The 288,358-nt window shown below is 37.0% G+C and overlaps 1 protein-coding gene and 2 pseudogenes across 2 annotated transcripts; 1 reads left to right on the top strand and 2 right to left on the bottom strand.

Annotated features, from left to right (window-relative positions):
• The first annotated feature begins 21,479 nt into the window (after positions 1–21,479).
• Positions 21,480–155,526, top strand: LOC105464459 (bromodomain and WD repeat domain containing 3). Of its 2 annotated transcripts, none has more exons than XM_011712408.3 (41): positions 21,480–21,826; positions 21,962–22,020; positions 22,224–22,253; positions 22,672–22,731; positions 37,524–37,674; positions 39,349–39,447; positions 85,429–85,589; positions 86,912–87,133; positions 93,842–93,942; positions 94,445–94,515; positions 95,829–95,929; positions 96,564–96,604; positions 100,011–100,115; positions 101,154–101,307; positions 103,848–103,982; positions 105,004–105,132; positions 106,107–106,332; positions 108,475–108,642; positions 110,442–110,628; positions 111,953–112,046; positions 117,212–117,361; positions 119,309–119,385; positions 121,919–122,087; positions 123,192–123,305; positions 126,739–126,846; positions 129,947–130,071; positions 130,826–130,908; positions 134,074–134,185; positions 134,969–135,030; positions 135,138–135,293; positions 135,937–136,057; positions 137,025–137,150; positions 137,266–137,344; positions 138,978–139,034; positions 140,063–140,203; positions 141,072–141,146; positions 142,780–142,932; positions 144,324–144,487; positions 144,868–144,965; positions 145,494–145,652; positions 149,631–155,526. In XM_011712408.3, exons 1-41 carry the CDS (start codon positions 21,796–21,798, stop codon positions 150,383–150,385), a joined length of 5,409 nt encoding a protein of 1,802 aa, XP_011710710.1. In that variant the 5' UTR covers positions 21,480–21,795; the 3' UTR covers positions 150,386–155,526. The 2 variants fall into 2 exon arrangements, with proteins under 2 accessions (XP_011710710.1, XP_024643366.1); XM_024787598.2 differs by having other exon boundaries at positions 145,500–145,652.
• On the bottom strand, positions 116,065–117,108 carry LOC105464526 (proteasome subunit alpha type-1 pseudogene; annotated as a pseudogene).
• Positions 155,527–255,713: 100,187 nt separating the features above from the next.
• On the bottom strand, positions 255,714–264,906 carry LOC105464569 (heterogeneous nuclear ribonucleoprotein H3-like; annotated as a pseudogene).
• Between the last annotated feature and the right edge of the window lie 23,452 nt (positions 264,907–288,358).

Below are 288,358 nucleotides of genomic sequence, written 5' to 3' on the forward strand. Positions count from 1 at the left end.
AGGAGGTCAAGATCAGTCAGGATAATGTAGCAAGATCTTGTCTCCATAAATAAATAAATAAATAGATAGATAGATAGATAAATTAAAAAGTTAGGCAGGCATGATGGTATACACCTGTAGTCCCAGCAGAGGTGGGAGGATCACTTAAGCCTAGGAGGTGGAGTATGCAGTAAGACATAATCACAACACTGCACTCCAACCTTGGCAACAGAGTGAGATCCTGTCTCAAAAAAATAAAACAAATACATGATATGATTTCAATTTTCTTAAATTTGTTAAGACTTGTTTTGTGGACTAAAATATATATATTTTCTCCCAGAGTGTTGCACATGCAGTTCAGAAGAATGTGTATTCTACAGCTGTCAGATGGAATATTCTATAAATATCTGTTAGGTACATTTGTTCTAGAGTGCAGTTTAAATCTGATGTTTCTTTGTTGACCTTCTGTCTGGATGATCTGTCTGCTGTTGAAAGTGATGAGTTGCAGTCCCATAATGTTATTATTTTGCAGTCTATCTCTCCCTTCAGATTGATTAATATTTGCACATGTGTAATATGTGTGTAGATGCTTCAATGTTGAGTGCATTTATATTTACAATAGTTATATCCTCTTGCTAAATCGACCATTTTATCATTATATAGTATTTTTTGTTTCTTTTTACAGTTGTAGTTGGCCATCAGTGACACAGGCTAAAAGTTGAGTTCATTTTGCAGGGGCTAAGTGTTTTCCTCTGGCATCGAGGCAGGTTTGTAGACTCAGTCCGAGGGACCAGTCTGGAGTCAGATACCATGGGGTGTGCCCAGTGCTGGGTTTTACTGTGGCAGGCTCGGTATTGGGGTCTAAGGCAAAGTTTCTCTCTTTTCCTCAAGAGGATGGTATGTGTCTCCACTCCGTGTTGCATGAAGTTGTGGAAGAGATAATGCAGGTAATGTCACACTGTTCTTTCTACCCTCTCCAATGCATCTTTTTTATTATGCTATAACCAAGTACTGTGATCTCTCATCTGGTTCTCTTAGATTTTGTGAAGGTATTTTCATGTATGGAGAGTTGTTCACACTGTTGTTTCTGCAGGGAGATGACTGCTGGAGAGTCCTATCCCACCATCTTGCTCCAGTTTCTCTATGTCTTACCACAATCAATTTTAGAACATTTCATCACTTCCCCCCAAAACCCACATCAATTGGCAATCACCCCCATTTTACCCCAAGTCTTTCAGTCCTGGCAACCAATAATCTACTTTCTATCTTAATAATTATTCTAATCTGGACATGTGATATGTGGTGTTTTTTGAATGAATTCTTTTACTTAGTATAGTATTTTCAAAGTTCATTCATGTTTGTACCATACATCAGTACTTCTTCTCTTTAAATTGTGGAATAATATTTTATTGTGTGAATATGCTATATTTGTTTACCATTCATCAGTCGATGGACATTTAAGTTGTTTCCACTTTCTTGCTATTATGAATATTCATGTACAATTTTTGAGATGGGCATATGTTTTTAATTCTCCTGAGTATATATCCAGAAGTGGAATTGTTGGGTAACTCTGTTTAGATAATTGAGGAACTGCCAAATAATTTTCCAAAGCAGCATATGAAGGTTCCAAATTACATTCCTATCAGCATATGAAGGTTCCAATTTTGCCACATCCATGTCAACACTCATTATCTATTTGATAACAGCCTTTATACTGTGTATGAAGTAATTTTGATTTGTATTTCTCTTTTGGCTAAAGAGGCTGAGGACCTTTTCATGTAATTATTCAATGTTTTTGTCTATTTTCTAGTTGGGTTATTTACCTTTTTATTTTTAATTTCTAAGAATTTTTTTTATATATTCAAGCTCCTTATGTCAGATACATAATTAGCAAATAATTTTCCCATTATGTCGGTTTTCTTTCCATATTCTTGATAGTGCCTTTTGACACACAAAAGTATTTTATTTTGATGAAGTCTAATTTATATATATATATATATATATATATATATATATATATATATATATGTGTGTGTGTGTGTGTGTGTGTGTGTGTGTGTATATACTTTTTTTTAACTTGAGCTTTTGGTGTCATATCTAATAAACCATTTTCAAATCCAAGATTATGAAGATGTACATCTATGCTTTCTTTTAATGGTTTCATAGTTTTAGCTCTTACATTTATGTCTTTGATCCAGTTTGAGTTCATTTTGTATATGGTGTGAAGTAGAGCTCCAAATTCATACTTTTTCATGTGGATATCCAGTTGTTTTAGCACCATTTCTGGAAGAGACTATTCCTTATTCCTTCCCCCATTAAACTCTTTTGAAATTCTTCTCAAAAGTCAATTTACTAGAAATGTGAAGGTGTACTTCTATACCCTCAATTATTTTCTATTGATCTATGTCTATCCTTATGCCAATATTTCACTGTCTTAAACACTAAAGCATTGTAGTAAGTTTTGATACCAAGAAGTGAGTCCTCCAACTTTGTTCTTTTTCAAGTCTCTTTTGACTATTCTGGTACGTTTCATTTACAAAATAGTTTTAGGATCAGTTTGCCAGTTTCTGGTGGGGGGGAGGGGAACCACCTGGGATTTTTACACGCATTGTATCATTAATACATCTGTAAATTAATGCAATGCCTATAAAAGTATTGCAGTATTAACAATAGTGAGTCTTCTGATACATAAACATAGACTCCCTTTCCATTTGTTTAGGTCTTCTTTAACTGCTTTTAACCATGTTTTTGTGGTTTTTAATAGAGAAACCTTAAATGGCCTTGGTTAAATTTATTCTCAACTATTTGATTCTGTTTGGTGCTACTGTGAATGGAATTGTTTTCCTAATTTTACTTTCAGAGTGTTCATTGAAAGTATACAAAAATACAACTGATTTTTGTACATTGATTTTTTTTAATCCTGAAGATTTACATAACTTGTTTATTTGTTATAATAGATTTTAATGGATCATTTAGGATGTTCTATATAAAAAATCATGGTATCTATAAATAGAGTTTTTATCTTCCCTTTCTAAACAGGATGTCTTTTATTTCATTTTCTTGCCTAATTGCCCTTGCTAGAACCTGACGTAAAATGTTGAACAGAAGTAATGAAAAGAGACATCCTTTTTGAGTTTAATCCCTAAGATCAGTTAAGAATAAGCTCAGTCTTTACTCCATGAAGTATTATGTTAGCTGTGGGGTATTTTATAGATGCCTTTTGTCAAGTTGAAGTAGTTTCCTTTTATTCCTAGTTTATTCAATGTGTGTATGTGTGTGTGTTTGTGCATGTTTATCATGAAGGAGTGTTGGGTTTTGTCAGACTCTTTTTCTGCAACTATTAAGATAGTCAAGGGGCCAAGATGGCCGAATAGGAACAGCTCCGGTCTGCAGCTCCCAGTTAGACTAACGCAGAATGTGGGTGTTTCTGCATTTCCAACTGAGGTACCCAGTTCATCTCATTGGGACTGATTAGGCAGTGGGTCCAACTCACGGAGGGCAAGCAGAAGCAGGGTGGGACATCACTTCACCCAGGAAGTGCAAAGGACCAGGGACCTCCCTCTCCCCACCTGAGGGAAGCCACAAGGAACTGTGCTATCCAGCCAGGATACTATGCTTTTCTCACGGTTTGCAATCTGCAGATCAGGAGATTCCCTTGTGGGCCTAACCACCAGGGTCCTAGGTTTTAAGCAAAAAGCTGGGCGGCTGTTTGGGCAGACACCAAGCCAACTGCAGGAGTGTTTTATTTTTTGTACATTAGTGGCTCCTGGAACCCCAGTGACACAGAAACACTTACTCCCCTGGAAATGAGACTGAAGCCAGGGAGCCAAGTGGTCTCACTGAGTGGGTCCTACTCCCATAGAGTCCAGCAAGCTAAGCACCACTGGCTTGAAATTATCCCTGCCAGAACAGCAGTCTGAAGTCTGGGATGATTGAGGTGTGTGTGGGGGAGCGGGGCGCGGGATGGGGCGGGGGGCGGGGGAGCGCGTGGTGTCAGCCATTACTGAGGCTTTAGTAGGCGGTTTTTCCCTGACAGTGCTAAGGAAGCTGGGAGGTCTGGGCTGGGTGCAGGAAAGTGGCTGTGGCCAGACTGCTTCTCTAGATTCCTCCTCACTGGACAGGGTATATCTGAAGAAAAGGTAACAGCTCCAGTCAGAGGCTTATAAACAAAACCACCATCTCCCTGGGACAGAGCACCTGTGGGAAGGGGTGGCTGTGGGAGCAGCTTTAGCAGATTTTATCATGCCTTCCCGCTGGCTCTTAAGAGAGCAGCTGATCCTGACAAGAGGGATTCTCCCAGCACAGTGCACCAGCTCTGATAAGGGACAGACTGCCTCCTCAAGTGGGTCCCTGACTCCCGTGCCTCCTAACTGGGAGACATCTCCCAGCAAGAGTCGACAGACACCTCATACAGGAGAGCTCTGGCTGGCATCCAGTGTGTGCCCCTCTGGGAGGAATCTTCCAGAGGAAGAAACAGGCAGCAATCTTTGCTGTTCTGCAGTCTCTGCTGGTGATACCCAGGCAAACAGGGTCTGGAGAGGACCTCCAGCAAACTCCAGCAGACCTGCAGAAGAGAGGCCTGACCGTTAGAAGACAAACTAACAAACAGAAAGCAACAACATCAACATCAACATAAAGGACCCCTCACTAAAATCCCATCCAAAGGTCATCAGCCTTAAAGATCAAAGGTAGGTAAATCCACGATGAGGAAAAACTAGCACAAAAATACTGAAAATTCCAAAAACCAGAATGACTCTTCTCCTCCAAAGTATCACACTCCTCTCCAGCAAGGGCACAAACTGGATTAAGAATGAGATTGATGAGGCCTGTAATCCCAGCACTTTGGGAGGCCGAGGCGGGCAGATCACGAGGTCAGGAGATCGAGACCATCCTGGCTAACATGGTGAAACCTGTCTCTACTAAAAATACAAAAAAAAAAAAATTAGCTGGGTGTAGTGGTGGGCACCTGTAGCCCCAGCTACTTGGGAGGCTGAGGCAGGAGAATGGCATGAACCCGGGAGGTGGAGCTTGCAGTGAGCCAAGATCGTGCCACTGCACTGCAGCCTGGGTGACAGAGAGAGACTCCATCTCAAAAAAAAAAAAAAAAAAAAAAAGAATGAGACAGATGAATTGACAGAGTAGGCTTCAGCAAGTGGGTAATAACAAACTCCTCTGAGCTACAGGAGCATGTTCTAACCCAATACAAGGAAGCTAAGAACCTTGATAAAAGGATACAGGAACTGCTAACTACTATAACTACTTTAGAGAGTAACATAAATGACCTGATGGAGCTGAAAAACACAGCATGAGAACTTCATGAAGCATATACAAGTATCAATAGTTGAATTGATCAAGCGGAAGAAAGTCTATCAGAGATTGAAGATCAATGTACTGAAATAAGGTATGAAGATAAGATTAGAAAAAAAGGAATGAAAAGTAACAAACAAAGCCTCCAAGAAATAAGGAACTATGTGAAAAGACCAAACCTACGATTGATTGAGGTCCCAGAAAGTGACGGGGAGAATGGAACCAAGTTGAAACACACACTTCAGGATATTATCCCAGAGAACTTCCCCAACCTAGCAAGATAGGCCAACATTCAAATTCAGGAAATACAGAGAACACTAATAAGATACTCCTCGAGAAAAACAACCCTAAGACGCATAATCATCAGATTCTCCAAGTTTGAAACAAAGGAGAAAACGTTAAGGACAGCCAGAGAGAAAGGTCAGGTTACTTACAAACGGCAGCCCATCAGACTAAAAGTGGATCTCTCTGCAGAAACCCTACATCCAGAAGAGAGTGGGGGCCAATATTCAACATCCTTAAAGAAAAGAATTTTCGGCTGGGCGCGGTGGCTCAAGCCTGTAATCCCAGCACTTTGGGAGGCCGAGACGGGCGGATCACGAGGTCAGGAGATCAAGAACATCCTGGTTAATACGGTGAAACCACATCTCTACTAAAAAGTACAAAAAACTAGCCGGGCAAGGTGGCGGGCGCCTGTAGTCCCAGCTACTTGGGAGGCTGAGGCAGGAGAATGGCGTGAACCCGGGAGGTGGAGCTTGCAGTGAGCTGAGATCTGGCCACTGCACTCCAGCCTGGGTGACAGAGCGAGACTCCGTCTCAAAAAAAAAAAAAAAAAAAAAAAAAAAAAAGAAAAGAATTTTCAACCCAGAATTTCATATCCAGCAAAATTAAGCTTCATAAGTGAAGGAGAAATAAAATCCTTCCCAGACAAGCAAATGCTGAGGGATTTTGTCACCTCCAGGCCTGCCTTACAAGAACTCCTGAAGGAAGCACTAAAAATGGAAAGGAAAAACCAGTAACAGCCACTGCAAAAACAGGGCAAATTATAATGACCAATGACACCATGAAGAAACTGCATCAACTAATGTGCAAAATAACCAGCTAACATCATGATGACAGCATCAAATTCACATATAACAATATTAACCTTAAATGTAAATGGCTAAATATCCCAATTAAAAGACACAGACTGGCAAATTGGATAAAGAGTCAAGACCCATCAGTGTGCTGTATTCAGGAGACCCATCTTATGTGAAAAGACACACATAGGATCAAAATAAAAGGATGGAGGAATATTTACAAAGCAAATGGAAAGCAAAAAAAAAAGCAGGGCTTGCAATCCTACTCTCTGATAAAACAGACTTTAAACCAACAAAGATCAAAAAAGACAAAGAAGGGCATTACATAATGGTAAAGGGATCAGTGCAACAGGAAAAGCGAACTATCCTAAATAAATATGTACCCAATACAGGAGCATCCAAATTCATAAAGCAAGTTATTAGAGACCTACAAAGAGACTGAGACTCTCACACAATAATAGTGGGAGGCTTTAATATCACACTGTCATTATTAGATAGATCAACAAGACAGAAAATTAATAAGGCTATTCAGGACTTGAACCCAACACTGGACAAAGCAGACCTAACAGACATCTACAGAACTCTCCACCCCAAATCAACAGAATATACATTCTTCTCAGTGCCACATAGCACGTATTCTAAAATTGACCACATAATTGGAAGAAAAACACTCCTCAGCAAACACAAAAGAACAGAAATCATAACAAACAGTCTCTCAGACTACAGTGCAAGCAAATTAGAACTCAGGATTAAGACACTCACACAAAACCACACAACTACATGGGAATTGAATAATCTGTCTCTGAATGATTACTAGGTAAATAACAAAATTAACACAGAAATAAGTAAGTTCTTTGAAACCAACGACTACAAAGAGACAACATACCAGAATCTCAGGGACACAGCTAAAGCAGTTAAGAGGGAAATTTATAGCACTAAACGTCCACAACAGAAAGTGGGAAAGATCTAAAACTAACACCCTAACAGCACAATTGAAAGAACTAGAGAAGCAAAAGCAAATAAATTCAAAAGCTAGCAGGAGACAAGAAATAACTAAGATCAGAGCAGAACTGAAGGAGATAGAGACACAAAAAGCCCTTCAAAAAATAAATGAATCCAGGAGCTGGTTTTTTGAAAAGATTAACAAAATAGATGGACTACTAGCTAGACAAATAAGGAAGAAAAAAGAGAAGAATCAAATAGGTACAATAAAAAATGAAAAAGTGGATATCACAGAAATACAAACTACCATCAGAGAATACTACAAAACCTCTATGCAAATAAACTAGAAAATCTAGAAGAAATGGGTAAATTCCTGGATACATACACCCTCCCAAGACCAAACCAGGAACAAGGTGAATCCCTGAATAGACTGATAGCAAGTTCTGAAAGTGGGGCAGTAATTAATAGCCTACCAACCAAAAAACCCAGGACAAGACAGATTCACAGCTGAATTCTATCAGAGGTACAAAGAGGAGCTGGTACCATTCTTTTTGATACTATTCCAAACAATAGAAAAAGAGGGTCCCCTCCCTAACTCATTTTATGAGGCCAGCTGATACCAAAACCTGGCAGAGACACAACAATGAAAGAACATTTCAGGACAATATCCCTGATGATGGATGCAAAAATCCTCAATAAAATACTGGCAAACCGAATCCAGCAGCACATCAAAAAGCTTATTCACTACAGTCAAGTCAGCTTCATCTCTGGGATGCAAGGCTGGTTCAACATATGCAAGCCAATAAACATAACCCATCACATAAACAGAACCAATGACAAAAACCATGATTATCTCAATAGATTCAGAAAAGGCCTTTGATAAAACTCAACATCCCTTCATGCTAAAAACTTTCAATAAACTAGGTATTGATGGAATGTATCTAAAAATAATAATAGTTATTTATGATAAATACAAAGCCACTATCATACTGAATGGGTAAAAGCTGGAAACATTTCCTTTGAAAACTGGCACAAGACAAGGATGCCCTCTCTCACCACTCCTATTCAACATAGTTCTGGCCAGGGCAATAAGGCAAGAGAAAGAAATAAAGAGTATTCAAATAAGAAGAGAGGAAGTCAAATTGTCTCTGTTTGCAGATGACATGATTATGTACTTAGAAAACCCCATCATCTCAACCCACAAACTCGTTAAGCTTATAATGTACTTCAGCACAGTCTCAGGATATAAAATCAATGTGCAACAATAACAAGCATTTCTTTTTTTTTTTTTTTTTTTTTTTTTTTGAGACGGAGTCTCGCTCTGTTGCCCAGGCTGGAGTGCAGTGGCCAGATCTCAGCTCACTGCAAGCTCCGCCTCCCGGGTTCACGCCATTCTCCTGCCTCAGCCTCCCGAGCAGCTGGGACCACAGGCGCCGCCACCTCACCCGGCTAATTTTTTGTGTTTTTAGTAGAGACGGGGTTTCGCCGTGTTAGCCAGGATGGTCTCGATCTCCTGACCTCGTGATCCGCCCGTCTCGGCCTCCCAAAGTGCTGGGATTACAGGCTTGAGCCACCGCGCCTGGCCAATAACAAGCATTTCTATACACCAACAATAGACAACCAAAGATCCAAATCATGAGCAAACCCCCATTTGCAATTGCTACAAAGAGAATAAAATAGAACAATAGAATACAACTTACAAGGGATGTGAAGGAACACTTCAAGGAGAACTACAAACCACTACTCAACAAAATAAAGAAGGACACAAACAAATGGAAAAGCATTCCATGTTCACGGATAAGAAGAATCAATATCATGAAACTGGCCATATTGCCCAAAGTAATTTATAGATTCAATGCTATTCCCATTAAGCTACCATTGACTTTCTTCACAGAATTAGAAACAACTACTTTAAATTTCATATGGAACCAAAAAAGAGCCCGTAAAGCCAAGACAATCCTAAGCAAAAAGAACAAAGCTGGGGACATTATGCTATGTGACTTCAAACTATACTACAAGTCTACGGTAACCAAAACAGCATGGTACTGGTACCAAAACAGATATATAGACCAACGGAACAGAACAGAGACCTCAGAAATAACACCACACATCTACAACCATCTGATCTTCCACAAACCTGACAGAAACAAGCAATAGGGAAAGGACTCCCTATTCAGCAAATTGTGCTGGGAAAATTGGCTAGCCATATGCAGAAAACAGAATCCAGACCCCTTCCTTAAACCTTATACAAAAATTAACTCAGGATGGGTTAAAGACTTAAATGTAAAACCCCAAACCATAAAAACCCTAGAAGAAAACCTAGGCAATACCCTTCAGAACATAGGCATGGGCAAAGACTTCATTACTAAAACACCAAAAGCAATGGCAACAAAAGCCAAAATTGACAAATGGGATCTAATTAAACTAAAGAGCTTCTGCACAGAAAAAGAAACTATCATCAGAGTGAACAGACAACCTACAGAATGGGAGAAAATTTTTGCAAGCTACCCATCTGACAATGGTCTAATAGCCAGAATCTTCAAGAAGTTAAAAAAAAATTACGAGAAAACAAACAAACAAACAAACAACCCCATCAAAAAGTGGGCCAGGGATATGAACAGGCATTTCTCAAAAGAAGACATTTAGGGCTGGGCACGGTGGCTCATGCCTGTAATCCCAGCACTTTGGGAGGCCGAGAGGGGCAGATCACGAGGTCAGGAGATTGAGACCATCCTGGCTAACATGATGAAACCCCGTCTCTACTAAAAATACAAAAAATTAGCCGGGCGTGGTGGCGGGAGCCTGTAGTCCCAGCTACTTGGGAGGCTGAGGCAAAAGAATGGCATGAACCTGGGAGGCAGAGCTTGCGGTGAGCAGAGATCACGCTACTGCACTCCAGCCTGGGCAACAGAGCGAGACTCCATCTCAAAAAAAAAAAAAAAAGACATTTAGGCAACCAAGAAATATATGAAAAAAGGCTCATCATCACTGGTCATTAGAGAAATGCAAATCAAAACCACAATGAGATACCATGTTATACCAGTTACAATGGTGATTATTAAAAAGTCAGGAAAGAACAGATGCTGGTGAGGCTCTGGAGAAATAGGAACACTTTTACACTGTTGGTGGGAGTGCTAATTAGTTCAACCATTGTGGCAGACAGTGTGGCTATTCTTCAACGATCTAGAACCAGAAATACCATTTGACCCAACAATCCCATTACTGGGTATATACCCAAAGGATTATAAATCATTCTGCCATAAAGACACATGCACATGTATATTTATTCTAGCACTATTTATAATAGCAAAGACTTGGAACCAACCCAAATGTCCATAAATGATAAAATGGATAAAGAAAATGTGTCACATATTCACTATGGAATACTATGCAGCCATAAAAAAGAATGAGTTTATGTCCTTTCCAGGGACAAGGATGACACTAGAAGCCATCATTCTCAGCAAACTAAAACAGGAACAGAAAACCAAACACTGCATGTTCTCACTCATAAATGGGAGTTGAACAATGAGAACACATGGGCACAGGATTGGAACATCACACACTGGGGCCTGTCGGGGGGTGGGGTGCAAGGGGAGGGAAGGCATTAGGACAAATACTTAATGCATGCAGGTCTTTAAGCCTAGATGATGGGTTGATAGGTGCAGAAACCACCATGGCACCTGTATACCTATGCAACAAACTTGCATGTTCTGCACATGTATCCCAGAACTTAAAGTAAAATTAAAAAGAAAAAAAAAAAGATGGTCGTGTGAGTTTTGTCTTGTATTCTGTAAATATTGTGTATTACTAATTGTTTTTCTTTTTTTTTTTTTTTTTTTTTTTTGAGACGGAGTCTCGCTCTGTGGCCCAGGCTGGAGTGCAGTGGCTGGATCTCAGCTCACTGCAAGCTCCGCTTCCCGGGTTTACGCCATTCTCCTGCCTCAGCCTCCCGAGTAGCTGGGACTACAGGCGCCCGCCACCTCGCCCAGCTAGTTTTTTTGTATTTTTAGTAGAGACGGGGTTTCACCATGTTAGCCAGGATGGTCTCGATCTCCTGACCTTGTGATCCGCCCATCTCGGCCTCCCAAAGTGCTGGGATTACAGGCTTGAGCCACCGCGCCCGGCCTACTAATTGTTTTTCACACGTTATACTTACCTTGCATTCCTTAGATAAATCCCATTTGATAATAGTTTATAATCCTTTTTATATGTTCGAACTTATATTACTGGCATTTTGTCAGATTTTTGCATCTATATTCATAAGAGATAAATTTTTTTTTTTTTTTTTTTTTTTTTTTTTTGAGACGGAGTCTCGCTCTGTCGCCCAGGCTGGAGTGCAGTGGCCGGATCTCAGCTCACAGCAAGCTCCGCCTCCTGGGTCCACGCCATTCTCCTGCCTCAGCCTCCCGAGTAGCTGGGACTACAGGCGCCTGCCACCTCGCCCGGCTAGCTTTTTGTATTTTTTTTAGTAGAGACGGGGTTTCACCGTGTTAGCCAGGATGGTCCCGATCTCCTGACCTCGTGATCCGCCCGTCTCGGCCTCCCAAAGTGCTGGGATTACAGGCTTGAGCCACTGCGCCCGGTCAAGAGATAAAATTGACAGGTTTTTTGGCTGGATGTGGTGGCTCACACCTGTAATCACAGCACTTTGGGAGGCTTAGGTGGATGGATCACTTGAGGTCAGGAGTTCGAGACCAGCCTGGCCAATCTGATGAAACCCCGTCTCTACCAAAAATGCAAAAATTAGCCAGGCGTGATGGCACACGCCTGTAATTCCAGCACTTTGGGGAGGCCGAGGTAGGCTGATCACGAGGTCAGGAGTTCAAGACCATCCTGGCCAATCTGATGAAACCCCATCTATACTAAAAATACAAAAATTAGCTGGGCATGGTGGCACATGCCTGTAGTCCCAGCTACTCAGGGGGCTGAGGCAGGAGAATCGCTTGGACCCAGGAGGCGGAGGTTGCAGTGAGCCGAGATCGTGTCACTGCACTCCAGCCTGGCGACAGAGTGAGACTCTGTCTCAAAAAAAAAAAAAAAAAATTTCTCATGATGTTTTTGTTTGCTTGTGACATCAGGGTAATACTGGCCTTATAGAATGAGTTGGGAAATGTCCACTTCTCTTTCATTTTTTTGAAGAATTTTAAAGAATTGCCATTAATTCTTATTTATTTATTTATGTAGAGACAGAATCTCACTTTGTCACCCAGGCTGGAGTGCAGTGGTGTGGTCATGGCTCACTGCAGCCTTGATCTCTTGGACTCAAGTGCTCCTTCCAACTCAGCCTCCTTAGTAGCTGGAACTGCAGGCATGAACTACCACACTTAGCTAATTTTTGTATTTTTTCTGTGGACATGAGGTTTCACCATGTTGCCCAGGCTGGTCTCGAACTCCTGGGATGAAGCAATATATTCATGTTGGCCTCTTAAAGTGCTGAGATTACAGGTGTGAGCCACTATGTCCAGCCTATGAATTCTCCTTTAAATGTTTGATATAATTAACCAGTGAAGCCATATACGTGTAGGCTTTATTTGTTGAAAGGGTTGTTTTTTTTTTTTTTAATTATTAGCTCAATACTTTTATTTTAAATATATTTAGAATTTCTATTTTTTTCCTTGAGTCCATTTTGATAGATTATGTATTTCTAAGAATTTTCCATTTCATTTTGGTTATCTAATTGGTTGGCATACACTTCTTCTCAATATTATAACCCTCTCTTGTTTCTGTGAGTTTGGCAGTAACATCTCTTTTATTCCTGATTTCAGTAATTTGAGCCTTCTCTCTTTGTTTTTCCTTGGTCAGCCTTTATTGTATTCATCTCAAAGTAATTTTCTAATTTCTCTTTTGATTTCTCTTTGACTCATTATTTAGGAATGTGCTCTTTTCTTTTCTTTTTTTTTTTTTTTAAGTGACAGAGTCTCACTCTGTTGCCCAGGCTGGAGTGCAGTGGCACAATCTCAGCTCACTGCAACCTCCGCCCCCGGGGTGCAAGTGATTCTCCTGCCTCAGCCTCCGAGTAGCTAGGATTACAGGTGCCTGCCACTGCACCAAGCTAATTTTTGTATTTTTAATAGAGACAGGGTTTCACCATCTTGGCCAATCTGGTCTTGAACTCCTGATCTCCTGATCTACCCATCTTGGCCTCCCAAAGTGTTGGGATTACAGGCATGAGCCACTGTTCCCGGCCTTCATTTTTTTTTTTTGGCGATGGAGTCTCACTCTGTTGCCCAGGCTGGAGCGCAGTGGCACGATCTCAGCTCACTGCAACCTCCGCCTCCCAGGTTCAAGCAATTTTCCTGCCTCAGCCTCCTGAGTAGCTGAAATTACAGGTGCATGCCACCACACCGGCTAATTTTTGTATTTTTAGTAGAGACGGAGTTTCACCATGTTGGCCAGGCTGGGCTTGAACTCCTGACCTCGTGATCTGCCTGCCTTGGCCTCCCAAAGTGTTGGGATTATAGGCATGAGCCACCACACTGGCCTTGTTATATTAATCCTATTTATAATTTCTTGTTCTCTGCATCTGTTCCTGTGGCTTTAAGGTGCCATCTGGAATTACTTCCATATCCCAATACGGCTTTGTTCCAATCCATCTTCTTTTTGCTGTTATTGGCAGATACATAATATTTCTATATGTTATAGGGTGAACCATGCATTACATACACATTGTTTCATAAAACTGTTTTCTAAATAATTTAAGAAAGGAGAATAAATACGCATTTATATTCCCTTTTATAATTACATAACTATCTTTACCATTGCTCTTTGTTTTTCGTGTGGATTTGAATTACTTTCTGGATTCAGTTGCTTTCAGCTTAAACAATTCTCTTTGGTATTTCTTGTAATGTAGGTCTGCTAGAAACAAACTTTCTCACTTTATGTGGAAAAGTTTTATTTCATCTTCAATGTTAAAGTTAGCTTTGCTGAATATATGATTTTTGTTTAATGAATGTTTTCACTGGGCACATTGAGTATGTTATCACACTGCCTTCTGGCCTCCATTGTTTCTGGTGAGAAGTCAGCTTTTAATCTTCCTTTGTAAATTTCTAAGTGATGAGTCATTTTTCTCTTGCTGCTTTCAAGATTTTCTCTTTGTCTTCTAGCATTTTTATTATAATATGTCAGCTTGTGGATCTCTGCATTTATCTTACTTGCAGTTCATTGAGCTTTCTGCATGTGTTGATTAATGTTTTTCAATAAATTGGGAAGTTTTTAGCCATTATTTCTTTATTTTTTTCTGCTTCCTTCTCTTTCTTTCCTTCTAATAGTCCCCTTACACATATGTTGGTGCATATAATGTCCCATAATTCTCTGAGGCCCTCTTCATTTTCCTTCATTCTTGTTTTCTCTGCTCTTTAGAGTTAATATGCTCTATTAATCTGTAATCAAGCTTGTTAATTCTTTATTCTCCCAGTTCAAATGGACTCTTGTTCCCTCTAGTGAGTTTTTCATTTCAATTATTGTTCTTTTGAACCCCAGAATCTCTATTTCATTTTTAAAAATATTTCCTCTTTTTATTTATATTCTCTGTTTGATTTGACATTAACATCACACCTTCTTTCATTTCTTTAATACTAGTTTCCTTTAGTCCTTCAAATATATTTATCATGGTTACTTTGAAGACTTTGTCTACTAAATCTGACATCTGGTAATTTTCATAGGCAGTTTCTGTTGCCTGCTCTTTTGGTAGTGTACAGTTTATACTTTCCTGTTTATTTGCATGCCTCAAAGTTTTTTGTTAGAAACTAGATATTTTAGATAACATATTGTAGCAACCCTGGGTACTTGTTCTTCCCACTGCAGGTCTTATTATTTTTGTGTGCTTATTAACTTCATTGTGTGAAACTGCTGATGTTGTTGGTCGGGGGGTACAGTCTTGGGTAGGCACATAATTACCCTGGGATAACACTGATTTTGGCAGGGCTCCCTTTAACTGCCTCTTTCCCCGACCACAGCCAGCTCTTATATCACTCTAATTAGCTGCTGATTGCCGTTTTGTTTTCGACAACACCCTGGGGCATAAACTGCTTCACAGACTGATCCCATCAAATTTGGGCACCTTAGTAGGAATATTTTCTTAGGTTAGTGTTTAGGACTTGCTCTGACTCTTGGAGGACTCTTTTTTGCTGCCTTTTCCCTCTGTCTTCTCTCCAGTAAACTGGCTGGCCTACAGTTTAGCCTATAATTTTAATAAATTTATCAGTTTTCTCCCCCTTCTTTGTTCTTGACAGCACCCTTAAGGCTTGAATTTTTCCACACCCAGTTGCAAATAAAGTCAGTTATTTTAAGGAGAGATTCAGAGCTCTCTCTTTTAAGGCCTACCTTTCCCTTAGGGCAGAATCTCTGAGCCACAGTTCTGGTCCTGGAGACTGGAACAATGGCACAATTCTCTCTGATATCTCTGCTTGAGAATACCAGTGCTTGGTGGAGGAAGAAGACAATAGCCCTAAATCTCTTTAGCTTGCCTCTCTTAGAATACATCTACTGCTCCTTAATCCAGGGCCAGGGAGATTGATGCCCTAGTATGCTCAGTACCACCAATGCTCAAGATTTAGCTTTGTCCTATGGTTAGGGGCAGGGTGGAAAAAAGGAGCCACCACCTCTTAGCCATACCAAACCAGAACTTAGCCTCAGCAACAGGTAATTGGGGGAAGCATGAGAAATGGTGATGTCCTGCTCCTCCTAGGAAGATAGCCCTCTAACTGAGATCTAGGAGGAATAAGGAGTCTTGTATTTTTGGATAGTTCAGTCTAGAGTAGAGCTCCCCTCTTCACTAGGCTGGGAGGCAAGGTTGGAAGAGTGGGTTTCGGTTCATTTACCACAAACTTTCACTGTTCTTAAAATTTTAGTAGCTTTTTCTTGAATAAATGATTTTTTCATTTGTTTAATGTCATTAGAAACATTTCCAGAGACTTTAGATGGTTGTTTATATAATTTTCACCAGTTTCACTATGAGCTGGTTCACAAAGTTCCTCAGGCTGCATGACAGAAGTGGCATGTATCAATTTACATGTAATGTTAGTATTGATGTAGGTGGAATTATACTATATTAATTTGTTTTTGATATCTCATGTCTTTTTTGTTCTATTCCTCCTTTCCTGCTTTCTTTGGTACTAAGTAAATATTTCCTAGTAAAATTTTTTATTTTTTCCACTATATTTAAAAAATTTTCTTAGTGGTTGCACGATGGTTTGCCATATGCTTCTTAGCTAATCAGAATATACTTCATTTTTTAAAATTTAATTTAATTTTTTTTAGAGACAAGGTCTTGCTCTTTTTCCCAGAGGTGAGTGCAGTGGTGCAATCACAGCTCACTGCAACCTCAAAATCCTGGGCTCAAGTATCTTCCCACCTTAGCCTCCTGAGTAGCTGGACCTACTGGCGTATGCCACCACACCTCACTATTTTTTGTTTTTCTTTGCAGAGACAGGGTTCTCACTATGTTGCTTAGGCTGGTCTCAAACTTCTAGCCTCAAGCGATCCTCCCACCTTGGCCTCCCAAAGCACTGGGATTACAGGTATGAGGCACCATGCCCAGCCTTATACTTCATGTTTCTATTATCTCTTTTGAGGTATACAAATGCTACTCTTTTATAGCTCTATTCCCTCTTGTCTCTTTTTTCCATTATTATTCATATTATATCCATGTAATATGTTAAAATATGTTAATATATTATGATGCATGTAACATATTAAACATAATACATTATTTTATTACTCTATATAATTTTTTTAAAAAGCTGAGATAATAAAAGGAAGCAACTATTTACTTACAGTTATATTAATCTTATTGATTTAACACTTCTGTTCTTCCATCTCAGTATTTCCTACCATTTTTCTTTTCTCCTGCCTTCCTAGGGAGAACCATTAAGTTTTTAACATTTATATTCCATTAGAATGTGATTTTTTTCTTTTTTAAATTTGAGATAGAGTCTCACTCTGTTGCCCAGGCTGGAGTGTAGTGGTGCGATCTTGGCTTACTGCAACCTCTGCCTCCTGGGTTTAAGCAATTCTTGATTCTCATGCCTCAGCCTCCTGAGTAGCTGGGATTACAGTGCACTACAATTATGGAGTGCACTACCATATCCGGCTAAGTTTTGTATTTTTAGTAGAGACAGAGTTTTGCTATGTTGACGAGGCTGGTCGTGAACTCCTGGCCTCAAGTGATCTGCTCGCCTTGGCCTCCCAAAGTGCTGGGATTACAGGCATGAGCCACTGAACCCGGCTTAAAATATGCTTTTTAAAGACCAAAGTAAAATAAAAATGTGTTGGTGGATTGAATTGTGTCCTCCCAAAAGATGTCCATGTCCTAACCCCAGTAATTGTGAATATGATCTTACTTAGAAATAGGGTCCTTGTGGGTGTAATTAAGTTAGGGTTCTGGAGATGAGATCATCCCGGATTAAGGGTGAGCCTGAAATCCAATGACTTATAAGAAAAGGGAGAGGAAGATTTGACATGTCATATGAAACAAGGCCTTATGAAGGTGGAAGAGGACATTAGAATTATGCGCTCACAAACCAAGGAATGCCAGGAGCCACCAGAAGCTGGAAGAAGCAAAGGATTCTCCCCTAGAGCATGGTCTTGGCAAACACCTTGATTTTGGACTTCTGGCCTCTAGAACTGTGAGAGAACAAATTTCTGTTGTTTTAAGCCACCCAGATTGTAATAACTTGTTATGGCAGCCCTAGAAAACTAGTATACCTACCAAGTAAACATTCCAGATTTATCTTCTACGTAAATCAATTTTTGCTTCAGTTTATAAAAACTTTCCTCCCTGTCCATGTAAGACTTTGGCCACAGGGTTTAGAGCAGTGATTCTATTGTTACAAAATACTTCAAACATTAGTCCTCATTTATTAGTATTTTTTTTTTTTTTTTTTTTTTTTTGAGATGGAGTCTCAGGCTGTTGCCCAGGCTGGAGTGCAGTGGCGCGATCTCGGCTCACTGCAAGCTCCGCCTCCCGGGTTCCCGTCATTCTCCTGCCTCAGCCTCCAGAGTAGCTGGGACTACAGGCGCCCGCCACCGCGCCCGGCTAATTTTTTTGTATTTTTAGTAGAGACGGGGTTTCACTGTGGTCTCGATCTCCTGACCTTGTGATCCGCCCGCCTCGGCCTCCCAAAGTGCTGGGATTACAGGCTTGAGCCACCGCGCCCGGCCTCATTTATTAGTATTGATCTTGAACAACAAACAAACACATTTCATGGGAACACATACATTTCAATAACTTTCCTATTCCCTATCTAGGCATTACAATCAAGAAAGTAGCAGGGAAGTTGTGCCAGTTCATCAATTTGTTGCTTATCATCTCCAAATTCACCATTACTGACTGCTCTGTGAAAATGGATCTGAGCCATTTAAGTATTTTTCCTTTTGTCAGCTGGCACTGAAGCTTTTCCAGTAGAGGAAACTGGAAAGATGGTGCAGAAAGAAAAGGTTTTGCTCCCTGCTTCTGGCCGGCTTACTGGGTAGGGTGTTCCTGCAGCTTGTGCAGCTCTCTCCAGTGGCTGGCTTCTGTGCTGCAGTTTTGGCAGCATCAGGCAGCTTCCCCTGGCACCCTCCCTCTTGCAGTTTTTGTAGTAAAGTTCCTCTGCTGAAATACTTCCCTATGAACATCCTTCTCAGGCACTCTAGCAGGCTAATTGCAGAGGGTGGGTTTCCAGCAAGTTCTAGAATGCAGAGTTCCAGTAATTTCCAGAGGTTGGAGTTTCAGCAAGTTCTGCCTGTAAGGAAATACAGAATCTTCCGGCCGTAGAGTGAGTGTCCACTGGCTGTGTTCTCTCCAAGAAGGTCTGGATCTCAGCTAAGGGCAGAGAGTAAGCGTGGAGGGTGCTTCATCTCAGTTCCAGGGGTAGTGGCTATCATATCTACTATTATATACTTGCTATATCTATGGTATTTAGAGTTCTCTTTACTTCTTTACTTCTCTTTACTTCTTGCTAGCTAAGCCCTCATCATTCCAATTTCCTGTTATCATTAATAATTATTTATCTTAAACTTCCCTTATTCAAATGATCATGGGCTTTTTCCCTCCTGAATGAACTCAGACTGATACACAGGCGATCATGGAATCGCCACATAAATTTTGAAAGAGTACACAAATATATTTTCACATGAATTTTATAACAATTCCTTGAAGTAGACATGGCAAGTACTATTTATTATTCACATTTTACAGGTGAGGAATGAGGTTCACAGGCTGTGAGTGAACCAAAGTCATAGTCATTTTTATCATTTGTAAAATGAGAATAACAATCGAACCTGTCTCCTAGGGTCATTGTAAAGATTAAATGAGGTAAGCACGTAAAAGTGCTTAGGAGATGATAATGGCTTGTTAAGTGTTAACTGTTACATACAGGTCAAACATCCCTAATCTAAAAATCCAAAATTCAAAATGCTCCAAAATCCAAAATTTTTGAGTGCCAACATGATGACACAAATGGAAAATTCCACATCTGACCTCAAGTGGAGGATCACAGTCAAAAGGCAGTCAAGACTTTGTTTCATGCACAAAGTTATTGAAAATATTATATAAAATTATCTTCAGTCTATGTGTATAAGGTATAAATGAAACAAATAAAATTCACATTTAGACTTGGGTCCTATAGCTGAAATATCTCATTATGTATATGCAAATATTCCAAAATCTGAAAAAGTCCAAAATCCAAAGTATTTCTGGTCCCAAGCACTTTGGATAAGGAACACTCAACCTGTACATTATACTTGAACTATAAAAGTATTTAGTCTGGTATTTTGCCAAACTACTTGCAATAAGTTGTCTGGGTCTCATGTATCTTTTTGTGTCATTTTGTTTTACCAATTATTTGTATTTGTTTTGTCAAGTTGCATAGCAATAACAACCAAAGATAAGCCTATCACTTCACAATTACCTCCTGTGGTTATTGCTTTCTGAGGAAAAAAAAAAAAAATTACAAGTGAGAGCTAATCAACCTAGGCTAAGTTTGGTCAGCTTAGAAATTCAAGGCCCACTGTGGTCAATGGCAGAGCTCTGAGTGAGGAAACCCAATTCCCAAGAATATAGTCCTAAATTTAGACGAACCTTCAAATTGGAATATTTCAGTGTAAATAATACATGCAACTTAAAATGCATTTCTAGTATCATCAGGTTTAGGTGAGGGAGTGCGGTGAGGACAGGATGTTAAGGGAAAGTAGGGAAGAAAAGGACCTAGTTTACTAATCTGTGTCAATTATCATACCAACCCCTTTGATCACTGAAGATTTCAGCAACCAAATACTGAAGGTCACTGCGGTACCAAGAGTTGGGGTTATATATTAAACAGTGTAGTCCCGAACCTGTAGAAAACTATTGAAACCTTGCATAGAGATAGGCAAAAATACAGAAAGATTATTGAAAACTCTTGGTTAAAGTACTTCAGTAGTATTTGAAAACACAATAGGAAATTACCCTGTAGGCACGTGTTAAACTTTCAGAAGGGGGAACATGCTTCACGGTTGACTGCAAATTTCTCATGCAATACTTGTCAGAATCCGGGAGCATTTTAAGTGGTCTTCTAACAATATAAGCCCCGCATTTTTGACTGGTAAGTACAACATTTTCATTTGGTTACTACTACTACTACTACTAATAATTTTAAACAGAAACAAGTCACGACCAAATAGCGACTCTTATCCTCCCCCAGGCATAAAACCCTTTAGCCAGCTAGCCGCCTTTCCACGGGGGAGAGTGTAAACAAACAAATAAAACCGCTTTGGTGCCGGGAGGAAAAAGGGGAAAGGAGTCGAGTCAAAACACCTTCTCTCAAGTTCCTCAGGATCAACCCAGGGGGAAGGGTCCTCCACCGGAAAGGGCCGGATTGCCTTCACAGGAAGGGCAAGTCACTCCGGAGCTCGCAGACGCGAATGCCACCACAGAGTTCCAAGACGGCTGCCAGAGCGTCGGCCGTCAGTTAGCACCTCCCCCTCTTTCCCAGAGCTGTAGCTAAGCAACCATCGGGCTCCGGGAGAGTCTAGGCTCGGCTGCTGTATTAGTGCCTCTAGCGGGGAACTATGAGCACTGCAAAACCCTATCACCATTTTTACCCTCCCCTCTCTCCACCCCCTTTGCCCCCGCCCACCTCTTCGCCACTTCGGCTCCTCCCTCTTCTTCTCGCTCCGTCTATTTCTCTCTCTCTCTCCGCCCCCCCACCCCCCGCGTCTCTCTCTCTCTCTCTCTCTCTGTACTCTCTCCCTCTCTCTTCTCTCTCTCTGTCTCTCTCACTCACTCTCTCCTTCTCCCTCTCCCTCTCCTCTCTCTCCTTCCTCCTCCGCCTCCTCAGCTCTTGGGCTAGAATATCTATGGGTCGAAACGTGATGCGATGAATTCGAGAGAGAGCGAAACTAGGACGAGGAGTGCGGCGGAAGCGGCGGGACTCCCGGGCATGGGGGCTTCACCACAATAGAGGCAGCACCCCCACCCGCCCCCGCCAGCCCCTCCGGAGCGAAGCCCCCAAACCCCCTCGGGAAAAGGATGGCGGCGGCACCTACCCAGATCGAAGCCGGTGGGTAGCTGTGTCGGGGGGTGGGGGGTGCTAAGGGAATGGGGGCTTAGCGCGAAGGCTGTCAGTTTCTTTTGAAAAAGCTTCTATTTCTCTTCTCTTCATCCCTCTCAACCTCTTTTCCCCCTTCTTCCCTAGAGCTGTATTACCTGATCGCTAGGTTCTTGCAGTCTGGACCCTGCAACAAATCCGCTCAGGTAAGGGGAAGAAAGAGATCTGGGAGTCGTGGTGAATGATCCCAGTGGGGAAATCGAGGCAGCGGGACGAGCAGTTCCGCTGAGGGTGAGGGATAGGCCGGCCTTGACTAGTCAAACAGTCAGCGGCTGGGCTTTAAGTGTGGAGGAAGGAATGGGTTGTTGGCCCGAGCTGCTCCTCATATCTGTGTTTCCCTTTTGCTCAGGTGCTAGTGCAGGAGCTCGAGGAGCATCAGGTACGGAGCCCCTTCGGGAAGGGTGGGGAGGGTTGAGGTGAGACTGGAGGAGAAGGGGAGGGCAAGTCAGGGGCGGAAGACTGGCCGGGATAGAGGCTTCGATCTGGGTACCCGTTGCTGTTGTCACTGGGGTGAATTGGCTTCTTCCCTCAAAAGGGGCAGACAACGCTGGGGTCTTAACTCGTCTCCGCTTTATGCTTGTGGGAGGCGGTTTTTCAGGATTTCCTTTTCCGCGGCCCCCCTTCCCCCCCCCCCCATATACTCGTCTAGCTCTGAGCCAATAGCTATCAGGCCGAGAGAAATAAAGACGCTAAAGTGTTGAGGCTGGGACACAGGTTGGGTCCAGTTGATGGGGAGCGGAGGCTTTTCCTTCATCATTTGCCCCCCCCTTCCCCCTTTCTTTTCGTCCGGCCCCCAGCTGATTCCGCGCCGCTTAGATTGGGAGGGGAAAGAGCACCGAAGAAGCTTCGAGGATCTGGTGAGTAAAGTTTTCATTTCAACTTAACCTAACTCTTTCACCACTCCCTCCCCACCTTGTACCCCCAACCCGCTCCCCACCTCTCAGCCGACGAGGTTCTAGAGCTCAGTGCAGAGCCAAAGAACGACTGCCCCTTCCCCCATCCCTGCTAGTCGGAAAAAGGGTACCTTGCCCTCCCCTTGGCCCTGCTTGTTTCCACCCGAAAACTTTGAAGAATGTGAGTTGATTATCAGAGGTGCCGTGTTGTGGATTATGAATATGTTACAAACATTGGGGAAGGCCCATTGTAGGCGGAAAAGGGAGAGAAACCAAGGGGTTATCTTGGGGCACGTACTAAGGTCTGACGCTGGCCAATGACAGCGTTGGTAACAGCCCGGAGTTCCGGATTAGTGGAAGAAAACTGGTTTCTGGTTGGTCCTGGCCTGAAATACGGGAACTAAGGCCAGGCTTGGTCTTTTTTTGGGGGGGGGGGGGTTAAGGGGGAGGCGTGGGAGGAAGGGGCTCTGGAGGGGAATTGACGGACCAGGGATTAGGTAAAACGACATAATTAAAAATAATAAGGAACGTCAAGCCAATTTCAAATTTTGCCGGTTAGGTGATGGTCTACTGAGTAAAAGCATAATCGTTATGTATCTCTGATTTTATAAGCTCATTCAATCACCAGTTAAGTCGCATTTTCATAGACCTGTTTTCACTAAATAAAAACTGAGTTATCACTTTTTGAGAATTGGTGAAACACGATTTTGGGTTTACAGGGAGACAACAATGGACATATTTGAAAATGGAATATACTTTAGTGAAGGACCAAAGGCATTGGATTGTCTGCGTTGTTTCTTCTGCAAATATAATTCATAGTATAAATATACTTTGTATTCAGCATTGACACACAAAAACAGGTGATCCTTTTTATTTTGCGGGGGAGGTTCCCTTGTGTTAGCTGCTGCCACAGTGCATTGGAGGGTAGTGAAAGGAGAAAGGAATGATGTTACTAAAATCTCAATTCAGCTATCTTTCCTTCAAGTAAGATCCAAGTGGAGGAAAATCGGACAAAGTTAAAGAAAGTTGGAGGTGTATGGTAGACTCTAAATATAAATGATTTAAAATTTGCTTGCAATAGGACTATATTTAAATTGCTTTAGTGTTCATTTTGTTATTTTTGTTTATATTATAACAGTGAGGCCACATTTTTATCAAGTCTACCGATTGTATAGTTGTCTTATATTTTGCAAGTCACAGAAAATGGTATAATTGTGATAAGGGTAAACTCGACCATCTGTACTATTATTAGTAACAATTTCTCAGATGGAGAAAAATTAGTTTTGAAAAACTTCATGTACTGCCAGGTTAATTTGTAGTCAGTCTTTCTGTTGGACTTAAGTCTTTCCCTCCCCCTAAAAGAGGCAAAAACAACAATGCCTACTAATATGTTTTAACACTTAATGACTGTTACAGGTTTTTGTATATAGTTTCAATACTGAGGTGTATTGAAAATGTTTTCCTTTACATTTGTCCCTCTCACAGCCTATATGTGTTTTTTTAAGCAAGTGACAAAGGAGATTAAAAAGGAAAAGCTTTTTTGAAACTAACTTGACGGTGATAAAAAGGAAATGAAAATCAAAGTAATTAAAAAATAGAGTCTTCTGACCAAAAAAACCCCAACCACCCAGTTTACTAGACTTTTCTTCATATTGTAAAGACATATTTTTACATAATTGTGATCAGTGTCCATTTTATGCTTCATATTTTTCTTAACATTGAAAAATGTACTTGTGTATTTGAATACTCATCATTATTTTAATGGTAAGAAAAAATTCAGTTGTATTTAAGGTACTATATAATTTGAACCAAGCTTCCAGCTGAGCATTTGAGCTACTTCCAGACTTTTACTAATAACTTTGCATAGTTAGGTGGTCTTTTTCTGCTTTTCACTTTCTCCCCTATCCCTTCTGCCCCCAGTTATTTTCCTGGACTTTATTCCCTAAAGTGGAGTTACCAGTTCAAAGGGTCTCATGAGTTTTATAGCTCTTGTCATATATTGTTTGCTCTCCAGAAGACTGTACTAATTTATAATGTCATAATCTAGGTATTTAGAGTGAGTTTTTTAATAGTTTTAAATCATTCGGTTTCTTTAATATTTAATAGATGTCAGTAGCTCTTGGTTGACTTAGGTAGCTTTTTTTCATTACTGGTGAGGCTTGACCTTTAAGGAATTAAAAAAAATTGTTAATTCTTACATATACTCAATTTTAATCTATCTTTTAAATATTTTCTGTTTTTATATTTTCTTATTTTTTTTTATGTACACAGAGTTTCTTCTATTGTTTGAACATTATAGTTTAGATACTATGGTTTTCTTTTACATGTCTATGGACTTCTTTGTAAGGGAAGATGGGCAGGGTTGAGTGATAATTTGAACAGACGTGTAGTGGCTGAGAAGGGAATGTGCAGTGTTGGTTTGATTGCTAGTTTTGTCAGTAATATTGTTGATTAAAATTATTTCACATCTGAGCTGATTTTGAGTGGCTTCTTTGTAGAAGAGATGGGATACTTTTTCTTGGGGTAAGTTTTTTTTTTTTTTTTTGGATGGAGTCTTGCTCTATCGCCAGGCTGGAGTGCGGTGTCGGGATCTTGGCTCACTGCAACCTCCGCCTCCCAGGTTCAAGCGATTCTCCTGCTTCAGCCTCCCAAGTAGCTGGAACTACAGGTGCACGCCACCATGCCCAGCTAAATTTTGTATTTTTTAGTAGAGACGGGGTTTCACCATGTTGGCCAGGATGGTCTTGATTTCTCAACCTCACGATCCGTCCACCTTGGCCACCTTAGCATCCCAAAATGCTAGGATTACAGGCGTGAGCCACCGTGCCCCGCCTGGGGTAGGTATTTTTTAAATTGCCATTGGAATGATGGATTTATAAAGTGTGGTCCTTGATTTAGCTGCATATTTTGGATTGAAATTTAGGGCAAAATATTAATAAATAGTATCATCTTGATTTATCTGGAATATTATATAACAGTACTACAAACTTAAGGTGTATTGAGGTATGAAAAGGAAAGAAGACAAATGTACAATGAAGTGTTAACTAGGATATCAACATAGTAAATTGGGGTTGCATGGCCACGTATACTGCATATACGAGACAAAAATCCTGCCTTTTTGTTCATATGTATACTTGCATTTGAACCGATTGTCATTAATACTTAACTTATTTATCCAGAATAATATTAAGGTAATGATAAATTGGATTTCTTCAACATTTCATTACTGTTAGTAGTAGTAATGAAATCCTTACCTTCTGTTTTCTGAAACAATCATATGATTCCATGTTTACACTAAATTACATATTCTAGAAATCCTTGCCTTCTGTTTTCTGAAACGGTCGTCTGATTTAGTGTTTAGTGTTTTACTCGTAATTTTGAACACAAAGGAAGGTGCTTTTTTCTTAAAGCTGCTGGCAGTTAAGTATTGACGTATCCTGATCTGAAATGTCATTTAAAAAAGAATCTGTACATGAAGCTTCTTGGTCAGTTTATGTTGAATTGTAAGGTTTTTGAATATGGCATTTAAAATATAACACTCCCGGCCGGGCGCGGTGGCTCAAGCCTGTAATCCCAGCACTTTGGGAGGCCAAGACGGGCGGATCATGAGGTCAGGAGATCGAAACCATCCTGGCTAACACGGTGAAACCCCGTCTCTATTAAGAAATACAAAAAACTAGCCGGGCGAGGTGGCGGACGCCTGTAGTCCCAGCTACTCGGGAGGCTGAGGCCGGAGAATGGCGTGAACCCGGGAGGCGGAGCTTGCAGTGAGCTGAGATCCGGCCACTGCACTCCAGCCTGGGCGACAGGGCGAGACTCCGTCTCAAAAAAAAATAAATAAATAAAAATAAAATATAACACTCTCAATTTTCCAGAATTTTAAGTAATAATAGAGGGAAAATTTTGAAGTTGTGATTGTTTCTGAATTTTGATCTGGGCCCTTTATTTTCTGCTTCCTAGTTGGCTGTTACCATATAATAGAATTAGATTTGCTTCTTGCAATTCTTCTTAAGGTAGATAATTTGAATAATACAGACGCCCTTTCATTTGTGGTGACCCTATTGAGTTGTTGGCTAATTTATTGCTTCCTCCTTGGAGCATTATTGGGGACAACAGAGTAATCAGGGTTGTGTGTATTTAAATGAACAGTTCTTGTTAATCTGTAAGTTTTATATATTGAAATGGTGATTTGGAAACTTTTTAAAAACTACAAAGATTTTAAAATCATTTTTAGGAGACTCCTATCGTAAGATTGAACCAGGGCCTGGTGTGGTGGCTCATGCCTGTAATCCCAGCACTTTGAGAGGCTGAGGCAGGCGGATCACTTGAGGTCAGGAGTTCAAGACCAGCCTGGCTAACATGGTGAAACCCCGTTTCTACTAAAAGTACAAACATTAGCCGGGTGTGGTAGCTCATGTCTGTAATTCCAGCTACTCAGGAGGCTGAGGCATGAGAAATGCTTGAGCCCTGGAAGCAGAGGTCGCAGTGAGCTGGAATCGCACCACTGCACTCCAGCCTGGGTGACTAAGACTGTCTGAAAAAAAAAAGAAAAAAAAAAAAAAAGACTGAACCAAAGTTATAAATATGTTTAGGTGTGGTATATAGTTTTACATTTATTTCGCATTTTCATCTGTAAAACTGAAAGCACCAGTTAGTGCTTACATTTGGAATGACATAAATTGTATTACTCTCATTTTATATGCAAAATACTAGAAGTAATTTTATGCTTTTTATGAAAAAACTTTTATAAAGGTTGTTTGTTATTGTCCTTAAAAAGTATACATACATCTATGATTATATGTTGTTGTAAGAACTTGCATCTGCATATAACACATTCAAGTTCAAAAGTGTTTTCACATTATCTCATTTGATCCTCACCAACTACTTTAAAACACTGTATTTAAATTCCAGATATACCTGTGTTCTTTTCTTAACCAGCTGTTGTTCTCCAATTACTAATAATATATTAAATTGTCAATGAGAACAGCAGAATGATCTTTGAGTGCTGGTAGCATAGTTATTGCATCTATAAGTGTGGAAGCAGTTTAAGCATGTGTGATTTATTAACTGCCATGTGGACATAGCCATAGTTAGGAAGAATAGGATGCATCATGGGATATCAAAAAGCATTCTCTGCTCAACCCCAGTGCAGTGTATTGTGCATATAATGCTTAACTGATAGGTATTATGACAGATAGAGGTCAATATCTGGAAATCAGTATTCCTGACTACTCCTGACTACTGACTTGCTTGAGCCACCATGTGCTTTCTGAAATATGTTGGCTTTAGTTATTTGTCTAGATTGATCCTTGGCATTTTTTTTTCCACATATGGGCTCTAAGGAACGTACTTTCAATGATTTAAAATCCTTTTGGAGATTTATCATTAATCTTAGGATAACTGGTATCTCAGTACAAATGAGATATTGTGAAAGTGAAGAGAGCTGGTGTTAGGGACTAATACTTTGGATTCAGTGAATTTGCCTTAATGAAATTTTGCCCTGAGCATCTTTGTCACATTTGAATATTAGTTTAGTTCCTGTGTTTTAGTTTTTGTTTTACTACTGATGTTGATTACTGATTGATTAATGAACACTTTCCTTTTGGTAGGCAGCAAAATAGTATTCTAAAAAGGCAGTTTAGTGTTTGTGTCATAATTTAGAGATGACCTTGCTTGACATTTCTTACGTGGGATTTTGTGAGTAGTAGAAAAGTCTCTAATATTTAGTATTTAGTAAATATTTAGTATTTACTTGTTGAGTGACCCTAGGGAAATTACTTAAGCTCTCAGAGATTGAATTTCCTCAATTATAAAATGAAAATTTCCCATTTGTTGTGGGGAACAAGTTAGTTAAAGGTGAAAGAATGCGTTTTGTTAATTGTAAAATGCTGTGCAAATGAATTGTTCACTACATTTTAAAATTAGGGTTAGAGAGACCGAACAACCAGCATGGAAATCTGGAGAACTATGACCACAGATGTTATATTTTCTTAGTTGATGAAATATCACCCCCTAATTTTCTTAATTTTTTAAAATTTATTTTTATTTTTTTAAGATGGAGTCTTGCTCTGTCGCTCAGGCTGGAGTGCAGTGGCGCTATCTTGGATCACTGCAACCTCCGCCTCCCAGGTACAAGTGATTCTCTTTCCTCAGTCTCCCGAGTAGCTGGGATTATAGGCGTGCACCACCAGGCCTGGGTAATTTTTGTATTTTCAGTAGATATGGGGTTTCACCATGTTGGCCAAGGCCAACATTGAACTCCTGACCTCCAGTGATCCACCCACCTCGACCTCCTAAAGTGTTGGGATTACAGGCATGAGTCACCGTTCCTGGCCCTTAATATTTTTATAAAGTAAGGGGTATATAAAACAGTACTATAAAAAAAGAATATTTAAAATGTTAGTGTCAGAATTGAACTCAGAATGAGTGAGCTGTGTCTGTGTTAACACAAACATGAATGTATGTCAAAAGATATTTAGCGTAATTTGCATAGGTGTAGTACTCACTTTTTTTTAAAACAAATAGGAAGTTTATTGTGAGTCTTTCAGATGTCTTATTGCAGGGATTCTCAACCCTTCTGATTGTATCCTGAATTTATTTTCTATATATTATTGAGATTTATTTGTTTATTTATTGAGACAGAGTTTCGCTCTGTGACCCAGGCTAGAGTGAAGTGGCAGTCACTGCAACCTCCACTTCCCTGGCTCAAGCCGTTCTCCTGCCCTAGCTTCCAGAGTAGCTGGGATTACAGGCATGCACCACCACGCCCAGCTAATTTTTTGTATTTTTAGTAGACATGGGGTTTCATCATGTTGGCCAGGCTGGTCTTGAACTCCTGACCTCAAGTGATCAGCCCACCTAGGCCTCCCAAAGTGCTGGGATTACAAGCATGAGCCACCACGCCTGGCCTATTTACTCGTATTTTAAGTTACCCTGTTTAAGGTGTTTTCTCGGCTGGGCTCGGTGGCTCATGCCTGTAATCCCAGCACTTTGGGAGGCCTAGGTGGGTGGATCATGAGGTCAGGAGTTCAAGACCAGCCTGGCTAAGATGATGAAACCCTTTCTCTACTAAAAATACAGAAAATTAGCCAGGCTCGGTGACAGGCGCCTGTAATCCCAGACTCTAGAGGCTGAGGCAGGAGAATCCATTGAATTTGGAGGGTGGGGGTTGCAGTGAGCGGAGATCTGGCCACTGCCCCCCAGCCTGGGTGGCAGAGTGAGACTCCTTCTCAAAAAAAAAAAAAAAAAAAAAAAGATGTTTTCTCATGCCCTTTAGTATGTGCCATTGTGCTTTACAGTTAGCTGAGTGTCAATTATTTGTTCAGTTTTCTTAACTTTTCTTAGAAGCATGGTATATGTATTTTTGGTTTATTTTATCTGCTAGTTGGTACTGAGTTCTTTTGTTGGACCTTTCTCTGCTGAGCACCTACTAGAATGTGGGTGGGTCCCCTGTCCTTGTCTTAATTTCATCTACCCTCAGGCTATAGTGCTTTTAAGTGCTTTCTTGAGATAGTATAACCCAGAGAATACTTGACCCTAGGAGGGTCGCTTCTGGTTGTCTCTTTCTTGAGGAAATCTTACAACTAATAAAAAGAAAAAGAAATGCTATGCATAATGATTAGCATTTTCAAAGGAGAGTGATAGGAAATTTTAACATTTTGTAAGTGCGACTAGAGAAAGGCCTGCCTGCTGTCTTCTTTTTTTTTTTTTTCCTGCCCGGTTTTTCACTTCTCTTTCAAATTCAGCAACCATTAAAACACAGCATTTGATTTAGGTTATTGTAGACATGAAAAACAGAAAACCCAGTTTTTTTTTTTTTTTATGTTTTCTTTTATGTGCAAAGAGAAAAACCAGTTAATTTTTTATGTTTTCTTCCAGTCTTGTTTTTTTTTTTTTTTTTTTTTTTTTTTTTTTTGAGACAACATCTCACTCTGTTACCCAGGCTGGAGTGCAGTGGCTGGATCATGGCTCACTGCAGCCTTGACCTCCTGGGCTCAATCGATCCTCCCACCTCAGCCTCTGAGTAGCTGGGACTACAGGCGTGCACCATCGTGCCTGGCTAATAATTTTATGTTTTGTAAAGACAGGGTCTCACTTTTTTTTTGCCCAAGCTGGTCTTGATTTCTTGGGCTCAAGCGGTCCTCCTGGGATTACAGACCTGAGCCACTGTACCCTGGGGTTTTTCATTAAAAAAAAAAAATAAAAAGGCCTTCTTAATAAGTATATATTATGCGCTAGCTACCATGCAAAATTTTACTGGGTTGGGGTGCCTTTCTCTTTGTTTGGAATGCCCTCCTTTCTCTTTCTGTCTTGTGAACTTTTCATATATTTTTCAAGGGTGAAACTGGACATGAACCCTTAAACCTCTACGCAAAATTAGGTGTACCTTACTTCTTTGCTTCTTTAGTTCTCTGTACTGACCTCTGGGCACTTGCAGCTTTAATTTGTTTCTACTTACTATTTTGTTTGCTCCTCTGAGACTATGGGTTCCCTTAGGGCAGCGATTTAATCTTTCCATTGCTTTCCTATACTTTAAATGGCTGAATGAATGCATGAGTGAATGACTGTGTTTGTCCTAACCGAATTTTAGGAGATAGTTATCATTACTCTTTTACAGATGAGGAAGTTCGGGCTGAGAGGCTAAGAAACTTTGCCTATGGTCACATAAGTAGTAACTGGGGATGCTGCAAAGATTCAAATCAGTCTCTCTACTAGATCATACTACCAAAAAAGAGTAACAGCTAGTAAATTGTAGAGCCTGAATAATCCAGGCTCTCAGACTTCAAAGTACCCTGCTTATCTATACTGTAGTACACTTACATTGATATAAAGCTTTGCTGTATTTTTCAAAATCCATTTTGTTTTCTGTCTCTAAAGAGCAAAATATTACGTGACTAACTTTTGTATATGCCTGTTCTGTCCTCTAAATGAATCAATCAATCCCAGGCAAAATGTTACATTTTACTTTTTGAGCATGCAATCCCAGTTTGCTTCTTCATTTAGCTTCTGTAGCCACAGTCTTGGAAAACAAATAGCTTATTCTCTGTTATATTTGTTTTTTAGAGTTACTTGTCTGATACTATTATTTTTAAAAGCCAGGGTAAACAAATACTTTTGGTGTTTGAAAATTAGTATTTCAAATGTAGCTCCTGGTGCAGTTCTGGCCTCCTGAGATTCGCTACCTTTCACGTTTTATTCAGTGCCCAGCTGGATTTCTTTTAACTAATTATGATGAATAGTATCATCTCAGTGAGTTTTCTGGTTTTCTCAGTTGTCATAATGATTCTGAAGTATGGTAATTCAGTTATTAGATTTGCTCTTTAGGTCAGCCAGTCTAACTATCAAGAAGGTTTATAATCTAGGGTTAATTTAATGTCTTTCAGTTTATTCAGATTTACAGTTCTCATTGCTTTGCAGCTTTGTGTTAATGATCTCTATCATCAATTTTTCAACTGCCTTAAGGGGACAGTAGTAGAAAGAGCAGTGGGCAGAGAAACCCAGATTCCTGTCTTGTTTCATTGTAACAATTGGACAAGGCACTTTACTTCTGGATCTGTTCTCTCTTCTGTGAGGTGTGGAGTTAGGTTGATTATACATAGGGATCCTTTCATTTCAGAGATTCTATAATTTAACTTTTAGAGCTGTTTTATAGAATAATACAGAAGTTTGAATTATACTCTTAACAAAAACCTTTTTTAGTAGAGATGGCGGTCTCACTATGTTGCCCAGGATGGTCTGGAACTCCTGGCCTCAAAGTGATCCTCCCGCCTCTGTCTCCCAAGTGCTGAGATTACAGGCGTGAACCACCACACCTGGCCTCGTATTATACTCTGTTCCTCCCCCCCCCCCCCCCCGTATTATACACTTAAACTTTGTTTATAGAGAATGTTTTTCTTCTGCAAGCCTCAGAGCACTTAACTGTTCCGAGTTGGCCATTATATTCCAGAGAGATAAATGTAGTTAAATGACTGAAATTAGAATGTTTGAGCTTTAAACAAAAAGAGTGATTTATAATATTAAGACATTAATTTTATAGGCCATTATATAACAATAAAATAAATACATTTATTTAAAAATGTAAAAAAAAAAAAAAACTATTCAGGGTAGGTAAGAGTTCTTATGTCTGAAAAGATCACCTTTAAAAAGTTCCAGCTTTTATGAAAAGCAAATGGATTCAAGTAAGCAGTTAACTACCCTTATAAGACCTAAAGTTTGATTTAAAAGAAACATTTTAAGAACTACATCGATATAGTTTGGAAGCCTGCTAAAGTGGTTTGAAGGAGAAGCTAGCTATCATGTTTAAACTCAAAAGATTGTTATTGCCATTATTTTGATCGAATCTGTTTCTCTAGTGTTATAATCATATTTTATTTATTTATTTATTTATTTTTGAGGTGGAGTCTCGCTCTGTTGCCCAGTCTGGAGTGCAGTGGCGTGATCTTGGCTCACTGCAACTTCTGCCTCCCGAGTTCAAGTGATTCTCCTGCCTCAGCTTCCCGAGGAGCTGGGACTACAGGCGCCCACAACCATGCCCAGCTAATTTTTTTTATTTTTAGTAGAGACGGGGTTTCACCGTGTTAGCCAGGATGGTCTCGATCTTCTGACCCCGTGATCCACCCGCCTCGGCCTCCCAAAGTGCTGGGATTACAGGGGTGAACCACCGCACCCAGCCATATAATCAGATTTTTATTGATTTTAGAGAAAAGGACATTTTCATGTAACTGCTTAGAAATCAAGCAGTTTTCTATTGTATAGAGTGAAAATCAAACTTGTTTATTGTACAAGTCTTTAAAGGGATAGTTAGGAGTAAATTGTATTTGCTGAATATATAGACCTCATTTATGACCATTAATGATCCTGTATTTTTGAATTATTACTGAGTGATTGATAAATCTTTTTATATAATTAGCTGAAACTCAAGCATCATTGTTTCAATAAAATGAAATAGACAGGGAGCTTAAGATATCTGTTTAAGATATAACTCCAACAAATTTTCTTTCTATAGGAGGGTAATGCTAAAAATTCTAATTATATAACTCCCATTTTCTGGATTGTATATGCTAAATATGTTGTATTTCTAGGGTAGTTAAGTGAAGTTTTTATGTAACAACTGAATATCTTGAGTTGGTCCAGAGGATTAAAAAAAGTAATTACCAGTAAAGATGTCAACTACTACTCTATGTAGAAGCCCTCTTACAGCATTTACTTGATGAAAAAAAAATGACTGATAACAGAAGCCCAGTTTATCTAAGACAGTTTTGGGAAAAAAGACATAAGCTGTTATAGTTGTTAATATGCAGCACTTAAGAGTTTTTTTCCAGATACATATTTTAAGGGTACTAATTATGTTTGCATATAGTCATATTTAGGAAATGCCTTAATGTACAGGGTGTGAATTATAAACTAGGATTTTAGGATATCACTCTGTAGATGACAGGAAATGATTTATTCTTATTTTTATTTTTGTTTTTTTTTGTAGAGATAGGGTCCTGTTATGTTTACCAGGCTAGTCTCGAACTCCTAGCTTCAAGCAATCCTCCCTCCTCGGCCTCCCAAAGTGCTGGGATTATAGGCGTGAGCCACCGTTCCCAGCCATGAAGTATTTTTTAGATTGAATCATCAGCTGCATTGACTTTAATATTACCTCTATATTTTTTTTAAACATAGCTCTGTATAGTTATTTGCTTGGAAGAAAAACTAAAGATGTGAGAATTAATGGATAGAATTTACTTAATCCTCTGTCCTGATGCATAAACTAAACCCTGGAGATGCAAATCTGAAATAATCTGATTACCATTCTTCCTGAGCATCATGACAGTTGCACAGGCTTCAATTATTTTGGTAGATTCAAATTGTTTTTTGAAGGAACTTACCAAAGATATATAGCAGGATATAATTTAAAACAAAAATAATCACGGGTGATACACTCATGTTACCAGAATTCTGAATACATGTTTGACTGTGGTTCTTTGACCTGTGTTTCCTAGGAAATCAAAAAAGGCAACCTGATACGAGAATTTGAGATTTTTCCTCCAGGAATTCTTACAATAACATCGATTAGGCTGGGCGCAGTGGCTCACACCTGTAATCCCAGCACTTTGGGAGGCCGAAGCGGGCGGATCACGGGGTCAGGAGTTCGAGACCAGCCTGGCCAACATGGTGAAACCCCGTCTCTACTACAAATACAGAAATTAGCTGGACATGGTGGCTTGCACCTGTAATCCCAGCTACTCTGGAGGCTAAGGCAGGAGAATCACTTGAACCTGGGAGGCGGAGGTTGCAGTGAGCCGAGATTATGCCACTGCGTTCCAGCCTGGGTGACAGAGCAAGACCCCGACTCAAAAAAACAAAAACATTGATTATAGTTAGACTTTACTTTGATTTTTATTCATTTATTCAACAAATATTTATTTAGTCCCGCTTTATGCCCAGCACTTTTTTGGGTGCTAGGAATACAGCATTGAAGAAAACATACAAAATATCTTCTCCCGTGGTGATCGCCAGAGATGATTTAGAAAATTATTCTTTTGTGTTTTATTGTTGTTCTTTTTTTTTGGAGATAGGGTCACCCAGGGGCTGGAGTGCAGTGACAGGAACACAGCTCACTGCAGCCTTGACCTTGTGGGCTCAAGCAATCCTCCCACTGCAGTCTCCGAGTAGCTGGGACTACAGGCATGTCACCATGCCTGGCTACTTTTTGTTGTTGTTGTTCTTTTTTTTTTTTTCACTTATTTTCATTCAGAGCTATAATTTTTACATTTTTTGTAGGGATGAAATCTCACTATGTTGCCCAGGCTGATCTTGAACTGCAGGGCTCAAGTGATTCTCCTACCTTTGCCTCCCAAAGTGCTGGGATTACAGGCATGAGACACTGTTCCCAGCCCTTTGTTGTTCTTGATTGACTTGGTGGTAATACTATTGATGTGTGTCCTATTCAATGGCATATACACACACACACACGCATATGTATATATACATATACATATATACACATACATGTATAGATACACATATGTATTTGTACATATACACATACATATATGTGTATATACATATATGTGTATATATGCCACTGAATATATATATACACATATGTGTGTGTATATTGTATATATGTATATACATATGTATATTGTATATATGTATATACATATGTATATGTATACATGTATATACACACACGTGTGTGTGTGTGTGTGTATATATATACACACACAATTATAGCACTTACAAAAATTGACATTGTAACCAGAAGTAGATTTTAGGACCTATTTCAAGATGAGGATGTAAATGTTTACTTTATCTAAAAGATTTTTAATATTCTGGTTTTTCTGTTTATTGTTTTAACAAGTATTTATGAAACACCTCAGGGATTTATACATTAGCTTAATTTAAAAATGCAACACAATTTTTGTTGTTTTATAGTTTCATTCTTATCTATATGTGGTATCTAATATCCAGAATTTTACTTGGTTTTTTTAAAAACAAGTTTTTGTTTCAAGGAATTTTGGCTACATAGCTGAGTTATTAGTTATTTAAAGCATAGTATTTATAACATTGTTAGTTTTATACCCTTTTGGAAACAAGTTAACTTTAATAGGAAAAACAATTTTGCTTTATGGGTTGTGGGTTTGGTGCAAGCAATGCCTTTCACTTGTATTCTTATCATTTGTATAGAATCTAGGTATTCTGGTTTTGGATCAGTTCGTCACTACTGATTGAATCAAGTAATAGAGAGTTTACTCATCACTTGTGTGCTTTTTTGATTTTGGCATGTTAGTTGCTTTATAACACTTATTTCATAAGATTAACAGCTAAGCAAATGACTTTATCAAGACATTTAAATGTATATTAGAGTGCTATGCCATGTAAATGTTGTCATATCATTTAAATGTGCTTATTTTGTGACCGTTTCTTAAATTTGGTTAATTATTAAATATTTAAAATTTTCTCTTCCTGATTCCATATGTATATGGAATATGCACACACATACACACATATATGTATTTTTGTTTGTTTTTGTTTTTGTTTTTGTTTTTAGTCGAGGTCTTTCTCTCTCACCCAGGCTGGAGTGTGGTGGTGCAGTCTCGGCTCACTGCAACCTCTGCCTCTGGGGCTCAAGTGATCCTCTCACCTCAGCCTCCCAAATAGCTGAGACTACAGGTGCAGCCACCATACCCAGCTAATTTTTGTATTTTTTGTAGAAATGGGGTTTTGTTGTGTGGCCGAGGCTGGTATCAAACTCCTGGGCTCAAGCCATCCACCTGCCTTGGCCTCTAAAAGTGCTGGGATTATCTGCCTGAGCTACTGCACCTGGCTCTGATTCCATATTTTATTTATTTTTATTTTTTAATTTCTTTTTTTGAGTCAGAGTCTTGCTCTGTTGCTCAGATGGGAGTGCAGTCGCCCAATCTTGGCTCACTGCAACCTCCACCTACTGGGTTCAAGTGATTCTCCTGCCTCAGCCTCCTGAGTAACTGGGGTTAGAGGTGCGCAGCAACATGCCTGGCTAATTTTGTATTTTTAGTAGAGACGGGGTTTCACCATGTTGGCCAGGCTGGTCTCGAATTTCTGACCTCAAGTGATCGACCTGCCTCAGCCTCCCAAAGTTTTGGGATTACAGGCATGAGCCACCATGCCCAGGCCTGATTCTATATTTTAAAACTGTACTTTGCTCTGTAATGGAACAGTTTAGTAGTAGAATAGATTTATATTTTTAAACTAAATAAATGTGTTTTTCCTGTGTACTTTTTTAGGTGGCAGCAAATGCACACATTCCTCCAGACTACCTCCTTAAAATTTGTGAGAGAATTGGTCCTTTACTAGATAAAGAGATCCCTCAGAGTGTTCCTGGGGTACAGACATTATTAGGTGTCGGTCGGCAGTCTCTGCTACGGGATGCCAAAGGTGAGATTTTCAGAATTTAGAACTGTGATATCGGAGGAAGGAGTGGAGAGTAGCTTATTTTTAGGTTGAGTAAATGTTCCCATGCTTTTCTAAATACTAGTTTTTCTTATCTTGCCAATGTTGTTTTTGTTTTCTTAGTGTACAAGTAAATTTTTAGAGACCTAAAAAGGAGTACTTTTGTGTAGAAGTGAATATATAGAGGTAAAGAATATAAAATACCTTTGTAATCATGGAATAGAGATCTCAAAGGTTGCTGCTTTGATTAATACAGTATAAATACTTAACATATTCTTTCATTATAATGTTCTTACACTTTATTAGTTTTGATAATGTCATCCTAATGATACTGTGCTTTTTGTAACAGGTAAATGAAAATTATATGTACAGTTTTAATATTTGAACATATTTAAGCAAAAATATCAACCCATCAGTAATTTTTTTTTTTTTTTTGAGACGGTGTCTTGCTCTGTCACCAGGCTGGAGTGCAGTGGTGTGATCTCGGCTCACTGCAACCTCCGCCTCCCAGGTTCAAGCAATTCTCCTGCCTCAGCCTCTCCGAGTAGCTGGGACTACAGTTGTGTGCCACCTTGCCCAGCTAATTTTTGTATTTTTAGTAGAGACAGGATTTCACTATGTTGGCCAGGATGGTCTCAATCTCTTGACCTCGTGATCCACCCGCTTTGGCCTCCCAAAGTGCTGGGATTACAGGTTTGAGTCACCACGCCTGGCCTCAGTAATTGTTAAATAAGCTTTTCTACTCTGTTCATTTTCAGTGTTTTACAGATTTTTCCCACGTTTTACCTGGAACTTCAATATGTCAAACATATAAAGTGGTATTTGATAAACATAAACATGTAAAAGTAGTCATTAAAGATGTCTATTGGAGTAATAAATACTTAAGGTCTAGCAGCCCATTTATGTCTATGTTTTGTTTAATTAGCATACTATTTTTAGAAATCCTAATTCTCCAAGATAAATAGTTGTGTAATGATACCAGATTTTAAGCATCTCATTTTATAATTTAAGGAAATTCTTAACTGAGTTTATTTGGCAGCTTTCAAGAGAGCTTTTGGCTTTTTGTTTTGAAGCCAAGTTATTAGTAATATTTAATATTTTCTTCCATTTTTTGACTTAAACCCATGAAAGAGAAAAAAACACAGCTCTTTATAATCAGTTACCGTCTGATATGCGGTGCTCTTATCTGTTATGACACAACTGGCAAGTATTTCATAATACGAGCATGTACCCAAGTATAAATATGCCTGAATTTTCCCTGGCATACTTGTGCTATAGTTATATCCTTGCTTATACGGTTTTATATGAGTAGACATGTAAGCCTAAAGATCAAGAAGAACTGATGTAAACTTTAAAGCTTATTAATCTGTGATACATTTATATAAGATTCAAATATGTGCATAAAAAAAGCTTTAGTTCAAGGCTAGCTTAGAAATAAAATATCCAGATGATATGTTTAGGTGTTGGTGTTTACCGGTTATAAATTTAGTTTATAACATGTTCAAATAAATACCTATTAATTTTCATTTTGGTTTAATAATTAAAAATGTATTCCAACAAATGAAATTAAAATCAGACATTTGCTTCTGAGACATGGGTTAAAAAAAGAAAAAAACAAACTGCTCAATTCCTTAGCTAACCTTTGTTCTTTTTGTATAGACTGTAAGAGTACACTATGGAATGGGTCTGCTTTTGCGGCTCTACATAGAGGCAGACCTCCAGAACTACCTGTAAATTATGTGAAACCTCCAAATGTGGGTGAGTAATATACCTGTGTGTTATAAACAGGTTGTTGATTCTTTCCTTACTGAACTCAGTAGGAAGACAAAAATAGGTACCAAAATTAAATTGGAAGCATAAACAAACTGTTTACATTCCTGAGGAGTTTCATGGCTAGTCCAGATTTTTTAAACATTTTTACTTAAAGCACGTATAATGTTTTATAAAAGGTGATCTTTGTTTTCTTTATTTCATTTCATTTCACTTCTTTCTTAGCAGAAACTTTTTTTTAATATAGTATAGACGTTTTTAGCCATATGGTTGTCTATTTACATGTCTATGTGCTGAGTTTCCCAAACAAAAATACATTATTTATATGTGTTATTTTCCAAAATTATAATGATGTTATACATTTTTATATGTCTGTATTAAGACAAAAAGTCACCTTTCTTGGTTCCAGTTTAATGAAATTCACGTCTCATTCAAATTATTCTTGGGACATCTCTGGCCAGACCATTATGAAGAAATAATAGTAGTGGTTCCCAAAGAGATCTAGATACAAAACTATTTATATTAAAGTTCGCCCTCACAAAGTATGTGCAAAACCAAGGTGCTGGGTGAGTAATTGCTCCTCTGCTCCATTACTTTCTCACTCTTCTAAAAAATTACGTTATTTTATATAGTGTATAGTACCTACAGAATATGCGTAAAATTTGAAAGGGATGAATTTCAGATAGAAAAATATGAATACTTTTAAAAAAGGAATATTTCTTATACAATAAGCTTTGTAGTTTATCCTCAGAAGTTAAGTAAATTGAAGCTAGAAATATTTTTTAAGATGTATTTAGACAAAATCATTGATTAGACATTCATAGGACTTATTCAGGGAAATTGGATAGTCTGGAGTATATTGATAAAAATACTCTTCCATAGGTTGGATGTTACTTGGAAAAGTTGAGTCTCATTGAACATGGTATTGCTAACTTTTTTTTTTTTCCTTTCAAGGGTAGTTTGTTTATCCACCAGAATTTTCCAGCTTTAGTCATAATTAATATATTGAATTGAGATAACTTTTGTTATTCATGCATTTACTTATTTTCAAAATACAATATTTTTAGCTATACTGTCAACATTATTTTGTTAGTGTGTTATACTTCATGGGTCACATGTGAAGTGCTAAAGAGCAACCATTACAGTATTAGGTTTACAGGCTTTCTTTATCCCTTCTTCCCTTCTCTCGCTTTTTTTTTTTCTTTCAACTAAGCATATACTTTCAAACTTCTGCTGGTTTTGTAAAATAAACTGTTTACACAGATTGGAATCTGTTTGTTATTCTTTTAGTAATTGCTTAGGAATTGTCATGTCCCTGGCATTGATGCTTTTAAATTCATTTTAAATCTGGCATGTTATTTGGGGAGGAGCTTTTAGAACAGAGGCAATTCAATCATGATGTATTTTCACGTAGTACCTGGTACTCAAGATGCTTAAATTTAAGTTATTTAGAATTAAAAGCCTGACAAAAACTCACTAAGATGGATATGAAATCTTCTTTCCAGTTTGTGATTTGAGGCAGTTTTCTCTTTGTGGATCATAGTTCTCCATAGCTACTTTCAAACCAGTCAGTTTTATAGGTTGCCAATCTAAATAAAACTTAATCATGAAGGTATATCTTTTTTTTTTTTTTTTTTTTTTGAGACAGAATCTCACTCTTGTCTCTTGTCACTCAGGCTAGAGTGCAGTGGCACAATCTCTGCTCACTGCAACCTCCCCCTCCCTTGTTCAAGCAATTCTTGTGCTTCAGCCCTCTGAGTAGCTGGTATTACAGGCATGCGCCACCACACCCAACTAATTTTTTTATTTTTTATTTTTAGTAGAGATGGGGCTTCATCATGATGGCCAGGCTGGTCTTGAACTCCTGGCCTCAAATGATCCACCCGCCTTGGCCTCCCAGAGTGCTTGGATTACGGGCGTGAGCCACCGCGCCTGTCTGGTATATCCTCTTGAAAGTTCTGTTGAATCTTAGAACTATAAAGAACTGACACTCTTTTTCAGGGGTGGGGGGGTGGGAAAGGAGTTCATGGTCAAGTAAATGTGGGAAACAGCTTTTTAAAAATGGGGAAAAGTTGAATGAATGGAGGAATTTTCATATGTTAAAATGCATTGCTCACCTTAAATAGGGAGCATTTCCCAAGTAATTTAAGCATGGAAACTCTTTCCAGAATATCTGTAAGATCCTGAAAACAGATCTAGAGATCCTGTAAGTTCCTGGGAACAGATTTGGGGAACTTGGTTGAAAATCCTTTTGTTTGCAGCAGAGAAACCCAAAGCTCAGAGAAGTTATTTGATTGGCCTAAGTTACATTGCTTGTCTTCTAAATAGACTATCATATTCATGGTCAGATGTCACCATATTTTCTTGGTATGACAGCTTTACAATCAGATAGCTCCAAAGACAGAGTATATAGCCATGATACTTTTTTAAGTCAACTATATTAGGATATTATTGACATAAAAGGCTGTCTTCTTAAGTGTGCAATTCAATAAGTTTTGACAAATTGTATGCATTTTTGTGTAACCACCACCACAATAAAAATATGGAACATTTTTATCAGCCTCAGTATCACTTGCTTAACCCCTGGAAACCAGTAATCTTTTTGTGACTGACTGTGCTTCACGTTATTTAAAATGTCATCTAAATTAAATCATGTAGTAAGTAGCCTTTTGTGTCTGTCTGATTTCACTTAGACCAGTGCTTTTGAAATTCATGCGTGTCATTTCATGTATCAGTAGTTTATTTCTTTTATTACCAAGTAGTATTCCATTCTATGAGTTTACCATAATCTGTTTAATAATTTTGCCTATTATGGATAAAGCTATTACAAATATTCATGTACAGGTCTTTGCATGAATGTCTTTCTTTATTTCTTTGGGTAAATAAATATCTAGGTAGTGCAGTCAGTCGTTGGATCATATGTTAAATACAACTTTAACTTTATAAGAAACTGCCAAACTGTTGTGAAAGTAGCTATTATATGTTGTATTCCCACCAGCAATATATGAGATTTCTAGTCCCACATTCTCACCAGCTTCTGATACTGTCAGTTGGTATCTTTTCATGTGCATATTTGCCAGTCTATAGATCTTTAGTGAAGTATTCACCCGTTTTTTAAATTGAGTTATTTGGATTTTTTTTTATTATTGAGTTTTGAGGTTCTTTATCTATTTTGGGTACAAATCCTTTGTATTTTGCAAATATTTTCTCTCAGTATGCAGTTGTCTCCTCCCTTCTCCCTCCTCTCCCTTCCCCTCCCCTCCCATCTTTTTTAATTGAGATGGGGTTTAGCTTTGTTGCCCAGGCTGGCCTCAAACTCCTGAGCTGAGCAATCACCTGCCTTGGCCTCCCCCTGGGATTACAGGCGTGAGCCACTGTCCCTGGCCCTATGTTATTAACAGTGTCTTTCAAAGAACAGAAATTTTTGCTGAAGTCTAATTTATCAGTTTTGTCTTTAAGATTGTACTTTTTGTGTTCAAAGAAGTATTTGCCTAACTCATGCTCACAGAGATTTTCTCCTATATTCTAGAAGTTTTATAGTTTTGTTATATATTTAGACTTTTGATCATTTTAATTTTTATATCAGGTATGTGGTTTAGATTGAATTCCTTTTTTTTAAAATTTTTTATTTTTGCATATGGGTGTCTAATTCCAGTATCATTTGTTGAAAAGGCCATCTTTTTCCCCATTGGATTATCATGGCACATTTGTCGAAAATAATTTAACCATGTGTATATGAGTCTTTCTGGACTCTCTGCTATCTGAGTCTTCCAACTTTGCTCTCATTTTTAAAAAATTGTTTTGGCTTTTCCATTCCTTAGCATTTTCACATAAATTTTAGAATCAGCTTCTCAATTTCCCCAAAAAGAAGGTACTGGGGTTTTGCGATTGCACTGAATCTATAGAGACATTTTAGAATAACTGACATCTTGACAGCATTGAGCCTTCTAATCCTGGAACGTAGTATATCTCTCTATTTATGTAAATCTTTAATTTCTCTTAGCAGCGTTTTGTAGTTTTCAGTGTTGAGGTCTTAACACATCTATTGTGAAAACTTTCCCTAAGGATTTTACGGTTTTTATACTGTTTTAAATTGTATGTTTAAGATTTTTGATTTCCAGTTTGTTGCTAGTAGATAGAATTTTTTTTCTTTTTGTTTTGTTTTGTTTTTCTGTATATTGACCTCAGTACATTTATTTACTAAATTTAATGCCTTTCTTTCCTTGAGATTCTTTGTGATTCTTTACATAGATAACCCTGTTGTCTGTAAATAAAGATAGGTTTACTTTTTCCTTTCTGATTTTATATGCCTTCTATTTCTTTTTCTTAAATTATTGAACTGCTAGTGCCTCTACTACAATGGTGGATTAGGCCGGGTGCGGTGGCTTACGCCTGTAATTCCAGCACTTTGGGAGGCCGAGACGGGCAGATCAGGTCAGGAGTTTGAGACCAGGTTGGCTAACATGGTGAAACCCCCTCTCTACTAAAAATATAAAAATTAGCTGGGCTTGGTAGTGCATGCCTGTAATCCTAGCTACTTGGGAGGCTGAGGCAGGAGAATCGCTTGAACCTGGGAGGTGGAGGTCGCTGTGAGCCAAAATTGCACGACTGACTGCACTCCAGCCTGGGCAACAGATCAAGACTCCATATATATGTATGTATATATATAGGCAAATTAAAAGGGTGAGAGTGTACAGGTTTGCCTTGTTCCTGATCATAGGGTGAAAGCAGATCATCTTTCACCATTAAGTATAATGATAAATGCCTTTTTTTCGGTTGGAGGATGTTCCCTTCTCTTCCCACTATGCATAGAATTTGTATCATAAATGGACATGTCCCTCTTTTCATTCTGCCCATTATATTTGGAATTACATTAGTAATTTTTCAGGGCATATTTTAACTGGTATTTTATATAAAACAGTGCTACTCAATAGAACCTTCTTTGACAATGGAGATTATTGCAAAGAAAGTAAATATTTATTTTATTTAATTTTAAGTAATTTGCAAACACATGTGGCTAGTGTCCTCTATATTGGATAGTGTAGATCTAGAATAATATGGGAACAGGTAAGCTACTCTGGATAGGTGCATACTTTGAAATCATTCTATTTTAAAGATACACGCACACATATGTTTATTGCAGCACTATTCACAATAGCAAAGACATGGAACCAACCAAAACTAGAAGCCATCTCATCCTCAGCAACAAACCTCAGCAAACTAACACAGGAACAGAAAACTAAACACTACATGTTCTCACTCATAAATGGGAGCTGAACAATGAGAACATATGGAGACGGGGCGGGGGCAGAACACACACCGGGGCCTCTTGTGGGGGTGAGGGAAGGGAAAACATCAGGAAAATAGCTAAGGCATGTGGGACTCAATACCTAGGTGACAGGTTAAGTGCAGCAAACCACCATGGTACGCATTTACCTATGTAATAAACCTGCATGTTCTGCACATGTATCCCAGAACTTAAAATAAAATTTTAAAAAAAGTGTCTTTAATGTTTATTTGAAGAACTAGTATTGTTGATATTATCCATCATGGTAACAATTTTAGGAATTTTCCTAATTACAATTTTTATAAAATTACCTAGAAATGGTAGCAGGATGGCTCATTCATTTGAGACTGATACACAGTTTCTAGTTTTTATAGGTACATAGTAGATGTGTATATTTGTTGGGTATGTGAGATATTTTGTACAGGGATACAATGCGTAATAATCACCTGAAGGTAAATGAGGTGCCCATCACCTCAAGCATTTATCCTTTCTTTGTGGTTACATAGATATTCCAATTATATTTTTAGTTATTTAAAAATGTACAATAAATTATTCTTGACTCTAATCACCCTGTTGTACTAGCAAATACTAGATCTTACTCATTCTATCTAACTATATTTTTTTACCCATTAACCATCCCCACTTTTCCCCTCTTTCCCACTATCCTTCCCAGCCTCTGGTAACCGTCATTCTACTGTTTCCATGAGTTTAATTGTTTTAATTTTTAGCTCCTACAAATGAGTGAGAACATGTAAAGTTTGTCTTCTGTGCTTGGCTTATTTCACTTAATATAACGTTCTCTAGTTCTATCCATGTTGTTATAAATGACAGGATCTCATTCTGTTTTATGTCTGAACAGTATTCATTGTGTATATATACCACATTTTCTTTATCTGTTTGTCTGGTGATGAATACTTAGCTTACTTCAAAATCTTGGCTATTGTGAATAGTACTGCAATAGACATGGGAGTGCAGATATCTCTTCAATATACTGTTTTGCTTTCTTTGGGGTATATACCTAGCAGTAGGATCACTGAATTATATGGTAGTCCTATTTTTAGTTCTTTGAGGAGCTTCCATACTCTTAACCATAGTGGCTATACTGATTTACATTTCCACCAAGAGTGTACAAGGGTTCCCTTTTCTCCAAAACCTCACCAGCATTTATTATTGCATGTCTTTTGGATTTTTTTTTTTTTTTTTTTTTTTTGAGACAGGGTCTCACTCTGTCACCCAGGCTGGAGTGCAGTGGCGCAGTCTCAGCTCACTGCAACCTCCGCCTCCCGGGTTCAAGTGATTCTTTCACCTCAGCCTCCTAGTAGCTGGGACTACAGGTGCATACTACCACGCCTGGCTAATTTTTGTATTTTTTGGTAGAGATGGAGTTTTACCATGTTGGCCTGGCTGGTCTTGAATTCCTGACCTCAGGTGATTTGCCTGCTTCTGCCTCCCAAAATGGTGGAATTACAGGCATGACCCACTGCACCCGGCCCTCATTATAGTTTTGATTTGCAGTTCTCTGATGATCCACGATGTTGAGCACCTGTTGATATGCCTGTTTGTCATTTGTATATTTTCTTTTGAGAAATGTCTATTCAGCTCTTTTGCCCATTTTTAAATTGAATTATTAGATTTTTGTTTTCTATTGAGTTGTTTGAGCTCCTTTTACATTCTGGTTATTTTTATTTATTTATTTTTAAATAGGATCTTGCCTTATTCTGTCACTGAGGCTGGAGTGCACTGGTTCAATCATAACTCATTGCAGCCACGAACTTCTAGTGAGCTTCCTGCCTCAGTTTCCTGAGTAGCTGGAACTATAGGCATGCACCACCACTTCTGGATAATTAAAATATATATATTTTTGTAGAGATAGAGTCTCACTGTGTTATCCAGTCTGGTTTCAAACTCCTGGCCTCAAGTGATCCTCCCATCTCTGCCTCCCAAAAATATTGGAATTACAGGCGTGAGTCACTGTGCCCGGCTATATTCTGGTTATTGATCCTTTGTCAGATGAATAGTTTGCAAATTTTTTTCTCATTCTTTGGGTTGTCTTTTCATTTTGTTGATTGTTTCCTTTGTTGTGCACAAACTTTTTTTGCTGTGGTTGCCTGTGCTTTTGGGGTATTACTCAAGAGATCAGAAATCCTTACCCAGTCCAATGTCCTGGAGAGTTTCACCAATGTTTTCTTTTAGTGGTTTCATAGGTGGAGGTCTTTTTTTTTTTTTTTTTTTTTGAGATGGAGTCTCGCTCTGTCGCCCAGGCTGGAGTGCAGTGGCCGGACTCAGCTCACTGCAAGCTCCGCCTCCCGGGTTCGGGCCATTCTCCTGTCTCAGCCTCCTGAGTAGCTGGGACTACAGGCACCCGCCACCTCGCCCAGCTAGTTTTTTGTATTTTTTAGTAGAGACGGGGTTTCACCGTGTTAGCCAGGATGGTCTCGATCTCCTGACCTAGTGATCCGCCCGTCTCGGCCTCCCAAAGTGCTGGGATTACAGGCTTGAGCCACCGCGCCCGGCCAAGGTGGAGGTCTTAAATTTAAGTCTTCAACCCATTTTGATTTGATTCTTGTATATGGTGAGAGATAGGGGTCTCGTTTCATTCTTCTGCCTATGGGTATCCAATTTTCCTAGCACCATTTATTCAAGAGATTGTCCTTTTTCCAATATGTGTTCCTGGGACCTTTGTTGAATATCAGTTCACTTAAGACATATGGATTTATTTCTCAGTTCTCTAATCTGTTCCATTGGTCTATGTTTCTGTTTTTATGCCAGTACCATACTGTTTTGGTTACAATAGCCCTGTAGTATAATTTGAAGTCAGGTAAGTGATTTCTCGAGTTTTGTTATTTTTACTCAGGATAGTGTCGTCTATTCTGGGTCTTTTGTGGTTCCATATCCATTTTAGGATTATTTCTTCTATTTCTGTGAATGTCATTGGTATTTTGATTGGGATTGCATTAAATCTGTAGATTGCTTTGAGTAGAATGGATATTGTAACAATATATTTCTTATAATTCATGAATATGGAACGTCTTTCCTTTTTTGTATCTTCTTCAGTTTCTTTCATCAGTGTTTTATAGTTTTCATTGTAGGGATCTTTCACTTCTTTGGTTAAGTTTATTCCTAGGTATTTTATTTTATTTATAGCTATACTAAATGGGATTACTTTCTTGATTTCCTTTTCATATTGTTCTCCGTTAGCATATAGAAATACTACTGATTTTTGTATGCATGCTTATATTTCTAAACTGAGGCAAGGGTATGATGCAGTAAGACTGTATTTTTAAACATTTTTTTCCCAAGGAAATCTCAACTGCACGACCCCTACTACTCCCCAATTCAGCAGGAAGCAGTTAGAGCGGTCATTGGCCAACCTCCCCAGCAGCACTTGGATTTTCTTGTTGAGAGTGGGAACTGAGAGACAGGACTAACTGGATTTCCTAGGCCGACTAAGAATCCCTAAGCCTAGCTGGGAAGGTGACCGCATCCACCTTTAAACAAGGGGCTTGCAACTTAGCTCACATGCGACCAATCAGGTAGTAAAGAGAGTTCACTAAAATGCTAATTAGACAAAACCAGAAGGTAAAGAAATAGCCAATCATCTATCGCCTGAGAACATATGGGGAAGGATAGTGATCGGAATATAAACCCAGGCATTCGAGCCAGCAATGGCAACCCCCTTTGGTTCCTCTCCCATTTTATGGGAGCTCTGTTTTCACTCTATTAAATCTTGCAACTGCAAAAAAAAAAATTGTTTTTTGTTTTTTTATCTTTAGTACAAGTGGCATGTAGCAATATCCTGTAATTTATATAGTAAGCCTGTAATTTACACTGTATACAGCTCAGGAGCCTTGCATTAATTCTAAAGCCAAATTAATATTTACATGTTGCTCTAAGCTTTCATTTAGCATTGATTGACTCTTGACTTATTGGCCATTGTATCGTTATATGTCACTCTTCATGCCAGAATTCACTTGGACGTGAGGGATCTATCTCTTGTTTATATGTAAATGTAAATGGAAAGAAAGTAGTCTAATTTAAACTGTTTATCGGCTGAGGTGACTGAGTTTCTGCCAGGAATATATGTCACTCTCTCTAATTTTATGTAGTTCCTATATCTTGCCTATGTATCATACTTTTGCTAGGTTTTGCTTTTTGTGGCCTGCCTCCCTCTACTTACCACCTTCCTCCTCTTTGTACTCTCATAATTGTGCCTGAAGTGAGTTGCTTCTGAAGCCATTACTTTTATGTACCTGGAGAAGAGCGAGAGATTCTTGTCACACCTGCAAGTAATTAAACTGGAATGTAAACTCAATCTTTTGTATTTTCCACATTGTAAGTGCTCATTAAATATTAAATAGATGGAAGTGCTATGATTGTTGCCACATGGAAACTGAAGTATCCTTTTAAGATGTGTTTATGGGTTTATATAGCCTATATGTGTTTCTAGCCCCTTATATCCATTTCTGAAATCAGTATTGTAGTAATATTAGGATTAATAATTTAGTAGCTTTTTTTTTAAATGAAACATTTTATTATATGAGGGCTTATTTTATTAAGTAAAATATAAGGAAAAAAAGTATTTTCTCTGTTTAATCCTAGTATGAACATATTTTTTCTTTCCTCATTATTATTATTCCTTTAGATTTTTCTTTCAGTATACACCAAACTATTAATCTTTTGATGTTTGTTCTATATGTTTAACTCAGTACTTTATAGAAATAGAACTTTATACATCACAAAGGGAAGAAGTAAAACAGTGCTAGGTTTGTTTAGCTGGAGGAAAAGACAGTCTAAAACTTCTGTGTATGTTAACCAAATCAAGTTAAAAAGTTTAGAAGAGGATTTAAAAAAAAATAAAGATTTGGGATGTTTATCATTCCAAATTATATAAGTGAACTTTGCAGAAAGCCTGAAAGGAATTGGAAATAATGTTTCTTTGCCATATTTCACTTAATATTACCCTAGCAAAAAGATGTTCAATGGCCATGAATATCAATAGCCTGTAGAACTTACTAGTGTTATTTAAGTTGTACTGTGGATTGATGTTATGAGATGTGATTGGCATCAACTTTGAAGACTATATACTTTTACTTTTGTTGGTTAAGGTTTTAGAGACATAATTCGATCCATAGAATCAAATGCATGAAAGAAGTAATTCTATACTTTTGTAATTTTACTAGAATTATCACATTTTATTCATATTCATTTTGGTCGCTTTTGTGGCTTGTTTCAATATTTTAGTCTATATTAATCTGTTTAGTTGTTGGAGCTTTTTTTTTTTTTTTTTTTTTGAGACGGAGTCTTGCTCTGTCGCCGAGACTGGAGTGCAGTGGCCGGATCTCGGCTCACTGCAAGCTGTTGGAGCTTTTTTAGGAAACCCCCAACGAAGCTTCACCAAAAACTAGCTGGGACTACAGACATGCACGGCCATGCCTGGCTAATTTTTTAATTTTTTTTGTAAAAACGGGGTTTTGTCATGTTGCCCAGGCTGGTCTCGAACTTCTGGCCTCAAGAGATCTGGTTTGCTTCCCAAAGTACTGGGATTACAAGCATGAACCACTGCACCTGGCCACTTTCCAGTGTTTTTGGCAGTATTTTCTTAGTCTATTATTGTCCTGTTTACTTAATAGAAATATATATGCTTACTACATTTTAACCAATCAGAGGGTTGCATACATTCTGTTTTCTTTCTTTCTTTCTTTCTTTCTTTTTCTTTTGAGACAGAGTTTCACCCTTGTTGCCCAGGCTAGAGTGCAGTGGCACGATCTTGGATCACTGCAACCTCCATCTCCCAGGTTCAAGTGATTCTCCTGCCTCAGCCTCCCGAGTAGCTGGGATTACAGGCGTGCGCCACCACGCCCAGCTAATTTTTTGTATTTTTAGTAGAGATGGGGTTTCACCATGTTGACCAGGCTGGTCTTGAACTCCTGACCTCAGTTGATCCACCCACCTGGGCCTCCCAAAGTGCTGAGATTACAGGCGTGAGCCCCCGCTCCTGACCATGTTCTATTTTCTGATGAAATTGTTTGTTTTTGAGATGGAGTCTTGCTCTATTGCTTAGACTGCAGTGCAGTGGCACCATCTTGGCTGAGTGCAAACTCCACCTCCCAAGTTCAAGCGATTCTCATGCCTCAGCCTCCCAAGTAGCTGGGATTACAGCTGTGCGCCACCACGCTCGGCTAATTTTTGTATTTTTAGTAGAGACCGGGTTTCACAATGTTGGCTGGGCTGGTCTCGAACTCCTGACCTCAAGTGATCCACCTGTCTCGGCCTCCCAAAGTGCTGGAATGACAGGTGTGAGCCACTGTGCCTGGCGAAATTTTTAAAAAATAAAACTAATGTTGACCAGGTTATTTATTTGTAAAAGAGAAAATACGAATCCAAGGTTATTTTAGCTCTGCTTAATTACGTACAGCTTGTTTTCTGAAAAACTCTTTGTATTTGAAGATGAGGATATTGATGATGATAGGTGTGGTACAAGAAGCCTGATCTATGAACAGTAGTCCTTTCAGCCCTATGTCTATACAGCTTTAAGACTATATTTGATCAGTAGTTATTGGCTGAGCCTTGTACTATTTTTGATTCAGTCTTAATCTTTTGCTGAAAGCACTCCTCTCCTTGCTTCATCCCCCACTGGGCCTTCGTATTCTTGACTTAAAATTGAGGTAGATGTGCAGCTACTGCTTCTTAGAAGTTTAAAACTTTGTTTTGAAGTTGGTTACAGGATTTTCCTAATCCTATAAGCATCATATTTGAACATTACTTTGATAATAATGTTTTTGTCCTATCCCCTTTAAGTCTGGCCTACTAAAGTTGGGTTGAGATTATTATTCTTTCAAATAGCTAGATTTTCTATTTTCCAAAGACTTATTGGTAACAGGCACTTTTCAACTCTGAGTTTTTTAAAGCTTAAAACACAATAGAATCTTATTTTTTACCTTGTCATAGATGAAATGTGGCTTCTATGTTTATGAAGTTAGCTTGACCTATGGCCAAAATAATTGGGTTTCTCTTTCAATGCCATTTATTGAAAAATTGGAAACAGTCTATTTTTATATAATTTACATTAAAATTTAAAAATTAGGCTGAATGTGATGGCTGAAGCCTGTCGTCTGGCACTTTGGGAGGCCTAGGATGGAGGATCCCTTTAGCCCAGGAATTTGAGACCAGCCTGGGCAACAAAGTGAGATCGCACCTCTAGCCAAAAAATAAAAAACTAAAAAAATTAGAAAATTACGTAAGGATTTCATATATACTATGTTTAATGATTGCAGGTAACAGATAAAATTGCCCAAGAGTTATGTGATTCATTCGTATTCAAAAAATCAGAGGCTGGCCATGGTGGCTCGTGCCTGTAATCCCAACAGTTTGGGAGGCCAGTGCTAGAGGATCACTTGAGCCCAGGAATTTGAGACTAGCCTGGGCAGCGTGATGAGACCCTGTCTCTACAAAAATTAAACAATAAAAAATTAGCCAAGTGTGCCTATAGCTCCAGCTACTCAGGAGTCTGAGGCAGCAGGATCACTTGAGCCCAGGAGGTTGAGGCTGCAGTGAGCTGTGTTCACGCCATTGCACTCCAGTCAGGGTGACAGAGTGAGACCCTGTCTCAAAATAATAATAATAATAATACCACCAATTTGTATACTTCTGGTTTTTTCTGGAACTTGGTGCCAATTTGCTGATAAACTCTCTTTCCCAGCAGATATGATAGTTACCTGGCTTTGGTTAAGTCCTATATCTCTTAGCATTATTGATCAGAATATTTCCTGTGATAATAAACAGAATTCAATGAGTTACTCATCTTTCTTGGGAGTAAAAGTCTATTGTGGTTAGTGATTTTCTGGTTTAGGCTCAGGAGGTTTTTTAGGGGGGTCTTAAGAGTGCTTTTGTTGATAGGAAACTGCTGAATCTGTAGGATAATTCAAAATGCATTTTTTTGTTTAAGCATAATCAACCAAGGACCACTAAGAATTAGCCTGTAGTCTGAGAAAATCAGATGTATTGATGTATAGTAAGTGAGTAAACTCCCAAGTAACAATGAAAGGCCTCTGGATAAGAGGGATGAGGGAAGTTTTTTGTAAAGTTTGGTTTACATTAAAGTATTCTGAGGAGGGTCTGATGGAAGCCAGGATCACTTCTAGATTGGTGGCTGTTACTGAGGCAAATTGGAACAAGTGGGGATTAACTATGGATCGGGTATCGTCATGAAGCAAGGACATTTTAGGAACTGGGTATCTCCCTCTGGTAATAAGTGAAAATAGCAAAGTGGGTCCAGGGTCACTGCTGGTAAGAAAGCAGTAATCACTCGAGAGGGAGTCTTCATGATATTTTACAACTGCCTCATAACCTTGGGAAAAACAATGTTTCCTGTTAATTTTGCAGCTGGTTTTATCTATGTCTGTCTTCCCAAGCCTGATTAATTGCACGGTTGCTTTTTTCTTTTTTCAGTCCTAGCTGATATTCACTCTTTCAGTCCCAGATAGATTTTGACTCTTTAACATGTAGTCTTATAAATATTTCAAAAGCAGTGGTCAATATATAGCATTTTGTTACTGATTTTACTTAAGGACTCTCCTCAATGTTCTTAGTCTGTTGAGTTGAAAATCCTTTATTTTAGCCTAGAAACATTTTTCTGACACCACTTTAAAATTTCATGCCTGTGTGAAATAGTTGTAATGCAAACAGATTTTTTTTCTAATGTAAATAAAGACTGGACTAGTTAGTGGTCTAACAACGCTGATGTGACCATCTTGGAATACTCTTTGAATCTTGATGAGCTTTTCAGTAGAACCAAATTTATTTGAAGCCAGAGCCTTTGCTGATGGTGTTGTCTCTCAGGTGGAGGTAAGATCAAGGGATATTATGTAGAATTTTTGCTGTTAAATTATTTCTTATTGCAGGCTCACAGCAGATTACATTTTGTAAAATGTCATTAAATAGACAACATTGAAAAGCGGGAAGACTATTAAACTAGAATCAGGAGACCTAGATTGAGCCTCTGCTATTTTTTTTTTTTTTTTGAGACGGAGTCTCGCTCTGTCGCCCAGGCTGGAGTGCAGTGGCCGGATCTCAGCTCACTGCAAGCTCTGCCTCCCGGGTTTATGCCATTCTCCTGCCTCAGCCTCCCGAGTAGCTGGGACTACAGGCGCCCGCCACCTCGTCCGGCTAGTTTTTTGTATTTTTTTTAGTAGAGACGGGGTTTCACCGTGTTAGCCAGGATGGTCTCGATCTCCTGACCTCGTGATCCGCCCGTCTCGGCCTCCCAAAGTGCTGGGATTACAGGCTTGAGCCACTGCACCCGGCCAAGCCTCTGCTATTTTTTGACTCTGTGATGTTAGGCAACACAGTTTCTTTGGGCCTTAATTTCCTTATTTACAAAGTGAAGAAACTTGCCTTCAAATCTCACAAGACTACTGTGAACTCATGAGATGTCTGTGAATACTTTATAAGCTTTGAAACATTATGAAAATATAATTTGTAATTATGATATTGGATCACAGATGCTGATATATTGGTAATGATAATAGTGACTCAGATTAAAAATTCAATGTTTGTGTTATCTTTATGAAAAGACTTTGTAGCTCATATGCAATGATACTGGGACTCTAATATCCAAACTTTAGTATTATACCTAAGTGCTTTGACTTCAAATCTAGTGCTCTTTGCACAAAAGTATCCTGGCAAAGTAAGAGGTGTTTTTTAGTTGCCATGATAGAACCTCTTGTCAGGTATTTTAAGTGTTCTGCAATCTTTATAATACACATATTTGCTGTCACTTTCCCAGTTAGTTTCCATCCTCTGATTTCTGTTTAGAATCATAGTTTTGTATGTGTTTTAAATAAGACATGAGATAATATGGTAGGGATTGGTAAAAAGCCATCATTTTATTCAATATAGTCTGGGCCCCAATTGTGTCAAGTAAAGCCCCTTGAAAAACAAGTAGTGGTTTTATTAAGAGGAGAATAGCCTGTTTGACATAACAAAGGCTTAGAGTTTGTGATGGGAGTTGAGACTGGAAAAGGAGGTAGGGGCCCAAATTATTCTACATCCTCTATGCCAGGAGTCTGCAAACTTTTTTGTGTAAAGGGCCAGATAATAAATGTTTTTGGATTTCTGGAACATTTGGTCTCTGTTGCAGTTACTCAACTCTGTTGCTGTGAAAACAGCCATAGAGAAACTAAGAAGGCAAGGTATAGAGAGGCAGGGAGAATCAGAAATGATATCTTGTAAGTCATAAGAGAATTACAGAGTTGATTAACATTTCCTGTAAAGCTTACTCTATGGCATTTATTTTTATCAATGGTGTTAGAAGATTGAATGATATTACTTAATTTTCTAGAAATAAGTTTGATTTGATTCAGCAAATACGTGAACACCAAATATATGTAAAGCATTTTCCAAAGTGTTCAGGGCAGTTGTTGCTCTCAAAGAGTTTACTTTTTGGAGAAGATTAAGCAGATGCCAGAATGTGATTGTAGTATAGGACTTAAACTAAGTGATTTAAGGGAAGTATAAAGTGTAATGGGCATTACAAGAAGACCAATTTTGTTGATCTTACCAAAAACCCAGCTCCTGGATTCATTGAAACGGATTAAGAAAAACATGGGAAGACTTCAAAGAATAAATGACCTTTGAGATAACTTTGAAGGGTTCATTGTAACTTGAAATGGAACTTTCCAGGTGAGAAGATACCTGCATAGGACAGTGGAGGAGACCTGTCTATTTCAGGTGGAGAATTTATGCCCTGGAGGAGTAGGAATTTTGGTTGGATATTTTGGTAAGGGTGGGACCAGATTAATTAAAACAAATACCTGAGCGCCTTTCCAAGGGACTGAGCTGGATTAGTGCTGATAGTTACACATTAATCCTTATTCTCAAATGCTTAAAATCTTAAATCAGAAATATGTAACTAGTATAAGATATACCATGGTAAGGGCCAGAACTGAAGCAGGAGAGTTCATGTTTAGCTGACGTGATTGAGAAAGATTTCATGAAAAAGGATGCAATTTTAGCCTGTGCCTCCAAGAATAAAAAGGATATTGATAGGTTGAAATGACAGAGGTGGGCATAAGGCTAAAGGAATAGCAGAAAAAAAGGTGCTGGGGTGGTACACAGGGAGATGTTTGGCTTAAGACTCAGGAAATTGCTTATGGTCATGTCAGATATCCTCAGTTTTACCTGTACTCATTTATGTATATATCTATGTTGCATGCTAAGTTCTGTACAATTTTAGTAATTGCGTATCCACTAGCGCAGTCAAGATAAAGAAGTTTTATGTCCTCAAGGATCATCATGTTACTCTTTTATAACCACATCGGCTTCCCTCCTGCGTGACCCCCCACCCCATGTTTTCAATCACTAATCTGTATTATATTTCTATAGTTCCATCATTTCAAGAAAAGTTATATCAATGGAATTATACACTATGTAACGTTCTTTTGCTCAGCATAATTTCCTGACCATTCATCCTATTTGTTGCACGTGTCATTCATTCCTTTTTACTGCTGAGTGATATTCCATGGTATGGCTGTCCCACAATTTGTTTGGCCATTCACCAATTGAAGGACATCTGGGATGATTCCAGTTTTTGGCTATTATAAATAATGCTGCTATGAACATTTATGTAAGGGTTATTTGTGAACACAAACTTTCATTTTTCTGGAATAAATGCCCAAGTTTGTAATTGGGGATCATATGGTAATTGAATGTTTTGTGGCTTTTTTTGTTTGTTTCTTAGAGTTTTATTATTAATTTCTGTTCTTAATTACTTTCTTCGGGATCATTTTTTTTTTCAATTATACTTTAAGTTCTAGGGTACATGTGCACAACGTGCAGATTTGTTACATAGGTATACATGTGCCATGTTGTTGTGCTGCACCCATTAACTCATCATTTACATTAGGTATTTCTCCTAATGCTATCCCTCCCCCTGGCCCCTAAACCATGACAGGCCCCAGTGTGTGATGTTCCCTACCCTGTGTCCAAGTGTGCCCATTGTTCAGTTCCCGAGTGAGAACATACTGTGTTTGGTTTTCTGTCCTTATGATAGTTTGCTCAGAATGATGGTTTCCAGCTGTATCCATGTCCCTGCAAAGGACAAGAACTCATCCTTTTTTATGGCTTCATAGTATTCTATGGTATATATGTGTCATATTTTCTTAATCCAGTCTATCATTGATGGACATGTGGGTTGGTTCCAAGTTTTTGCTATTGTGAATAGTGCCACAATAAACATACGTGTGTTTATAGTAGTGTCTTTATAGTAGCATGATTTATAATCCTTTGGGTATATACCCAGTAATGGGATGGCTGGGTCAAATGGTATTTCTAGTTCTAGATCCTTGAGGAATCACCACATTGTCTTCCACAATGGTTGAACTAGTTTACAGTCCCACCAATAGTGTAAAAGCATTCCTGTTTCTTCATATCCTCTCCAGCATCTGTTGTTTCCTGACTTTTTAATGATTGCCATTCTAACTGGTGTGAGATGGTATCTCATTGTGGTTTTGATTTGCATTTCTCTGATGACCAGTGATGATGAGCATTTGTTCATGTGTCTGTTGGCTGTATGAATGTCTTCTTTTGAGAAGTATCTGTTCATATCCTTTGCCCCCTTTTTGATGGGGTTGTTTGTTTTTTTCTTGTAAATTTGTTTAAGTTCTTTATAGATTCTGGATATTAACCCTTTGTCAGATGAGTAGATTGCAAAAATATTCTCCCATTCTACAGGTTGCCTATACAGTCTGATGGTAGTTTCTTTTGCTGTGCAGAAGCTCCTTAGTTTTATTAGCTCCCATTTGTCTTATTTTGGCTTTTGTTGCCATTGCTTTTAGTGTTTTAGCCATGAAGTTTCAGCTTTCTACATATGGCTGGCCAGTTTTCCCAGCACCATTTATTAAATAGGGAATCCTTTCCCTATTTCTTGTTTTTGTCGGATTTGTCAAAGATCAGATGGTTGTAGATGTGCAGTGTTATTTCTGAGGCCTCTGTTCTGTTCCATTGGTCTATATATCTGTTTTGGTACCAGTACCATGCTGTTTTGGTTACTGTACCTTGTAGTATAGTTTGAAGTCAGGTAGTATGATGCCTCCAGCTTTGTTCTTTTTGCTTAGGATTGTCTTGGCAATGCGGGCTCTTTTTTGGTTCCATATGAACTTGACTTTAAAGTTTTTTTCCAATTCTGTGAAGAAAGTCATTGGTAGCTTGATGGGGATGGCGTTGAATCTGTAAATTACCTTGGGCAGTATGGCCATTTTCACTATATTGAGTCTTCCTATTCATGAACATGGAATGTTCTTCCATTTGTTTGTGTCCTACTGTATTTCGTTGAGCAGTGGTTTGTAGTTCTCCTTGAAGAGATCCTTCACATCCCTTGTAAGTTGAATTCCTAGGTATTTTATTCTCTTTGAAGCAATTGTGAATGGGAGTTCACTCATGATTTGGCTCTCTGTTTGTCTGTTATTGGTGTATAAGAATGGCTTTGATTTTTGCACATTGATTTTGTATCCTGAGACTTTGCTGAAGTTGCTTATCAGCTTAGGGAGATTTTGGGCTGCGATGATGGGGTTTTTTAAATATACAATCATGTCATCTGCAAACAGGGACAATTTGACTTCTTCTTTTCCTGATTGAATACCCTTTCTTTCTTTTTTTTTTTTTTTTTTTTTTTTTTTTGAGACGGAGTCTCCCTCTGTCGCCCAGGCTGGAGTGCAGTGGCGCGATCTCGGCTCACTGCAAGCTCCGCCTCCCGGGTTCACGCCATTCTCCTGCCTCAGCCTCCCGAGTAGCTGGGACTACAGGCGCCCACAACCGCGCCCGGCTAATTTTTTGTATTTTTAGTAGAGACGGGGTTTCACCGTGGTCTCGATCTCCTGACCTTGTGATCCGCCCGCGTCGGCCTCCCAAAGTGCTGGGATTACAGGCGTGAGCCACCGCGCCCGGCCCCTTTATTTCTTTCTTTTGCCTGATTGCCCTGGCCAGAACTTACAACACTATGTTGAATAGGAGTGGTGAGAGAGGGCATCCCTGTCTTGTGCCAGTTTTCAAAGGGAATGCTTCCAGGTTTTGCCCATTCAGTATGATATTGGCTTTGCGTTTGTCATAAATAGCTCTTATTATTTTGAAATACGTTCGATCAATACCTAGTTTATTGAGAGTTTTTAGCATGAAGGGCTGTTGAATTTTTTCGAAGGCCTTTTCTGCATCTGTTGAGATAATCATGTGGTTTTTGTCACTGGTTCTGTTTATATGATGGATTATGTTTATTGATTTGCGTATACTGAACCAGCCTTGCATCTCAGGGATAAAGCCGACTTGATCATGGTGTGTAAACTTTTTGATGTGCTGCTGGATTCAGTTTGCCAGTATTTTATTGAGGATTTTCACTTCGATGTTCATCAGGGATATTGGTCTAAAATTCTTTTTTTTTGTTGTGTCTCTGCCAGGCCTTGGTATCAAGCTGATGTTGGCCTCATAAAATGAGTTAGGGAGGATTCCCTCTTTTTATGTTGATTGGACTAGTTTCAGAAGGAATGGTACCAGCTCCTCTTTGTACCTCTGGTAGGATTTGGCTGTGAATCCACCTGGTCTGGACTTTTTTTGGTTGGTAGGCTATTAATTATTGCCTCGATTTTAGAGCCTGTTCATGGTCTGTTCAGAGATTCAGCTTCTTTCTGCTTTAGTCCTGGGAGGGTGTATGTGTCCAGGAATTTATCCATTTCTTCTAGATTTTCTAGTTAATTTGCGTAGAGGTGTTTATAGTATTCTCTGATGGTAGTTTGTATTTCTGTGGGATCGGTGGTAATACTCCTTTATCATTTTTTATTGTGTCTATTTGATTCTTTCTTTTCTTCTTTATTAGTCTTGCTAACAGTCTATCAATTTTGTTGATCTTGTCAAAAAACCAGCTCCTGGATTCATTGATTTTTTTTTTGAAGTGTTTTTTGTGTGTTTATCTCCTTCAGTTCTGCTCTGATCTTAGTTGTTACCTTCTGCTAACTTTTGAATGTGTTTATTCTTGTTTCTCTAGTTCTTTTAATTGTGATGTTAGGGTGTCAATTTTAGATCTTTCCTGCTTTCTCTTGTGTGCATTTAGTGCTGTAAATTTCCCTCTACACACTGCTCTAAATGTGTCCCAGAGATTCTGGTACGTTGTGTCTTTGTTCTCACTGGTTTCAAAGAACATCTTTTTTTCTGCCTTCATTTCGTTATTTATCCAGTAGTCATTCAGCAGTAGGTTGTTCAGTTTCCATGTAGTTTTGTCGTTTCGAGTGAGTTTCTTAATCCTGAGTTCTAATTTGATTACACTGTGGTCTGAGAGGCAATTTGTTATGATTTCTGTTCTTTTCCATTTGCTGAGGAGTGCTTTACTTCCAACTATGTGGTCAGTTTTGGAATAAGTGTGATGTGGTGCTGAGAAGAATGTATTTTCTGTTGATTTGTGGTGGAAAGTTCTGTGGATGTCTATTAGGTCTTCTTGTTGCAGAGCTGAGTTCAGTTCCTGGATATCCTTGTTAACCTTCTGTCTTGTTGATCCTATTGACAGTGGGGTGTTAAAGTGTCCCATTATTGTTGTGTGGGAGTGTACGTCTCTTTGTAGGTCTCTAAGGACTTGCTTTATGAATCTGGGTGCTCCTGTATTGGGTGCATATATATTTAGGATAGTTAGCTCTTCTTGTTGCATTGATCCCTTTTCCATTGTGTAGTGGCCTTCTTTGTCTCTTTTGATCTTTGTTGGTTGAAAGTCTGTTTCATCAGAGACTAGGATTGCAACCCCTGCTCTTTTTTTTTTTTTTTTTTTGCTTTCCATTAGCTTGGTAGATCTTCCTCCATCCCTTTATTTTGAGCCTATGTGTGTCTCTGCACATGAGATGGGTCTCCTGAATATATCACACTGATGAGTCTTGACTCTTTATCCAATTTGCCAGTCTGTGTCTTTTAATTGGAGCACTTAACCCATTCACATTTAAGGTTAATATTGTTATGTGTCAATTTGATCATGTCATTATGATGTTAGGTGGTTATTTTGCCCGTTAGTTGATGCAGTTTCTTCCTAGCCTCGATGGTCTTTACATTTTGGCATGTTTTTGCAATGGCTGGTACCAGTTGTTTCTTTCCATGTTTAGTGCTTCCTTCAGGAGCGCTTGTAAGGCAGGCCTGGTGGTCACAAAATCTCTCAGCGTTTGCTTGTCTGTAAAGGATTTTATTTCTCCTTCACTTATGAAGCTTAGTTTGGCTGCGTATGAAATTCTGGATTGAAAATTCTTTTCTTTAATAATGTTGAATATTGGCATCCACTCTCTTCTGGCTTGTAGAGTTTCTGCTGAGAGATTCGCTGTTACCCCTTTGTGGGTAACCTGACCTTTCTCTCTGGCTGCCCTTAACATTTTTCCTTCATTTCAACCTTGGTGAATCTGACAATTATGTGTCTTGGGGTTGCTCTTCTTGAGGAGTATCTTTGTGATGTTCTCTGTATTTCCTGAATTTGAATGCTGGTCTGCCTTGCTAGGTTGGGGAAGTTCTCCTGGATAATATCCTGAAGAGTGTTTTCCAACTTGGCTCCATTCTCCCCATCACTTTCAGGTACACCAATCAAATGTATATTTGGTCTTTTCACATAGTCCCATATTTCTTGGAGGCTTTGTTCTTTTCTTTTTACTCTTTTTTCTCTAAAGTTGTCACTTTATTTCATTAATTTGATCTTCAGTTACTGATACCACCCTTTCTTTCACTTGATCATATTGGCTATTGAAGCTTGTGCATGCATCATGTAGTTCTCGTGCCATGGTTTTCAGCTCCATCAGGCCATTTAAGGTCTTCTCTGCACTGTTTATTCTAGTTAGTCATTCGTCTAATCTTTCTTCAAGGTTTTTAGTTTCCTTGCAATGGGTTTGAACATCCTCCTTTAGCTCAGAGAAGTTTGTTATTACCAGCCTTCTGAAGCTTACTTCTATCAGCTTGTCAAAGTCATTCTCCATCCAGCTTTGTTCTGTTGCTGGCAAAGAGCTGCGATCCTTTGGAGGAGAAGAGGCTTTCTGGTTTTTAGAATTTTCAGCTTTTCTGCTCTGGGTTTCCCCATCTTTGTAGTTTTATCTACCTTTGGTCTTTGATGTTGGTGACCTGCAGATGGGGTTTTGGTGTGGATATTGATGCTATTCCTTTCTGTTTGTTAGTTTTCCTTCTAACAGTTACGTCTCTCAGCTGCAGGTCTGTTGGAGTTTGTTGGAGTTCCACTCCAGACCCTGTTTGCCTGGGTATCACCAGTGGAGGCTGCAGAACAGCAAATATTTTTTCCTGATTCTTCTTCTAGAAGCTTTGTCCCAGAGGGGCACCAGGCTGTATGAGGTGTCAGTTGGCCCCTACTGGGAGTTGTCTCCCAGTTAGGCTACACGGGGGTCAGGGAGCCACTTGAGGAGGCAGCCTTTCTGTTCTCTGAGCTCAAACGCTGTGCTGGGAGAACCACTGCTCTCTTCAGATCCTTCAGGCAGGGATGTTTAAGTGCAGAAGTTTCTGCTGCGTTTTGTTCAGCTATGCCCTGTCCCCAGAGGTGGAGACTACAGAGGCAGTGGGACTCGCTGAGCTGAGGTGGGCTTCTCCCAGTTCAAGCTTCCTGTGGCTTTGTTTAGCTACTCAAGCCTCAGCAATGGTGGACACCCCTCCCCCTGCCAGGCTGCTGCCTTGCAGGTGGATCTCAGACTGGTGAGCTACCAGTAAGCAAGGCTCTGTGGGCTTGGGATCCACTGAGCCCAGGTGCGGGATATAATCTCCTAGTGTGCCATTTGCTAAGATATTTGGGAAAGCACAGTATTTGGGCGGGAGTGTCCCGGTTTTCCAGGTGCTATCTCTCAAGGCTTCCCTTGGCTAGGAAACCGACCCCTTGCACTTCCCAGGTGAGGCGATGCCCCGCCCTGCTTTGGCTTACCTTCCAAGGGCTGCCCCCACTGTCCAACCAGTGCCAATGAAATGAACCAGCTACCTCGGTTGGAAATGCAGAAATCACCCATCTTCTGCATCGATCACGCTGGGAGCTGCAGACTGGAGCTGTTCCTATTCAGCCATCTTGGAACAGAATGCCTATGTTTTGTGTTTTAAGAGTAACTGTAGCATTTGATGTTCCCACTAGCAATGCATTAGCAATCTAGTTTCTCTACATCCTTGCCAGCATTTGATCTTGTCAAAGTTTTTTATTTTAGCTTTTCTTGTGCATATGTAGTAAAATATCTCATTGTGATTTTGATTTGTATTTCCTTGCTGGCTCCTGTATAGTCAGGGTACGTCAGAGAAACAGAATCAGTAGGATTGATAGATATATTTATTATAAGGAATTTGTTTATGTGATTATGGAGGCTGAGAAGTCCCATGATCTTCCGTCTGCAAGCTGAAGACCCAGAAGAGCTGGTGGTATAAGATCCTGTCCAAGTCCAAAAGCCTGAGAACCAGGAAAGCTGATGGTGTAAGTTCCAGTCCAGGTGCAGAAGAGAGAGATGTCTCAGCTTGAAAATAGACAGAGAGGGAATCCTCCCTTAACCTGCCTTTTGTTCTATTCAGACCTCCAAGGCATTGAATGAAGCCCACCTGATTCATTGGGGAGGGCAATCTGCTTTACTCCATCTACCAATTCAAATGTAATCACATGCAAACACACCCAGAATAATGTTTAGCCCAATGTTTGTGCATTCTGTGACCCAGTCTGGTTGACACATTAAAACTATCACAGATTCACCCTTCGTCAATTTGGCATCTACACACATTTCCTTAAATTATCTTTATTTGGAGGATTAAGCATTTAATCCTCCAAATAAAGATAATAACAAGGTCATAATTTCACTTGCCATGATACATCTGTTTGCATACAACTGAAATACATTAGACCTCTTCCCCAGGAGAGGAAAGAAAGTCCTTGAGTGGTGTTTACTTTTCTCTGTAGCTTGTAACGTAAATACAATGAGGTAAAATTAACATCAGTTCATATTATTATGTAATATTTAATTAACATTAAATATAAGTTAGTACATCTTATGTTAGATGGTAAAGGAAAGCAAAGAAACTGTTTTATACACACACAGATACATCATTACAAAACAAGGAGGAATAGTCTTTAATAACACTTACAGTAATCAGTTCTATAACTGGTCACATGGTTGTAGCTGGTATGTATAACTACCCTCTTTTACTACCCAGAATAGTAAAATAAGGTAGAGTGACCCAAACCTTCATTCCTGAAATGTCTGGGCCATTAGTCGTTCTCCCTGGATTGTATTGTAATTTTCCATTGACCTTAATCACAGGGCATGGTAATACCAAGAGATGCTCTAAAGGGTCTCTTGTATTTCAAACATTCTCTTTCTTACCTCTATTGTGGAGTAGCAGTCCTGTTTCCTCTCAGTAGTCAGTGTCAATCAATATGGTAACTACCCTCTTTGCCTGTTGACTCAGAGGCATAGGATACTTGCTTAAAGTGATTAGCTGGGCAGCAGTCTTAACTTCCAGCTTAATAGAATTATTGTTGTGTCTCCTGGTAGAAGCATTCCTTCTTTGGGAACTATAAGACCTCTAGGCCAGCAGAGCAGAAGTTTATTGGAAAAGGAAGCAAAAATTTTGCTAGTGGGTCTACTAAGTAATAGTGTTTGATGACACTCTGTTTTTACCACTTAATTCCTAGACCCTTGAATCCTGGCTGTGGGAAAAATAGAACCATGTATTGTATGCTGATGGCCCAAATTGATATATAAAATTAGCTATCACAGCTACTAATGTTGAACATCTTTTTGTATGCTTATTTACCATATGTATATGCTTTTTGGTAAAGTGTCTGTGTCTTTTTCCCATTTTCTAATTAGATTATGTTTAATTTCATTGTTGAGCTTTAAGAGTTTTTCATGTATTCTAGATACTAGTTTTTTGTCGGATATATTCTCTGCAAATATTTTCTCCTAGTCTGTCTTTTCGTTCTTTTCACATGGGCTTTCAAAGTCTAAAATTTAAAAAAATTGATGACACCCTGTTTATCAATTTTCCCTTTTATGGATCTTGCTTTTGTTGTAAAGTTTAAGAATTCTTTGCTTAGCCCCATACTCTGAAGATTTTCTCCTGTGTCTTTTTTTCTAAACGTGTGATAGTTTAATGCCTTAATTTAATTCTATGATTAATTTTGCGTTTAATTCTGTAAAGTGTAAGGTTTAGGTCAGGGTTCATTATTCTTTTACTTCTGGATGTCAGATTGCTTCAGCACCATTTGTTGAAAAGGCTGTTCTTTCTCCACTGAAATTGAGCTGTACCTTTGTTAAAAATCAGTTAAGAAAATTTATGCAAATTTTTGGGGCCCTTTATTCTGTTTCATTCATTTGTGTGTTTATCTCCTCACCAATAGCGTGCTATTTTGATTACTGTAGCTATGTAGTAAGCCTTAATATTGAGAAGAAGACTCCCTCTCATTTTATTTTTGTAAAGATTGTTTTCTATGTTCTAGGGCCTTTCCCTGTGAAGTTTAGAATACACTCCTTGATGTCTACAAACGCTCTTTGGTAGGAATTGTGTTAAACCTATAAATCATTTGGGGAGAATTGACATGTTACTCTGTCATACCTTCCAATCTATGAACATAGTATAGTATGTCTCTCCATTTATTGTGGTCTTTAATTTTTTTCTTCACCATTTTGTAATTTCCAGGATAGAGATACTGTGCATATTCTGTTAAATGTATATTTAAGTACCATTTTCTTTGGTGTGATCGTAAATGGTATTTTGTTTTTAATTTTTGTTTCTAAATGTTCATTTTTAGTGTATAAAAATGCAGTTGAGTTTTGTGTGTTGCTCTTGTTTCTTGTGACCTTGCTGGAACTAATCTCTTATTTCTAGTAGATTTTAAACATCTTCTTAGGGCCTATTCTATCCTACTTTTGTTGCTTTGGCAGATTTATGTTCTAGGTCGGTTTGAGCTAGAATTTAAGATATGGGATGAAATCCGTTGTAGTCATTGGAACATAGTTAGCTATTGGGGTATATGATAATTTTTTTTTCATTTTTCTCTCATTTTAAGAAGAGCAACTATAAAAGCAGCCATAGCAAAGAGATCAACCTTTGAAACCAGATTGCCTGGGTTTGAATCTTGACTACTACTTAATAGCTAAGGATCTTAGGAAAGTGAGTTAACCCTTCTATACCTCAATTTCTACATATTTAGAAAGGAGATAATAATAGTACTCACTTCGTACGGTTAAATAAGGTAAACATGTAATGTGCTTAGAATAGTACCTGGCATATAAAAATCATTAAATATTAACTTCTGTAATATAAAAGGGTATTTAAAAAATATATCATCGACTCTGGTCAGCAAAGTATAGGTTAATTTTTTTTTTTTTTTTTTTTTTTTTTTTTTTTTTTGAGACAGAGTCTCGCTCTGTCGCCCAGGCTGGAGTGCAGTGGCCGGATCTCAGCTCACTGCAAGCTCCGCCTCCCGGGTTTATGCCATTCTCCTGCCTCAGCCTCCAGAGTAGCTGGGACTACAGGCGCCCGCCACCTCGCCCGGCTAGTTTTTTGTATTTTTTTTAGTAGAGACGGGGTTTCACCGTGTTAGCCAGGATGGTCTCGATCTCCTGACCTCGTGATCCGCCCGTCTCGGCCTCCCAAAGTGCTGGGATTACAGGCTTGAGCCACCGCGCCCGGCTGGTAAAATTTTTGCATATATTTTATTTTCTTTGTAGTAGTGATCACTATTCATTAGAGTCACCAGGCTAATACCAAACTTTTGCCTGGTATTCCTACCCTACCCTATTCTGACATGTGAGAGTACTGAGACCCCAGAGAGGAAAGGAAAGGGTAAAGGAACTAAGCTTTAATGAGCAAATGCCTACTGTGCTAGACATTCTACAAAATTCACCTCATTTAATTCTTAGATAGGGAATATAACCTGTTTTGTAGATTTTATAGGTAAGGAAGAAGCTTTGGCCACTTGTTCTTTTTTCAATACTGTATTGCAAGTACATCATTCTACCAAGGTAGGGAGAATTGGTAAAGCCAGAGGTGGTTCTGCCAGCACTTAATTGAACTATTCATCTGGCCTTTTGATTTTCCCACAGGATTGCTTTGTATTTTATGCCTTTATCCCACTCCTTTCCCCATCCCCCCAGCACATACCCTTTTGGTTTATCTCCTGCTATTGAGTAGGCACATGGCACCAAAAAAACTGAGGAGTTCACTGCTTTAGATCCATTAATATCTTTTATTTGGTGGGAGATAAACATTGCTGATATATTTAAACATGAAGCACTCAGCAGCAGCTGTGGTATATGAAAAAGAACATTTGACCCAAGTTCATGCCCCTTCTCTATCACTTATCGCTTTTAGGACTTAAGAAAACTTGCTTCATCAACATGGTCCTTAGTTTTATTATATGTAAAATGAGAGGTTGCATTAAGAATTTATCTTTAATGTCCCTTTGAGGTTTAGCACAATTCTGTAAGAGATTCTAGTTCAAAGAGAGAAAGGCAAAACATGTTTGCTTGTAAACAACTTCCGAGAGCTTCAGAAATGGTGATTAACCCCTCAGTCTTCACTAGGGTTGGTTTGTATCTTTGAGGTTTGCATCTTTTTATTGCCAAAGTCAGCTGATTTTTTTGTCTCTTGCGTTTTTTTAATCTTGAGAATTAAAGGACACAAAGCTCAGTTACATTTTAAATGTAAATCCCCATGAAAATTTCATAAGGACATAGAAAATGAGCAGTAATATTGTTTCTAATTGTACCTGTGGGCAAATGTGTCTTCATGTGGTTGAATCAAATGCTTATGATTTCTACAAAAATGGGCCTTTCTAATGCACTTTAAATTTGGATTCTGCTATTGATATCTGTGTCCCAATAAGAAATGGTGTGATGTGGAGTATAGATTTCATAAAAAATACTAATTTTATCTCTAATATGGAGCCGTTTTTCAATACACAGACAAGGAAGACCCTTAAATACCTAAGAATCTAATTCAAATTTACTCTAATTAAATATGTAAAATATTAAACCTTAAGTTTAGTATAAAATGATAACTGCTTTACACCTGATTACCACTTTTTGTCTTTCCTCAGTACTTAACAATTTTTGGCGTCTTTGCCTGCTAATTCAAATTTTTTCTTAGTAAATATGTAAAATGTTAAACCTTAAGTTTAGTATAAAATGACAATTGCTTTACACCTGATTACCACTTTTTGACTTTCCTCAGTATTTAACAATTTTTGACTTCTTTGCCTGTCATATAATTGCTTCAGTGTGTTTCAGCATAGTCTTTTTGTGGGTTTTTTTTTTTTTTGGTCTACTAATCTATTTTTCATTCATGAAGATAATAGAAGGAAATGTGCTTTGAGGTATTTTATGCAGAAGTTATGCATTTCCAGTGATCCTTTTATTTCTTCTTATTACTGGCCTAGATGGTGATATGATTGACTGGATTTAGAACAAACTGGTCTTGAACTACAGGAAGGAATAAGTTGATGTACTAATAAGGTATCATTAGTATAACCACTCTGTAATAATTTCTTGATTTGGATTCATTGTTATTAAACATCTTTGTTATTGAGTCTTTTTTTCTTTGGTTTATCACCAGTTAATATTGAGGGTCCAATACTAACTAAGCTAACCAATAGATTTTAAGAGATGGAGATTTTTTAATAGATTTTAAGAGATGGAGTGCAGTGACAAGATCATAGTTCACTGCAACCTTCAACTCCTGGGCTGGAGGGATCCTCCCACCTCAGCCTCCCTACTAGCTAGGATTATAGGTGGGAATTACCACACTCTGGTACTAAGCTTTTAAGTCGGAATAGTAAATTAGTACATCTTGTACTACACTGGCTAAAACACTTTTTTTCTAACACTAATATTTTAGCAGATTACTGGTAATTTTTTTCTAAAATAATGGGTTGCATTGCTAATGGGTAGCACAATGAAGAAAGAAAGAAAATAATCACATCCTTATAATAGATTCAAGATGTCACAGAGTAAGGAAAGCAAATCTATTATTGAAGGCTATATGAAGAAAACCACAGTCTGGTTTGAACTTTGTTAATTTGGGTTACAATATTTCATATTATAATTTTGAAACAAAGCAATTTAAATATGTGAAATGTATTAGTATTCCAGTGCAGATTAGACTATCATACACTTCAAATGGCATTTTCCTGTGCCTTTTTTCAAAGTCCATTCAGTGTTCTTAATTTCTAAAGGTAATTCATTAGCATTTAAAGATATTAGTAGAAAAAATCGACCAATTTCAGGAGAACCTTTATTTGAATTGTATTCATTTAAATTAAATCTTTACTATGTTCTTGATATAATTGGAGGCTTTTATGGGATAACTTTATCCCTGTTACTGTTCATCAGCACTTATAACTGATGTTGAAAAAAACACCGAAAATTAAGCTCAGATAAGTTTATTTTGCTGTTTGTTAGGGTCAATGGTAAAAATACCCAGTTTATAAAAACATAATGGATAGCAGGTGTAATAGAAAAGAAATCCACAAAGAAGGAGTTGGTCAGTAATTCACAAGAGAAAACATTAAGGGTTCAGCAGAGTACTTACAAATATTAAGTATAAAGTAACAAAGTAAACTAGAAGCTTTAACATGAAGAGTTATAGAAACTTGACGCGGGATTAGTGTTTAATATATAGTAAGAGTGGCTATTCTTGGTCTTAAATAAATTTAATTGGAAGGTGAGGAGTAGCAGTGCATGTTAAGTGTATTTAGGAATCTATAGACCAAAATGTGGCTGTGAAATGTGAAAAACACTGGATGGGGATAAAAGGAGTGCTAAATCTATATGGGATTATATTACAGACTAGACAGTATAGATGATGATTTCCTAATAGGTAAAAAGCAGGATACCCAGATCAAACTCATGCTCGACACTTCCCTTCCCCTCCACACTCCAATTATAGCTATCATGTTGAGCCATATGAAATCACTGCTTTTGTATGTAGAAAGCAATTATTAGCTATTTCATATTGTTTGACCCATATAGAAATGCCCAAAAGGACCTTTAAAGTTCGAATTTGCATATGGGGAAGGAACCCATAGATTTTATTATATGGGAATAGATGGTATAACATTCATAGCTAGAATGTAAGAGCTGGAGAGAATAATATTTTGCTTTAATTTTCTCTATCAAGGATACTGATATATATTCAAAGGGTAGAGCAAGCATAGTTAGAGAAAAGAAAATGCAAGGTAGATTAGTACCTACCTACTTTAAGAAGCCCAAATTAGTTAAAGCCTGCTATACTGAAGTAATTTTCACTGGAAGATATTCTTTGTGAAATCAAAGTAGACAAGAGAAGTAGAAATGGCCCAGTGGGCAAGTATACAAAAAGGAAAAAAGAATAGATTCTAGAAACTATAGATGGTGAACTCAGCTTTAACCCCAGACAAAATTTTAGACAGGTTTATTCACCAGGTGTTTGTGCACTTTCAGAAGATAGTCAAACTAACTTTATTTTCTCTTTCATCTGAGCACTAGATACTGTAAGGCAGCATTTTAAGAAACCTAATGTAGCCTTTGCAATCTTAAGCTTCATTCATAGAAGTGTAGTTTCCTGATGAAGGAAAATAATACACTGTACTCTGCGCTGATAAGACCACTGGAACATTGTGCTCTTACTATTTTAAAAGGTTCAGACATTGATAAACTAGAGACCTCCCAGAAGAAAGTAGCCACAATAATATTTATGGCGAAGGAGTGTTTTTCTTGAGGGGATGTTAGGAAAGAGAAGTAACTATAAATTACAGCTGTGAGTAATGTAGAAGGGACTTAACATGTTGAAAGAAAACTTAAGGTACAAATGATAGCTATCTTTATTTCATGGATTACCATGTAACAAAAGGAATTGACTTTTTTCTTTTTAGTTTATTTTTTAAAGATGGGATCTCGCAATATTGCCCAGACTGGAGTGCAGTGGCTATTCCTACACAGATCATAGCACATCCTTCCACCTCAGCTTCTGAGTAGCTGAGACTACGGGCACCACCATATTATTTTCTTTTTTAATGTCCCTCCCAAGGGTAGAACCTGGACAACTCTCTGGAAATTACAGGGAGAGAGATTAAGTTCAATTAAAGGTAGAGTCTCCCCTAATTAGAGCAACTCTACATATGAATTGGCCATTCCTGGAAAAGAAAAACCTTATCTTTACTAGTGTTCAGGCAGAGGTCGAATGGCCATCTGCCATTTAGGTTATAGAAAGGATAATTTTGTGAGGAGGTAGTTTGGACTAGAATTGATGGTTCCCAAACTTGGCAGAGTATCACCATCACTGCAGAGCTTGTTAGAAAAACATTTTGAGAGTTGTATAGGTTTTTGTAGATCACTTTTTCCCCAATGAAGTGTTTCATTCCTGAAATTGGATAAGTGATACAAGCTTTGCAGAGGAGAATGTAAATTCCATGAGTACAGAGACCTTGTTTGACTTTTTTATTTTTTATTTTTTTGAGATGGAGTTTCACTCTTGTTGCCCAGGCTGGAAAGCAATGGCGCGATCTCGGCTCACTGCAACCTCCGCCTCCCGGGTTCAAGTGATTCGCCTGCCTCAGCCTCCCGAGTAGCTGGGATTACAGGCATGCACTACCACGCCTGGCTTTGTATTTTTGTTAGAGATGGGGTTTCACCATGTTGGTCAGGCTGGTCTCGAACTCCCTACCTCAGGTGATCCACTCCCTTGACCTCCCAAAGTGCTGGGATTACAGGCGTGAGCCACCGTGCCTGGCCTATTTGACTTGTTTATAAGCAGTATCTCCAGGATCTATCACAGTGCTTTAGTTCCTAGTAAGAGGTAAACCAATGTTATGTTTTAAAGAAAGCAGTTAAGTCCATTGATGACTGTTTATTGATCTTATGACTTTATAAATTTGTAAAATATATACAGTAAATCTATTATCCTGTTTTTATTTGAATATTTAAGAAGTATGGTCTATCATTGAGTTAGTTCATTTTGTCTTTTGTTAGAGAACAATTTAGAAGCTTATAGTATGAAATTTTATTTTATTTTTTTTATTTTTTATTTTTATCAAAGGTCATGAATTAACAATGCTTTTATTATCAAACCAGAAAATTAGATTCATCTATATATGTGTTATCCTTCTATATTACATATGAATGAGAATATAAAGTTACATTTTGTTATCAACAAGATGAGAAAAGAAAGTTACAGCAGAGGAAGAAAATTATAAAAGCTCTCCTTTATATCAAGAGCTAAGTCTGGAGAACTTGAATTACAGGGTACTTCCGGCCTTCAATGACATACAGTTCCATGTGACTATACCACTTTATTTATTTATTTATTTATTTTTATTATTATTTTTTTTACATTTTAATTTATATTTAGATTTTTTTTTTAAATTTATTTATTATTATTATACTTTAAGTTGTAGGGTACATGTGCATAAAGTGCAGGTTTGTTACATATGTATACTTGTGCCATGTTGGTGTGCTGCACCCATCAACTCGTCATTTACATCAGGTATAACTCCCAATGCAATCCCTCCCCCCTCCCCCCTCCCCATGATAGGCCCCTGTGTGTGATGTTCCCCTTCCTGAGTCCAAGTGATCTCATTGTTCAGTTCCCACCTATGAGTGAGAACATGCGGTGTTTGGTTTTCTGTTCTTGTGATAGTTTGCTAAGAATGATGGTTTCCAGCTGCATCCATGTCCCTACAAAGGACACAAACTCATCCTTTTTGATGGCTGCATAGTATTCCATGGTGTATATGTGTCACATTTTCTTAATCCAATCTGTCACTGATGGACATTTGGGTTGATTCCAAGTCTTTGCTATTGTGAATAGTGCTGCAATAAACATACGTGTGCATGTGTCTTTATAGCAGCATGATTTATAATCCTTTGGGTATATCCCCAGTAATGGGATGGCTGGGTCATATGGTACATCTAGTTCTAGATCCTTGAGGAATCGCCATACTGTTTTCCATAATGGTTGAACTAGTTTACAATCCCACCAACAGTGTAAAAGTGTTCCTATTTCTCCACATCCTCTCCAAAATAAGAGACATAATGGATTCTGAATAGAATATTTTGTATTCAAATACACTGTATTCAAATCTATATTTGACTAACTTATCTACTAGTGAATTATTCAGCGTTGCTAAATTAAATATAAAGAAATGTTTTTCTGAAAAGGAAAGTTCTTCAAATATTTTAAGACAATTTACATGTTTATATTACCATTCAAGAAAAATCTATAGTTAATTCATGGTTGGAAACTGACTGTAATCTCAGCTTTCAAGATATAAAGGAGTCATAAGTATTATGTATTGTTTTTTATAAGTTGTACATTCTTAACAACAGTGGATGAAGAAGCATACATTATGTTTTCCTGACTAAAATTATGTTGATTGACTGCCCCGTTTTAATGAGTTTTTAGAAGTGTATTGTCATTTTACTTTTGTGACATAGTGGGGTTAAATTTTTTAGTAAATAGAGCCAGGGATAATGTTACTTAACTTTTAGGGTGCTTTTGAAATAATTAAGGTACTTATCAAAGTAACTAATTATATATACTAAAACTTATTACATAACCTTGAAGTATTGTAGATTTTAAAGTTTAACAGTGGGAATGTAATGATGCTATTATAATGAATGCGTCAGGCTAGGAGTATGGGTTTTTTGGTTATTTATTTGTAGTTGTTTCTTAACATTTAATACTTCATTCTACTTACAACAGAAGTTAAATTGCTCATTTCCAAACTTGCATCATGCTTATATTAAAACTAAAAAGAAACAATTCACTCAGTGTCATTTGATAGAGACATTTAGATAGAACACAGTGGTAGCCTTGTGCATGTTTGTGTGTGTGTGCAAGTGCGTATGTGTGTGTTCGTTTTTTAAACTGTTATTTTAGATAAAAGGAAAAATGGTTTGGAGCATTCTCCTTCCCCCAGGGAAGAGTGTGATATTCATGCTAGAAGAATGAGATCCAGTTCTTCCCAGTAAAATACTCATGAATTGGTCAGAAGGGAACACTTTTCAATTGTATCTGTGTAATCAATTATCAACCATTAACATTTGGGGAACATGTTCCTAATAAAGGCTACCATAGTAAGTAAAGCAAGAATCAGTACTGAAAATTAATGGCTAAATGGAGAATATGTGCAAAAGAGAGTGGTGTTGACCTTTCTTTCTTTCTTTCTTTCTCTTTCTTTTCTTTTCTTTCTTTCTTTCTTTCTTTCTTTCTTTCTTTCTTTCTTTCTTTCTTTCTTTCTTTCTTTCTTTCTTTCTTTCTTTCTTTCTTTCTTTCTTTCTTTCTTTTTCTTTCTTTCTTTCTTTCTTTCTTTCTTTTCTTTCTTTCTTTCTTTCTCTCTCTCTCTCTCTTTCTTTTTCTTTCCTTTTCTTTTCTTCTCTTTTCTTTTCTCTTCTCTTCTCTTTTCTCCTCTCCTCTCCTCTCCTCTCCTCTCCTCTCCTCTCCTCTCCTCTCCTCTCCTCTCCTCTCCTCTCCTCTCCTCTCCTCTTCTCTTCTCTTTTCTTTTCGTTTCTTCTCTTTTCTTTTCTTTTCTTCTTTTGACGGAGTTTTGCTCTTGTTGCCCAGGCTGGAGTACAATGGTGCGATCTCAGCTCACTGTAACCTCCGCCTCCTGGGTTCAAGCAATTCTCCTGCCTCAGCCTCCAGAGTAGCTGGGATTACAGGCGTGCACCACCACGCCCAGCTAATTTTTGTATTTTTAGTAGAGACGGGGTTTCTCCATGTTGGTCAGGCTGGTCTTGAACTCCCGACCTCAGGTGATCCGCCTACCTCAGCCTCCCAAAGTGCTGGGATTACAGATGTGAGCCGACATTATTTCTTAATGTATAGAGACTAAGACCTGTTGTATTAACAATGACTGAGAAAAAATATATAGACACCATTTCCAGTACCAGATGAATAAGTAAAAAACTGAACTCGGAGAAGGAACTTTTAATGATATATGTCATATCTTATGTTAGATTTTTCTTGAATAGCTGTTAGGTACTATTGGGAAGAATCTAATAGAACATGTATATTTAAGATAAAAATATATTTTTAAGAGTATTAAGTGAAATTTAAAAAATTTCCTCATTCTTTTAACACAAAGCAGTTGACTTCATTTCTTTTGTTTCTTTATGGTCCTTATCCATACATTTGTGCATAAACTTACATAGTTAATAGTGTACACATAATTTTGTATTTTATATTTTTGCTGTGTAACCCCTAATTTTTTTCACATTGCTTTTTATATTATTGATTCCAATGTAATAGTCTATCAAATATTCCATAATTTATATAATTAACCATTCCCTTGATACTGGACTTGTAGGTTGTTTTTAATTCACTGGCTTTATAAATAGTACTACTTTAAATATTTTATATATGTAACTGTTTTTTGCTACTCACTTATGTCCCCAGGATAGATGCCCAGAGGTGGAGTAATGGATGTGCATATTTTCATGCCTCTTCAAATATATTGCCAAGTTATTTTCCTAAGGGATCATGTCACTGTATGGTGCTTTTAGAAATGGTGGTGTATATCAGTTTTAAGTATTAATTGCTAACATTAGGTTTTTGAATTTTTAGAAATGCTAATTTATTAGGTGTAAAATTATGCCTCATTTTCATTTAAATTTCTTTGATAACTGGCAAAATAGTTGTATCTTTTCTGTGAGTCAGCATATTATTTATATTTCATATATTGTGCCTTATCTATTAACTTTTTTTTACCAAATCATCTTTTGGGTGTTGATGGTGTTCTTATAGCTCATTAGTTTTATATGTATTTTAAAATATTAAGATTTTTCCATCTTGTGAATATTTTCACTTTTTTCTTTTCAATTTTTACTTTTTTTTGTAAAGGGGTTTTTAAAAGTAAACTAATAGCACAGCTAAAAGATAATATACCAGAGATGCGAAGATGGTTCAACATATACAAATGTATAAATGAAATACGTCACATAAGCAGAATCAAGGAGGAAACCATATAATCATCTCAGTAGATGGCAGAAAAAACATTTCTTAAAATTCAGTATTCCCCCCCTTTTTTTTTAAAATTTGATACAGAGTTTCACTCTGTTGCCCAGGCTGGAGTGCAGTGGTGCCATCTCGGCTTACTACAACTTCTGCCTCCTGGGTTCAAGCGATTCTCCAGCCTCAGCCTCCTGAGTAGCTGGGATTACAGGTTCATACCATCACATCTGGCTAATTTTTTGTATTTTTAGTGGAGATGGGGTTTCACCATGTTGGCTAGACTGATCTCGAACTCCTGACCTCAAGTGATCTGCCTGCCTTGGCCTCTCAAAGTGCTGGGATTATAGGCATGAGCCACCATGCCCAGCTTCAGCATTCCTCTTTGATAAAAACCCTCAACAAATTGGGCATAGAAGGAACATATCTCAAAATAATAAAGGGCATGTATGATAAACCTACAGCTGATATCATATTGAATGAGGAAAAGCTGAAAGCATTTCTTCTAAGAATTGGAGCAAGACAAGAGTACCTGCTTTGACTCCTCCTATTCAACTTAGTAATGGAAGTCCTAGCGAGAGCGGTCAGATGAAAGAAGACATGAAAGGCATCCAAATTGGAAAAGAGGAAGTCAAATGATCTCTGCTGATGATATGATCTTATACCTAGAAAATGCTAAAGAATCCTCCAAAGGACTCCTAGATTTGATAAATGAATTCAGTAAAGTTTCAGGTTACAAAATCAAAGTACGAAAATTAGTAGCATTTCTGTATACCAAAAATGACCAAGCTAAGACAAAATCAAGAGGCCAATGATAGCTACAAAAAAAAAAAAAAAAAAAAAAAACCCAAAAATCTAGGAATATATTTAACCAAGGAGGTGAAAGATCTCTATATAGAAAACTACAGAACACTTAGGAAATTGTAGATGACACAAACAAATAGAAAAATAGCCTGTGCTCATGGATTGTAAAAAACAATATTGTTAAAATGATCATATTGCCGAAAGCAACCTACAGATTCAGTGTAATCTCCATGAAAATACCAATATAATTTTCACAGAAAAAAAAAAAACCCTGAAAATTCATATGGAACCAAAAAGAGTGCAGATAGCCACAGTAGTCCTGAGCAAAAAGAACAAAGCTGGAGACATCATATTACCTGATGTAAATTACGTTACAAGGCTCTAGTAACCAAAACAGCATTGTGCGGGTATAAAAATAGACAAACAGACCAAAGGAACAGAATAGAGAACCCAGAAATAAATCCACATATTTATAGCCAACTGATCTTTGACAAAGCTGACAAGAACATGCATTGAGAAAAGGACACCCTCTTCTATAAACAGTGCTGGGATAAATGAATGTTCATATGCAGCAGAATAAAACTGGACCCCTATCTATCTCTAACCATATAAAAAATCAACTCAAGATGAATTAAAAACTTAAATGTAATACCCACAACTATAAAAATAATAGAGGAAAACAGTGAAAACTCTTTTGGACATTGGTCTAGGCAAAAAACTTATGAGTAAGACCTCAAGGCCAGGTATGGTGACTCATGCCTGTTATCCCAGCACTTTGGGAGGCCGAGGTGGGCAGATCACTTGAGGTCAGGAGTTCAAGACCAGCCTGCCCAACATGGCAAAAGGCTGTCTCTAGTAAAAATACAAAAAATTAGCCAGGCGTGGTGGCAGGCGCCTGTAATCGCAGCTACTCTGGAGGCTGAGGCAGGAGGATTGCTTGAACCCGGTAGGTAGAGGTTTCAGTGATCCGAGATCATACCACTGCACTCTGGCCTGGGTGAGAAGAGTGAAACTCCGTTAAAAAAAAAAAAAAACCCTGAAAAACACAGGCAACAAAAACAAAAATAGACAAATGGGACTTATTGAAGTCCTAAAGTACTAAAAAGCTTACGCACAACAAAAGAAGCAATCAGCAGAGTGAAGAGATAACCTGTAGAATGGCAGAAAATAATTGCAAATTATCCATCTGATAGGGGACTAATAACCAAAATATACAAGGGACTCAACTCAACAACAAAACTCAGAAACAATCCCATTAACAAGTGGCTGAAGACATAAATAGATATTTTTCAAAAGAAGACATGCAAATGGCCAACAGGTATACGAAAAAATGCTCGGCTGGGTGTGATGGTTCACGCCTATAGTCCCAGCGCTTTGGGAGGCTGAGGCAGGTGGATCACCTGAGGTCAGGAGTTTGAGACCAGCCTGGCCAATGTGACAAAACCCTGTCTTTACTAAAAATACAAAAATGAGCTGGGTGTGGTGGTGGGCACCTGTAATCCCAGCTACTTGGGAGACTAAGGCAGGAGCCTGAACATGGGAGGTGGAGGTTGCAGTGAGCTGATATGGTGCCACCGCACTCCAGCCTGGGTGACAGAACGAGACTTCATCTTAAGAAAGAAAGAAAGGAAGAGAAAACGCTTAACATCACTAATTATCAGAGAAATTTTAATTAAAACCACAATGAAATATCATCTTACCTCAGTCAGATTGGCTATTAATAAAAAAAAAAATTAAAAGAAACATATTGGTGAGGCTGTGCAGAAAAGAAATCTTAACACACTGTTGGTAGGATTATAAATAAGTACAGCCTCTGTGGTAAATAGTATGGCCATTTCTCAAAGAACTAAAAATAGAATGTCCATTCAATCCAGTAAACCCATTGCTGGGTATATAACCCAGAGGAAAATAAATCATTATATCAAAAAGATACTTGCACTGGTATGTTTATAATGGCAGTATTCACAATAGCAAAGATGTGAAATCAACTTAAGTGTTATCAGTGGATGAATGGATAAAGAAAATACTTTGGAAGGCCAACGTGAAAGGATCACTTGAGCCCAGGAATTCAAGATCAGCCTGGGCAGCATAGAGAGACCCAATCTCTAAAACAACAGCAAAAAATTAGCTGGGCATGGTGGCACGCATCTGTGGTCCCAGCAACTTGGGAGGCTGAGGTGGGAGGATCAATTGACCCCAGGAGGTCTTGGCTGCAGTGAGCTGTGATAGTGCCACTGCATTCCAGCCTGGGCGACAAAGCGAGATCATGTTTAAAATAATAATAATACTTAAATAAAAATGAATAAATTAAAAAAACATAAAAAAAGGAAAATGTGCTATATGTATATAATCAAGTACTATTCAGCCATAAAAAAAGGAAGTCATGTTATTTGCAGCAATATGGATGGAACTGGAGGTCATTATCTTAAGTGAAACAAGCCAGGTACAGAAAGTCAAATATCACATGTTCTCATGAACTCGTAAGTGGGTGCTGCAAAATGTGTACATCTGGATGTAGGGAGTGGAGTGGTAGACAATGGAGACTCAGAAGGGTGAGGCTGTGGGAGGGGAATAGATGTTGAGAAATTACTTAATGAGTACAATGTATGATATTTGGGTGTTGTATGCCCTAAAAACCCTGCCTTGACCACTGTGCAATCTTTGCATGTAACAAAATTGCACACATAGCCCATGAGTTTGTATGAATAATGAAATAGTTTAAAAAAAACGCATTTTGCTTATGTACTTAACTGTGTTTCTTTGGCCATTAAGGAACTCAAATATCTGTTAGATGAATGAGTGGATTTTCTTTCTGGTAGTTATTTACTTTTCCCCTCTCTTTCTCTGGCTCTTGCTGTCCTTCTCTTTTTGTTTGTTTCATTCATTTATTCATTTTTATTGGCAAATAATTTTGTATATTCAGGGTGTACAATGTCATGTTTTGATCTATGTATACATTACAAAGATTCAACCAAACTAATTAGCATATCCATCACCTCAACAACATTTTCTTGTGGTGAGAACATTACAAATCTATTCTTTTAGCAATTTTGAAATACGCGTTTTATTATTATTAACTGTGGTCACCATGTAGTACAGTAGATGTCAATACTTATTGCTCCAGTCTGACTGAAACTTTGTGCCCTTTGATCAGCATCTCCCCTTTCCTTACCCCTCTCCTTTCCTTGTATCCTCTGGTGACTACCTTTCTACTCTGTTTTTATGAGAGCAACTTTTTTAGCTTCTACATAAATGATATCAAACAGTATTTGTTTTTCTGTGCTTGGCTTTTTTCACTTAGCATAATGTCTTCCAAGTTCATCCAAGTTGTTGTGAATGGCAGAATTTCCAATTTCTTTCCTTTATAAGACTTAATGGTTTTCGTGTGTGTGTGTGTTTCTCTGTGTGTGTGTGTGTGTGTGTGTGTGTGTATAAAATACTTTGAACCATTCATCTGATGGACACTTAGATTGCTACCATATCTTGGCTATTGTGACTAATGCTGCAATGAACATGAGAGTGCAGACATCTCTTTGACATTGATTTCAATTCCTTTGGATATATATCCGGAAGTAGGATTAGTGGATCATATGCTATTTACATTTTCAATTTCTTGAGGAACCTCCATACTATTTTCCAAAATATTTCAATTTACATTGCTGCCAGCAGTATGCAAAACGTTTCCTTTTCTCTATATCCTTACCAACACAGATTAGTAATTGTCTTTTTGATAATACCCATTCCAACAGGTGTGAAGTGATATATCATTGTTCCTTTAATTTGCACGTCCCTGATGACTGGAGGTGTTGAGCATTTTTTTCGTATATCCATTGGCCATTTGTATGTCTTCTTTTGAGAAATGTTTGTTCAGATCTTTTACCCAGGTTTTAATTACATTTTTTTTTTTTTTTTGCTATTGAGTTTCTTATATATTTTAGATATTAACCCCTTATCAGATAGATGGTATACAGGTGTTTTCTCCCAATCTGTGAGTTGTATCATCTGTCTGCTAATTGTTTCCTTTGCTGTGCAGAAGTTTTTTAGTTTGATACTATCCCATTTGTCTGTTTGTGATTTTGTTGCCTGTGTTTGGAGTCCTACCCAAGAAATCATTGGCCAGAACAGTGTTGTGAAGCTTTTCCCTTATGTTTTCTTCTAGTGACCTTACTCTTTGAGATCTTCTGTTTAAGTCTTTAATTCATTTTGAGTTGGTTTTTGTACATGTTGTGAGAATAGGGTTCAGTTTCATTCTTTTGCATGTGGATATCCAGTTTCCCAGCACCACTTACTGAAGAAACTGTCCTTTCCCCATTGTGTGTTCTTGGAATCTAAGTTGAATATTGTTTTATTTTAAATGCTTGGATTAATTTCTGGACTTTATATCCTGTTCCCTTGGTTGGTGTGTCTGTTTCTATGTCAGTATCATGCTGTTTCTATTAAATAAGCTTTATCATACCTTTTAAAATCAGGGAGAATGATGCCTCTAGCCTCATTGTTTTTGCACAAGATTGTTTTAGTTGTTTGAGGTCTTTTCTGGTTTCATTTGAATTTTAGGATTTTTTTTTCTATTTCTGTGAAAAATGTCATTGAAATTTTCATAGAGATTGCATTAGATCTGTAAATATCTTTGGGTAGAATGGACATTTTTGACATTGAGCGGCTGAATGGATGAAAAAACGTGACCCAATAATATGCTGCCTACAGGAGACACTCATCATCTCTAAGGACACCCATAGACTGAAAATAGAGAGTTGGAAAGACATATTCCTTACAAATGGAATCCAAAAGAGAACAGGAGTAGTTTTGTTTATATCAGATATAAGAGACTTGAAAAAGTGAATAGTGACAAAAAACGTCACATGTAATGATAGAGATGTTAGTTCATCAAGAAGTTTGGCAGTTGTAAATATATATGCACCCAACATTGGAGCATCAGAGCACCTAAATATACAAGGCATATATGATAAAAACTGGAGGGAGGGAGGGAGGGAGGGAGGGAGGGAGAGAGAGAGAGACAGAGAGATAGAGACACTACAACTCCAGTACAATAACAGGAGACTTCACTACCTCACTTTCAACATTGGACAGATTATGTAGACAGAAAATCAATAAGGAAACATTGTACTTAAACCACATTTCAGACTAATTGGACCTAATAGACATTTATAGAACATCTCAGCTCAAGTACATGTGGAATATTCTCCAGGATAGATCATATTTTAGGACACAAAGCAAGTCTTAACAAATTTAAGGAGATTGAAATCATATTAAGCATCTTTTCTAATCACAATGGCATGAGACTAAAAATAACAGGAGGAATCTTGGAAGGCTCACAGATGTATGCAAATTAAGCAACCTACTTTTGAAAACCATGAGTCGAAGAATAAATTAAAAGGGAAATTGAGGCAAATGAAAATGGAAACACAACATACCAAAACTTATGGGATGCAGCAAAAACAGTCCTGAGAGGTAAGTTTATAGCAGTAAACATTAAAAAAGATAGAAAATATTGACATTGAACCTCAAGGAACTAGAAAAAGATGAACAAAGTATGCCCAACCTTAGCAGAAGGAAGGAATAAGGAAGATCGGAGCAGAAATAGACAAGATAGAGACTTGAAAAACAACAGAAAAGATTAACAAATCTTAAAGTTGTTTTTTTGAGAAGATGAACAATATTGACAAATTTTTAGGTAGACTTAAGAAAAAAACAAAAGACTCAGAATCAGAGATGAAAATGGAAACTGAACAGACCAATAACAAATAATGAGATTGAATTGGTAGTAAAAAGTCTTCCATCAAAGAAAAGCTTAGGACCAAATGGCTTTTCTGTTGAATTCTACCAAACATTTAAAGCAGAACTTACACCAGTGTTTTTCAAACTCTTCCAAAAAATTGAAGAGGAGAGAATACTTTCAAATTCATTTTATGAGATCAGCATTACCCTGATACCAAATTCAGACAAGGATACTACGGGAAAACTAAAGGCCAATATGCCTTTTGAGCGTAGATGCAAAAGACTGGGTGAAGTGGCTCATGCCTGTAGTCCCAGCACTTTGGGAGGCCGAGGTGGGCAGATCACTTGAGGTCAGGAGTTTGAGACCAGTCTGGCCAACATGGTGATGCATCCCTGTAATCCTAGCCACTTGGGAGGCGGCGGCAGGAGAATCACTTGAACCCAGGAGGCGGAGGTTGCAGTGAGCCAAGATTGTGCTACTGCACTACAGCCTGAGTGAATGAGTGAGACTTGATCTAAAAAAACAAACAAACAAAAAAAAAAACGCACAAGTCCTTAACAAAATACTAGCAAACTGAATTCAACAGCACATCAAAAAGGTCAATCACTGTGATCAAGTGGGATTCATCCCTGGGATGCAAGATTGGCTCAGGATATGTAATTCAGTAAATGTGGTGCACAATATTAACAAGAGGAAGGGCAAAACCTGCATGATCATTTTAATAGATGCAGAAACAGTATTTGACAAAATTCATGATAAAATCTCTCAACATAAGAGGTATAGAAGGAATGTATCTCAGCTGGGCAAGGCGACTCATGCCTGTAATACCAGCACTTTGGGAGGCTGAGGTGGGTGAATTATCTGAGGTCAGGAGTTCTAGACCAGTGTGACTAACATGTTGAAACCCCGTCTCTAATAAGAAGATGCCCATTCTCGCCACTTATATTCAATGTAGTATAGGAAGTCTGAGCCAGTGCAATTAGGCCAGAAAATGAAAGAAACAAAATGCATCCATATAGTAAAAGAAGGAGTGAAATTTTCTGTTTTCTGATGACATGATCTTATATGTAGAAAACCCTAAAAATCCACCAAAAGAACCCTCTTAGAACTGATATACAAATTGAGTAATGTTGCAGATTACAAAATTAACTTGACAATCTGCATTGTTTCTATACTCTAACAATGAACTATCCAAAGAAATCAAGGAAATAATTCCATTTATGATAGGACCTAAGAAAGTACTTTGGAGTAAATTTAAGTATAGGCAAAAGAGCTGTATAGTGAAAACTATAAAACATTGATGAAAGAAATTGAAGATTCAAATAAATGGAAAGGCATCCAATGCTCATGGATTTGCTTTCTATCTCCTGCAGCTCCCCTTCTCAGAACTGCTTTTCTGTTTGTTTTTTTTTTCTTTTTTCCTTCTATTGGTAATGATGTTTTTTGCTTTTATACTGCAAGCAGTGATTTTAATCTGGGGCAGTTTCTTACCCTAGACAACATCTGGAGATATTTTTGTCATAACTTAGTGTTGGGGGGATCCTGCTAGCATCTAGTGGGGACAGGTGAGAGATGCTGCAAAACACCCTACAATGGAAAGTCCCCATAGCAAAGAATCATTCAACAGAGAGTATCAATAGTTTCAAGGTTGAGAAGCCCTGCCATAACCTGTCTCCACTGCATCTACCTGCAAAGTATGAAGAGACAAAAGCCAAGCAGAAGTAATGGTTAATTGTTTTAAGGAACTCAGAGCAGTAAGAAATGTTTCATTGGAGAAGGAAGTTTTCTGAAGTCCCAAATTAGGGTACCAGCCCTTCCTATCTTGGAGTCATAGATTTTCTTGTGATTGAGATGGTAACACCTGCCAAAAAGAAATCCTCTTGCCTGATACTGATGCTTATGCAGTTCCTCCCATTATTTACTCAGCATCTTGCAGTATTACATAACTACTCAGGTCTCTTATGTGTTCTAATTGTTTATATTCAACATGTCACTGATTTTGCTATTCATTATTCATTTTTTGTCATTTTGTCAGTTAAAATGGCCAGTGGATCTGCCTTTGCCTGAAAGAAAGACTTCATTGCTCTTAAAATTGTGAGATGTTGAAAGATTTAATATTTTTGATTGTGGCATGGTTCTAATCATACTAATCTAGCTAGAACTCAGTTCTTGCTTTAATCTTGCCCTGCTTGAACATGAAGCTATTTTCATTTTGTACTGTATTATTTATGCAGTGTGGTAAAATGTCACTTTGCCTCAAGGTGACCTTTGAAGTTATAGGGAGTCTATGTTTTGATTAAAATATATTGTGTCGGGTATTAAGCATTTTTAGTGTATAAGGGAAGATGAAGGTGTTCACAGGGCAAGTGGGTGGCTGTAAAGTTTTACATAGAGATCAAGATTTGTTTTTTAGATATGAGCAGAATCCACCTGGTAATTGGAGAAGAATTATGTAGACTTACGATATATTATGTCATTTTTTAAGAAAATGGAGAACAAGGCAAAGCGAACAAGAAAAAAGAAATGAGACAGGACCTAAAATGACTTCATAGGAGATGAAGCCTTTAAAGTTCAGTGTTAACTAGAGGGAGAGCCTCTAAATTCAGAAACCAAAAGGAAAGAACCCATAGAAAAACCTAGGTTGTTTGCAACATAAAATCTTTGTAACATCATAGATTCCTTATCTTTTCACTGTATAGTTTTTTTTTACTTGTATTACTCTTGAATTTTTAGGGGCAGTCATACATGTGGTGGATAGGTGTGAGGAGGTAGGACAAGAATTTATGAAATTCCTGTATAATTTTTTAGAGAAATACACTTAACCAAGTACAGTTTTATTCTAAAATTTCTTCATGTTATAGAAAGATTTACCTATGTATTTAAAATGACAGTCTCTTTGACTATAGCATACCAAGAAAAGCAAAGTGAGAATGTGCTTGAGAAACCACAGTAAGCCAAGCAGAATATCAGACCTTTGGGATTTAATGGAAGAGTATTCTTGGTGCTTTCTTGTAGTAAACTGGAATTCATAAAATCCTGAACTATGTAAGGGAATTTAGACTTCTCACAGGGCAGAATTGCTATAATATATGTACTCTGTTTTGTCTCATCTTAATATTTATGACTTAATTTCATGAAATCAGTTTCACTTTTAAGTTTTAAGTTAATTTCTTATTTTTTTCAGTGAATATCACCTCTGCCAGGCAATTAACCGGATGTAGTCGCTTCGGTCATATTTTCCCTTCATCTGCTTACCAGCACATTAAGATGCATAAGAGAATTCTGGGGCACTTGTCATCTGTCTACTGTGTAGCATTTGACCGAAGTGGGAGAAGAATTTTTACAGTGAGTTTAAAATTTATAATATGGTAACATATATAGAATTACAACAATTGAAGCCAGACTGCATGGCATGGCATTGCGATTTGTAAGCAGTTCACCTTTTTTGGATATATGGGTGCAGAAAAAGATGAGTGGAAATTGAAAAATTTTTCTCATTTTGTATAAGTAAACGAGTGAACGAAAATGTTTACTATCTTCTTGGAAGTTTAATTTAACAAAGTTAAATCTTCAGAAGACCTTATATTCTAGAAGTGGTTAATTGATGTGAACCAAGTGTACTCTATTTCATTTCATTCAATTTTAACAAACATTTATTAAAATGCACTTCCGTGTGTCACTTGGTGTAATTGCTGCCAGTTTTGCCTAAATAATGATTTCATGACATTTTTTTGATTAGATAGTTGAACTACACCGTAATGAAGCTTATAGCTATTTTTTATATCTTTTTCTTCGTTTTAGTACTGTTTATTTTTTAAGCTGAACTTTTATTAAGCAGATAATACTGTATGCTTTTGAGTACAAAATTGTAGTACACCAGTATTTCCAAAAAAAAAAGCTTAGTCTCATTGCTTTAGTATTAACATAGAAGTGTGGGTAATAGCATAATTTTATTTTTATATTTGTATGCTACAACAAATGAAGTGGAAGTTATTCGGGAAGTTATTACACCTTAGAGTTTATTTTGGACTCTTCCATTAATTACTTAATGACTCTAAATGCATCACATACATATTTGGATGTTAGTGATCATGATGAGGATGATGAATGCTATATTTTAATAAACAGATAATTGTTAAGTAACTTTTCTACCGTAGTAGAGTAGAATTGCTCTTTACAGTTCACTCTTCTGAAATTCTCAAAAGGAACTTTAATATATTTTTACCAGAAATAATCATTAACTGCTAGCCTCATGTTTACTGAGAAATGCATGTAGACTTTAGGTTAAATTCTGAATAATTTGTGGAAAAAATATTTAAAGAATTTAGAAAAAAGGCTGTCAGGTCTAAAGAAAGAAGTGATGGTAAAAATGCTTAATGCCAAATCACTAAAAAGTGAGTTTAAAATATCTTGAGTTGTCAGGATTGGTGGTAATTTTGAAAAGTTCTTCATAAATGCCATCGTCACTTTGGAAAATGCTTTGTTATTGCTGTCATTTGGACATCATTTATACTTGCTACTGGATCCCTATTATATGTAGAGAGGAGACTAAAGAGTAAAGACTTAGAAGTAATTTAATAAAATCTTCTTTTTGGCTGTTTTTTGGGTGGGGGGATTGTGGTGAATTTCTGCTTCATTATAAATCTATTGTCCTTTTGTTACTATAGGGTTCAGATGACTGTTTAGTAAAAATTTGGGCTACAGATGATGGACGTCTTCTTGCTACACTTCGTGGACACTCTGCTGAAATTTCTGACATGGCTGTTAACTATGAAAACACTCTTATTGCCGCAGGCAGCTGTGATAAGGTAGTAAGAGTATGGTGTCTTCGAACTTGTGCACCCGTTGCAGTCCTTCAGGGCCATTCAGCTTCTATTACTTCCATACAGGTAAGAAAAGTGATAAAATTTACCTCAAACATATGTAATAAAGGTGAGAATTCTCTGATTTCATGTTACATTGTATAGATAATAGCCCAACTAATAGCAAGAGAAAAATGCTCTCTTCTGGACTTTGCTCCTACCCTGCAGCAAGGTATTTTTTTAAGTTCCTTTTTCATATAATTCTCTTTTTAAAAAAATAAGTAAAAAGATGATTTAAAGAGTCCTATAAATAGAGTGAGACATCTTATTTGTATTTGTTAAGGAGGGAGAAAACCTGTAAATGCCTTAAGAGCACACTCTTTCCTTTTAGAATATAAACGGGTTCTAACTTGAATATTGGCATACCTTGTATTAATATTTAATGCAAGATGTTTGCCAGTCAGATTTAGTATGTGTGTGTCTGTTTTTAGGTTAATATGAGAGGAATTTTTATTCTTAGTTTCAGTGATTTTTTTGTTTATTTCAATTTGATGTGTTTTATTTTGTTTTGTTGTCACCCATGCTGGAGTGCAGTGGCGGGATCTCAGCTCACTGCAACCTCCACCTCCCAGGTTCAAGTGATCTTCCCACCTCCACCTCCTGAGTAGCTGGGACTACTGGCATGCGCCACCACATCTGGCTAAATTTTGTATTTTTTGTAGAGACGGGGGTTCGCCATGTTGCCCAGGCTGGTCTTAAACTCCTGGACTCAAGCGCAATTCCTCTGGCTTTGGCTTCCCAAACTGCTGGGATTACAGGCGCATGAGCCACTGCACTCAGCCTCAATTTGATTTGTAATGTAGAATATGTTGGCTGCTTTTAATACTTGTCCACATACTGGTTTTACCAGATGTTGGTAGTGAAAGTCATGGATGATTTAAAATATTTTTTATTTAATAAAACTAATGAAACTGAACTTTTGTCCTCTTCTTTGTATTGAGAGGAAAACAGAGGAATCTTAAAAATTTTACACTTTGGAGAAAGAGACCACTTTTGGAGGAGATAATTACTCCCATTTACTTTTGTTTATTCTTTAGGAAATCATAAGTATGCCATTTTTTGGTGTTATTTAAATAATATGTCATCTTTTTATGGGGAGCTAGCAAGAATTGGGTTCAGTGTATGTTGAATTTGAAAAAGTTCATGTCAAAATTTTGATTATTTGAAATTATTTCATGGATTTTGATTTGGGAGATTATCAGTTACTTGTGATCTCACTATCATATCTGACTGATTATTTCTGGAATTTGGACATACTGTCATATGCCACTGAAAAAAATCATTTTATTATAGTAGTCCCCCTTATCTGCAGTTTGGCTTTCCAAGGTTTCAATTACCCACCGTCAGCCATAGTTTGAAAATAGGTGAATGCAGTGCAATGACATACTTTGGGAAAGAGACCACATTCATATAACTTTTATTACAGTGTATTGTTATAATTTTATAGCAATATTATAAGGTATTATTTGTTAATTTCCTACTGTGCCCAATTTATAAATTAAGCTTATCATAGGTATGTAGGCACAGGAAAAAACAGGGCTTGGTACTATTCAAGGTTTCAGGCATCCATAGGAGGTCTTGACATGTGTCCTCTGCAGATTATTTAGTAATAATGAAAAATATTTATGATACTGTTGTTTTTTTTCATAGTTTCATTTGCTAGTTTGTTTTCTCATTTTTTGTTTTTTTTTTTTTGAGATGGAGTCTCGCTCTGTCACCCAGGCTGGAGTGTAGTGGTGCGATCTCGGCTCACTGCAAGCTCGGCCTCCCGGGTTCACGCCATTCTCCTGCCTCAGCCTCCTAAGTAGCTGGGACTACAGGTGCCCGCCACCACGCCCGGCTAATTTTTTGTATTTTTATAGAGACGGGGTTTCACCATGTTAGCCAGGATGGTCTCGATCTCCTGACCTCGTGATCTACCCGCCTCGGCCTCCCAAAGTGCTGGGATTACAGGCGTGAGCCACCGCGCCCAGCCTTTTCTCATTTCTTTTACATATTGTAGTGCCTTAGAGATCGGTAGACCTTTCTATCATACTCTTTCTCTTAGTCATCTCATGGTTTTGAATTTCATCTGTAAACTGATGATTTCAAACTTCCATCTCCATTTAGGAACTATCTTTTAGCTTCATACTTGTTTATGCAACTATCTTCTTGGAATCATCACATGTATGTCTACTAGGTATTTCAAACTCATTATATTCAAAATTGAATTAATTTTTCTTCCTCGTATCTCCCCAAGCCTTTTCATCCAAACAAATGGCAATATCCTCCTTTCTTTTCTTTTTTTTTTTTTTTTTTTGAGACGGAGTCTAGCTCTGTTGCCCAGGCTGGAGTGCAGTGGCCGGATCTCAGCTCACTGCAAGCCCCGCCTCCCGGGTTCACGCCATTCTCCAGCCTCAGCCTCCCGAGTAGCTGGGAGTACAGGCGCCCGCCACCTCGCCCGGCTAGTTTTTTGTATTTCTTAATAGAGACGGGGTTTCACCGTGTTAGCCAGGATGGTTTCGATCTCCTGACCTCGTGATCCGCCCGTCTCGGCCTCCCAAAGTGCTGGGATTACAGGCTTGAGCCACCGCGCCCGGCCAATACCCTGCTTTCAACTGCTCAGAGTAGTCATCCCTTTTATCTTTCTCTTATACTTTGTATCTAAAACTTGTCAGCAAGTCATGTTGGTTCTACCATCAAACTGTATCTAGAATCTGGCAAATTCTCATGACCTCTATTATTGCTATCCTGTTTTAAGGCACTATCATCTGTAGTCTAGATTATTGAAATAGACTTCTAACCGATCTGCCTGCATCTTCCATTCCCTTTCTCCTGCCCCTTCCATTCCCTTTCCCCTGCCCCAGTTTAGTCTCTCAGTTTAACAGACAAAGTTATTTTAAAATGGCGGTTAAATCATGTCACTGGTGCTCAGGACCATCAGTAGCTTCCAATCTCAGAGTTAAAACTGAAGTCTCCACAATGCTCTGTATTCTCAGCCTCCTTGGTGCTCTTCAGTCTCATCTACTGCATGTTTGCCTTTTTCACTCTGCTTAACTGCTGGCCACTTTGCTTTTCTTGAACATTCTAGGTGTACATGGCTGCTTTGGCTTTTACTGTTTCCTGTCTCTGGAGTGGTCTTCCCTGGATATTCACATAGTTTGTTTTCTCAGTTTGTATGTGCTTTGTGCACATGTCACCTTCTCAGGGAGACCTCTGACCACCTTATTGCTCTGATTAAAATTGTAAACCACCGCCCCCTAGCCCCCTCCACTGTGTGCACAGCAACTCTGTATCTTCCCTTCTGTTTCATTTTTCTCTGTAGTAATAGTCATCTTTTGGTATTCTTTATATGTTCTTTATTATTTGTGTATTGACTGTCTTTATTAACATCAGTGATATACTCCCACGTTTTGTATTTTTTTAACAAAATTTAGTTAGAATGGTATGATGCTAATAGTGGTTACCACTGAATGGCAGAATTACATGTTACTTTTTTTCTGTTTTTCCACATTTCCTAAATTTTCTACAGTAGGTATGTATTAATTTGTCAGAAATACAAAAATAAATGTTATATTAAACAATCTGTAACATGGTTTCTCATTTAAAACAATTCTATTAAGGCACATTAATGGGCCAGATCCCCCTTTGTGATTGATGAAGCAATTTTAATGCAATGGAGATAAAGGTTTCAATGTTTCTTCACTTTATAAAATTATACTATTTCATATTTAATTGTCTAATTCCTGTAAATCTAAGATCAGCAAATATACAGGCCAGATAGTAAATATTTAGGCTTTGCATGTCATACAGTCTCTGTCACAACTGCTCGGCTCTGTTCCCATAGTGCAAAAGCAGCCATAGACAGTGTAAGGTGACTGTGTTCCAATAACGCTATATTTACAGAAACAGGCAGCAAGCTGAATTTGGTGTGTTGGCTGTATTTGTGGATTACTGCTATAGATTTTAGAGTAAGCTTTTGTTGTTGTTGTTGAGACAGAGTCTTGCTGTGTGACCCAGGCTGGAGTGCGGTGGTATGATCTCGGCTCACTGCAACCTCCGCCTTCTGGCTTCAAGCGATTCTCATGCCTCAGCCTCCTGCGTAGCTGGGATTACAAGCATGTGCCACCATGCCCAGCTAATTATTTTATTTTATTTTTTGTTATACTTTATGTTCTAGGGTACATGTTCACAACGTGCAGGTTTGTTACATATGTATACATGTGACATGTTGGCGTGCTGCACCCATTAACTCGTCATTTACATTATGTATATCTCCTAATGCTATCCCTCTCCCATCCCCCCACCCCACAACAGGCCCCAGTGTGTGATGTTCCCCTTCCTGTGTCCAGGTGTTCTCATTGTTCAATTCCCACCTATGAGTGAGAACATGCTATGTTTGGTTTTTTGTTCTTGTGATAGTTTGCTGAGAATGATGGTTTCCAGCTGCATCCATGTCCCTACAAAGGACATGAACTCATCCTTTTTTATGGCTGCATAGTATTCCATGGTGTATATGTGCCACATTTTCTTAATCCAATCTGTCGTTGTTGAACATTTGGGTTCGTTCCAAGTCTCTGCTCTTTTGAATAGTGCTGCAGTAAACATGTGTGCATGTGTCTTTATAGCAGCATGATTTATAACCCTTTGGATACATACCCAGTAATGGGATGGCTGGGTCAAATGATATTTCTAGTTCTAGATCCTTGAGGAATTGTCACACTCTCTTCCACAATGGTTGAACTAGTTTACAGTCCCACCAACAGTGTAAAAGTGTTCCTATTTCTCTACATCCTCTTCAGCACCTGTTGTTTCCTGACTTTTTAATGATTGCCAATCTAACTGGTGTGAGATGGTATCTCATTGTGGTTTTGATTTGCATTCCTCTGATGACTAGTGATGATGAGCATTTTTTCATGTGTCTGTTGGCTGCATAAATGCCATAGGCATGGACAAGGACTTCATGTCTAAAACACCAAAAGCAATGGCAACAAAAGCCAAAATTGACAAATGGGATCTAATTAAACTAAAGAGCTTCTGCTCAGCAAAAGAAACTACCATCAGAGTGAACAGGCAACCTACAGAATGGGAGAAAATTTTTGCAATCTACTCATCTGACAAAGGGCTAATATCCAGAACCTACAAAGAACTCAAACAAATTTTTTATTTTTAATAGAGACAGGGTTTTGCCGTATCAGCGAGTCTGGTCTCAAACTCCTGACCTCAGGTGATCTGCCTGCCTCGGCCTCCCAAAGTGCTGAGATTACAGGTGTGAGCCACTGCGCCCAGCCAGATTAAGCTTTTTAATGCAAATTTCTCAATCTCAGAAATGAAAATATAGTTAACCCTTTGTATCCGTAGATTCTGCATCTGTGGCTTCAACCAGCTGAGGAACAAAAGTCATTTGAAAAAAATTAATCTTCCTACTGAACATGTACAGATTTTTTTCTTGCCATTATCCCTTAAATAATATAGTATAACAACAAATCACTACAACATTTATATTGTATTAGGTATTATCAGTAATTTAGAGATGATTTGAAGTATACAGGAGGATGTACATATGTTATCTGCAAATACCATACCATTTTATATCAGAGACTTGAGCATCTGCTGATTTTGGTATCCATGGGAGGTCCTGGAAGCATCTCAATGATACCAACAGAGGACTATATAGGCATGAGTCCTGGTTTCTTTACTGCACATCAGTTATTAATGGATAATATTAATGAGTAATTTTTGTTTGAATTCATCTCTGTTGTCTTTAGAAGTTCTGTGCTTCCAAACAAAGAAGCTAAGTAAATTACTTCTAATATCTATAATGATAATTTTCTTTTGATTTGCATTCAAAATGTATTCAAACCCTATACATCTTAATCCTTAGTCATCATCTCAGTGGAAATGTTTAATTATCTTCATTTGGGATTTTAAAAACTCACTGACATGTAGGAAACTCTTGTCCAATTTTCAGCTTTTTCCTGTGTCCCAGACATCAGGAGCTCAGTTGTTCTTTTTCCTTTTCTGTGATTCTTTTCTGAGGATATGTAAAATACTGAGAGTAAGAGCCTGAGAAGCCCACATGATAAAGGCCTTGATCCTTCTGACATATTAGTAGTCCTCTATATTGACAACTTAAGTTTTTTTTTTAACTTGATCTCCATTTTTCTACAATGATATGATATGAATTATGATTTGACCTATTTTACATTATTTATGGAAACAAATGGCTTGCATCTAAAAAGGACAAAATTATATACTTCATTGAATGAAACTTGATTTTAAAGTGAAAAAATAATAAAACCAAATACTTGGATATTAACTTCCCAAGTGTTTTTAGATTTACTTCTAATCCTCTGTCCATCTGAACTATAAAAATTCCACAGTTGTTTCTATAAGTGTATATATAGCACATTTGTAAAGTTTTAAATAGTAATGCGCTTGTGAGTTTATTCTCCACTGAAAGTGATTAAAAAATCTTAAAGTGTAATATTAAATAATTTAAAAGTAATTTTTTTTATAACTAAAACATTTTATCCAAAGTTCAGTTACTTTTTCTATAGTTTTTTGATATTTTTAAATTTTTAATAAGGTATTTATTAATCTAGGAAAGTAAAATAGTCCCTTGACAAAAATTTTTAACTGAATTTATTGAAATTATATTTGTTAAATGATTACAATTTAAAAATACTCTGTGTTTGATGTTAGGCTGAACATGAAAACTTTTTATTTGAATCATATATATATATTTTTTTTAAGTTTTGTCCATCAACTAAAGGCACAAACAGATACCTCACTTCTACTGGTGCTGATGGAACAATCTGTTTCTGGCAATGGCATGTCAAAACAATGAAGTTTAGGTAAGTTTAGAAATTTTGTGAAAAATTAATCATGTTAATTTTTATCTATTGCCTTGATTCTTAATAGTCCATGTATTTAGATATATGTATATATATTTATATATGTGTATGTGTATTTGTGTATACATATCCATACCTACTTCAATAGATAAAGAGATTTTAGGATAAATTTTTTTTGATATTAATGTTGAAGAGACAATTTATATAGAAAATTCTGGTAGAATTTTATTTGTTTCATTTCTTACTTTGGTAAGAAATCTCATAATGGTAGTAGTAAGTAATATGGTTAATAAAACTGTAGTAATACTGATATCATAAATGATGTTTGCAAGGTTAAATGCATTTTTAACCTAATGGATGGGAATAGTACTTATTGACCACATTCCTTTTGTTTTTTCTGTAATATTGATGCTAAATCGATCAGTATCCAGTAGTGTGCTAACATTCTGGCCCATTAGCTAAACATGATGAAACATAAAAATACCTTATTTTTCCTCTTTAGAGATCGCCCAGTGAAATTTACTGAGAGATCCAGACCTGGAGTCCAGATATCTTGTTCATCTTTCAGTTCTGGTATGTGTAAAACTGGAATGTTTTGAGCATCTGGAATATTAAATGATCCAGTTGTAAAAACAGATTATGTGATTTATGAATAAAAAGATACACATTTGAGTGTTAATTGAAGGATATCAAAAATCTGAACCATGTGTTATGATAGATAAACTCTTTTGGACTCTAATGTGTAAGGTTGATTTTTTTTTTCCTTATTCATAATTTAATACATTTTTATATAATGGTGATTTTGCTTGGTAAAAACAGACCCCCTACTCTAAATATCCACTAACAAAAAAATTTACTTCCCCCACAATCAACACAAAAATTCTGCCCTGAGTTACAAAAAAACATGTACTGTTGCTCCATATTGAAAACTCTTTTACAGTGCTTTTTCTACTGCTAAGAATCCTACATTAGTTAACCTTTTTTTTCTCCTTTTTTTGATTGTGGTGAAATATACAGAACTTAAAATTTTATCATTTTAGTCATTTTTAAGTGTACAGTTTGTAACTTTAAGTATATTCACATTGTTCTGCATCTGTCACACCATCCATCTCTAGAACTTTTTCATCATCGCAGTTGACTTTTTACACTCAACCACTATGGCCACGGTAAAGAGAATTGTAGATAAATTGTCTTTTTTTTTTTTTTTTTAAGACGGAGACTCGCTCTGTCGCCACTATGGCCACGGTAAAAAGAATTGTAGATAAATTGTCTTTTTTTTTTTTTTTTTTTTTTTTTTTTTTTTTTTTTGAGACGGAGACTCGCTCTGTCGCCCGGGCTGGAGTGCAGTGGCCGGATCATAGCTCACTGCAAGCTCCGCCTCCCGGGTTTACGCTGCCTCAGCCTCCCGAGTAGCTGAGACTACAGGCGCCCACCTAGTTTTTTGTATTTTTTTAGTAGAGGCGGGGTTTCACTGTGTTAGCCAGGATGGTCTCAATCTCCTGACCTCGTGATCCGCCCGTCTCGGCCTCCCAAAGTGCTGGGATTACAGGCTTGAGCCACCGCACCCGGCCGATAAATTGTCTTATAAATAATTTTGGAACATTACATTTCTAAATAAAGAAATGAATTCCTCAAGGATGTGTTCTTTAATGTTTATGATCATAGGCCTGTATTCAGTGTATATATAGTTTGTAGATTTTGTTGGATGAATGATATAGTTTTACATTTTCTCTGAATCACTAGTATGTCTCCAATAATTAGAAGACAACCTTGTGTTTCTTGAAGCCTTTTTACTAATGCAAGGTGTAGCATACAACTAAGGAAGTAATGAGATGGTTTTTAGGGTTCCTTGGTACTATGTTTTGTTTTGTTTTTTAATCTTCTAGGCGGTATGTTCATTACAACTGGTAGTACTGACCATGTGATTAGAATATATTATTTGGGTTCTGAGGTTCCTGAGAAAATTGCTGAATTAGAGTCACATACGGTAAGAGAAAATCAGAAACAGTTGCTTTATTTTTGAATATCCTTGGAAAGTTTATTTCATTTCTTTTCTGATGTGTACCATAGTAATATATACAAATCACAAAGTTTGGCTTACACTTTACTCTTGTCATCAGTACTATACATACTAGTAAAAGTATGAGTTAATTATTCTAAAAGATTTTAAATAGCAGTCTCTAAACTATGGTACTTATAGACTGTCAGATGATTCCATTGGAAAATAATTAGATAAATGATGTGGGAAACAGGAAATGATTATTTTCAAAAATTAATAAAATTACGTGGAAAATCTAATGCAACTACTATTAAATTAACTATTTTAAGGTGTTATCTTACATTAGTGTGCTGTCTTATTATGGAGAACGTAATAAACTAATATCTATTCAGAAGTATTTGTCTCTTGAGATATGGTTTATAAGGTTTCCCTATGTCTGGTTTGTTTCCTATTACTGCCAATAAGCAGTCCTCATTAGTTAGTACATTGTTTTGGGCCTCATTGAAGTTAAAAAAAAAAAAATCTACTTCATGATGTTTTTACCTATGAATTTGAGAGAAAGAGCACTTAATTCATTTTACAAATAAGTCCATTTTAACCAAAAATCTGTTTTATGTCTTAGGATAAAGTTGTTGCTGTTCAGTTCTGTAACAATGGAGACAGGTAATTATGTAATACATATTTGTGTAAACAGATGTTTGATATATGTTACTACCATTCCCTCAGATGCAGCTACTTCTATGATAGATACCTTATTTCTGTCCAGTTATTTAGGTTCAAAGCCCTTGTTTGTCTTTGATGACATCCTTAGCCATCACTTCCACAATCTCATCCAAGTCGTAACCATAGCCTATCAGGTCTTCCTTTCTGAGTGCTTTCTTTTTTGTTTATTTTGCTCTATTTCTTTTAGCACCCACGTTATTCAAGCATTTCATTATTTGACCTGTGACCTGTCCATCTCTGCCAGTGTAACCTTGTTCTTTTTTTTTTTTTTTTTTTTTTTTTTTTGAGACGGAGTCTCGCTCTGTTGCCTAGGCTGGAGTGCAGTGGTGTGATCTCGGCTCACTGCAACCTCCATCTCCTGGGTTCAAGTGATTCTCCTGCCTCAGTCTCCCCACTAGCTGGGATTACAGGTGCATGCCACCACACCTCGCTAATTTTTTGTATTTTTAGTAGAGACGGGGTTTCACCGTATTAGCCAGGATGGTCTTGATTTCCTGACCTTATCATCTGCCCGCCTCGGCCTCCCAAAGTGCTGGCATGAGCCACCGTGACCAGCCAACATTGTTCTTTACAGAAATCTTTAGTGTTTCCTCTTCTCTGCCTATGGAGTAGAATTCAAATGTCTTAGCCTGGCATTCAGAGCTCTTTACCAAATGACTTAGATCTACATTCTTTTCTACTGTTCTCCATATGAATCCTTAGATCCGGCCTAATTGATATACCCTGCTCCTGTTCACATCTCATCCATTCCTTTGCTTATACTTTTCCTCATATCATCTCTACCAAGAAACGCCATTTCCTACTTTCTCCTAACCTCTTTCTCTTTCTCTCCTACTTTCTGTCTTTCTCTTTTCCTCTCATGTCCCTCTCCTTTCTTTTTTTCCCCCCTCTTCTTAACTAGGTCTTATCTTCCTTTTACGGTTCATGCCCTACCTGAAACCTTTCCTGAATGTTCCAGCGTTTAATTGTCTTGACTTTCTCTGAATATCTATATCACTCATTATCCCTATATCCCTAAAGTCAGAAATTATATGCAGATATCCTTGCACTCTCTAAAGTGTCTAATCCCAAAAAGATGACAGCCAAAAAGGCTCTAGCCTAAAAGTTTACCTAGCATAATAGATTTAAAATTTTAAGCACCTAGCATTAATTTGTTTCCAGTACGGGTTATTTCATATCCAAAATACTTGGTACCAGAAGTGGATATTTTTTCAGATTTTGGAATATTTGCGTATTATAATGAGATGCTGGGAGATGGAACCCAAGTCTAAACACAATTCATTTATGTTTCATGTATACCTTACACACGTAGCCTGAAAGTAATTTTATGCAATATTTTACATAATTTTGTGCATGAAACAAAGTTTTGACTATTTGGTGACCCATCACAAGAGGCCAGGTGTGGACTTTTTGACATCTGGCGTCATGTTGACACTCAAACACTTTCAGATTTTAGAATTTTGGATTCAACTAGCTCAACTTGTATGTCTATAAGGACTTTTTTTTTTTTTGAGGCGGAGTCTCACTCTGTCACCCAGGCTGGAGTGCAGTGGCACGATCTCGGCTCACTGCAAGCTCCGTCTCCTGGGTTCATGCCATTCTCCTGCCTCAGCCACCCGAGTAGCTGGGACTACAGTACCATGCCACCGTGCCTGGCTAATATTTTTGTATTTTTAGTAGAGACGGGGTTTCACCATGTTAGCCAGGATGGTCTTGATCTCCTGACCTCGTGATCCGCCCGCCTCGGCCCCGCAAAGTGCTGGGATTACAGGCGTGAGCCACCGCGCCCGGCCTATAAGGACTTTATAGGATGATCATGTTCTATTTTTAAATAACTTTTGACTGCAAATAATTACACTGATGGAGTTGTTCATTTTTGTCAAATTTGAGAGTAAATAATGATGGTCTACAAAGAGTGATGTCTATATTAGGAATGAAAAAACCACCAAATAAATTTTAAGGTTGACTTGATTGCATTATACTGAGTTAGATGCTTGAACATTAGTATAGCTACTATTCTTTCATGCTAGAAGAACCTAAGTTTTTAACTCCCTGTCTTTTTCTATTAAGGAAAAATTACATTATTGTGGTCTTAATTATTCGTGTGACCAATAAACACATGAGGAGATGTCCAATTTTACTAATAATCAAAGAAATATAAATTAAAATAACAGTCACTTTTTTTTCTTTCAGAATGACAAGATAATGAAAAATGATAATCCCAATATTGCCAAGGGTTTTGGGAAAATGGACACTTCTACAACTTGTGATGAGATTGTAAATTATTAAAAAAACTTTTCAGGGAAACAATTTGGCAGTATGTATCAAAAGCTTTAAAAATACACCTACTCTGACTCAGCAAATATATGTATGAGGTTGTACAAAGATTATATAGAGATGTTCATCACAGCATTATTTATAATGGTGAAGATTGGAAACAACAGTTGATCATTAAGGGATTAATTAAATAAATTTTGGTACATTCATATAGTTGAACACTTATTAAAAGTGATAGTTTTGTACTTGGAAACATAGAAATAGATCAACAAAATACAGTTAAGCTAGGGAAAAACATATATAGTTCAGTTCAATTTTTTGTGGTAGAAACTATTGAAGTGTATATGTCTGTATTTTATAAATTCTGAAAATAGAAACCAAAGTGTTGACAGTGACAGAAGTATGAGTGAATATGTATTCTTTTTAAATGACATCTTTATTGAAATATAATTTAAATAACATAAAATTCATTGGTTTTTAGTATATTCATAGGGTTGTGCAACCATCACCACAGTCAATTTTAGAACATTTTCATTGGCCCTGAAAGAAGCTCATACCCTTTAGCTGTCAACCTCCAATTCTCCTATCCCTTCACTCCCAGCTCTGGGTAACCATTAATCTACTTTTTGTCTTTGTAGGTTTGCCTATTCAAGATCCATCTATGTTACTGTGTCTATCATTCTTTCTTTCTTTTCTTTTTTTTTGCTGAATAATATTTCATTGTATGAATACGCTACATTTCGTTTATCCATTTATCCCATTGATGGACATTTGGGTTGTTTCCACTTTTTGACTTATTATAAATAATGCTGCCATGAATATTCATGTACACATTTTTATGTGGACTTATGTTTTCATTACTCTTGGATATATACCTGGGAGTAGAATTTCCAGGTCATATGATGACTATGTTTAACATTTTGAAGAACTGCCAAGCTGTTTTCCAAAGTGACTGTACCATTTTACATTCCCCTCAGTAGTGTGTGAGGGTTAATGTGTTACTTATATTATCAAAAAAAAGTGATTTACATTTTGAGAAAATTAATAAAGTTATTTTAACTCTGTCTAGTTTAAGATTTGTTAGTGGAAGTCGAGATGGAACGGCAAGAATTTGGCAGTATCAGCAACAAGAATGGAAGAGTATAGTGCTCGACATGGCTACTAAAATGACTGGGTAAGAATATATGTTAGATGTTTATGTGGTTCTCATGATATATTTTACATTGAGTTTAATAATGAATATAAAATATCTTTTTACATTAGTAAATAGTTTGAAGTTAGTTGTAGACATGAAGTTTGCATCTGTACAGCCTCTAAGCAAATCGTCTTTACTGTTGATTGACAGACTGGATGACAGGAATATTGCTGATTCATTTGATATTCTGGTCTGTTGTGACTCAAAGATCTCTGTGTTCTACTGATGCCTATAGAGCCATTCTCTGCCTTAGATTTTTATAGGTCATTAAAAAATATATCTATATTACTTTCTACCTTGAGAGTTGTCCCTGTTAAATGTCATCATATGTTTAACTTTTTCTTTAATTTTCTAAGGATACTTTTATAATATTTTATATTGTTAGCATTCCTACTCAGTAATATATTTACACTTAATCAGCATTCAGTTTTGTCATCTTCACTGTTCATTGAAAGATACATAATTACTTCTTTGGGACACTACAGCTTCTTTAGGGTATGGCCCTGAAATCAACTGTCTTTCCATTAGCTGCAGTATAAAAATGACTTTTTCATCATAGCTACCTATTGATAATGTCATATTTAATTACATAAAAATGGTACTAAATTTTCTACTGCTTTTTTATAAGACTTATGGGTTTTCTAAAAAAATTCATATTTAAGAGAATAAATTGGCCATTATGTTTTCCTATTTTCTGATAACCAACATAAGCATGAATTTTATTTTTCAAGGTATTTATAGATTTCTTAGTAGTTTCATAATTTTTGGTTCTCAAGGAACTATTTACCAAATTTTTGTCATTTTAGGGTCTTTTTTTCTCCCTGAATTAAGCTAACAGGTATTGCCCTATGCAGATACATTTACTTTTTTCTTTCATGAATACTTAACAGTATAGTTTAGGATTTTTTAATCTAAACAGTTGTGTACTCCTGGAGAAATTATGTCATAATTTGCTACTTAACATGCACCTTTGTCCAAAATTCATAAGATATGAATACTGCAAATTGTTTTGTTTAGCAATAATTTGCCATCTGGAGAAGACAAGATCACTAAACTTAAGGTGACTATGGTGGCCTGGGATCGCTATGATACCACAGTTATTACTGCAGTGAATAATTTTCTTTTGAAAGTGTGGAATTCTATCACAGGACAGCTTCTTCATACATTATCTGTAAGTATTTTAGTTTTAGAGTAATTAAAATGGTCAAAAAGCACATTATTTTAAGACACAGGAAATTTAAGTTCCAGTTTCCTTTCTGTGATATACTATACTAGCCCTTGGAAAAATGATTTTCTGAAAGGCCTCTTTTGACATAGCTGTAAAATAGGGATGACACGCACTATACCTGCTAAAAGCAAGTATGAAATCTTTTCAAGATCTTTTCTAAGTCTAGTAGTTACTCATCTACTGTGTTATTGTATGCAATGAGGACATGTAAGTTATTTTGTTTTTACCAGGGGTTAGCATTTTTTCATTGTTACCGTTATAGGGGTAGAGCGTACCTTATTTTGGTAAAGATATCCTACATAGTCTACCTTTAGTGATTAGTTTATGCAAGAAATAGGGGTAAGAGGAAGAAGTAGGAAAAGAAAGGTATTTTTTCCTCTTTCAGAAAGTGTATATTTGTCATTGTAAGAGGCTACAGTATTTGTGATGTAAAAAGTTGACCATGGTAACCAAATTTGATATGGGAGGCTTAGAGAAAACTTCCTGAGGAAGTGTAGTTTGGGTTAAGTTTTGAAAGATAAGTAAGAATTACCCAAATCTCAACTTAAGTGTCAACTCCTTGATTAGGCCTTCCCTGATCAAACAATCCAAGATAGCCTCCTCGTCTTTGTCTTATTATGTCACCTTGCTTTACTTTTACTAGGTTCATCACTATCTGATATTTTATTGTTATGTTTTCTTATTTTTTTACTGCCTCTACATGGTAGGGCATCAGTAAATATTTGGTAAATCAAATATGTGAGGAGACTGGGGAGTGTTTCTAGAAAGAGGGAATGGCATGTGCAAAGGTCCTGAGGTAGATAGGAGCTGAAAGAAAGCCAATTTAGCTATATCACAAAGAGCAGAAACAGAGTCTCCCCAGATACAATGGGAAAAGTGGACAGGGGCCAGACTAGGATTTTGTAGGATCTATTGTAAGACCAATAGAAAATCATTAAGGGTTTTGCTTTTGAAAAATACCTTTTAATTTTGGTCACAGAAGAGGGAATAGATTGGAATGAGTTGAGAGTGACTACAGGTAGATTATAGGAGTCTGATAGTAGCCAGGATGAGCCAGGATGATAATTTAGATTTGTGTGGGGGTGGTGGAAATAAAAGTGTGCTTACCAAATACAAATATGGCATTTTAAGATGATAAATTGATAAATTTTAAGACATTACTTATTTTGACTAGATCTTGTTCCCCATGATCTAGTAACTATGTCCTCTCCTAAGGCATGTGACCCAAAAAAAGGAAAATCCCCAGCTTCAAAGTTCTTTTTTTTCCCCCTAATGTACATTGAAGTAGTCATGTCATTATCATTAGAGTTTAGCAAACTCACTTTATTTTTTGCTGGGTACGAACCTGAGAAAATATTGGCTATATCAAATTGATTCTTTTAGCAAGGGATTTTGTTATAGCAAAGAAATAACTTTTTCTGTAGTCACTGGGAAGAATTTTGGTAAACTTTGAGTTGTGATGGTATTTATCATAAGGGGATTTTTCCTACTAATCTTATCACTACGTTTTGAGCCAGTCTAAAGTTATATTTTCTTTCAGTAAGCTGTATTTTTGTCCATAATCATAATATGGTAGGATACTCTATTATTCTACTTTTTTTAATAGCATGATTTGGGACAAAATGCACTTTTGAGATTTGCAGGATATGATCATTTTTTAGACGCTACTGATGTATAATGTGATAGTGTGTTCCTAAGATAAGTGCAGCTTCGGAATGTTCTCTATGCTTTTCTAAGGCTTGGAGCCTGTTCTTAAACATAAACTCTCTAGTCAGGAGTTAAGTCCAAAGAAAATGAACAATGATCTTAAAGCAGATGTTTGTAAACTTTTCCTTTCCGAGGCATATAAACATATAACATATGTAAACTTGTTATATGTTATATAAACATATAACATATGTAAACATGTTATATGTTGTATAAACATATAACATAAAGCATTGGTTTTCAAACTTATTTCTTTTTAGCAGAAAATGTATTTTCTAGATAACATCTTAAATGGAACTCCCAAATGTAAAGTAGATGTAGAGCAGAACCACTGTGCTTTATCCTTTGAATGTATCATGAGGCTTACTAAAATACAATTTGAATACCAGTAATAGAGAATAGAGTGCTGAATTGTACTGATCATTGTGTCAGAATTGGGTGTTATTGAAAGATTCTGTTTGTCATATATTCTGTGGCCTTTTAAATAGCCCAGTCCTAAATTCCACTTCAGAGCCTTGGTTAATGAGCTGTATTGTTTAGACTATATTTTAAAAACATTTCTGGATCTTCTGTTTATTGAATACTTGATAAAATCAGCAGTTTATAAGGAAATCTCACTGAGGTATATTGTTCATATAGTATCCACGTAGTAAATGCTGTTTATTATTCTGCATAAATCCATTTGAACCAGACTGATAGCACACTGAAGACCTTTTTACCAAATGAACAAGACATTTTGTGTTGCTTTTCATTTTTAATACTGATTTTTATTATAGGGACATGATGATGAAGTATTCGTTCTGGAAGCCCATCCATTTGATCAAAGGATTATACTTTCAGCAGGTCATGATGGGAACATTTTTATTTGGGACCTTGACCGGGGGACCAAAATTCGGAATTACTTTAACATGGTAAGAGACACCTGTGTCTAGTTCACATTAAAACCAACTTCTCTTATGTAATAACTTGGTTAATTAAAGTATACCTGGTACAAAGGAACCTCTTGTCATTTGTGTTTAAATTGGTTAAATAATTCAGAGAATAACTCAAGAACTGAGAATAAGGCCAGTTGAGCCTTTCAAGATGTTAGCATTTTCTTAGGTGTTAGCATTTTCCAAATTCTGTTCCCTAGCCCTAAACTGCAGATACTCAAATGTATTAAGCTTTGGAGTTAACACCTAACCAAAATCACAAAAAGATTGATGTTTAAAATGTAATTCTCATTTATGAATTATAACAGTGACTGTAATACTTGTGTCTGCCCCTGGTAAACCTCATATGATTTAGTAATCAGAAAGTTGTTTGGCAAACATGGACTTGGAGATATGGATGCTCTTAAGATATGTCTCATACAAGCCATGGAAAAATCTGGTGAGCTATCTCTCCTCTCAGAACACCCTTCTATGGTGATGGGAATACTCATATCCTCTTAAGAATAATTCTGACTAAACATTTCTAAATTGTTGGTTGGCCTTGGAGTTTACTTTTATATGCTTTATATAGACCCAAAGCAAAGACAGATCCTCTGTCTTTTATTAGTAAAATTGATTGTGTGCTTTAATTTTAGGATGGTTATTTTAAGGCTTCATTGCATTATAACTTAAGATGTGAAGATAGTATCTTGACTTTGCTGAGGTAGTGCCTTTGTCATTTTGGTTGCATTTAGTTCTATTTTAATCTTCACAGTCACTCATTTAGTATTTCATGAGGTATGTCATTGCTAGCAATGATTGATTTTATCCATTGCAATTTGCCTCTCCCTAATTTCTTTCAGGGATTTACTGTTTCAGTAGGGTTCTGGCTACAGAAGCCAGAGAGTACTTTGGAATGTTTGTGCATCACAGAGTCCATGGTATTAGCAAGGAAAAGTTGTCACCTATCTATTATTTGAAAATTACTCTTAAGATGACTTGAGACTCCTCTGAATTTCAGATTGAAGGCCAAGGCCATGGTGCGGTGTTTGATTGTAAATTTTCACCGGATGGAAACCATTTTGCCTGCACAGATTCTCATGGGCATTTGCTGCTTTTTGGTTTTGGATGCAGTAAATACTATGAAAAGGTTAGCATATTTTAATTTTGCTGTAGAGTATAATTTAGGATTGTGTCATTCACAAATTTTGTTTAAAGTCCTCCAGTTAATAAGGGCTGTTATGTGTCAGTAGATATAAAATAAAAGAAAGTTGTCTTTCTTAGTAAAGGTTCTCAATTGTGATCTGCACTGCCAGAACATTATGTTTGGCTGTGCAGATCACGATTGAGATAAATTACAGGGTGATGAAGACATAAAAATTCCTTAGGAAATCCTTTTGCTTTGAACATATTCTCTACTGCCTTCCAGGTATAATAGGAGAGTAATTCTAATACATCACATCTTCTACTTCTCATGAATTGGGAATAGACTGCTGGCGACTGAATATGTTTATTTTCTTAGGTGGCTATTTTACTTATTATTGATCCTGTTAAAATACTTTGGGAGCTAACTTAATTAGCTAACTTAATTAGTTCTTTATGTTTTGTTAGCTGTGAATTTGAGAAAGTTTATAGAATTGTAGAGTTGGAAGAGAACTCAATCATTGAGGTCAGCTCAATAATTGTATTAATACCAGGTTTGAGTGTCTTTGATGTGATTGATATTTACCTGTTTTATCATATGTATTATACTGCATCTGTCTTCATTTGAATAAAAATAAGCAAGAAAAACATAATTATATAGGTTTGTGTAATTTTTACAACTTAAATACAAATGCCCAACTATATCTACTGGGTTGTTGCTTTAGTTCTTCTTATCATAATAGAAGAAATATGATATGTCTAAAAATTAATACAGATTATAGGATTTTGTGGAGAAAAGAGAATTACCATCTAGATAATTCAATTCTATTCTACCTAAAGGGGGAATATAGGGCAACAAAGGACTATAAGAGTATGCAAAAAATTATCTGATTTAAAAAATGAATGTGCTCTAGGAATGAAAACAAGTATTTACTTATAAATTCCCTCTGTATGTTAACCCACTAAAAATCTGTCATAAAGATTCCAGATCAGATGTTCTTCCACACGGATTATCGTCCTCTTATTCGTGATGCCAATAACTATGTATTGGATGAACAAACCCAACAAGCTCCTCACCTCATGCCTCCTCCATTTTTGGTGGATGTTGATGGAAATCCTCATCCCACAAAATTCCAACGGTTGGTACCAGGACGGGAAAATTGTAAAGATGAACAGCTTATACCACAGCTGGGATATGTGGCTAATGGTATGTTTCCTCTAAAAGTAAATTTAAAACATTTTGCACAATATTATACATTACTGCTGTATTCTCTATGATGTATACCTCCTGCTAAACTCTGGAGTAGGTTATAATATGTTTCATCTTCTGTTACTGTTAATTTTCAGTTGTATAGTACTTTTAACCTTAGCATAGTACTTTTTCATTGTTTATCTCACCTGGACACAGATAAGTGGGTTAGGACCAACATAAGCATATATGCTCAAGCAGATAATGTATTGACCTATTTCTTTAGAAAACCTTATATATGTATGAACCTGTTGTTTTCTATAGTATTGAGTTGTAATAAAAGCTTTTGTAACTGGTGGAATTCCACTGCTTATATTATTGATATTTTAGTTTGAGAGTTCATAGTTAATTAAACTAAGAAGGTGAAACTTTGAAAAACCACAGACTGGCCAGGAGTGGTGGCTCACGCCTATAATACCAGCACTTTTGGAGGCCGAGGTGGGTGGATTACTTGAGGTTAGGCATTCGAGACCAGCCTGGCCAAGGTGGTGAAACCCCGTCTCTACTAAAAATGCAAAAATTAGCTGGGGGTGATGGTGCCCGGCTGTAATCCCAACTACTTGGGTGGCTGAGGCACAAGAACCACTTGAACCCAGGAGGCGGAGGTTGCAGTGAGCCAAGATTGTGCTACTGCACTCCAGACTGGGCGACAGAGTCAGACTGTCTCAATAAAAAGAAAACAACCCCTACCCTGCAGCTGGAGGTAGCTATTTACCTATTCTCATGTTTGAAATGCAAAGAGTTATTGGGTGTAGAGTAAGCGGATGTGACTATTTAAATAACACTCGGTCTTGGGAGATATTGGGAAAGCAGAGATGTTAGGCAGCAAACCTATACAGCATTTAACTGCACTGAATACCATAGACAGTTATAAATACAATGGTACATATTTATCTAAGCATATCTAGACAGAAAAGGTACAGTAAAAATGTGGTATAAAAGATAAAGAATGGTATACCTGTGTAAAGCACTTACCATGGAATGGAGCTTACAAGACTGCAAATGCTGTGGGTGATTCAGTGAGTGAGTGGTTGAATGTGAAGACCTAGAACATTACTATACAATAGTGTACACTTTATCAACACTGTACACTTAGGCTATGCTAAATGTGTATAAACAATATTTTTCTTTCTTCAGTAACAAATTAACCTTAGCTTACTGGAAACACTTTTTAGGTTTTTTGTTTTGTTTTTTTTAACTTTTCGACTCTTTCGTAATAATACTTAGCTTAAAACACAAATACTTTGTACAACCATATAAAAATATTTTTTATATCCTTATTCTATAAGGTTTTTCTATTTTTAAAATTTTTATTGTTTTACTTTTTAAACTTTTTAAAAGTTAAGACACAAACACACATTAGCCTAGGTCTATACAGAGTCAAGATTATCAATATCCCTGTCTTCTACCTCCACATCTTGCTTGTCCCCCTGGAAGGTCTTCAGGGGCAATATGGAGCTGTCATCTCTTATGATAACAATACCCTTTTCTGGAATACCTCCTGGAGGACCTTCTTGAGGCCGTTTTACGGTGCAATTTTTTTTAGTAATTAAAAGTAGTACATTTCAAGATGATACGAAGTATGGTATAGTGCATACATAAAACAGTAATATAGTCGTTTACTACCAAATATTATGTACTGTGCATAATTGTGTGTGCTATGCTTTTATATAACTGGCAGTGCAGTAGGTTTGTTTATCCCAACATCACCACAAACATGTGAGTACTGCATTGCACTTTGAGGCTGTGATGTCACTAAACAAGAGTTTTTCAGCTTCATTATGATCTCGTGAGACTACCATTGTATATGTGGTTTATCTTTGACTGAAATGTTGTTATGCAGCACTTGATTGTATTTTTAAAGATGAGAAGGCCCTCATAATAATGTCTAATTTGGGAGCATTGGTTAAGTCAGACACATAAGCTAGTACATCAAAAATATTTAAAGTTTTTAATAAAATGTTTCATTTGATATATACTTTATTTTACATTTAATCCTGTTTTTAATCATTTGTGTAGAAATTTATAGGTTGTTTTTACTATGTTTAAGGTATACTAAAATGTAAGTAATTTTGGGGCTTTGTATCTGGTCTTATTAAGGTGATGGTGAGGTAGTAGAACAGGTAATTGGGCAGCAAACCAATGACCAAGATGAGAGCATTCTTGATGGAATAATCAGGGAGCTGCAGAGAGAACAAGACTTGAGACTAATTAATGAAGGAGATGTTCCACATTTTCCAGTTAATAGAGCATACTCTGTTAATGGTGGTAAGTATTTTTATACTTGTAAAGGGTGTAGTGTATGTACTGTAATTATTTTACTTTTCCCAAATAATTACATGGAAAATATTTTACCTTTATAAATAAAAACATTTTTATTAATTTGCAATTTTGATATCAGATATATCAAAGTCTCATAATCTCATCATTTGTGGGTAAAATGACTTAAGGTCTCCTGAGAAATTCAGGTGATGCATTTTAATACACTGTCTTCTTTTTACTCAGTAATTTATCTGTAATCTTTACATTTGTTTTAAGAAGTGAAGTGCTACAGTATGTCTAGCCCTCTTGTAGGGGAACCAACCTATACAGTTTTCGAAATTAAAACTACCTTAAGTTTAGAAATTACTGCCAATTCCTCTTTTGTGGAGAGGAAAGCAGAATACCATGCTCCTCTCTTGAATTAAAAAAAAAATGCACTGAAGACAAGAAGCTGTCTTAGGGAATACAGATGCAGCTTCTGAATTGACTTATAATAGTTTGATCTTAATACCAGTGGAAGTTATTGTATAATTAATTATCTTAAAATGAATATTCTATCCTTAAATGATATTAAAATGATATCCTATCCTATCTTTTACATTAAACATAAAAATGAATATTCTATCCTTAAATGATATTAAAATGATATCCTATCCTATCTTTTACATTAAACGTGCCAGGGCATCTGAGTTTTATATAAATCTTAGCTTTTATCAAGAGCTATTAGTTTTATCTTCAAATGTAGTCATCTTATGAGATTTTTTTTCAGATTTATTTCTTTTCATATATTTGTAACTAGAGTCATTTATCTGTGTAACATTGCATTTTAGATTTCATAGAAATGAATAAGGTGATTTAAATTTGTGGTGATTCACAGAGTATTTTACTAATTTCCTGATTTCTTCAATATCTCATAAAATTAAAAAAATTCATTTGGGTTACTTGAACACCTAACTCAGATAAGCTTTTCTGAACCTGGAACAAGATAACAAGTGGGCTGATAATCCTATCTATCCAGGCCCTTTATTCCTGAAATGTGAAACTTTCTCAGAGCCCTGATTTAAATATCCATTAATGAAATCAGTATTCTGTTGTACCTTCAATACTAGGTTTCTGTGGACAGATTAGAAATGACATTAGTCAAGAGACCCCACTGACTTCTATTGGTAATATTCATTTGTTTTGAAATTTTTCTGACATTTAACAGTTGGATGTTTCAGTTTCCATTTGTTTTTTTTTTTTTTTAAATATAAGAAAAATAACATGAACCTTTCTGGAGTATTAAAAAATAAAACTTCTGTTACTTTGTTTTCTTTCTTTCTTTGCTCATCAATCTTGAAAATGAAATTTTGATTTAAAAAAATAATTATTTACACTTTGAATCTTAACATTTTTGAAAGTTTTATTGATGCTTTATCTAGAAACACTGTAATGGAGAGAATAAAGATAGAATTTAGATCAAAAAGCTGCTTCCTGAACTAGCACTAATAAACATTTGTGAATCTCCAAATCATGTTGAATACATTTTTTTATATTCTGTGAGCATTTAGTAGATGTCAGATGTGAAACTACTTTGAAAAAAATTAAAATAATTATAGAAATTTTAAACATTTCTCAATAAAAGTGCTTACTTTATTTATAACAATATGAAAAACATAAAGGAGGGTACAGAAAATATAGAACAAAGGGATAGCAATTCTTACAGCAGTACTATCTTTGAATCTACTCTTTTATTTAGAGCTGTGTTCTGGAAAACTGTGGTGCCTTTGCTCAGAAAGTGACAATTTTCCTTGTTTTTGTTTTAGCTCTGAGAAGTCCAAACATGGACATATCTTCTTCCCCAAACATCAGGCTTAGAAGACATAGTAGTCAAATTGAAGGTGTTAGACAAATGCATAACAATGCTCCTCGGAGCCAGATGGCCACTGAAAGAGATCTCATGGCATGGAGCAGAAGAGTGGTGGTCAATGAACTAAATAATGGGGTTAGTAGGTGAGTCAGTAAGGTAACATTTAGAAGAAAATTTAAAGCTTTATTCTTAGGAAGTGAATTGAAATGTACTATGTTAGCCTAGTAAATGAGGTATTTTAAAATATAGTTTAGTCATGCATTAGTTTTTCCATATTATTCCAGTGAGTTCACTCCATAACAAATAATGATTATCTTCAGCTTTGTGCTGAATGCTTTGGGGAATATTGAAAATGCAAAACATTATCTCTGTTCTCAGTTTATAGCCTAGATTTGAAGAAAAGAATACAAGTAGTATTAAGAACTCATGAGGTCTTACGTAATTAAATATGTGAGTGATATATGGACCCTAACATTTGAGCAACCTGGGAGTACAATTATTTGCTAGATGCTAGTGCTTAGAGTATCTTTAGAAATGTCATTTAGGTAGACTTCATTGGATGAAAGAATTTCATTAGGATTAATTTCAAGCTTACAATCCCTATTCGTATTTGTAAACCCTGAAATTTGCTGTAATAACAACTTTCAGATACTCCACAGCAACTGGAAATAGATTTAGAAAAGAGAAAGGATATTTACAGAGAATATGTACAATTCATTTTAATCAAGTATCTTCCTAACCAAGCTTTTACCAGATCAACCAACAAGTAGCAAAATTAATTTGGTTTCTTCTTTTCTTCTGCTTTCTGCTATAAGAAGGCAGCAGTAATAAGAAAAAAGAAAGACATAATTAACTTGTGTCTTTGGAGTAAATGATTATTTACTCAAAACATTGAAAGCAGAATTGAAAGCAGGGACTCAAAGACATTTGTATACCAGTGTTAAATGTGACATTATTCACAATAACCGAATGGTGGAAACAACTCAATTGTCCACCAACAAATGAACAGATAAACAAATTGTGGTATATGTACAAAATGGCATATCATTCAGCTACAGAAAAGAATGTTCTGATACCTGCTACAACATGGATAAACATGCTAAGCGAAAGAAGCCAGAGACAAAAGGACAAATATTATATGATTCCACTTATATGAAATATCTGGACTAGGCAAATTCATAGAGACATACAATAGATTAGAGGTTTTCAGGGGCTAGGAAGAAGGAGAAAATGGGGAGCTATTGCTTAATGGTCACAGAGTTTATCTTTGAAGTGATGAAAAAGTTTTGGAAATGCTGATAATGGTTGCACAACTTTCTGAATGTAATTAATGCCACTGGATTATACACCTAAAAATAGTTCAGATGGCAAATTATATGTTTAAAAGTATTTTTGTTATCTGACTCTTAGATGATTGGTTTTCTTTTTGATGATTTTCTGTTACTTTGACCTTTGACTTGTTATTAGGGTACAGGAAGAATGTCGAACTGCAAAAGGTGACATAGAAATCAGTCTTTATACAGTTGAAAAGAAGAAAAAGCCATCTTATACTACTCAAAGGGTAAGTATAGTTTTACAATACTTTGGGATACACTATTTGCAAATATTTGTAGATAATAGGCTTTTGAGAGGCAGCAGTTATGTATTAAGAGACTATTTTAGTAGGTATCTGCATATAAGGCACGTACTTTTTGAGCCACAAATTGAGATATATGATTATTATTAATAAGAATAAAGTTATAAGTCCAGAGTGTCCCCCCAAATCTAGGACATGTGGTCATTGTAGGTATAAGATATTTGTATTAAAATAACCATTTTTATATGGTCAAAGTGGAACCTTAAATATATTATCAGATCACTAATTAGAAAGTAAAACAAATGATCCAGATATCCTAGGCCAGAGATTGACAAACTATAGCCCATGGGCCAAATAAGTTCTGCTACCTATTTCTGTTAATTTTTATGAGAACACAACCACGTTCACTTATTTATATCTTGTATATGGTTGCTTTCAGGCTGTAAGACAGAATTGAATAGTTGTAACAGAGATTGTATGACTTGCAAAGCCAAAAAATATTTACACTTTGGTCCTTTGCAGAAAAAGTTTGCTGATCCCTACCCTAGACCCATTCCTGGCTTACCAATCATTTAGGAGCAAAACATGATCTGTATATTGTGATGTACTATAGAAAGAAACTGCTAAGCAGAATACTCTCAGGTACACCAAATGTATAATTTTCTTCCCAAATTTAACCATAGTTTCTGTAGAGTGTGGTAATTTGAAGAGTCTAGGATGATTTTGATGTTGTTAAACAAATCTAGGTGATGGACCCTGATTTTGAATTTTTTTTCCCATAATTGATAAACAGAAATTTAGATAAATATGAAATGGGTATCTTCAAATATTAGATCATTTTGATGTTTGCTTTCTTAACTCTTAACTTTTATTGTTAAGAAATTAACTTTATTTTGTTAGTTTTTTTTTTTTTAAGAGATTTTTGAATGACTCAGAACAGTGATTTTTATTCTTTTTTCCTACTAAGCTGATTTTATCAAACATCAGACTTGACTGAGACTAATGGACAGGGTCCTTAGGTCTGTAGATATTTTTGCTTATGTTGAAAACGTGAAACATTTACATACACTTTTAAACTTGTTGGTTCCTAATTACATTCTAGGATTGCAGCTTAGCTAAATGGAATGTCAGTAGTAATGTTTTGTATTTGTAAAGGTTAGAATAAAATAGTTTTCACTTCAAATTTTAGTTGTTAAAAATTAAATCTCTATTTTGACCTTTTTACTAAATGAATATACTGCCAATTCTTGTTATAACTACAAGTAAGTTATCCATAGTAACTCAATTTCTTTTCTTCTATATTGTCCACAAATAGTAGAAATAATCCTCAATGGGATATAAGGGATTAAGCATGGCATGAATTTCTGTGCGTCTGTGTGCCTTCGATGAAGAGTCAAATTCTAAAATATTTGAAGAGATTTATTCCGAGCCCAAAATGAGTGACCAGTGGTCTGTGGCACAGCCCTTAAGAGATCCTGAGACTCTGTGCCCGAGATGGTTGGGCTACAACTTGGTTGTATACATTTTAGGGAGACATAAGACATCAATCAATAGATGTAAAATGTATATTGGTTTGGTGCAGAAAAGCAAGACAACTGGAAGGTGGGTAGTGGGCTTCCAGGTCAATTTCCAATCCAATTTTCTGACTGGAAATTGGTTGAAAGAGTTTTTATCTAAAGACCTGGAATGAATAGAAGGGAATGTCTGGATTAAGATAAGGGTTTAGATAGCTGGGCATGGTGGTGCATGCCTGTAATCCCAGCTACTCGCAGGCTGAGGCGGGAGGCTGAGGCAGGAGAATTGCTTGAACCTGGAAGGCGGAGGTTGCAGTGAGCTGAGATCGCACCATTGCACTCTAGCCTGGGCAACTAGAGTGAAACTCTGTCTCAAAAAAAAAAAAAAAAAAATGACGGTTTGTGAAGACCAAGATTCTTTATTATGCATATGAAGCCTCCAGGTAGCAAACTTCAGAGAAAATAGTTGTAAATGTTTATTATCAGACTTAAGAAGATGCCAGACTCTTACTTGATTCTCTCTTGAAGGGGATCCTCTGCACAATGTAGGTTTTCCCCCACAAGAGACAGCTTTGCAGGGCTATTTCAAGATATGGCGAGAAACATTTGGGGTTAAAATACTCTGATTCCCCTCCTTATCTGTCATGTGATGTTATGCCAAAGTGAGGTTGGAAAAGTAAAGCCATGTTATATAGAGTTAAATAAAACCACTCTGATGGGACTCTATGGTTTGTAAGGCATGACTCTCCAGACGCTTGAGATAGGAATTTGAGCAAGAGAAGAAAAAAGGAACAGAGTTTAGATTTCAGTTCCGAAAATTAAATTGTTACTTTTTGTATGTAGATTGTTTTGAGTCCTTTCCCTTCTGTTGTTAGAAGTAATCTAAGATTTATTATTTCATTTTTATTTTAAACAACTCTCTCCTGGACCTAGTTTTGTATTTCAGAGGTGGGGGGTTGGAGATTGGACTAAATTCATTCTAAAGATACTTTTTAACTCTTCAGAATCTTAAGAATGCTGTTGATGAAAGAATCAAACTCTGTAAAATATTTGAAGAGATTTGTTCTGAGCCATATATGAGTGACCAGTGACTGGTCTCAAGAAGTAGTCCTGAGAACATATGCCTAAGATGGTCAGGCTACTGGTTGGATTTGTACAATTTAGGGAGACAAGACATCTATCAGTACATGTAAGACAGTACATTGGTTTGGTGCAGAAAGGCAGGACAACTCAGGGGGGTGTGGCAGAGGAGGTTCCAGGTCATAGGTAGATTCTAAAATTTTCTAATTAGCAATTAGTTGAAAGAGTTAAGTTATTGTCTAAAGACCTAGAATCAATGGAAGGAAATGTCTGGGTTAAGATAAGGAGTTTTAGAGACCGAGATTCTCATTACGCAGAAGAAACCTCTAGGTAGTTTTTCCACAGAGAGTAGATAGCAAATGTTTCTTTTCAGACTTAAATAAAAGTGCCAGACTCTTGGTTGATTCTCTCCTGGATCAGGAAAAAGGCCTGGAAAGAGAACGGGATTCTCTACAGAATGTTGATTTTAAGACAGCTTTACCGGGCTATTTCAAGAAATGACAAAGAAACATATTTGCGGTTAAAATATTTTGATTTCTTTCTTTCTCTGTTGTATGATGTTATGCCAGAGTCAGACTGGAAAGTTAAAACATATTATATAGGGTTAAGTAAAACCCCTCTGATGCGACTTCGTGGTTTGTAAAGCGTGGAACCTCCGCTCCCATGCCCACCCCCGCAGAAGGCCTCTTAGATATTCTAGATCTTTAGAATATCTAGAATAAAAAGTATCTAAGAGGCCACCCCCGCAGAAGGCCTCTTAGATAGAAATTTGGGCAAGAGAAATAAAAGATCAGAGTTTAGTCTTCAATGTTAATCTAGAATGAACAAAAGTGTAGATTATTAAATCCACTTATATATCTTAGCACTTTAAAAAAGTTTTCTAGATTTTTGAATAACTAAATAAATACATATTATATATACACAAATGTGACTGAAATGTCTTGCTTCATCCTATAATAATTCTGAATAATGTGGCATATGTAAATTATGAATGGGCAAATTCTTGCAACCCAGACATTTCTTTTTTTTTTTTTCAGGAAGTGAAACAATTTTATATTACAGTTGGCTTTAAAATCACAAAGACACTTACTTTTTTCATATAAAAACATTAGTACAGATACCTGTACTTTCTAGAAAATGATTATATAGACATCTCAAAGAAAAATGTACACCATTATATGGTTTTAGTGAGGTTACTTAGAAAAAGCTCAAATCTGGACTGATACCTAAAACATACCATTCCACTACCATTCTACTGATGATTAGTATCATCAGTATGTCTTCCAGCATTATTACGTATTTGATAATACATACATAGGCTGGCTTATCACTTAATGTTCCATTGGTTCATCAGCCTTTTCTGCTGGTTGATCAGCAGGTTGAGCAGGCTGTGCCAGCTGGATTGTCACTCAATGTTTCATTGGTTCTTCAGCCTTTTCTGCTGGTTCATCAGCAGGCTGAGCAGGCTGTGCCTTTCTCTGTGGCCTTTCTTCAAGACCTTCCAGGAATGGAGACACATCATCATCATCATCATCATCATCATCATCATCATACATTGTAAACTCCAAATTTTTACCAGCATTTCCAATGGGAACGTTTTTGTAGTTATGTCCTGTTCTGCAGGAATTGTCTCTCTTAAGGCATGCAGACCATGTTTAACCAGTTCATTTGAATTGTATTCCATAAATTTGCACATATGTCTCTCCAAGTAAGTACAAGCTGACTGAGAACGGGTCCCAATGGACATAGCTCTGTAGTCAAAATAGTCAGCAGATGGCCAAGTTTGGAAAATGCGAGGCCCATATCAACATACCCAGCAATAAGTGGCCCAACACCATATGGTCTCCAGCCGTATTGTTGTGTTGATATTTGGGTCTTGCTTCCAATTAGAGATACAAGAGAAGACACAGGAAGTGGTCTATCGGATACAAATCTGGAATTGAAACACTCCTGGCACATAAAATTACATAACAGTCTACCATCATCAGTAAGCCCTGCAGTTGAGATACTAATATGATTGTCAACATGGAGAATATTTTCTGATGAGCTGCAAGCTCCGATGGTGCCCTTTTCAATGCAATCAATAGTGCATGGGTTTTTGATTTCAGACCAACTGTGGCTGAACCTTGTTTAACAGCTTCCATTGCATAGTCAGTTTGATGAATCCTGCTCCAGACAATGATATCATTGTCATACTGGTTTCCAAACGTGGTTCCGGCACAGGTCTGGTTGCAGCTTCTGGCAAAACTGAGGATCAAGGAGTTGCTGCCTAAACTATCACTCTGCAGTGTACAGAGAAGTCTGTGGGACTTTGCAACCCAGACTTTTCAGCACTGTCTTTAATTTTTCACAAGGTTTACAAAATAGGAGAGTGATCAATATTAGTGGAAAGTGGGTTAAATATGTATAAATATAGTTATATGTTGGCTTTCTTTAGGGGAACTTATTCTCATCTCCTACTGACCCCTACCCCCCACCTAATTTCCTTTATATATGTTCCTTGTGTGTTTACTGAGATTTTCCTTTTTTAAAATTTATTATTATTCTCTTTTACAGAATGATTATGAGCCTAGCTGTGGGCGTTCTTTACGAAGGACACAGCGCAAACGTCAACATACTTACCAAACACGGTCCAACATAGAGCATAATTCACAACCTTCATGTCAAAATTCAGGTGTACAGGAAGACTCAGACAGCTCCTCAGAGGTTAGATATATACTATTATTTATTTGATGTAGTTTTTTGTTTCCCAGTTCGTATCATCCATTTGGGTTTAAGGGTCACTTCTTTAATAGAAAATTATTTTAATTATATTCTTGTAAGAGATTTGTTCATTAATAATACATTTAGTAGGTATATTTGGGCATATTTAATTCCTTTAGGTGTCTTCTTGGATTTGTACCTCAGATGCTGTCTTTGTGAGGGTATCAAATATGCCAGCAAGAGTTTGCCTTTGACACAATGAAAAAAAGAGTTTAAGAGGAAATCAGCCTAGAAATGGAAAGGAGCGAAATATAAAGAACTTTAATAAGTTCCACAGTTTCAGAACTGTTTGGCTATCTAATCAACATAATATACACATTTTTTGTTATTATTGACTTCCCCTCTCATGGAGATCATTGAGTGTTGATTTTTCTCAGATCTACCTTTTTCATGGTAATGAATAAAGAGTGTAGCTTCTTTTCATCTTGTTCTTCTGTTCTCCAGTCTTTTTGTTCTTTTAACAGCTTTCATTGTTAAATGCATAATGAAGGTTTAATCATGCATTGACAATATATGGTACTGTCATTCGCGTGCCATTCCCAATTCTTTTTTTTTTTTTTTTTTTGAGATGGAGTCTTGCTCTGTCCCCAGGCCGGAGTGCAGTGACACATACTTGGCTCACTGCAACCTCTGTCTCCCAAGTTCAAGAGATTCTCCTGCCTCGGCCTCCCCAGTAGCTGGGATTACAGGCATGCGCCACCATGCATGGCTAATTTTTGTATTTTTAGTAGAGCCAGGGTTTCACCCTGTTGGCCAGGCTGATCTTGAACTCCTGACTTCAGGTCATCTGCCCACCTCGGCCTCCCAAAGTGCTAGGATTACAGGCATGAGCCACTGCACCTGGCCCCATTCACAGTTCTTAAACTGTTATCAAAGATGTCCTCCATTCATGCCCCACCCCCACCCGTATGAAATCTTGATCTTAAAAGAATGATCACTGTTCAGGAACTGATGCTCCCCCCACCCTTTTAAAAAAAGACAAAAACAAACAAACAAGCAGAAGACAGAGTCTTGTTCTGTTGCCCAGGCTGGAGTGCAGTGGCTCAATCTCAGCTGACTGCAGCCCCCACCTCCCAGGTTCAAGCAATCCTCCTGTCTCGTCCTCCGAAGTATCTAGGACTACAGGTGCATGCCACCATGCCCTGCTAATTTTTGTATTTTTAGTAGAGACAGGGTTTCACCATGTTGGTCAGACTGGTCTCGAACTCCTGACCTCAGGTGATCTGCCTGCCTTGGCCTTCCAAAGTGCTGGGACTACAGGGATGAGCCACTGTGCCTGGCCTGATGCTCCCTTTTACATGTAATGTGATAACAGCATTATGGTTGTACTTCTAAAACAAATCCTAATCTTAATACATATTTATGGTTAAAATGGTTTTTTTGGTCATGATGTGCATCAAACTAATGCTAAGAGTATAAGGCAGTGGGTGAGGGTATAGATAAAATAGGAAGTTAATTATTGTCTAAACTGGAGATTGTGTACACGGGTTATCTGTTCTCTCTACTGTATTTAAAATTTTACATAAAAAATATAATTAAAATTTTTAGTGGAGAGTAATTATATTAACTTGATAGAGACATATAGGCATTTTTAAAACAATGTTTCTAATGTATTTAAGAGGGTTATATTTGGACTTAAAAAATCTATTGAGTCTTTGAAATCATAAAAAGATGTTTTATATCAATAAGATAATGATGCCAGAAATTTAGAAATACCTAGTAGACTTAGTTGTGAGTTACAGATATACTTAGAACAATATGTGCATTTTAAGGAGAGTATTTTTTGAGGGCAGAATTCAAAAAATGCTGTAAAATAGGTAGCGGTTTTTTAACTAGAAATACATTAGGTGGTAATATCCATATATCTTAATTGCTGGCTCTTTGTTATAGGAAGACGAAACTGTTGGCACAAGTGATGCTTCAGTAGAGGATCCTGTTGTTGAATGGCAAAGTGAAAGTTCTTCCAGGTAGTTTTAATGATTTCAATTTGGTCGAATTTATTGAACAGTTTTAATATGAAATTATGTTCTTGTAGGAAATTGGTAAAATCAGAATTAAAATAGTGTTTTATAGTAGAAAAGGTACTGGCTGGAAGCCGAGAGACCTGATGTGATCCTGGCTCTCCCAATATCTTTCTGACGTCACTGTGGGCCTTTTAGTTTCTTCATCTACAAAATAAGATTCTTTTTAAATCCAAGATTCTACATCTTGGCAATCATATTCACCCTCTGCATAATGATCTTTCAGCCAATGACGGAGTGCATATGACGATGGTCCCATAATGAAGCTGAAAATTTCCTGTCACCTAGTGACATCATACCCATTGTAACACTGTAGCACAAAGCATTATTCACGTGTTTGTGGGGATGCTGGTGTAAGTTAACTTGCTGAACTGTCAGCCATACAAAAGTTTAGCATATACAGTTATGTACAGTATATAGTACTTAATAAACAACTATGTTACTGGTTTATTTACTATGCTATACTTATATATTATTATGTTTTCTTCATTTCATTTTCTATTCTTTTAGAGATGGTGTCTTGCTATGTTGCCCAGGCACGCCTTGAACTCCTGGGCTCGAGCAGTCCTCCCACCTCAGGCTCAGCCTCCTGAGTAGCAGGGTGTACAGATGCACACCAATATGCTCAGTTTATGCTATACTTTTTGTTGTTATTTTAGAGTGTACTTGTCGTACTTGTAATAAATTATTAACTGTAAAATATCCTCAGTCAGGTCCTCCAAGAGATATTCCAGAAGAAGGCATTATTATCATTGGAGATAAAAGCTCCATGTGTTTTTGTCCTTGAATACCTTCCAGTGGAACAGGAAAAGATGTGGACGTGGAAGACAGTGATATTGATGATCCTGACCCTCTGTAGGCTTAGGCTAATGTTTGTGTCTTAGTTTTTAAATAAAGTTTTAAAATAAAATTGAAAAAAATTAAACCTTAAAAATAGAAAAAAGCCTTATAGAGTAAAGAGATAAAGAAAAAATTTGCCGAGCGTGGTGGCTCACTTCTGTAATCCCAGCACTTTTGGAGGCCGAGGCGGGAGGATCACTTGAGGTCAGGTGTTCGAGACCAGCCTGGCCAACATGGTAAAACCCCATCTCTACTAAAAATACAAAAATTATCCAGACGAGGTGGCGGAGGCCTGTAATCCCAGTTACTAAGGAGGCTGAGGCAGGATAATTGCTTGAACTCGCAAGGTGGAGATTGCAGTGAGCCGAGATTGTGCCATTGCACTCCAGCCTGTGCAACAAGAGCGAAACTCTGTCTCAAGAAAAAAAAAAAAAAATACGGCTGTACAATGTGTTTTAAGCTAAGCGTTATTACAAAACAGTCAAAAAGTTAAAAAAAAGCTAAAAAGTATAAAGTAAAAATGCTACAGTAAGCTAAGATTAATTTCTTATTGAAGAAATAAAATTGTTTTAAATAAATTTAGTGTAACCTAAGTGTAGTGTTTGTAAAGTCTTCAATAGTGTACAGTCATTTTCTAGGTCTTCACATTCACTCACCATCACTCACTGACTCACCACCAGCAACTTTCAGTTCTACAAACTCCATTCATGTTAAGTGCCCTATGTAGGTATACATTTTTTTAAAATCTTTTACACCACATTTTTACTGTACCTTTTCTATGTGTAGATATAAACTTAGTATTGTGTAGATATATACTTAGCATTGTGTTAAAATTGCCAACTATATTCAGTACAGTCACATGCTGTACAAATTTGTAGCCTTGGAGCGATAGGCTCTACTATATAGCATAGCTGTGTAGTAGGCTATACTGTCTACGTTTGTGTAAGTATACTCTGTATGATGTTCACACAATGACAAAATCACCTCATGATGCATTTCTCTGAAGGTATCGCCTTTGTTAAGTGACACATGACTGTATATGACTGTATATGTATTTATTTCAGTTTTAAAATAATCCCATTTCAACATTTCCAAGAATAAGATGCTTTTTTATTTTGAAGAAGCTTTTGTGATTTTGGACGGGATTTTAATTAGGAATTTAATTAAAATTACTAAGATAATGATTGAAATTCTATATTGATTTTCTTTTTTTTTTTTTTTTGAGATGGAGTCTCACGGTCACCCAGGCTGGAGTGCAATGGTGCGGTCTTGGCTCACTGCAATCTCCACCTCTTGGATTCCAGTGATTCTCCCCTCTCAGCCTCCCAAGTAGCTGGGACTACAGGCATATGCCACCACACCCGGCTAATTTTTGTATTTTTAGTAGAGACAGGGTTTTGCCATGTTGGCCAGGCTGGTCTCGAACTCCTGATCTCGTGATCCACCCACCTCAGCCTCCCAAAGTGCTGGGATTACAGGTGTGAGCCACCGCGCCTGGCTGATATTTTTTCTCTTAAGTTAGAACAAAATCCAGCCATGTCATTTATAATGCTGTTTGATTACAGTATGATCTTTCAATTATTAAGTAAAACTACTCCTTTTCTGTACTTAGGTATCCATAATTTTGATTTATTTACAGTGATTCATCAAGTGAATATTCTGATTGGACAGCAGATGCTGGAATAAATTTACAACCCCCAAAAAGACAAACGAGACAGACAACACGGAAAATATGCAGCAGCTCTGATGAGGAAAATTTGAAGTCCCTAGAAGAAAGGCAAAAGAAACCTAAGCAGACTAGAAAGAAGGTTTGTAACTTTATGAGTTATTTTGTTTTTGTTATTTTTTGTTTTTTTGCCTTTGATACTTAAATATTTAATAGTAACATTGACTTTTCTCTAAAAATAACATTTCATCTGAGAAAGTAAGTAAAAGTAGTTTCACTTCAAAATGTAAAGAATTTTTGAAATTTTTCTGTTACCAAAGGTAGAGGCTAGAATGTTTCATTACAATTTGTTATTCAAACATATTCACAATCATTTGTTAAAATGTGGCAATGTCCTAAAATAAACTACTGTCTCACAAAATTATTATTCTTGTCACCTCTATCTGATAACATTTCTTATCTGACAACATTATTATTCTTGTCATGTGGTATTTTGAGTCCTAATTTTTAACATTTTTAACTTGTAACATGGAAGAGTATGATAAATTGTATAGGACTTTTCCTCCATTCCATTGTTTTTTGGTGTTTTTATTAGAGAGATGGGATCTCGTTATGTTGCCCAGAGTGGAGTGCAGTGGCTATTCACAGGCATAATCACAACACACTGCAGACTCGAACTGCTAGGCTCAAGCAATACTCCCACCTCAGCCTCCTGGTTAGCTGGGACTACTGTTGTGTACCACTGTGCCTGGCTTACCTTCATGTTTTTATTTCATCCCAGTGACAGTTTCTTTTCCCTACTATAAATTGATTTAAATGATTTAAAGACTTGGTTTATGTAGTTATTATAATTTTAACTTCAAAATTGATTATAGACACGTTCTGTAGTCTTTTGCTTTAGTAGACATAATTATTTTCTAGATTATCACTATTTTATGGGCAAAAACTTATTCTTACATTTGAATTCATGTGGTAGTCAAGAGACATATGTAAAAGTTATGGTTTTCAGGTAGTATATAGTGTCAAGTTATTACCTGTCAGTTAAAATTTAGTAACGGGATTTTTTTATTGCCAGAAAAGTTGTATGTAATAAAGCAAAATCATTCAAATTTATATACGTTAGGTTTCATTGTATCCTGAAATTTTTAATCTTCTCTGCCTACTATTTTTCATACTATTGTTTATGTATTTTATGTATTGGAGAACTGTGTTTTATACATATACTGTTCATGTTTTTATGTTTTAGAAAGGAGGACTGGTTTCTATGGCAGGTGAGCCTAATGAAGAATGGTTTGCCCCTCAGTGGATCTTGGATACTATACCCCGACGTTCCCCATTTGTTCCACAAATGGGAGATGAGGTAATTGTTACCTGTTATAACCTTTTTCTGTGTAGCCTCAAGAGCACTAACCTTAATCAGTCTGAATATATTTATATTCCTAATTCCATTATAATAATATATACAGTATCTTATCTGCTCTGCTTAATTATATATTTCTTGTGGAAGGTGATTGAACAGTATTAATCTTTGTATCCTTCGTAGGGCCTGGCACAGTAGATTCAGTCTATTAGATGCTCATTGAATATGGAGATAAATTAATCAGCTTATGAAGTCATGAAAATAATTGACTTTATTTTAATCTGAATTGCCACTTAGTAGAATTGAGTGGTATTTTGAGTCCTCATTCATGTTCCAATATTTTTTTTTAAAAGAAAAGTTCAACCTGAAAGAAAGTACATAAGAAGGTATTTACTCCTTTAAATGAGTAGGGGAATGTAATTTTGCAAACAGGTCTTTCTTTCTGAGTCTGTGATTGACAAGTATAGCCATATTTATTATTGGCCAAAAATTAATCAAAATTCTACCTGGTAAAAAAATTTCATTTTATTTTGAAATTTAGTATTATTTTATAAAATAATAAAATAATATTGGAACATTAGAACTCTTTTTGGCTTGGATATTGTCTGATATACTAATTTTTTTTATTGATTCAATGTTTTTACACAGTTTTAAATTTAAGAGTGATAGTAGAAATGTAATATTGTCACTGCAGCAGCAGAAGGAGCAAAACCTTGCAAATTGACTCTAAACATTTTGGGAACAATAAAAATTTTACAAAACTTTTTTGTAATTGCCTCTTATAGAGATCTTATATCAGAGTAGCTATCAAATAGCCTTACAAATAAATTATTACCTGCTGATTATCTTTAGATATTTTTAAATGTTTCTTTTGATGTTTTCTTATAGGTATTGGACTTCTGAGTAATGCTTGTTTGCATAATTATGTTAATAAATATTTTCTGACGAATGCTATACTTAAAAACAGAGAACTTGTAAAATGTTATTGGCATATCTCAAATCACTATTTCTTATAGTTATTGCCTGTTTTTATTTTCTGGAGGCAGAAGAGGAGTCATGTTTAATTACCTTAGAAAACTTTATAGAACAAAACAAGGATCTATACACTCTAGGATCTGATGAGACTCCTGTCTAAGGACCATTTTTCTCCATTCTTTGGTTGAATTCCTTTTCCTCTATGTTGTTAAACTTACTCTATCCTTATATGCTTCAAGACTAATGTATATGAGGTGAAGACAGTTCTTCAGGTAATGAGGAAGATGTATGTAAATCAGACAATGAATATGTAGAGAATGTTTTTAAAGAAATTATAAAGGCAAACATACACTTTTTATATAATTCATTTCTTAATGGCAACATTACTTTTTACTTCATCTTACTATTAAGCCTTTATTGTCTTGCCTAGATATCCCTACCCACAGATCATTGCTTCTTAAAATTATCATTTTCAAGGTCTAATTCAAATACTAACTTTTCCAGGATGTTGTCCTTGTTTTTCATTGACCAGTTCCTCTGTCCTCATAAGCTTTTCTACCTCAATTATCTTTCTCTTCTGATATATAATATATTCTACCTTGCGTTATAGTTATATATCCACATGTGCTTCCATATCCTAGAGGAAATGTTTTTATACCTTATCACAGCATCTAGTGCCTATACATAGATGTTCAATGATCAGTATTTGTTGAGTTCAGGAATGAATATATAATAAAGGATATCTTAATATCATGTGTATTATTGGTTTTTAACCCTTACAATTATTTTATTTACTAATTTTAAACCTTTTTTATTTTCTGCTCAAATTTTTAGCTATTAGAAATTCTAACTTAGTATTGATTGGTAGAGTATGTTAATGTATTTTAGAAATCTCATAATATGGTATTTTTTGTTACTTTCTTCTATTTACTTATCTCTATCACTACTTTTTTTTTTTTTTGACCGACTCTTGCTCTGTTGCCCAGGCTAGAGTGCAGTGGAGCTATCTTGGCTCACTGCAACCTCTGCCTCCTGGGTTCAAAGCGATCCTCCTGCCTCAGCCTCCAGAGTAGCTGGGATTACAGGCGTGCACCACCATGACCAGCGAAGTTTTGTATTTTTAGTAGAGACAGAGTTTCACCATGTTGGCCAGGCTGGTCTCGAACCCCTGACCTCAGGTGATCTGCCCGCCTCGGCCTCCCAAAGTGCTGGGATTACAGGTGTGAGCCACTGTGCCTAGCCTCTATCACTGCTTTTAAACTTAAGGAAAAGAAACTTTTTGTAATAAATACAGAAAACGATAGTAAATGGTGGCTTAAAGAGCTGAAGAATTAAGTAATTGAATTCATTTTCCTTCCATAATATGCCAGTTCTGACATGAACTCCTGTAACAGGCAACTTTTAATTTGCCTTGAAATTACTCCATTTACTAACCTGTGATTTATACTGTTTATATGAAATGTGTAGACTGAATATTAAAATTTTGATAGAGTGTCAGTTATAATTTGAAGTATAGTATAGCTGTCCTTTGGTATCCACACAGAATTGGCTCTAGCACCCCTTGCAAATAACAGAATCTACAAGGACATTATATAAAAGGCCTAGTATTTGCATATAACCTATGTACATCCTCCTATATACTTTAAATTATCTCTATATTATGATACCTAATACAATGTAAATGCTGTATTAATTGTTGTTATACGATACTGGTTTTTTATTTGTATCATCATTTATATATTTATTTATTTATTTATTTATTTATTGTGAGGGAGTTTTGCTCTTGTTGCCCAGGTTGGAGTGCAATGTTGTGATCTCGGCTCACTGCAACTTCCACTTCCCGAGTTCAAGTGATTCTCCTGCCTCAGCCTCCCGAGCAGCTGGGATTACAGGCATGTGTCACCACGCCCAGCTAAATTTTGTATTTTTATTAGAGACGGGGTTTTGCAACGTTGGTCAGGCTGATCTCGAACTCCTGACCTCAGGTGATCCACCTGCCTCAACCTCCCAAAGTTCTGGGATTAAAGGCGTGAGCCTCCATGCCCGGCGTAATTGTGTTGTTTTATATATCTATATCTATAGAAAATATCAAATATTTTCAACCTGCAGTTGATTGGATTTGATGATGCAGAAGCTGTGGATATGGAGGGGCACATATACTTTAAAATATGACCAGTTTTGTGTACATTTTCCGTGATTCTGCTTCTTCAGCACACTTATGAAGCTGATTGAAGGGAAAGGACTGTGTTTACTGTGTTTATATGATGTGGTAATGAGCACAGGGCTACATAGGCGTGAGTACTGAATTAACATAATTTGAAACCTTTATTGTATGAAGTCTTTCAGTATTATAATTATTTCTTTCTGCAAACAGAAGAGGATGTTTGTAGGAATGTATATTGGACATACAGTGTTATATAGGATGCTGCTGTTTAATACCTTATGTTTTCTGTTTTAGCTTATCTATTTTAGGCAAGGACATGAAGCTTATGTTCGGGCTGTAAGGAAATCAAAAATATACAGTGTTAATTTACAAAAACAGCCATGGAACAAAATGGATCTCAGGGTAAGTTTGCCAAATTCATAAGCTATGCAATTGAAGTAGCTTTGGAATTAAATTGCTTACCCATGGTTTTTTTCCTCAGTTTTATGAATATTTCACTGTTGATTGTGTATCCAAGATAAGATGGTGTACTATACTCTTGTAGAACTGAATATTATGGATCACATTTTATATGTTTCTTAAAATTTGTATGCTATTTTCTATTGTCTAGTCTATACTAGTCCATAATTAGAGCAAAGCAGGAGTTCCCTTGTGTGGATATTTTCTCTAATCAGCAACTTTGTATGTTCTGGATGCTTCATAAACTGAGCGTGTAGACTATAAACACTCTCAAGGTTCTGACAGCTTTGGTATATATTAAATATGATAAATCACAATAAGCCCCGAAACTTATGGTGTTTTGTAAAATAGCTGTTTTAATATATTACCCATGTAGCTACATATATAATACCCATGTGGCTCCATACTTTATGGAGAATGATTTTGTCAATATTTCATTCATTTGTATATATATATGTGTGTCTATATATGCACACGTGCACATACAGACAGACATAGGTATACATTCACCACCATTTCTACCTAGGTTTATTTGTGTTTCAGTTTGGTTTTCTGAACAAGAGACTAAAGGGCCATTTTATGATAGTTTTCCAGGTAAATGAAGGGTTGTGTGATGATTCTTGACAGGAAGGATATAAGAGAGAATATGTATATTTATTTATTTATTTTTTATTTCTTTTGAGACAGAGTCTCACTCTGTTGCCCAGGTTGGAGTGCAGTGGCCCTATCTCGCCTCACTGCAACCTCCGCCTCCAGGGTTCAAGTGATTCTTCTGCCTCAGCCTCCTGAGTAGTTGGGATTACAGGCACATGCCACCACGCCTGGCTAATTTTTGTATTTTTATTGGAGACGGGATTTCGCCATGTTGACCAGGCTAGTCTTGAACTCCTGACCTCAGCGTGATCCACCCACCTCAGCTTCCCAAAGTGCTGGGATACAGGCATGAGCCACCATGCCCAGCTGAGAATATGTATATTTATTAAAATAAAGATTTGATTTAGATGTTTGTAAAACTTTTTATTAATGTCATCAGGTGGTAAAGTAGCTTATCATGTGAGCTTTACATAATCATCTTCTGGAAGATAGGGACAGCTTCCATCTATTCTGCATCAAGTAAAAGTTGAGTTCTTCTTTAGATTCACAGGACTGAATAAAACATGTGATTTCTTTTTTTTTTTTTTTTTTTTAAAAAAAAACAGAGTCTTGCTCTGTCACCTAGGCTGGAGTGCAGTAGAGCGATCTCCACTCACTGCAACCTCTGCCTCCCAGGTGCAAGCAATTCTCCTGCCTCAGCCTCTCGAGTAGCTGGGATTACAGGCGCCCACTACCACGCCTGTCTAATTTTTGCCTTTTTAGTAAAGATGGGGTTTCACCATGTTGGCCAGGCCGGTCTCAAACTCCTGACCTCAGGTGATCCACCCTCCTTGGCCTCCAAAAGTGCTGGGATTACAGGAATGAGCTGCCGCATCCAGCCAAGTTCGTTCTTTTTATCCTAACCTTGTTGTTCTAGGAAATTGTAGGAGCAGCTTATATGTGGTAAATGAGCTTAGCCTTTGGAATAAGACCTGGATTTCAATTGTAGCTCTGCTATATGCTAGTATATAACTTTAAGCAGGACCCTTTACCTACAAAGATCAGTTTTGCCATCAGTTAAATGTGACTAATAATTAGTGAATGTGTATGATTATTGTAAGATCATATCCAGAATCTATAAGGAACTTAACAAGCATAAAAACAAACAGTCTCATTAAAAAATGGATAAAGGACATGAACAGACACTTCTTAAAAGAAAATGTATAAGTGGCCAACAAACATGTGAAAAAATGCTAAAACATCACTTATCATTAGGGAAATGCAAATCAAAACCACAAGATACCATCTCACACCAGTCAGAATGGGTATTATTAAAAAGTCAAAACAAACAAACAGATGCTTGTGAGGTTGTGGAGAGGGGAGAATACTTATCCACTACTGGTGGGAATGTGAATTAGTTCAGCCACTGTGGAAAGCAGTCTGGAGATTTCTCAGAAAACTTAAAGTAGAACTACCCAAATTCCATTACTGGATGTATATCCAAAGGAATATAAATTGTTCTACCGTGAAGACACATGCACACGCATGTTCATCATAGCACTATTCACAATAGCAAAGACATGGAATCAATCTAGATGCCCGTCAGTGGTAGACTGGATAAAAAAAAATGTACATATACATCATGGAATACTATGTAGCTATAAAAAAATGAGATCATGGCCTTTACAGCAACATAGATGAAGCTGAAGGCCATTATTGTAAGTAAAACAGCTAAAAAACAAAAAATCAAATACTACATGCCCTCACTTACAAATGGGTACTAAACAGTTGGACAATTGGACATGTAGATGGAAATGATAGACACTGGGGACTCCAAAGGAAGGGAGATTAGGAGAGGGATAGGGTTTAAAAAATTAGCTATTTGGTACAATGGTTACTCTTTGGAGGATGGGTACACTAGAAACTCAAACCCCGCCATTATGCAATATATCCATGTAACAAACCTGCACGTGTACCCCATGAATCTAAAGTAAAACAAAAACAACAAAAAAGATAATGTTGTAGATATTAAAAAGTATAAGTCTTCACCCCAAACATGTACACGTACATATATACCTGTATGCTTACATACTGTGTTTTTGCTAGGGGAGTGATTTTTAACCAGAGCATCATACTGCACTAGGGAGTTTTTCCAAAATAGATATATTACCAAGCTGTACCCCAAACATAGAATTCGATTCTATAGGTATAGGATTTCAGAACATTAAATTTGAAGCATTTCCCCAGGTGATGTGGCTGCTCATTCTTGGTTTAGATCCTTGCACTAAACTACAACCTGCTATTAAGAGTTAAGAGCCATGTCTTATTACCTTTAACACTTAGTGTAGTGCCCGGCATTTAGAGAATCTTCAGATATTAATAAATTATTCAAGTAATAATGAAATACTATGTAAATGTTAAGTAATTATTTATATTGAAAGTAATAATTTATTGGTATTCTCATGAATAGGAGCAAGAGTTTGTTAAGATTGTAGGAATCAAATATGAGGTTGGCCCACCCACACTGTGCTGCTTGAAGCTTGCATTTCTGGACCCAATTTCAGGCAAAATGACTGGAGAATCTTTTTCCATTAAGTGAGTAGTTATCTCTGGGTCTCTGTGTTTGAGTGTGTGTATTTTAATACCTATTGTATATTCTACAGAGTACAGGACTCAATGGGAGAGAAAACACTATAGCATTCTGTACTACAGGGTTTAGAATTATAAAGACCAGAGTTTAATTCCTAGTTTGTTTCTCCATTTTATTTATATTTGTATGTGTGTGTGTGTGTGTGTGTGTGTGTGTGTGTGTGTGTATGTATTTATGTTATGGATAGTTAGATAGATAGGTTCATAAGCAAGTTACTTAACCTCTCTGAATTTGTGTCTTCATTTGTAAAATGGAAATGGTAATCTCTTCCTAAAGATTGTTGTGAGGCATCAAAGATAAACCTTTATAATTCCCTAATCGAATGTTTGAAACATGGTAGTTGCTTTTATTTCTGTTAATAATAACAGGAATAATAAGTCAGAGACTCTTTATGTGAAGCTGAGTTTAAAATGTAAGGAGATTAAAGAACATTAATTCATACTCCTTAATATAAAATACCTCATATTAATGTTTATAAACCTGTATTGGCATCTTTATATTTTTAAAGTAATATGACAGTAGGCAGGGCACTCTCAAACAGATCAGATAAGATGGTGTTTAAGTAAAGGCATTTCTAGGGACTGTGAGGTTTGCACAATTTTCTTAATGGGTCTACAATAAACATATATCCTTGGACATTTAGCAACATATATTGTTATATCTCTATATTGATTCATATGTGCTTTATTTTCTGTATAGGTATCATGACATGCCAGATGTCATTGACTTCCTTGTGCTACATCAGTTTTATAATGAAGCCAAAGAAAGGAACTGGCAGATTGGTAAGTATAGAATTGTTTTTTTAATAACTATTAAGCTTATGTATAGTAAGTAACTTTTTAACTGTGATTGAACAGAAAGAAACTAGCTTATCATTTAGCTGAAAAAAGCTATCAGAGAAACTAGAAAACTTAAGTTAAAATTTCCTTTTAGTTATTTCTCATGCACATTGTATGTGGCATATAATCTCTAAACCTTCTGCAAATATCTACTCTATTAGTATACAAATAGGAATATAAAGAAAATTCGCAAATGTCAGTTGCCCTAAAATAGAGCACTTTACACTTAGGTTCTAAAACAGATGATTACTGATTGTGATTTGTTTCCTTTTTTCCTTCTTCCATCTTTGTTTCCTTCCCTGTCACCTTCCCACCCTCTTTTGCTCCTTTACCTTCCTTCCTTTTCTTTTTTGATTATAAAAAACAGTATAACAATAATGTAAAGGAAAACATTTTAAAAGTTAAAGAAATTTGCTTATAGCTCTATTGTGTAACAATACAATACAGAACATAAGGATTTTTAAACTATTGACTTTTTTGCACACTTAATTACTTTGGCCTGAATTTTAAAAATCTAATTGTAGCCATACGTATTAGTTCATTTTCACACTGCTATAAAGATACTACCTGAGACTGGGTAATTTATAAAGAAAAAATTGTTTATTTCACAGTTCCACATGACTCGGGAGGCCTTAGGAAATTTACAATCATGGCAGAAGGCAAAAGGAAAGCAAGACTTTCTTCATATGGCTGCAGGAGACAGAGAGTTAGAAGGGGAAGTGCCACACTTTCAAACCATCAGATCTTGTGAAAACTCACTTACCATCACGAGAACAGCATGAGGGAAATTGCCCCTATAATCCAATCAGCTCCCACCAAGTCCCTCCCTGGATGCCAGGGGATTAGATTTCAAGATGAGATTATGGTGGGGACACAGAGCCTAGCCATGTCATTCAGCCCCTGGACCCTCCCAAATCTCATGTCCTCATTTCAAAACCAATCAACAGTCCCCCAAAGTCTTAACTCATTCCAGCATTAACTCAAAAGTCCACGTACAAAGTATCATCTGAGACAAGGCAAGTCACTTCTGCCTATGAACAAGTTTGTTACTTGCTAGATATAATGGGGGTACAGGCATTGGATAAATACACCCATTCCAAATGGGAGAAATTGGCCAAAACAAAGGGACTGAAGGCTCCATGCAAATCTGAAATCCAGCGGGACAGTCAAATTTTAAAGCTCCCAAATGATCTCCTCTGACTCCATGTCTCACATCCAGGTCACGCTGATGCAAGAGGTGGGTTCCCATGCTCTTGGGCAGCTCCATCCCTGTGACTTTGCAGGGTATATCCCCTTTCCCAGCTGCTTTCACAGGCTGGCGTTGAGTGTCTGCAGCTTTTCCAGGCACACTGTGCATGCTGTCGGTGAATCTGCCATTCTGGGGTCTGGAGGACGGTGACCCTCTTCTCACAACTCCACTAGGCAGTGCCCCAGTGGGGGCTCTGTATGGGGGCTCCAACCCCACATTTGCCTTCTGCACTGCCCTAGCAGAGATTCTCCATGAGGGCTCTGCCCCGGCAGCAGACTTTTACCTGGATATCCAGGCATTTCCATACATCCTCTGAAATCTAGGTGAAGGTTCCCAAACCTCAATTCTTGACTTCTATGCATCTGCAGGCCCAACACCACGTGGAAGCTACCAAGGTTTGGGGCTTGCAACCTTTGAAACAACAGCCTGAGCAATACCTTGACCCCTTTTATTCATGGCTGGAGCTGGAGCAGCTGGCAAACAGAGCACCAAGTTCCAAGTGTGCACAGAGCAGGGGGGCAGCCCCAAGAAACCATTTTTTCCTTCTAGGCCCCGGGGCTTGTGATGGGAGGGGCTGCCTTGAAGAGCTCTGACATGCTCTGGAGACATTTTACCCATTTTCTTGATGATTAACATTTGACTCCTAGTTACTTATGCAAATTTCTGCAGCTGGCTTGAATTTCTCCTCAGAAAATGGGTTTTTCTTTTACTTTTTCTTTTTCTTTTTTTTTTTTTTTTTTTTTTTTTTTGAGACAGAGTCTCACTCTGTCGCCCAGGCTGGAGTGCAGTGGCCAGATCTCAGCTCACTGCAAGCTCCGCCTCCCGGGTTTATGCCATTCTCCTGCCTCAGCCTCCTGAGTAGCTGGGACTACAGGCACCCGCCACCTCGCCTGGCAAGGTTTTTGTATTTTTTAGTAGAGATGGGGTTTCACCGTGTTAGCCATGATGGTCTTGATCTCCTGACCTCGTGATCCGCCCGTCTCGGCCTCCCAAAGTGCTGGGATTACAGGCTTGAGCCACCATGCCGGGCCAGGTTTTTTTTTTTATAGTATCAGTCATCAGGCTGCAAAATTTCTGAACTTTAATGCTCTGTTTCCCTTTTAAAGATAAATTACAATTCCAAACAATATCTTTGTGAATACATAAAACTGAATACTTTTAACAGCAGCCAAGTCACTCCTTGAATGCTTTACTGCTTAGAAATGTCTTCCACCAGATACCTTAAATCATCTCTCTCAAGTTCAAGGTTCCACAGATCTCTAGGGCATGGGCAAAATGCTGCCTGTGTCTTTACTATAGCATAGCATGTGTGACCTTTACTCTAGTTCCCAATAAGTTCCTGATCTCCATCTGAGACCACCTCAGCCTGGACTTCATTGTTCATATGACTATTAGCATTTTGGTCAAAACCATTCAACAAGTCTCTAGGAAGTTCCAAACTTTCCTACATCTTCCTTGATTTATAGCCTGCCTTGAAGATCTGTAATATACAAACTAGTATGAAGAGATTTTTAAAGAAAGCTAAAAGCAAGATAGAAGAATCAATTGCATTTATGTACATATGTAATACAATAAGAAGTGTGCCTAATGATGATGCTAAGGAATTGAAAAAGTTATCATTTATTTAAGAAGACGTGGTCATATGTAATTTATTTCAGCAAGATTTCTACCACTTGGAAATCAAAATACATGAAGAGGTTAAAACGTAAAATAATCACTTATCTCGAAAACCTAGATGGAAGCTTCTGATAATGCTAGATACAATGTTACTTCTGTAGTCAACAAAAAGCAGTAATTTAGAGTGGGAACAGAGCTAATATTCTCAAGAGCATCCTTTTAAAAATTTTAAAACGTTATAGGTGATAGATTCCGCAGTATAATAGATGACGCCTGGTGGTTTGGAACTGTGGAGAGTCAGCAGCCTTTTCAACCAGAGTATCCTGATAGTTCTTTCCAGTGTTATAGTGTTCAGTAAGTATGTTTATGATCTTTTATGCCTAATATGATATTGTAGTAGTATGTGGACTTTTAAAAACCTCCACCAGGAGTAATGCCCTTTTATCTGACTTATCTAGTCTCACAATACCTGTACCTGTAAAGAAGAAATTTGATGGTAAAGTGCTCAGTTCTTCCCTTGTTTTAGTCAAAGCAAAGTTCTTTGTTTTCTTTGACTAAAACAAAGGAATAACTAAACACTTTATTTCTACCTCTTTTATTGTCTGCATTTTTTATTAACTATTTCTGCTTCAGACAAGAATTGCAACTATTTTTTAATGGGAAATACGGAAACTAATTTACTACTTAAAGTAATTGTTATTGCTGGAATATAGCAATGAATATTAGTACTTAGTCTTTTGTTTAGTCGTATGAATTCTAGGCAGAGGTGGTTGCCTCATGTTTGGAAGTACTATTTGTTTGCAACATTTGCTTTAATTCTTCTTGAAAATCCAGAGTTGTAAGATTGCTAATGAATAAATCCTCTCAAGAATGATAGAAGAAATGTTCATTCTATGAGGACTGACTTTTAGTCTCTGTATTGACTAAAAGTAGGCTTTCTGCCCTCTAAGTTTCATAGAGATGGACCATGTTTTCTCTATTAGAAGTTTATTGTTATCTGTATATAACCAGAGTTGTACTTTCAAGACAACTGTATTGCCCTTTTCAAATCTCACCCCCAAGAAGTCATGTAAAATTGTGGTAGTATATGAAAGGAAGTACTCTATGATTGATTTGCATCTTCTTATTTTTTAATAGCTGGGACAATAATGAGAGAGAAAAGATGAGCCCCTGGGATATGGAGCCAATTCCAGAAGGAAGTAAATATGCTTTTAAAAATGAATTATAGTTCTTTTAAAAGTAAAATGATATTCACGTGATACTGGAAACTAATTTTTTTCTGATTTTTTTTTAATCTTATACCTAGCTGCCTTTCCAGATGAAGTTGGTGCTGGTGTCCCTGTCTCCCAGGAAGAATTGACTGCTTTGCTATACAAACCCCAGGAAGGAGAGTGGGGGGCTCATTCCAGAGATGAAGAATGTGAACGGGTTATTCAGGGCATCAACCACCTTCTTTCCCTGGGTATGATGAATGTGAAAAAATTTTAGGAGCATGCAGAGGAGCTAGGAAAATCAGCAGAAATTTTAAGTTCTACAAAAGGATATACGGTTTCTCACTGTACACTTTAAACTCAAGAAGCACAGTGATTCTAGTTTTAATATTAACAGTTTTATATGCTTGGCCAAAGTAATAACTGATAATTTTCTTTAAGCAATCTGGGGGATAATAGTAAGGTAACCATGTAAGTGTCTATTTCCTTTTTGCATCACTTTGATTCTCTAGCTATTCCCTGAGCCTGACTTTGGATGGGTTTTTTGGTAAGGACAGTGGATGAGTAATGTATTTTACCCACGTGAATAGTTAAATTTTCTACAACATGTCACTTGAGAAGTTTGGCATTTATCTAGGAAAGACAGAAATCTGAAGTTAAACCCAGTGCTCCTCTAATTTTGTTTTACCTGATTTGAACCAGTGTATCATGCATGATTCATAGATATGATATCCAAATATAAAGAATAACATTCTGTTTGTATAATGGAATCCTCATGGTTTTAGACATGTAGTATATCACCCTCCCTTCTTGTTTATATATGAATAAATGTTTGTTACCATGAGATGTTAATGTCCTTTATAGCTACCTTATTTGATTTTGATGATTTTGTAGATTTTGCCAGCCCTTTTGCTGTTCCAGTGGATCTCAGTGCCTACCCCTTGTATTGTACTGTAGTTGCTTATCCAACTGACCTCAATACCATCAGGCGGAGACTTGAAAATCGCTTTTACAGGTCTGTTTTTTTTTAATCACTTATTATAAAATTTATAGCTTTATGACTTTTGCTTTCCTTTTTGAGATCTGTGTTTTCATAGTATAACATGATCATCCAAAAGATCCACAACAAAATTTCCTTTAAAAATTTAGAACATTAATTTCCCTTTATTTAGTAGATTCTCACTCTTGGGGATAGAGAAGAAAGGCTGAGAGGAAAATATGGGTAGTACAAATGGTGTGTAAAACAAAAACTACATTTAACTTTAGTTTATTAAAGGCAATTTAAGTGGTTTGTGTATTCATCATGATTAAGGTGCTACTGATTTGGAGCATGTTTAAATCCTCTGTTGGAGAATTTGGTCACAGTTAATTAGATTTAGTTACCAGCCCTGAAATATATACAGGAAAGGAGCCAAGTAATTTTTTTCTTTGTTTTGGTTGGGATGGGAGATGATTATGGGAAGGCAGTAGAGGGCATTTCTTGGTCCATCTCTCATCCACGTCTCCTACTGACCACAGTATTCCATGACTGGTTAATCTGCCTTTGCAATTGAGAACTGGTTATATTTTCATAACATATTATTTTGATTTGATATTTATATCATAACAGTAATTAGATAAAAATCTGTCATTTTTTAGAATCTGGTTTTTGTTGTTGTTGTTGTTGCTCTTCTTGGTTCTTCCCCTGAAAACTAAAGTAAACATTCTTTTGACCTTGTCTAATGACTCTTTACCCATAATGTCCTAGGTCAGTTTAAGTTTTGTATATACATTCCAGTGGTTCAAAATCCCTGCTTGTGCTTTAAATACTGTAACTATATCATCTCCTTTTAGTGCTCATCAGTCAAATATATTGAGTTATATGCATATTGGAACACCTTTGACATATTATGTTTAAGTACATATTTGTTCCATATTGTATAATCCTAAAATATACTCTAAATATATCAGCCAAGACTAACAGAGTATTTTTTGTTTCACAGGAGAATATCAGCATTAATGTGGGAGGTACGCTATATTGAGCATAATGCCAGGACTTTCAATGAGCCAGACAGTCCTATAGTTAAAGCAGCTAAAATTGTAACTGATGTCTTACTTCGATTTATTGGGTAAGAAGCAGTTTTAGCTTCCAGAGAATCTAACTTAAGGTTTTTAAAAAATGAATTTAAAAAAAATTAATTGAAAACTTGTAAAAATTACTGAAGCTATTGACTTGTTTCTTAGGGATCAGAGCTGTACTGATATACTGGATACTTATAATAAAATTAAAGCAGAAGAACGAAACAGTACTGATGCAGAGGAGGTAAGAATCACAGCATGATTAGTAGGAATGAGTTACTTTTCTCTTATTTGAAGTACAGTATTATGTGTAAATGTTGTAATTGGCCATGAACAGCAAAACAGATTTTTGAAAGCTGGCTGAATACCAGCGTCTTTTAAAGTGTACTTAGATGGCATATATCAAAAATAAAATAGTGCTGCAGGGTTTATTCAGAGACAGGGGGCCAGTCATCATATTTGACACAGTGGGTGTAAATGATGAGAAATCAACACTTTATTTTCAACGTTTAGAAACAAGACAAGTGCTCAATATTTAAAAAAAATGCTTAGTTGATGGAAATTTCAGTAAGGATGTTATTTTCTATATGCTGTATAGAAAATATTAAAGTATTTTAAAGTTTCAGGCTTGAAAGTCTAAATTTTCAGTAGTTTCGTGAAATTGCTACTCGATTTCCTTTCTGAAAATTTATAAAGATAAACCAGTCTCTTCTGAATGAAATGGAAGTAGTACGCAGCAGACCCTCATATTCCTGATTTCCCCCTATGTTTCTAATTTACACAAAGCCATATTTGACTGGAGGTTATGATCGAAACAAAAACCAAAATAGAGGTTTGAACAATATTGGAAAGTGGTAATTCACAAATCTTTACTGGAAAACAATTCATCCCAGGGATGAGTGACTCACATGTGCTAGATTGTGTTGCAGTGGCATGAGATATTTTGCATGTTTATATTATTTATACTGTTAATCTCCAGAATGGTAAATCTCCAATGCTATTTTTTAAATTTTTTCATGAAAGTGTGTCTGACAATGAAATATATTATTACAGTTAAATGTTATTTACATAATAAGGAAAACATGATATACCAATGAGATATTATTATAGTTTCTTGACACGTAAGAAAAATCTATCACTAATATTTTTTATATTTTCTTATATATTCCTTATATTTTCTCTGACCTTTCACATAAATGTATTTTAGCTCGAAATTTGGTGTAGCAGGAATTTCACCTCAGAGTAGCACTGTTTGGGTTAAAATAGAAAACTTAAGTAAAAATATAACTCAACAGCTTTATTTTATTAGAAAGGAGTACCAATATCTCATGAGCTACTTTTGATTTTCTACTACATATTACCCAGTATTTCACCATCACTAGTGGTGCTTGGGTCTTGACTCTTCGTATTAAAAAAATTATGCCTTCGAGAGATACTTAACTGAAATAGATCTCTTTCCTATAGGAAAATATAAATGCATATTATATGAGATCTATTTCTTGAAATGGCAATGGAGTAATCATGAATAATTAATAATTGTATATTAAATGAGCATGTCATATAGAATAAGGTTTTTAAAAATTACTAACACTTAGGTACAATTTTAGCAAATAGCAACCACTATACTGTTCCCCTCCTTTCCGATTCTTATTTAAAGAGAAACCTTGTTTAATTCTTCTTCCAGTATATTTTCCAGCTTGTACACTGCATATTGGGAAAGTTTGGCGTGAGTCTCCCTCTATCTTTTGTTCTACTTGCTGCTTCAGTGGGGGAAGTTAACTGTGATTTTATTTCCCATTTATTTGTAAATGTCCATCTAATTTATATGACTTTGAATGTAACTTACAGTCTTTTCCCACTCTTCCTTTTTAATTTAGGATACAGAAATGGTTGATTTAGATTCAGACGGTCCTGGTACTTCATCTGGAAGAAGGGTGAGTAAATAAGTGAACTGCTGAGGAGATGCGTTTTCAGGTTTCCTGTGTCAGTGATCCCTAAGACCAACCCCATATTTGGAGAATTGCTAGAAGGATTCTTGTAACTAAGTATATTAGGTATGCTCATTGATAAGATTTACTACAGTGATGCAGTAAGGGTACTCAGTTGAGTAATGGGGGAAAAGACACCGGCAGAGTCTGGAGAAATTTATGTACAGGCTTCCTTATGCTATTAATATCTTTCCCCTGTGTGGGGTCACATATCACACTCTTTTTCCAGCATGTGTGTGATTAGAGACTCAGTCCCCAAAGATTTTACTGGGGGCTGGTTATTTGGGTACCCTCTAACTATCACATACTGAGATTCCAGATTCCCAGAAGAAATCAGGTATTCAGCAAAAATCACATTGTTTATACTGTCTAGGGGCAGTAAACTGTCTTAATAATTTAGGAAGCCGTTCAAATGCCAAGTTCCCAAATGCCAGCCAAGGCAACCTTGGAAGCAAGCTCTGGCCTACTTTGTTAACTCTTTTGTGCAGACTTCTGCTCTATAATAATTAGACATGTAGTTATTTTATATAAGGAACAATATATTTTGAAATACTGAAAGAGATCGTAACAAAATCAAATGGTACAGAACAGAATTTATCATGACCTCAAAGGATTTCTGGGAAACAAAAATCATTCAAGTGTTCTTTTGAGAAAAATATGATGCCATTGTCAAGTATACTTAACTACCAGCAAATATTAAGGCATTATAACTTGATCTTGTAGAGGAAGGAAGCATTTGTTCCTCTGTACCTTATTTGAAGTTCAGATTTGAGTACTAGAATGAATATAATGTCTAGGTTTTTTTGCTCATTAATTCTTTTTGCCAGTGAAAATACTGTCTGATTTAAGCTAAGAATCTAAAATAGCAGCTGCGCTATATATATACAGATAGATATATTAACATTAGGGACTCATGAGAAAATCAATTGAGTTAAGGAAAGATCTTTTACATATAACTCTATTAAAATCTGTAGGTCAAATGCCGAGGCAGAAGACAGTCTTTAAAGTGTAATCCTGATGCTTGGAAAAAACAATGCAAAGAACTATTGAGCCTCATTTATGAACGTGAAGACTCAGAGCCATTTCGACAGCCAGCCGATCTTCTTTCTTACCCAGTAAGCATACAGTAGTTTAAATAATCATCAGTATGATAATTTCCCATAAATGTCCATGCTAAAATCTAGATAAGAGCAATGTTCTCACTCCCTGCTTTCCTTTCTTTTTTTCCAATCTTTTGATTGTGAAAGTAGTAGTGTGACTAGTTGATTTTTTTAAAAATGCCATTGTGTCTTCAGTGTGTAAATTATACAGTTGTAAAAGAAAAATTTGAATCAGAGTTCATTTGCTATTCTTTCCCACTTTTATTTCAGATGTTTATTTAATACATTTTACTAAACTCGAATACACCTCTGTACACTGTAGATGTTTGGTGACATGTCAATCCTGTGTAATTTATACTGAACGTGTTATCAATATGGCCACTTAGAGTAGCCAGTATACCAGTATGACTTTTCTTTTCAATGAAGGTAAAAGGATGACAACTTTGATTGTAGGATTTATTTTCTGGGAGTGTATCTATTCACTGAGGTAGTATAGATAGCAAATCTATTTTAACTTTTTCAGAGAAGAGGTACAGCACTATTTTAGAAATACATCAGACCATCCTATGAGCTTACTACACATTGGTATTCTCTGTATACTGTGAGTCTCAGTTGGGAAAAAATATCATTCAAATAAGGAACAAGATTGTGTTCAACAGAATTTGTTTGTTTGCTTGTAGGGAGTTTGGGTAAAATAAATTAGTCTTGTGTTTTTCATAGCAAAGGAGAATGACGAATGTATAATTCCTTCACCTAAAAGTACAGCCAATAAAAACATGATTCCAGTGTATGAATCTTTGAGACTTAAGTCATAATTGTATTACATGTCTTGATATTTTGTTATAGTTGTCTGGAAACCAGTATATACTCTTTACCCTAATAGGGTTATCAGGAGCAAGAGGGAGAATCCTCAGAGTCTGTTGTTCCAGAAAGACAACAAGATTCATCTCTTTCTGAGGTAGGCCTGGTAGTCTCTTAAAAGACGTACTGATTGTTTTTACTTTCTAAACTCTCCATACTGTACATGAACCTTTTATAATTTGTTAAGACTGCCTTCTAACTCTGCACCCTTTTTACCTTTGTTTGATTTTTTGATCATTTATTTTTTGTTCCTCTTTCTGAATCAACATGTGTTCTCAAGATTGTTCTTTGTGTCCTCCTTGTAAATGTTTACTTTTTTTTTCTTTCTTTTTTTTTTTTTTTTTTTTTTTTGAGACGGAGTCTCGCTCTGCCGCCCAGGCTGGAGTGCAGTGGCCGGATCTCAGCTCACTGCAAGCTCCGCCTCCCGGGTTTACGCCATTCTCCTGCCTCAGCCTCCCGAGTAGTTGGGACTACAGGTGCCCGCCACCTCGCCCGGCTAATTTTTTGTATTTTTAGTAGAGACGGGGTTTCACCGTGTTAGCCAGGATGGTCTCGATCTCCTGACCTCGTGATCCGCCCGTCTCGGCCTCCCAAAGTGCTGGGATTACAGGCTTGAGCCACCGCGCCCGGCCAAATGTTTACTTTTTAATGTAGATCTGAAGCTACTGTAGCAGAGTAGAAAACATCAATTACACAATATAATTGTGTCTGTATTGCAGCTGATTATTCCCACTGGAACTTCATTCAGCAAGCAGGCTGAGTCTCTTAAATTTTGTTCATCGTACTACACAAGTTCTAACATAAGCCATACTGTGTGTTAGAATACACTTCTGTTTTTTTATGATTTAAGAAAATAAGATATATTTAGAACATTTGTGATTTCTCATACTTTGAAAAATATTTTCTCTCTGTTTATAATACCTTTTATCTGTCCCCTTCTGGCTTTTTGGCTTTTCCTAGGAGGGAAATGTGGAGATTTTACTTCTTGATGATTCTAAATACAATAAGGAATCTAATACTGAGTATGGTTTTCACTCTGAAACTTGTTTTTGAGGCTTGTAGCATATATAAGAATTAAATTTCAGATGTAACTCCATCTGATAACCCTAGGAAAATCTTTACTGGATTTAGGTTAAAATGGAATCTCTCCTCTTCCCTAATCAAAATCAAATGAATTATGGACCTATAAGATGGAATCCCTTCGATGAAGCAAAGGTATCACATTGATTTAAAATCAAAAAGGAGAAAGGCACAAACATGACCAACTTGACTTTGTCCCTTAACTAATGACACTTAAGTAGAATGTTCTCATAGCAAGGAATCGTGGAAATATGTAGCTAATTTGTAGAGTGGAACAATTTAATGATTTGTGAATAATCCCATCTTTTATCATTAAACAGTGTGCTGGGGTTTTGGAGGTTGTATCAGCCTTTAAGCAAGACATGGAAGCTGTAGAGATGAAGCCAACGGCTATGGATTTTCTATTCTTTCCCTTCGTAGTTATTTATGGTTATTACTGTAGTGTGAGGGCTAAGGCTTTCCCACAGACTTCTGCTGTTTTTATGAGCCACCGAAAGATGTTTTGGGGTTGTGGGGAGGTAGGTGGCACATTGAAAAGCAATGTGTTTATCTCATGGTGGATTGTAGTAGGTGATACCAATTGTAGTCCCATTGTATTCCTTAATATTGCTATGCAGTTTGAGTATTTAATAACACATTCTTCTTTGTAGGATTATCAAGATGTTATAGATACTCCTGTGGACTTCAGCACTGTGAAAGAAACTTTGGAAGCAGGAAACTATGGTAGTCCTCTGGAATTTTATAAGGATGTTCGCCAAATATTCAACAACTCCAAAGCTTATACCTCTAATAAAAAGTCAAGGGTATGATTATTAGTTGGGTTAATTATCAGGCAGTTTTCTTTAACCAGTTACTGAAATTTGATCCTCAGTATCTTTTTTGAAATATGGATTGCTTGTTAGGCATGCATAAAGATATATTTAGCAGTCATTCTGAAATTAACCGCCTTTTCCTTTCTCTTACTTGTCTCTTTACTCTTTAATAATGATTATTTATAGCTACTAGAGAAAGAACAAGGAGAGGAGAGATAGTAATTTGAGTACACTTTAATATGTCTAATAAGTGACTTAATAAATCGAAAGGGGATTGACAGTGTTAATTTATGTGAAATATTTTTATTAGCTCTGAATATGTATGTTCCATTTATTCTAACAGATAATAAACCATCTTGGGAAGTTGTAACTGCTTATTTATATTCACATTTAATATTTTCCCTATATTTTGTCAGAACTTAAAGTATATTCAGAATAGAAAAATAGTCATTATTTTTTTCTTTTGAAATCACTGGTATCTGATTAACTTTTAATCAGTTGCACAGTAAATATATACTTGTGTACTTCCACTTTGTGGAAAATGCATTTCCACTAATTTCTGCAAACATAATTTGTTTACACTTGCTTCCCCTCCCCCTTGATCCTGATTGCTAGAGTGAAATTTTCTATAGAAAGTTTGGGAAACACAGAGAAGTATAAAGAAGGAAACAAAAATCACCTGTGAAACCTATCACCTATTTTTACTTACAGTTACTGTTTACTTCCAGGATTTTCTACATTAACACATACATCTACATATGTTTATATATTCTTTATAATATTAGATTTCGTATTTTGAAGCATTTTTTGTAACTTAAGTATTATGAATGTTTTCCTGTGTCGTCATGACTCTTTGAAAACAAGGTTTTTAATGGTATTCTGTTGTGTGGTTGTTTTATGTTATACTATAACCAGTGTTCTTTGGCTAGAGATTTAGGTTGTTTCCAGTTATTCATTTTACATGAATAATGCTATAGGTAATATCTTTAACATTCTTGAATATAATTTTTTATGTATATAATTCTGTGGTATTTCCTAGGGACAAATTCCCAGAAGTAAAATTATTAGCCAAAGGATGTGTGTATCTTTAAGGTTTTTTAGTACAGACTGTATATTGTCCTTTAGAATGCTGTTTCAATTTATATTCTCTCTTGCATTGTATCAGAGTCTTTTTTTTCTACCCTTTAGAACATTGAATACTATATTTGAAAAACATTTATTTTTAGGTGAAAATGGTATCCTACTTTAGTTATTTGAGAAGAATTTTTCAAGTGAACAAATATTTTGTCCGTAATGATGATGCTTAATGTTGGTCTAGGCATGTTTATACCTTTTTAAAAAATACAAAACTAGTTAAGACTATATAATTTCTGCCTTCTCAGATTTATAGCATGATGCTGCGATTATCTGCCTTATTTGAAAGTCATATCAAAAATATCATCTCTGAGTATAAGTCAGCAATCCAGAGTCAGAAGAGGAGAAGGCCACGGTACAGAAAACGTCTAAGAAGCAGCAGCAGTTCGTTATCTAGTAGTGGAGCACCTAGGTATCATTACATTGATACAACATTTTTTTGTTCTCAAAGCATTTTGTGTGTATTACCTAATTTATGAAAGTTGATGAATAGTTTGAGGAGATCCCAAGAGGTCTTTTTGTTTGTTTCCTAAACTCTTATGCCTATGTAGAGTTAGTAACCAAAAGAACTATTTATGTGGATTTTACTATCCCAGAAACTTTTTTTTTAATTTTAATGATTGAAATTTCACTGTCAAATTATCTATTTCAAGCATTTTACATGAACTTTAGGGCATTTCCTCTTTGGTCAGCTAATACCTGACCTTGATACCTCTTTGTATCATACTGTCTATCATAATATGTTGCTAACAGAAAAAAAAAATGCTCGTTGTTACGTATTTTTACTTCCAGTCCAAAAGGGAAGCAGAAACAAATGAAGCTGCAGCCTAAAAATGACCAGAATACCTCAGTATCTTATGCCAGGACTAGCTCTCCTTTCTCATCTCCTGGTAAATATGTCTTTTGTTTTTGGTGTTCTGTATCTCAGTTTAATTCTGATGTTAGGGATATGGAAGAGGCAGCATGGTTTATAGTGCAAAGAACAATGGATTTAGATTTTTAAACGTTGTGTTTTATTCCCAATTCTACTTGCTAGTTTTGTGTCCCTGAGTATGACATTAGGCCGTATGATTAATTTTCTTTATTAGACTACGTGAAAAGTCTCTTAGTTTTAAAATTTTATGATTAAATGATTAATGTCTATAATATCTCAGAACACTCATCTATAATATATTTACCAACGTAATATTTGAAAATTTGTGATGTGCAATTGGACAAGTTTTTCTGACATTCAACCATTTGCTCTCAAAATATTCATATCATTTTGTTAGAGAAATTTATAATTTTGGTTATAGATTTGGAATAGAGAAACTTATAATGTTGGTGTTGGAATAAAATAAGAGAGATATGGTTTTAAAAAGTAGCCTTTCCTGAAAACATGATAATTATGTTAGTATTAAAATCTTTTAAAATGCAAGTTTCAGATGCTGCTGAAGGGCTTTCACTATATCTACTTGATGATGAGCCAGATGGGCCATTTTCTTCATCGAGCTTTGGTGGATATAGCCGAAGTGGAAACAGCCATGACCCAGGGAAAGCCAAATCATTGCGGAATAGAGTTTTGCCAGTTAAACAAGGTAGGAAATAAATGCGGGACAAGACATTTATTATTTATTTCTTTATGACAGAAGATAAATCATTTAAAAGCTGACATATTGGCATAGTAAAAACTAGTGTATCCTTATAGTTAATGAGAATTTTGTCACATATGAGTCAGATAGCATTTCATATTCATAACTGGGAACAGGCCATTAATAGATTTCCAATAGCTATTTTCAAATGTATTTTAGTCATAAAATAAAATGTAAAATGGGGCCAGGTATGGTGGCTCACACCTGTAATCCCAGCACTTTCAGAAGCCGAGGTAGGAGGATCACTTGAGGCCAGGAAATTGAGATCAGCCTGGACAACAAAGCAAGACCTAATCTCTACCAAAAAAAAAAAAAAAAAAAAAGTAAAAATTATCCACATGTGGTGGCACACAACTCCCAGCTACTTGGGAAACTGAGGTGGGAGAAGCGCTTGAGCCAGGAGTAGGAGACTACGGTGAGCTATGATTGTGCCACTGCACTCCAGCCTGTGTGACAGAGTGAGACTCTATCTCAAAAATAAATAAATAAAATAAAAGGAATTGGGAGAAAAAACTAAATGAAGAGTTCTTTCCCCAAGCACATGAAAACACATTTAGGATTTTTCATTTATTAAACCATATTAATAAGAAAGGAGAGTTTCCAAAGTCATCTTTAAATAGGTCTCATATTTTTGTGGCCCACTGCAGTAAAAATATGAGTCTGGACTGAGAAATGAGCCTTCTTTCAGTCAACAGCCGCTTCTACCACCTTCCTTAAGGTTTTCCAGTTATATAAGTCAGATATCCTCTTCCCTAGGGGCTTGCTGTATCACAAAGTCAGTGGTTTTCAGACTGTGCCCTGCCCGTTTCTGGGGCATCCACAAAAGTACTTCAGGCATTCTCAGAAGAACCTTCTGCATTTAACCAGACAGTTCTGTTTGTTATTTCATATAAGGAAATGCTATTTTACTTTTTATTAGGAGAAAAATGTTCACTGCTTGAAAAGAAATCACTGACCTAATTCATTATGTGCCTCTATTTTGGACCATACAAGGGACATCAATTATCATAAATATTTGAAGTTTATTGTTACCCAAACTTTCTTCTTATACTTAGTCCTATATTAGGGACTTTGAATGTATTCAAAGAAAGTTCTAACATGTTCAGCTATTTGAAGTTTGTGAATAATATTTAATATGCTTTTTCAAATAATTTTATTGGAATATACGTTTAATTTTATATACATTTTAATGCAAGATTAAGTAGCTTATCCATTGTTATTTAACTATCAAATAACTTAAAAATAGGCTTTTCCAAAGATATTTTGTAGTGGCTATGTAAGAAATATTGAAACATATTTGATTACTTGAAAATAATTAGTGCCTTTGTCTTTCCCAATTTATATCTTTAGTGTCTCCTCTGATCTTGCATACTTATGCCATTGCCTTTTTTTCATTTTACTCTTCCTTCCACTGCCAAGATTAATCCATGTTTCCTTCATCTATTTTGCTTTTCCCATCCACAGAGTCGTTTATCCTTTGTAGTATGGTGTCTGTCCCGACCACTCTTCAAAAGCTGTTCTCGAACTCATCAGTACTCTTCAGTGGCCAGCTAGTGTCGTTTTTTAGTTTTTAACTTCTCAATCTCTGTATCATTGCATGTTGTTGATTACCTTCTCTATGAACTCTACTCTTAAGCTTCTATACTCTATTGATTAGCTTATATCTTTTATTTCTGTTTCTTCTCTTTGCAGAGTTTGCCACTGTTTTTTGTTTGCTTGTTTTTGTCTTCCACAAATAAAGGAATCTAATGACTGCATCCGTCATCTTGACGTGATGACTCTCCAAATGTATATGCACCGCTTAGATATCTCTTTATTCTATTAGAATAATTTCCAAGTGCTTCCTTAAAAAATTAAAAAAAAAATCTTCGGTTGCTTATCATCTTTGCATCTCAAACTTGCTTCTTTTTCTTTGCTCACTATTTTAGTTAATGGTATCACCATCTTTCTTGCCACCCAGCTTAAAATTTCAGTGTTTTTTGACTCTTCATTTACCCCTCATACCTAGTCAGTTGCCAAGTTTTGTGAATTCCACAACTCTTTAATACCACTTAAACCTTCTGTGTAGTTTCTACTGCTATCACCCTAGTCTCCAGCCTAGAGTATTAGTCAGCTTGGGTTTCCATAACAAGATACCACAGACTGGGTGGCTTAAACAGCAGACATTCATTTTCTCACAGAGCTGGAGGCTCGATCCAATGTCAAGGTGCCATATAGATGTGTATCTGATAAGGGCTTTTTCCCTGGCTTCTATATGTCCACCTTCTTGCTTTGTCCTCATGTGACCTTGCCTCTACAGAGAGACAGAGGGAAATACCTCTAGTATCTCTTCTTCTTCCTGTAAGAACGTCAGTCCTGTTGAGTTATAGTCCCACCCATATAACCTCATTTAACCTTAATTACCTCCTTAAATGCCCTAATCTCCAAATGTAGTCGCTTCAGGGGTTAGGGCTTCCATGAATTTTGAAGGGATGCAATTCAGTCCATAACACCCAGACTTATTAGATTAATCTTGTAATTATCTTCAGCCCTAATCTTACTTCTTTTCAATTCTTCCAGTCTGCTCTCTTGATTCCTTCCTACCTCACTGGCTGGTCCTCCATTTTATTTGTTGGTTTTTCTTTATCTTTAAATGTTTGAACATCTCAGGTCTCAGTCTTCAGCCACCTTGTCTGTCTTTACTTACTCATTCAGTGAGCTCTCCTAGTTCTCATTACCCTAAATATTATCTCTACTGAAAATTTCCACAATTATATCTCCAGCTCCACCCTCTGCCCTGAGCTCCAGACTGGTGTTTATTTCTTTTTCTTTTTTTTTTTTAAAAAGTCTTTCCTGGGATCTGTGTCAACATCTAAAATGGAATCTTGATTTTTCCAGTGCCCTGCTCAAACCTGTTGCTCCTTCAGTGTTCTCTACCTCAAAATATCTCTACCATTCACCCACTTGCTTAGACCATAAAACCTAGGAGTCAGTCTTCATTCTGTGCTTGACACTTGACATATGGTCTGTCAGCAAGTCCCATCAGTTCAGCCTTTGAAATGTTTCTCTAGAAGGAAATATTCCAAATATAGTCACTTATCATCACATCTATTGACATATCCTTCATCATGTCTTACCTAGAATACTGCACTGGACACCCAAACAGTCTCTCCTTCCACTTTCAGTCTTGCCTCCTCTGTGATCTTTTTTATATACAGCAACCATACCGTTTTAAAAATATAAATCAGATTCTTTCTCCAGCTTAAAATTCTCCACTGGCACTCATCTCCTACAACTCACTGTTTTTCTATTCCACTATGGTTATACTGGCTTGCTTTCTGTTCCCTCCTCTGGAATGTTCTTTCCCTACATCTGACTTCATTCAGTTATTTCTTCTAATACTACCTCTGTAGAGAAGTCTTCCCTATCTAAAATACACTCCCTTCTACACATAAATACTCTTTTTAAAAATCCTCTTTATAACATGTCTGTGTGAAATTTTATTATTAATTTATCACTTTATTATCTTTCAAGGTATTCCCACTAAAATACAGATTCCAAGAGCAAGGACTGTCCCTTTCATTGCCATATTCAAATCTTCTAGCAATGCCTTGCTAATAGTAGACAATGAATAAAAAATTTATTGACCAAATGAATGAAACTAATTCATGTTCTCAGATAATTCTTCCTGAAGTAGGCCCTTAAAACTTCTGCCTAAACCTCATTGCCATCATTCCACCCCCATAATCTCCTCCCCCTCCCAAAAAAGCAGACAAAAATGAACACTTTAATATCTTATATTTTGAAGAAATTTAAATTCTTACTCTGACACCCTCTGTGATTTTATTCCACGTATTTTTGGGAACTGTAGACTGTTTTTGAACCTAAATAACCATTTTGTCAATGTTGAAACTTAACAATTAAAAATTATTTATTTTAATTTAGATCACTCCCTTGATGGACCCCTTACAAATGGTGATGGCAGAGAGCCCCGGACAGGAATCAAGAGAAAACTACTTAGTGCATCAGAAGAAGATGAAAACATGGGAGGAGAAGATAAAGAGAAAAAAGAAACAAAAGAGAAGTCTCATTTATCCACCTCAGAGAGTGGAGAGTTAGGATCCAGTTTAAGTTCTGAAAGTACCTGTGGTTCTGACTCTGACTCTGAATCAACTTCCAGAACAGATCAAGATTACGTAGATGGAGACCATGATTATAGCAAATTCATACAAACCAGACCTAAAAGAAAACTCAGAAAGCAACATGGCAATGGAAAAAGAAATTGGAAGACCAGAGGCACAGGAGGAAGAGGCAGATGGGGAAGATGGGGTAGATGGAGTAGAGGAGGCAGAGGAAGAGGAGGCAGGGGACGAGGGAGTAGAGGAAGAGGTGGAGGTGGCACTAGGGGGAGGGGAAGAGGGAGAGGAGGAAGAGGTGCTTCTAGAGGAGCTACCAGAGCCAAACGAGCACGTATTGCAGATGATGAATTTGATACCATGTTTTCAGGACGTTTCAGTAGACTGCCTCGAATTAAAACAAGAAACCAAGGCAGGAGGACTGTTTTATATAATGATGATTCTGATAATGACAATTTTGTGTCCACTGAGGATCCTCTGAATCTTGGTACATCCAGATCAGGCAGAGTGCGTAAAATGACAGAAAAAGCCAGGGTTAGCCATCTCATGGGATGGAATTATTAACAGTTAATAAATTTAGAATAACTTAAAAAATTCAATGGCCTTCTACTGCAGGGAATTTACCAGGAAATCTACAAAGCAAGTTGTGTGGGGACTTCTGCTTCCTTTCACATTGGTGCTTTTCCATTTATGCCAGTATACATTTGTTTCAAGACTTTTGATCTCCACACTTCATTTGTTCAAATAAGCCTTACTCATTAGGCCTTAAATTAAGAGAAATTCTGCCCACACACACACACACACAAACACACACACACACACGAAACACAACACAGACACACTACAGATTTACTACATTAAAGGAGCATTCAGCTTCTTAAGAGTAGCATGACATTTTTATCTCAATAGAATAGCCCTCTTTTGCTTTTGTATCACAGAAGTATAGCACCTTCTTACAGAGTTTTATATAGTTTGTTTTTGCCATTTTGATTCCTATACCCAGTAATAATAACTTTTGCACAATACACCAATCCTAAAGGCAGCTATTAAATGTTTACAGTTTCTATATTGTAAGAGCGATCTGGATTATTTTACTCTTCCCAGGCCAAACTTTCATGACTTGTACTGAACTGAAGTATATATTTATACTACAGTTTTTTGGGGGGTGGGGGGATCTTGATATGCTTTTCATTGATTTGCATAATTCACGTTAAAGGTGAGAAAGGGTTGGTGCCTTGTAAATATGTAGCAGATCTTCGTGGTGTGTTCTGATGTGTGCATTAACTTTATTAAAAAAGAATACTTGAGGTATCAATCTAGACAAGGTGCCAAATGCAAAAGTTTCCTGCATCAATTTTTTTTCCTATCACATTTTATTGCATTAATAGAATTTGTGTAGCTTAAATAACTTAAACATTTGAAAAATCCTCATCCACAAAGAACAACTTCTTTGAACAGTAGCTCAGCTACCTCTTAACTACAACTACTGGAAACATTAAGGAAAATAGATGCTGTTATTCCTTACTGACTAAGGAGAAATAGAACAAGCTTAGTAGGAATGAATACCCATAAGTTATAAGCTGAGAGGTTGTTAATAATTGTATTGGCTCTCAAATTAATAATTGTAATTAACAAACTTTCATAAGTATAGTATGCTCTACCTTAGACTTTCTTAGAACATGAACATATTTGTGTAAGTAGACTTGGGCTACTGCTCATATATTTCTGCTCCACTTACCATTTAACAGCTGTGAGTTACTGGTTTTCATTTGAATCTTAAAATTTAACAAAGCACCTAGTTTGAGTTGGAATGTTTTGGCTAGCTAGTATTATGAATCAACTTATAGATTCTGCTCATATCATTCCAAAGGGTTCTTCTGTTCTAGTCTTTCAGGAAAGAACCTTATTGCACTGCACACTGATGTTGTGAATCATTATTTTATAGATAAAAAGCATCTTTAAAAACCCTTATTGTCTTGTTTACAGCAGTAGAGTGCACATGGTTCCATAAGTGAGCTTGAGTTTCAAGGTCAATTTTAGTCCCCAAATTTAATATTACAGATTTGTTGATTTGTTAGATACTTACATTTCTGAGGTAAGAGGGATAATATCAATTTATGTTTCTGTAACAGCAAATTTGTTGCACTTAGATCAGGCTCATGGGATAAAACAGACTTCTTAGTGTATACCTAGCTATCCCAGGATTTTTCTTAAGCTAATGTGTTTGTCTCATGCTTTCAATCATTTCATGCATCTGAAAACCCTTAAGTGCAGAGGAAGGTGTACACACATAAAACTTTGCTTTTTTGGTAGGGTCGGCAGTAGGGTTATTCTTGGACTAACATCTTTAAGCAGTTTTCACTTGCAGTAGAAATGATGTTCAGGCTTTAAGAGAAAGTATTGTTGTGAATTGTTAATGGCACTAACTTCTGTTACTAGACAGCAGACCAAGCTATTTTTTTGTTGTAGTCTTTTTTTCACTAAACCAAAACTACTACTGGTTGTAACTCAGCTGCCACTTTTAACCATAGTAGAGATTCAAAACGTTCCTATTTGAAACTACATTTGGTTTTTCCTAAAACGTGCTGTTTCAGTTATTTATCTCTTGGGCATTTAGACTAAATCGTGCCTGTATTCCTGAAATCAATAATACTTTGGCCTATCCTGATCTAAGTAACATAGTTACTTAAATTCCTGGATATACCCAAATATGGATCACATGTATCATTTTAGTGTGAAATTTTTTGTTGACATTCTTCTATGAAGAGCTGACCTCTTGAAATGTAGAAGAATTGACATTTGTGTGATTTTGGCTATCTGGAGCTTTATTTATAATTTATTTTGAAAAATAAAAATGCCACATTTATTTCCCAAATGTCAAGATTTTCTAGAATTAGATAATTAGAATAATAAGGCTGAAGACATTTTAAAGCATATTTTATATGTAGTGAAATACTGTGAAAATATTAGTGAACAGCACTTTGCTGTAATGTTTATTTCAGTTATTAAGATTTAAAGAGTTAGTCATCAGGGTATGTTAGATAAACATAGTTATCATTTATTAAACAAACAGATAATTTTCTGTTTGCATGCAAATTATTTTAATAAGTGTGAAAAATAAAAGTTTGGAAGATAGTATTTTTACTTTTATATCTGGACTTTTCTCCCCCCAATTTACACTTTGCTTTCTTGTAATACCACCTCCTGTGAATGTGTTGTAATTAGTATCACATTGATTACTTTATCATTTTAATTTCTTTGAGGCCCTTTAAACTTACGTGAAATCTGGGTCCAGCCATAGCAAAGCAAGTAGGAAATGAACAAAGAATTTTGAAGAAAAGCCTAAATCTTAAATTGCTAAGAAAAACCACTGTTATATTTAGGCCCATGAGAGCATATACATGTATAAACCTAATCCTATGCTAGATATGAATAGTCAGTGAGCTGTAATATTTCTCATAAATGCTAATAATGTTTAAATTCCCAGCTTTAAGATCTTAGTGTGTGTATATATTTATAAAATCTGAACTGTGTGTTTCTTCTATGGCTTACTGTGTGTTTCTCTTTCAGCAATAGGATGCTCTCTCAAACATTCACTAGCCTACTAGCCCAATTACTAAATTTTTGTATATGTGTGTTTGTGCACTTGTATATGTGTAAAGTTTTTTCCCCAACTTGACACACCTTATCTCCGACATTGCAAAAAAGAGAACATTTTGTATGGAGGACAGTCTACCAACTTTTTGCCTCTGTACAGCTCTTAGCCTGTATATTTACTGCTTGATCATCCATTTCATTATGCCTTCTAGATAACCAGTCCAGATTTTATCATGTATCTGTGTCCCTCTATTCTTTTTGTTTCCCTTTTTAATTTTTTTTCTTTTTTTTCCCCTCCCCAGAAATCAGACTTGTGTTGGAATTCTTCTCTACAACACTTCGTTTCACCCAGATGCAAAGTAACAAAGTAACTGAGTAAAATTATAAATCTCATTCTGCACAACTGTGTGCTCAGCTATTTAACTCAGCCTTCTAATGCTTTGAAGTACATTTCAGTTATTTATGTTTTTGTTGTTTTTGTTTTAATCCCATAGATTGTCATCAGACAATAATAGAGTGATTGAAAGAGAAAGATGTAAATGCCACTTCTAACTTTTTGATAAAACTTTTTTGAGCATTTTTCAAAAATTTGTGTGTTTCTGGTAATGGGGAATTGAAACACCTTTTGCTTGTTTATGTATGTTGGGAATCATTTTATGTACATTTACCAACTGGTACGTATCTTCAAGTTGGAATTTTCACATCCATAAAAGGGAGACTTGCATCATATATAATTTTCAGTATACTTTGCTGTCCAGCCTTTTAAACAATTACAGTCATATTTTGAGTTCTGAGATGAATAGTTCTAGGGGAAGGGATGGAACTTTTGACATGTAAAGTCCATTGTTTTAAATGCTAACCCCATCCCCAATATTTTTGTGGAGCGTGAGGCTTTATGAAAGGTTTATCAGAAATAGAATATTCTAAGGTCACTTTTATGGCTTGTTTCAAAAATTAGTATGAAAGTATTTTCATGCTTTTTTGTTTCTCATCTTTTAGCAAAGCTTCTTTACCAAGTTTTGATTAAATTCCAACATAAAATTAAGTTTTTTCATGGTGCTATATTTTGTGGAATATAGGTAGCACTCAGGTTTCTTTTCTTTTCTCTTTTCTTTTCCCCTTCCTTCCTTCCTCCTTTCCTTCCTTCTTTCTTTCCTTTGTTCCTTCGTTCTTCCCTCCCTCCCTCCCTCCCTTCCTTCCTTCCTTCCTTCCTTCCTTCCTTCCTTCCTTCCTTCCTTCCTTCCTTCCTTCCTTCCTTCCTTCCTCACCTCGGCCTCCCAAAGTGCTGGGATTACAGGCGTGAGCCACCGTGCCCGGCCTATATACCCTTATTATTGATTGTTTCTTTTTTCATCTTTTCAATCCTGCTTACTTTTATCCTCACTTTCCTTTCTGCCATGAAAACTGCACCTAATTTACCACACTTAAGATTGGCAATTTTTGATTCATTGATGGGAGAAGTATAGTAGAAAGGCCCTGCAGTTTAGAATTAAGTTGTGTTTGTTTATTTACATGTATGCCCATTTCTTCTAAATTAAATCTAGAATATGAGACTTTGACATATAAAAGCATGATAAGTATTTTCTTAAAAAATAAAACTATTGATAACATAATGAAACCACCATTGGTAATTGAATTTTAAAATGATATGCAAAAATATTTAGAAATCCAGTTGGGAAATGTGTTTTTGCATATGTCACCAGATACACATTAGGCAGTACTTCAAATGTTAACTCTTAAACAATACTGTGGTGATGGCAATCAGTAATTTATTTCTTTGTCCTGTAACTTATCATTCTTGTCTTTTGTAATCTCTTACACAGTATTAACATAACTGTACCTTTTATTTGTTCTTGGTATCCATACATTTTAAGATGGAAAAATCAGTTCATAGTTGATATGATATTGTATATGGGCAAAATGTCCATTAAACTAAAATTCAGTAAAAAAGGTAATCTAAACTGGCTTGATTTATAAAAGATGTTTTGTTTGGCAGTTGTCAGTCATTAATAAGCAATTATCTTCAAAGACAAAAAACTGGACTAATTTGTTGCCATTCTTTATGGGATGTTTACAATAAAATTCCAAGTTGTTTGGAATCAATTGCACTCTTGCTGCTTTATGCCTTAATTTATGTACCAGAGAAAAGTTAACCAGAAGAAAGAAATATGGAGTTACCTATTCAGCTTTAGAGATTGTAACATGTAACTCTTAGGTCTTGTTTCTTTGTCATAGAATATTTTATTACTATTATTTTTTAATCTGAGAAACTAGGATGCTTCTTCCTATCAAAGAAAAGGTTTTGTTTTTTGTTTTTGTTTTCATCTTAGACATTGCAAATATTCTTTGGGTCACTTTTAGGATAATAAATATGATGTTTACACTTTAAATGGGGGCTGCTTGGTGCATTCAATAACAGCCTACAAAGCATTTGTCAACATTTTGTTTTGCAGAGCTTTTCAAAATGAATAGATCTCTAATATATTTATGACTTATGACTTTTAACAGCTGAGCTATATATCCCTGGCATTTTAAAATATATGGTCAGATTACCTATACTGTAAATGGTGCTTTAATTCAGTATAACTGTAGGAGGGAGAGAAGTGAGGTGAAATGATCTGAATGCTCTAACAGGAACATTCATAACCTATATAGTTACCAGAATTTGTCTCCCAATGGCAAACATTCCACTAGATACAAGATAAATAAGCTGGCCAAAGACTGGACTGTATCTTTGATGTATATACTGTCTATTTTGTGTATTTAGAATAAAAAAAAATGTATTTAGGACAAAAGTAGCCTGATTTTTTACAATATTCAGAGATTGAAGTGGAGATAAGTTGTTTGGTATTTTGTTTAGTTGCTTAATTGGTTAGAGATAGTCCTCTTTAAGGATATAAAAATCTTACATTAAAAATTTTTGGTTAAGGCCAGGCACAGTGACCCACACTTATAATCTCAGCATTTGGGGAGGCCATGTTGGAAGGATTGTTTGAGCCCAGGAGTTCAAGACCAGCCTGGGCAACATAGTGAGACACCATATCTACAAAACAATTTTTTTTTTTTAATTAGCTGGGCGTGGTTGCGTGTGCCTGTAAGTCCCAGGTACTTGGGAGACAGGTGGGAGAATCACTTGAACCTGGGGGGTCAAGGCCGCAGTGAGCTGTGATCATGCCACTGCACTCCAGCCTGAGGATCCGTTTTTTTTTTCCAAGTTGAGAAGGTCAAGGAAAAGGTGCTCTCCATTCTCTCTCAATTATATGTTCTTGACAATTTAAAGCTACTTTACAAAAATGTGCAAAATAAAACCAATATATTGAGCCTGTGAGTTGATCTTTTAAATGGGATTTTTGGTGGGATAGTTAAGCCTATAAGCTTACAGTGGCTTTCTCAGGTCATTTATATAAATACTTAAGGGCTTTTTAATGCTACAAAACATAGGTAGATCAAACAATAATATTAAATGAAGTAAAATTTTTATGGTATCGATTTTTTTCCCCAAAGTTTTAGGGACACGTTTTTCTTTCCTTTCTATGTTGCTTTAATAGATTTTTCTTTGCCAGCTGTGACAATTGCCTTAATGAAGTTCTTATCTACAGATTATAAACATTTAATTATAATTATAAAATCTTATAATTTTATTATAATTCTAGACATCTAATTTTAACAGTTATTAATTAACAAATATTTAATTTGATGTTGGAGACTTAAAAGTCTTTCTGATTCTAGTATTAATTTTGAATTGCCGTGTTGCCTGGTCAGCATCTTTGCAGTTCTCTTCAATTTTATAAGTTTTGTAAGTAAATATATGAAGAAATAAAAACATTTTAAATTCTTTAATTTAGGTGACTAATATTAATTGGTGGAGCTTATTCATTTTTAAGGATTTTTGTGGTTGATTTTTTTGTCATGTTGCAATTATAGTTAGAATTTGTATAACAACATGTTAATTTGTATTGGCAATTTTGTATAGTCTGTTAAGTAATTTAAGTCGAGGAAACTGCTAACATGTTCCGTCCTCCCTTGGCTTTTAAAAAAAGCTTACAATATGTTTAAATGAAATTTGCATACCAAATTGTGTAATCATTTGAAAAGTACTATTTTGTTACCCTTGAGTATTATTCATCTAAAATATTAATAATGAAGTGCTGGTAGTTCTGAATTATTTCCATATGTTAAATTTTAATTTATAAATTAGATTCAGTATTGTTTATAAAACAAGTGTTTTTGTCTAGTCTGACCCTATAGAGCAAAAAATATGCCCATGATATCCTCATAGTCATGAAATTACCAAGTCATCCTTTTACTTTTGTAGATTTGTGTTCATTTTTATTCTAAATGTGGTTTGTCGTTTTCATAAGAAAAAGAAGTTATTAAAACAAAGCAGTAGTTGAAGGTTGTGGTACATACATTTTTGCTTTCCAGTTTTCTCAAAAATTTAAGACTGCTGAATAAAACGACAAGTTTTTAACACTAAAAATACCTTTTATAACTTTGCTTATAAGTATTCAAGCAGAAATTCTCGGAGAATTATCTGAGGTAATGAGCCACATTCTTTCTCTAAACATGTGTTGGCATCTCCTTCAAAAAAGATATTTACCAGCGGGAAGTTGTAGCCTGTTCTCTTCATATTAGTGAGAAGAAACAGCTAAAAAAAAAAAAAAAAAAAAAAAAAGACTGACTGGTGCTACCTAGATTTGTTCACTTTTTTATTCATTCATTCAGCATTTACTGAGTGTCTTCTATGTGCCAAGCACTGGAATTTTATAAAGAGCTTTACTGTTCACAGAGTCCATAATCTCAATCATCAGAATGACATTATCAGTTAATTTGATTTTTCAGATCAGAAAGATGAGTTTTAGTGAAATCAAGTAATTTGCCTAAGCCTACATGGCTACTCACTAGAAAAGCCTTGATTCATCCAGCATATCTGCTTCCAGGTTTCTAGTCTTAACTTTTATTAATAAGATGTTTTGTTCTACTTTCTTCCCAATCTCTATGAAATGGAGACTTCTAAGTCATGCATGTGTATCTTGAAAATAACCTTTGTTTTTGCTTCTGGCTCAAATCTTTTAATAAAGAGGACCTTGAGATATGGATCTTCAAACCTCTCAGTGCTTTGGAATTTTTAATACTACCAGGTTTGGAAGTAGAAAAATGATTGAAGCTCAAATGATTGAATTGTATATCTTACACACTCTTACAAAAAAGTAAATGCCCAAGAAAACTGTAGAGGATTTACTTCTATCTTATTTTGAAGATTGTGCTAATATATACAAATGTGCTTTGCAATGTGTGACTTTAAAAAATGATCTGTTATTGCAGTCTTCCCTACTCTGTGCTTCCTTGCCAGTGCAAAACCTTGAAGTTTGAGTTCAAACGGGTTTCAGGTACAGTTCTCAGAGAATGCAACAGTGTTCCTGACTTAATCCCTGAGTTTAATTTAGGGTTTTTGTTTTGGGGTGTTCTTACTTTACATCCTTTGAACTATCTCTCAGTTTTACTCATTATTTAATGTATCACTCCCCTTCCCTTCCCTTCCCTTCCCTTCCCTTCCCTTCCCTTCCCTTCCCTTCTTCCCTTCCCTTCCCTTCCCTTCTTCCCTTCCCTTTCCTTCTTCCCTTCCCTTCTTCCCTTCCCTTCTCCCTTCCCTTCCCTTCCCTTCTTCTTCCCTTCCCTTCCCCTCTTCCCTTCCCTTCCCTTCCCTTCCCTTCCCTTCTTCCCTTCCCTTCTTCCCTTCCCTTCCCTTCTTCCCTTCCCTTCCCTTCCCCTTCCCTTCCCTTCCCTTCTTCCCTTCCCTTCCCTTCCCTTCCCTTCCCTTCCCTTCCCTTCCCTTCCCTTCCCTCCCCTCCCCTCCCCTTTTTTGAGACGGAGTTTAACTCTTGTCACCCAGGCTGGAGTCACCCAATGACGCAGTCTCGGCTCACTGCAACCTCCACCTCCCATATTCAAGCGATTCTCCTGCCTTCAGCCTCCCAAGTAGCTGGGATTACAAGTGTGCACCACCACACCTGGCTAATTTTTGTATTTTTAGTAGAGACGGGGTTTCACCACGTTGCCCAGGCTGGTCTCAAACTCCTGACTTCAGGTGATCCGCCCTCCTCAGCCTCCCAAAGTGCTGAAATTACAGGCCTGAGCCACTGCAACCGGCCAGTGTCACTCTTTTTTTACACCAATCCATATACCAGTCCTTTGGAATCGTTTTAATTATTTGTGGGGTTTTTTTTTCTAATTAAGACTTTGGGACAGGAGTGTTGGTTGACAAAGGTCGAGTGGCCCTATAAATATAGTAAAGTGAACTTGAACCACTGCTGATTTAAATTTTTTTATAACTCTTCTGTCACAGTATATGTTGTTATTAGGGGCTATTAGGAGGAAATGTTTCAAGTAATTTAACTCAAAGACTTGTGCATTTTCTCTCTTTATTCTCAAGAAATGGGGTTTTGCAGTGGTCCTTGAGAAGACATTAGGCCTACTCAAGTTGCATTTGGTTCATAGCATTTATGTTAATCTCATTCATATTTCACAATGCCATCTTTTCTCCTCTCCTAAACAGCTTCCACTTGTTCTGATCATCATCCAAGGAAAAGTGTTGGCTTTCAGCAGATAGACTATTGAATTATGTCAACAAAGATCTCTGTAAAAATCAAAGAGGGAATAGAAAATAAAATAATTGGGTTTATTTTTCTAGCTAGATAAAGTACAGCAGGTTTGACTAGCTGATTATACCTACACTAATCTTTGCTTGTATTAGGAGAACATAAGCTAGAAATCTAGGTCAGAGCTTTGTTCTGTGGTTAGATACTGTCATACAGCCTTGCTTATATTCCTCACAATGTGTATTTCGATGGAAGTAGCCTGACCTGGAGTCAGGTACTGTAGTTATTATGAGAGTTAAGGGGATAAGGGAAGCCTTTGAGATCTTTCTAAGAACCATGTTAACTAGAGGAGAGAAGAGAATGGGGTTTGAAGGTTTAATGAGGAATGAAATTCCATAGTGTTCAGGGTTTGGATGTCAACGCCTTCAGTGAGCACAGCAGCCTCAGATCACTGGAAACAGGTTTGGGGAAGGCCCCACGTAAGTTTTGGGGTATTTTTTATTGTTGTGTTGTTTTTTGTTTGTTTTGTTTTGCTTTTTGGTAGAGGTGCAGGTGCATGAAGGGAGAATTTGCAGAAGGATTCTTGGTGGGGATAGGGACATTTTAATGTTATAATTATTGCATTATAGTAGTTGTGTTTCTTGAGGTCTCAAACCTATTAGGTATTATTGTTAACACTCTTTTACAGATGAGGAAACTGAGGTTTAGAAAGGCAAAGGAATTGACCAGATATCACATTGCTGTTAAATGGCAGGATTTATCCTCAGATATGTTTCCAAAACCTGTTTGCTTAACTATTATGCATGCCACTTCTCATCGGGCTAGTTTTAATACTAGCTGTTGGAGACTTGCTGAGTGGCTTTAGCCAAGTTCCTTGTTCTCCTTGGTCTCAGTTATCTTTAGTTGTGTAAGGCTGAAGTTGATCACTAAATGATTTCCAAGGTCTTTATGTTTCTATTTTAAAAAAAGCTTATCCTTATGCACCTTCCTAGTGTAACATACTTCCATTGGAGATTCAATTTTCTTATAATCTTTATAAGCTCTGTATCCTACTTGTTAAAGTTATTTATTTGAAATCAAATCCCGTATGAACTGCTTTAGGTTTCTGTTTTCATAAGAAAGCCTTATCAAATTCAATTTAGGAAGTGTAAAAGTCATTGGAAAGATTGACTAACGTCATGACCGTGAAGAACTCCAATAACTCACTCCTCAGTGACACTGACACTTGTGGAAACTATGTTTTAAAAAACACAAGCCTCTGGAGATGGTCCACAGGGCAAGCAACAAGAGAATCTGTGAAAATTTAGTAAGAAAGGTGAGAATCTGTGGTATTCGAACCAAAACTACTCTCTTTATTTTCATCGCATCCCAGACTTCACTTTAAACTGCTTCAGCCAAGAACACAAGGCACACTCTGTCCCCGGAAGCTTGCCATTGTCCCCATAACCAGCTCCAGAACCCTGGCTCAGACATTTTGCCTGGGGGGAGAAGCAGACTATAAAACATACAGCTTATAATCTCTTTCCAAAGGAATTGACTTTAGTTACAACAGGCCTTAAGAGTGCTCTTTAAGAGCAATGGAGATTGTGGAGAAAGGTGAGTGAAGAGATTCAACCTACAGACTAACCTGTAGGCAAGCTAGCTTGCCGGAAAGAACCAAGGAGTAAGACAGTTGGGAGGAGTCCTCCTAGGGTCAGAACAATATCAAACACTAACCAAAAACTATTCCTTCAAAAGAACAAGCATTTAGTTGGATTTGTTTAGAGCAATTTATGCCACAGGGCATTACTGAAAACAATTAAATAATCGGTTTGTGACTAGTGGATTCTAACAGCTGCGTGTGGGCATGGAAAGAGAGGAAGAAAGCCCTACCCAAGCCACTGTCATCCCAGGTGGGCATACCAGAAGATGAGCCTCCCTGAGGAGCAACATAAGATTCTTAACACCTGGGAGGATAAAGAGACTTCAATAAAATAATCCAGCCTTTTACTAAACACATAAGCAAATAAGAATACCAAGCATGGAGGGTTAGGAGTGTCAGTACCAAGAATTACTAAAATACATTATCTAAAAATCCAGTTTCCAACAAAATAGTCATAAGATGTAGAAAGTGAAAAGGGAAAATGGCAGAAGTAAATCCAGCTATATAAATAATGAAATGTGAATGGATTAAATGATCTAATCAAAAGGCAGATTTTAATAAATTTTTTTTAAAAACTCATTTACAGGAGACATTATAGATTTAAATATACAAATAAATGAAAAGTAAACGAATGGCAAAGACACAATGCAAGCAGCAATCACAAGAAAGGTAGAGAGAATACGGTAAATACAAGCAGTGGACTTTAAAACAAAAACTTAGAGTTCCATTTATAATAAAAGGTTCAGTCCCTCAGGGAGAAAAAAACAATTATGAATATATGCACCTAACAGCAGAGCTCCCAAAAAGTAGACAGAATTGAAGGAGAAATAGTTCAGCAGTAAATATTTGGGGACTCACTACCCCACTTTTAATAATGTATGGAATAGGAAGAAAATTAACAAGGATATAAAAGGCTTTAACGACACTATAATCCAACTAGACCTAACAGGCATAGAACACTCCACCTAAGAACAGCAGAATACACATTCTCAAGTGCATGTGGTATATTCTCTGGAATATACTGTAGGCAAGACCGTAAAACAAACTTTGATAGGTTTAAAAGGATCGGAATTATACGAAGTATATTCTTCCACCACAGTGCAATAAAATTAGAAACTAATGACAGGAGGAACTTGGGAAATTTACAAATATGTGGAAGTTAAACAACACACTCCTAAATAACCAACAGACCAAAGAAAAACCATAACAAATCAGAAAATACCGCAGTCCACCCTTATCTGTGATTTTGCTTTCCTCAGTTACCCCATAGTCAACTGTGGTCTGAAAATATTAAATGGAAGATTCCAGAAATAAATAATTCATAAGTTTTACATCGCATGCCCTTCTGAGTAGTGTGATGAAATCTTACACATCCCACTCTGTCCTGTCCAGGATGCGAATCATCTCTTTGTCCAGCATATCCATGTTGTATATGCTACCCACCCACAGTCACTTAGTAGCTCTTATCAGATTTTATATATATATATATATATATATATATATGGTTTGGTACTATCTGGTTTCAGGCATCCACTTGGAGTTCTGGTATGCATCTCCTGTGATTAAGAGAGGATTACTGTACATTGAGAGAAAAATACATATACCAAGACTTATGGGATCAGCAAAAACAGGGCTGAGAGGGAAATTTATGGTAGCAAGTACCTATATATAAAAGGAAGAAAGTTCTCAAATCAATAACCTACCTTTCCAGCTTAGGAAATTAGAAAAAAAAAGGAGAAAACTAAACCCAAAGCAAGCAGAAAGAAGGCAATAAGAAGAGCAGAAATAAAAGAATGAAATAGGGAACAGAAAGCAGTAAGGAATGTTATACAAAGAGACTCAAATTATTAAAATCTGAAATGTAAGACAGAACATCACTACTTACCTCACAGAAATTAAAAGGCTTATTAAAGAATACTGAGAACAATGGTATATTCGTCTGGTAGGGCTGACATAACAAGATACTATAGACTGTGTGGCTTAAACAGCAGTCATTTATTTTGTCACATTCTGGAGGCTTGAAGTCCAAGATCAAAGTGCTGACAGGGTTGGTTTCTCCTGAGGCCTCTCCCCATGACAGGCAGATAGCCACTTTCTTACTATATTCTTCCATAGCATTTTCTCTCTGTGCATGTGCACACACACACACAAGTCTAGTGTCTCTTCCTCTTCTTATAATAAAGACACTAGTCATTGGAGTAGGGCCACAGCCTTATGACCTCATTTAACCTTAAGTACCTCATAAAAGGTTTTGTCTTCAAACAGTCACATTGGTGGTTAGGACTTCAACGTGTGAATTTAGGTAGAACACAATTCAGTCTATAACAGCATGCTAACAAATTCGATAATGGAAAAAAACAGATAAATGCCTAGAAAGACACTATTAAAACTGACTAAAAATAAAATAGAAAGTCTGAATAGACCTATAACAAGTAAAGAGATTGAATTAATGATTTTAAAACTGCCCCCCCCCCCCAAAAAAAAAACCCCAGTCCTAGATGGCTTTACTGGCGAATTCTACCAAGTGTTTTTTTTTTTCTTTTTTAAACACCAATTCTTCACAACTATTGCAGAAAATGTAAGAGAAAGGAATATTTTCCAACTAATTACATGATGCCAGTATTATGCTGATACCAAATCTGACAAAGACATTACAAGAAAATTACAGGCCAATAGTCTTTGAATATAGGCACAAAAGTCATCAAAAATACTAACAAACAAAATCCAGTAACATATAAAAAGTACGTATACCATGACCAAATGCGATTATCCTAGAAAGGTTGATTTAAAATATAAAAGTCAATCAATGCCATACTAAAATAATAAAATCAAAATCACATAATCATAATCATTAGAATAAAAAAAAGCATTTGATAAAGTTCAACAGCGTTTATGATAAAACTTTGCAGCAAACTAGGAATAGAAGGAGACTTCCTCAAAAGATAAAGAGCACCTATGAAAAATTCATAGCAAGTAACACAATAGTAGAATACTGAATACTTTCCTTTTAAGATCAGGGGATCTCCTTAAGACAGGATTTCTGGTCTCACTACTTCTATTCAATAGTGTCTAAGGTTCTAACATCAGCAATTTAAAAAAAAATAGGCGGAATGGAAAGGAAGTGAAACTATTCGCAGGTGATATGATCTTATATAGTGAAAAATCTTAAAGAATGAATGAAAAAAGTTTTAGAACAAATGAACAAGTATGCCAAGCTTGCATGATACATGAGCAAGATAGAAAAATCAGTTATTTATTTACTTTAGCAGTGAAGAATACAAAAATGAAATCAAGAAAGCCATTCCCTTTACAATAGCATCAAAAAGGGTACAATACTTATAAATAAGTTTAGCAAAATAAGTGCAAGACCTGTAGACTGAGAATTACAAAACATCGTTGAAAAGAATACCTAAATAAATGGAAAGTAATTCCATGTTTACGATTTGGAAGACATGATATTGTTAAGATGGTAATATGTCCCACATTGACCTACAGATTCAACACAATCTCTAGCCAAATTCTAGCTGGCTGTTTTTTGCAAAACCTGCAGAAATTGATATGGAAATGCAGGGAACTCAGAATGGCCAAAACAATCCTGAAAAGAAAAAGTTAGAAGACTCACACTCCCCAAATTCAATCCTTACTAAAAGTTACTATAAGGAACACTATGGGGTACTGAAATGAAGATGGGCATACAGATCAATGGAACAAAACTGAGAACACAGAAAATAGCCCTTACATCTATGATTGATTTTTGACAGTGGCGCTGACAATTCAATGGGGGAAATGAATAGTCCTTTCAACAAATGTTGTTGTGACAACTGGATAACCAGATGCAAAAAAAAAAAAAAAAGTTGGACCACTACATCACACCACATATAAAATTAACTCAAAATAGATCAAAGACCTATAGGTAGGAGTTAAAACTATAAAACGCTTTGAAGAAAACCCTGGCATAAATACTTGTTAGATTAGGCAATGGTTTCTTAGGTATGACACCTAAGGCACAAACAACCAAAGGAAAAAAAATATAAATTGGACTGCATCGAAATTAACCACTTTTGTGCATCAAAGAACACTATCAGGAAAGTGAAAACCCAAAAATGGGAGAAAATGTTTTGCAAATCATGTATCGATAAGGGTCTAGTTTCCAGAATATATGTGAAGAACTTAAATCTCGACCACAAAAAGATAACCCAATTTACAAATGGGCAAATAATTTGAATAAACATTTTTCCAAAGAACATAAACAAATGGCCAATAGTTACATGAAAAGTTGCTTAGCATTATTAATCATTAGGAAAATGCAAATCAAAACCAAAATGAGATACCACTTTTCATCCAGCAGGATGGCTATAATAAAAAAGACAATGACAAATATTGATGAGGATGTGGAGTAGTTGGAACCCTCATACCTTGCTGATGAGAAGGTAAAATTGTGCAGCCACTTTGAAAAACATTTTTGCAGCTCCTGAAAAAGTTAAACTGAGTTACCATGTACCCAAGATAACTATAAACATAAGTCCGCACAAAAAGTTGTACACAAGATGGGCATTGTGGCGCATGCCTGTAGTCCCAGTTACTTGGGAGGCTGAGGTGGAAGGATCGCTTAAGCCCGGGAGATAGAGACCGCAGTGAGCCATAATCGCGCCACTACACTCCAGCCCGAGCAACAGAGCAGGACCCTGACACACACACATAAACACACACACACACGCGCGCGCACACACAGGTGTACACAAAAGTTCACAGCAATATTATTCATAAAAACCAAAAAATACAAACAACACAATGTCCATCAACTGGTGAATAAACAAAATGTGGTATACTCATACACGGGAATATTATTTATCCTAAAAAAGATTGAAGTACTGATATATGCTACAACATGGATGAACCTTGAAAATATTATGCTAAGTGAAATAAGCCAGTCACAAAAGGTCATATATTGTGTGGTTTCACCAATCGTCCCTTGCTATACATGGGGGATTGGTTCCAGGATTGCCTGAATATAGCCAAATCCGCACATAATCAAGTCCCAGAGTTGGCCCTCGGGAAGCTGCGTATATGAAAAGTTGACCCTCCATATATGTGGGTTTTGCATCCTGTGAATACTGCATTTTTGATCCATGTTTGGTTGAAAAAAAATCCGCGTATAAGTGGACCAGAGCAGTTCAAACCCATGTTGTTCAAGGGTCAACTGTATATTAAATGTACAGAATAGACAAATCTATAGCGACAGAAAGTAGATTAGTGGTTGCCAAGAGTTAGGGTGGAGGGAGTGGGGATGTGCTAATAGGCTTTGTGTTTCTTTTGGGGGTCATTAAAATGTTCTATAATTAGATTACAGTAATGGTTGTACAACTGTAAATATAATGAAAACCACTGAACTGTACATATTAAAGCAGTTAACTTTATGCTATATAAGTTATATCTCAATAATGATGTTAAAAATGTAAAGAGCCTCGAATAATGACAGACTAATCAGATTTTCTTTAAAATTAAATAAAAAGAGTTTTGATTAAGTTTAAACCATGATTCTGGCATCTTTTAAAATATTTTTCCTCTCCCACATGTAATTGAAATACTCAAAAGTGACAGCTTAGAGGAATGCGCTTTTCTGTTGATAATTTGTCACCATTACCCCTCTTCTACAACTTCCACCTGATGTGAGTCAACCACCAACATAGTGTGAAGAAATATGAATGGTATTCTGAAATAGGTGTGTGGAAAAAAGTAATAGGTATTTGGCTACTGAAAATAATTTAGTGAAAGATACTTACCGCTGCATATTCCAATTATTTAGTTGCAAGATGGAGGCTATCGTAGTCTGTTTTCTGTTGCTCATAACAGAATACCTGAAGCTAAGTAATTTATAAAGAAAAGAAATTTATTTTTCACTCAGACGCTGAGAAATCTAAGGTCGAGGAGTTACATCTGATGAGAGCCTTCTTGCTGATAAGGACTCTGAAGAGTCCCAAGATGGCATAGAACATCACTTGGTGAGGGGGCTGCTAATGTGCTACCTAAAGTTTCTCTTCCTTTTCTTAAAAAGCCATTGGTTCGCCTCCCACGATAACCCATTAATCCATTAACCCGTTAATCCATGAATGGAACCCTCATGACCCAGTCACCTCTTAAAGGCCCTACCTCTGAATACTGCCATATCGAGGATTCAGTTTCAACTTGAGCGTTGGAGCTGACAATAAAACCATAGATAACAGAGGTCTAGTCCCATGACTGGAAGGCTACCCAGAGCTGTGGCAAGAACTGAGCGATTTTCATCTCTAGCTTCCTGGGGAGTACAGCAGGGTAGTCACCAGCAGTAACACCAAAGTCCTTTTAGATGAGTTACTCCCACAGCCCAAACTTCAAAAATATTGGGGAAAAAGGGCGTTCCTTATTCATTATGTAATGTGGCTTTGTGCGATTGTTAATGAGCCTTATCGAAGAGATGAAATGGCAGTATTTCAAGTTCTGCACACCTCCATTATTCCTCTGTTAGATATTAGAAACTAGCCCTTTTCTAAGGTCACGTTCCGCCCTCACAACACTCATTGTTCCTTCCTCCTAAAGCAGAACAGAAAGGAAACTCGGGTAGAGGAGTGAGGACGTGGCCATACAAATGGTGAGACCCCAATAGCTATATAAATTCCTTTCATTGACTCCAGATTTTATCTGTTTCAAAGTATTAGAATCAACTGGAATATGTTAAGGCCTGTAAGCTTTGTATTGCAATTCACAAATGGTTTATCACCTCTGCCTGGCTCAAAGTTTCTAAGGCTTTACCACTAAATCCATAAAACTATGTGGTTTTAATTATTTTTAAATCAAATTCCATTTTCTCCTATTGTAATACACTTCATTTGGAAGGGTTAGAAACCAGTTTCTCTCCGTTTCATCAATAGTGTCTGAGCTTATTATTCCAACCACACGTTTGTACAAAAAAAAAAGATGCAGAGATATGATCACTTAATTGACTGTAATAAGATTTACTTCCAGTAGCTTGTTCTTCATCACAGGAGTGAGGAAATTGTCACTTAATTCCGTAAACTTCTGAACTGAAATGTAGAATCATTCATAGTTTAACTGTATTGATATAAAGTGAACTAAGGATGATCATGTAAACTTTTTTTTTTTTTTTGCCTAGGCTGGAGTGCAATGGCGCCATCTCGGCTCACCGCAACCTCCGCCTCCTGGGTTCAAGCGATTCTCCTGCCTCAGCCTCTCGAGTAGCTGGGATTACAGACATGTGCCACTACGTCCGGCTAATTTTTGTATTTGTAGTAGAGATGGAGTTTCTCCATGTTGGTCAGGCTGGTCTCGAACTCCCGACCTCAGGTGATCTGCCCGCCTCGGCCTTCCAAAGTGCTGAGATTACAGGTGTGAGCCACTGTGCCCAGCCAATAATCTAAACTTTTTACCATAAGTCACAAGACCCTAGATGATTTGGGATCTCCCTGCCTTTGTTGTTTTGCTTCATTGCCTTTGGACTTGCTGTCCTTCTGTCTGAATTATATTTTGCATGGCTGCTTCCTACTTCTTATTTAGGTTTCAGCTCAAATATCATATCTTTAGAAAGGTCTTCTCTGGCAATCCTATCTAATAAAACAGCCCTCCCCACCTTGTGTTCTCATCATTATTTGAAATTATCTTTGCTTGTCTGTCTCAATGCATTAGACTTGCAGCTCCGTGAAGATGAAGACCTTGTTTCTCTTGTTAATCTAAAAGATTACTTGGCACAAAGTAGATTTGCAAAAAAAAATTTTTTTGGTTAATTAATTTCTTGAAATTGTTACTATGTTGGTAGCATTGTCTTTTAGAAACCAGTATATCTAAGGATACTTTCTTCAAGCAAATTTATTTTTGTCATACTCACTGATATCAGCAATAATAGAAGAATTGTAGAAATGTCTTGATATCATATTATGCGTCTGCTTGATGGATCCTTTTCGTATTCTTGCTTGAGGTGACAATAAAGGCAACATTTAATCTGTACCACAGAGGCACATCAGGTAAAAGACACAATGTGATATGATAGTGTAAGTTGGTAATTTGGTTTAATTTATTAATAAATCAAGTGAAAAATTTTAGATGTTGAAAATCATGCTTCAGGGAACTTGAGAACTCAACACTGAGGTGGAGCGTTTAATTTTTCAAAAGTAACTCCAAGAAAATAGTGCGATAAACAAATTTTATTATTTCACCTTTTGGAGGCAAATCTGCTTAAATAAATGCCAGGAGTGCTATTAAATTAAAGTCTTGTCAAAATAAGTTGCAGAAGGTAGACAAAAAGGAAAAGATTCCCAAGAAGTGTGCCTTCATAGTCAAAATGGGACTTCTAGATCTCAGCGTCAACTGTCGCCAAAAACTTCAATGCCTTGTAACTTTATATGTAGAGCAAAATAATCTTCAGTATAAGCAGGAGTAAAACATCATAAGGTGTTCTTGATTAAAGACAACAAAGTTCTGTGAAAAAACATTTTAATGTAGATGGAAAATATTTTTGGTAGTGGTAAATGCATTATATGCAAATACATTGTATAAATTTATAATACAATCATTTTAAAAAGACTTCCTTATTATAGACAGCAGTTTGATAGTTTCTCAAAAAGTTAAATATAAAAATATTATATGATCCAGCCATTCCATTCTGAGGTATAAAAGAATTGAAAGCAGGGACTCAAATGAATATTTGTACACCAACTTTCGTAGCAAAATTATTCATGATAAGCAAAAGGTATAACAACCTAAATGTCCGTGAATGGATAAACAATACACGGTATATGTTCCATACAATGGAATTTTATTAAGCCTTAAAAGGGAAGGAAATTCTGACCCATGTGACAACATGAATGAACCTCAAAAACATTATTTTAGTGAAATAAACCAGTCACAAAAGGCCAAATACTTTATGATTCCACTTACATGAGGTAACTAGAGAATTTAAATTCATAGAGTATTTGGTTTTGTCAGGGCATAGTAGAGGGGAGAATAGGGAATTATTATTATTTTTAATTATTATTTTTCAATAGTTTTGGGGGGTACAGTTTGTTTTTGGTTACATGGATGAGTTATTAAGTGGTGAATTCTGAGATTTTAGTGTGCCCATCACCTAAGCAGTGTACATTGTACCCAATACATAGTCTTTTATCCCTCACTTACCTCCCAACCTTTCCCCTACATGAGTTCCCAAAGTCCATTATATCACTGTATACTTCTTTGTGTCCTCATACTTTAGCTCCCACTTATAAGTGAGAACATACAATATTTGGTTTTCCATTCCTGAGTTACTTTAGTTGGAATAATGGCCTCCAACTCCATCCAAGTTGCTGCAAAAGACATTATTTTGTTCCTTTTTATGGCTGGGTAGTATTCCCTGGTATATACATACCACATTTTGTTTATCCACTCATTGGCACTTAGGTTTGTTTCATATCTTTGCAATTGCAAATTGTGCTGCTATAAACGTGTGTGTGCATGTGTCTTTTTCATATAATGACTTCTTTTCCTCTGAGTGTAGTTGCTGGATCGAAGGGTAAATTTACTTTTAGTTCTTTAAGGAATCTCCATATTGTTTTCCATAGTGGTTGTACTAATTTACATTCCCTCTAGCAGCGTAGAAGTGTTTCCTTTTAACCACATTCTCACCAACATCTATTGTTTTTTGACTTGTATTATGGCCAAAAAGAATTATTGTTTAATGGGTATGTAGTTTCTGTTTAAGATAATGAAAAAGTTCTGGAAATAGATAGTGGTGACGGTTACACAACATTGTAAATATACTTAATGACACTAAGTTGTATACTTTAAATGGTTAAAATGATAAAATTAATGTTATGTATATTTTACCACAATTTTTAAAAAGGCCTTTGTTTTCTTGCCTATTTATTTGTTTTAGCTATCTGGATTTAATTTCTTTTATTATAACCAACTCCATTGTCTGAGACGCCAGCTTGAGCCTTGGTATCAGGCAGACCTGGGTTCCAGTCTTTACTCTGCTACTTGATAACTGTGTGACCTTTTACGCATGACATAACCTTTCTGAACTTCAATTTTCTCAGCTGTAAAATGGATTTTCAATTTTTAAGGAGTGAAATCTTGGCTCTGGACAAAACTATATGCAGAAAAAAAATTACATAGAACCCCAAAAGATAGAACATATAAAAGTAGTAAAACAATGCTCTTAGATATAGGAGGTATGTGTCTATTGTGAGGTGGGGACAGGGGGTGCTGATGAGGAAATATCATCAGCATTATCCCTCCCCACAAGTCACCTCTGTGGAATCCTCCAGGACAGAAAGTAGCATGGTTTAAAGATGAATTCCCATCTAAGTCTACTTGCTAGGAAGGGCAATGAACATTTCTGAAATACTGATACATTTACTTAAATATTTTCAAAATTGTTAACATGTATACTTGAGATGAAGATTGAACAAAAACTTATTGACAAATCAGAGTATTTATTGATGGGAAATGTTTTTATTGACTTAAGGTTTTAATTCATGTTTATCATATGGGATTACTTTACCCAACAACTTTAATAGATATTAGCTATATACACACACACACACACTAAATAAAAAAAGATAAAAACCACTTGGCTAGCTGTGCTCTAGTAGCTTTTCCACCTCTGACATGCTATGATTATTTTCCTTAGAAAATTTGTAGTTGTTGGACCATGGAAAAGCCACTGTCAGGAACAATCTTCTGAGATGATAAGAGTGTAAAAGCACTTTGTAAACTGCAAAGACTTTCACAGCTGGGAGCTACAGTTGTCGTTACTATGGCATATTTGATCCTAAGTGTCATGAAATAGAACATTGAACAGAAAAATCAGAATATGCAGATCCCTTCCTGAAGTAATATTTAGGAATACAGAGAGATACCAGTTGATGCTAAAAAGCAAATGCAGACAGCACAGACAGAACACTAGATGGCAGCAGCAGAAACAGGTTAAAAAGTAGAAACAATAGTGTTAGATGCTTCGGCCCACCCTTCCTCTCCTTCTTTAAGATACAAATTCTCATCTTGTTTTCATTAACAAACAAACAAACAAACAAACAAAAAACTCGTTATCGAAAATTCATTAGGTTAACTTTTAGATCTAAAAATGTTAATATTTAACACTAATCTAAGAACCCATCTTCATTGTGTAATCAGAAGAAACAAATAAAAGTAGAAACTTAAAGACAGGTCCAGAACTCCTTAAGTAAATAGTTACCAAGATTCTCCTACTTCCGTTGCTGATAAAGGCTTAATAAGGTATGGTCCATATCTGATATGGACCGTATCAGTGCTGATAAGGCTTGATAAAGGTATGGTCCATACACCATAACTTTAGTATTCTTGGCACTAGAGTATGAAGTTAATTGAACTCTTTGTAACTAATTGAAGAGCAGAAATGGGCTGAGATCAGCATATACTACACTCATACATGCATTAAGGTTAGATGTGGAATAAATAGTTGGCCAGAGGGCTTAAAGCACTTGCACATTCATTTTGCTCTTTCTCAGTACGGTTTGCCACAGTATGCTACAAATAAAGCTAAAGTAGCAGGCTAGCTTTCTTCCATTTTCTCGTTGCAAACATTTGTTGAATGCCTCGTACGTTTAGGTGCTGTGATAAATGAGGCATAGACCATCCTTAAGACACAGTCTAACGAAGAAGACAGAAAATATTTACAGTGCAATAAGACAAACACAAACTAAAGGTAAATTCAGGATATTAAGAGAACACCTCACCCAACTATGAAAGATAACAAGTAACAGGATTAGAGAGAGAGAGAAGAGTAAGTACAGAGGCACTTCTGTTTGAGAAAGCATATTTGGCAAACTGGAAGTAACTCAATATTCCTTCAAGTATTGTGACAGCAATGGAAGGGGAATGTAGTATGACAGAGACATGAGGCTGGATGACAGACAGAGGCCAGATCGCAAAGGATCTTGGGAAAATAATTTGAATTTTATCCTGTAATCAATCACTAGTTGTTCTTTTAAGTAAAATAGTAACACGATTATATTTTAGAAAAATTATTCACTGTAGTATGGAGGCAGTATTGGGTGGTGGGAAGGAGACGGTTCAAGAGGACAGGCAGAGAAATCAGTTAAGAGGCTGTCACTATACTCCCAAGCAAGAGATGAAAGTGACTTATTTTTACTAGGGGAATTACATTGAAGCTGGAGAAAAGTAGATGGCTCCAGAGATGCAGAACAGTCAGACTTGGTGGTTTATTCAATGTGAAAACTTGAAGAGAAGAAAACATTATGAATGATGGCCTGGTTTCTGGCTTGCGCAGTATGAATAGAGAACACAGGAGAAGGAAGGAGTTGGGAGTATGACAGCAAGATGATAAATTTAGTTTTCAACATGTTGAATATAAAGGAACTATGGAACACTCAAGTACTGCAGGCAGTTGAATAGATAGGTTTGTTCGGGATGAAGACAGTGTTGGGAGTTATCAATATATAGATGGTAGCCAGAACCAGAAGAATAAATCAGATTAATCATGGAAAGTGTGTGGGTTTAAAAGTGTGTGGGTTACGATGAAAATTCCAAAGAACATAAACATTTAAGGGATGGATGATATTACAATTTACAAAGGAAACTGAGATAGACAAGGGTAGATTGAAGGTCAAATGCTGACAAGGACAGAAACTTCTCTTAGATTTAGTACTGTGAAGCTCTTAGGTAATCTTTGTGATGGCAGTTTCTGATAAAAGGTGAGAGAAATCCAGATACCAGTTAATTGAAGCAAGAGTGGGAAGAGAATGTCTAGTTGTATAGTGGACTAGATATGTTGAGGAACTTTCTCACAATGCATCAAGTATATTCTCAATAAAACAGATGTTTAATGTATTGTTGGGCTCAGAAAGTAAGAGAAAGTTTCTAGGCATCTTCTCTGCTAGCCAAAAAGTGGGTAAGCTGAAAAAATGCAGCTAGCAACAAGTAAGCAGAAAGATGGCTTAGATATCAGGGTAAATATTATTATTAGTGCTGACATGGATAAGGACACTAATATTGAACCGGCAGAAATCAAGGGAGCTGAATTTCAGCCTGTGGGCATTAGGCCAAGATCCACCCCTGCAAAAGAGCTACAGTGGTCTCTGGTTTGTAATGTACCCTGGCACATGCAGAGGCAAAAGCAAATCTTCTCTGGAGGAAAACATCTTGAATCTAAATTCCTTGCAGTCTCACAGATAAATATTAATTAACTGTGATCTCACTATAAAATATTACCAAACACACAAGGACAAAACCATTATGAGTGGATGCAAACAAATCAAAAGCAAATGATAGGCTTAGATTCCAACAGACTTCCTTTAGTTACTTGAATAATCACATACAGATTATAAAACAACTGTGCATCATGAACTGCACTATGGTTTGGTCATGGTTTGTTTGTCCGCATGAAAACTCATGTTGAAATTTGATTCCCAAAGGTACAGTGCTGAGAGTTAGAACCTAGAGAGAAGTGTCTGGGTCATGGGAGCATATCCCTCATGAATGGCTTCATGTTGTTCTTGAGTAGTAAGTGTGTTTTAACTCTTGCAAGACTCTATTGGTTCTCATGGGAATGAATTAGTTCTTGCCAAGAGTCGGTTGTTATAAACTCTGGATGCCTCTCAGGTTTTCCCCTTATTGGATGGTTCTGGTTTTCCTTTGATCTTCTCCACCATGTTGTGACATGGCATGGATGTCATTGCCAGAAGCCAGAGCCATGCTCTTCATTTTCCAGCCTATAGGACTGGAAATAATCCAATTTTCTTTACAAATTACCAAGTTTCAGTTATTCATTTATAGCAGCACAAAACAGATTAAGACAAACTATTTTATGAAATGCATGCCAACATCTAAAAATAAGTAGGCAACAAAATTATATACCTACATATATATCTCCAAACGAAACTTGAAACACTGAAAACAATCATTAAAAAATCAACATATGTGCTAAACATCATATTAGACAGTGTTAAGAACATATTAGCAAACTAGAAGATACATCTCAGGAAACTATGCATAATGCAACAGAGAAGGAAAAATGGAAAATATGAAGGAGGAGTTTATGAGACAGAGGATGAGAAATTTTAATATCTGTCACATAAAACAATAAAGAGAATGGAAAAAATGTAATATTTGAAAAGATAATGACTAAGAATTTTCCAAACCTCATAAAAGACATGAATCCACAGATATTGGAAGCAAAAATTATACAAAGCAGGGTAAATAAAAAGAAATTCTTGTGCAGGCGTTTGGTGACATACCCCAAACAAAGAGAAACTTTTAAAAGAAGCTAGAGGAAAAAATAGATGATGTACAATGGAAAGCAATTAAACTAACAGCCAACATCTTAAAGCAAAAATGAAAGACAGAAGATAAATTATGTATTCAAGGTGCTGAAAGAACATAAATTTCAACATAGAATTATGTAGTCAACAAATTATCCTTTAAGAACAAGTGTGAAAGGAAGGAGGAGGAGCGAGATGGCAGAATGGAAACTTCCAGAGAATGTCCCATCCCACAGGAACACCAACTTGGAACAACTATCCACACAAAAAATATACCTTCGTAAGAGCCAAAAACCAGATGAGTGTTTACAGTTCCTGGTTTTAACTTCATATTAACTTCATATTACCGAAAGAGGGCCTGAAGAGAGTAAGAAAGAATGTCTTTAATTGTTGACCCCACCCCACCCCCATACCCCCAGCAGGGGCTGCATGGCATAGAGAGAGAATCTATGCACTTGGGGGAAGGAGAGCTCAGCGAATGTGAGACTTCGCATTGGAACGCAGTGCCGCCCTGTCAGAAAGCAACACTGGACAGAACTCAGATGCTGTCCATGGAGGGAGCATCTAGATCAGCCCTAGCCAGAGGGGAATCGCCCCCATCCCAGTGGTCAGAACCTGAGTTCCAACAAGCCTTGCCACTATGGACTAAAGGTCTCTGGGGTACTAAATAAACTTGAAAGACTGTCAAAGTCACAAGGACTGCAATTCTTGGGAAAGTCCTGGTGCTGTGCTGGGCTCAGAGGCGGTGGACTTGGGATAACATGACTCAGTGAGACATCAGCTGGGTCATTGAAAGCAGGGCTTGTGCCACCCCTTCCCCAACCCCAGGTAGCAACACCCAAGAGAGATTCTTTCTTTCTATTTGAGAAGAGGAGAGGAAAGATTAAAGAGGACTTTGTTTTTTTGTTCTTGTTTTTAATTTTTTTTTTTATTTCAATAGATTTTTGGGAAACAGGTGGTGTTTGGTTACATGAATAAGTTCTTTAGAGGTGATTTCTGAGATTTTGGTACACCCATCATCCAAGCAGTGTACACTGTACCCAATGTGTGGTCTTTTATCCCTTACCACCACCCTCCATTTCCCCTAATTACCCGTAGTCCAATGTATCATTCTTATGCCTTTCCATCCTCATAGCTTAGCTCCCACATACGAATGAGAACATACGATCTTTGGTTTTTCCATTCGTGAGTTACTTCACTTAGAATAATCGTCTCTAATTCCATCCAGGTTACTGCGAATGCCATTATTTCATTCCTTTTTATGGCTGAGTAGTATTCTATTATATATATATATATATATATATATATATATATATATATATATAAAGAAAATGTTATATATATATAAATTATTATATATATTATTATATATATAATATATTATATATATAAAACATTTCTTTAAGAACACGTTATATATATATAAATGTTTTATTTATATATATAAAAATATATATAAATAAAACATTTTCTTTATCCACTTGTTGACTAATGGGCATTTGAGCTGGTTCCGTATTTTTGCAATTGCAAATTGTGTTGCTATAAACACGTGTGTGCAAGTTTGTTTTTCATATAATGAATTCTTTTCCTCTAAGTAGATACCTAGTAATGGGATTGCTGGATTAAGTGGTGTATCTAGTTTTAGTTCTTTAAGGAATTTCCACACTGTTTTCCACAGTGGTTGTATTAGTTTACATTCCCACCAACAGTATAAGTGTTCCCTTTTCACTGCATTCCTGCCAACATCGATTAGGTTTTGATTTTCTGATTATGGCTATACTTGCAGGAGTGAGGTGATATTGCATTTTGGTTTTGATTTTCATTTCCCTGATATTTAGTGATATTTGGCATTTTTACATATGCTTGTTGGCCATTTGTGTATCTTATTTCAAGAATTGTCTATTCACGTCCTTAGCCCACTTTTTGATGGGATTGTTTGTTGTTTTCTTGCTGATTTTTTTGGGTTCTTTGTAGATTCTGGACATTAGGCCTTTGTTAGATGTATAGATTATGAAGATTTTCTCCCACTCTGTGGGTTTTCTGTTAATTCTGCCAATTATTTCTTTTGCTGTGCGGAAGCTTTTTAGTTTAATTAAGTCTCATTTATTTATCTTTTTTTTTTTTTTTTACATTCGCATTTGCTTTTGGGTCCCTGTTAATGAAGTTTTAGCCTAAGCCAATGACTAGAAGTATTTTCCCAATGTTATCTTCTAGAATCTTTATGGTTTCAGGTCTTAGATTTAAGTCTGATTCATCTTGAGATCACTTTTGTTTAAGGCGAGAGATGAAGATCCAGTTTCATTCTTCTACATGTGGCTTGCCAATTATTTCAGCATCATTTGTTGAATAGGGTGTCCTTTCCCCACTTTATGTCTTTATTTGCATTGTCAAAGATCATTGGCTGTAAGTATTTGGCTTTATTTCTGGATTCTCTATTCTGTTCCATTGGTCTACATGCCTGTTTTTATACCAGTACCATGCTGTTTTCATGACTATGGCCTTATAGTATAATTTGAAGTCGGGTAATGCAGTACCACCAGATTTATTTTTACTGCTTAGACTTGCTTTGGCTATGCAAGCTCGTTTTTGGTTCCATATAAATTTTAGGATAATTTTTTCTAGTTCTGTGAAGAATGATGGTGGTATTTTGATGTGAATTGCATTGAATTTATAGATTACTTTTGCTTTTGGGTCCCTGGTAATGAAGTCTTAGCCTAAGCCAATGACTAGAAGTATTCTTCTAGTCATTTTCACAATATTGATTCTATCCATCCATGAATATTGGATTTGTTTCCATTTGTTTGTGTTATCTACTATTTCTTTCAGCATTGTTTTGTCATTTTCCTTGTAGAGGTCTTTCATATTCTTGGTTAGGTATATTCCTAAATATTTTATGTTTTTTGTAGCTATTGTGAAAGAAATTTAGTTCTTGATTTGATTCTCAGCTTGGTTGCTGTTGGTGGATAGCAGAGCTACTGATTTGTGTACATTAATTTTGTATCCTAAGTTTTCTGAATTTATCTACCAGTTCTAGGAGCTTTTTGAATGAGTCTTGGGGTTTTCTAGGTATACAATCATATTATCAGTGAACGTGACAGTTTGACTTCCTCTTTATCTATTAGAATTCCCTTTATTACTTTCTCTTGTCTGATTGCTTTGTCTAGGACTTCCAGTACAATGTTGAATAGAAGTGGTAAAAGTGAACATCCTTGTCTTGTTCCAGTTCTCAGTGGGAATGCTTCCAACTTTTCCCCATTTATTAGAATGTTGGCTGTGTGTTTGTAATAGATGGCTTTTACTACCTTAAGGTATGTCCCTTCTATGCCAATTTTGCTGAAGGTTTTAATCATAAAAAGATGTTGGATTTTGCAAAATGCTTTTTCTGAGTCTATTGAGATGATCACATGATTTTTGTTTTAAATTTTGTTGAAGATTTTTGCATCTATGTTAATCAGGGATATTGGTCTGTAGTTTTTTGTTGTTGCTATGTCGTTCCCCGGTTTTGATATTAGCGTGATACTGGCTTCATAGAATGATTTAAGAAGGACTCCCTTTTCCTCTATCTTTTGGAATAGTGTCAACAGGATTGGTACCAATTCTTCATTGGATATCTGATAGAATTGAGCTGTGACTCTGTCTGGTCTTGAACACTTTTTTGTTGTCAATTTTTAAATTACTATTTCAGTCTCACTGCTTGTTATTGGTCTGTTCAGAGATTCTATATCTTCCTGGTTTAATCTAAAAGGGTTATATTTTTCCAGGAATGTATCTATCTCCTCTAGGTTTTCTTTTTTATGTGCATAAAGGTGTTTATAGTAGCCTTTAAAAATATTTCGTATTTCTGTGGCATTAGCTGTAATATCTCTCGTTTCATTTCTAATTGAACTCATTTAAAACTTCTTTTCTTGGTTAATCTTACTAATCATCTATCAATTTTATTTATTTTTTCAAAGAACCAGCTTTTTGATTTGTCTTTTGTATTGTTTTTGTTTGTGGGTTTCAATTTCATTTAGTTCTTCTCTGATCTTTGTTACTTATTTTTTTCTGCTGTGTGTGGGTTTGGATTGTTCTTGCTTTTTTCAGTTATGTGAGGTGTGACCTTAAATTATCTATTTGTGCTCTTTCAGACTTTTTGATATAGACATTTAATGTAATGAACTTTCTTCTTAGCACCACTTTGCTGTATTCCAGTGGTGCTGTACACCACTATGCTGTATTGCATAATCAGAATATGTATGACCCTGTATGGCACCAGGGACAAATCCTGTGGAGACAAAGATGTGTGACCTTTCAGACAAATAATTCAAAATAGCTGTATTGAGGTAATTCAAATAAATTCAAGATAACACAGAGGAGGAATTCAGAATTCTATCTGATACAGTTAACAAAAAGATTATAATAATTCAAAAGAATCAAGAATAAATTACAGAGCTGAAAATGCAATTGGCATACTGAAGAATGCATCAGAGTCTTTTAATAGCAGACCTGATCAAGCAGAAGAAAGAATTAGTGAGCTTAAAGACAGGCTATTTGAAAATAGACAGAGGATTACATTGATAGGTTTTTTTTTTTGTTTTTTTTTTTTTGTTTGTTTTTTTTTTTTGCTTACCACTTAGTTTTTTTTTAATTTTTTTAAATTTAATTTTATTTTTTTAATTATACTTTAAGTTCTAGGGTACATGTGCATAACGTGCAGAAAAACATTTTAATCTAAAAAAAAAAAGAAAATACACAGAGGAGACAAGAGAAAAAGAATAAAAAGCAATGAAGCATGCCTACTGGATATAAAAAATAGCCTCAAAAAGGCAAATCTAAGAATTATTGGCATTTAAGAGGAGGTAGAGAAAGAGGTAGGTGTAGCAAGTTTATTCAAAGGGATAGTAACAGAGAACTTCTCAAATCTAGAGAAAGATACCAATATCCGAGTACAAGAAGGCTATAAAACACCAAGCGGACTTAACAAAAAGAAGACTACCTCAAGGCATTTAATATTCAAACGTCCAAGGGTCAAAGATAAAGAAAGAATCCTAAAAGCAGTAAGAGAAAAGAAACAGCATCCAAAAAAACTACAATAAGTCTGGCATCACACTTCTCAATGTAAATTTTATAGGCCAGGAAAGAGGGGCATGACATTATATAAGTGCTGAAAGAAAAAAATTTTTGGTCTAGAATAGTAAATCCAACAAAATTATTCCTCAAACATAAAGGAGAAATATTTTCCCAGACAAAAGTTGAGGAATTTCATCAACACCAGACCTGTGCCACAAGCAATGCTAAAGAAAGTTCTTCAATCTAAAAGAAAATAATATTAACGAGCAAAAAGAAATCAGCTGAAATTACAAAACTCACTGTTAATAGTAAATACACGGAAAAACACAGAGTATTATAACACTGTAATGGTGTTATATAAACTATTCATATGTTGAGTAGAAAGACTAAAAAATGAACTTACTAAATATAAAAACTACAATATCATTTAAAGTCATAGTACAATAAGATATAAACAGAAACAACAAAAAGTTAAAAGTGTAAGTACTCAGATAAAGTGTAGAGTTTTTATAAGTTTTCTCTTTGCTTGTTTGTTTATGCAGTCTATGTTAAGTTTTCATCAGTTTAAAATAATCGGTTATATTTGCAAGACTCATGGTAACCTCTGATCAAAAAACATACAACAGATACACAAAATATAAAAAGTAAGAAATTAAAGCATACCATCAGAGAAAACTACCTCCACTAAAAGTAAGTCAAGAAGGAAAAGAAGAAAAAGAAGACCACAAAACAACCACTAAAACAAATAACAAAATGGCAAGAGTAAGTACTTATTAATAATATCATTGAATGTAAATGGGCTAAGTTACCCAATCAAAAGATACAGCATGGCTCAATAAATTTTTAAAAAAAGACCTAATGATCTTTTGCCTGCAAGAAACATATGTCACCTGTAAAGAAACACATGCTGAAAAATAAGGTATGGAAAAAGACATTATATGCAAATGGAAACCAAAAAAGAGCAGGTGTTGGTATACTTATCTCAGACAAAATAGATTTTAAAACTAAAACTATAAAAAGAGACAAAGGAGGTCATTATATAATAATAAGGTGGTCAATCCAGCAAGAAGATATCATAATTGTAAATATATATGCACCCAATATTGGAGCACCCAAATACATAAAGCAAATATTATTTGATCTATAGAGACAGATTCTAAAACAATAATAGCTGGAGACTTCAACACCCCACTTTCAGCGTTAGACAGATCAACCAGACAGAAAGTCAATAAAGAATTATCAGACTTAATTTGCATTATAGACCAAAGAGACTTAATAGATATTTAAATAATATTTCATCCAATGGCTGCAAAATATACATTATTCTCCTCAGCACATGGATTATTCTCAAGGATAGACCACCTTTTAGGCCAGAAAACAAGTCTTAAAATATTCAAGAAAATTGAAATTATATCAATCCTCTTTTCTGACCACAATGAAATACAACTAAAAATCAATAATAAGAGGAATATTGGCAACTATACAAATACATACAAATTAAACAATATGCTCTGAATGGCTAGTGAGTCAATGAAGTAATTAAGAATGAAATTAAAACATTACTTAAAACAAATGATAATAGAAACACAACATACCAAAGGCTATGGAATACACCAAAAGCAGTACTAAGAGGAAAGTGTATAGCTATAAGAACCTACATAAAATATAGGAAAACGTAAAATAAATATAATGATGCATCTTAAAGAACTAGAAAAGTAAGAGCAAAACCAGCCCAGTATTAGAAGAAAAGAAATAATACACATCAGAGCAGAAATGAATGAAATTGAAATGAAGAATACAATATTAAACATCAACAAAATGAAAAGTTGGCTTTTTCAAAACATAAACAAAATTGATGAACGTTTATCCAGACTAAGACGAAAAGAGAAGACCCACATGAAGAAAATCAGAGATGAAAAAGGAGACATGAAAACTGACATTACAGAAAGTCAAAGGATAATTAAAGGCCACGGTGAGCAACTATATGCCAATAAACTGAAAACCCTAGAAAAACTGATAGATCCCTAGACACATACAAACTACCAAGATTTAACCATAAAGAAATCCAAAAGCTGAGTAGACTGATAACAATAAATGATTTCAAAGACATAATACAAAGTCATGAAGAAAACAAAATATGGGGATCTGATGGCTCCAGTGCTGAAGTTTTCAAAATATTTTAAGATAAAAAAAGGTGCCAATCCTACTCAAATTATTCTAAAAAAGCAGAGGAAGAGGGAATACTTCCAAACTCATTCTATGAGGCCAGCATTACCCTGATATCAAAACAAGACAAAAACACCTTAAAAAAAAGAGGAAAACTACAGACCAACACCTTTGATGACAATCTATGCAAAAATCCTCAACAAAATACTAGCCAACTGAATTCCACAATATATTAAAAATATGATTAAATATGACCAAGTGGGATTTATCCCATAGATAAATGGATGGTTCAAGACATGCAAGTCAAGCAGTGTGATACATCATATCGACAGAATGAAGGACAAAAACCATATTACCATTTCAATTAATGCTGAAAAACATGTGATAAAATTCAGCATCCTTTCATAATAAAATAGCTCAAAAAACTTGGTATAGAAGGAACAGCCTCAACGTAATAAAAGTATGACAAACCACAGATAGTATTATAATGAATGGAGAAAATGGAAAGCCTTTCCTCTAAGGTATGCAACACAAAAAGTATGCCCACTTTCACCAGCTATTCAATATAGTACTGAAAGTTATAAACAGAGCAATCAAATGAGAGAAAGAAATAAAGGGCATCCAAATTCAAAAAGAAGCAGCCAAATCATCCTTGGTTGCAGATATAATCTTTTATTTGGAAAAACCTAAAGACTCAAACAAAAAAATATTTAGAACAGATAAACAAGTTTAGTAAATTTGCAGGGCACAATATTAACATACAAAATCAGTAGCATTTCTGTATGCCAACAGCGAACAACCTAAAAAGAAAATCAAGATATTAATCCCATTTACAATAGCTACAAATAAAATATCTAAGAATTAACCAAAGATATGAAAGATCTCTACAATAAAAACTATAAAATATTGATGCAAGAAACTGAAGAGGGTTCAACAAAATGAAAATATATTTCATGTTCATGTATTGGAAGAATCAACACTGTTAAAATGTCCATAATACCCAAAGCAATGTACAGATTCATGCAAGCCCTATCAAAATGCCAATTAAATTATTTACAGAAATAGAAAAAATAATCCAAAAAGTATATGGAACCACAAAAGACCCACAACAGACAAAGCTATCCTGAGCAAAAAGAACAAAACTAGAGAAATCACATTACCTGACTTCATATTATACTACAAATCTATAGTAACCAAAACAGCATGGTACTCGCATAAAAACAGGCACATAGTGAATGAACTAGAATAGAGAACCCAAAAACAAATTTATATATATACAGTGAACTCATTTTTGACAAAAGTGCCAAGAATACATTGGGGAAAGGACAGTCTTTTCAATAAAGAGTGCTGGGAATACTGGTTATTTATATGTAGAAAAGTGAAACTAGACCTCTATATTTTTCCATATACTGGAATCAAATAAAAGAGAACTAAATACTTAAATCTAAGACCCCCAACTATGAAACCACTTAAAGAAAACATTGGGGAAACTTTCCAGGACATTGGACTTGGTTTTTTGAGTAATACTGTACAAGCACAGCCAACCAAAGCAAAAATGGACAAATTGGATCACGTAAAGTTAAAAAGTTTCTTCAAAATAGAAGAAACAATCAATAAAGTGAACATACAACCCAGAGAATGGGAGAAAATACTTGTAAACTATCAATCTGACAACTCTATGGGAAAAAAATATTTAATCAGATCAAAAAATGGACAAAATAACAGAAGATACACAAATGTTAAACAGGCATATGAAAAGGTGCTCAGTATCATTGATCATCCGAAATTCAAATAAAAACTACAATAAAATATTATCTCCCCCTGGTAAAAATGACTTTTTTTTTATAAGACAGGCAAAAACAAATGCTGGCAAGGATATAGGAATAAGGTGGGAATACAAATTAGTACAACCACTATGGAGAACAGTTTGGAGGTTCTGCAAAAAACTAAAAATAGGACTACCACATGATCCAGAAATCCCATTGCTACGTATATGCCCAAAAGGAAGAGAATTAGTATATTGAAGAGATATCTGCCCTCACTTGTTTGTTGCAGCACTATTCACAATAGCCAAGATTTGGAAGCAACCTAAATGTTCATCAACAAAAGTATTGAGAAATAAAATTTGGTAATATACACAATGGAGTACTATTCAGCCATAAAATAATGTGATCTTGTCATTTGTAACAACATGGGTTGTTAAGTGAAATATGCCAGACAGAGAAAGATGAACTTCACATGTTCTCCCTTATTTGTAGAAACTAAAAATTCAAACCATTGAACTCATAGAGATAGAGAATAGAATGATGGTTACCAGAGGCTGGGAAGTGTATTGGGGTGGGAGGGAGTGAGGATGGTTAGTTGGTACAAAATATTATATAGTTAGATAGAATAAATGAGATATAGTAGTTGATAGTACAACAGAATTACTACAGTCAACAATAATGTATTGTATATTAAAAATAACAAAAAGAGTATAATTGCATTGTCTGTAACATAAAAGTTCTTGAGGTGACTGACACCCCATTTACCCTGATATGATTATTACACATTATATGACTATGAAAATATCTCATGTACCCCATAAATATATACACATACTATATACCTACAAAAATAAAAATTAAAAAATGGGAAAAACAAGTGTGAAATAAACACCTCTGAATAATTTACCCCTAATAGACCTTTACTAAAGGAACTTCTAAAGAATATAGTCCAGTATATCCTTCAGAATGAAAGTAATCCCTGAAGGAAAGTCAGTGATGCAAGAAGAAATGATGATCAAGAAATTTGGTAAATAATTAGATAAATATAGATAAGCAGTTTGCAAAATTAAAAATAATGTCTAATTTGTGGCATTTTAAAATGACAGAAAATCAATAATTTAGAAAGCATACAATTAGAGTAAACATATTTTAAAGTTTATTTCTTATTCAAGTAGGAGGTTAAAATATTTTTTTACTGTATTTTCTTTATCTAATTCACCAATAACTGCAATTTTTAGAATGTAATGACTACTTTGGAACATCTGGGTAGTCATTTATGGCTTGATTCTGCTTCCCTACAAGAAGCTGAGTAAATAGAATGTTTGGACCACTGCGTCCTCCTACACAGAGTTAAGCTGCAGGTGGAATAAGATTGCAGAGTTCTGCAGACCACCTTCGCATCAATGCACCTTCGCATCAATGAGCGGTGACTCATGCCTGTAATCCCAGCACTTTGCAAGGCCAAGGCAGACAGATCACTTGAGGCCAAGAGTTAGAGACCAGCCTGGCCCTCCTGACAGAACCCTGTCTCTACTAAAAACACAAAAATAGGCTGGCATGGTGGCGCCTGCCTGTAATCCCAGTTACTCTGGTGGCTGAGAATCGAGAATCGAGAATCGCTTGTTGCAGTAAGCCAAGATCGAGATGGCACCACTGTACTCCAGCCTGGGCCGCAGAGCAAGACTCTGTCAAAAAAAAAAAAAAAAAAAAGTCAATTATTTCCTAGAATTGAGGGAGTAGAATCACAGATAGGTAGGCTTTGATGGGACAGTGACAGGTTCAGATAGAAGCAGCTACGGAAGAAAGGCAGTCACCGCGCCAGGTCCATAACTGACTAATCTGAAGTACCATGTCACAACAAGGTATTAGTGGCTGGAAATGGCTTAGCAGTTACTTTGAAGAGAGAAGAGGAAGCTGTAGTTTAACAGGGGAAATCAATAACAGAAAATTTAAACTCAACGGAGTGAATCTGTAAGAGAGTAATTTTAGGCATTTTGTCAAGAGATGCATGAGAGATAACTGAGTTAGGAACAGTAGCTAGAACATCTTTGCTAGAATGGGGCCCATCAACAACCATTCATTATATTTCACTTTTTTTCATCTTTCCTCTCTCACTCATTCTATTCTGTTAAATAACTACATTTCTATAGTTTCAAGTGAAGAAGGTCATAGTCACAGCTTAAATTATACGCAAGCAGAAAAGGTAACTACCTCCAGGTAAGTGAGGGGCTTTGGTCAATAACAGAAAATTTAAACTCAAAGGAGTGAATCTTTTAAAGGAGTAATTTCAGGCGTTTTGTCAAGAGATGTATAGGAGATGACTGAGTACAAAATTTATGCCAAAACCCCTCAAAATATGATTTTTTTTTCTTATTAAGTAGAGAACTTTCATTTTTTCACTTAAGGGAAACACTTTGAGGCTTCTCTTTGTCATATTCAAATAGCCATCATTACTACTCTTGCAACCTGTGGCCACTATTTAGTAAAACTTGGGTTACTTGAAAATAAGCACAGTGATATTTAGACAGTTAATCCAATAACTGACATGGCCACTAAGTAACTAATAGCTGGGTAGGATATACAGTGTGGATTTTTATCATGTTAACTGGATCCCTACCTATGACTACAGACAAAAGTAAACTCAAAGTGGATTATAGGCTTAAATGTAAGATACAAAACTGTGAAGTTACTAGAAGGAAACATAGGGAAAATACTTCATGACATTGGACTGTACAATGATATTTTGGATAAAACCTCAAAAGCACAGGTAATAGAAGCAAAAATAGACAAATGGGATTATATAAAACTTAAAAGCTTCTACACCACAGAGAAAACAATCAGCAAAGTGAAGACAACCTACCACATGGGGGAAAATATTTGCAAACTATACATCTGGAAAAAAGGTTAATATCCAGAATATATAAGGAACTCAAACAACTCAATAGCAAGCAAACAAAAAATCCCCAAATAATTGGATTTAAAAATAGGCAAAAGGCCTTAATAAACATTTTTCAAATTAAGATATAAAAATGGCCAAGAGGTATGCCTTAGTCCATTTTGTGTTGCTGTAACAGAATGCCTGAGACTGGGTAAATATATATAAGGAAAAGAGGTTTATTCAGCTCACAGTTCCACATGCTGGGAAGTTCAAGGTCATGGCCCAGATTTTTGGTGAGAGCCTTCATGTTGTGTCATAACATGGCAAAGAAGGTCTAAGGGAAAGTGAACACATGCAAAGAATAAAAATTCAAGGAGTGTCCTGGCTTTAAAGCAACTCACTCTTGTGGGAACATTCCTGTAAAAACTAATCCAGTCTCAAGAGAGCAAGAACTCATTACTATGAAAACAGCAGCAAGACATTCATGAGAAATCTACCCTCATGACCCAAACAATTCCTATTAGGCACTGCCTCCAAACACTGCCACACTGGGGATCAAATTTTAATATGAGTTTTGCTGGGGACAAGCTTGAACCACAGTAAAGTATATAAAAAATTCTCAACATCACTAATCATCAGAGAATTACAAATTAAAACCACAATGACGTATCACCTCATTCCAATGAGAACTGCTAATATAAAAAAGACAACAGATAACAAGTATTGGCAAGAATATGAAGAAATGGGAACTATTACACACTTTTTTGGAAATGTAAATTAGTACAGCCATTTGAGGAACACTATGGAAGCTCCTCAAAAAACTAAAAATAGAACTATCGTATGATCCAATAATCTCACTACTGGGTATATATCCAAAGGAAATGCAATCAGTATGTTGAAGAGATATCTGCCCTGCCATATTTACTGCAGCACTATTCACAATAGCCACAATATGGAATCAAGCTAAGTGCTCAACAATGAATGAATGGATAAGAAAATGTGGTATATATAAACAATGGGATACTATTTAGCCATAAAGAAGAATAAAATTCTGTGGCAACATAGATGAGCTTGGAAGACATGACATTAAATAAAATAAGCCAGACACAGAAATACAAATATCACATATTTTCAATCATAGGAATATGTTTAAAAGTTGATTTCATAGAAGTAGTAAATAGAATAGTAGCTACTAGAAACTGGGGAGGAGAAGGGAGATGAGGAGAGAAAGTCCTCTTGGTACAAAGTTACAATTAGAAAGGAAATAGAATTTCTGGTGTCTTACTGCATAGTGGGGTGACTACGGTCAATAATATGATATTGTATACCTCCAAATAGCTAGATGAGAGGGATTTTTATGTTCCACCACAAAGAAATGATAAATGTTTGAGGTGATGGATATACTAATTACTTGAATTTAATAATTACTCAATGTATACACATATTGAAACATCACATTGTGCCTCATAAACATGAAAAATTATTATGTGTCAATTAAAAACATTAAATAAAAAATAAAATTGTAACTTAAAAACTTATGAATTGCTTATTTCTGAAATATTCCATTTAATATTTTCAGACTGCGGTTGGTCTTGGGTAACTGAAACCATGAAAAGTGTAACCATGGATGAAGGGGGACGACTGTACTTGCAAACCACAGTTGATTCACAATTTTTCTCCAACTGAACCTTTGTTTCAGAGTGGTTAAGATTAAAAGGTATCTCACAGCCAATATCATACTGAACGGGCAAAAACTGGGAGCATTCCCTTTGAAAACTGGCACAAGACAGGGATGCCCTCTCTCACCACTCCTATTCAACATAGTGTTGGAAGTTCTGGCTAGGGCAATCAAGCGAGAGAAAGAAATAAAGGTATTCAATTAGGAAAAGAAGAAGTCAGATTGTCCCTGTTTGCAGATGACATGATTGTATATTTAGAAAACCCCATCATCTCAGCCCAAAATCTCCTTAAGCTGATAAGCAACTTCAGCAAAGTCTCAGGATACAAAATCAACGTGCAAAAATCACAAGCATTCTTATACACCAATAACAGACAAACAAAGAGCCAAATCATGAATGAACTCCCATTCACAATTGCTTCAAAGAGAATAAAATACCTAGGAATCCAACTTACAAGGGATGTGAAGGACTTCTTTAAGGAGAAATACACACCACTGCTCAATGAAATAAAAGAGGACACAAACAAATGAAGAACATACCATGCTCATGGATAGGAAGAATCAATATCGTGAAAATGGCCATACTGCCCAAGGTAATTTATAGATTCAATGCCATCTCCATTAAGCTACCAATGAGTTTCTTCACAGAATTGGAAAAAACTGCTTTAAAGTTCATATGGAACCAAAAAAGAGCCCGCATTGCCAAGAAAATCCTAAGCCAAAAGAACAAAGCTGGAAGCATCATGCTACCTGACTTCAAACTATACTACAAGGCTACAGGAACCAAAACAGCATGGTACTGGTACCAAAACAGAGATATAGACCAATGGAACAGAACAGAGTCCTCCGAAATAATACCACACATCTACAGCCATCTGATCTTTGACAAACCTGAGAAAAACAAGAAATGGGGAAAGGATTCCCTATTTAATAAATGGTGCTGGGAAAATTGGCTAGCCATAAGTAGAAAGCTGAAACTGGATTCTTTACTTACTCCTTATATGAAAATTAATTCAAGATGGATTAGAGACTTAAATGTTAGACCTAAAGCCATAAAAACCCTAGAAGAAAACCTAGGTAATACCATTCAGGACATAGGCATGGGCAAGGACTTCATGTCTAAAACACCAAAAGCAACGGCAGCAAAAGCCAAAATTGACAAATGGGATCTCATTAAACTAAAGAGCTTCTGCACAGCAAAAGAAACTACCATCAGAGTGAACAGGCAACCTACAGAATGAGAGAAAATTTTCACAATCTACTCATCTGACAAAGGGCTAATATCCAGAACCTACAAAGAACTCAACCAAATTTACAAGAAAAAAACAAACAATCCCATCAAAAAGTGGGCAAAGGATATGAACAGACACTTCTCAAAAGAAGACGTTTATACAGCCAACAGACACATGAAAAAATGCTCATCATCACTCACCATCAGAGAAATGAAAATGAAAACCACAATGAGATACCATCTCACACCAGTTAGAATGGCAATCATTAAAAAGTCAGGAAACAACAGGTGCTGAAGAGGATGTGGAGAAATACGAACACTTTTACACTGTTGGTGGGACTGTAAACTAGTTCAACCATTGTGGAAGACAGTGTGGTGATTCCTCAAGGATCTAGAACTAGAAATACCATTTGACCCAGCCATCGCATTACTGGGTATATACCCAAAGGATTATAAATCATGCTGCTATAAAGACACATGCACATGTATGTTTATTGCGGCACTATTCACAATAGCAAAGACTTGGAATCAACCCAAATGTCCATCAGTGACAGACTGGATTAGGAAAATGTGCCACATATATACCATGGAATACTATGCAGCCATAAAAAAAGGATGAGTTTGTGTCCTTTTTAGGGACATGGCTGCAGCTGGAAACCATCATTCTCAGCAAACTATCACAAGAACAGAAAACCAAACACCGCATGTTCTCACTCGTAGTTGGGAATTGAACAATGAGATCACTTGGACACAGGAAGGGGAACATCACACATCGGGGCCTATTGTGGGGAGGGGGGAGTGGGGAGGAATAGCATTAGGAGATATACATAATGTAAATGACGAGTTAATGGGTGCAGCACACCAACAGGGCACATGTATACATATGTAACAAACCTGCACGTTGTGCACATGTACCCTAGAACTTAAAGTATAATAATAATAATAATAATAATAATAATAAAGGCATCTTTCCTACTGTTTTGCTTACTCTTACTAACCTGCCAGGTTTTGATAGAGGCTTATCAGGTAGCTGCCCAAAGTTAGGTAACAACAGGCTGAAGAATGACTGGAAGGCTCAAGTCCTTCTGAGATGGACTTCGTAATGAAAACCTTAACTAAAACATCTTTGCTAAAGTTTGAAACCAAAAGAAAGAATAAAGGGCAAATCTATTCCCAAACAATCAAAGTGATTGTTGTCATGCACTGTTTGTGAAGTGTGGAATACCACACCTCTAATTTACTGAAAGAGCTTTTGAGTTGAGTCATGGCTAGTGTCAGCTTGGAAGTTAAGCAAGAGCTGATTGTGAATATGACATACCCTTTATTTTTTGCCCACTGACATGAAGAGAACTCCAAAATTGTTTTTGTGTCACTGACACTTTTGGATGCCTCTCTTATGGGTTCATGAACAAATGCAACCTAGGGCTTCCACTACGCTAGTTTATTTGTCTTATTTCTGAAAGATCTGACTGATTCAACTCACACCTTAAGTGAAAGATTAATGGCTTAGTTTGATAAAATAAGAAGAGTAGTTCTTCGGAATTCCTAGGTTAGAGTCAGTCTTATTTATATATTGTTTTGATTCAATTATATTGCAAGGGTAGGGGGAAGGTGGAGTTTGAAGGAATTTTCTGGATCCATAGATAAGAAAAAATGTTCATAACTTGGTTGAAACACAAGTTTTAAAGATAACAAGAGCTATTAATCTGAGGAGTGTTTTTGGAGTATCTGTGTCTATAACTTGGTTATGTTTTGTTTTGCTTTAATCAGGTGGCAGAAGTTTTTCTTTTTTTGCAAGAGTTGTGAACACAAATTAGCAACGACGTGAACATATGTATGTATTATTAATATTGTGAAAGAATACATAATAAAAATAGTCAAAAGTTGTTTCAGAAAGAATATATTTCAGTAAAATAATAAACATAAACATTAAAAAACATTATAAAAAAGAAGGAAAGACAATGCGAAGAATAAAAAAGGAAGAAATGAGCATAGTGTAAGTTATTTCATTCTAGTGGGACTGCAGAATATAAAATAATGATAGCTATCATTAATTGACTTTTTAAAAATGTTCTGGGTACAGTTCTAAGTAATTTAAATATGCTAGCTCACATAATCCTCACAGAGGTAGGTATGATTATTTTCCTCACTATATAGGTGAGGAATAAGCAAACTGAGACCCAGGACTGTTAGGTAAATTTGCCAAGATAACACAACCAGGATGCTGAAAAGTTTAGAATCTAACATAAGCAATCTGACTGCAGAGCTCAAGTTCTTAATGACTGCAATATAATGTGAGAAACAAACTTCCTACTCATACTACTAAGAGCCTCTTTTAGTACCTACTTTTAAAGTTATGCTAGTGACACTTGAAAAAAAAAGATGAATATTTTTGGCAAACCAATTTTTAAAAACACTGACCAAGTTACTATTTGGCTCAAATACTAGGCAAGTGATCTTACTTGTACCCTTGCATAGAGACATAAATATGAAACGCAAGATAGCAAGGTGCAATGGTTGTTTACTAATGTTATATGTCCAGATGTAGACATTTTGATTTAGCCACTATCATGGTCACTGCTTGGACTTTGTTATCATCTGGATAGTTAAATGTAACATATATAGAAGAAAAGTTGAATTAAAATAGCAGAAGAAAAAAATCAGTAGAAGCCAATGACCTCCTCCTCTGGCTATAATGATGCAATTTGTATCATATTAATTTTCCCACTGAAAACACTTGTAAACACTGGATAAAAACCAACCATTCCAAACCAAACCAAAATTCTTACTCATGGGAAGGCATCAGAGAGCAATCAGGCATCTAGGACCTGGGAGACTGAAATCCCAGAGAGAGGGGAAACACTGAGGTAAGCCAAACCATACCTGATGCTTTTGTTATTTGGGGGCATTTGCTCATACTTATGTGGGACATGTAAGTTAAAAATAAATTCATAATATAAAGTGTTCAGCAGTCTTAACAAAAACCAGACTTCATATCTTAAGATATTAAGAGAGACAAAAACCAGACTTAATATGTTAAGAATAAAAGTGAACTACAGAGAAGTAAGCAGAACTAATAGTACTGTCACAAAACAAAATAAATAACAATTAAAATTTAGGGCTTGCCGAGGAAGAGGAGGCCAGGAAAATCCTTAGGATTTTAGTTGAGATCATTAAAGGGCAAACAAGAAATAGACCAGCTGTCAAAATGCCTGATGACAAGCCTAAAACCATCTCAGTTCCTGATTGAATCAAGGTGTTTTGTCCTTCTTATAACTACAGGAGGGGCAAATTCTACCTGGAATAAGATAGCATCCAGATTATCAACAAGTTTTTATATACACTATCCAGCATGCAATCTAAAATTAGTCATCTTTGAACAATGTAGGACCGAATGAGATAAAACCAAGAGATAAAAATACACAATAGAAGCACACCAAGTGGTTTATATATTGGAATTTCCAGACACTTTAAAATAACTTTGATTATGCCTGTACCATGATCCTATGTATATACTCAAAAGAAATCAGTGTATATATAACAAAATACATAAATAATAATGTTCATTGCAGCTTTATTCATAACTAAAAGTACAAACAAACCATATATCCATAAGCAGTTGGAATTAGTATACTTTGTATATTTAATGTATGAATATTACATTTTAATAAAAAAGAAAGACTAATAAAATAATTATGATTAATGTATTCAAAATACGAAAAGAAAACAAAAAAATTAGTAGAAAACTGGAATCTATATTACAAATTAAGATTAAAGAACCAAACAATAAAATATTTGAAAGGAGGGTGGGGCCAAGATGGCCAACTAGAAGCAGCGGCAGTTGGAGGCTCCCACTGAGAAGAACCAAAACAACATGTAAATCCTGCACCGGCAACTGAAGTATGCAGGTTCTATCATCAGAACTGACTAGATGGTTGGTATGATCATCAAAGATCAAGGAAAACAGGGTGGTGTGTTGGCCCACCCAAGAGCCACATGAGGCAGGGGAACCCCCACTCCCTAGCCAAAACAGGAAGTGAGTGAGCATGCTACTTAGCCTGGGGAACCATGCTTTATCTATGGAACTGTGCAACCCAAAGATCTGAAGATCCTACTTGTGAGCCCATGCCACCAGGACCTTGGGCCCCAACCACAGGGCCATGCAAATTCTCAACAGCCACTCAGCTGAAATCTGCCTAAGATCACCAAGATCAAGGGGGAGAAGCAGCTGCTGCTGCCTGCTGTTTAAGATGTCTGAGCTCCCTGAGGGAGGGGTGACAGTCATCACTGTGGCTGCTACCTAAAATGCTGAACTCCTTGGGGGGAAGAGTGGCAGCCAGCACTGTAGCTCCAGGCTGAATTATTCCCCTGCTGGAGCTGGGGAGACTGGATGGCTTGGTTCCAAGAGGTATTCCCCACAGTGCAGCAAACTGGCTGTGGCAGAGGGTGACCAGACTGCCTCTTTAGGCCAGACTGACCCATCCCTTCTTACTTGCTTGGGCCTCCATGCAGGAACTCCAGCAACTCCAGCCAGCGTCCCAGGGACAGAATTCTGACCTCCCTGGGCCTGAGACCCTAGGGAGAGGGTTGGCCATAGTCTCCACAGACCAGCAGGTTTAGTCTTTCCCCCTGCTAGCTCTGAGGAATCCAGGCAGCTGAGACAAGTGGATTTCCCCTCAGCACAGCACAAACCCTCCATGAAAAAACAGTCAAAGTGCTTTGTTAAATGGGTTCTGGTTCTCCTGCTCCCCAACTAGGTGAGACCCCCCGCACAACAGGGCCACCAGAAACCTTATACAGGAGCATTCTTATTGGCATTAGGTCAGTGCCCCTCAAGATCAGCGATCCCAGAGGAGGTAGCAGGCACAAATCTTTGCTGTTCTCCAGTCTCCTCAGGTGACATCTCTAGGTACAGGAGCACCCCAGATGAATAGGGTCTGAAGTGAACCCCCAGTAAACTGCAGCAGCCCTGTAGAACAGGGACCTGACTATTGAAAGAAAAACAAATAAACAGCAACAACAACAGAATCAACAAAAAAGTCCCCACAAAAGCCTCATCTGAGGGTCAGCAGCCTCAAAGATCAAAACTAGATGAACTCATGAAGATGATGAAGAATCAATAAAAAAAACTCTGAAAACTCAAAAGGCCGGAGTCTGTTTTCTCCTCCAAATGATCACAACACATCTCCAGCAAGGGCACGGAACTGGAAGGAGGATGAGATGGACAAATTGAAAGAAGTAGGCTTTAGAAGGTGCGTAATAACAAACTTCACTGAAGTAAAGAAGCATGTTCTTACCCAATGTAAAGAAGCTAAGAACCATGATAAAAGGTTACAGGAGCTGCTAACTAGAATAACCAGTTTAGAGAAGAACATAAATGACCTGATAGAGCTGAAAAGCACGAGAACTTCGTGATGCATATACAAGTATCAACAGCCAAATCAATCAAACAGAAGAAAGAATATCAGAGGCTGAATACTATCTCACTGAAATAACACAGGCAGACAAGATCAGAGAATAAAAAAATAAAAAGGAATGAACAAAACATCCAACAACTATAGGACTATGTAAAAAGACCAAAACTATGACTGTTTGTAGTACCTGAAAGAGACAGAGAGAATGGAATCAAGTTGGAAAACACACTTCAGAATATCATCCAGGAGAACTTCCCCAACCTAGCAAGACAGGCCAACATTCAAATTCAGGAAATACAGAGAACCCCAGTAGGATACCCCACAAGAAGATCAAATACAAGACACACAATCATCAGATTCTCCAAAGTTGAAATGAAGGAAAAAATGTTGAGGGCAGCCAGCAAGAAAGGCCAGGTCACCTACAAAGGGAAGCCCATCAGACTAATAGCAGACATCTTGGCAGAAACCCTACAGCCAGAAAAGAATAGGGTTCAATATTCAAAATTTTTTAAAACAGAAATTTTCAACCCAGAATTTCATATCTGGCCAAAATAAGCTTCATAAAGCAGAAATAAAATATTTTTTAGACAAGCAAATGCTGAGGGAATTTGTCACCACCAGGCCTGCCTTGCAAGAGCTCCTGAACAAAGCACTAAATGGGGAAACAAAAAACCAGTACAAGCCTTTGCAAAAATGCACTGAAATGCAAAGACTAATGACACAATGAAGAACCTGCATCAACTGGTGTGCAAAATAACCAGTTAGCATCATGATGACAGGATCAAATTCAAACATGACAATATTAACCTTAAATGTAAATGGGCTAAATGCCCCAATTAAAAGACAAAGTGTGTTAGAGTCAAGACCCACCAGTGTGCTGTATTCAAGAGACCTATATCATCTGCAAAGACACACAAATCCACAAAATAAAGGGATGGAAGAAAATTTACCAAGCAAATGGAAAGCAGAAAAAAAAAAGCAAGGGTTGCAATTCTAGTTTCTGGCAAAATAGACTTTAAACCAACAAGAATAAAAAAAGACAAAGAAGGGCATTACATAATGCCCAAAATTCAACAAGAAGAGTTGACTATCCTACATGTAGGATATGCACCCAATACAGGGGCACCAAGATTCATAAAACAAGTTCTTAGAGACCTACAAAGAGACTTAGACTCCCAAGCAATAATAGTGGGAGACTGTAACACCCCACTGTCAATATTAGACAGATCATCAAAACAGAAAATTAACAAGGATATTCAGGACTTTAACTGAGCTCTGGATCAAGTGGATCTGATACCTATCTACAGAACTCTGCACTCCAAAGCAACAGGATATATATTCTTCTCAGTGCCACAGGGCACTTACTCTAGAATCAATCAAATAGTTGGAAGTAAAACACTCCTCAGCAAATGCAAAAAAAATTGAAATAATAACAAATAGTCTTTCAGACCACAGTGCAATTAAATTAGAACTCAAGATTAAGAAACTCACTCAAAACCACACAACTACATGGAAATTGAACAACCTGCTCCTGAATGACTCCTGGGTAAATAATGAAATTAACGAAGAAATCAAAAAGTTATTTGAAACCAATGAGAACAAAGAGACAACACACCAGAATCTATGGGACACAGATAAAGCAGTGTTAAGAGGGAGATTTATAGCCCTAAATGCCCACATCTGAAAGCTAAAAAAATCTCAAATCAACACCTTAGCATCACAACTAAAAGAACTAGAGAGGCAAGAACAAACAAACCCAAAAGCTAGCAGAAGACAAGAAATATCTAAGATTGGAGTGGAACTGAAAGAAATAGAGACACAAGAAAATCATTCAAACAATCAATGACTGCAGGAGCTGGCTTTTTGAAAAAAATAATAAAAGAGACAGACTGGCCAGGGAGGGTGGATCACTTGAGGTTAGGAGTTTGTGACCAGCCTGGCTTGTGAAACCCCATCTCTACTAAAAATATAAAAGTTAACCAGGTCTGGTGATGCGTGGCTGTAATCCCAGCTACTCAGGAGGCTGGAGAATTGCTTGAACGTGGGAGGCGGAGGTCACAGTGAGCTGAGATTGTGCCACTGCACTCCAGTCTGGGCAACAGAGGGAGAGTATATTTCAAAAAAAAAAAAAAAATAGACTGCTAGCTAGACGAATAAAGAAGAAATGAGAGAAGAATCAAATAGACACAATAAAAAGTGATAATGGCTGTTATCACCACTGACCCAACAGAAATACAAACTACCATCAGAGAATACTATAAACACCTCTATGTGAATAAACTAGAAAATCTAGAAGAAATGGATAAATTCCTGAACACATACACCCTCCCAGCAAGAAATCAGGAAAAAGTCAAATCCTTGAATAGACCAATAAAAAGTTCTGAAATTGAGGCACCAGTTAGTAACCTACCAACCAAAAAAGCTCAGGACAAGACTAATTCACAGCCAAATTACACCAGAGGTACAAAGAGGAGCTGGTACCATTCCTTTCGAAACTATTCCAAACACATGAAAAGGAGGAACTTCTCCCTAACTCATTTTATGAGGCCAGCGTCATCCTGATACCAAAACCTGGCAGAGATATAACCAAAAAAGAAACCTTCAGGCCAATACCCCTGATGAGGCTGTCAGTTGTTTCTAGGAACTTCATGTCAGAGAAACACAAAGCTGCTGCCAATGGGAATGTTTAGCTGGAGGTGGGGTGTCTGTACTGCAGGCCCAAGCTGGCAGCCTTGCCTGGTGAAAAGCAGGGGGTCAGAGGCTCACAGGGAAGAGAGACTTGTCTCTTTGCATGGTGACTATGGTGTGCTGGAGTTGTGAGTAAAGTAATCAGGGTCATTGTTTATTCCCCAGCTCAAAGGCAGCAAGGGCAAGTACCACTTCAAGTACCATTTAACAGAGAGCCTGTTGGCTGTCTCTTAGAATTTCACCCCACATAAATACAAAGCTGCCACTGACTGAAGTGTTCAGGTGTGGGTAGTGTGGCTCCCATGGGAGTTCAGGCCAGGAGGCCTTGCCCAGTGAGAAGTAGAAGGGGCAGGGACCCACATGGAAAACAGCCTAGTTGTTTTTCTGTATGGAAGCTTCAGTGTGCTGGAGCCCCATGACAGTTCTTGGGCTCTTTGCTCCCTCCCCAACAAGCGGAGTAGGAGTGGAGGCTGCAGCAGTGGCAGAGGCTGTGGCCTATGTAGTACCTCTGGGGGCTCTGTCCCAGAGAAATGCAGAGCTGTGACTGGCCCAAGTGCTCAAACAGAGGTAGGGTGGTTGCACTGGAGTCCTTGGCCAGTGCACTTTGCCTGGTGAGGTGCAGTGGAGGTGAGACCTGCAGTCCATCCACTCCTTAGCATCATGGATGTATCCCCTATTCTGGCAGTGTGTAAGAGAACCTGGTTTCTTTTGTTGACAGAGCTACAGCAGCTGACACCATGGGGCTCAGAGATCCAAGGCACTTGGGGCTTCACATGGACCCAAGCAGCAGCTCTGTCCACACTTCATGCAGCTTTCTGTTTCAGTCTGGTGATCTCAGAGTGTAGGCATCAAGGAGTATCTCCTGTCCCCCGGATTGCAAAGGTCCATGGCAGAAGTGTGGGTCCCTGGAAGCTGTTGCTCACTCACCCTTTCCCTATGGTGGGGAGCCTCTCAGCTCCATGCCAATCCCGAGTGGGTGACTGTCCTTCCTCCCTCCACTCTGCTCTCTATGGGTCAAAATTGCTTCCTTGTTGAATTTCAACATGGCCTCTGGGATGATTCAGTTGAGAAGCTAGTGCTTATTTACCATTCTGTCTCCTCTCTGTGAGAGCAGTGCACACTAGTTGCTTCTAGTCAGCCATCTTGGCACCTCCCCACCAAGACAAAAATCTTAAAAGCAGCCAGAACAAAAGAAATATTAAGGGAACAAAACAAGAATGGCAACTGTCTTTCATCAGAAACTATGCAAGCCAGAAAACAGTGGAGTTACATGTTTAAAGCACTGAAAATAAAAATCAATCTGGAGTATTATATCTAGTAGAAAATCTTTTTTTGTTCGTTTTCAATCAGAGAATGAAACAGCACATGTATTTTAAAAATGAAAGTGAAATAAAGATATCTTTGACAAACAAAGCCTAAAAGAATTAATTATGAGCAGACTTGTGTTGTGAAAAATATAAAACAAGTTATTCAGGGAGAAGAAAAAGTATTTCAGGTGGAAATTTGGATCTACGCAAAGAAATAAAGAAAGCCAAAAATGGTAAATATGTTAATGAATGATATATTTGTCAGGTGATGAATATGTTAATTAACTTGATTTAATAATTCAACATTGTATACATTCATTAAAACATGATGTTGAACACCAAAAATACAGGAGGGTTTGTCATTTAAAAATAAAATTAAATAAATAAAAAATTATGAATCATTTGAAAATCTTTTAAAAAGATGTTTGAATGGCTAAATGTTTATTCACTGAATAAGCTATGAAAGTATAATTTTCAAAAAGATAAAATCATTACTTTTATAAAAATACAATATGAACACATGTGAAAGATTTTATTCAACTCACCAATTAATGAGGGAACCAGAAATATGGTAAAAACATGTTTGAGAAGCTAATTATGTATAGGCTACTTTATAAAAAGCTTTTAGAATTGCTAGATTAGATAAAAAGCTGGTTAAGTATTACAAAACATAAACTGTAAACTTTGGGATTAACTGTTCTAACAGGCAGAAATTAGTTGTATTGCCTCTACACAAATAATCTATAAATTAGCATGTACCTTCGGTAAGTCTGTGGCTTTTAATCAATAACAAGGAGTTAAACTACATTAGTTATTCTAAATAATCCTTGGATAGTCCTTGACCCTGTATGACATTAAAAGACATGCTGCATACATTTTCCTTGTTTTCAAGTTTTGGATAATATTTCGTAGTAGAATAAATGGATAAATAAAATTCCCTTCTTAGTACAAAAGTCGATTTTTAAATATCACAGTGAAACTTGGATTGGTGGACTGAAAAAGTGGGAAAAAGGAAAACCACTAGACCACTGAACAAAGAACATTAGCTTTACAGGCAACATTCAGCTTCAAATTCTAGTTCTCCTACTTTCTAACCACATGGCCCCCAAAATAATTTGCCCTACTTGAGCTGAGTGACCCAATTTGTGAAATGGGAATGATAATGATCATAACAACAATCTCGTCACATGTCTCATAATGTATTAAATTACATGACATGAAGTTTGGGAAATATACTCTCAATACAAATGGCTCTTCAAATTAACAGAATTGTTAACAAGAATAACATGGCCAATTGAAGCTATAGGTAAATTTAATTACAACCTTAGTTTCCACGTGGATAAATGCCTCTTAAGAAATCTTCAGCTTTAAAAATATAAAGCAGAGAAGTCTTAGATTCAGTTTCCTCTCATAAACTCTCAACAATCTTTCTTAGCATAGTCACCTCCCTCAGGCCATATCAATCTCTCCATTATCTGGACACTTATTACACAAAGAATCCAAAGACTACAGTTACTTCATGTAGTTTTGTGCATAATCATATACAGGATTATCCTGTGTATTTTTTGATCTAGGTGTGCTCTCCTGATTTCTGCAGCTAGATTGTAACCTCCGATAATCTAAACAGAAATATCAAACACTTGGCTTTTTAAATGCCTCCTGTTGCCTCATGCACAGATCTGGGCACAGAGTTGTTCATTAATATTTTCAACAGATAGCAAAATAACTAAGATATGGCCAATCAGTTTTAAAAAGTAAAACTTCTACCCAGGCTATATGGTATATGAAGACATAATGTACTGAGACAGTATTGTGCCGTGGTTAAAGATACAACTTGAGTATTCATCATCTGCAATGTTTGGGACCAGTAGTGTTTTGGATTTCAGAATATTTGCATATACATAATATAATATTTTAGGAGTGGGACCCAAGTCTAAACATGAAATTCATTTATGTTTCATATGTGCCTTATACACCATGCTGAGGTAATTTTATACAATATTTTAAATAATTTTGTGCATGAAAAAATGTTTGTGTACACTGAACCATCAGGAAACTAAGATGCACAGCCAGCCATATGCACAATCTGTGGTTGTTGGCATTACCATTATTCCTGACTCTGAATATATATGCTGCCAATATGTAGTCATTTTCTTATACTTATTCACACATAAGTACCTAACAATAAAAAAATATGACTGTGGCCTCTCACATGAGGTCAGGTGTGGAATTTTCCACTTGTGGCCTTATATTCATACTCAAAAGCTTTCATGTTTTGGAACATTTTAAATTTTGTATTTTTGGATTAGGGCTGTTCAGCTTGTACATGCTTTAGACCCAGAGTACCAAGATTTAAATCCTAGATTTTTTACTTTTTAGCTGTACACTCTTTGGCAAGTGACTCTTTGTGTTTTGATTTCTTCATCAATAGAATAGATAATATAATAAATGTACCTCAAAAGTGTGATGATAAAATTAAATAAAATAATATCTATAAATTAATTTTAGAATTATGTGCCTGGCACATAGTAAATGCTTAAAAATGTAAACTATTATAGTATTCATATCTACTTCCTACCCAATACTTTCAGATATGGAATAAAGTTTATGCTCTAAAGATGGTTTTAAAATAAAATAAAATAAATGGATAGCGTTTGTGACTTAAACTCTTTAGAGTATTCCAAATACATTATTTTGACCTAGGGAGCATGGAAGATGAGGGAATGAAAGTCAGAGGGAATTTGAGAGAAGTTTCAGTATTAGTGGGGTTGGTGGTTGTGAGTGAAAGTTGAAGAATGGAAGTTTCTAGGATTAGAAAATCTTCATAAAAATTTGGTTTTATGTTAAAATTCTAAAGATGACAAGCGATTGTTTCTCACTGCTCTTCTTCTGTCTTTATATTTCCAAACCCTTGTTTCTAAAGTGTTGGCTTTTTCTGTCAACACACACCCATTAAACTCTAGTTAAATTGTTTACATTGTAGCTGATAATTGACATTTTATCAGCATTTCAAGTTTGGTTGCTGTGAACAACAGGTACACAGTGGAACTGAGCTGAATTTAATTTTCAGTAATTTAGAATATACTGGAAAAACCGGTGCCACTTTGTAGCTAGGAATTGACTCATTCGGCATCCTTAGAAGTTGGGGAAGGATATTCTCTAACTTGCAGGGGAGAAAGTAGTTGAATGGTGGGTACTGTTGTTCAATCAGCCTAAGACTACTGGGGACAACCTTGCAGTCTGACAAAATCAGGTTTATTGACCCATTGCAATGAGGGAGACCCATTGCAATGAGGGAGATCCTTACACCAGAAGAATCATGGGGTATTTCACAAAACCAAGGGAAAAAATAAAATTACTATAGGATTTGAGAGAAGGGTGGAGTTTATGTGAAATTTAAATGAAGCATTGTTGTCATAGACAAAACAGGGCTGTTTGTAAAGGGATCAACATCTGGTCTGAACTTCAAAGTGGACTCATAATCCTGTTTTTTTTTTTTTTTTAAAGTAATTGTAATGTAGATGTGGAATATTATATCCAGAAAAGCCTTGTCTGAATCTCTTGTACCTTGGTTGGAACTCAAGGCTGCTTCTCTGGGGCAAAGTGATTTAATTCTCCGGGCAGACTTGGGATATTTTATTCTTTCTGATAGAGTTTCAAACAATGATGTTTTTGGTAGCGTATGATTTTAGAGAAAGCAGTAGTCACTCAAAAAAAGGGATTGTCCCTGTTTGCAGATGACATGATTGCATATTTAGAAAACCCCATTGCCTCAGGCCAAAATCTCCTTAAGCTGATAAGCAACTTCAGCAAAGTCTCAGGATACAAAATCAACGTGCAAAAATCACAAGGATTCTTATACACCAATAACAGACAAACAGAGAGCCAAATCATGAATGAACTCCCATTCACAATTGCTTCAAAGAGAATAAAATACCTAGGAATCCAACTTACAAGGGAGGTGAAGGACCTCTCCAAGGAGAACTACAAATCACTGCTCAGTGAAATAAAAGAGGACACAAACAAATGGAAGAACATACCATGCTCATGGATAGGAAGAATCAATATCGTGAAAATGGCCATACTGCCCAAGGTAATTTATAGATTCAATGCCATCTCCATTAAGCTACCAATGACTTTCTTCACAGAATTGGAAAAAACTGCTTTAAAGTTCATATGGAACCAAAAAAGAACCCGCATTGCCAAGACAATCCTAGCCAAAAGAACAAAGCTGGAGGCATCATGTTACCTGACTTCAAACTATACTACAAGGCTATGGTAACCAAAACAGCATGGTATTGATAACAAAACAGAGATATAGACCAATGGAACAGAGCAGAGTCCTCAGAAATAATACCACACATCTACAGCCATCCGATCTTTGACAAACCTGAAAGAAACAAGAAATGGGGAAAGGATTCCCTATTTAATAAATGGTGCTGGGAAAATTGGCTAGCCATAAGTAGAAAGCTGAAACTGGATCTTTTCCTTACACCTTGTATGAAAATTAATTCAAGATGGATTAGAGACTTAAATGTTAGACCTAAAGCCATAAAAACCCTAGAAGAAAACCTAGGTAATACCATTCAGGACATAGGCATGGGCAAGGACTTCATGTCTAAAACACCAAAAGCAATGACAACAAAAGCCAAAATTGACAAATGGGATCTAATTAAACTAAAGAGCTTCTGCACAGCAAAAGAAACTACCATCAGAGTGAACAGGTAACCTACAGAATGGGAGAAAATTTTGCAATCTACTCATCTGACAAAGGGCTAATATCCAGAACGTATAAAGAACTCAATCAAATTTACAAGAAAAAAACAAACAACCCCATCAAAGAGTGGGCAAAGGATATGAACACACACTTCTTAAAAGAAGACATTTATACAGCCAACAGACACATGAAAAAATGCTCATCATCACTCACCATCAGAGAAATGAAAATGAAAACCACAATGAGATACCATCTCACACCAGTTAGAATGGCAATCATTAAAAAGTCAGGAAATAACAGCTGGAGAGGATGTGGAGAAATAGGAACACTTACACTGTTGATGGGACTGTAAACTAGTTCAACCATTGTGGAAGACAGTGTGGCGATTCCTCAAGGATCTAGAACTAGAAATACCATTTGACCCAGCCATCGCATTACTGGGTATATACCCAAAGGCTTATAAATCATGCTGCTATAAAGACACATGCACACGTATGTTTATTGCGGCACTATTCACAATAGCAAAGACTTGGAATCAACCCAAATGTCCATCAGTGACAGACTGGATTAAGAAAATGTGCCACATATATACCATGGAATGCTATGCAGCCATAAAAAAGGATGAGTTTGTGTCCTTTTTAGGGACATGACTGCAGCTAGAAACCATCATTCTCAGCAAACTATCGCAAGAACAGAAAACCAAATACTGCGTGTTCTCACTCATAGGTGGGAATTGAACAATGAGATCACTTGGACACAGGAAGGGGAACATCACACAGTGGGTCCTATTGTGGAGAGGAGGTAGGGGGGAGGGATAGCATTAGGAGATATACCTAATGTAAATGACGAGTTAATGGGTGCAGCACACCAAGATGCCATACGTATACATATGTAACAAACCTGCACGTTGTGCACGTGTACCCTAGAACTTAAAGTATAATAAAAAAAAAAACAATAATAAAAACAACAACAACAAAAAAAGGGATTGTTATGACATTTTACAGCTGCAGTGTGCCTTTGGGAAATACATTGTTTCCTGTTAACATTAAATGGCATTATCTTTGTCTTTAGTTAGGTGAATAGCACCTGAAGGCTTTTATAGTCCAAACTAATTTTTACTCTCTCAAAACCATTTGGACAGCTTCATTCCACAAGTTGGGTACTTAATGTTCAAAGAGTGCTTGATTTTCTAAGGTTCTTTTAGTCAACTGAATTTTCCAATTTTTACTGTAGTCTCGATCCCTTTACCCTCTACCCAGAATAATAACCTCTTGTAATTTTGTCTGGATTGGTATCTAGAGTTTAGGGTCATCAAACAAATATATACATGCATGACTTTTAAGAGGAGATCAATATGCTGAGGAATAGCAACAGTGAGTCAGACTTGTTTATGAGTTAAGTGGGGCCCCAAGTAGTAACTAGTAATAGCCTTGGTAAGTAAGTGGAAAGGAGACGTTGTACTTACCTATCTGCCCTGAGGTTTGCAATAGATAAGGTTATTCACTCGGAAACTGCTTTTGGGGGCCATGGCTGTGTACACTCTGAGAGGCTGTGCAAATTTATAGCAGAAGACAAATATTTACAACAGTAATTAGGAGAGTACTTGTGCATCAGAATCACCTGGATAACTTTTTTTTACCTGCCTGTCACTGCCCATTTCTCTTATATCTTGTCCTGAGGGCATGCCTCTGATTGAGAAAAACAGATTGAGAGAAAATGATGAATAATTTCAGAACTGCAAATGTGACTAAAATAGTTTAATTTTCTGTGTGCTTGATTTTAAATTTTAGAATACTGCAATATTGAATTTATAAACCCATTGTACTTTCCAAAAAGTTTAGTTTCAAGTAGGATATTTTCTGTCATAGCTAAAGTGTCTCCATTTAGTTTAGTTCTAGGAAGTTCTTAGGTTCCCTGCCTCCAGATCTTATTCTTCTGCCTCATTTCCCCCCTGAGAGATGTAATCCCCATAAATCTTTATGGGAGGTGGAGGGAGTGATGGTCTGTCTTCTGTAACTACTTCACACTGGCTTGGGGCATAGTTCCTACCTATTGGGGAACACAGAACTCTCACCCTGCTCTGTCTAGTGGAGGCAGGGTAGCTCCTTGATAGCCGGGGGTGGTGTCTTTACCTGTAAATTGCTGCAATCTTCATTGCATAATCATCTGAAGCTTGATGGTCTCTAGGCGAGAGGAAATAAATTTGGTTAAAATATTTAATGGGAACTTTATGGGGTGAATGGATACCTATGCTGTCAGGGATGTGTCTTATGGGATTTTTAGGAGAAAAACAAAACCTGGTTTGTGGTCTGTTCTAGGACCTATGTGTTTCTTTAATGTGTTCTAGGACCTATGTGTTTCTTCTTAGCATGAGTGACTCCATTTTGCTTTGATTTGGTCTGTTGGGGCCTAGCACATGAGTTCAGTCCAAAACAATGGCCTCCCATAATTTGTTTAAAAACATTCCCCATTTTTTGGTCAGGTTCTCACTTAGGTGAGAGTTTACCAAAATTTAGGGCCTTAGTGCCACTCTCAGTTACCATCACTATGGGTTTCTGGTCTCAGCACATCATTCATAGGTTACAGTGCCCTCATGGTTGCACATTTCTTTCAACTCTTGTCATTCCAGTTGAAGAGAGACCATTTGTCATTCTACAGATGGCTGCATGCAAACATTTAAAACCTTCGAGACAATACAGTGCACCAAGAAGACTATTATTATGACTGTCAGGAGGATAATACCAACAGTTTGGAGTATGTTCTTTACCCAGGATCCTCATAAACTAAACTTTCTAAAATCAAATAATGAGCTAAAGAGTCTACTAATTTAACTAAGCAGTCTCTTTGTTAATCCACCATGAATGAATATAATACTTGCTGTTTTTTCCACAGGCCACGAGTGCCATCAGCTGCACAGATACTTCTCTGTTCAGCCAATACTTTTTTTTTTTTTTTTTCTGACAGTCTTGCTCTGTCACCCAGGTGGGAGTGCAGTAGCATGATCTAGGCTCACTGCAATCTCCACCTCCTGGGTTCAAGCAGTTCTCCTCCCTCAGCCTCCCGAGTAACTAGAATTACAGGCAAGTGCCACTATGCCCGGCTAATTTTATATTTTCAGTAGAAACAGAATTTCACTATGTTGACCAGGCTGGTCTCAAACTCGTGACCTCAAGTGATCCACCTGCCTCGGCCTCCCAAAGTGCTGGGATTGCAGGCATGAGCCACCACACCTGGGCTGTTCAGTCAATTCTATTATGACCTTCACAAGAGAAGTTAAAGTCTGTTGTGTAACTGTAGCCTTTACAGTAGAATTTGCTATAGAACCTATCAGGAGAGATACATTTCTAATCATTGCTTCTTTTACTCCGAACCATGGAACAAGGACCTAACAAATGATGCCCTTCTAGAAAAGTAAAAGCCTCCTGGCAATGTTCCCTTTAACCCATGATGTGGTTTAAGAGAAGTGAACCAATGTTCTGTCTCTGACTGATAATGGGGTAACATATGTATCACTAGAGTTTTTCACCTACATTGCACCTTAATCTTTTCTCTATCAAAGTATAAGATTATCCATGTTTAAGACTGGCTGCAAACTCCTTTGCAAATAAAATTATACCCCATAAGTGCACATAACAGACCCCTTTTTCACTTCTATTATTCATAGAGGGCTAACCAATAAAAAATATTCAAAGATAGGAGTCTCATGATAGTAGAAGTCTTTTTCTGTGATCTTGGGAAAAGCTATTCACATCAAGGATGTCATCTTCTTCTGGGAAGGAATTTCCCTGGTTAGCTTTACTTTAAGGGTTCTAATAGGTGAACAGTTCCAAGAGCATGGAGGGGCCCTTCTCAGTTGAGAGATTATGAACCCAAAGTTCAAGGTCCTGAAGTTTTGCTGCAGTGTGGAGGGCAAGGACAGTTTTTCTCTGATGTTCTCAGAAGATCGAAACCATAAAAAGTTTTTTTACCCTGTGAAAATACACCTTACCATAATAATCTACTGTTATAACATCAGTCCTCTTGCATGGAAAAGCTTTTATACAACCAGAAAACATGCATTGAAAATAACCATTTGATGAAATCCCTTCATAAAATGTTTAAATGGCCCATCGAGTGACAGATATAGCTGAAGTTTTGATTGTTTCCCAAGAAATATGGGACCAAACATTGGTTATAAACTGTTTTTGCAGTTTGAAGGTCACCACACCAATATATTAAATTTGGATCATTTTATCTTTTCCATGATGAGACATGGAATGCAGGAGTTTTAACAATGAAAACTTTAAGAAAACTCAGGAAAGACAAGGTGAACATCCTGGTTCTCCATGAGTTCATACTTAATTAACATTAGATTTATATCCTCTTGAACACCCAGTTGTTTCTCCAAACTAGAGGCATAGCACTGATAACTGATGAGTTATCCTAAGTAATTTGACTTACACCATGGAGTTCATTCAAATGTACATCTAAATAATTTCAGTATCAGCTTGTTTAACATGAAAATTTGACAAAGTATTGCCTTGGTATTCAGTTAATTTTTTGTTCTACTTGGATTCCTTTATACAAGGATATTTGGTTATTTATTTGATTTACAATAACTTAACATAGTAACCATAATTATGATTGATAGCATGTATTCAGACATGTTAGGATTTTAGAAATCCCATACAATTTTGAACATATATTAATATTTCACACACAGAATTTATTACAAGATTAATTTTTGGCTGGGTGCAGTGGCTCATGCCTGTTATCCCAGCATTTTGGCAGGCCAAGGCTGGTGGATTATCTGAGGTCAGGAGTTCAAGGTCAGCCTGGTCAACCTGGTGAAACCCCGTCTCTACTAAAAATAAAAAAAATTAGCTTGATGTGGTGGTGGGCACCTGTAATCTCAGCTACTTGGGAGGCTGAAGCAGGAGAATCACTTGAACCCAGGATGTGAAGGTTGCAGTGAGTGGAGATTAACCATTGCACTCCAGCCTGGGCAACAAGAGTGAAACTCCAACTCAAAAAAAAAAAAAAGATTAATATTTTATAAACTTTCTACAACTTACTCGAACCTTTAGTTTCATCCTAACTTAAAACAATCATTTAACCCTTTAGGAAAAAAAAATTCACATTCCCATGCCTTCTAATGATCTTTCACAAAAAACTTTTCATTTTTTTTTAACATATCTTGCACGTAAAAGTCTTTCTTTAGCAGTCTCAATTACATGTTACAATGTTAATTCTTAGCAACTTTTAATTTTGGTGAAAACCTTGGTAAGTTCAGAATTTTAATTATGTACTAGGTGTGGAGCCTAGGACCCAGACAAAAGTGTAGATATGGTTTGACTCTCTCCAGCATCTAACTCCATGTGGCCCAGGCTTTACCTACATGCAAAGCAGGCAAGCTGTACAGTTAAGAGTTATAGTGGCATTTTATGAAGCATTTAGGAGTCCTAATTATCTTTAAATTGTACATTTCTTGCATATATTCTCTTTCACAAATCATTTCATGACTTACACAGACCATACATGACATATTTGGATATTCTGACTTTTCCAAAACATCCCTCTTTTAAACAAACAGTTGTTTTACTGTAGGACAAAAATTTACCATACAAGATCCTTTCTTATATAAAATATCTCTCCTTTATAACCTTCTTTGCATAGCTAGAGGACACGGCTAATTTCGCAGGTCCCCAGGCCTTATTTAGAATCTAATGCTCCAAAATAAATTGAACAATTTTTAGAAGCCAAAGAAGCAGTTTATGACCTAAAGCATTTAGCAGACCTAATATCTGACTTGCATAATTTATACCAAATGTTTACATTTTGAAGATATTTTTATTTTAAGTCACATGAACTAAATAAAAGACATTATACTTTTTACTTTTCTGACAAAATATTTAATAAGCTGTTATTATTATTAAAATAAGCTCTTATTATTAAACCAATTAAGTAAGCTTTTAAAAATGTTACACATACAATACATATAAATACACAGACAGAAGATAAAGGATTCATTCCTCAAGCCAGGAATTGAACCCTAAACCTGGGCTGCCATTGTGAAAAGAGAAAGCACAGGCACATGGTTACAAAGTCAAGCTCTCAAGGATATGACTGACCAGTTTGCTGGGCCATCTTAAATAGAGAACATATGCGGGTCCTAGGCATGCATTTTATCCTAATGTACCCCTCTTTATGACCAAACAATACAGATAGACACACAAAGCATACTAGATTCACTACAGCGTAAGACCAGCCTCAGAATTCTTTTTTTGTATTAATCAAAACTTTACAGAAGAGATAAACAGTGACTTTTACCACTCATTTAACCAGTTTGCAGAGAGAAAGAGAGGTCAAAGTCTGACTGGTAAGAAATTGTTACCCTTTTCCTGGTATTCCAGGTTTCTTGTTTGTATTTCCCTGAGTGACCCTAGCAATCCTGTTCAACTGTATGCAAATACATTCCCATGAATTTACAATATTTACAAATAGTTCACAATTTTTTGAAACATTAGGCAGAGAGAGAAATATGACTCAAATTCTGTTTATGAAATTATACTCAACACACTTAAAGTATCAGGAAACCTAAAATCCAGAAAGTTAAAGTTTAAAAAGCTGCTGTGCTCCATTAATTCCTGCAGGTCTGACAAAGGTAGCCTAGGAATTCCTGATTAATGGAACAATTACTTGCTAAAAATGCATAGGAAACAAACTAACTATTCACATAACCAAATAAAAGCCTTCCCCTAAAATCTAAAAAAAAATTCCCACCGCTTTATTTATATGCATACACAAACAAGGCCTAGAGGAAGATACACAGCAAATGAATAAAAATTAGAAGCGAAAACAAACAAACAGAAAACCAACCCTAAATTTTCCTATTCAATCTACCCTGGAGGCTACAGTGTTACTCAGAGCCTCCCAAAACCCACATAATTAATAATTTATTCCTAATACACACTTAAATATCCTTAGGTCCACCAATATCACTATGCATTTTATGCGATCAAGAAATTCACTCTAGGCACATGACCAATAAGTACTCTAGGGCCAGCACTACCCATGCAAAACAGTAAACATAGTGTCAAGCAATGTAAGTATGTATGTGAAATTTAGCTCCACGCTAAATCTGGTTTCATGCCTAACTATATTAAAAAATAATAATTGCCAAACTGCCGATGCATTTCTTTACAATATTTTTCATTCAACTTTAATCAAGACGAAGAGCTTTAACTATGAAAATGTTGAATAGCCAAATGTCTCCAATTCTCTATCAGGTTATAAAGAGTATTTTATTATGGAAACCTTTTTAACTTCTTTCTCCCCTACTTACTGATCCTTACTACATTGTTTCATAAATAACCTTTTCAAATCTGTAATTTGAACTAACTTTTAGGTAACTTCAAAATTAGATGAGATTATTGTTTTTCTCGCAAATAACACAACCCTTTCTGGCACATTTTGTATACAGAATTATGTTTATGTGTTAACTAGAACTCTTATCCTTAGTAACCTAAAACTTTAGCAAAATCCTAAAAAGCAAGAAATCCTGAACCATCAGATATGGGCATTTATAGATAAGTATTTTTCTACAATTTTTAGAAACACATTTCCCCATATCACAAACTTTTAAAATTGGAAATGACCCAGATATTCAATGAGCATCAAAAATAATTTTAATATTTTAATTTACACAAAAAGTTTACTTAAAACATTTATCCCATTCACTGGACTCAATTCTTTCACTTTTTTTTGTTTGTTTGTTTTTTTGAGACGAAGTCTCACTTTGTCACTCAAGCTGAGGTGCAGCGGTGTGATCTCGGCTCACTGCAGCCTCCACCTCCTGGGTTTGAGCAATTCTCTTTCCTCAGCCTCCTGAGTAGCTGGGATTAGAGGCACACACTACCACGCTTGGCTAATTTTTGTCTATTTAGTAGAAATGAGGATTTACCATGTTGGCCAGGCTGGTCAACAACTCCTGACCTCAAGTAATCTTCCCACCTCAGCCTCCCATAGTGCTGGGATTACAGGCGTGAGTCACCATGATAGACCAATTCTTTCGCTTTTAAGAGTTTACTTAGACTACTTCTGTAAACAGATATTAGACGCTATCATTTAAAGTTAGTTATTTCCTTGCTAACCATGTTTTTAATAGCCACTGAACATCAGGTGTTCAACTCAACCTAAGAGCGAGCCTCAAATTTAAATACGTAGGTATTTTTGCCAATAACTCAGAAAATTAAGCTAACATTAAATTATTCTCATTTGTCAAGAGAAAAGGCAGACAAACCAAGATTATTTTGTTTTGTCTGGGTTCATCATTTCTATGTCAAACACTGACATCACAAAGTATCTAGCAAAGACAAACATAAAATCCAGACAAATATATGCTGACAATTCTGAAGGCATTTCTATTTTTATTTTACCAATAATTTTAAAGCCAACTTGTTTAGTAAAGTTATACTTAAGTCACGTGAAGTTGAAAATTGCCTAAACTTATTTACCTAATTTATGAGCGTTCTTTTACTTATGAAAATGTGCACAGAGCCTGGAGGTATGACTGACAATTTACCAAGTGAAAATATCTTCACTTTTCTTGGGGGTGAATCACATTTTTGTCATGCGCGTCCATGTGAAGAGAATCCACCAAACAGGCTTTGTGTGAGCAACAAGGCTACTTAACCTGGGTGCAGGCGGGCTGAGTCCGAAAAAGGAGTCAGCAAAGGGTGGTGGGATTATCATTAGTTCTTATAGGTTTGGGATAGGCATACGAAGTATATTTTAAGGATGGGGGAAAATATTACAAAGTACCTTCTTAAGGGCAGGGGAGAATATATTGTATCAGTTAGGGTGGGGCAGGGACAAATCACAGTGGTGGAATGTCATCAGTTAAGGCTATTTTCACTTCTTTTGTGATCTTCAGTTGCTTCAGGCCATCTGGATGTATACATGCAGGTCACAGGAACTATGATGGCATAGCTTGGGCTCAGAGGCCTGACAGTTATGAGGTATTGGCTATTTCACAGAACATAGTTTAATAGTTTTAATTAAGAGAAATATAATGATAGATTTCATGTGCTTGCTTGGAGGACACAGAATTACTAGTAGATTCCCTAGAAAATGAGGAAGCACTAGTGAGTAAGTAACTGTCAAGTTTCATTTTTGATTTTGTTTACATCTACTTCAAGTTATTAGGTAATTCTGGAAGTTTGTGGACAAAGAAATATTAATAACACATTTGAACAATTGGGCTAGCTCTATTTCTTTCTCTGACACTGCTGGGTGTCTAACGGGTTTGTCTTTGCATCTCTTTTTTTAATGCACCGTTAGATTGAGCTTTCCTTCCCCCCACCCCCACCAACCTGAAAAGGAGAAAGATGGTGTGTCATGTGACAATTTAGAATTTTATTTGAGCCTTGTGCTCCTGGAAAGCAGGGACAGTCGAGAATCCCTCACAAACAAATACCCTTTTGTGTTCTGAGCAGCTAACCACAAAGGATCACTTTGCCATGGTGTATGCTGAGAATTAACTGCCTCTGTCCTTCAGATAAGACTCACTGTGCACTTTTTCTCATGGCAGATAAATGGATAAACAAAATGTGGTATATATGCAATGGACTATTATTCAGAATTAAGAAGGAATGAAATTCTGATATATGCTACAACAGGGATAAGCCTTGAAAACATTATGCTGAGTGAAGTCTTACACAAAAGGATGAATATTATATAATTCTACTTGTATAACGTACCTAGGATAAGCTAATTCTTAGAGATGAAAAAGAAGAATAGAGGTTACTAGGGGCTGAAGGGAATAGAATGGGGAGTTCTTGTTTAATAGGTACAGAGATTCTATTTGGGATGATGAAAATGGATAGTGGTAATGGTTGCACAATGTGGTGAATGTCATTTAATTGTAGGCTTAATATTATTAAAATGGTAGATTTCATGTTATGTATATTTTACCACAATAAAAAAATTAAAAGTTTAATATGAGATTATTTATAAATATTTCCAGCAAAGCAAACTTTTAAAAGGCCTATATGGTAAATTACCGTTCTTTTTGCATCTATCTAAATAGTCAAATTTCATGATACCAGCCTTATTTCATGGTCAAAAATAATGTTTCTTTGAGAGTCACATTGATCAAAAATGGAGCAACTACAGAGATAAATTTTGTGTTTCAATAGAAAACTAAGCATAATCTATAGCACAACATTTGGAGTTATCGATTCTACCGTTGTTATTTTATCTTTGAGTTATTGGCACATTTTTATAATTCAGGGTTACTAATGGGTATGCAAACTCTGACTTACCTGGTAAAGATATAATTGAATTGCTTAAAATCTCCATTTTAGCCACCCCTCGCCCAAATATAGTTTTGGTACCTAACAGTAAATTGGACTAGATTTTAGGTATCCCTTTTTTAAAGATGCCTAGGCTTTAGGACCCTAAAACAACTGACCTTTGCCACATCCTTTCAATAGATGATTCAACCAGTTTTCCAGGAAGATTGCCAACAAAAGTCATTGAGAGACTATTTCATGAACACTGGTAGGGCAGGCTTTAAATTACTTCTGAGTTTTTCAGTGACAAACTTAATTTGTCTCCAACAAAGGGGGAATTGACAATGTTAAACTTTATCTGAGCCCTGTGCTCTGGGAAATCAACTCAAAACTTTTCTCAAGCTTTTTTTTTTTTTTTCCTTTGCTTGTATGTTTTGAGAACTGACTGAGGCAGAAGAATGTGGAGAATGAGGCAGGAGAATAGCAATGGAATTAAAAGTTGGATAAAGGGTGGAATGAGTAAAAGCATTGAGCAGAAGCCAGGTGAAGGGGCGGGTAATCAAGAAGCAAGACAGGAGGTAGAAATTAAGTGGCCAAAACAAAAAATAAGATGAAGAAGCCAGCAAGGACCCCAAAGCCGGCAGGATCTGGACCAAATTACTAAGGGGCAACTCTTCAGGAATAGGCATGCGCATTAAAGAGATGAAATATCCTTAAAATGAATCTGTACGATAATCAGCTCATTAAAGCTCATGCACATGGACGGTATATCTTTCATGTAGTTAAAATTATGGGATAGAGGCCTGTGAAAGTGCACATTGGTCAAAGTAACTAAGCAACACACCTATCAGTCAAAAAGGCAGACACTGGCTAGAGATTAAGCAGCCTTGGGAAGAGAAGGAAAAAAACACATAAAAGATACAAAGTACACCAAAGTAATGCTGATCACATCTTGCAGAGGTCAGTTCGTTCTCTTTCTCTGAGAGTGTAATACTGTGCTTAATAAACTTTTGCTGCTTGCTTTGCTATCTGTGTGTGTCTCACTCCATTCTTTGTTTGGGACACCAAGAGCCTAGAACTGCACGGTGGCATCCAGTAACAACCACCTCCACCCTTTAAATAAGACTTATCTTTCTCAAGATAAGTCTTCCTCAAGACTCCTCTCTCTAACCATCTTTATAAAACTTCAGGCCCCTTTCTTTTTCTTAATTAATAAGTTGATTCTTTGTTGATAAACTTTGTATGTATGGCAATAGCCTGAATAAAATAACCTCCTTCAACTGTCTGCTGCATTTTTGACTTTTATACAAGAGAATAAGAATAACCCCTGGGAAAATGTGCAGGTTGTGAAGTTTGTTTTTGGGTCTCACACCTTCCCTTTCAGAGCTCAATTAAAGTGGACTCAATAATGCTTACTGAAATGTACTAGTATATGTACTGATGAATGTATGAATTTTTCTTCCTCTCCTAAATTTACTCTTCTTTTTTCTAATCCTTAAGCATCCACTTTTTAACTTCAATTTTTGGTAATTCTTGCTACAAATAGAATGACAAGGAATTTCTTCTGCTCTGAGTCACACTTTCATTTTGATAGATTTGGCAAAAGATAAATCTGAGAACCAAAGAATGAAATAGAAGGACTCCGGTGGTAGTAATGGTGAAGAGAGAGGTTTGGGAGCTGGGTATTCTGTTCCTTAAAGCCTCAAATTCCTCCACAGAGGAGGCCTTTTATTCCACTTATCCTTGAAAATATATCTATATGTAGAAATAATGGCTAGAGAAAGAAAGGGAGTTTGAGTGGAAATGTATGATTCCTATTCATCAGGGTGACTCCAGGACAAGTGCCTCTGCAGTCCCAGGACATGTATCTTCATTAGGTGCTCTCCATAATAAAACAGTAAAATTATTTAAAGCCTTAGGACAGTGGTTTTTAAGTTTTGCATGAGACTCTTTTTATTTTATTTTATTTTACTTTAAGTTCTGGGATACATGTGGAGAACGTGCAGGTTTGTTACGTAGGTATATGTGTGCCATGGTGGTTTGCTGTACCTATCAACCAGTCATCTAGGTTTTAAGCCCTGCATGCATTAGGTATTTGTCCTAATGCTCTCCCTCCCCTTGCCTCACACCCCCTGACACGTCCTAGTGTGTGATGTTCCCCACCCTGTGTCCATGTGTTCTCATTGTTCAACTCCCACTTATGAGTGAGAACATGCAGTTTTTGGTTTTCTGAGAATGTTATAAAATAATTTTGATAAACTTTTCTCTCCATTACATATTTTTAGTTTGATATCGAACATTTGTTATAAGTTTAAATAGTTGTAGGGGATGCAATTTTTAGTGTTTTGCAAATATTGAGATTTTTAATAAAAGTTTTACATCATAAATGCAACAAGTGACATCTAACTACCATAGTAATTTGATACACACCATCATCAACTTAGAAAATAAATAAATGAGCTTTTCCTTAACAGTCAGAAAGCTTTTATTGTTTATTTTTCTCTTTGAATTGTATGTTTGTTCTATTTTCCCCACATAACTTTAGGCTAATTTAATATATTTATATGCTTGAAGATCTGTTATTTATAATAGGTATTGATATGCAATAAGTTAAAATATAGCCGTGTTATAAAACTTTTAAAACTTATATTTTAATTTCAGGTGTACATATACAGGTTGGTTATATAGGTAAACTCTCGCTATGGGAGTTCATTGTACAGATTATTACATTGCCCATGTATTAATCCTAGCACCCATTAGTTATTTTTCCTGATCCTCTCCCTCTTCCCACACTCCTCCCTCTGATAGGACCCAGTGTATGTTGTTCCTCTCTATGTAACCATGTGTTCTCATTTAGATTCCACTCTCACTTATAAGTGAGAAAATGCTGTATTTGTTTCACTCTTTCTGTATAAGTTTGCTAAGAATAATGGCCTCCAGCTTCATCCATGTTCCTGCAAAGTACATGGTATCATTCTTTTTTATGGCTATGTAATATTCCATGGTGTATATACACCATATTTAATTTATCCAGTCTACCACTGATGGGTATTTAGGTTGATTCCATGTCTTTGCAATTGTGAATAGTGCTGCAAGGTATATACATGTGCATGTGTCTTTATGATAGAATAATTTATATTCCTTTTAGATAGGACTTGAAAAAAAATGGCAAACAGTAGGCAGGAATAGATTGCAGCTCCCACTCAGACAGACAGAGCAGTGTGTGGAGACTTGCATTGTGAACTTTTGCTTCAGAACTACTACAGGAAGAGATCAGGAAAGCCAAGAGAAGCCACACAGACTCTCTGAAGGAAGCACATTGCTCTCGCAGGACCTGGGAGACAGCCCAGATATGGTCCTGGTATTCATGGCTGACAGATCTGCAGAAAATTCACATCACAAGACTCTGTGCAGACAACCCCCAATACCAGTCTGGAGGCTGGTAGATCTGCTGCGTGGCTGGATCCAGAAGAGAGATAACAGTTACTACAGCTTGACTCTCAGGAAGCCATATCCCTAGGAAAAGGGGGAGAGAACTAAATCAAGGGAGCACACCGTGGTACAAAATAATATAAAAAGCAGTCATGAGCCCTAGTTCTTCCCTCTGACATAGGCTACCCAAATGAGAAGGAACCAGAAAAGCAATTCTGGAAATATGACCAAAGAAAGTTCTATAACACCCCCCAGAAAATCACACTAGCTCACCAGCAATAGATCAAAACCAAGAAGAAATCCCTGATTTACCTGAAGGAGAATTCAGAAGGTCAGTTATTAAACTAATCACAGAGGCAACAGAGAAAGGTGAAGTTCAATTTAAAGAAATCAAATAAATCGTACAAGAAATGAGGGGAGAAATCTTCAGTGAAATAGATAGCATAAATAATAAAACAGTCACAACTTCAGGAAGTAAAGAACAAACTTAGAGAAATGGGAAATGTTCTGGGAGTCTCAGCAATAGAATCAAACAAGCAGAAAAAAACCTTCAAAACTCAAAAACAGGGTTATTGAATTAAACTAATTCAACAAAGACAAAGAAAAAAAAAGAAGAAAAATGAATAAAGCCTCCAATAAGTTTCAAACCCTTTTAAATGATGAAACCTAAGAATAACTGGCATTTCTGAGAAAGAAGAAAAATCTAAAAGTCTGGAAAATATATTTGGGGAAATAATTGAGAAAAACTTTTCCAGCCTTGCTGGAGACCTAGACATTCAAATACAAGAAGCTCAAAGAACACCTGGGAAATTCATCCCCAAAAAGATTATTACCTAGGCCCATTATCATCAGGTTATCTAAAGTCAAGATGAAGAAAGGAATCTTAAGAGCTGTGAGGCAAAAGCACCAGGTAACCTATAAAGGAAATCTTATGAAATTAACAGCAGATTTCTCAGCAGAAACCCCACAAGCTAGAGGGAATAGGAACCCTTTCTTCAGCCTCCTTAAACAAAACAATTATCAGCCAAGTATTTTGTGTTCAGTGAAACTAAGGTTCATAAATGAAGGAAAGATACGGTATTTTTCCGACAAACAACTGCAGGGAGAACTCACAACTACTAAGCCAGCCCTACAAGAACTATTAAAAGGAGCTCTAAATCTTGAAACAAATCCTAGAAGCACATCAAAACAGAATGTCTTTAAAGCATAAATCTCACAGGACCTATAAAATAAAGTACAATTAAGAAAATAAACAAGGTATACAGGCAAAAAACAGCATGATGAATGAAATAGTACCTCACATCTCAATACTAGCATTAAACAAAAATGGCCTAAATGCTCTACTTGAAAAATACAGAATTGCAGAATGGATAAGAAATCACCAACCAACTATCTGCTGCCTTTAACAGACTAACCTAACACATAAGGACTCACAGAAACTTATGGCAAAGGGGTGGAAAAAGACATTCCATGCAAATGGACACCAAAAACAAGCAGAAGTAGCTATTCTTATGTCAGACAAAACACACTTTAAAGCAACAGCAGTTAAAAAAGACAGAGAGGGACATTATATAATTATAACGGGACTAGTCCAACAGGAAAATATCACAATGATAAATATATATGCACCTAACACTGGAGCTCCCAAATTTATAAAAAAATTACTACTAGACCTAAAAAATGAGATAGACAGCAACACAATAATCATGAAGGACTTCAATATTCCACTAACAGGACTAGACAGGTTGTCAAGACAGAAAGTCATCAAAGAAACAATGGATTTAAACTATACCCTGGGACAAATGGACTTAACAGATACTTACATAACATTCTACCCTACAACTGCTCAAAATACATTCTATTCATCAGCACATGGAACTTTCTCCAAAACACACCATATGACAGGCCGCAAAACAAGTTTCAATCTATTTGAAAGAATTAAAATTATATCAAGTACTCTCTCAGACCACAGTGGAATAAAATTAAAAATCAACTCTAAAAGGAACCTTCAAAACCAAGCAAATACATAGAAATTAAATAACCTGCTACTGAATAATCATTGGGTCAACAATGAAATCAAGATGGAAATTAAAATATTATTTAAACTGAACAATAATAGTGACACAGCCTATCAAAACCTCTGAGATAAAGCAAAGGTGACACCAAGAGGAAAGTTCATAGCCTTAAATACCTACACCAAAAAGTCTAAAAGAGCACAAATACACAATTTAAGGTCACACCTCAAAAAACTGGAGAAACAAGAACTAACCAAACTCAGCAGAAGAAGGGAATTAGCCAAGAGCAGAGCAGAACTAAATGAAATTGAAACAAACAAACAAACAAAAAAATACAAATGATAATTGAAAGTAAAAGCTGGTTATTTGAAAATAAAAATAAAATTGATAGACCATTAGCAAGATTAACCAAGAATAAAAGAGAGAAAATACAAATAAGCTCAAATAGAAATGAAACAGGAAATACGACAATTGACACCACAGAAATACAAAGATCATTCAAGGATACTACTAACATCTTTACATTCATAATCTAGAAAACCTAGAAGAGATGGGTAGATTCCTAGAAAGATGCAACCCTCCTAGCTTAAATCAGAAAGAATTAGATACCATGAATAGACCAATAACAACCGTGAGATTGAAATGGCAATAAAAAATTACCAACAAAAAAAAGTCAGGATCAGACAGATTGACAGTTGAATTCTACCAGACATTCAAAAATGAATTTGTACCAATCCTATTGACACTATTCCACAAGATAGAGAAAGAGGGAATTCTCCCTATATCATTCTATGAAGCCAGTATCACCCTAATACCAAAACCAGGAAAGGACATAACAAAAAAGAATACTACAGACCAACATCCTTGATAAGCATAGATGCAAAAATTCTTAACAAAATACTAGCTAACCAAATCCATCAACATATCAAAAAGAATCCACCATGATCAAGTGGGTTTTATACCAAAGATACATGGATGGTTTAATACATGCAAGTCAATAAATGTGATACACCACATAAACAGAATTAAAAACAAAAATCACGTGATCTCAATAGACACAGAAGAAGCACTTGACAAAATCCAGCATCCCCTTATGATCAAAACCCTCAGCAAAATCGGCACACAAGGGACATACCTCAAGGTAACAGAAGCCATCTATGACAAAACCATAGCCAGCATAACACTGAATGGGGAAATGTTGAAAGCATTTCCTCCGATAACTGGAACAAGACAAGGATACCCACTCTCACCACTTCTATTCAACATAGTGCTGGAAATCCTAGCCAAAGCAATCATACGAGAGAAAGAAATAAAGGGCATCCAAGTCAGTAAAGAGGAAGTCAAACTGTTGCTGTTTTCTGATGCTAAGATTGTATACCTAGAAAACCCTAAAGACTCATTCAAAAAGCTCCTAGAACTGATAAATAAATTCACCAAAGTTTCAGGATAAAAAATTAATGTATACAAATTAGTAGCTCTGCTATAAACCAACAGCAACCGAACTGAGAATCAAATCAAGAACTCAACCCCTTTTAGAGTAGCTGCAAAAAAGTAAAATACATAGGAATATACCTAACCAAGGTGATGTAACACCTCCACAAGGAAAAGTACAAAACACTGGTGAAAGGAATCATGGATGACACAAAGAAATGGAAACACATATAATGCTTATGGATGGGTAGAATCAATATTGTAAAAATGACCATACTGCCAAAAGCAATCTACAAAATTAATTCAATTCCCTTCAAAATACCACCATCATTCTTCACAGGACTAGAAAAAAAAATCCTAACATTCATGTGGAACAACAACAACAACAAAGTGTGCATAGCCAAAGCAAGACTAAGTAAAAATAACAAATCTGGAGACAGCACATTACCCAATTTCAAAGTATACTACAAGGCTATAGTCACCAAAACAGTATAGTACTGTTATAAAAATAGAGACATAGACCAATGGAATAGAACAGAGAACCCATAAATAAACCCAAATACGTACAGCCAACTGATCTTTGGCAAAGCAAACAAACACATTAAGTGGGAAAAGGACACTCTAACAAATGGACTTGAGATAACTGGCCAGCCACATGTAGGAGAATGAAACTGGATCATTGTCTCTCAACATATACAAAAATCAACTTAAGATTGATTAAGGACTCACATCTAAGACCTGAAGCTATACAAATTCTAGAAGATAACATTAACAAAAACCCTTCTAGACATTGGTTTAGGCAAGGATTTTATGACTGAAAACCTAAAAGCAAATGCAATACAAAGAAAGATAAATAGGTGGGATTTAATTAAACTAAAGAGCTTTTGTATGGCAAAAAGAACAGTCAGCAGAGTAAACACACAACCCATAGAGTGGGAGAAAATGTTCACAATCTACAAATCTGACAAATGACTAATATCCAGAATCTACGATGAACTCAAATTAGCAAGAAAAAAAAATTCCATCAAAAAGTGGGCTAAGGACATGAATAGAAAATTCTCAAAAGAAGATAAACACATGGCCAACAAACATATGAAGAACTGCTCAACATCATTAATGATCAGGGAAGTGCAAATCAAAAGCACAATGAGATACCACCTTACTTCTGCAATAATGGCCATAATCAAGAAATCAAAAAATAGTAAATGTTGGCATGGATGAGGTGAGAAGTGAACACTTTTACACTGCTGATGGGAGTGTAAACTAGTACAACCACTATGGAAAACCGTGTAGAGATTCCTTAAATAAATAAAAGTAGTATTATCATTTGATCCAGCAATCCCACCACTGGGTATCTACCCAGAGGAAAAGAAGTCACTATATGAAAAAGATACTCATACACACATGTTTGTAACAGTAAAATTCACAGTTGCAAAAATGTGGAACCAATCCAAATGCCCATCAATCAGTGAGTGGATAAAGAAATTGTGATATATATATATATGATGGAATACTACTCAGCCATAAAAAAGTATGAAATAATGGCATTCACAGCAACCTGGATGGGATTGTAGGCTATTATCCTAAGTGAAGTAACTCAGGAATGAAAAACCAAACATTTTATGTTCTCACTCATAAGTGGGAGCTAAGCTATGAGGATTCAAAGGCATAAGAATGACACAATGGACTTTGGGGAATCAGGGGGAAAGGGTGGGAAGTGGGCGAGGGATTAAAAAAATACAAATTGGGTTCAGTGTATACTGCTCAGGTGATGGGTGCACCAAATCTCACAAATCACAGCTAAAGAACTTACTCATGTAACAAAATACCACCTGTTTTCCAAAAACTTATGAAAATAAAAAAATAAAAAAATTGCATTCCTTTGGGTACATACCCAGTAATGAGATTGCTGGGTTGAATGGTAGTTCTGCTTTCAGCTCTTTGAGGAATCACCACACTGCTTTCCACAATGATTGAACTAATTTGCACTCCCATCAACAGTGTATAAGCATTCATTTTTTTCCCCACAACCTCATCAATATCTGTTATTTTTTGACTTTTTGTAATAGCTTCTGGGTCAAAACTTTTTTTTTTTTCTAATAGCCATTCTGACTTGTGTGAGATGTTATCTCGTTGTTTTGATTTGCATTTCTCTAACGATCCACGACGTTGAGCTGTTTTTTCCATGTGCATTTTGCCACATATATGTCTTCTTTTGAAAAGTGTCTGCTCATGTAATTTGCCCACTTTTTAATAAAGTTGTTTGTTTTACTCTTGTAAATTTAAGCTCTTTATACATCCTAGATGTTAGACCTTTGTCAGATGCATAATTTGCAAAAATTTTCTCCCATTTTGTAGGTTGTTGGTTTACTCTGTTGATAGTTTCTTTTGCTGTGCGGAAGCTCTTTTTTATTTTTTATTTTTTGAACTGGGATCTCCCTCTTTCCCCAGGCTGGAGTGAAGTGGGCTCACTCCAACCCCCACCATCTGGGTTCAAGCAATTCTCCTGCCTCAGTCTCCTGAGTAGCTGGGATTACAGACACCCACCACCAAACCTGGCTAACTTTTGTATTTTCAGTAGAAATGTGGTTTTAGCATGTTGACCAAGCTGGTCTCAAACTCCTGTCCTCAAGTGATCCACGCACCTCAGCTTCCCAAACTGCTGGAATTACAGGAATGAACCATCACGCCTGACCGTAAAAGCTCTTAAGTCTAATTAAATCCCATTTGTCAATTTCTTTTCTTTTCTTTCTTTCTTTCTTTTTTTTTTTTTTGAGACGGAGTCTCCCTCTGCCGCCCAGGCTGGAGTGCAGTGGCCGGATCTCAGCTCACTGCAAGCTCTGCCTCCTGGGTTTATGCCATTCTCCTGCCTCAGCCTCCCGAGTAGCTGGGACTACAGGCGCCCGCCACGTCGCCCGGCTAGTTTTTTGTATTTTTTTTTTAGTAGAGACGGGGTTTCACCGTGTTGGCCAGGATGGTCCTGATCTCCTGACCTCGTGATCCGCCCGTCTCGGCCTCCCAAAGTGCTGGGATTACAGGCTTGAGCCACCGCGCCCGGCCAAATTTCTTTTTTTGATAATTTTTTTGGTGTCTTTGTCTTTGCCCATTCCTATGTCCAGGATGGTATTGCTTAGGTTGTCTTCCAGGATTTTTATAGTTTTGGTTTTACATTTAAAATTTTTAATTTAAAAATCATCTTGAATTGATTTTTGTATATGGTTTAAGAAACGGGGCTAGGCGCGGTGGCTCAGGCCTGTAATCCCAGCACTTTGGGAGGCCAAGGCAGGCGGATCATCTGAGATCAGGAGTTCGAGACCAGCCTGGCCAACATGGTGAAACCCTGTTTCTACTAAAAAAAAAAAAAAAAAAAAAAAAAAAAATTAGCTAGGCATGGTGGCAGGCGCCTGTAATCCCAGCTACTCAGGAGGCTGAGGCAGGAGAATCACTTGTACCCGGGAGGCAGAGGTTGCAGTGAGTGGAGACTGCGATATAACACTCCAGCCTGGGCAACTGGAGCAAAACTTCATCTCAAAGAAAAATAAAAATAAAAAAAGAAAAAGAAAAGAAATGGGTCCAGCTTCAATCTTCTGCATGTGGCTAGCCAGTTTTCCCAGCACCATTCATTGAACCGGAAGTCTTTTTCCCATAGCTTGTTTTTGTCAGCTTTGTGAAAGATTAAATGGTTGTAGGTCCGTGGCCTTATTTCTGGACTCTCTATTTTGTTTAATTGGTCTATGGGCCTCTTTCTTGTGCCGGTACCATGCTTTTTTGGTTACTGTAGCCCTGTAGTATACTTTGAAGTCAGGTAATGTGATTCCTCCAGCTTTGTTCTTTTTGCTTAAGATTGCCTTGGTTAATTGAGCTCTTTTTTGGTTCCATTTGAATTTTAAAATAGTTTTTTTTTCCTAGTTCTGTGAAGAATTTCATTGGCAGTTTGATAGGAATAGCATTAAATCTGTAAATTGCCTTGGGCAATATAGCCATTTTAATAATATTGACTCTTCCTTTATGTGTTCATGGGATGTTTTTCCCTCTGTTTTTGTCTTTTCTGATTTCTTTGAGCAGCGTTTTGTAATTCTCATCGTAGACATCTTTTATCACCCTGGTTAGCTGTATTCCTGGGTATTTTATTCCTAGGTGTTCCTAGAATTACCTCTCTGACTTGGTTCTCATTTTGGTTGTTGTTGATGTACAAAATTGCTAGTGATTTTCATACATTGATTTTGTATCCTGAAGCTTTGCTGAAGTTGTTTATGAGCTGAAGAACCTTCTGGGTCAATTTTTTTTTTAAGATATAGAATCATATCATATACAAATTGGAATAGTTTGACTATGCCTCTTTCTATTTGGATAACATTTATTTCTTTCTCTTGCCTGATTGCTCTGGCTAGGACTTCCACTATTATGTTAAATAGGAGAGGTTAGAGAAAGCATCATTGTCTTGTGCTGGATTTCAAGGGGAACGCTTTCAGCTTTTGGCCATTCAGTATTATGTTTACTGTGGATTTGAAATAACTGACTGTGGGTTTGCCACGGTTCATTATATTGAAGTATGTTTCTTCAATACTTAGTTTATTGAGAGTTTTTAACATGAAGAGGTGTTGAATTTTATTGAAAGCCTATTCTGTCTCTGTTGAGACAATCATGTGGTTTTTTTTATTTAGTTGTGTTTATGTCATGAATCACATTTATTGATTTGTGTCTGTTGAACCAACATTGCATCCCAGAGATGAAGCCTACTTGTGGTGATGGATTAGCATTTTGATGTGTTGCTGTATTCGATTTGCAAGTATTTTGTTGAAGATTTTTGCATCTGTGTTAATCAAGGATATTGGCCTGAAGTTTCATTTTCTCACGTCTCTTCTAGGTTTTGGTATCAGGATGATACTGGCCTCACAAAATGAGTTGGAGAGGAGTCCCACCTCTTCAGTTCTTTTGGAATAGTTTCAGTAAGAGTGGTATTACCTCTTTGTACATCTGGTAGAATTCATCCTGAATCTATTGGTTCCTGGGCTTTTTTTTTTTTTTTTTTTTTTTTCTGGCAGGTTATTTATTACTGATTCAATTTTGGAGTTTGTTATTGGTCTGTTCATGGAATTAATTTATTCCTGGTTCAGTCTTGACAAAGTGTATGCTTTCAGGAATTTATCCTTCTCTTCTAGGGTTTCCAGTTTTTGTGCATAGAGGTTTCATAGTAGTTTCTGATGGTTATTTTTGTTTCTGTGGTGTCAGTGGCAACACTCCCTTTGTCATTTCTAATTGTGTTTATTTGGATCTTCTCTCTTTTATTCTTTATTAGCCTAGCTAGTGGGCTATTTGCCTTTTTTTTAAAAAAAAAAAAAAACAAAAACTCCTGAATTTGTGCAATATTTGAATGGTTTTTTCATGTCTTGATTTTCTTTAGTTCAGCACTGAATTAGGTTATCTCTTGTCCTCTGCTATCTTTGGGGTTGATTTCTTCTTGCTTCTCAAATTTCTTCAGTTGTGACATTAGGTAGTTAATTTGAGATCTTTCTAACTTTTTTATGTGGGCATTTAGTGCTATGAAGTTTTCTTTTAACACTCCCTTAACTGTGTCCTAAAGATTCTGAGATGTTATCTTTGTTTTTATTAGTTTCAAAGAATGTCTTAATTTCTGCTTTAATTTCATTATTTACCCAAAGATCATTCAGGAGTATGTTGTTTAATTTCCATACAATTGTACAGATTTGAGAACTTTTCTTAATTTTTTAAAGTGGGCATCATTTATTTTATTTTATTTTATTTTAATTTCAACTATTTTTGGGGAACAGGTCATTTTTGGTTACATGGATACATTCTTTAGTGGTAATTTCTGAGATTTTGGTGCACCCATCACCCAAGCAGTGTACCCTGTACCCAATGTATAATCTTTTATCCTTACCTCCTTTTCACTTTTTTCCCCAAGTACTGAAAGTCCATTATATCATTCTTATACTTTTACATCTTCATAGCTTAGCTGCCACTTATTTGTGAGGACATGCAATATTTGGTTTTTCATTCCTGAGTTACTTCACTTAGAATAATGGTCTCCAACTTTATCCAAGTTGCTATAAATGCCACTATTTTGTTTCCTTTTATGGCTAAATAGTATCCCATGGTGTATATATACCAGATTTTCTGTATCCGTTCATTGATTGATTGACATTTAGGATGGTTCTATATTTTTTGCACTTGCAAATTGTGCTGCTATAAACGTGTGCAAGTGCATTTTTCATATAATGACTTCTTTTCCTCTGGCTAGATACCCAGAAGTGGGATTGCTAGATCAAATGGTAGTTCTACTTTTAGTATTTTAGAAATTTTCATATTCTTTTTCATAGTGATTGTACTAGTTTACATTCCCACCAGCAGCGTACAAGTGTTCCCTTTTCACCACATTCACACCAACATGTATTATGTTTTGATTTTTTATTTATGGCCATTCTTAGAGAAGTAAGATGATATTTCACTGTGGTCTTAATTTGCATTTACCTGATAATTAGTGATGTTAATCATTTGTATATATTTTTCGAGAATCGTTTATTCATGTCCTTTGCCCACTTTATGATAGAATTAATTGTTTTTTTTTTTTTCTTGCTGGTTTGTTTGCATTCCTTGTAGATTCTGGCTATTAGTCTTTTGTAAAATGTATAGTTTGTAAATATTTTCTCCGATTTTATGATTTGTCTGTTTACTCTGCTGATTATTTCTTTTTTAATTAGGTTCCATCTATTTATGTTTGCTCCTATTGCATTTGCTCTTGGGTTCCTGGTCATAAACTCTTGGCTGAAGTCAATGTCTAGAAAAGTTTTTCCAATGCTATCTTCTAAAAGTTTTATAGTTTCAGATCTTAGATGTAAGTCTTTGGTTCTTGAGTTGATTTTTATACAAGATGAAGGATGAGGATTCAGTTTTATTTTTTTACATGTGGCTTGCCAATTATCTAAGCAGCATTTGTTTAAGAGGATATCCTTTCCCCACTTTTTGTTTTTGTTTGCTTTGTTGAACTTGTAAACCCTCAAACTTTGAGACAGGTGTCAAATAATTTTAAAAGTTTGTTTTGCAAAGGTTAAGAATGTGCCCATAACACAGCCTCACGAAGTCCTGATGACATGTGCCCAAGGTGGTCAGGGCATAGGTTGGTTTTATACATTTTAGGGAGACGTGAGACATCCATCAATATGTAAGAAACACATTAGTTTCATCTAGAAACAAGCCTCATACCAATTGGGTACTTTCTGGTCATATGTAGGTGAAAGACAGATGGTTGTATTCTTTTAGTTTATGATAAGTCTTTCCAAAGGAGGCAGTCAGAATCTGCATCTATGTCTGTGAGCAAAGGGATAGCTTGAATAGGAGTCAGACTTGACCTGAGTGGTTCCCAGCTTGAAGGGGCCCAAGATATTTTTCTTTCACAATTCCCCCTTTTTCTTCTTAACAATCTTTTGGAGAAAGCATTTCATAAGAAAATGAGTCTCTGTCTCACGTTTCATCTGATCTGTCATGCATAAGATCGTTTATTTTTAGGTGAATAGGTCCAGAAAGCTCATTTTTAGCAGGTGGTGAAGTCTCATGTCTTATGAAGAGAAAATAGGAGGAAGAAAAGGATATAAAACAACAAAAGAACAGTTTTGGACAAATCAATATAGGCCACATTACTCTGAAAACCATACAATAGTAGGCAGGTATAAAAGTGGCTTATGTATGTAAATAGATTATTGTTATTTTCTTCTGAAGTTTAAGTTGCCTGGCTTCACTTCACAGGGTTTTAAAAAAAACCATAGCTTAGTTTTCAGTGACCCCAAATTAGGAAAAATGAAAAAGATAAGAAAAAATTGGAAACATTATTTTGAAGACTTGTAGCCAAGAAAAATCAGAATTTGGTCCAAACTCTAGAAAATAATAAAAAATGAAAAAAAAAAAAAAAAAGAAAGAAACCCTATTAGGCAAGACTAGAATCTAACAACAGGTGTACAATTGTTTTTAAACATAATTTATTATCTCCAGTTTCTCATTTTACTAAAGACAAATCATGGTAGGACTGGTTTGCTTATTATACTTGGCTTAAATATTTTTATACAGTACACCAAGAATATTTTTTACATAGGCTTTTAAATTGGCTTTGATGGATTCTTGGGCAAGATGGCCAAGTAGGAAAAGCTCTAGTCTGCAGCTCCCAGTGAGACCAACACAGAAGATGAGTTATTTCTGCATTTCAAATTGAGGTACATGGTTCATCTCACTGGGAATGGTTAGACCGTGGGTGCAGCCCATGGAGGGCAAGCAGAAGCAGGGTGGGGTGTTGCCTCATCCAAGAAGTGCAAGGGGCTGGAGAACTCCCTCCCTTAACCAAGGGAAGTAGTGAGAGATGGTGCTGTGAGGGACAGTGCTATCTGACCCAGATAGTATGCTTTTCCTATGGTTTTTGCAACCCGCAGACCAGGAGATTCCCTCGTGCGTCTAGACCACCAGGGCGCTGGGTTTCAAGCACAAAACTGGGTGGTTGTTTGGAGAGACACTGAGCTAGCTGCAGAAATTGTTTTTTTTTTTTTTTCCCCCACACCTCAGTTGGGCCTGGAAACCCAGCAAGATAGAACCATTCACTCCCCTGGAAAGGGGGCTGAAGTCAGGGAGCTAAACGGTCTCATTCAGTGGGTCCCACTCCCATGGAGCCCAGCAAGCTAAGAACCACTGGCTTGAAATTATTGCTGCCAGCACAGCAGTCTGAAGTCGACTTACGACAATCAAGTTTGGTGAGGGGCGTTTAGCATTATTTAGGCTTGAGAAGGTGGTTTTCCTGTCACAGTGTTAAGGGAGACACAAGAAAGTTTGCACTGTGTGGAATTCACTGCAGCACAGCCAAATGGCTGTGGCCAGACTGCCTCTCTAGATCCCTCCTCACTGGTCAGGGCATCTCTGAAAGAAAGGCAGCAGCCCCAGTCAGGGGTTTATATATAAAACTCCCATCTCCCTGGGACAGAGCACCTGGGGGAAGGGGCAGCTGTGGATGCAGCTTCAGTACACTTAAACATTCCTGCCTGCCAATTCTGAAGAGGGCAGCGGATCTCCCAGTACAGCACTCAAGCTCTGCTAAGGGATAGATTTCCTCCTCAAGTGGGTCCCTGACCCCCATGCCTTCTGACTGGGAAACATGTTCCAGCAAAGGTCAACAGACACCTCATACAGGAGAACTCTGGCTGGCATCATTCAGGTGCCCCTCTGGGATGAAGCTTCCAGAGGAAGAAGCAGGCAGCAATCTTTGCTGTTCTGCAGCCTCCACTGGTGATACCCAGGCAAACATGGCCTGGAGTGGACCTCCAGCAAACTCCAGCAGACTTGCAGAAGAGAGCCTGACTGTTAGAAGGAAAACCAACAAACAGAAAGCAATAACATTAACATCAACAAAAAGGATGCCCACACAAAAAACGCATCCAAAAGTAATCAGCATCAAAGATCAAAGGTAGATAAATCCATGAAGATGAGGAAAAACCAGCACAAAATGGCTGAAAATTCCAAAAACCAGAATGCCTCTTCTCCTCCAAATGACCACATCTCCTCTCCAGCAAGGGCACAAGACTGAATGGAGAATGAGTCTGATGCATTGACAGAAGTAAGCTTCAGAAAGTGGGTAATAACAAACTCCTCTCAGCTAAAGGAGCATGTTCTAACCCAATTCAAGGAAGCTAAGAACCTTGATAAAAGGTTACAGGAACTGCTAACTACAATAACCAGTTTAGATAAGAACATAAATGAACTGATTGAGCTGAAAAACACATCACATGAGAACTTTGAAGCATACTCAAGTATCAATAGCCGAATCAATCAAGCAGAAGAAGGGATATTAGAAATTGAAAATCAACTTAATGAAAAAAAAATTTGAAGAGAATATTAGAGAAAAAGAATGAAAAGGAACAAACAAAGCCTCCAGGAAATATGGGACTATGTGAAAAGACCAAACCTACGTTTCATTGGTGTACCTGAAAGTGGTGAGGAGAATGGAACCAAACTGGAAAACACACTTCAGGATATTATCCAGGAGAACTTCCCCAATCTAACAATATGGCCAACGTTCAAATTCAGGAAACACAGAGAACACCACTAAGATACTCATCGAGAAGAGCAACGCAGACACATAGTTGCCAGATTCTCTAAGGTTGAAATTAAGAAGAAAATGTTAAGGGCAGCCAGAGGTAAAAGTCAGGTTACCTACAAAGGGAAGCCCATCAGACTAACAGCAGACCTCTCTGCAGAAACCCTACAAGCCAGAAGAGAGTAGGGGCCAATATTCAACATTCATAAAGAATTTTTAACCCAGAATTCCATATCCAGCTAAACTAAGCTTCGTAAGTGAAGGAGAAATAAAATCTTTTCCAAACAAGCAAATGCTGAGGGATTGTGTCACCACCAGGCCTGCATTACAAGAGTTCCTGCAGAAAGCATGAAATATGAAAAGGAAAAACCGGTACCAGCCACTGGAAAAACACAGCAAAATATAAAGACCAACACCACTATGAAGAAACCGCATCAACTAATGTGCAAAATAACTAGCTAGCATCGTGAAGACAGGATCAAATTCACATATAACAATATTAACCTTAAATGTAAATGGGCTAAATGCCCCAATTAAAAGACACAGACTAGAAAACTGAATAAAGTGTCAAGACCAATTGGTGTGCTGTATTCAGGAGATCCATCTCATGTGGAAAGACACACATAGGCTCAAATTAAAAGGATGGAGGAATATTTACCAAGCAAATGGAAAGCAAAACCAAGCAGGGGTTCCAATCCTAGTCTCTGATAACACACACTTTAAGCCAGCAAAGATCAAAAAAGACAAGAACATTACATAATGGTAAAGGAATCAATGCAACTAGAAGAGCTAACTATCCTAAATATATATGCACCCAATAGAGGAGCACCCAGATTCATAAAACAAGTTTATAGAGGCCTACAAAGAGATTTAAACTCCTACACAATAATAGTGGGTGACTTTAACATCCTACTGTCAATATTAGATAGATCAACAAGACAGAAGATTAACCAGGATATTTAGGACTTGAACTCAGCTCTGGACCAAGAGGACCTACTGAACATCTACAGAACTCTCCACCCCAAATCAACAGAATATACATTCTTCTCAGCACCACATATCACTTACTCTAAAATAGACCACATAGTTAGAAGTGAAACACTCCTCAGCAAATGCAAAAAATGGAAATCATAACAAACAGTCTCTCAGACTGCAGTGCAATCAAATTCAAACTCAGGATTAACAAACTCACTTAAAATCATAAAACTACATAGAAACTGAACAACCTTCTCCTGAATGACTACTGGGTGAATAACCAAATAAAGACAGAAATAAATAAGTTCTTTGAAACCAATGAGAACAAAGAGGCAACGTACCAGAATCTCTGGGACACAGCTAAAGCAGTGTTTAGAGGGCAATTTATAGCACTAAATGCCCACATCAGAAAGTGAGAAAGATCTAAAATCAGCACTCTAACATCACAATTAAAACAACTAGAGAAGCAAGAGCAAACAATTCAAAGGCTAGCAGAAAAGAAGAAATAACTAAAATCAGAGCAGAACTGATGGAGATAGACCCAAAAAACCCATCAAAAATCAATGAATCCAGGGGCTGTTTTTAAAAAAATATTAACAAAGTAGATAGACTGCTAGCCAAACTAATAACGAAGAAAAGAGAGAAGAACCAAATAGACACAATAAAAAATGATAAAGGGGATATCACCACTGATCACACAGAAATAAAAACTACTATCAGAGAGAACTAGTAACACCTCTACACCAATAAACTAGAAAATCAAAAAGAAATGGATAAACTCCTGGACATACACACCCTCCCAAGACTAAACCAGGAGGAAGTCAAAGCCCTGAATAGACGAATAACAAGTTCTGTAATTGAGGCAGTAATTAATAGCCTACCAACCAAAAACAAAACAAACAAACAAACAAATAAAAACAAAGCCCGGGACCAGAAGAATTCACAGCCAAATTCCAACAGAGGTACAAAGAGAAGCTGGTACCATTCCTTCTGAAACTATTCCAAACAATTGAAAAAGAGGGACTCCTCCCCAACTCATTTTATGAGGCCAGCACCATCCAGATACCAAAACCTGGCAGAGACAGAACAAAAAAAGAAAATGTCAAGCCAATATCCCTGATGAACATCAATTCAAAAATCCCCAATAAAATATTGGCAAACTGAATCCAGCAGCACATAAAAAGCTCATCCACCACAATCAAGTTGGCTTCATTCCTTGGATGCAAGGCTGGTTCAACATACACAAATCAATAAATATAATCCATCACATGAACAGAACCAATGACAAAAAACATACGATTATCTCAGTAGATGCCGAAAAGGCCTTCAATAAAATTCAACTCCCTTCATGATAAAAACTCTCAATAAACTAGGTATTGATGGAACATATCTCAAAATAGTAAGAGTTATTTATGACAAACCTGTAGCCAAAATCATACTGAATGGGCAAAAGCTGGAAGCATTCCCTTTGAAAACTGGCACAAGACAAGGATGCCCTCTCTCACCTCTCCAATTCGACATAGCATTGGAAGTTCTGCCTAGAGCAATCAAGCAAGAGCAAGAAATAAAGCATATTCACAATGGAAGAGAGAAAGTCAAATTGTGTCTGTTTTCAGATGACATGATTGTATATTTAGAAAACCTCATTATGTCAGCCCCAAAACTCCTTAAGCTGATAAGCAACTTCAGCTACATCTCAGGATACAAAATCAATGTGGAAAAATCACAAGCATTCCCATACACCAAAAATAGACAAACAGAGGGCCAAATCATGAGTGAACTCTCATTCACAATTGCTACAAAGAAAATAAAATACCTAAGAATACAACTTACAAGGGACTTGAAGGACCTCTCCAAGGAGAACTACGAACCACTGCTCAAGGAAATCAGAGAGAACACAAACAAATAGAAAAACATTCCATGCTCATGAATAGGAAGAATCAATATTATGAAAATGGCCATACGGATGAAAATAATTTATAGATTCAATGTTGTTCCCATAAAACTACCATTGACTTTCTCCACAAAATTAGAAAACACTACTTTAAATTTCATATGGAACCAAAAAACAGCCCGAATAGCCAAGACAATTCTAAGCAAAAAGGAAAAAGCTGGAGGCATCACGCTACCCAACTTCAAACGATACTACACGCCTACAGTAACCAAAACAACATGGTACTGGTACCAAAACGGGTATATAGAACAGTGGAACAGAACAGAGGCTTCAGAAATAACACCTCACATCTACAATGATCTGATCTTTTGCAAACATTACAAAAACAAACAATGAGAAGTGGATTCCCTATTTAATAAATGGTGCTGGAAAAACTGGCTAGCCATATGCAGAAAACAGAAACTGGACCCCTTCCTTACACCTTATACAAAAATTAACTCAAGATGGATTAAAGGCATAAATGTAAAACCTAAAACCACAAAAACCCTAGAAGAAAACCTAGGCAATACCATTCAGGTCATAGGCATAGGCAGAAACTTCATGACTAAGACACCAAAAGCAATCACTACAAAGGCCTAAATTGACAAATGGGATCTAATAAAAGAGCTTCTACTCAGCAAAAGAAATGATCATCACAGTGAATAGGCAACCTACAGAATGGGAGAAAATTTTTGCAATCTATCCATCTGACAAAGTTCTAACATCTAGAATCTACAAGGAACTTTAACAAACGTACAAGAAAAAACAAACAAACCCATCAAAAAGTGGGCGAAGGATATGAACAGACATTTCTCAAAAGAACACATATATGCAGCCAGCAAACATAAAAAAAAAGCTCATCATCACTGGTCACTAGACAAATGCAAGTCAAAACCATAATGAGATGCCATCTTATGCCAGTTAGAGTGGCAATCATTAAAAAGTAAGGAAACAACAGATACTGAAGAGGATATGGAGAAATAGGAATGTTTTTCACTGTTGGTGAGAGTGTAAATTAGTTCAAGCATTGTGGAAGACAGTGTGGTGATTCCTCAAGGATCTAGAACCAAAAATATCATTTGACCCAGCAATTCCATTACTGGGCATATATTCAAAGTATTATATAGTAGGGGACACAATCATATTCCCTACTATAAAGACACATGTACATATATATTTATTGCAGTGATATTTACAACAGCAAAGACTTAGAACCAACCCAAATGCCCATCAATGATAGACTGGATGAAGAAAATGTGGCTTACATACAGCATGTAATACTATGAAGCCATAAAAAAGAATTTCATGTCCTTTGCAGGAACATGTGTGAACCTGGAAGCCATCATCCCCAGCAAACTAACACAGGAACAGAAAACCAAACATCACATGCTGTCACTCATAAGCAGGAGTTGAATGACAACACATGGACACAGGGAGGGAAACATCAGACACTGGGGCCTGTCAGGGTGTGGGGGGAAAGGGGAGGGAGAACATTAGGACAAACACCTAATTCATGTGGGGCTTGAAACCTAGATGATGGGTTAATAGGTGCAGCAAAGCACCATGGCACATGTATACCTATGTAGCAAACATACATGTGCAGCACATGTATCCCAGAACTTAAAGTAAAATAAAAAATTTTTAAAAAAGGTATTCTTATTTTTTTTCTTTCCTTGGTAGCATTAATATTATGAGAGTTTCCATGTCAACAGGAACAGCTCTTAGGGATCAACTATTTCTCTAGGGTGTCTTTTTATAAATGTGTTCTTATTGTTTTCATTAAATTTATGAAACATTTAAAAATGCACATAAACAAAAACAATCCCCTGAAATTCTAACACTCAATATAGTCACAATTATTTCTGTATTTCTTTCCAGTTGTTTCAAAAGAAAGTTTTATATATATATATATATATATATATATCTATATATATATATCTCTCTCTCTCTATATATATATATATCTATATATATCTCTCTCTCTCTATATATATATATATATATTTTTTTTTTTCATACCACCAGAGAAAATCACCTACACTGAAAGGGAGACAGGAAGGAAGAAAAACAAAAAACCAAAAAACAACTAGAAAACAAATAACAAAATGATGGGAATAAGTCATTACTTAATAGTAACCTTAAATGTAAATAGACAACAGTTTCCAATCATAAGACTTAGCATGGATGGATGGATAAAAAGCAAGTCTCAAGTGTCTGTTTTCTACAAGAAACACACCTTACCTACAAAGACACACATATGCTGAAAACAAGAGATGGAAAAGTGTATGCCATGCAAATGGAAATAAAAAAACAGCAGGTATAGCTATGCTTATATCAGACAAAATAGACTTCAAGACTAAATCTATAAAACGAGACAAAGAAAGTCATTTTGTAGTGATAAATGGGTGAATTCATCAAGAGGATATAACAATTGTAAATACATATGCACCCAACACTGGAACATCCAGACATATAAAGCAAGTGTTATTGGAGCTAAAGAAAGGGATAGACTGAAATACAATAATAACTGGAGACATCAACACTGACATTAAGCACTGGACAGATTATCCAGGAAGAAAATCAATAAATATTGGAGCTAATCCGCACCACATACCAACTGGGCCTAATAGATGTTTACAGAACACTTCATGTAATGGCAGGAGAATACACATTCTTCTCCCTAGCACATGGATCTTTCTCAAGGGTAGACTATACATTAGGCCACAAAACATTTATAAAAACATTCAAAAAATGGAAACAATATCAATATCTTCTCTGACCAAAATAGAATTAAACTAGAAATCAATAACAATATAAATTTTGAAATCTATATGACCATATGAAAATTAAACAATATGGTCCTGAATGACCAGTGGTTCAATGAAGAGATTGAGAAGGAAATTGAAAAATTTCTTGAAACAAATGATAATGGAACACAGCGTACCAGAACCTATGGGATATAGCAAAAGCAGTACTTAGAAGGAATTTTATAGCTATAAGTGCCTACATTAAAAAAGAATAAAAACTTCAAATAAAGAAACTAAGGATGCATCTTAAAGAACTAGAAAAGCAGGAGCAAACCAAACTCAAAGTTAGTAGAAGAAAAAAAAAACAATATTAAAGAGCAGAAATAAATACAATTGAAACAGAGAAAACAATACAAAAATCAATGAAACAAAAAGCTTTTAGAAAACATAAAACCGACAATCCTTTAGTAAGGCTAAATTAAAAAAAAGAGAGAACATTCAGATAAATAATGTCAGAGAAGAAAAAGGACACATTTCAACCAATACCACAGAAATTAATAAACTCATTTGAGACTACTATGAGCAACTATATGCCATTAATTTGGAAAACCAAGAAGAAATGGATAAGTTCCTAGACACTTAAAACCTACCAAAATCCAACCATGAAGAAATTGAAAACCTGAACAGATCAATAACGAGCATTGAGATTGAAGCCATAATAAAAGATCTCCCAGCAAAGGTAATACCAGGACTTGATAGCTTCACTGCTGAATTTTGCGAAAAGTTTAAAGAACAAATACCAAGGCTACTCAAAACATTCTGAAAAACAGAGGTGAAGGGCATACTTCCAAACTCCTTCTACTAGGACAGCATTACCCTGATACCAAAACCAGGCCAATATCTCTGATGAACAGCAATGAGAAAGAATTAGATCTTATCATTTACCACAACATGGGTGGAACTGGACATCATTATGTTAAGTAAAATAAGCCAGGGAGAGAAAGACACACTTTACATGTTCTCGCTAATTTTGGGGAGCTACAAATTAAAACAACTTAACTCATGGAGATAGAAAGTAGAATGATGGTTACCAGAGGCTGGGAGGGGTAGTCTTGGGCAGGAGGGGAAGTGGGCATGGTTAATGGGTACATAGTTATAGTTTAAAAGATCGAGTATTTTATAGCACAACAGAGTTACTATAGTCAATAACCATTTAATTGTGCATTTAAAAATAACTAAAAGAGTATAATTGGATTATTTGTGACACAAAGAATAAATGCTTGAGGTGATGGATACCTCATTTACCCTAATGTAATTGTTACACATTGTGTGTCTATATCAAAATATCCTATATACTTCATAAGTATATATGTGTGTACCTAATATGTTCCCATAAAAATTAAAAAATCAAAAATAAAGAAATTGTGCTTTATTTATTTAATGCACACGATTTAATACAAAGGGAATCATTTTTATGTTTCTAGAGCCAGATATTTTCTGTTATATGCATGCACATAATGTTCAACTCAGGGCAGTTACTCAAAGCCAAGTCTCTGATATTCAGCATTATTCCTCATCCTGTCACACAACATCTTTCGTTAATCATACTATATGTAGTTGCTCATATAAATACCATAATTGAAAAAGAGAAGAGAGAAATCTGGCATAAATTTTTTTGCCATATGATGAAAATTGATACCTTGTTTCTTTGCCAACAGAGATCCATGCTGACAAGCTTTACAGGCTATTTTAAAAAGCGTATGTATTTCTCACATATTTTTTCATCGGCTAGGACTACAAAAGGAGGTAATATTCCTTTAATATTTGAAATAATAAAATACCCTGAGCCCTCATCATGACTAGAGAAAAATATTTTATTCCGTTCTATGACAGCAATGAGATCACCAGAAAGGCTTAATTAGTAAAAGCTAAAGGGTTAGTCTTGATTATTAAAGCCTCATAAAGAGAAAATTAGAAAGCCTGTTTTTGTTTGTTTTGACTGTTGTTATGATTTTTACCACAAGGTGTCAGTACAGGAACCAGGCAGGTTGATTGCTCCAGTAATGTCTTCATGAATTCTCTGTTTCCTATCAGGACATATGATGTCCCGAGAACACTACGTCACAAAAATTTAGGAAGTCAGAAGCTTTGTGATGTGAAGGAAAACATTAAAGTTTACATCATCATGTCAGTCATTTGTCAGTAGTTTCTCTAGTTGCAGAGACAGAAGGGGAAGATTTTTTCCTTCATTGTTACATTAAACTTGGCCCTCCTACATCTGATTAATTCTCTAACATGAGTTTTGTGAATAGGACTCTGATTTCTTTACTAGAGGTATAATAGGCAGACGAATACTGACTCTCCTCCCCTGCCCCTTGCTTAAGCCAGATAACTTGGAATTCATTTCTGAGGGTAGACACATTTTACTGCAAAATTAAAAGATCACTAAATTGGAATGCTTGTGGTTATAGGATTTGGGGAGCATGTGGATAGAATGCTGAGCAAGCAAGATGTCTAAAATCAGGATTATTGAGACATAATTTACATAGAATAAAATTCACCTGTTTAAAGTGTTTTAGAATACATCCACAGAGAGCTGGGCGTGGTGGCTCATGCCTGTAATCCCAGCACTTTGGGAGGCCAAGGCGGGTGGATCATGACGTCAGGAGTTCGAGACCAGCCTGGCCAAGATGGTGTAACCCGGTCTCTACTAAAAAATACAAAAATTAGCCAGGCGCGGTGGCGGGCGCCTGTAATCCCAGCTACTCGGGAGGCTGAGGCAGAAGAATCTCTTGAACCTGGGAGGCGGAGTTTGCAGTGAGCCAAGATCGTGCCACTGCACTCTAGCCTGGGTGACAGAGCAAGACTGTCTCAAAAAAAAAAAAAAAAAAAAAAAAAAAACCAAAAAAAACAAAAAAAAAACAAGCAAGCAGGAAACAAAAAAGAACACATCCACAGAGTTGTGTAACCATTACCACAATTTAATTGTATAGCTACTTTATCACCTAAAAGAAACTTTGTACCCATTAGACTTTAGTCTCTATTTCCCCTCAAACTGTCTACCCCTAGGCAATGGCTGGTCTACTTTCTACATCTAGATATATCTCTTTGAAATTTCACGTAAGTGAAATTATGCAATATGTAGTGTTTTGTAATTTATTTCTTTCATTTAGTATGTTTTTAAGATTCATATGTGTTGTAGCATGCAGTAATACTTTACTCCTTTGCATTACTGGATAATACTGCCTTATATGTCTGCAGTTCATTTGTTTATCCATTTATCAGTTGATGGGCATTTGGGTTATTTCTATTTTTTGGCTATTAAGAATGACCCTGTTATAAACATTTGTGTACAATGGTTTATGCGGACATACGTCTTCATTCCTTCTAGAAGTGGAATACCCTGGACATATGGTAGCTCTAAGTTTAACCTTTTGAAGAACTGCCAAACTGTATTCCAATGTGGATGCATCATTTTACATTCTCAACAGCAAAATATGAAGGTTCTATTTTTTTCCACATTTTTATCAACCCATTTCATCTTCTTTCTTTTGGATTATAAATATCTTAGTGGGTGTAAAGTGCCATTTTATTGTGGTTATAATTTGTATTTACCTAATGACTAATGATGTTGACTAGGAACTGATGTGGATCCATAGTACAACACAGCTGTCTCATGGAAAAGGTGACCAGGCTGTTTTCCACGGTTCCTGCTTTCACTTCTTTGTACTGGGCATGGTTTCCTGGCCTGAGACTTCAGCACAACTACGCAGCACACGAACACTGCAGTTGGAGGCAGCTCTACATTTCTCTGAGGAGGAAATCTACGAGACAACTCGCAACCCATCTGCCATTGCAGCTGCAGTGATACTGCCCTAACTGCCCTCAGGCAGGGAAAGGAACAAAGGGTCTAGTCACTATGTTTGAATGTCCAGCACACTGAAGTCATGATATGGAGAGGTACCCAGTTCCTTTTCCTTGTGAGCCCCCAACTTCACTTTTCACCAGGCAGGGCCCTAGCTAAGGACCCAAGATTAGCTGCCTCAGCCACAGCTGATCACACCCACAGGTAGTGGCACTGAGTTTCCCTGGGGAAGGTCTTCTAGAGGCAACCAACAACCCTTCTGCCACTGTCACAGCAGTGGTTCTGTCCCTGCTGTCCTCAGTGTAAGGAAAGAAACAAAGAGCCTAAGGACTTCACACATGCTCCCAGCATGCCACAACAACATAGAGAGAGGGGCTCAGTCTCTTCTGCCTGTGAGTTATTGACCTCTGCTCCTCAAAAAGCAGAGCTCCAAGCTCAGGACAGCAGTGTAGTCACCCTGCCCCCTGAGTGAACATACCCAGTAACAGCATCTCCACATTTCTCTTAGGTGAAGTTCCCAGAGCCATCTGAAAACTCCTCTCCCACTGCCATTGCAATGATACTGCCCTTGCTCCCCTTGGATTGGGAAAGGAGAAAATACTCTGAGTGCTTTAACCACACCTCCAGAAAGCTGCAGAGGGAGAAGAGGCCAATCTGCTTCCCTCGTGATCCACTCACCCGTAGGTGTTACCAAGCAGCACCCCCGCCCCCTAGTTTGAGCCCACAGTATAGCCACTCCAATCACACTAATTGATAGAGGCTCTGCATCTCTGTGAGGTAGAGCTCCATTGGACAAGTGAAAGGCCCTCTATAACACCCACTGCTATGGTCCCTTCCCTTGCTGCCTCCAAGGTGGGGAGGGAACATAAAGCCTGAGCTCACCCCAGAGCTGCAGTGTGCAGCCTGGGAGTGTCAAGCCAAGATCTGCAGCCAGTACTCAAGTAGGAAAGGAGTACAAACTTTCAGAGCACTAAGAAGGACCATGGTTGCAATTGTGAAAAAAACACAGATAAGCCATGTGATTGAGCAAGAGGCTACATACTGGCCATTTTGCTTAAGCGCAGTCTACTAGATTGAAGACCAAAACTTCTACACCAAAATACTTTGCTATTATACTCTATGAAACCAAGGACAAGAATTCACCTACAAATAAAGACCCTGCACAATGCTTCAGCTCTCTGAATACATCCTAAAAAGAAATCTACTGCCTGTACTCAAATTACACCACAGTTAAAAGGACAGTAGCCCACACAGATGAGAAAGAACCAGCACAATAACTCTGACAATTAAAAAAGCCAGAGTGACTTCTTTCCTCCAAATGACTGCACCATTTCCCAAGAAAGACTTCTTACCTGGCTGAAATGGCTAAAATGACAGAACTAGAATTCAGAATATAGATAGTAATGAATATAGATAGTAAATGAAGATAATAAAAATTCAGGAGTGAACACCCAATTCAAGGAATCTAAGAATTGTAATAATATAAAATAAAAAATTAGCTGATAGACAAAGAGGCCATTATAAAAAAGAACCAAATAAATCTGATGGAATTGAAAAACAAACTACAAGAATTTCATAATGTAATCACAAGTATTTGCAGTAGGATAAACCAAGCTGAAGAAAGAATATCAGGGCTCAAAGACTAGCTATCTAAAATAATTCAGTGAGACTAAAAAAAAAAAAAAAAAAAAAAAAAGAATAAAAAAGATGAAATAAAACCTCTGAGAAATATTAGATTATATAAAAAAATCATATCTATAACCCACTTGTGTCCCTGGAAGAGATGAGGAGAAAGTAAGCATCTTGGAAAACATATCTCAGAATATTGTCCACGAAAACTTTTCCAACCTCACTAAAGGGCCAACATTCAAATAACGGAAAGGCAGAAAACCTTGTAAGATACTACATAAGAAGACCATCTCAAAGACACAAAATTATTAGATTCTCCAAAGTCAAAATGAAAGAAAAAAATGTTAAAGGCAGGTAGAGAAAAGAGGCAGGTCACCTACAAAGGGAACCCCATCAGGCTAACAGCAGAACTTTCAGCAGAAACTCTATAAGCCAGAAGAAATTGGGGGCTAATAATCAGCATTATTAAAGAAAAGAATTTCCAATCAAGAATTTCATATCCAGCCAAACTAACCTTCATATGCAAAGAACAAATAAGATCATTTTCAGATAAACAAGTGCTGAGGTAATAAGTTAACACCAGACCTGCCTTACAAGAGGTCCTGAAAGGAGTGCTAAATATGGAAAGAAAAGACTGTTAGATCAGGACCACAAAAACACACAAGTATACAGGCCGGTGACAGTATAAAGCAACCACACAAACAAGTTTGCATAATAACCAGCTAAAAACATGATATCATGATAAAATCCACACATGTCAATACTAACCTTGAATGTAAACAGATTTTAAGTGCCCCAATTAAAAGGCACATAATGCCAAGCTAAAGAAATTAGACCCAAACGCATTCTGTGTTAAAGAGAACCAACTCACATGCAATGACACACATAGACTCAAATTAAAAAATGGAGAAAAATCTACCATGCAAATGGAAAACAGAAAGAAGCATACATTGCTTTCCTAATTTCAGACAAAACAGACTTTAAACTCACAAAGACCAAACAAGACAAAGAGGAGCATTACATAATGGTAAAGGCTTCAGTTCACCAAGAAGACCTACCTGTTCTAAATATGTAAGCACCCAACACAGGAGCAACGAGTTTCATAAGGCAAGTTCTTGGAGACCTGTAAAGAGACTTAGATTCCCACACAATAATAGTGAGAAACCTCATGGAGGAAAAAATAATCAAATATATTCAGGGCCTGTACTCAACACTTGACCAAATGAAATTAATAGACATTTACAGAACACTCCACCCCCAAACAACAGAAAATACATTTTTTTGTCATCACCACATGGTACATACTCTAAAATCAACCACTCAATCTGACCCCACACAACACTCAGAAAATTAAGAAAAAAAGCTTAAATCATAATAACCACACTCTTAGACCATAGTGCAATAAAAATAGAAATCAACAGTAAGAAAATTGCTGAAAACCATGTATTTACATGGAAATTAAACAACCTGCTCCTGAAGGACATTGGGGTAAATAATGAAATTAAGGCAGAAATTGAGACGTTCTTTGAAACTAGTGAGATCAAATATACAACATATCAGAATTTCTGGGACATAGCAAAGGCCACATAAAGAGGGAAGTTCATAGCACCAAATTCCCACAACAGAAAGTTAGAAACATTTCAAATTATCAACATAGCGTCACTACTACAGGAACTAGAAAAGCAAGAGCAAACCAACTTCAAAGCAAGCAGAAACAAAGAAATAACCAAAATCAGACTAGAGCTGAAGGAAATTGAGACATGAAAAGTCATACATAAAATCAACAAATCCAGGAGATGGTATTTTAAAAAATTAATATGATACATAGATCACTAGTTAGACTAATAAAGAAAACAAAAGAGAGAAAATCCAAATAAACACAATTAGAAATGACAAAGGGGACATTATTACCACCTACCCCACATTAAAAAAAAAAAAAACCGGGGGGCGGAGCAAGATGGCCGAATAGGAACAGCTCCAGTCTCCAACTCCCAGCGCCAGCGACACAGAAGACCGGTCATTTCTGCATTTTCAACTGAGGTCCTGGGTTCATCTCACTAGGGAGTGCCGGACAATCAGTGCTGGTCAGCTGCTGCATCCCGACCAGCGAGAGCTGAAGCAGGGCGAGGCATCGCCTCACCTGGGAAGCACAAGGGGAAAGGGAATCTCTTTTCCTAGCCAAGGGAACTGAGACACACAACACCTGGAAAATCGGGTAACTCCTACCCCAATACTGCGCTTTAAGCAAACAGGCACACCTGGAGATAATATCCCACACCTGGCTGGGAGGGTCCCACGCCCAGGGAGCCTCCCTCATTGCTAGCACAGCAGTCTGTGATCTCCCGGCAAGGCAGCAGCGAGGCTGGGGGAGGGGCGCCCGCCATTGCTGAGGATTAAGTAGGTAAACAAAGTGGTTGAGAAGCTCGAACTGGGTGGAGCTCACAGCAGCTCAAGGAAACCTCCCTGTCTCTGTAGACTCTACCTCTGGGAACAGGGCACAGATAACAACAAAAGCAGCAGAAACCTCTGCAGACGCAAACAACTCTGTCTGACAGCTTTGAAGAGAGCAGTGGATCTCCCAACACAGAGGTTGAGATCTGAGAAGGGACAGACTGCCTGCTCAAGTGGGTCCCTGACCCCTGAGTAGCCTAACTGGGAGACATCCCCCACTAGGGGCAGTCTGACACCCCACACCTCACAGGGTGGAGTACACCCCTGAGAGGAAGACTCCAAAGCAAGAATCAGACAGGTACACTCGCTGTTCAGAAATATTCTATCTTCTGCAGCCTCTGCTGCTGACACCCAGGCAAACAGGGTCTGGAGTGGACCTCAAGCAATCTCCAACAGACCTACAGCTGAGGGTCCTGACTGTTAGAAGGAAAACTATCAAACAGGAAGGACACCTACACCAAAACCCCATCACTACGTCACCATCATCAAAGACCAGAGGCAGATAAAACCACAAAGATGGGGAAAAAGCAGGGCAGAAAAGCTGGAAATTCAAAAAATAAGAGGACATCTCCCCCGGCAAAGGAGCGCAGCTCATCGCCAGCAACAGATCAAAACTTGATGGAGAATGACTTTGACGAGATGAGAGAAGAAGGCTTCAGTCCATGAAACTTCTCAGAGCTAAAGGAGGAATTACATACCCAGCGCAAAGAAACTAAAAATCTCGAAAAAAAGTGGAAGAATTGATGGCTAGAGTAATTAATGCAGAGAAGGTCATAAACGAAATGAAAGAGATGAAAACCATGACACGAGAAATACGTGACAAATGCACAAGCTTCAGTAACTGACTCGATCAACTGGAAGAAAGTGTATGAGTGACTGAGGATCAAATGAATGAAATGAAGCGAGAAGAGAAACCAAAAGAAAAAAGAAGAAAAAGAAATGAACAAAGCCTGCAAGAAGTATGGGATTATGTAAAAAGACCAAATCTACGTCTGATTGGGGTGCCAGAAAGTGAGGGGGAAAATGGAACCAAGTTGGAAAACACTCTTCAGGATATCATCCAGGAGAACTTCCCCAACCTAGTAGGACAGGCCAACATTCAAATCCAGGAAATACAGAGAACGCCACAAAGATACTCTTTGAGAAGAGCAACTCCAAGACACATAATTGCCAGATTCACCAAAGTTGAAATGAAGGAAAAAATGTTAAGGGCAGCCAGACAGAAAGGTCGGGTTACCCACAAAGGGAAGCCCATCAGACTAACAGCAGATCTCTCGGCAGAAACTCTCCAAGCCAGAAGAGAGTGGGGGCCAATATTCAACATTCTTAAAGAAAAGAATTTTAAACCCAGAATTTCATATCCAGCCAAACTAAGTTTCATAAATGAAGGAGAAATAAAATCCTTTACAGATAAGCAAATGCTTAGAGATTTTGTCACCACTAGGCCTGCCTTACAAGAGACCCTGAAGGAAGCACTAAACATGGAAAGGAACAACCGGTACCAGCCATTGCAAAAACATGCCAAAATGTAAAGACCATCGAGGCTAGGAAGAAACTGCATCAACTAACGAGCAAAATAACCAGTTAATATCATAATGGCAGGATCAAGTTCATACATAACAATCTTAACCTTAAATGTAAATGGACTAAATGCTCCAATTAAGAGACACAGACTGGCAAACTGGATAAAGAGTCAAGACCCATCAGTCTGCTGTATTCAGGAGACCCATCTCACATGCAGAGACATACATAGGCTCAAAAAAAGGGATGGAGGAAGATTTACCAAGCAAATGGAGAACAAAAGAAAGCAGGGTTTGCAATACTAGTCTCTGATAAAATAGACTTTAAACCATCAAAGATCAAAAGAGACAAAGAAGGCATTACATAATGGTAAAGAGATCAATTCAACAGGAAGAACTAACTATCCTAAATATATATGCACCCAATACAGGAGCACCCAGATTCATAAAGCAAGTCCTTAGAGACTTAAAAAGAGACTTAGACTCCCATACAATAATAATGGGAGACTTCAACACTCCACTGTCAACATTAGACAGATCAATGAGACAGAAAGTTAACAAGGATATCCAGGAATTGAACTCATCTCTGCAGCAAGCAGACCTAATAGACATATATAGAACTCTCCACCCCAAATCAACAGAATATACATTCTTCTCAGCACCACATCGCACTTATTCCAAAATTGACCATGTAATTGGAAGTAAAGCACTCCTCAGCAAATGTACAAGAACAGAAATTATAACTAACTGTCTCTCAGACCACAGTGCAATCAAACTAGAACTCAGGACTAAGAAACTCAATGAAAACTGCTCAACTACATGGAAACTGAACAACCTGCTCCTGAATGACAACTGGGTACATAACGAAATGAAGGCAGAAATAATGATGTTCTTTGAAACCAATGAGAACAAAGATGCAACATACCAGAATCTCTGGGACACATTTAAAGCAGTGTGTAGAGGGAAATTTATAGAACTAAATGCCCACAAGAGAAAGCAGGAAAGATCTAAAATTGACACTCTAACATCACAATTAAAAGAACTAGAGAAGCAAGAGCAAACACGTTCCAAAGCTAGCAGAAGGCAAGAAATAACTAAGATCAGAGCAGAACTGAAGGAGATAGAGACACAAAAAACCCTCCAAAAAATCAATGAATCCAGGAGTTGGTTTTTGGAAAAGATCAACAAAATTGACAGACTGCTAGCAAGACTAATAAAGAAGAAAAGAGAGAAGAATCAAATAGATGCAATATAAAATGATAAAGGGGATATCACCACCGACCCCACAGAAATACAAACTACCATCAGAGAATACTATAAACACCTCTACGCAAATAAACTGGAAAATCTAGAAGAAATGGATAATTTCCTGGACACTTACACTCTTCCAAGACTAAACCAGGAAGAAGTTGAATCCCTGAATAGACCAATAGCAGGCTCTGAAATTGAGGCAATAATTAATAGCCTACCAACCAAAAAAAGTCCAGGACCAGGTGGATTCACAGCTGAATTCTACCAGAGGTACAAGGAGGAGCTGGTACCATTCCTTCTGAAACTATTCCAATCAATAGAAAAAGAGGGAATCCTCCCTAACTCATTTTATGAGGCCAACATCATCCTGATACCAAAGCCTGGCAGAGACACAACAAAAAAAGAGAATTTTAGACCAATATCCCTGATGAACATCGATGCAAAAATCCTCAATAAAATACTGGCAAACCGGATTCAGCAACACATTAAAAAGCTTATCCACCATGATCAAGTGGGCTTCATCCCCGGGATGCAAGGCTGGTTCAACATTCACAAATGAATAAACATAATCCAGCATATAAACAGAACCAAAGACAAGAACCACATGATTATCTCAATAGATGCAGAAAAGGCTTTTGACAAAATTCAACAGCCCTTCATGCTAAAAACGCTCAATAAATTCGGTATTGATGGAACGTACCTCAAAATAATAACAGCTATTTATGACAAACCCACAGCCAATATCATACTGAATGGGCAAAAACTGGAAAAATTCCCTTTGAAAACTGGCACAAGACAGGGATGCCCTCTCTCACCACTCCTATTCAACATAGTGTTGGAAGTTCTGGCTAGGGCAATCAGGCAAGAGAAAGAAATCAAGGGTATTCAGTTAGGAAAAGAAGAAGTCAAACTGTCCCTGTTTGCAGATGACATGATTGTATATTTAGAAAACCCCATTGTCTCAGCCCAAAATCTCCTTAAGCTGATAAGCAACTTCAGCAAAGTCTCAGGATACAAAATTAATGTGCAAAAATCACAAGCATTCTTATACACCAGTAACAGACAAACAGAGAGCCAAATCAGGAATGAACTTCCATTCACAATTGCTTCAAAGAGAATCAAATACCTAGGAATCCAACTTACAAGGGATGTAAAGGACCTCTTCAAGGAGAACTACAAACCACTGCTCAGTGAAATAAAAGAGGACACAAACAAATGGAAGAACATGCCATGCTCATGGATAGGAAGAATCAATATCATGAAAATGGCCATACTGCCCAAGGTTATTTATAGATTCAATGCCATCCCCATCAAGCTGCCAATGACTGTCTTCACAGAATTGGTAAAAACTGCTTTAAAGTTCATATGGAACCAAAAAAGGGCCCGCATCTCCAAGACAATCCTAAGTCAAAAGAACAAAGCTGGAGGCATCACACTACCTGACTTCAAACTATACTACAAGGCTACAGTAACCAAAACAGCATGGTACTGGTACCAAAACAGAGATATAGACCAATGGAACAGAACAGAGTCCTCAGAAATAATACCACACATCTATAGCCATCTGATCTTTGACAAACCTGAGAGAAGCAAGAAATGGGGAAAGGATTCCCTATTTCATAAATGGTGCTGGGAAAATTGGCTAGCCATAAGTAGAAAGCTGAAACTGGATCCTTTCCTTACTCCTTATACGAAAATTAATTGAAGATGGATTAGAGACTTAAATGTTAGACCTAATACCATAAAAACCCTAAAGGAAAACCTAGGTAGTACCATTCAGGACATAGGCATGGGCAAAGACTTCATGTCTAAAACACCAAAAGCAACGGCAGCAAAAGCCAAAATTGACAAATGGGATCTCATTAAACTAAAGAAAAGAATTTTCAACCCAGAATTTCACATCCAACCATACTAAGTTTCATAAGTGACGGAGAAATAAAATCCTTTACAGATAAGCAAATGCTTAGAGATTTTGTCACCACCAGGCCTGCCTTACAAGAGACCCTGAAGGAAGCACTAAACATGGAAAGGAAAAACTGGTACCAGCTATTGCAAAAACATGCCAAAAAGTAAAGACCAACGATGCTAGGAAGAAACAGCATCAACTAACGAGCAAAATAACCAGTTAATGTAATGACAGGATCAAGTTCACACATAACAATATTAACCTTAAATGTAAATGCAGTAAATAGTTCAATTAAAAGACACAGACTGGCAAAGTGGATAAAGAGGTGAGACCCATCAGTTTGCTGTATTCAGGAGACCCATCTCACATGCAGAGACACACATAGGCGCAAAATAAAGGGATGGAGGAAGATCTACGAAGCAAATGGAGAACAAAAAAAAAAGCAGGGATTGCAACCCTAGTCTCTGATAAAACAGACTTTAAACCATCAAAGATCAAAAGAGACAAAGAAGGCCAGTACATAATGGTAAAGGGATCAATTCAACAGGAAGAGCTAACTATCCTAAATATATATGCACCCAATACAGGAGCACCAAGATTCAACTTCATCACCCCACTGTCAACATTAGACAGATCAATGAGACAGAAAGTTAACAAGGATATCCAGGAATTGAACTAATCTCTGCACCAAGTGGATCTAATAGACATTTACAGATCTCTCCACCCCAAATCAACAGAATATACATTCTTCTCAGCACCACATCGCACTTATTCCAAAATTGACCACATAACTGGAAGTAAAACACTCCTCAGCAAATGTACAAGAACAGAAATTATAACAAACTGTCTCTCACACCACAGTGCAATCAAACTAGAACTCAGGACTAAGAAACTCAATGAAAACTGCTCAACTACATGGAAACTGAACAATCTGCTCCTGAATGACTACTGGGTACATAACGAAATGAAGGCAGAAATAAAGATGTTCTTTGAAACCAATAAGAACAAAGATACAACATACCAGAATCTCTGGGACACATTTAAAGCAGTGTGTAGAGGGAATTTTATAGCACTAAATGCTCACAAGAGAAAGCTGGAAAGATCTAAAATGGACACTCTAATATTAAAATTAAAAGAACTAGAGAAGCAAGAGCAAACACATTCAAAAGCTAGCAGAAGTCAAGAAATAATTAAAATCAGAGCAAAACTGAAGGAGATAGAGACACAAAAAACCCTCCAAAAAATCAATGAATCCAGGAGTTGGTTTTTGGAAAAGATCAACAAAATTGATAGACTGCTAGCAAGACTAATAAAGAAGAAAAGAGAGAAGAATCAAATAGACTTAATAAAAAAATGATAAAGGGGATATCACCACTGACCCCACAGAAATACAAACTACCATCAGAGAATACCATAAACACCTCTATGCAAATATACTAGAAAATCTAGAAGAAATGGATAATTTCCTGGACACTTACACTCTCCCAAGACTAAACCAGGAAGAAGTTGAATCCCTGAAGAGACCAATAGCAGGCTCTAAAATTGAGGTAATAATTAATAGCTTATGAACCAAAAAAAGTCTAGGACCAGATGGATTCACAGCCGAATTCTACCAGAGGTAGAAGGAAGAGCTGGTACCATTACTTCTGAAACTATTCCAATCAATAGAAAAAGAGGAAATCCTCCCTAACTCATTTTATGAGGCCAATATCATCCTGATACCAAAGCCTGGCAGAGACACAACAAACAAAGAGGATTTTAGACCAATATCCCTGATGAACATTGATGAAAATATCCTCAATAAAATCCTGGCAAACTGAATCCAGCAGCACATCAAAAAGCTTATCCACCATGATCAAGTGGGCTTCATCCCTGGAATGCAAGGCTGGTTCAACACACACAAATCAATAAATGTAATCCAGCATATAAACAGAACCAAAGACAAAAACCACATGATTGTCTCAATAGATGCAGAAAAGGCTTTTGACAAAATTCAACAGCACTTCATGCTAAAAACTCTCAATAAATTCGGTATTGATGGAACGTATCTCAAAATAATAAGAGCTATTTATGACAAACCCACAGCCAATACCATACTGAATGGGCAAAAACTGGAAAAATTCCCTTTGAAAACTGGCACAAGACAGGGATGCCCTCTCTCACCACTCCTATTCAACATAGTGCTGGAAATTCTGGCTAGGGCAATCAGGCAAGAGAAAGAAATCAAGGGTATTCAGTTAGGAAAAGAAGAAGTCAAACTGTCCCTGTTTGCAGATGACATGATCGTGTATTCAGAAAACCGTATCATCTCAGCCCAAAATCTCCTTAAGCTGATAAGCAACTTCAGCAAAGTCTCAGGATACAAAATTAATGTTGAAAAATCACAAGCATTCTTATACACTAGTAACAGACAAGCAGAGAGCCAAATCATGAATGAACTTCCATTCACCATTGCTTCAAATAGAGTAAAATACCTAGGAATCCAACTTACAACGGATGTAAAGGATCTCTTCAAGCAGAACTACAAACCACTGCTCAGTGAAATAAAAGAGGACACAAACAAATGGAAGAACATACCATGCTCATGGATAGGAAGAATCAATATCATGAAAATGGCCATACTGCCCAAGGTAATTTATAGATTCAATGCCATCCCCTTCAAGCTACCAATGAGTTTCTTCACAGAATTGGAAAAAACTGCTTTCAGGTCATATGGAACCAAAAAAGAGCCCACATTGCCAAGACAATCCTAAGTCAAAAGAACAAAGCTGGAAGCATCATGTTACCTGACCCATGAAAAAGTGGGCAAAGGATATGAACAGACATTTCTCAAAAGAAGACATTCATACAGCCAACAGACACATGAAAAAATGCTCATCATCACTGGCCATCAGAGAAATGCAAATCAAAACCACAATGAGATACCATCTCACACCAGTTAGAATGGCGATCATTAAAAAGTCAGGAAACAACAGGTGCTGGAGAGGATGTGGAGAAATAGGAACACTTTTACACTGTTGGTGGGATTGTAAACTAGTTCAACCATTATGGAAAACAGTATGACGATTCCTCAATGATCTAGAACCAGAAGTACCATATGACCCAGCCATACCATTACTGGGTATATTCCCAAAGGATTATAAATCATGCTGCTATAAAGACACATGCACATGTATGTTCACTGCGGCACTATTCACAATAGCAAAGACTAAGTTTTCTAGTTTATTTGCATAGAGGTGTTTATCGTATTCTCTGATGGTAGTTTGTATTTCTGTGGGATTGGTGGTGATATCCCCTTTACCATTTTTTTATTAAGTCTATTTGATTCTTCTCTCCTTTCTTCTTTGTTAGTCTTGCAAGCAGTCTATCAATTTTGTTGATCTTTTCAAAAAACCAGCTCCTGGATTCATTGATCTTTTGAAGGGTTTTTTGTGTCCCTATCTCCTTCAATTCTGCTCTGGTCTTAGTTATTTCTTGCCTTCTGCTAGCTTTTGAATGTGTTTGCTCTTGCTTCTCTTATTCTTTTAATCGTGATGTTAGGGTGTCAACTTTAGATGTCTCCTACTTTCTCTTGTGAGCATTTAGTGCTATAAATTTCCCTCTACACACTGCTTTAAATGTGTCCCAGAGATTCTGGTATGTTTTATAAAAATCTTTGTTCTCATTGGTTTCAAAGAACATCTTTATTTCTGCCTTCATTTCGTTATGTACCCAGTAGTCATTCAGGAGCAGGTTGTTCAGTTTCCATGTAGTTGAGTGGTTTTGAGTGAGTTTCTTAATCCTGAGTTCTAGTTTGATTGCACTATGATCTGAGAGACAGTTTGTTATAATTTACGTTATTTTACATTTGCTGAGGAGTGTTTTACTTCCAACTTTGTGGTCAATTTTGGAATAAGTGTGATGTGGTGCTCAGAGGATGTATATTCTGTTGTTTCGGGGTTGAGAATTCTGTAGCTGTCTAGTAGGTCTGCTTTGTGCAGAGATGAGTTCAATTCCTGCATATCCTTGTTAACTTTCTGTCTTGTTGTTCTGTGTAATGTTGACAGTGGGGTGCTAAAATCTCCCATTATTATTATTATTGTGTGGGAGTCTAAGTCTCTTTCTAAGTCTCTAAGGACTTGCTTTATGAATCTGAGTGCTCTTGTATTGGGTGCATATATATTTAGGATAGTTAGCTCTTCTTGTTGAATTGATCCCTTTACCATTATGTAATGGCCTTCTTTGTCTCTTTTGATCTTTGTTGGTTGAAAGTGGCATTTTTTTTTGCAGTGATTGGTACCGGTTGTTCCTTTCCATGGTTAATGCTTCCTTCAGGAGTTCTTGTAGGGCAGGCCTGGTGGTGACAAAATCTCTAAGCATTTGCTTGTCTGTAAAGGGTTTTAATTCTCCTTCACTTGTAAAACTTAGTTTGGCTGGATATGACATTCTGGGTTGAAATTTCTTTTCTTTAAGAATGTTGAATATTGGCCCCCACTCTCTTCTGACTTGGAGAGTTTCTGCCGAGAGATCTGCTGTTAGTCTGATGGGCTTCCCTTTGTGGGTAAACCGCCCTTTTTCTCTGGCTGCCCTTAACATTTTTTCCTTCATTTCAACTTTGGTGAATCTGTCAATCATGTGTCTTGGAGTAGCTCTTCTCGAGAAGTATCTTTGTGATGTTCTCTGTATTTCCTGAATTTGAATGTTGGCCTGCCTTACTAGGTTGAGGAAGTTCTCCTGGATGGTATCCTGAAGAGTGTTTTCCAACTTGGCTCCATTCTCCCGGTCACTTTCAGGTACACCAATAAGATGGAGATTTGGTCTTTTCACATAGTCCTGTATTTATTGGAGGTTTTCTTTGTTTCTTTTTACTCTTTTTTCTCTAAGCTTCTCTTCTCACTTCATTTCATTCATTTGATCTTCAGTCACTGATACCATTTCTTCCAGTTGATTGAATTGGTTACTGAAGCTTGTGCATTTGTCATGTAGTTCTCGTGCCATGGTTTTCAGCTCTATCAGGTCATTTAAGGACTTCTCTACATTGGTTATTCTAGTTAATCTTTCATCTAATCTTTTTTCAAAGTTTTTAGCTCCTTTGCAATGGGTTTGAACTTCCTCCTTTAGCTCAGAGAAATTTGGTCATCTGAAGCCTTCTTTTCTCAACTCGTCAAGGTCATTCTCCATCCAACTTTGTTCCGTTGCTGGTGATGAGCTGCACTCCTTTGGAGGGGGAGAGGCACTCTGATTTTTAGAATTTTCAGCTTTTCTGCTCTGTTTTTTCCCCATCTTTGTGCTTTTATCTACCTTTGGTCTTTGATGATGGTGACATACAGGTGGGGTTTTGTGTGGATGTGCTTTCTTTTTGTTAGTTTTCCTTCTAACAGTCAGGGCCCTCAGCTGCAGGTCTGTTGGAGTTTGCTGGAGGTCCACTCCAGACCTTGTTTGCCTGGGTATCAACACCAGAGGCTGCAGAAGAGTGAATATTGCTGAGCAGCAAATGTTGCTTCCTGATCGTCCCTCTGGAAGCTTCGTCTCAGAGGGGTACCCAGCCATGTGAGGTGTCAGTCTGCCCCTACTGGGGGGTGCCTCCCGGTTAGGCTACTCAGGGTTCAGGGACCCACTTGAGGAGGCAGTCTGTTCGTTCTCAGATCTCAAACTCCATGCTGGGAGAAGCACTACTCTCTTCAAAGCTGTCAGACAGGGACATTTAAATCTGCAGAGGTTTCTGCTGCCTTTTGTTTGGCTATGAACTGTCCCCAGAGGTGGAGTCTACAGAGGCAGGCAGGCCTCCTTGAGCTGTGGTGCGTTCCACTCAGTTCGAGCTTCCCAGCCACTTTGTTTACTTACTCAAGCCTCAGCAATGGTGGGTGCCCATCTCTGAGCCTTGTTGCCGCATTGCAGTTAGATCTCAGACTGCTGTGCCAGCAATGAGGGAGGCCCCATGGGTGTGGGACCCTCCAACCCAGGCACGGGATATAATCTCCTGGTGTGCCGTTTTCTAAGATCAATGGAAAAGTGCAGTATTAGGATGGGAGTGACCTGATTTTCCAGGTGCTATGTGTCACGGTTTCCCTTGGCTAGGAAAGGGAATTCCCTTACCCTTTGCACTTTCTGGGTGAGGTGATACCTTGCCCTGCTTTGGCTCTCATTCAGTGGACTGTACCCACTGTCCTGTACCCACTGTCCAACACGCCCCAGTGAGATGAACCCAGTACCTCAGCTGGAAATGCAGAAATCACCTGTCTTCTGAGTCACTCATGCTGGGAGCTGTAGTCTGGAGCTGTTCCTATTTGGCCATCTTGGAACTGCCACCCACTATCTGTTGTTTACATTTTTAAAAAGTCATTATTTATATAATTATTTAATAACCGTATGTTCTTTTGAGCAGAAAACTGCAAATACATTTGTGAGAATTATACTCCATAGTAAATACCTATGTACTTATACTGAATTCTTGTGTCACTAAGAACCTTAACCCTATTCTAAGACGTCTTGAAATAACTCACAACTATAACTTTTTGGAAATATTTTTTCATATTTTGGCCAAGAGCTGAAGGGATTTTACTCCAAAATATAAGGCTAGAATTCAAACTTCCAGCACTCCCATCCCCAGTAAACACAATTATGAATATTCAGTATCTAAAGTACCTCTTAGATTATCAACATTTCAGAGCTATGTTTGATAAATGACAGTTGAACAAGAATAACTAATATAGAAATAATCAGCTGAATTTATACTCCTGAAGCCTCTTCATCTTTAGTCTTTATACTTACTGTGTTTTCCAGGAGAAATTAAAGAAAAAGGTTACACTAATTATTTGTCAAGCTCAGTTCCAGATGTCTGCTTAAGACTTGCAGTTTATGCAGAGGCAAACCATTATCCTCTAAAATTACACCACATTACTTCTTGTAGAACTAATAGTAAAATACACCAATCCAGATCTTATGAAAGCAACACGTTTTTAGGAGTAACTAGTATATAAAAATTTTAATATCAGTGGTTTAAATATAAAAATTATTTTTAATTCAAAGTATGCAACAAATGAAACCTACAGAAACCAGATTTTTCCCATCACAATCCATTGCTTTACCAAATAATATTCTGAAAACACATTCCTTTAGTCATTAAGCCATTATAAAGTCCTTTGTTTCTGAGACAGAGTATCACTTTGTCACCCAAGTTGGAATGCAGTGGCGCCACTTTGACTCACTGCCACCTTGGCCTCATGGGTTCAAGCTATCCTTCTGCTTCAGCCCCCCAAGTAGCTGGAACTCCAGGCATGTGCCACCACACTGGGCTAATTTTCCTACTTTTGGTAGAGAAAGGGTTTTACCATGTTGCCCAGGCTGCTTTTAGATTCCTGAACTCAAATGATCTACCCGCCTCAGCCTCCCAAAGAGCTAGGATTACAGGCGTGAGCCACTATGCCAAGCTTGTTATAAAGTTCTTAAAATACAAAAGAAATTAAATCTGTAAGAAAGTCTAGTAGACTAGATGCTGTTGTCAAGGCTTGTATGTTGGTTGTTATGCTTTCAGTACATTCCACACTATTTACCTCCACTCATGCCACCTTGCCTATAGTAACCTCCACTGCCTTCACCACCACGGCCGTAAATTCCCAAGCCATCAGAAGCACCATATTTTCCATGTAATTGTTCCCCATTTTCATTTTTACAACAGATCCATAACCTCTTTGATTATTCATTCCATCTCTGCTGTGGCCTCCCATTCCAGAACCTCTCATTCCAGAGCAGAATTCAAGAATAGTTTAATTTATCAACGTTGCATTTTTTTTTTCATGTTTAGACACGGAAACTACTGTATCTTTGTGTGTCACAAACTTTATATCTACTTCTGTTGCCCTGTCTTTAGCTTCAATATCAATATGAATTCGTATTGGATTTAGTGGTGAGAAGAAATTAGCAATGTTATCTTCAGTTGCATGAAAAGGCAACCCTCTAATATATAAAAGAAATGACCACCATGAAAACCTGAACTTGCAGCACTAGCTCTGCCATAGTCATGTCTTCCCATACCTCTTCTATCTATCATTCTGTCATCGAAGCCATTATTTCCATAGTCATAATTACTATAGCCACCATAGTTATGAAAACCTTCATAAACAGCATCATTTCCATTATGTCCTCATCACATTCTGTTATACATACTTTCACATCCAACTCTATAATAAACCTTTCTGTCTCCTGTTGCTCTATCATATGGTCCCAATCACTGTTAAAAACAAACAGGCAAAAGATTTCCATGAAAAAGGACTTTGCGCAAAAGAGGGTATCCAAATGTGATGGAGTGCTCCATTTAATTACTTGTTAGGGAAATGTAAATTAAAACAATGAAACTGCATATCCACTAGAATGGCTAAAATAAAAACATAAAAAAGACAAATGACGCTAAATGTTGGAAAGGATGTGGAATTCCTGGAATTTCAAACACTCTTTCTGGAAATACAATTGGTAAAATGACTTTTTTTTTTTTTTTTTTTTTTTTTATACTTTAAGTTCTAGGGTACATGTGCATAACGTGCAGGTTTGTTACATATGTATACTTGTGCCATGTTGGTGTGCTGCACCCATCAACTCGTCAGCACCCATCAACTCGTCATGTACATCAGGTATAACTCCCAATGCAATCCCTCCCCCCTCCCCCCTCTCCGTGATAGGCCCCAGTGTGTGATGTTCCCCTTCCCGAGTCCAAGTGATATTGTTCAGTTCCCACCTGTGAGTGAGAACATGCAGTGTCTGTTCTTGCAATAGTTTGCTGAGAATGATGGTTTCTAGCTGCATCCATGTCCCTACAAAGGACACAAACTCATCCTTTTTTATGGCTGCATAGTATTCCATGGTGTATATGTGCCACATTTTCTTAATCCAGTCTGTCACTGATGGACATTTGGGTTGATTCTAAGTCTTTGCTATTGTGAATAGTGCCGCAATAAACATACGTGTGCATGTGTCTTTAAAGCAGCATGATTTATAATCCTTTGGGTATATACCCAGTAATGGGATGGCTGGGTCATATGGTACTTCTAGTTCTAGATCCTTGAGGAATCGTCATACTGTTTTCCATAATGGATGAACTAGTAAAAGTGTTCCTATTTCTCCACATCCTCTCCAGCACCTGTTGTTTCCTGACTTTTTAATGATTGCCATTCTAACTGGTGTGAGATGGTATCTCATTGTGGTTTTGATTTGCATTTCTCTGATGGCCAGTGATGATGAGCATTTTTTCATGTGTCTGTTGGCTGTATGAATGTCCTCTTTTGAGAAATGTCTATTCATATCCTTTGCCCACTTTTTGATGGGGTTGTTTCTTTTTTTCTTGTAAATTTGTTTGAGTTCTTTGTAGGTTCTGGATATTAGCCCTTTGTCAGATGAGTAGATTACAAAACTTTTCTCCCTTTCTGTAGGTTGCCTGTTCACTCTGATGGTAGTTTCTTTTGCTGTGCAGAAGCTCTTTAGTTTAATGAGATCCCATTTGTCCATTTTGGCTTTTGCTGCCGTTGCTTTTGGTGTTTTCGACATGAAGTCCTTGCCCATGCCTATGTCCTGAATGGTACTACCTAGGTTTTCTCCTAGAGATTTTATGGTATTAGGTCTAACATTTAAGTCTCTAATCCATCTTGAATTAATTTTCGTATAAGGAGTAAGGAAAGGATCCAGTTTCAGCTTTCTACTTATGGCTAGCCAATTTTCCCAGCACCATTTATTAAATAGGGAATCCTTTCCCCATTTCTTGTTTTTCTCAGGTTTATCAAATATCAGATGGCTGTAGATGTGTGGTATTATTTCTGAGGACTCTGTTCTGTTCCATTGGTCTATATCTCTGTTTTAGCACCAGTACCATGCTCTTTTGGTTACTGTAGCCTTGCAGTATAGTTTGAAGTCAGGTAGCATGATGCCTCCGGCTTTGTTCTTTTGACTTAGGATTGTCTTGCAGATGCGGGCTCTTTTTTGGTTCCATATGAACTTTAAAGCAGTTTTTACCAATTCTGTGAAGAAACTCATTGGTAGCTTGATGGGGATGGCATTGAATCTATAAATTACCTTGGGCAGTATGGCCATTTTCATGATATTGATTCTTCCTATCCATGAGCATGGCATGTTCTTCCATTTGTTTGTGTCCTCTTTTATTTCACTGAGCAGGGGTTTGTAGTTCTCCTTGAAGAGGTCCTTTACATCCCTTGTAAGTTGGATTCCTAGGTATTTTATTCTCTTTGAAGCAATTGTGAATGGAAGTTTATTCATGATTTGGCTCTCTGTTTGTCTGTTACTGGTGTATAAGAATGCTTATGATTTTTGCACATTAATTTAGTATCCTGAGACTTTGCTGAAGTTTCTTATCAGTTTAAGAAGATTTTGGGCTGAAACAATGGGGTTTTCTAAATATACAATCATGTCATCTGCAAACAGGGACAATTTGACTTCTTTTCCTAACTGAATACTCTTTATTTCTTTCTCTTGCCTGATTGCCCTAGCCAGAACTTCCAACACTATGTTGAATAGGAGTGGTGAGAGAGGGCATCCCTGTCTTGTGCCAGTTTTCAAAGGGAATTTTTCCAGTTTTTGCCCATTCAGTATCATACTGAATGGGTAAAATGACTTTTTAAAAATATTCCAATGTAAATACTAAAACTGGACATAATCAAACTCTCTTTTCTAGCAATTCCAGTCCTAGACATATACCAACAAAAATGTATGCATATGTGCACCAAAAGGTATGTGCATGAATATTCATAGGAGCACTATTTTTAATAGCCAAAGACTAAAATCAATTCAAATGGCCAAAACAGTAGAATTGATAAATATATTATAGAGTCTTCATGTAAAGCAAATAAATTAGTGCTGTAGGTGAAAAATATCACAAAAAATATCCGGATACAAAAGTGCTAAAACTATATAATTCTAATATTATGAAGTTCAGAAACAGATGAACCTAATTTATAGTGAAATAAGTCATAATGGTAGTTACTTTTGAGGAAGATCATATCAGTGTGATTGTAGATTGGGTTGCTTTGGGCCCAACTCTCTAGTCTGATATTACACTTTTCTACCTTTTGCTTACTATTCTCAAACTCATTGATCCTCTTTGTGTTCCTTTTATAAGTCACGGTTCTCTAGAAGGACAGAACTAATAGGATAGATGTTTATATAAGGGAGAGTTTATTAAGGAGTATGGACTCACACGACCATACAGTGAGGTCCCACAGGAGGCCATCTACAAGTTGAGAACCAAGGAAGCTAATTTGAGACCCAAGGCTGAAAAAGTTGGATTCCGATGTTTGAGGATGGGAAGGATTCAGCATGGGGGAAAGATGTAGGCTGGGAGACTAAGCCAGTCTAGACTTTTCACGTTCTTCTGCCTGCTTTTATTCTGGCTGTGCTAACAGCTGATTAGGTTGTGCCCACCCAGATTGAGTGTGGGTCTTCCTTTCCCACACCACTGACTCAAATGTTAATCTCCTTTGGCAACACCCTTACAGACACACCCAGGAACAATACTTTGCATTCTTCAATATAATCAACTTGACACTCAATATTAACCATCATAATTCCATCCCTTATCAACTTGAACCCATACATATCTCCTAAGAACACACATAATTTTCAAATGAAGACAATAATAAGGTCATAATTACACCTAACATAATACAACCATCCTTCATAAAACTGGAAACGCACCAATCTCCAACCCAAATGCTATTACATAAAGTTAATAACATTTAATTGCTGGTATGAAATGAATAAATCTTTTGTCACATGATAAAGAAAAAAGAAAGTGAAATGAAGATATATTCTTAGTATAACTGTATACATGCACAAACATGTTTCTAATAAAATAAATAAGACATTTCTTCTATGGTTTTTATGGTTTTGGGTTTTACATTTAAGTCTTTAGTCCATCTTGAGTTAATTTTTGTATAAGGTCTAAGGAAGGGGTCCAGCTTCTGTTTTCTGTATATTACTAGCCAGTTTTCTTAGCACCATTTACTGAATAGGAGATCTTTCCCCATTGCTTGTTTGTATCAGGTTTGTCAAAGATCAGATGGTTGTAGATGTGTGGTGTTATTCCTGAGGTCTCTGCTATGCTCCAATAGTCTATATGTCTGGACTGATACCAGTACCATGCTGTTTTGGTTACTGTAGCCTTGTAATATAGTTTGAAGTCAGGTAGCCTGATGCCTCCAGCTTTGCTCTTTTTGCTTAGGATTGTCTTGGCTATAAAAGGTATTCTCTGATTCCATATGAAATTTAAAATAGTTCTAATTTGGTGAAGAATGTCAATGGTAGTTTAATGGGAATAGCACTGAATCTATAAATTACTTTGGTCAGTATGGCCATTTTCATGATATTGATTCTTCCTATCTATAAGCATGGAATGTTTTTCCATTTGTTTGTGTTCTCTCTGATTTCCTTGAGCAGTGGTTTGTAGTTCTCCTGGAAGACGTCCTTCACATCCCTTGTTAGCTGTGTTCCTAGGTATTTTATTCTCTTTGTAGCAATTATGAGTGGGAGTTCATTCGTGATTTGGCTGTCTGCTTGCCTCTTGTTGGTGTAAAGGAATGCTTGTGATTTTTGCACATTGATTTTGCATCCTGAGACTTTGTTGAAATTGCTTATAAGTTCAAGAAATTTTTGGGCAAAGATGATGGGTTTTTCTAAATATAAAATCATGTCGTCAGCAAAGAGAGATAATTTGACTTCCTCTCTTCTTAGCTGAATATGCTTTATTTCTTTCTATTGCCCGATTGCCCTGGCCAGAACTTCCAATACCCTGTTGAATAAGAGTAGTGAGAGAGGACATCTTTGTCAGGTACCTGTTTTCAAAGGGAATGCTTCCAACTTTTCCCCATTCAATATGATATTGGCTATGGGTTTCTCATAAATAGCTCTTATTATTTTGAGATATGTTTCATCAACCTAGGCAATACCATTCAGGACATAGGCATGGGCAAAGACTTCTTGACAAAAATGCCAAAAGCCATTGCAACACAAGCCAAAATTGACAAATGGTATCTAATTAAACTAAAGCACTTCTGAACAGCAAAATAAACTACCATCAGAGTGAATAGGCAACCTACAGAATGGGAGAAAAATTTTGCAATCTACTCACCTGACAATGTCTAATATCCAGAATTTACAAGTAGCTTAAACATATTTACAAAATACACACACACACCCACACACACACACACACACACGCACACACAAAACCCCATCAAAAAGTGGGCAAAGGATATGAACAGACACTTTTCAAAAGAAGACTTTTATGCTGCCAACAAATACATGAAAAAAAACTCAAAATCACTGATAATCAGAGAAATGCAAATCAAAAGCTCAATGAGATACCATCCCATTCCAGTCGGAATGGCAATTACTAAAAGGTCAGGAAACAATAGATGCTGATGAGACTGTGTAGAAATAGGAACACTTTTACCCTGTTGGTGGGAACGTAAATTAGTTCAACCATTGTGGATGACAGTGTGGCGATTCCTCAAGGATTTAGAACCAGAAATACCTTTTGACCCAGCTTTCCCATTTCTGAATATATACCCAAAGGAATAGAAATCATTCTACTGTAAAGACACATGCACCCATATGTTTATTGTAGCACTATTTACAATAGCAAAGACATGGAACCAATCCAAAAACCCATCAGTGATAGGCTGGATAAAGAAAATGTGGTACATATACACCATGGAATACTATGCAACCATAAAAATGAATGAGATTATGTCCTTTGCAGGGACATGAATGAAGCTGGAAGCCATATCTTCAGCAAACTAACAGAGGAACAGAAAACCAAACACCGCATGTTCTCATTCATAAGTGGGAGTTGAACATTGAGAACACATGGACACAGAAAGGGAAACAACAAACCCCAGGGTCTGTTGAGGGGTTTGAGGGGTGAGGGGAGGGAAATTAGAGGATGAGTCAATAGGTACAGCAAATCACCACAGCACATATATACCTATCTAACAAACCTGCACATTCTGCACATGTATCCTATATTTTTTATAGGAAATAAAGAAAAAAAAAGAAAAATAACAAACAAAAGAAAAAAGAGAGAGACTGCAATAACATAAATAACATACTATTTCAATTAAAAAAATAAAGAGGAAATACTCATGACAATTACAGTCCTTATTTCTGCAACTGATCATGTGGTCATAGCTGTTATTGATAACTACCTTCTTCTACTACCCATACTGTATTCCCTTTGCTTTCAGCAAGCACCTCAACAGGTCATGGTTGTTTTCCTGGTGGAGTGACCCAAACCTTTATTTTTGAAGAGTCTGGGCCATTTGTAGTCCTGCCTGGATTGGGCTGTTGTGGTTTTCCATTAACCTTAATCACAGGGCATGATAATACTAAGAGATCTAATATTAAGATAATACTAAGGGATCTTCTGTATTCCATGTACTCTGCCCATTCAATATCATATTGAATGGGAAAAAGCTGGAAGCATTCCCTTTGAAAACAGGTACATGACAAAGATGTTCTCTCTCACCATTCTTATTCAATAGAGGTAGGAGGAATATCCCTACCTCCATCGTGATATAGTAGACTGATTTCATCCACAGCCAACACTGTAACTTCCTTCTTAGTTTGTTGACTTAGAGGTAGGAGGAGCCCAAATTGTCCAGGTGTCAATCTTACCTTCCAGTTTAATGGAATTGTTGTTGTGTCTCTTTGTGGCAGCGTTCCTTCCTCGGAACTAAGCCAGTAGAATGTAGTGTTGCGGAAACAGGAAGCAAAAATATTGCTAATGGATCACTAGGGGTGATGCTGAGTGGTGCCACTTCCACTTCCACCCCTTGATTCCTGGACCTGTGAATCCTGATTATGGGAGAAACAGTGACATATATTGGATGGTAATTCAGAACATACACAGCCTTCTGGAGAACTTTTCCCCAGCTCTGCAAAGTATTGTTATCTAGTTGGTATTGTATTTGTGATTTCAAAAGGCCATTCCACCGTTCTCTCAATCCAGCTGCTTCAGGATGATTTGGAACATGGTAAGACCAGTGAATTCCATGAGCACGAGCCCACTCCGACACTTCTTTAGCTGTAATGTGAGTGCCTTGGTCAGAAGCAATGCTGGGTGGAATATCACGACAGTGGAAAAGGCATTTCATGAGTTCATAGATGGTAGTCTTGGCAGAAGCATTGCATGCAGGATAGGTAAATCCATGTCCAGAGTAAGTGTCTATTTCAGTGAGGACAAACTGCTGTCCTTTCCATGATGGAAAAGGTCCAATACAATCAGCCTGCCACCAGGTAGTTGGCTGATCACCCCAAGAAATTGTGGCATATCAAGGGCCAAGTGTTGATCTCTGCTGCTGGCAAATTGTCCACTCAGCAGTGGCAGTAGCAAGGTCTGCCTTGGTGAGTGGAAGTCCATGTTGTTAGCAACGTATCTCAGGCCCATGTGCAACCTCCATCCATGCTAACATGGCCACTTTGTTCATGGGCACATTGGGTGATGACAGGGGTGACTGGGGAAAGAGGCTGAGTGGTGTCCACATTATGGGTCATCCTATCCACATGATTATTAGAATTATTCTCTGCTGAGGTCACTCATTGGTGAGCACTCACATGGGAATCAAATATCTTCAGTTTTTGGCCACTGAGAGGGGTCTATCCACATACCTCTTCTCCAAATTTCTTTGTCACCAATTTTCAAATCATGCTTCTTCCAGCTTCTTAACCATCCAGCCAATTCATTGGATACAGCCCATAATTCAGTATATAATCACACATTTGGTCATTTCCCCTTCCATGCAAAGTGCATAACCAGGTGTATTGCTCAAAACTCTGCCCACTGGGAAGATTTCCCTTCAACACTGTCTTCCAGGGATGTCCTAAAAAGGAGCTGTAGTGCTGCAGCTGTCCACTTCAGGGTGGTGCCTGCATATTGTGCAGAACCATCTGTGAACCAGGCCTTAGTCTTCTCTTCTTCTGTCAACTGATCATAGGGAACTCTTCATGAGGTCATCAGTGCAGGCTGGGGAAGAGAAGACAGGGTGGCAGGAGTGGAGACCATGGGCATTTGAGCTACTTCCACATGTAACTTACTTGTGCCTTCAGGACCTGCTTGAGCCTGATCACGTATATACCACTTCAATTTGATGATGGAATGCTGCTGTGCATGACTCACTTTATGGCTAGATGGGTCAGAAAGCACCTGGTTCATGATAGGTAGTTCAGGTCACATGGTTACTTGATGGCCTATAGTCAAAAGTTCAGTTTCCACCGAAGCCCAGTAACAGGCCAAGAGCTGTCTCAAAAGGAGTGTAGTTATTTGCAGAAGATGGTAGGGCCTTGCTCCAAAATCCTAGAGGACTCTACTGTGTTTCACCTGTGGGGGCCTGCCAATGGCTCCAAACAGCATATTTATCTGCCATTGACACCTCAAGCACCATTGGATCTGCTGGGTCATATGGCCCATGTGGCAGAGCAGCTTGCACAGCAGCCTGGACCTGTTTCAGAGCGTTCTCCTGTTCTGTACCCCATTCAAAACTGGCAGCTTTTTGGGTCACTTGATAAATGGACCAGAGTATCACACCCAGATGAGGAATGTGTTGCCTCCAAAATCCAAATAGGCTGGTCTCAAACCTCTCGACTCAAGCAATCCACCTGCCTCCACCTCCCAAAAGTGCTGAGATTACAGTTGTGAGCCACTGCAACTTACCTGTTCATTTAGACTTTATCATTGGTTGTTTGTGTGGCTTGGAAGCTATCAGAATTCAGGGGGTTCATATTTTTTGTTCTACATTCAACCAGGGACAACTTGAAGGTTTTCTGTCTAATTGCTGCTAAGGGGATTTGGCCTTCCAGACTGTCAGAAATGAATGCAATTTTATTTTTAGGCTGACTTTCTTGTACTCTGGCCCCTGGGTCACAGTAGCTTATTGTCAAAATTAGTGCTTTTGTTAGAGGTGTGTTTAATTCTTTTGTATCCATGAAATTAAATTCTGTTTGTAATTCTCTGTGTGGCTTGAGAAAAGTTTTCAAGCTTTCCCCACATTCTGCTATGATTCTTCCTGAGTGAGTGCAGTCTAGCACCTGGGCAGTCTTACCATCCTCCAAGATTGGCCAGAAGGGTGCTTCTTGGCTGTTTCTTTTCCTGGACCTATTACACCTCAGCTCTGATGTTGCACTTGTATACTGAAGTTTCGGCTTTCTCTTAATTGTTCTCTACCAAGCTTTCAGTTGTTTCAACAATACCTTTAGATATAAAGTTATTTATCCCTTTTTTCCTATTAAGTCACTCCTCTCAGTCAGAGCTGCAGACCTCCTTTTTTTTAAAGTAAAAATAATTTAAATCATGTCCTTTATAGCAACATGGATGGAGATGGAGGCAATACTCCTAAACAAATTAATGCAGGAACAGAAAGTCAAATACTGCATATTCTCACTTATAAATGGGAGTTAAACATTGAGCATACATGGGCATAAACGTGCTAACAATGGACAATGTGGACTACTAGATGATGGAGGGGGGAGTGGTGGGTTAAAAAACTACCTATTGGGTACTATGCTCACTACTTTGGTGATGGGATCCATACTCCTAATCTTGGCATCACAGTATTTCCATGTAAAATATTTGCACATGTCCCCCAGTATATAAAATAAAAGTTGAAAAAACATAAAATTTATACAAAAGATTTTATAAAAGAACAGTAATAAGTAACAAGATAGAGAGCTTCTTTATTTGAAATTCTATCATACTGATTTTTGGGGGAAATGGTGGCAAAATGACTGAATAGGAACAGCTCCAGTCTGAAGCTTTCCGCAAGATCAACGCAGAAGGCAGGTGATTTCTGCACTTTCAACTGAGGTGCCCAGTTCATCTCATTTGGGACAGTGGGTGCAACCCACGGAGGGTGAGCTGAAGCAGGGTGGGAGTCGCCTCATCCAGGAAGTGCAAGGAGTTGGGGAACTCTCTACCCTAACCAAGGGAAGCCATGAGGGACCTTGCCATGAAAAACAATGCACTCTGGCCCAAATACTGCACTTTTCCCATGGTCTTTGCAGTCTGCAGACCAGGAGATTCCCTCCGGTGCCTATACCACCAGTGCCCTGGGTTTCAAGCACAAAACTGGGCAGCTATTTGGGCAGACATCAAGCTAGCTGCAGGAGTTTTCTTTTTTTTTCATACCCCAGTGGCACTGCCCTGGAAAGGGGACTGAAGCCAGGGAGCCAGGTGGTCTGGCTTGGCAGATCCCATGCCCACAGAGCCCAGCAAGCTAAGATCCACTGCCTTGAAACACTTGCTGCTAGCACAGCAGTCTGAGGTTGACCTGGGACACTCGAGCTTGGTGGGAGGTGGGGCCTCCACCATTACTGAGGCTTGAGTAGGCCGTTTTACCCTCACAATGTAAACAAAGCTGCTGGGAATTTTGAACTGAGTGGAGCCAACCACAGCTCAGCAAGGCCGCTGTGGCCAGACTGCCTCTCTAGATTCCTCCTCTCTGCTAAGGGCATCTCTGAAAAAAAAAAAGGCAGCAGCCCCAGTCAGGGGATTATATATAAAACCACCATCTCCCTGGGACAGAGCACCTGGCGGAAGGGGCAGCTGTGGACTCAGCTTCATCAGACTTAAACGTCCCTGACTGATGGCTCTGAAGAGAGCAGTGGATCTCTCAGCACAGCGTTCGAGCTCTGCTAAGGGTCAGACTGCCTCCTCAAGTGGGGCCCTGATGCCCCTGTATCCTGACTGGGAAACACCTCCCAGTAGGGGCTGACAGACACCTCATACAGGAGAGCTCCAGCTGGCATCTGGCCGCTGCCCCTCTGGGATGAAACTTCAGGAAAAAGCAGCAATCTTTGCTGTTCTGCAGCCTCTGCTGGTGATACCCAGGCAAACAGGGTCTGGAGTGGACCTCCAGCAAACTCCAGCAGACCTGCAGCACAGGGGCCTGACTCTTAGAAGGAAAACTAACAAACAGAAAGGGATAGCATCAACATCAATAAAAATGACGTCCAAAGACCACAGCTGAAGGTCACCAACATCAAATACCAAAGGTAGATAAATCCAGGATGATGGGGAAAAACCAGTGCAAAAGGGCTGAAAATTCCAAAAACCATAGCACCTTGTCTCCTCCAAAGGTTGACAACTCCTCGCCAGCAAGGGAACAAAACTGGATGGAGAATGAGTTTGATGAGTTGACAGAAGTAGGCTTCAGAAGGTGGGTAATAACAAACTCCTCTGAGCTAAAGGAGCATGCTCTAACCCAATGCAAGGAAGTTAAGAACCTTGAAAAAAAGTTTAGAAGAATGGCTACCTAGAAAAACCAGTTTAAAGAAGAACATAAATGACCTGATGGAGCTGAAAAGCAGCACGAGAACTTTTTGAAGCATACACAAGTATCAATAGCCGAATCGATCAAGCAGAAAAAAGGATATCAGGGACTGAAGATCAACTTAATGAAATAAAGCGAGAAGACAAGATTAGAGAAAAAAGAATGAAAAGCAATGAACAAAGTTTCAAAGAAATATGGTACTATGTGAGAAAACCAAACCTACGTTTGATTGGTGTACCTGAAAGTGACAGGGAGAATGGAATCGAGTTGGAAAACACTCTTCAGGATATTATCCAGGAGAACTTCCTCAACTTAGCAAGACAAGCCAACATTCAAATTCAAGAAATACAGAGAACACAACAAAGATTATCCTTGAGAAGAGCCACCCCAAGACACATAATTGTCAGATTCACCAAGGTTGAAATGAAAGAAAAAATGTTAAGGGCAGCCAGAGAACAAGGTAGGGTTACCCAAAAAGGAAAACCCCTCAGACTAACATAGGATCTCTTGGCAAAAACTCTACAAGTCAGAAAAGTGGGGGCCAATATTCAACATTCTTAAAGAAAAGAACTTTCAACCCAGAATTTCATGTCCAGTCAAACTAAGTTTTATAAGTGAAGGAGAAACAAAATCCTTTACAGACAAGCAAATGCTGAGAAATTTTGTCATCACTAGGCCTGCCTTACAGGAGCTCCTAAAGGAAGCACTAAACATGGAAAAGAACAAACAATACCAGCCACTGCAAAAAAATACTATATTGTAAGGACCATCGACACCATGAAGAAACTGCATCAACTAACGGGCAAAATAACCAGCTAGCATCATGATAACAGAATCAAATCCACGCATAACAATATTAACCTTAAATGTTAATGGGCTAAATGCCCCCAAGTAAAAGACACAGACTGGCAAACTGGATAAAGAGTCAACACCCATTGGTGTGCTGTATTTAGAAGACCCATCTCATGTGCAAAGACACACATAAGCTCAAAACGAAGGGATGGAGAAATATTTATCAAGCAGATAAAAAAAAAAGCAGGGGTTACAATCCTAGTCTCTGATAAAACAGACTTTAAAGCAACAGAAATCAAAAGAGACGAAGAAGGGAATTACATAATGGTAAAGGGATCAATGCAACAAGAAGAGTTAACTATCCTAAATATATATGCACCCAATACAGGAGCACATAGATTCATAAAGCAAATTCTTAGAGACCTACAAAGAGATTTAGACTCCCACACAATAATAGTGGGAGACTTTAACACCCCACTGTCACTGATTAGACAGATCAATGAGACAGAAAACTAACAAGGACATTCAGGACTTGAGCTCAGCTCTGGACCAAGCAGACCTAGTAGACATCTACAGAACTCTCCACCCCAAGTCAACAAAATATATATTCTTCTCAGCACCTCAATGCACTTATTCTAAAATTGACCACATAATTGAAAGTAAGACACTCCTCAGTAAATGCAAAAGAATGGAAATAGTAACAAACAGTCTCTCAAATCACAGTGCAATCAAATTAGAACTCAGGATTAAGAAACTCACTCAAAACCACACAACTACATGGAAACTGAACAACCTGCTTCTGAATGACTGCTGGGTAAATAAGGCAGAAATAAAGATGTGCTTTGAACCAATAAGAACAAAGACACAACGTACCAGAATCTCTGGGACACATTTAAGGCAGTGTTTAGAGGGAAATTTATAGCACTAAATGCCCATAAGCAAAAGCAGGAAAGATCTAAAATTGACACCCTAACATCAAAATTAAAAGAACTAGAGAAGCAATAGCAAACAAACTCAAAAGCTAGAAGACAAGAAATAACTAAGATCAGAGCAGAACCGAAGGAGACAGAGACACAAAAAACCCTTTAAAAAAATCAATGAATCCAGGAGCTGGTTTTTTGAAAAGATCAACAAAATATATAGACCACTAACTAGCCAGACAAATAAAGAAGAAAAGAGAGGAGAATCAAATAGATGCAATAAAAAATGATAAAGGGGATATCACCACTGATCCCAAAGAAATACGAACTACCCTCAGAGAATACTATAAACACTTCTATGCAAATCATCAAATCTATGTTCATCATCAAATGTCCCTTATGTCAGAGGGACAAAAACTCCACCCTTGAATTACGTAAATGCTGCCTTTCTTTTTCTTTTTCTTTTTTTTTTGTCTTGGTCAGCCCTATTTAAACTTCAAGGACTAAGAGTGAAAGAATGGTGGTATCCCAAAGTGAAATGAAAATAAGTTGCCAGAAACATTTATGGTTTTCTAGTTTGTTTGTGTCCTCTGATTTCTTTCAGCACTGTTTTGAAATTATCATTGTGGTCATCTTTCACCATCTTGGTTAGCTGTATTTTGGGGTATTTTATTCTTTTTGAGGCTATTGTGAATGGGATCTTGTTCTTGATTGGGCTTTCAGCTTGAATGTTGTTGTTGTAAAGATATATGACTGATTTTTTACATTTATTTTTTATCCTGAAGTTTTACTGAAGTTGTTCATCAGATCTGGGAGTTTTGGGCAGAGACTCTGGGGTTTTCCCAGGTATTGAATCATATCATCTGCACACAGATCTAACTTTTCTTTTCCTATCTGGTTGCCTTTTTTTCTTTCTCATGCTTGATTGCTCACCAAGTACTATGTTGAATAGAACCCATGAGAGTGGACATCTTTGTCCCAGTTTTCAAGGGGAATACATCCAGCTTTGGCCCATTCAGTATGATGTTGATCGTGGGTTTCTCATAGGTGGTGCTTATTATTTTCGGCATGTTCCCTCAATGTCTAGTTTATTGAGGGCATTTTAAGATAAAGGAATGTTGAATTTTATCAAAATCCTTTTCTGCATTTATTGAGATGATCATGTGTTTTTTGTTTTTAGCTCTGTTAATGATGAATCACATTTATTGATTTGCAGTTGTTGAACCAACCTTACATCCCAAGGATAAATCCTACTTGATCATGGATGATTACTGTTTTGATGTGCTGTTGGATTTTGTTTGATAGTATTTTGTTTAGAATTTTGCATCTGTGTACAAGTATATTGTCCTGAAATTTTCTTTTTGTTGTTGCTTCTCTGCCAGGTTTTGGTATCAAGATAATGTTGGCCTCATAGATTAAGTTAAGGAGGAGTCTCTCTTCCTCAATTTTATGGAATAGTTGAAGTAGAATTGGTACCAGCTCTTCTTCATATATGTGGTACAATTTGCTAATCCATCTGGTCGTGGGCTTTTCCTGGTTGGTAAGCTGTTTATTATTGATTCAGTTTTAGAACTCGTTATTGATATTTTCAGGGATTCAATTTCTTCCTGGTTCAATTTTGAGAGCTTGCGTGTCTCCTGAAATTTATTCATTTATTCTAGGTTTTCTAGATTTTGTGCATAGAAGTGTTCATAATAGTCCTGACATTTTTTTTTTTATTTCTTTGGGGTCATTGACAATGTCTCCTTTGTAATTTCTGATTGTGTTTATGTGGTTCATCTTTTTTTTCAAATTTGTCTAACTAGCAGTCTATCAGTCTTACTTATTCTTGCATAGATACAACTCCTGGATTCTTTCATCTTTCACCTGGTAGTTTTACATTTTGCATTTAGTTTTGTTACTTACATTGAATTCATTTTTGTATATGATGAGGGACAAAAATCGAAGTTCATTTTTTTTTGCATATGAATATCCAAGTATTCCAGCACCATTAGTTAAAAAGATGTTTTTCTACTTATTTGTTCTTGAACTTTTGAGAAAACTAATTGCTAACATATGAGTAGTTGTTTTTGTTAACTTTGTCAAAGATTAGTTGGTAGCAAGTCATGGTGGCTCATATATGTAATTATAGCACTTTGGGAGGCCAAGGTGGGATGATTGCATAAGCCCAGGTGTTCAAAACCAACCTGGGCAACATAGCAAGACCTTATGTCTACAATAAATAAACAAACAAACAAACAAACAAAATACAACAAAAAATTAGCTAGGCACAATGGCATGTGCCAGTAGTCCTATCTATTTGGAGACTGAGTTAAGAGGATCACTTAAGTCCAGAAATTCAAGGCTGCAGTGAGCCATGATCATTCCACCGCACTCCAGCTTGGATGAGACAATAAGACCTTGTCCCTTAAAAAAGAAAAGATCAGTTGGTTGTAGTTATGTGGCTTTATTTCTAGGTTATCTATAAAATTCAAATATGACATGTTTTTACTTATAAATGGGAGATAAATAATGTGTACACATGGAAATAGAGTGTGGAGCAATATACATTAGACATAGAATGGTGGGAGGGTGGGAAGGAGGTAAGAAATGAGAAATTACCTAATGGGTACAATGTATACTATATGAGTGATAACTACATTAAAAAAACAGACCTCACCACTATTCGATATATTCATGTAACAAAACTGCACTTGTACCTTCTAAATCTATACAAATGCACATACACACTTATATGCATATACATATGTTATAGGAGGCAGAAAGAAATTAGGTAGATAGGGTAAAGCAAGTCCCTGGCAAAAAAAAAAAAAAAAAAAAAAATTCCTTTTAACAAAAGCAGCTCAAAAATAACTCTAACCTCATGCAGTTCAAAGAAACCACTTCTCTTCTAACAACAAGCAGCCTGAAAGAGCAAACTGTAAAAGAAATTTCTTAAATGAAAACGAATTTTCTTTAAGAGTGCTCGGAATTTTCTTAAAGGGTGTTCACCATCCTGGCCAACATGGTGAAACCCCGTCTCTACTAAAGATACAAAAATTTGCAGGGCGCGGTGGCTCAGGCCTGTAATCCCAGCACTTTGGGAGGCTGAAGTGGGCGGATCACGAGGTCAGGAGATCGAGACCATCCTGGCTAACGCGGTGAAACCCCGTCTCTACTAAAAATACAATAAATTAGCCCGGCGTAGTGGCGGGCTCCTGTAGTCCCAGCTACTCTGGAGGCTGAGGCAGGAGAATGGCGTGAACCCAGGAGCCGGAGTTTGTAGTGAGCCGAGATTGTGCCACTGCACTCCAGCCTGGGCCACAGAGCTAGACTCCACCTCAAAAAAAAAACAAAAGATACAAAAATTAGCCGGACGTGATGACGTGTGCCTGTAGTCCCAGCTGCTCTGGAGGCTGAGGCAGGAGAATCACTTGAACCCAGGAGGTGGAGGTTGCAGTGAGCTGAGATCACACCACTGCACTCCAGCCTGAGCAACAGAGCAAGACTCCATCTCAAAAGAAAAATAAATAAATAAATAAAAGAACGTTCAGATTAATTGAAAGTGGAAATCCAAGCTATGGGTACATTTAAAAGGCCTTCTTGTTTTTCTCTTTATAAATGTTGTTTTCTGGAAGAGTTTTTTTTTTTTTTTCTCAGTCAACTAAATTACTTTTTTCTTTTCACTCTATCTTGCTACTCTTGGTGCATGCATAAAAGACCATAGAATGATTTCTGGTGGCCTGGGACTCCTTAGGAAAACAGAAAAGGTGCCACAAATTCCATTTTGGGAAAAAATATCTGTTTTCCTTATGGAGCCCCTGAAATTAATGGTAAGTAAGTACCTCTCAAAATCTGTCTTTCTCTTCTGGCTATGCTTGTTTATTAGGCCCTGGAAATTGTATTCCTAACCCTGTTCTTAAAGGGCATCACCCAGAGGTCAATAATCCAATTGGGAAATTAGCAAGTATAAATCTCATAAGTACTGTATTTTTTTCTGTTTGTCTGTGTGGTTACATATGTGTGTAATGTTTATTTAACAAGTGTTCTAGTTAATTGGCCTAAAATAATAAGCACTTAAATAAAATATTTTTAAGGGAAAAGTAAAAGCTATGGTACCTTTCAGCTCATGAGATTTTAATCTTTAAAATAAAAAGAGTGTTAGGAACAATTGGTAAGGTAAAAATGTCTTCAAGGTTTAAAGATGTGGTCTAAATTATGCAGGTCAGATACTAGGTTTGCTATATGTTTTAAGGTTGTAAACTGCTTCTTTAGCCTTTAAAAGCTGTCTACTTGCCTGCTTCACAATTGGCAAAAATTATAAGAAGGCATGGAAAGGTACATTTTACTTAGGAATAAAGAATTGTCTTAAAATTAAATAAAATAAAGTAAAAATTTTAAGCAAATTGTAAAAAGATTGTGAACATTAATCTTGCAAAGGAAACTGTGTGTAAACATATTAACTAAATTCAAAATAATATAATATTTTTTTTCTGTAAATTAAACACTAGAACGGACTAATCTAATAGAAAACAAAAAGTTTTTAACTTTTTGCTTGGAACACTGCTAATCTTTGTTTTATTTTTCAGAGTCAAGAAAACTTGTCTTAAGCTAGCTTCAGCCTTTAACAACTAAGTAAAGTATACTCCTGTAAATGAGATTTGATGCATGTTTGTTTCTCTCTGCCTAGTTCTTCTAGAATTTGGAAACTAGTCAAAAGTATTCTTAAATTACAATATAGTTGTCTGCATCAGTGCAACAAAAATCTGTTTTCTTTTGCAGCAAGAAAAAAATAGGAAAACCTGGTTGTTTTACCAAGGCTGTAGCTGGAAGGATATGTTCCCCTTTAAAGAATCAAGCTTGATTTGCAAAGCCAATAAAAGCCCCTGGGATACCGGCCTCATAACTTCTCTGCACAGTCTCCATGGGAGGTTCCTGACCTGTGGTGAGTAAAGAGTGTCACTTTCTAACAGGCCTAGAAACCCCGTGCTCCTGGAACCTCAAAAAGAAAGAAGTTTACCCAACTCACAGACATTTAAAGGCAAAAACCCATGGCTGGGCTGGGATTTAAAAGATCCTATCCGAGATTCCTCGTGGAACAAAGTTCCATCAAAGCCAATCTAAAAGGCCTGTGTAAAAATAGCTATTGTTGCTGCAGTTTATGCAAATAATTAGGCCAAGTATAAGACTAAAGTTTATTTTGCAAACAGCTCAGTCATATCATAAGTTTAACAAAAATGAGGACTCGAGAGAGAGAGAAATTATGTTTTAGAACTTATACACCTGTTATTGACTTCTAGTCTCATTCATTGTTTTTAAGTTCTTGCCTACATTTTAAACTAACCCTGCTTATTCCTGTCAACCAATCTCTGGCTGCAGCTCAGAGAAAACAAAAAAAGAAGGGTAATGTAAAAGTCTGAAACAATGTTCTAGTTCTGGGCAATTACCCTAAAGATCCTGCCAGGTAACCTATAATCTCAAGGTTTCCTTTTTTTTTTTTTTTTTGGAAAGTAAAACCAAGAAAGTTAAACAAAGGTAAGTCCCATACACCTACTTACAACAGAACAACCCATCTAAATGTCTCACGGGCATCTACCGATCTGTTGTCATGGTTATGGCCTATAGTGGCCACCCCATTAATAGTAGTCTTATTACTCATATTTGGACCCTATATTCTAAATCTCCTTGTAAAGTTTATCTCTTCTCACCTAGAAACCATCAAGCTTCAGATGGTGCTCTAAATGGAGCCAAAAATGAAACCGCCCTTTTACCAGGGACCTTTAAATTAACCTGAGGAGGAGCCCTAGCTGCTATTCCCAACACAACACCCCTCTCCAACAGAATGCAGCCAGAGTAAGTCATCACCCAATTCCCCCTAACAGCCGTTAGGGACTCCATTCCAGAGTGGGGAAATACAAGAGGCAAACAGAAATTATTTAGGTAGACAGGTTAAAGCAAGTCCCTGGCAAAAAAAAAAAAAAAAAAAAAAAAAAAAACTTTACTTTTAACAAAAAGCAACTCAAAAGTAGCTCCCTTTCTAACCTCATGCAGTTCAAAGAAATCACTTCTCTAACAACAAGCAGCCTGAAAGAGCAGACTGTAAAACAGAGATAAGACAGCTTGGGTACAGAAGGAGAGGGGGAAGTTTCTTGGGTAATCACCAAACTTCACACTCATACAATGGGGCCCAGTAAAAACAGTGGGCCTTAGTATGCACATTCCTTTCCCTTTAGGTGCAGTAAGATAGGAAAGCTAAAAGTGGACGTGGTGGGGGATGCCTGCAGCTGCAATAAGATGTCTGGGAACAGACACAGAAACCCTCCCTCACAGATAAGCAAGACAAAGCAGCACAGACTAAGATTCTGCCTATGTGGTCAGCAAATGGAATTAGAACTGATTAAAAAACAACAACAACAACAACAACAAAAACTCTGCTCTGTACAGATGGCACACCTGGTTCCAACTAAACTGTTGGGCCCTAGAAAGATAAGACATCCCTTCCTCATGACGTCCCTCCTCACTAGCCCATTTATAAAACCCCTTACATATTTACTACCCCCTATAACGCCGCTCTGGACCCCTGTCTGTGACAGAGAACTGTTCTTTCCTTTTATCTATTCAACTCCTGCTCAAAACTCACTGTGTGTGTGTGTGTGTGTCTGTGTGTGTGTGTGTGTGTGTGTGTGTGTGTGTCTGCGACCTCGATCTCCTTGACTGTGAGACCAAGAACCTTAGTATTTACCCCAGACAACAAGACTGCTTCACATATATGTGTACAAATGCAGCTACTCATATATGTGTATGTGCATGTGTGTGTTTGTGTGTATGCGTGTGTGGTGTGTGTATACTGCATTTCTCTTCTTTTTTTTTTCTTTTTTTTTTCAATTCTATTTTTTTAAAAATTTATTTATTATTATTATACTTTAAGTTGTAGGGTACATGTGCATAACGTGCAGGTTTGTTACATATGTATACTTGTGCCATGTTGGTGTGCTGCACCCATCAACTCGTCATTTACATCAGGTATAACTCCCAATGCAATCCCTCCCCCCTCCCCCCTCCCCATGATAGGCCCTGGTGTGTGATGTTCCCCTTCCTGAGTCCAAGTGATCTCATTGTTCAGTTCCCACCTATGAGTGAGAACATGCGGTGTTTGGTTTTGTGTTCTTGTGATAGTTTGCTAAGAATGATGGTTTCCAGCTGCATCCATGTCCCTACAAAGGACACAAACTCATCCTTTTTTATGGCTGCATAGTATTCCATGGTGTATATGTGCCACATTTTCTTAATCCAGTCTGTCACTGATGGACATTTGGGTTGATTCCAAGTCTTTGCTATTGTGAATAGTGCTGCAATAAACATACATGTGCATGTGTCTTTATAGCAGCATGATTTATAATCCTTTGGGTATATACCCAGTAATGGGATGGCTGGGTCATATGGTACCTGTAATTCTAGATCCTTGAGGAATCGCCATACTGTTTTCCATAATGGTTGAACTAGTTTACAATCCCACCAACAGTGTAAAAGTGTTCCTATGTCTCCACATCCTCTCCAGCACCTGTTGTTTCCTGACTTTTGAATGATTGCCATTCTAACTGGTGTGAGATGGTATCTCATTGTGGTTTTGATTTGCATTTCTTTGATGGCCAGTGATGATGAGCATTTTTTCATGTGTCTGTTGGCTGTATGAATGTCTTCTTTTGAGAAATGTCTGTTCATATCCTTTGCCCACTTTTTAATGGGGTTGTTTGTTTTTTTCTTGTAAATTTGTTTGAGTTCTTTGTAGGTTCTGGATATTAGCCCTTTGTCAGATGAGTAGATTGCAAAAATGTTCTCCCATTCTGTATGTTGCCTGTTCACTCTGATGGTAGTTTCTTTTGCTGTGCAGAAGCTCTTTAGTTTAATGAGATCCCATTTGTCAATTTTGGCTTTTGCTGCTGTTGCTTTTGGTGTTTTAGACATGAAGTCCTTGCCCATGCCTATGTCCTGAATGGTACTACCTAGGTTTTCCTCTAGGATTTTTATGGTATTAGGTCTAACATTTAAGTCTCTAATCCATCTTGAATTAATTTTCGTATAAGGAGTAAGGAAAGGATCCAGTTTCAGCTTTCTACTTATGGCTAGCCAATTTTCCCAGCACCATTTATTAAATAGGGAATCCTTTCCCCATTTCTTGTTTCTCTCAGGTTTGTCAAAGATCAGATGGCTGTAGACGTGTGGTATTATTTCTGAGGACTCTGTTCTGTTCCATTGGTCTATATCTCTGTTTTGGTACCAGTACCATGCTGTTTTGGTTACTGTAGCCTTGTAGTATAGTTTGAAGTCAGGTAGCGTGATGCCTCCAGCTTTGTTCTTTTGGCTAGGATTGTCTTGGCGATGCGGGTTCTTTTTTGGTTCCATATGAACTTTAAAGCAGTTTTTTCCAATTCTGTGAAGAAACTCATTGGTAGCTTGATGGGGATGGCATTGAATCTATAAATTACCTTGGGCAGTATGGCCATTTTCACAATATTGATTCTTCCTATCCATGAGCATGGTATGTTCTTCCATTTGTTTGTGTCCTCTTTTATTTCACTGAGCAGTGGTTTGTAGTTCTCCTTGAAGAGGTCCTTTACATCCCTTGTAAGTTGGATTCGTAGGTATTTTATTCTCTTTGAAGCAATTGTGAATGGAAGTTCATTCCTGATTTGGCTCTCTGTTTGTCTGTTACTGGTGTATAAGAATGGTTGTGATTTTTGCACATTAATTTTGTATCCTGAGACTTTGCTGAAGTTGCTTATCAGCTTAAGGAGATTTTGGGCTGAGACAATGGGGTTTTCTAAATATACAATCATGTCATCTGCAAAGAGGGACAATTTGACTTCTTCTTTTCCGAACTGAATACCCTTGATTTCTTTCTCTTGCCTAATTGCACTAGCCAGAAATTCCAACACTATGTTGAATAGGAGTGGTGAGAGAGGGCATCCCTGTCTTGTGCCAGTTTTCAAAGGGAATTTTTCCAGTTTTTGCCCATTCAGTATGATATTGGCTGTGGGTTTGTCATAAATAGCTCTTATTATTTTGAGGTACGTTCCATCAATACCGAATTTATTGAGCGTTTTTAGCATGAAGGGCTGTTGAATTTTTTCAAAAGCCTTTTCTGCATCTATTGAGATAATCATGTGGTTCTTGTCTTTGGTTCTGTTTATATGCTGGATTATGTTTATTGATTTGCGAATGTTGAACCAGCCTTGCATCCCAGGGATGAAGCCCACTTGATCATGGTGGATAAGCTTTTTGATGTGTTGCTGAATCCGGTTTGCCAGTATTTTATTGAGGATTTTTGCATCGATGTTCATCAGGGATATTGGTCTAAAATTCTCTTTTTTTGTTGTGTCTCTGCCAGGCTTTGGTATCAGGATGATGTTGGCCTCATAAAATGAGTTAGGGAGGATTCCCTCTTTTTCTATTGATTGGAATAGTTTCAGAAGGAATGGTACCAACTCCTCCTTGTACCTCTGGTAGAATTCAGCTGTGAATCCATCTGGTCCTGGACTTTTTTTGGTTGGTAGGCTATTAATTATTGCCTCAATTTCAGAGCCTGCTATTGGTCTCTTCAGGGATTCAACTTCTTCCTGGTTTAGTCTTGGAAGAGTGTAAGTGTCCAGGAAATTATCCATTTCTTCTAGATTTTCCAGTTTATTTGCATAGAGGTGTTTATAGTATTCTCTGATGGTAGTTTGTATTTCTGTGGGGTCGGTGGTGATATCCCCTTTATCATTTTTAATTGCGTCGCTTTGATTCTTCTTTCTTATCTTCTTTATTAGTCTTGCTAGTGGTCTGTCTATTTTGTTGATCTTTTCAAAAAACCAATTCCTGGATTCATTGATTTTTTGGAGAGTTTTTTGTGTCTCTATCTCCTTCAGTTCTGCTCTGATCTTAGTTATTTCTTGCCTTCTGCTAGCTTTTGAATGTGTTTGCTCTTGCTTCTCTAGTTCTTTTAATTGTGATGTTAGAGTGTCAATTTTAGATCTTTCCTGCTTTCTCTTGTGGGCATTTAGTGCTATAAATTTCCCTCTACACACTGCTTTAAATGTGTCCCAGAGATTCTGGTATGTTGTATCTTTGTTCTCATTGGTTTCAAAGAACATCTTTATTTCTGCCTTCATTTCGTTATGTACCCAGTAGTCATTCAGGAGCAGGTTGTTCAGTTTCCATGTAGTTGAGCGGTTTGGATTGAGTTTCTTAGTCCTGAGTTCTAGTTTGATTGCACTGTGGTCTGAGAGACAGTTTGTTATATTTTCTGTTCTTGTACATTTGCTGAGGAGTGCTTTACTTCCAATTACGTGGTCAATTTTGGAGTAAGTATGATGTGGTGCTGAGAAGAATGTATATTCTTTTGATTTGGGGTGGAGAGTTCTATAGATGTCTATTAGGTCTGCTTGCTGCAGAGATGAGTTCAATTCCTGGATATCCTTGTTAACTTTCTGTCTCGTTGATCTGTCTAATGTTGACAGTGGAGTGTTGAAGTCTCCCATTATTATTGCATGGGAGTCTAAGTCTCTTTGTAAGTCTCTAAGGACTTGCTTTATGAATCTGGGTGCTCCTGTATTGGGTGCATATATATTTAGGATAGTTAGCTCTTCCTGTTGAATTGATCCCTTTACCATTATGTAATGGCCTTCTTTGTCTCATTTGATCTTTGATGGTTTAAAGTCTGTTTTATCAGAGACTAGTATTGCAAACCCTGCTTTTTTTTTGTTCTCCATTTGCTTGGTAAATCTTCCTCCATCCCTTTATTTTGAGCCTATGTATGTCTCTGCATGTGAGATGGGTCTCCTGAATACAGCAGACTGATGGGTCTTGACTCTTTATCCAGTTTGCCAGTCTGTGTCTCTTAATTGGAGCATTTAGTCCATTTACATTTAAGGTTAAGATTGTTATGTGTGAACTTGATCCTGCCATTATGATATTAACTGGTTATTTTGCTCGTTAGTTGATGCAGTTTCTTCCTAGCCTCGATGGTCTTTACATTTTGGCATGTTTTTGCAATGGCTAGTACCGGTTGTTCCTTTCCATGTTTAGTGCTTCCTTCAGGGTCTCTTGTAAGGCAGGCCTAGTGGTGACAAAATCTCTAAGCATTTGCTTATCTGTAAAGGATTTTATTTCTCCTTCACTTATGAAACTTAGTTTGGCTGGATATGAAATTCTGGGTTTAAAATTCTTTTCTTTAAGAATGTTGAATATTGGCCCCCACTCTCTTCTGGCTTGTAGAGTTTCTGCCGAGAGATCTGCTGTTAGTCTGATGGGCTTCCCTTTGTGGGTAACCCGACCTTTCTCTCTGGCTGCCCTTAAGATTTTTTCCTTCATTTCAACTTTGGTGAATCTGGCAATTATGTGTCTTGGAGTTGCTCTTCTCGAGGAGTATCTTTGTGGCGTTCTCTGTATTTCCTGGATTTGAATGTTGGCCTGCCCTACTAGGTTGGGGAAGTTCTCCTGGATGATATCCTGAAGAGTGTTTTCCAACTTGGTTCCATTTTCCCCCTCACTTTCAGGCACCCCAATCAGACGTAGATTTGGTCTTTTTACATAATCCCATACTTCTTGCAGGCTTTGTTCATTTCTTTTTCTTCTTTTTTCTTTTGGTTTCTCTTCTCGCTTCATTTCATTCATTTGATCCTCAATCACTGATACACTTTCTTCCAGTTGATCGAGTCGGTTACTGAAGCTTGTGCATTTGTCACGTATTTCTCGTGTCATGGTTTACATCTCTTTCATTTCGTTTATGACCTTCTCTGCATTAATTACTCTAGCCATCAATTCTTATGCTTTTTTTTCAAGATTTTTAGTTTCTTTGCGCTGGGTATGTAATTCCTCCTTTAGCTCTGAGAAGTTTGATGGACTGAAGCCTTCTTCTCTCATCTCGTCAAAGTCATTCTCCGTCCAGCTTTGATCCGTTGCTGGCGATGAGCTGCGCTCCTTTGCCGGGGGAGATGCGCTCTTATTTTTTGAATTTCCAGCTTTTCTGCCCTGCTTTTTCCCCATCTTTGTGGTTTTATCTGCCTCTGGTCTTTGATGATGGTGATGTACTGATGGGGTTTTGGTGGAGGTGTCCTTCCTGTTTGATAGTTTTCCTTCTAACAGTCAGGACCCTCAGCTGTAGGTCTGTTGGAGATTGCTTGAGGTCCACTCCAGACCCTGTTTGCCTGGGTATCAGCAGCAGAGGCTGCAGAAGATACAATATTTCTGAACAGCGAGTGTACCTGTCTGATTCTTGCTTTGGAAGCTTCCTCTCAGGGGTGTACTCCACCCTGTGAGGTGTGGGGTGTCAGACTGCCCCTAGTGGGGGATGTCTCCCAGTTAGGCTACTCAGGGGTCAGGGACCCACTTGAGCAGGGAGTCTGTCCCTTCTCAGATCTCAACCTCCGTGTTGGGAGATCCACTGCTCTCTTCAAAGCTGTCAGACAGAGTCGTTTGCGTTTGCAGAGGTTTTGGGTGGGTTATTGTTTACTGTGCCCTGTCCCCAGAGGTGGAGTCTACAGAGACAGGCAGGTTTCCTTGAGCTGCTGTGAGCTCCACCCAGTTCGAGCTTCCCAGCAGCTTTGTTTACCTACTTAAGCCTCAGCAATGGCGGGCGCCCCTCCCCCAGCCTCGCTGCTGCCTTGCGGGTAGATCTCAGACTGCTGTGCTAGCAATGAGGGAGCCTCCGTGGGTGTGGGACCCTCCCGACAGGGTGTGGGATATGATCTCCTGGTGTGCCTGTTTGCTTAAAGCGCAGTATTGGGCTGGGAGTTACCCGATTTTCCAGGTGTTGTGTGTCTCAGTTCCCCTGGCTAGGAAATGGGATTCCCTTCCCCCTTGCGCTTCCCAGGTGAGGTGATGCCTCGCCCTGCTTCAGCTCTCACTGGTCGGGCTGCAGCAGCTGACCAGCACCGATCGTCCGGCACTCCTTAGTGAGATGAACCCAGTACCTCAGTTGAAAATGCAGAAATCACCGGTCTTCTGTGTCGCTCGTGCTAGGAGTTGGAGACTGGAGCTGTTCCTATTCGGCCATCTTGCTCCGCCCCTATACTGCATTTCTCTACTTGTCTTTCTTGTTATCAATACCATGTGGTCTTCATTGTTATAACTTTATAATAACTTGACAGATGGTATAAGTCCTTTAAATTTATTATTTTCAAAGTCATTTTGGCTATTCTAGGTTGACTGCATTTTCATATGAATGTTATAATTAACATCAATTTCTTCAGGAAAAATCTGCTGGAATTTTTGGGATTGCATTACATATATGAATCAATGAGGGGAAATCAACATCTTAACAATCTAATCCATGATTATGAAATATCTCTGCATTTATTTAGGTCTTTTAAAATCTCTCTCAGAAAGATTTTTTAGTTTTCAGTAGACAGGTTCTGCACATCTTTTGTCTGATTTATCCCTAGGTGTCTCATATGTTATAATACTATTGGGAATTGTATTTTTAAAAAATACAAAATAATTTACCACTGTTCATTGCTAGTACATACTAAGAGAATTATGATTGTTTTGTATATTGAGGTTGTATTACTTAACCATGCTGAACTCACTTATTACCTCCATTGGCTTTTTTTTTTAACTCCAATGAATTTGTATGTACTCCACCATGTAATCAGTGAAACAATAGTTACTTTTCTCTTTCAACTCTGAATGAGTCTTATTTCTTTTTTTTTTTTTTGCCTTGCAATAAGAATATAAAAGTCTTTCATTATGAATAAGTCTTTTTTTGTTAACATTAACAGTTACAGTTTCTACCCAACACTAAATGCTGATAACCATCGACTTATTTTTTATCGCTATAATTCTGTCATTTTGAAAATGCTAAATAGTGTCTGTTTTCATAATATTTAGAGAGTTCATTTTGTATTCTTGATAAAAGTCTGTTGTCAGACATGTGATTTCAATGTATTTTCTTCAAGTTTTTTTATTCTTTCAAAGAAGTTTTTTGCAGAAAAAAATCATAACTTCTATTAATTTCAATGTATTGATTATAGATCATGAGTTTGGCTTAATGTCTTAGAAGTCGTTACTTAAATTTTTTCTCATGTTTCCTTCTGAAATATTTGGGTATATACATTTTACTTTGAATTCCATGATCCATTTTAGGTTAATTTTTAAAAGTGTGAGGTTTAGGTTGAGGTTCGTTTCTTTCATACAATTTGTTGAAAAGACTGTATTTCCACTGATTTGTTTTTGCACTTTTGTCAGAAATTGTCTATTCATACCTGTGAAGGTGTATTTCTGAGCTCCCTCTTTTGTTCCATTGGTCTGTGTGTCTATCCCTCATCCATGGGCAGGCTGTCTTGTTTTCTGTCACTAAATAACAAGTCTTAAAATCTTACAGAGTGATTTTTACACTTTACTCCTTTTTTGCAAGATTATTTTTTAGCTATTTTGTGGCCTTTGCCTTTCCAGATAAATTGGATAATCAGCTTGTTTACATTTACAAAATATTTTGCTAAGGCTTTTATGGGAATGGTGTTAAAGTCATAGGTACATTTGACGATAATTAAGATATTTACCATGTTCAGACTTTTTTGTTTTAGACAGAGTCATGCTCTGTTGCCCAGGCTGGAGTGCAGCAGCACAATCTTGGCTCACTGCAACCTCCACCTCCCATGTTCAAGCAATTCTCCTGCTTCAGCCTCCCAAAGAGTTGGGACTACAGATGTGAGCCACTAAGCCCAGCAAATTTTTGTATTTTTAGTAGAAACAGGGTTTCAACGTGTTGACCAGGCTGGTCTCGAACTCAGACTCCTAACCTCAAGTGATCCACACGTCTCATCCCCCCAAAGTGCTGGGATTACAGGGGTGAGCCACCGTGCCAGGCCTATGTTCAGATTTCTAATCCATGAACATGATATGACTTTCTATTTATTTAAGTCTTGGATTTTTTAAATCAGAATTTTGTAGTTTTTAGCATACAAGTCTTATGCCTGTTTTTTAAAAGTATATAAGTATTTAATTTCCTTTGGTGTGATTATAAATGGTACTATGTTTTTAATTTTGGTTTCAAAATCTTCATTGACAGTAGATAGAAATATGATTGATTTTTGAATGTTAGCCTTGTATTATGCAGCCTTAATAAACTTGTTTATCGGTACTAAAAATCACTTTGAATTTATACATGAACAATCATGTTACCTGCAGGTAGAGACAGATATGTGTTTCTTCACTCCAATGTTTTTTCCTTACATTATTACAAAGGCTAGAAATTCTAAATCTATGCATTATCGAAGTTGGAAGATGGGCAACTGTGTCTTGTTCACTAGCTCAGGGAAAAAGGTTTAGTCTTTCACCGTTAAGTATAAAATTTTCTGTAATATTTTGGAGATGCTCTTATTAGGTGGAGGACTTCTGTTCTATTCCAGGTTTACTGTGTTTTTTTTTCTTTTAAATTTCAAATAGGTGTTCAGTTTTCTCAAATGCTATTTTTTGCGTCATTCCATGTGACCATGCAATTTTTTTAATTTGTCATATTGCAAAAATGGTGGATTACATTAATTTATGTCTTAATATAACACTAAACTTTTATTTCTGGGATAAACCCCATTTTGGCATAGTGTATTATGTGTGTATATTTATGTATTGCTGAATTCAATTTGCTAATATGTTGAGGATTTTTGTGTTTATATTGATACAAATATTGGTGAGTTTAATTTTAATCTTTTAGTATTATTTTTATAACAGAGTAATGCAGGCCTCAAATAATGAGTTTAGAGTGTTCTCACTTATTCTATTATCTTGAAGAGAGATTGCATACAATTGGCAGTGTTTCATTTTTAAATTTTTAGAATTCACTTGAGATATAATCTGTTCTTTTAGTTATCTTTTACAGAAAGACATTAACTTTAAATTCAATTATTCTTTATTTTATAGAGGACTATTTAAAATTGTATCTTTCATCTACAGAGTTTTGGCAATTTGTTGTATATAAGAATTAGTCTATTTCTTCTCAGTTGTCAAATTCATAGGCATAAAATTGTATATTAGTTCTGTATTAATCCCATTAAAAGCACATACAGTAATATCCTTCAATTATGATTTTGGTAATTTGTGCATTTTTTTCCTTTTGCATTTTTATAAATGTATGGTGTACACATGCAATTTTTTTTTCTTTTTAAATTATACTTTAAGTTCTAGGGTACATGTGTGTAATGTACAGTTTTGATACATAGGTATTCATGTGCCTTGTTGGTTTGCTGCACCCATTAACTCATCATTTGCATTAGATATTTCTCCTAATGCTATCCCTCACCCAGCCCCCCACCTCCCAACAGGCCCAGAAGTGTGTGATGTTCCCTGCTCTGTGTCCAAGTGATCTCACTGTTCAGTTACCGCCTATGAGAACGTGCAGTGTTTGATTTTCTGCCCTTGTGATACTTTGCTGAGAATGATGGTTTCCAGCTTCATCCATGTCCCTGCAAAGGACATGAACTCATCCTTTTTATGGCTGCATAGTATTCCATGGTGTATATGTGCCACATTTTCTTTTTTATTATTATTATTATTATACTTTAAGTTCTAGGGTACATGTGCATAACGTGCAGGTTTGTTACATATGTATACTTGTGCCATGTTGCTGTGCTGCACCCATCAACTCGTCAGCACCCATCAACTCGTCATTTACATCAGGTATAACTCCCAATGCAATCCCTCCTCCCTCCCCCCTCCCCATGATAGGCCCCGGTGTGTGATGTTCCCCTTCCTGAGTCCAAGTGATCTCATTGTTCAGATCCCACCTATGAGTGAGAACATGTGGTGTTTGGTTTTCTGTTCTTGTGATAGTTTGCTAAGAATGATGGTTTCCAGCTGCATCCATGTCCTTACAAAGGACACAAACTCATCCTTTTTGATGGCTGCATAGTATTCCATGGTGTATATGTGCCACATTTTCTTAATCCAATCTGTCACTGATGGACATTTGGGTTGATTCCAAGTCTTTGCTATTGTGAATAGTGCCGCAATAAACATACATGTGCATGTGT

Source organism: Macaca nemestrina, chromosome X (genome assembly GCF_043159975.1).
Source record: "Macaca nemestrina isolate mMacNem1 chromosome X, mMacNem.hap1, whole genome shotgun sequence".
NCBI classification, from domain to species: Eukaryota; Metazoa; Chordata; class Mammalia; order Primates; family Cercopithecidae; genus Macaca; species Macaca nemestrina.

Coding starts and splice junctions, on each gene's coding strand:
- LOC105464459 (XM_011712408.3), top strand. CDS start 21,796: ATGGCGGCGGCACCTACCCAGATCGAAGCCG. Junction 110,629..111,952: donor CTAAATAATGGGGTTAGTAG/GTGAGTCAGTAA, acceptor ACTTGTTATTAG/GGTACAGGAAGAATGTCGAA. Junction 144,488..144,867: donor TCTAGTAGTGGAGCACCTAG/GTATCATTACAT, acceptor TTTTACTTCCAG/TCCAAAAGGGAAGCAGAAAC.